Source organism: Astyanax mexicanus, chromosome 17, assembly GCF_023375975.1.
Source record: "Astyanax mexicanus isolate ESR-SI-001 chromosome 17, AstMex3_surface, whole genome shotgun sequence".
Lineage (NCBI taxonomy): Eukaryota > Metazoa > Chordata > Actinopteri > Characiformes > Acestrorhamphidae > Astyanax > Astyanax mexicanus.
The window spans coordinates 26031615-26319972 of record NC_064424.1 but is presented as its reverse complement, the minus strand read 5'-3'; the positions used below and the strand labels follow the sequence as shown (position 1 = coordinate 26319972).

At 38.2% G+C, this 288358-nt stretch overlaps 13 protein-coding genes across 19 annotated transcripts; 3 read left to right on the top strand and 10 right to left on the bottom strand.

Moving 5' to 3' along the window:
- Positions 1-24937: 24937 nt before the first annotated feature.
- Positions 24938-110664, top strand: col27a1a (collagen, type XXVII, alpha 1a). Its single transcript, XM_049466506.1, has 61 exons — positions 24938-25351; positions 30904-30974; positions 34306-36035; positions 41446-41499; positions 43331-43384; positions 45005-45058; positions 47121-47174; positions 53151-53195; positions 56727-56780; positions 59342-59386; positions 60801-60854; positions 62093-62137; positions 64197-64250; positions 66433-66477; positions 67602-67655; positions 67770-67814; positions 68757-68810; positions 68911-68964; positions 69644-69697; positions 70716-70769; positions 70899-70952; positions 71038-71082; positions 73416-73469; positions 75182-75226; positions 75321-75374; positions 75524-75577; positions 75676-75729; positions 79154-79207; positions 83436-83489; positions 83584-83628; positions 85919-85963; positions 86518-86571; positions 87956-88009; positions 88432-88485; positions 89976-90029; positions 90123-90176; positions 92686-92793; positions 92900-92953; positions 93640-93747; positions 94692-94745; positions 94901-94954; positions 95385-95441; positions 95566-95619; positions 96464-96517; positions 97214-97267; positions 97558-97611; positions 97740-97847; positions 98486-98593; positions 98694-98801; positions 101833-101886; positions 102329-102391; positions 103194-103247; positions 104332-104367; positions 104465-104482; positions 104581-104616; positions 104777-104803; positions 104924-104989; positions 105560-105728; positions 106169-106278; positions 106693-106893; positions 107096-110664. Exons 1-61 carry the CDS (start codon positions 25299-25301, stop codon positions 107240-107242), a joined length of 5511 nt encoding a protein of 1836 aa, XP_049322463.1. The 5' UTR covers positions 24938-25298; the 3' UTR covers positions 107243-110664.
- A 13388-nt stretch (positions 110665-124052) lies between these two features.
- Positions 124053-134457, bottom strand: LOC103040591 (NLR family CARD domain-containing protein 3). Its single transcript, XM_049466683.1, is given in 13 exon segments — positions 124053-125321; positions 125475-125521; positions 126296-126469; positions 126850-127023; positions 128275-129077; positions 129079-130067; positions 130326-130515; positions 130781-130838; positions 132039-132152; positions 132271-132384; positions 132868-132981; positions 133096-133209; positions 134393-134457. Coding segments are annotated over 13 exon segments (3483 nt in total). The 5' UTR covers positions 134443-134457; the 3' UTR covers positions 124053-124779.
- Positions 134458-138741: 4284 nt separating this feature from the next.
- Positions 138742-230876, bottom strand: rpl28 (ribosomal protein L28). The gene is made up of 6 exons (XM_049466575.1): positions 230873-230876; positions 142204-142233; positions 141180-141270; positions 139829-139952; positions 139005-139123; positions 138742-138880 (listed from the first exon to the last, which is right to left on the bottom strand). The coding sequence occupies exons 3-6, from the start codon at positions 141258-141260 to the stop codon at positions 138791-138793; spliced, it is 414 nt and encodes a 137-aa protein (XP_049322532.1). The 5' UTR covers positions 141261-141270; positions 142204-142233; positions 230873-230876; the 3' UTR covers positions 138742-138790.
- Positions 142458-148430, top strand: LOC103039531 (uncharacterized). The gene is made up of 7 exons (XM_007256595.3): positions 142458-143229; positions 144972-145080; positions 145893-146005; positions 146149-146248; positions 146753-146880; positions 147440-147534; positions 147734-148430. Exons 1-7 carry the CDS (start codon positions 143133-143135, stop codon positions 147770-147772), a joined length of 681 nt encoding a protein of 226 aa, XP_007256657.2. The 5' UTR covers positions 142458-143132; the 3' UTR covers positions 147773-148430.
- Positions 150846-176380, bottom strand: sec16a (SEC16 homolog A, endoplasmic reticulum export factor). Of its 3 annotated transcripts, none has more exons than XM_007256600.4 (31): positions 176234-176380; positions 168406-171366; positions 168126-168259; positions 167537-167631; positions 167246-167387; positions 166949-167135; positions 165785-165950; positions 165532-165674; positions 165142-165203; positions 164863-165001; positions 164475-164714; positions 164245-164342; positions 163339-163420; positions 162895-163012; positions 162083-162194; positions 161757-161862; positions 161428-161568; positions 161208-161321; positions 160527-160716; positions 159875-160284; positions 159742-159789; positions 159433-159597; positions 158166-158246; positions 157992-158048; positions 157765-157900; positions 156654-156794; positions 155763-155854; positions 155331-155384; positions 153419-153478; positions 152135-152200; positions 150846-151967 (listed from the first exon to the last, which is right to left on the bottom strand). In XM_007256600.4, the coding sequence occupies exons 2-31, from the start codon at positions 171307-171309 to the stop codon at positions 151902-151904; spliced, it is 6549 nt and encodes a 2182-aa protein (XP_007256662.3). In that variant the 5' UTR covers positions 171310-171366; positions 176234-176380; the 3' UTR covers positions 150846-151901. The 3 variants fall into 3 exon arrangements, with proteins under 3 accessions (XP_007256662.3, XP_049322523.1, XP_007256663.3); XM_049466566.1 differs by lacking the exon at positions 176234-176380 and adding an exon at positions 173446-173507; XM_007256601.4 differs by lacking the exon at positions 153419-153478.
- On the bottom strand, positions 178756-189243 carry LOC103044867 (zinc finger protein 271-like). Its single transcript, XM_049466573.1, has 2 exons — positions 189140-189243; positions 178756-180846 (listed from the first exon to the last, which is right to left on the bottom strand). Exon 2 carries the CDS (start codon positions 180662-180664, stop codon positions 179324-179326), a length of 1341 nt encoding a protein of 446 aa, XP_049322530.1. The 5' UTR covers positions 180665-180846; positions 189140-189243; the 3' UTR covers positions 178756-179323.
- Positions 190761-259143, bottom strand: LOC107197812 (zinc finger protein 501). Of its 3 annotated transcripts, XM_022676419.2 has the most exons (3): positions 210673-210749; positions 209879-209921; positions 190761-193597 (listed from the first exon to the last, which is right to left on the bottom strand). In XM_022676419.2, the coding sequence occupies exon 3, from the start codon at positions 193403-193405 to the stop codon at positions 191885-191887; it is 1521 nt and encodes a 506-aa protein (XP_022532140.1). In that variant the 5' UTR covers positions 193406-193597; positions 209879-209921; positions 210673-210749; the 3' UTR covers positions 190761-191884. The 3 variants fall into 3 exon arrangements, with proteins under 3 accessions (XP_022532140.1, XP_049322527.1, XP_049322528.1); XM_049466570.1 differs by lacking the exons at positions 209879-209921; positions 210673-210749 and adding an exon at positions 259103-259143; XM_049466571.1 differs by lacking the exons at positions 209879-209921; positions 210673-210749 and adding an exon at positions 219334-219385.
- Positions 214479-259140, bottom strand: LOC111193848 (zinc finger protein 850). Of its 2 annotated transcripts, none has more exons than XM_049466569.1 (2): positions 259103-259140; positions 214479-217597 (listed from the first exon to the last, which is right to left on the bottom strand). In XM_049466569.1, exon 2 carries the CDS (start codon positions 217401-217403, stop codon positions 215616-215618), a length of 1788 nt encoding a protein of 595 aa, XP_049322526.1. In that variant the 5' UTR covers positions 217404-217597; positions 259103-259140; the 3' UTR covers positions 214479-215615. The 2 variants fall into 2 exon arrangements, with proteins under 2 accessions (XP_049322526.1, XP_049322525.1); XM_049466568.1 differs by lacking the exon at positions 259103-259140 and adding an exon at positions 219334-219407.
- LOC103044113 (zinc finger protein 879) lies at positions 234183-238002 on the bottom strand. 2 transcript variants are annotated; one of them, XM_007242656.4, is made up of 3 exons: positions 237899-237982; positions 237618-237768; positions 234183-237018 (listed from the first exon to the last, which is right to left on the bottom strand). In XM_007242656.4, the coding sequence occupies exon 3, from the start codon at positions 236830-236832 to the stop codon at positions 235720-235722; it is 1113 nt and encodes a 370-aa protein (XP_007242718.1). In that variant the 5' UTR covers positions 236833-237018; positions 237618-237768; positions 237899-237982; the 3' UTR covers positions 234183-235719. The 2 variants fall into 2 exon arrangements, with proteins under 2 accessions (XP_007242718.1, XP_007242719.1); XM_007242657.3 differs by lacking the exon at positions 237618-237768 and having other exon boundaries at positions 237899-238002.
- On the bottom strand, positions 240580-243183 carry LOC125782454 (zinc finger protein 239-like). Its single transcript, XM_049466574.1, has 2 exons — positions 243106-243183; positions 240580-242257 (listed from the first exon to the last, which is right to left on the bottom strand). The coding sequence occupies exon 2, from the start codon at positions 242060-242062 to the stop codon at positions 241016-241018; it is 1047 nt and encodes a 348-aa protein (XP_049322531.1). The 5' UTR covers positions 242063-242257; positions 243106-243183; the 3' UTR covers positions 240580-241015.
- LOC103038701 (zinc finger protein 135) lies at positions 254082-259193 on the bottom strand. Its single transcript, XM_049466572.1, has 2 exons — positions 259103-259193; positions 254082-256539 (listed from the first exon to the last, which is right to left on the bottom strand). Exon 2 carries the CDS (start codon positions 256337-256339, stop codon positions 254936-254938), a length of 1404 nt encoding a protein of 467 aa, XP_049322529.1. The 5' UTR covers positions 256340-256539; positions 259103-259193; the 3' UTR covers positions 254082-254935.
- A 1618-nt stretch (positions 259194-260811) lies between these two features.
- pdcl (phosducin-like) lies at positions 260812-266184 on the bottom strand. The gene is made up of 5 exons (XM_022676421.2): positions 266068-266184; positions 263469-263652; positions 262615-262796; positions 261832-262107; positions 260812-261600 (listed from the first exon to the last, which is right to left on the bottom strand). The coding sequence occupies exons 2-5, from the start codon at positions 263641-263643 to the stop codon at positions 261316-261318; spliced, it is 918 nt and encodes a 305-aa protein (XP_022532142.2). The 5' UTR covers positions 263644-263652; positions 266068-266184; the 3' UTR covers positions 260812-261315.
- Positions 266185-271249: 5065 nt separating this feature from the next.
- On the top strand, positions 271250-278053 carry stbd1 (starch binding domain 1). Its single transcript, XM_007233960.4, has 2 exons — positions 271250-271681; positions 272966-278053. Exons 1-2 carry the CDS (start codon positions 271258-271260, stop codon positions 274630-274632), a joined length of 2091 nt encoding a protein of 696 aa, XP_007234022.3. The 5' UTR covers positions 271250-271257; the 3' UTR covers positions 274633-278053.
- Positions 278054-288358: the final 10305 nt, after the last annotated feature.

The following is a 288358-nucleotide window of genomic DNA, read 5'->3' as shown; positions in this document are numbered from 1 at the left end:
TACTTTGGTAAAAGTATAGATACTAGGGTTTAAAACTACTTCTGTAAAAGTTAAAGCAACAACTCAAGCTTTTGAACATATTTTACTGACTATGAGGTGCACAATATTATAAAGCACATTTTGTTAATCTACATGGATTTCTCTCCTAAAAATTGTTTATTTGGGTGAGTAAAGCGCTTCCGTTTACTTACAGTAAGCTTAGATTCACAATTTTAAACAGCACAGTAAGCAGCAGCACAAACTTTTTCGGTAAACCAGAGCGCTATCAGCTAGCGTTTCGACCCACGTACCTTGTTTTTTTTCATGGTAAACACACAGACTACAGTCCAATATACTCACTTCTGAATGCCGAAAGAGCTAGCGCTGCAGTTAGCAGCTAATGCTAAAGTTGCTTGGTGCTGAAGAAACTTCACTAAAACTCCTGTATAACACTGTACTTCAGTGGAGTGGCTTTACTTCTTACAACCTGACTGGTAAAATTCATACATAAGGAATCACTAAATTATAAGGAGCACCTGTCCATTTTCCTGAAAATTAAAGGATTTTAAATGTGCCTTATTGTTCGGTATTCAAGTAAAAATGTAAAAGTACTGGTTTCACAACTACTTAAAGTATAAAAGTTAAAGTAATGTAAGGGGAAAAAATGCCTACCTCCCTAAAACACATTTTTCTAAACATCATAATGACTATAATGTTATATTTGGAATGGACTAAGTAATGGACTGTTTTAGCTTCATATTTGCCCATTGAAAATGAATACATTTAGTACAATGCAAATATATTAAATATATTTGGGACATTTTGCTTGAGTTCTCTTCAGTCTCTTGAGCCATGGATCATCTTCATACTAGGCTACATATGTCTGCTATGTTCTTGCTGGAGTGTGGGCGTGACGTGTGCAGGTGAAATGCAGGTGATCTTGTATTATCCAATAGGGATTCAGAATGGATTATGTTTATACTTCTCATCCAACCATAAACAGATTCACTCTATCTGGATGGAGAGATTTATCTGAATAGGGTTTTGTTTTGAACAATGAGAGCGGGAATAAAAACAAGCTAAAATGAAACAGGAGTAACAAGGCTATTTTTAAAATGTAAGGAGTAGAATAAAATAATTACTGCAGTAAAGTAAACATAACCAAAAATTCTAATTGAGTAAGGTAATGAGGTACGTGTACTTAGTTACTTGACACCTCTGATGCAATACCTACATATCAGTTTCAGCTGTGTGGGTTTGGCAGGTTAGTATACAGTACATTAACATACCAATCTTTTTTAGACTAAAATGAAGTGATGAACCAGTGCTATATATAAGTTCTCTAGCCACAGTTGCTGCTTCACTTACTGTACAATGTTTATAGACATTTTTTTCCCAGACATATTTTTACCCTTTATTTTAGTTTCTCATTGGATTGTGGGATAATAAGTGGTATACCATGAAAATATGAGTGTGATATCATATCAAAGCTCTAATAAATACACCTATTGCTGAAACAGATGTGCAAATCCATACACAGCTTGTCTAGAAGCACACACAACTTCTATACAGCCTGTATAGGATTATTAGAATAGGACTCAAAGACTGAAGCAGATAATCATGAAACAGTTGGCACCATGCTTAATTCCAGGCATAAGCTAGAAGGTTATATCTCCCTTAGCATTGAACTGAGGAACAATGAAATTATGTTCTCTGGAATAATGGTGCTCTTTCATCCAATACTTTAATAGGGGATGAGTCAGGGAGTTGAGGATAAGGTGAGGTGGTAATTAACCCAACATCCTGACTTCCCTAGTGTTCAACAATAGGAATAAAACCTGCTTGCTCACACCAGAAATCAGATAATGAATATATAAATATGATAAGATATAACTGAACTGAATCTCAAACAAAAACAGACCAATGGTTTTGCTTTTTAATAACTGCAAGAGTGGCGGCAGACGGGAGACTATTGAGACGGATGTAATGACTGTCCAGAGTTACAGGTTCGCACACACCTGTGCTTTATTACTGTGATCAGCTGTGCACTGATGGATGTTTCTCTTAAGCACACCTGTTTCAAATCGATAATTAACAGAGGACGTTTAAGCTGACACCACCGGTCTTCAACTGCACACTTCCCCAGTCTGTTTATTAGATCATTAGGCCTTCATGAACTGAGTTCAGTGTGTGAATTGATGATCTCCAAAGAGCGGTTTTACTGTGGTTTTCCTGTGGTTTCTACATTTTACACTACACAATGACTCGAAATGACTTTTACTTGTTGTAAAAGATTGGGAATATTTTATTGATTTAATTAATTGATCAGCAACACAGACTTAGGCCACAATGCCACAATTTTTCACCAGGAGGAAACTGCCATGAGTATGTCAGCTCTCAAAAGACAAACATGAGGAATGATGCGATGAGCAAAACAGATTGATTTTTGTTCCAAAATGGTCTGTTAGAAACAAGTGATACAAATTGTCTGTGCGCTGACTTTCAGTAACAAAGAAAAATACATATTATATTAAAGACAGTGTTCTCAAGTCTCACGCTTTGAGCACGCACCTCAGCGAGTTCACACGCCACACATGGTATTTCTCACGCTTGCCAATCCATTGGCTGTATATTATAATGTACTCTCGTTGAGCCAATCAGAATATAGATTGCTCTGTTGGCAGACCTATTCAGACCTAGGCAGGCAGACCTATTCAAAGAGGGTGGAGTTTCAGCCAGAGTGTCAGGTGCGAAGAACTGTCCGATTCAAAAGTTCTGAAACACACGTCGGCAAAAACTGAACCCCCCCCCCCCCCCCATTCCAACCCCCCGCCAATCTCACTCCCACCGAACTTCAAATCTTGAGAGCCCTGATTAAAGATATAATTAAAGGTAATTAAAGGTATAAAATGAGCAAATGAAAACTACTGACAACATTTCTTTCAAATTCCAAATAAAAATATTGTAATTTAGAGCATTTATTTTCAGAAAATGAAAAATGGCCAAAATAACAAAACAATTCAAAGCTTTCAGACCTCAAATAATGCAAAGAATGCAAGTTTATATTCATTTAGAAACAACAATATTAATGTTTTAGGGGTTCAGAAATTAACATTTGGTTAAATAAGCCTGATTGATAATCTCCACCAGCCTTGCACACTGCTTTTGGGTGACCTTATTCAAGCAGTTTGTTGCCTGTTTGTTAGCTAGTCAGTTTACTATATAGCATAAGCCATATAGTGAAGGAGATAGTGAGTCTGAACATAGCTCTATAGTGTTTTGTGTCATTAATGAATATCAAGAACCAGTAAAAAGTAACTTTTACTAGTTGATTTTTCTATTTTTAAGGCAAATATGTTGGAATACTATTATACTATTATTATACTATTGGAGTCTTACTTTTGGTGACTAAAAAATACAGCTTCCAAACATGTGTTACACAGTTTTACAGTTTGATTAATGTGTGCGATTGGTTGACAATTGACTTTCAGTTCCTAGGTAAAAGTGTATGTGTGAGAAGTAAAAGTGTGTCTCTTTGCAGTACAATTTCAACAAGTTAAACATAGAAACTGCTCTTTTGGCTGCAGCTAGAGGTTAAGTATAGATTTGAGCAACATAATAAGGGAGATTTTTTGAAGTTTAATATAAGTTTAATATAAGCTTAATATAAGTTCGGGACACGAGCCCATTGACTTCACTAGTATGAAAGATCTTAAAATCAGGAAGATGGTAAAGTTAATTGAAAGTTCTAATATAGCTAGTGGGAACAACAAAGTATTTTAAAGGTTTCTGGTGGTTTTATTGAACCAGTTCATTATATTTCCATAAATCAGAACTTTCTGGGTTGAGAGAGTTTATGAGATTTAATTATACGTGTTTCCTGCCGTCGGTCATGATTAATCGACAGCGTTGAGAGAGTGGCGGATGTTTTTTTTCCACATCACTCGTTCATGAGCCCCCTTGGTGCTTGGCCGCTGCCATTGCCGCTTGAAGCACAGCATTAACTGTGTTGAATATATGAGTGTGTGTGTATGTGAGAGAGAGAGGTGTGAAAGAACTCAGTTTCATGAACATGGGTTTCTTTACAGCTAGAAGCACTGCATGTATAGCTAATAGTGTGTGTGTGTGTGTGTGTAAGCTGTACTGTGGTGCTTGGCAGAATATGATGGAAATGTGTTGAAATGTTTGAAACCTGGCACTCTCTGCACAGGAAACTGATGCCTGAACTTGATTCCTATAGGAATAAATGCGGTGCAAAAGTCTGCACCTGCTCCTCATGTCACAATAGTTTAAATACACTAGTATAGGGTAACTAGATTTGGGTTTCTGAAAAGGAGGACACCTTTTTTTTTGCTAATATTACTTTTATATTTTTTACACTTAACATTTTAAGTTAACTGATCATTTATCAGTTATAAAATCTGTTATTTCACTTGTTTTAGTGCTTTTTAAAACATGCTGATCCACAGCATAGAGGCTACAAAACTCAAACTATGCAGCCTTTCAACACACCTTTAACCTAAATATCTAAAATAAAATGATGTAGCCTAAAATATACACTTGCTGCTCATTCAACACTTCTCATTCTTGACCGTTTGCTATTTTATCAGCCATTGCTCATCATTCTCATTGTAATAGAGCTAACGTTACCTCCATCACCTCAAAGTCCCTGTGTAATCCTAACTTTACTAACGTTACTACCTGTTTATGTGCTACACATACCTGCTCAGTCTTTCCCTCGCTTTCTCCGTCACAAGCCTGCTCTCCTAGTCTGCTGCTGCTGTCTTCACCTATGGAGGACGCGGAGGCTACAGCAGCGAACATGCATACTGCCTCTCCTTTAACATACGCGCTCAACCCTGAACGCACCACGCAGAGAAAAGGTGTAGAACCGGCGGACACACATGTTCTTTCGCATGTAAACACTCGGGGGGTACTCTGGCAAGCCCACGCTTTCTTCTTCACACACACACAATGCAAAGTAGAAGGATTTGAGGAGAAGGGCGTGACTAATTTTTTTCTTTCTTTTTATCAAATTGAAAACCTCTGGAATATAATCAAGAGGAAGATGGATGATCACAAGCCATCAAACCAAGCTGAACTGAAGCTGATTTTTTTGCACCAGGAGTGGCATAAAGTTATTCAAAAGCAGTGTGTAAGACTGGTGAAGGAGAACATGGTGAAGGTATCACAACTATGAAAAAAACAGGGTTATTCCACCAAATACTGATTTCAGAACTCTTTAATCTTTATAATATGAACTTGTTTTCTTTGCATTATTTGAGGTCTGAAAATTAGCCATTTCTCATTTTCTGCAATAAATGCTCTAAATGACAATATTTGTATTTGGAATTTGAGAGAAATGTTGTTCGTAGTTTATAGAATAAAACAACAATGTTCATTTTACTCAAACATATAACTATAAATAGCAAAATCATCAAATCTGATTCAGAAACACAATAGGATAAAGTGTATTTGATGGTATTTGATGAACGTAAATTGTTGACAGTAATGACAGAAAGTTAGGTTTTCAGATTTAGCCACACCCCCTCTAGAAAGAACAGGCCCAATGTTGTGAAGTTGGTGCACACTTATATTGTATGTGTATGTCTGTGTGTTGGGTGGGGGGAGGGGGGTGGAGAGTGGGAGAAAGAGAAGGGGATCTCTACATACAAATTAAATCTAAATGAGAAGCTTTCTGTTTTATAATAAACCCCTAAACACCATCCAAGAGAGGTGACTACTCTCTCTGTATCTGCCCTTTACAGACTACAGAACCCACAATCACACAGTACACACCACCAACACTTAACCACCAGACTCAGAAAGAGAAAAGTCAAATCATGGAATGCACAATAGACAGACAGGCGGAGAGAAAAATAGAGGGATTAGAGAGAATGTGGGGAGAGGGGGCAAAGCTTACGGTAGCTTTAAAATAGCTGAGCCATCCCAGAGAAAGAGAGAGAGAAAGAGAAGAAGAGAGAGAGAGAAAAAGAGAGAGAAAAAAAAAACATATCACTCACCTGGGATGACTTATTAACCTCCTAGAAACTACCTAGCAACACTACAGCAACCACCTGGAATACTGTGGCAACCACTTAGCAATACCATAGCAAGTGCCAAGCTGCACCATAGCAACCACCTAGTAACAATATAGCACCCATCTAGCAGCCACTTGGCAACACTTTGAAATACCACTTGGAATACCATGGCATCTACTTAGCAATACTGTAGTAACTACCAAGCAATACCATAGCAACCTTCATCTGACCACTTTGCAATCCTATAGAAACCACCTTACTATCATCTTTCTAGTAATTATCTAGCCACACCAAGAAACCACCTGCAACCACTTAGAAAAACTACAATACAGAGGAGAGATCATGGGCAGGAAGGTAAATGACATGGTTTGTGACCACCTTATAAATACAGCTTTATTAAGGCAGGCTAAAACACACACACACACATACACACAAACACCTGTTTATTTTTTATTCTCAAGATCTTCTAAATGAATTTGCCCAGAAACAAGCATACACGCACACACACACACATACACACATGCACACACACACACTTACATAATTCAGAACAGAGCGCAGCAGCAGGCCGGTCTACAGATGGTGATTTTAGCCGCTGTGTGTTTATGTTCAGAGCGCTGGTAAAAATATAAAGCGCTCTGGCCGCAGTTTGTCCAGCATACAGCAGCCGGCTGGCACCAGCTACCTTCCAGCAAGCCAAACCACAAGGGTACTGGGACAACACACACACTCTCTCTCTATTACACACACACACACATTTTCTTGGCACAGATTATGCTGTGTGAGTTGGCAGGGCTTGTGTAGCAAAGACAAGAACATCATCACTGTCCGAACAAAAACTTGTGTCTCCAGATCGGATGTGTTTCACGTTTTTACATCATTTAGTTTGGGATTCCTCTAGAGGTTTGTCCAAATGTTTGTGGACACTCCTTCTAATGAGTGCATTCACCTACATTTATTTGTGCATCTAAACATGGCTTGTCTAGTCCCTGAAGAGCTGTATTGCCAATAGAATAGGAATACTGCAGATAAAAATGAACATATTGGCTATATGCTAATTCCAGGTGTGGGCACTTTTAGACATCAGGCATTGAATGAGTTGCTACCAAACATGTGCTTGACATTTAGACAAATACAAATAAGAGAAAGAGACAGGTATATTATACATGCATCGAGGGGTACATGTGTAATATCCAGGATAAATGTGTAAAATGGGTAAACATGCCTTCAGGAAGAGTTATGTCCAACTGTACTGAGCCAATGTAGGAAAGGGAAAGTGAGAGAGAGAGAGAGAGAGAGAGAGAGAGAGAGAAAGACGTGGCTCAACCTCAGTTATGCCCACTGGAGCCTATCACAGATCTGTTGAGTACACTCTGTATTGCAGCTCTGATATGGGTCTTATTATAAACCTTTTCAGTGGACCTAGTAATGCTGTAGTGACTATTACACTATTGCACTTCTTTTTAGGCCCAGTCTTGCAGCTGCACTGTGGAGACCATTATAATAGCTCTTCTCCTTAGACCCAGTCATGCAGCTCAATAGTGCTGCCTGCTGCTGCTTTTACGTTGAAGGCCCTACCTTGCACTTCTAGTGTGGGACCTATTACAACTAATTTCCTAGGCTTAGTCTTGCAGCTCCACTGTCAGGCCTAATAAAGACATTTGCAATAGAGTAAGTCATTGAGCTTACGTTTAGCTTTTATGTGAGGCTAAAAAGAGATTTACACAGTAGACCAAGTCATGCAGCTCCATGGTGGGAGACATCACAGTCTTTACCTTAAGGCCCAGTCATGCAGCTCTGTACTAGGACCTAACATGGAGCTAGTCAGTAGGCTTAGCAATGCAACATTTTAGTTCTCTGGCGTATTTATTTACATATTTAACCAGTTGTCATGCAGCTCCACAGTGGGGCCTATTTATTTGTTTTTTGTTATGAAGACCCATTCTGAGACATGTTGCACATCTGCTTAATAAGCCCACTCATACAGCTTGCTATTGTAATGCAATGCAACACTTCAGTAGAGCTTTGCAGTAAATTCTTGCAGCTTCTCTGTAAAGTATAAAACAGAAGAACATGTGTGTGCAGTCATGCAGCTCCACAATGGGGCCTATTACAGATTTGTCTTTTGTTATAGAGCTCCATTCTGGGACATGTTGCACACCTGCTCAATTTGCCCACTCATGCAGCTTGGTATTAGGAGTTAGTAATGCAACACTTGTGTAGAGCATTGCAGTAAACTTGTGCAGCTTCTCTGTGAGGCATAAGACAGGCCTACCCAGTTATCCCAGTCATGCAGCCCCACAGTGGAGCCTATTACATTTTTTTTTTACTCAGACCCACTCTGAGGCATGGTGCACACCTGTAGGCTTAGCAATGTAACACTTCAGTATAGTGCACTGCTCTAAACTCTTGCAGCTTCTAGGTGAGGCGTAAAACATATTTAACCAGTTGTCATGCAGCTCCACAGTGGAGCCTATTACAGTTTTTTTTTTTTTGCTCAGACCCACTCTGAGGCATGGTGCACATCTGCTTAATAAGCTCACACATGTGGCTTGGTATTAAGGTCTCACATGAAGTAGGCTTAGCACTGCAGCATGTCGGTAGAGTGTCGCAGTAAACTCTTGCAGCTTCTGTGTGTGGCATAAGACAGTCATGCAGCTCCACAGTGGGGCCTATTACAGATTTGTCTTTTGTTATAGAGCTCCATTCTGAGGCATGGTGCACATCTGCTCAATAAGCCCACTCATGCAGCTTGGTATTGTGGCCTAACATGGAGCTGGTCAGTAGGCTTAGCAATGCAGCACTTCAGTATAGAACATTGCAGTAAACTCATGCAGCTTCTCTGTGAGGTGTAAGGTAGACCTACCCAGTTGTCCCTGTCATGCAGCTCCACAGTCGGGTCTATTACAGATTTTTTTGTAATACAGATCCATTCAGGGGCATGCATCTGCTCAATAAGTCCACTCACGCAGCTCTGTACTAGGTTAACATAGAGCTGTTGGGTAGGCCTATTCATGGAGCTTAATAGTAGGGTGTAACATAATTGTTCCCCTTGATTAATCAGCACACGTCCCCCTCATGCAGCTCTGAGCTGGGCCTCACAGTCCAAGTGACCCTGTATTTCTACAGAATAAAAGTCCTCTGTGCTCCTTATATAAGGGGCAATGAAACAGCCCCCCTCTGTTTGAGCTGTATAATCACCTAATCTCTAACCAACTCCACCTTACTCACACACACACATACACACACACACACTCTTCTCTCACACACCTCACTCTCTCTTTTTCTCTCTTTACATCATATAAGCCATCCTGTATGCTGGCCAGGGGAAATGAAATGTTTGTTTCTACTCCCCCTGGGGGAAGGCGTGTGTGTGAGAGAGAGAGAGAGAGAGAGAGAGAGAGAGAGAGAGAGAGAGAGAGAGCGAGACAGAGAGAGAGATCGAGTGAGAGAGAGTGTTATCAGTCCCTTTACCTTGTCAGTCATTTATTAATGAGTGAAGGTGCTGAAAGCTTGTGTTATTACGAATATTTTGTATTCGTGTGCATGCATTTGTATGTGTATGTGGAACAGTGTGTGTGTGCGTGTGTGACATATAGAATCTAGAGGGCCCCAAGGTAACGTGGACTTTTGAGTCTTGAGGAAAATCCACTCATTTCCTGTAGCCAGGAGGGACAGATGAGTAGAGTGTTACAGAACAGCAAAAAGCCTAACACATCATGCACGCACACACTCACACACACACACACACACACACACACACTTATACATGCATATAGATGCATATATACACACATAAGCCAAGACCAAGTCCAAACACTATTGATACCAAGAAAAATGCTGTCAAATCCAGGACATGTGTGAGCGCAAATACAGTACCAGTCTAAAATTTGGACACACTTTCTCATTCAGTGTTTTTTTTTTAAATGAACAAAGATATCAAAACAGGTGACTCTACCTCAAAAAGCCAATGAGATTAAAACACCAAGAGTGTGCAGATCTGTCCTCAAAATGTGGTACTTAGAAGAACCTAAAGTATAAAACATATTCAGTATCCAAAACATGTCCAAATGCAATCACTGTTTTGTATCTAATATTATATAAAAAAATAATTTCCCATTTTTCCCAATTTACACAGCCAATTACCCAACCCACTCATTAGGAATCCCCCTATCACTAGCAATGCCCCAACACCAGGAGCGTGAAGACTAGCACATGCTTTTTCCGACGCATGTGAAGTCAGCCACCGCCCGGAAAGTGCAGCGACTCGGCTCATATACATCAGCTCACAGACACCTCGTGCTGAGAGACATCACCATTTGGAGTCATGTGGAGAGAGTGCCATCTACCCACCCAGAGATAGCAAGGCCCATTGTGCTCTCTCTGAGTTCCAGTAGCCGATGGCAAGCTACATGAACAGGATTCAAACCAGCGATCTCCTGATCATAGTAGCAGTGCTTAGCCTGCTGGACCACTCGGAGCCCCAAGTCCAGGAATATTTTAAGTACAAACACTGTTGAGTCCAGGACAAGTCTATTAAGTTCAGGACAATTCCAAGTACAGTCTGTCAAGTGTCGAAGTCTGTCAAGTCCAGGACAAATCTCTTCTTCTTCTTCTTCTTCTTCTTCTTCTTCTTCCAAGACAATGAAAAAAAACGCCTTGAGTCCAGACTGTAGCCGGAGCCCACAGATACTGTATGTCTATAACTGTAGGAACGCTTGCAAGGTCAGCGGTCTTTGCATTCCATCTCACTTAGCTCTGTTGTGGTTCTTACAGCGTCACAACTTTTACATAGCGCAATGTGGCTACTTTACAATAAACAAACACAAACACACACTGGGTGTGTGTCTGTGTGCATGTGTTGCATTGTGTAACAGCTCTGCGGCTTCCATACAAAGGCCCTAAAACTAACGGATAAAGTGTGAGCCTGTGTGAAGGTCGGGAAATTAAAGAGGATGTATGCGTATGTGTGTATGTGTGGTGTATGTGTGTGTTCTTTTGATTGGATTGAGTGTTTACTGTTTTGCTGTAATCTTTTTAGGCTGGTCCTACGCCCCTGAGAGTTTATAGTAGAAACCGTCCAGACTGACTCTGTCATTAAGATCCAGAACTGTACAGTAACACATCCCGGTCACTCATCTTAGCTCTACTGTCGGGCCACATCCCAAAAGCCAAGGGACAGCAGTGTGTCAACTGGTCATGAAGTGTTACCTTAGGTTAGGCTTGGGAATGCCCACACCTGTACAAGTTGTGAGGTGTTAACTTGTGAATGAGGCTGAACATTGGCCAGCATGCTCATGGCAAGTCCGCATGAAGCGGTGTCTGGCTAGAATGATCTGTGCGAACAGGCAAATGACTCTGTGGGGAACTCTGTCAGGTCAGTAAGCACATTGCTGAACCAATGACGGGGTCATGTGCACCTAAGATGATTGATGCTAATAGTGGTCCCAACTCACAATTTAAAGGTCTTTAAATTGTCTTTAAAAAAGGATCTGCTACTAAAAGCATCAAAGGTCTTTTGGGGTTCATTACTTGAAGGGTCAGAATTTCTTTATACCTTCACAATATTAGGCAGGTGGTTAAATGTTAGGTCTTGGACCTCTGTTAGACTAGCTGGTTCTCATAGTCTTGGATGTCTTGGAAGTGATGGATGTGGAGAAATTGGCATCATGAAGAACTGAGACACCACGTTATTTTCTAGTCAGTAGTAAAGAGTTCCTGCCAATGGTGGTCCAAGGAGGGACAGACCACCAACCAGTGAAGGTGCTGGGTGTCAATGTGTGAGGCAAAAGAAACTATTCACTCTGGAGCAAACCAACAAAAGAGCTACTGTGTCTCAAGGACAGAAATGTTTATGCTGGTTTATACTTCTGCAGCGAGTCAGTACAAAGTCTAAAATGTAGCCTGTGTGAGTGGCCTAAATCGTTGTGCAGATTTACACTTGTGTATTTGTGTGTCTGTGTCACTTTGCAGTTTAACTGTGAAGGTGGGAATGTGTAGGCAGGAACAGAAAGCTTAGCAGACCAATCACATCTGCTGCTGCTGTCTATGTAGTTATGCTGCATTCATGTGGTGCTGTTTTTATTGGTAAAACAAGCATACATTGTTTTTGTGACACATTCCACCATGGATGAGAATGTAAAGATCCTTAAACGATCAATTATTGTACTGGTTGTACGTTTATTCTAATAATAACGGCATGTTTAGACATGCCATTGGGGGGGGAGGCGGCAATGTTGTGCATTTACAATGTAAGACACACCCCTTTCTGGCTCCACAAAAATGTGACTTGGGGTCATAACAAGTAATTAATTATTTTATATTACATTATATTACTTTGCACTTAGCAGAAGCTTTTATCCAAAGCAGATTACAAATGATGAGGTACATAAGCAATAGAGGACATAAAAGTCCAAGGCAAAACATTTTGGCAGGGCCTGAAGAAGAGTACTTTGGTGGCTGACTGACTACAATGGTGACGCTACACTATTAAGATGACCCAAAACATACAGGTTAAAGCAACGACACCATGTCCATGACGACACCAAAAGCTGATGTAGACTATCAAAGCAGCAAAATATACTTGAAGCAATGAAAAAAAGGGAACTTAAGGCTACTCTACAAACACTTGATGCTTAGGTAAAAACACTAAGAGACATGTAAAGATTTGGAGGGGCAATCAAGGAGAAAACAAACTGTGTTTAATTGGTTTACCACAGATTAACAAAGGACCAAAACCTATGGATTTTGTGGCTCAACTACTTAAAGATGTACTTTGGCTAAATACATGACCACTGCTCCCCGACCATGCCCATCACACTCTGCGACCTAACCCATTAGACGGGCAAGGTTCAAGGTCATTGTCCTGCTGCAGAACCCAAGTACTACACCTGAGCATGAGGTCACAAACCGATGGCCGGACATTCTTCTTCAGGATTGTCTGGTAAACAGCAGAATTCCTGGTTCCATCTATTACAGCAAGTTGTCCAGACCCTGAAGCAGCAAAACAGGCCCAGACAATCACACTACCACCACCATGTTGTACGTTCTTAATATGCTCTCTTTCTGAAATTATGTGTTTTATGCCAGATGTAATGCAAGTCCAGGGACTCATCAAGATGTTTTTTGGCAAATGTGAGATGGACCTTTAAAGATCTTTAAATGTTGTTCTGGGTTCTTTTGTGACCTCCTATATGAGTTGTTCATGCCCTTTTGGAATAATTTCGGTCTGCTGGACACTCCTGGGAAGGTTCACCAGCGTGCTTACCAGTTCCATGTTTTCTCTCATTTTGTTTTCTCTCATTGTGGTCTGCTGGGAGTCCCAAAGCTTTAGAATTGAATTTGTAACCTTTTCCAGGCTGATAGATGATTAGTGATTTTGTTTTCTCATCTGTTTCTCATCTTTAGTTCTTGATTCTACAGGTCTGGCAGTAATCAGGCCTGGTTGTGGTTAGTAGTAAAATTGAACTCAGCTTTTCAAAAAATGTAATTAATCACAGTTAATTTATGGGCTATCAAAAAGGGTTTTTCCCTTTAGAAACAAAATCATCATTTAAAAATGCAAAAACAAAATAAATCTGTAAGGGGGGGAAATACTTTTCCACACCACTGTAAATATAGAAGACATTGAATCAAAAAGTTTAATCTGTAGCAGCTCCATCTCACAACTTTCAGGACTCTCCTCAATCTTCTGCTAATTGTGGCCAGATAACACAAGGCACTTTCAGAGATGTTGTAGAAGGAGCTGTTTTTTCAGGCATGTGGTGTACTAACAAAACATTAGGCAGGTGGTCATATAGTTTTGGCTGATTACGTTTTATGGATACCAAATCAACAAAATGTTTCATTTTAATTTAATTCATCCTGACAGAAGCACATCGTACATCGCCAAATATCCCTCACTCCATGTCTCTCGCTCTCTTTTTCTCTCTCAAAGAAAAACACCAATTTGTGTCTTTTACTGAAAATCATGCGAGGCAGCAGACGGCTTTGCGCCAAAAAGGAAAGGAAAAGCTCTTGCAGAGGAGTGTAATTGCTATGTCCAGTGCTGCCTGTAGTCAACTGGACAGTGACACAGGTTTTATTGTTTTGGCTTGGCCCTCTGGACAGAGGGATCAAAGTGTGGAAAGTCAGCTTTAATATCACGGGTTTTAACATCTATATTGAATTAACCGTATGTTAACCACAGCCTATTTATACAGGGTTACCATTAAAGCAACCAAAGGTAATTGGACAAATTTACATTGGACTGCACAGTGAGGTCTGTATCATGGGAACAACAACTTTCTTCACTTGTGCAAAAATATATTTGCCATACCCTCCCAAGTCCATAGAGTCTGTTTATGGAAAGCAAGCTGTAGAAATTGCCTGTTTTTAAGTGTGGATGTGTGTAAATGTATCCTCATTGTTGCCTCAGGGGACAGCTTGAGGACACCTACTCTTGTATAATTTAAGAGGTGTTATCTTGTAAGTGAGGTTGAACATTGGGTTTGAGCCTCAGGTTTGTGCAAGGCCTAGTAAAGTGTACCAAAAGGATAGGACACCCTGTTGTCAAAGCTGAAGTAGGTCAAATGTTCAAGCAGAAGAAACTGAGACAAACTATACTGGTTAGACGACTGCAACAGAATATGTCCAAAATATGACGCATGTCTTGTGAGTTGTTCCCAGTAAGCAGTGGTCAAACAAAATGTGGAATGGATGCACAGTATCATAAGTTATGTGTCTCACTTTTGTCTTGGTGGAGATAACCAATTAATCTGTTTGCAAACGCAGAACAAGATGATTGGTTAGTTATCATGTCCAGAAAAAAATAGTGTCCAGATGTGGGGCTCAGTTTTGTACGAAGCCACCAAATAACCTTTGGTCTTTATTACAAGCAACTAGACAACCCAATGTTACAATAATGAATTCCTGCAGCAGGAAGATGCTCGTCCACATAATTCTGCCATCTAAAGAGCTTGCCTTACAGATACAGATAGAGATAAAGGACCTGTGGTGAAGAATATTGGTTGTTAAATTCTGGTTTGTGCTTATTTAAGGGTATTTTATCCTCTTCAGTAACACAGATGAATTTAGTTATGCCTATTGTCCCACCTATTCAGCTACTGTGGCCACAACGCAAGGAGGGTGAAGACCAGCACATGCTCGTCCGACACACGTGAAATCAGCCACCGTGATTTTTGAGCTGCTGTTGATGCAGCATTGCCAAGTAGCATCACAGCATGCTCAGACAAAAGCGCAATGACTGATACATCAGCTTACAGATGCCTTGAAGTGATGAGAGGAGAGAGTGCCATCTACCCACCCATAGAGAGCAATGCCAGTTGTGCTCTCTCTGGGCTCTGGCAGCTGATGGCAAGCTGCATAACTTGGATTCAAACCAGCAATCTCCTGATAATAGTGGCAGCGATTTAGACTGCTTGACCACTCGGCGCTCATCAGTCTAAATATTGAATAATTTATTGTTTCTGCCTGGTAACCTTTATCTTCAATCCGAATAGCAGAATAGCATTGCATAGCATCCAACATTTCTTTCTGAGTGCATCTGTTTTTTTTTTTGAATGATGAGAGTAGTATATATATATACGTAGAGAGAGAGAGAGTTCTGGCATAGTAATTAGACAGTGATGTATAGTATGTTTCACCAAGGCATGTGCTGTCTGTACTGACAATTAGAGGTGCATGGCATCTGAATAGCCACACACACACTCATACACACACACACTTCCACACTTGGGCTGTGCTGTGTATAGACGGCGTGTCAGCTGTGTTAGCACCATTTTAGCAGCATGATTATTATAATCATAGCTCTGACTGCAGAACTGCCATGGCTAGAATTGTCATGAATTTTGATGAGTACAAGAATGTATGTGTTTGTGAGTGAGCGAGAAAGAGCGCGAGAGAGAGAATTTTTATGGACTAAGTGTATTTCATATTTGTGGTGGATGCAGCTTACTGCAGTGTGTATTCTTAGCATGTGTGTGTTTATATTACTTGAACAGCATTATAGGCAGCTGTTTGATCGTAGCAGCATTTTGAATTGCATGTGTGTGTGTGTGTATATGAGTATATGATTGGGTATGTGAGCTCCTATCTTATGTGTGTGTGTGTGTGTGTAGGTTATTCTGGTGTTGTTATGAGAGAGAACGTTAGTGATTATGGCTCAAGAGGTGACCGCACCATGGCTAAGGCCTCCACACTGGGAAATGCCTGTGGCCTGTGTGTGTGTGTGTGTGTGTGTGTGTGTGTGTGTGTGTGTGTGTGTGTGACTGCTGTTCATGTATCTGTGCTTAAGTCTGCTTTTTCAGATGCAGTGTGAGGGTCTATATGTGTAAGCGTGTATGTGGGTATGTGGGTTGGGTGGTATTGCGTATGTGTGCTTTACAGCTGTATATATCTGTATCTATATGTGTGTGTGTGTGTCTGTGCACTCTGCTTTAAAACCTAACCTCCGTAAATAACCAAGCACCATGCAGGGTGGAGCCACCCACACGCCCAACACACTGAACGCCTCTCTCTTTCTTTCTCTCTCTCTCTCTTTCTGTCTTTCTTTCTGTCTCTCAGCATTATGTAGTCTTCATCCACATTTGCCATTTGACACTGCAATTATACACTGACCAGTCATAGCTTTATGGTGATCTGGTTCCAGTGGCACCTGTGAAGCGTGGATATATATGGGCAGCAAGTGAACAGTGAGTTTTTAAAGTTGATGTGTTGAAGCAGGACAAATGGCATAAAAATCTGAGCTATTTGGACAAGAACCAAACTCTGATGGCTAGACGATTGGGTCAGAACATCCAAAACATCAGACAGGATCTACAGAATATTAGGCAATTCGATGTTATGGCTAATCGGTGCATAGAGATGTGATAACATCACATTTTTCCTAATGGTACAGTTAGGACTATAGCTTAGAATTCTAAGGGATCTGACTATTAAAACCAGAGGTGGAAAGTAATGAATTACATTTACTCAGGTTACTGTAATTGAGTAGATTTCATGAGTAATTTGTAATTTTTAAAGTAGTTTTTAAAATAGGTCATTTTACTTTTACTCAAGTACATTTTGACACAAGTAATTTACTTTGCTACATTGAAAAACACCCAATTATGGAGTAAAAAATAAAATGCTGGGAAAAAAACAATTGTCTGAATTAAAAAAATAATAATAATTGGCACGGATGCTCAGCTGTCAGCTTTCAAAACTTCCACATCAAACCTGAGAAAGCATGTGGTGGTGAGTATTTTTAGCATTAAACAATCTGCTTAAATGTAAAAAAAACATGTAAATAGCAGTTAAAGCACAGCAATGGCAAGTTAAAAAAGAATAATGAACTGTAAAACTATAAAAATACAGTTTATAGTCCCCTATATTACCATAACCTTTTAACAGTAAAGAAAAAAATGAATCATTAAGATTCAGATTTAGATTAAGATTTGTCATCGTACAAAATAGCACCCTACACCTTCACACCAGGCCCTTTTAACATGTGACTCATGATATCTAACCAGTCATCATGTTGCTGACCAGAGTGCCCTCACACAGATTTATTGGTCGTCTGCACCAAGACAAAAGCGTGACTCATTACTGAAGATGAGCCACTTTTATTCTTCTTTTTGTCTACTTACTGCATACTGGGAACACCCTTTAAAACATGCCTTATAGTTACATTTTTGATCAATCTAGAGTAATTGATCAATCATGTTGGTTTGAAACTTGCCTCTCACACACCAATGCCCTGTACAAGAAGGGCCAGAGTCGACTCCATCTTCTGAGGAGACTAAGGTCCTTTAATGTGTCTAGGGCTCTGCTTAAGACTTTTTATGACACTGTGGTGGCCTCTGCAGTGTTTTACGCTGTGGTCTGCTGGGAGAGCGGCTGCACAGCTCGAGACAGGAGTAAACTGGAAAGGTTGGTCAGGAGGGCCAGTTCAGTAGTGTCCTGCAGTCTGGACTCTGTTGCTAAGGTGGGAGAGAGGAGGATGTTGGCTAAACTGACATCCATTTTGAACAACACATCTCACCCTCTCTATGATACAGTGAGCTCTCTAAGCAGCTCCTTCAGCAGCAGGCTACGGCTGCCACAGTGCAGGAAGGAACGCTTCAGAAGGTCCTTCCTCCCATCAGCAGTGAGACTGTACAATAATAGCCTACAGTAATATATAAAATTCTATATTTTCTCTGGTTCTTATGTATATTAGTATTCTGATTGTGTTTTAAATTATGTTAGTTATTGTTATGTTGCCCTTTGTTGCACAATTTGCCCTTTTACTTTTTATTTAAATAGAAGTATACTTTTTTAGTTACTGATTATGCACATTGATTTTGTCTTGCTGCTGTAACAAGTCAATTTCCCCTTTGGGGGATCAATTAAGTCTTATCTTATCTTATCTTATCTTATCTAGTTCTGGTGTTTTGGGTTACAGTCTCTGTCTGGGTGGAGTTTCTATGTTCTCCCTGTTTTTGCGTGGGTTTCCTCTGGGGGCTCCGGTTTCCTCCCTCAGCCCAAAAACATAGACATCAGGTCATTTTGGTTATTCTAAATTTTCCCTGGTTTGTATGAAGGAGTTTGAATTCATGTGTGTCTGTAGGCCCAGATATGAACTGGCAATGCTCATTAGTGGAGAACCTGCCGGAAAACCCTTTCTTGTTTCCGGTAGCGGCCACACTGTGCAGAATTGAAGAAGAGTGCTGAGTGTAAGGTTGATTGTCCTCGCACAACGCATAACGCGCAAGGTCTTCGGTCATGCTCCTGAAGTCCTAACTAATCGGAGAGCTTACTTGACTGTTTCTGCCTAGATTAAAGAAAAAGTCTAAATACGCCAAGCGGGAAGCTTTCTCTGAGGCCTGCGTTGGGCCTTCTTCGTCTCATTTTCCGCCACACATCCATTTCTTGGAGACTTACGGGAAGTGTTTGTACTTCAATCCCAGCGAGGCCTCTGCACATGACGCTTCTCCATGATTGGCTCAGGGTGTGGTAGGGGAGGCCTAGGGGCGGGTCCTGCTTAATGATGGTGTGTGTGCTCTGTGCACGTTTGATCTGGTCTGCCCGGGTTATTTGGGGAGCGTGGGGATCATTTGGTTTGGACGGTAATTAGAGCATTTGGTCAGCAAGAGCGTAATCAGAGCTGTCTGGGTGGCGTTCAAGTGTATGTACACACACACTCACTCACTGACGCACACACATACAGACACACACACACTTGCACATGGGTGCAAATTATGAATTATAATTTTGTGCAATGGTGAATAAAACCCTGACTGAAACACAGAGGGTGGAACTAAAATACATAAGATATGGCCCTAAGGCACAAGTGACTGCGGCTAGGCGTACATGAGGGTGTGTGGGGGTATGCTTATTAGGCATGCATGGCCTCAGGGACTGGGTGTACTGATATATTTAAAGCCACCTAACCTCTCATTTCCATGTAATTACTGATCTAACTGCAGTTACCAAACATCACCACTAGAGGAGGAGAAGTGCCACTTTTATTCAGGTAGCAATGGCTTCACACAATTGACATGCATACCGTTTGTAGTCCAAATCCATAAGCCTGCTCTTGAGCCTGAGAGTGTGGCTAGAGGGCATACCTACTGCTGTGAAAGTCTGTGGCCGTCAGTGGTTGTTTGATGTGGTCCTGAAGTCTGGCGTAGTCCACTGTCCCGCAAACAGCAGGGAAAAAACCCTCTAAAAGCAGCGATGTATTGAACGTGAACGCTCCCAAAACCACTTCACAGCTTTAGAGAAGTCTTTTGACGAAGGCTTTGTGCGTCAGAGCTAATCAACTCTTGCAGTGATTCATTTTTTACTGATGTATCATCAATAGTGACAACCAAACCAGTAACTGGCCTTCCTGAGAATGTTATGCTAGTCAATGACCTGCTAGATTTACAATTCTGCTTGTGGTGGAAATACTTTCAGTTTTGTCTGATTGATATTTAGCTCCAATCCCATTTTACCTCTTGGCCCTACCACTTACCTCTACTCCTCTGTTTTGTGCATGCACACCAAGGGGTAGGGGTGTCCCGATTCTTGTTAGGCTGGAGGGGTGGGGGAAAAAGGATAGGGCTTGTTAGCCCTTCATAGACTCTTAAACTAAATGAGTTGACTTTACTAGAAATTTGCGTGGAAACATTAGTTCTCTACCACATCTAGCATATATATGCACTTATGGATATAAACTTTTAACTCCAGAAACAGCTATCTAAACACTAAACTGTGCCCTGACACAAACATAACCCTATAAACTGTGAATATATAGCTAGCTGACTCCCTTTGGCACACAAGGCTAGCACGCTAACTAGCTAAATTAATGCGCCGTGTAAGTTTTACCGCGACGTGACCAGAACACAGTGCAGCACTGTGGCTAAAGTGAGAGCAGGGGCTGCAGCATTTAGCATGAAATGAAAAAATAAAATAAAATAAAAGCTGATTAAATCTAATTTCTTCACCATCTACCCCCTTTCTGAAGATATACAATGCCCTAAAGTTAACTAGTTAACCAGAAGCTAGGTTACTGAACTTTAGCACTCCTGATGACATATCAGGTACTTGAAGAGTTTCTCAATTCTTAGGGGGAGGATTTTATCCCTTATACAATCGAAGAAAAGGGGTAGGTGTAAGTGGTAGGGCCAAGGGGTGAAATTGGATTGGGCCTTAGTGTCTTCCACCCCATCAGTTTGTTCACCTGCAGGTTAGTCCTACAGGCTGGTGAGGTTCATTCCTTAAAAACTCTGGACCCTGGGAGGTTAAGATTTTTCTGATCTTTTGATGATTTATTAAGAATCTACTGAAAATGATTCAGTAGCTACACTTACTGACAAAAAATAACACTTGGAATTACATTTTAAGAATATGTGTTAAATTAAGAATGAGGTTTTAAGGAGATATTAAATATAACATGATACATTTATTGAGGAAATATTGTCCACTGTTGACTCTCACCTGGATGCAAGATGTGATACAGTTGGTTGTGGAGGAACAGAGGTTCCATATGGTATCTATGGTATTTTAGATATCATCTGGTATGGTATGGCACAGTACATTTCTGCCTTGTTTCTTAGTCCCTGATTCATAATTCAAATTGTGCAATTTTGTATAGAGAAGGTAAGAAGTCTTAAGGCCAAAAAAAGTTCTGTAAATATTAAACAGCTCTGGAAAAAATTAAGAGACCACTTCAGTTTCTAAATCAGTTTCTCTGATTTTGCTATTTATACGTATATGTTTAAATAAAATGTACATTGTTGTTTTATTCTATAAACTACAGACAACATTACTCCCAAAATCCAAATAGAAATATTGTCATTTAGAGCATTTATTTGCAGAAAAGGAGAAATGGCTGACAATTTTATATTCATAAAGTTTTAAGAGTTCACAGTTTTTATGCATCTTGGCATGTTCTCCTCCACCAGTCTTACACACTGCTTCTGGATAACTTTATGCCACTCCTGGTGCACAAATTCAAGCAGTTCAGCTTGGTTTGATCATCCATCATCCTTGATTATATTCCATTTTTTTTTTATTTGGCAAGATTAAAAAAAACTAATAATTTTAAGTAGTCTCTTATTTTTTTTTTCAGTGCTATATATAACAATGTACCTCAAGTTAATAAAAAACATTCACACTTTTTGGCCAGGCAGGGTTCTTGGTGGAGGGACACATGCAGAGTGTTGCAAGAAAAAATATCCTTTTTATTAATCATAATTTTACCATAATGAATATTACACCAATACCTTAGACATCGTACGGTATATAGCTACACTATTGGATTTGAATAGTATGTAAAAAGGCTATATTTGTGTTGTAGTTCTGGCAATGCACTGGTCCCCTTTACTACCACTGTAAGAAAGTTGATAGGTTTGAACCAGTTCACACTAAATGTCTCTGGTAGGTTTTTTGGGGTGGAATTCTCCTTTAAGAGGTTTTATGGATCATTGGTCCCTGAAGTTAAGGTTAGGGTTGGGTTAGGTGTAGCATAGCTGTATTTATATACAGCCATACAGAAGAACATTCAACACCCAAAAAGACAGAAGTACACGGTTGTGTGTGTGTGTGTTTATACACACACTCTGCTCTCAGGTAGGAACAGTAAATCCCAAAAAGTCCTCATAAAATCAGTTCTATTTAAAGCAGCTACATGTCAGTGAAGAGGTCAGCGCTTGTTTGGATGGCATGTTGTTCTTTTGATCAGATTTACTGTAGATTTAAATCCAAATTCAGTGCCTGAATTCTCACTGCTAACCTTCTGTGGAAAATTGCACAGCTCGAGTGCGCGATTAAGTAGCTAAAAGTGCCCATAATGAAAGGAGTGGCTCTGAACGGAGTCGTTTAAGGCGTTTAAGGCACTTTTCCCACTCTGTGCACTCTTTTACGCACTAAACACCCCATTGAGAGAAATAATTACACTGTAAATTAGAGAAGTAGCCCAGGTTTACAAAACATAACTCTCCTGTCCAGATTCCAGAAAACTCTGTTTTATTCAAATACAATTAAACTCTTGTTGACTAATTTTAGCCATGTCTTCCCATCATTATATACAGCAGATTATCTGCAGATGTTTAAAAGGTCCTAACTTAGTTTATCTAAAAAAAGCCTCAATTTGTCTAAAAATACCTTAAATCTCCTAAAGGTGTAAAAATGCATTTCACAGTTAGCTTATAGATTAAGCGTCAGACGTCAGAGTTGTTCAGGGGAAGGATACAAAAAGTTGTCTCAGAGATTTAACCTGTCAGTTTCCACTGTGAGGAACATAGTAAGGAAATGGAAGACCACAGGGACAGTTCTTGTTAAGCCCAGAAGTGGCAGGCCAAGAAAGATATCAGAAAGGCAGAGAAGAAGAATGGTGAGAACAGCAAAGGACAATCCACAGACCACGTCCAAAGAGGTGCAGCATCATCTTGCTGCAGATGGTGTCACTGTGCATCAGTCAACAATACAGCACACTTTGCACAAGGAGAAGCTGTATGGGAGAGTGATGCCAAAGAAGCCATTTCTGCAAGCATGCCACAAACAGAGTTGCCTGAGGTGTGCTTTTGCCCATACTTTTGCACCGATCAAATTTTGGTTTAATACATATTGCACATTTTCTGTTAGTCCATAAACCTCATTTCAATCCTGAAATATTACTGTGTCCATCAGTTATTAGATATAGCAAACTGAAATGTCTGTTGCAAACACCCAAATATTTAGAACTAAAAATGATTAAGATTAATAGGGGTGCCCAAACTGTTTCATATGACTGTATTTGTGGGTTTTTTTGTGCAAAACTGTTATTTTATATTTGTTTGAAATATTGGTTTGTCAGAACAAACCAATATTTCACAGTAAGCTAGAATCCCTAGCTTACTGTAAAGTATTTTTATGCATTACTTATTGCAAGTTTTTGTATTTCGACCTGGTTCAACTGACCCTGTAACACACCAAGGGTGTCAGCACCTGTGTGGCTTCTATGAACCATTTGGATGGCTCCCTTATTGTGACATCACAATAAGGAAATATGCCTAAAACCACCCTGGCACCACCCATCAACCACCATCAGAGCCCCAACGATCAGGTAAAGAAACTCCATTTTGGTCTTTTGGTTTAAGATCCTCAGACAGTACACAGCAGGATTAGCCAGCAGACTTCATCTGTCTGAGGGATCTGTACCTACTATCTGTGCCAAGCAGATAAGGGAGAAGTAAGTACATTCAAATAAGGATTTTTGTGCTTTTATCACAGTTAGGCATTAACTAGCTTGTTCGCTTGTAGTTGTTGTTGTTGTATGCGCATTACATCATATAAACAAAGAGAACAGTGCAGGTATAGCAAGTATAGCGAGTAAAGCTGCTGAGTGTACTATCATAGCAGCAACTATAAACAGTATCAGAGATATGGAGCAACTTAAGAATTGTAATAGTGGAGGGAGTTACAATGAAATGCAGAGTGCATGCAGCTGGTGGAGCTAATTGTGGATATGTAGTGGACTGGGAGTGGTCAGTGATCAGTCTGTACGTTGTTCAGGTTGTGTTTGGTATATCTGTTGTCACTAGTTTAACAGCAAAAAAGCAACACAATCTTTAAACACCATTTATAAAAAGAATTATTCATATTAATATAATTTCCTTGTGACGAAAAATTAGGAAACCCACACATTTTTTACTACTTAAAACACCTAAAAATATTTTGCATTCCACCTGAACTGGGAAGAAACCATGCTCACTAAAATTTACAGATTAATTCACACTGAATAGAGACAGCAGCACAATGCATGTTTTAAAAGTACTTTATCGCATGCTCTGTGCAATAACACACACTCTTTTCAAAGACTGTCACTTTTTCAGGGCTATTGGTTTTCCAAATTCTTTTACAGTGCAGGAGGTTGCTAAAGTGTTGCTTAGTAGATGTTCAGGTGTTTTTGGGTGATTGCTCTGAAAGTTCATAGGGTATCTCAGGTGGTTGCTATGGTGTCTCAGGTGGTTTCTGTGGTATCCCAGGTGGTTGCTGTGGTGTCTCAGGTGGTTGTTGTGGTATCTAATGCAGTTGCTGTGGTGTCTTAGGTGCTTGCGTGGTGTCTTGGATAGTTTCTGGGGTTCCTCAGGTTGTTGCTGTGGTATCCCAGGTGGTTGCTGTGGTGTATCACGTGGTTCCTGTTGTGTCTCAGGTAGTTGCTGGGGTATCTCATATGATTGTTGTGGTACCCCATGTGTTTTGTGGGGGTTATTACTGTTAATGTTTTATTATGACATAAAACTCAGCACATTCAGAGTATCACTCAGCTTGTGATACTCGTGGCCGTACTCATGAGCAGTAGGTGAACTGAATGTGTGCGCGCGCGTGTGTTCATTCATTGCCGCTCTGAGGGTTGCGCTCGTGCCGCTCCTGTCCACTCCTCCCCTGGTGGGCGGTGTGTGGTGGGCGGTGTGTGTGTGTGTCTCGCGCTGTAACCGGACCTCCCCCGCGCGGCTCTTTAAAGAGTGTGGGGGTTGTATTTACCGGCGCTGAATCTGCGCTCGCGCCTCCGGGAGCGAAGGCTCGCGCAGCGCTTTCCATGGTGCGGGACACTCACACACTGGCTCGCGCAGCGTCGCCCTCGGATATACGGTGCTCTCGCTGGGCGGACCGGTAGCGACCCCCCTTCCCCTCCGCTTCCACACACACGCGCGCGCGCCACATACACACCAACAGCCGGGATCACTCGCGCGCGGCTCAAATCGATGCGCGAGAGGACGACGGCTGGCGCTCGCGGGCACGCGGACGGTAACGGCTCAGGGATTGGAGCGGCGGGACAAATGAATACAAATGAATTTAGCGACCCCCAGGAGAGCGCGCGGGACCTCTCACGAGTGGGCAACGTGAGTCGAGCTTCTCTACACCTGTGTGTGTGTGTGTGTGTGTGTGTGTGTTATCTGTGCACTGTGCTGATTGATCCACGTGTAGCTGTGGTACACAGCCTCGTGAGGTGCTGCTGGTACTGTTTTAAGGGGGTTGATATGGTTGTTGTTTTTGTTGTTGTTGTTTGTACTCGGTTTGTAATCGGGTGTAGAAGTAAATGGTTCGCTGAATACCTGTGCGCGCGCGCGTGTGTGTGTGGGGGGGGGGTATGAAAGAGAGATTTCGTGTGGGAGTGAGAGTTTGTATGAGAGAGAGAGAGAGAGAGAGAGAGAGAAAGACTGAGTTTAAATGAAAGAGAGAGAATTAGGGAAAGAAAAGCATGAATTTTGACTGAGGTTGTATGAATGTGAGAGAGAGTTGTTTAAGAGAGAGAGATACTAAATTTATATAAAGGAGATAGAGAGTTTGTGTGGGAGCGATGGGGAGAGATTTTTTGTGAGGGAGAGAGAGAGAGAGAGAGAGAGAGAGAGAGAGATTTTATGTGGGAGTGACAGTTTGTGTGAGAGATAGAGTGAGAAAGAGAGCATCTGTCAGAGAGAGTTTTTGTGAGAGAGAGAGAGAGAGAGACTGGGCTTATATGAGTCACAGAGTGAGATTAAGAAAAAGGCAATTATGAATCGTGTCTAACTGAGATTGTATGAAAGAAATGTTTTTTTCCAGAGAGAGAGAGAGATGAAATGGGTTTATATGAAAGAGAGTATGAAAGAGATAATGTAGGAGAGATACATTGTTAAATATAGAGTTTTTGAAAAAGAGAGTGTGAATGTGAGAGCTTGTATGAATGAGAGATACTGAGAGTGTAAGCAGCAGAGAGCGAGACATTGCGTGTGTGTTTGTGTGTGTGAGCAAAAGAGTTTGATTGACTGGAAATGAGCATTAGAGAGATTGTGTGTGAGCATGAGATAGAAAATCAATAGGGTTTGTGTGAGAGTTTGTATGAATGAGTGGGAGAGAGAAAGAGAGAGAGGTAGAGTTTGCCAATGATAGTCATAGACTATATTTTAATTTTAGTAGAAATCCCCATTCAAAATGCAATGTTGTCCAGGACATCGCTAAATCCCTGTATGAGAAACTGACCCATAGATTTTATGAGAAAGAGTGAGAGAGAGAGAGAGAGAGAGAGAGGGAGGGACATAGGTAAAGTTTGCGTGAGCCAGTTTCTGTTTGTGAGAGGAGAGTGAGAGGAAGAGAGAGTTACTCTGCGTGTGTTAGAGAGAGGGAAAAGAAGAAAGAGAGAGAGAGAGAGAGAGGTTGTTGGTGTGTATGAGAGAAAGAGATGAGTAGAATTTAAGGGAGAGTTTTTGTGAGAGAGAGAGGTTGGTGTGTGAGTGAGGGAGATAGTTAGTCTGTGTGCCTAAGAGTTTAAGAGAGTAAGGGAATTAAAGAGAAAGTGTTAGTATGTGAGAGTGTATCTATCTATTATTGTAAGAATGCTTTTGACATTCAAGAACTAAAATGATTCGTCCAAAAATGGCAAAAAAACAAACAAACAAACAAAAAATTTCAATGTTTGGCCAAAAAGAAAGTTATACAATACAATGACATTTTCTTAAAAAAAAAAAAAAGCAAAAATATAAACATTTAGGCTATTTTATTTTTTTAAAAATGTCAAAATGAATGACAAATGCATGTTTGGTATTTGAGCAAATGTTTTGTTTTATGTGTATTTGGTCCCTAGTTTAATATCAGTTTAATATTTGATCAGGTATCAATAGATTAAGATCAGTGATTAATTACTCACTTATCTATGTGTGTGTTTGTATAGGAAGAAGTTTGTGTGGAGAAGTGTGTGTGGAGGAGTGTGTAGTGGAGCTGCTGAGTGCAGGATGTGAGGAAGCTGAGTGTATGTTACAGTGTCTGAGTGCCAGCCGGATCAGCTCACAGTTTAATGCTCTGCTGCTTTGTTTTAAATTGTCCACTAGGCGGCGCTAAAAAGTAAACTATTCACTGATACTGATACAAACCAAAACTTTAAAACCCCTTCAGTTTTTACTTTTCTTTTGTCCATTTTTTGTTTATCCCTGTATATATCAAAAATTATGTTATGCGCAAAAATGTTTGTGAACACCCTTATCTAATGAGTGCATTCAGCATACTCTTTTAGTTACACTTATTGCTTTGACACAGGTGTGCAAATGTATACCCACAGCTTATCAAGTCCATATAAAGAAGCACTGAAAATAAAATAGGATTCTCCAAAACTGATAAACATGTTACTTTTGGAATCATGCCTACTGCCAGGCATGGGATAGAGGATATAAAGCACTCCAGAATTGAGAAACTGTGTTTTATGTAATGATGGTTCTCCATCCAGGATGAGATGGGTTGGTCACTAAGGTTACGTTCATTTTTGCTCAAAAACAGATTTGTTTACATTACACTCAGATACAGCGCACTTACATTTGTGAACGTGAACCGTCAAGAGCTGAGCAAAAAATCAGATTTGAACAATTTGGCTTGTAATGTGAACGTAACCAAACACGAACACACTTGTTGCTTATTCTACAGCAGAATAATTAACACTTCTAAACACATTCCGATATATTGACCTCAAGAGGAGCTATCTGAAGATATTACCAGTCCCCCAGCTGGGGGAGATGTTTGAAAGGACTCAAAAAGTCTAGAGCAGCAAAACAATCCATGAATCTCACAAAACTAGAAACTTTTGGAAAGAGAATGTTCAAAAACGACTTAAAACTTAAAAAAGTAATTTACTGAGTACTGATTCTGCAGGGTGCCAAAACCTTTGACCACAGGCCCAACCCAAACACTGCACTTATAAGACCCCCTGATTTGAGACCCCCTGATGGAGGAGGCTGTGTGTGTGTGTGTGTTCTGTGTGTGTGTGTGTGTGTGTGTGTGTGTGTGTGGTCCTCCTGCTGTATTTGGGTGTCTGGTTTGTTTTCTTGGTGCATCTCTCTGAATCAACCCTGCGGTTGAGAATCAGTGCCCTCTACCGGCCACACACACACAAACACACACACACACACACACTTGTTCATGCATGCCCAAATGTTTAGACATTTTGCTGTGTTCTAGACATGTCTGATAGGTGTATGTGAGACATCATTCCAAGTATCTAACACACACACACACACACACACACAGAATCATACACACTCACATCTCACTCATCTGTTTGTGGTTGCTTACTAAGTGTGAGGTCAGACCGCTGCTCTCTGATTGGACTAAGGACTTCCATGGTCAGACGCCTTACTTCCTCCTGCAGGTATGCCACTCCTCAGGGAGTCTGAGAGTGTGTGTGTGTGTCTGTGATGGATAATGGATAATGGCTAAAGCAGCTGTCCAAAAACACACACACACACACACACACACTCACACCTTGGGGGTCTTGCTATGTATGGTTAACCTGTCAGTCACCCCCCCCTGTGCATACCAGCAGTACACACACAACCATATCAGTCTCACTAGTGTGGTGAAAATGAATCACCGCTGGTCTGCGGTGGTCTTGTGGTCAGACCCTGATGGGGAAATGTGAGAGGGTGAATATGTTTTTTTGCATTTGTGCATTTGCCTTGTTTAATGAATTCAGGTGAAATTAATCCTGTCTCTGCTTGGTTTGATGGGCTCTTCAGCTAGTTCACAGAGATTTAGGCCCAGTCCAATTTCTCTTTTGTAGCCCTATGTATTCAGAAAGAAGGCAAGTAGTGCAGCAATTAATGATTATTGTCCATTCTATAATTCCTCTGTGATGGGGAGCTAAAATAAGCTTTTATTTTATTTGATTTATTTTTTCCGTTCCGCCTTAAATGCTGCAGCCTCTGTCATATGCTGCACCATTTAAAGTGGCAGTCTGTATTATTTTGTTTCTAAAAACAAAAGCAGATGCATTTCTGAGTGGAAAAGAGGCAAAATATTGCGTTTAATGGTACCAATGTGCTGAAACGACCATCCCTGCTAAGCCTAATCTATTCATTCTAAAAACTGGGCTGTCGGGTCGCTTTTCGCAGGAGTTCTTCTGGCCACGTCACACGTCTTTACATACTTACGTCACACGTACAGCCTCTAAAAGAGGATCCGGCTCAGTTTTACTGAACGCAAGCGGCTGGGGGAGCAGTGGAGACTTCAGAAGGGGAAACTCAGAGCTCAGTCGCTCATTCACCCATAGTAAAACCAAAAAAACGAAAGAGTGAAGCAATAGAGTCCACGCTAAAAGTATGATTAATATTGGATTGGTGTTTGAACAGTGGAGGGAGCTCTGTAAGTAATGCTGAGTCTGACTGAGCATGCTCGCTCTCTCTCTGACTAAACATAACCTGGAATCGAATTCATCTACTCTTAAAGAAGACCGCATCACACCCGCCCAGTTTAAAATGATTCTGCCACACGCTCTGTGCAATTACCCTTTCTCACCAGAGAGGGCCCTAAATTCCCCAAATATATAGACTCTTTGGAGCATCTGAGGCAGTGTATTCACGTATTCATTTCATCCAGAGGTGTGGGTTTGAAACCCACTTCTAATCACAAGGTTGTGGGTTCGCTGACATTTTGAGGTGTATGATGTAGTTATAGACTTCTCAGACTGTCCTAGTGATGATTTTATTTTGTTTAAGTTAAAGTCTCCCCTTTACGTGTAGGTTCAAATTTCACTTCTAACCACAAGTTTGTGGGTTCAATACACAATATATTTGCTAAGCTGCCACTGTTGAGCCCTTGAGTGAGACCCATAACTCTCATGGCTCAAGGGGTACCGTTGCATGGGCGAGTCTGTGCTCTGATCCCAAGCATTAAAAATTTAGAAGTAAGATTTGAACCCACGTTGCCAGAGATGGTTGAAACTCAAAGAAGCACTGGACTGATGTTGAATAGCATTGCTGTTGTCTAGAAGTATGTAGATTTTTTAGGACATCTGAGGGATGGATCTAAGTAAGTAGTTCCCTAAGTAAGCTTAGGTTCAAATCATATGTATAACAACAAGATTGTGAGTTTTATACCTGCATCTTCTAAGCTATAAGTCACTTGGGCGTTTAAACAAAGGCTTTGACCCTATCTGCTCCAGACAGAGGTGTCATAGTATAGCTGGCTGACCTGCACTCTGACCTTTAGCAGTTAGAAGTGAGATTTTAAGCCACGCCTCCAGAAGAGAATGCTGGACTGTTGAGACAGAGTATAGGGCTGTGGGATAGGTGTATAGACTCCTCAGGGTTTCTGTGTGATGTCCATAAAGGGTAAAAAAAGTCCTTTTTTCACCATGAGGTTGTGGGTTTAATACATGCGGCTGTTAAGTTCCACTGTCGGGTCCTTGATCAAAGCCCTCCAGCCTCTCTGTTCCAAAAGCACTGTAGCATTACTGACTGACCCTGCGTTCAGTTTGCAGTCTTCCCTAGAGGCATGGGTTCAAATCTTACTTCTAACCAGATGGTTGTGGGTTCAGTACCCGAATCTGATGAACTGCCACAATTGGGCACATCAGCAAGGCTCACTGCTTTGTGTGCATTATAACTTATTGTGGCTAATTGTCGCTAATGTTTTCTTTTCTCTCTGTCTGCAGGAGAGCTCTGCTTCTGTGTACTCTTCTGAGCTGTACTTGTTATCTAGGACTCACACAAGTACTGTCTGAAGGTAAGTTACATTTATTTGTGTATGTTTATGTTATGGCCTTAAAGGGACCTGTTATTAATGAAGCATTTTTGAATGGGAAGCATTTAAAGGTAGTACACTAAAAATCTCAAACACTCTTCTGCTCTAATGGAAGAAACACACACCCCAAAGAATGTCACTGTGTGGTGTTTTAGGACAGATATGTCGCATAATCAGATCAGGGTCATTATTTTTTCCCAGTCTATTAAAATATTACATTTTTATCATTATACATGTATTCTTGCTATCACACAACAACCTCAAATTTTGAAAACGGCAGCGTTATAGTAAAAGGAAAATAGTCTTAACTTTAACTGGAAGTTGCAGAGATGCACCGAAATAAACATTTTTGGCTGAAACCAAAACTGAACAAAATAAAACATTTGGCTGTAGGCTGAATACTATTGAATTTGAGTTGGTTAACAAGCCGTTGAATTTGTTTGGTAAACAAGGTAACAAGTTACCTCAGCAAATGTTACTATTCTAGACGAGTACAGCTGTAAAATAGTTAGTTTGGTAAAAGTTAGATAGTAAATTGATACCAAGAGACAGCAGTGCTCTGACAAACCCAGCACCAGAGGAGGCAGTGCTGGGTAAATCCATATTGCGCCATTTTCAGCTTCTCTTTTGTGGTTAAAAGGCGCCTGTTCTGTCTGCGTGAGGCTCATATACGTGTGAAATTGCAGCCTGCTCTTTTCTGATTGAATAAAGTTGAGCTCTGCTGAACTTTTTCACCGGAGTGCGGAGTTACGTTCAAGTACTACATCCAGGACTAAGTGCTAATGGACATATATTGTAATAGTTTTGATTGCCAAATATTGCGTATATGCATCCCTACTGGAAATCAGTGTAAAAAAATACTGTTGGGGGAATTTCTTTAGGTCTATTTTTTCATGACATTCTGACAATAAATAGAACAACTGCCAGAAAGTCAAAAATGTAAAAAAGTAAAAAAAAAAGAAAATTGAGGGGCAGTGCATTATTTATGTAGGGTAAGGATTTCATCAGTGTCAATGTTAACTGGACAACTACATAAGTTATTATAAAAGTAAACAGTCAAACAGTTCTTATTGTATAGTTATTACCATAATTATAAGGTAGGAGAGAGTGAAAAGCGATAGCTTATACTTCTGTAATAGAAGGTATGCACTGTATGTCATGAACACTGAAGTTTCAACCTCAGACGTCTTGTTAACAGGCATATATATGTATGTTTGCAATTTCATTAGTGTCCTGTGCATATACATGTGTATTTGTACATGTGTGTGTGGGTGTGTGTGAGAACTGAGGATTTAAAACTGCTAGGTCATAGACATTTAATAATGATTAATATAGTTCTGCTGCTCATGTCTAGTCTAGGGATTTCTTGAATTCGTTTTTATACAGCACACACACACATACACACATGAACTTACAGTATGCACTTGCACGTGCCAACCTACTTACTGAATTTTCCATCCTTTGCTGCTGTACTTTTATAGATCTTAAGTGCATTTGATTCCCTCTGTGTGTGTGTGTGTGTGTTTATTGGCCTTTGACTGCTGATGTATGCTGGAAGCGTGCACACAGACACACTTACTGAGTCATACACACACACATATACACAACTATACACACACATGTCTACACACTGAGGTCTTTTAAGACGATGTCCTTTGGGTCCATTTCCCAGCATTGATTTTAAAAACACACTTTCAGAAGTACTTACTATGTACGTTTACTCACTTCTCTCTGTCTTAAATCATGTTTTCCCAGTGGAACACACACACACACTCTCTCTCTCACACACACACATACACACACACACACAAACTGTTCACACATTTATATGAGGGTGATGTAATGTCCTGCTCTGGATCTGGACCGCTATCAGGAGCTGCATCAGTACCAGCAGTACTGTAGCAGGAGTGTATAGCTGTGTTGGTCTGGACCCCAATACTAAGAACTCACACTCGCTGTCACTGTCACACAATCACTCCATCTAGCTCCAGAGGCCCACTGTATACAGTGCCTGTACTGTTGCAGACTGTAGAACATCTGGTACTGAACTGTTCCCCATGCACTCCCCACCATTTTCTTGGTCTATTTTTAAGCCCAGGTCTGCTGTTCTCCCAGATTTAGCACAGTATATCTTCAGCACTGCAGTAAATCAGTGATGTATATGGTTCTGGTACAAGTGAAACTCTCCTCCACACACAAAAGTCCAGCCAAGAGCAGCTCTGTGGTCAGAAACATGTATACAGTCTCTAATTGTACTCCACAAGGTCAAGCTCTAAGATAAGAGTTTCCAATTAAATATTTTCTAGAAGCCCTAGAACATTTTTGTCTTCCTTGCAAAATAGCCTCAAAACTCAAGTCTTTTGCAGCCCCCAACATGTTTTCTTCCAGGATTACCTTATATTCACCTCCATCCATCTTCCCATCAACTCTGACCAGCTTTCCTGTCCCTGCTGAAGAAAAGCATCCCCACAGCATGATGCTGCCACCACCGTGTTTATCAGTGGAGATGGTCTGTTTAGGGTGATAAGCTGTGTTACTTTTCCTCCCCATATAGTGCTTTGCATTTAGGCCAAAAAGTTCAAATTTGTTTACATCTGACCACAGGACCCTTTTCCACATGTTTGCTGTGTCCCCTACATGGCTTGTGACAAATTGCAATGATTTTAGCAATGATCTCTGGAAGGCAATTAATTGCACTGGATTTTATTTAGGGGTTTCAGAGAAAAGGGTGATGAATACTTTTGCATGGTAGACTTTTTCACAGATTTTTAATTGATTAAAATTTTGGAATTCATGCATCGTTTTTGTTCCTCTTCACAATCATGTGCTACTTTGTGTTGGTCTTTGTGTTGATCACCTAAAATATCAATTAAAAACATTTTAGTTTGTGATTGTAAATGGTATCAGAATCAGTACTTTTGCAATCCACGGTATAATATTCTCTGATTGCACCCCAGCAAGGTGGAGCACCAAGATAAGAGTTTTAGGCACTATATTTAAGTGCGTAATTGTATTACTTTAATGTATGCATTTAAAACTGTATTATCATTGACATTTGAATGCCTTGGAGCGCCAAAATGTGGCAAACATGTTAACAATTAAAGTCAATGAAAAAGATTTCAATTGATTAGCATTTCTATTAGTCTATTTCATCATACAAATCAATAGGTCAATATCAGAGGAAAAAAAGCAAAAATTAATATACATTATACAATTTTTTGCATGCACCAATACTTATATGTATGCAATAATTCTCTACTCTAAGGAAAGGTAATGTAAATGAGGTTTTTAAATCTCTGTATGTGTGTTTTAGATGTGGATGTCCTGCAGCGTCTGTCTCTGCGTGTTGAGCAGGGGTCCCGCACCATCCCTTTTGGAGTCATCTCCCTCCGCTCCGGTGTTATCCTCACGCCCCGTGCGAGGGTCACCACAGCAACACGCTCCGTGCTTCCACCGGATGCAGCCTGGAATGCCACGCTTGTGCTGAGTGTCCGCTCTCACCGTGTCAACTCTGCTTTTCTTTTCTCTGTTTTTTCTGGCACCCGGATCCAGCTGGGCCTGGAGATTTCCCCCGGGACATTGACTCTTTACTCAGGACTCCAAAACTCTGTCAGCTTCCCCTATGACCTCCATGACGGCCGTTGGCACAACCTGGCCATCGTCCTGGCTGGCCAGACGGTCACCTTGCTGCCTGCATGTAACCACAGCGACAGCAGGGGTGCATCCAAGGAACTACTGTTGCCCCCTCCAGCCCGTTTGGACCCTCGCGGGACATTTCGGCTAGGTGGCAGCAGCGCCCTGTTACCGGGCGTTGCCCCGTTTGAAGGGGCCATATGCCAGTTTGACATTGTGCCCACGGCACGGGCACAAGCAAACTACTGCAATGCCATCCGCAGGCAGTGCAGAGAAAATGACACTTACAGGCCCGCCCCGCCCCCTGTTTTACTGCCACTCCAACATCATCATACTTCATCCACCTCGGCCCCAAATTTGCCTTCTAATCGTACCTTCACAACTGTGCCCACTAGTATACCACGGACAGCTCTAAATAGTGCCATTGGGCCGGTTGTTGGGTCCCGGCTGAACACCCCATCTGTCACTCCCACACCTCTAATCCCGACTGGGACGGGACTTGAACCACCACCATCTCGAAAACGCTTAATCACTGCAACCACAGTGTCCCCTCTCAAAACGCCCAAACCCTCGGCCAAAAACAGCCTTAAACCCACAGCTTCCAAACCCACAGCTTTCAAACCAGCAGCCACTGATAAATCTAAATCAGTGGGGTTCAAATTCACCACAGCAAGAACTCAAATGAAACCTGTTACTGCCAAACCTTACAGTGCAAAAAAACTCACTAATATAAAACCCACTGTCTCAAAACCCATCAACACAAAACCCACTGTCCTCAAACCTACCATCTCCGCAAAACCCAACAATCCCAAACCCACTACTGCATCAAAGCCCACAAACCCAAAACCTAGTGCCACCAAGCCAGCACCATCGAAGCCCTCTAAACCCACAACCACCAAACCCAAGACAGTCAAACCCACAGTGCAGAAAGCCCCTCTTCTCAAGCCATCTCCTCCTCTTCCTAAACCCACTCTGGAAAATACCACCAAAAAACCTCCAATGAAGCCCCAACACATCACAGCTCCCACTGTAACCAGCTCCACTAAGAAACAAGCAGACAAGACAATGTCTTTGACTGACCAGCGTTCAAATGCTCCAAAGAAACCTACCAGCAGTCCAGCTAAAAAAACACAGAAGCCCAAAACCAACACTCAGCGATTACCTAGACACACTGCTCCCACACCCAGACCAACACAGTTCACCACCCTTGTTCCAAGGACACCCCAAAACACCCTGCCAACTCCTAAAACCCTCCAAAGGACCCCACGACCTCCTGTTACACCACCAACAGTAACCCTGGAGACGCTGACGGTTCTGCCCGCTGATGGTTTTCAGGGTTGGAATCTGGATCCAACGATGTATGCATATTTAATTGGACCACCGGGCCAAAAGGGAGAGCCAGGACCTTTGGTGAGTGATTAGAATGATTAGTCTTAGTTTCTGAACATTTTGCATTTTGCAGTCACAGTGCACAAAATACATGATTTGTATGCTTATAAGTAAATTGTTGATTATGTTTTTTAGTCCTTTTTTTAGAGAATTAGAGAAAAAAGATTAAGTGCCTGTTTTATTAAAAATATTTTTACGAGTCTCTCTTAATATGACATTTTCGACAGAATTTAAGGTATATACTGTTGCAGTTTCTTTTCAATATTCTTAACCTCCAGCTCTGTGAAACAGAGTGTTTTCTACCTGCTTCAGTTCATTTTCCATCAAATTTATCTCTGTGCTGCTAGGTTACTTTGCTTGTCAAATTCTAAAAAAAGCAATACTATAGCTCCTGTGTGTGTTTGTGTGTGCAAAGGGGGTGCTGTGTGTTCCTGTGCATGTGTAGCGAGTTTGTGTGAGCCTCAGTGCATTCACACATTTGTGTGTTTGACGCGCTAAGCACCTCCCCCACCCCTTCCTCCGTCACCCTCTTTTTTGCGAGAGGGTCAGCTTCAAAGCAAGGTCAGGGGTCAGGTTCAGAAGTAAACAGTTAGTGTTTCGCATGATATGCTCACCTAAACACACACAGGAACACATTTCCTTGTATTTGCATGGAAACAAGACCATAATTTGGAGCTGAAGTGTAAAACGTCCTGCTGTTTTCTGATGTAAACAGTCCAAACAGGCCTAAAAGGCTGTGAATTAACTAACAAAATACAAATCACATCATCAAATGTGGGCTTTTTTAGTTTTGAATTGCTTTTACCAAGCAGTGAAATAAACTACCTGCCAAATATTATATTACCTCCTTCATGAATCTTTGGACTCCCCTCAACCTTTGAAAGTGTCTTGTGGTATCAGGCACCAAGATGTTAGCAAGAGATCCTTTAAGTCTTCCGAGTCTTCTGAGGTGGGGTCTCCATAAATTATGTCAGTGAGCACTGGGTGCCCATGACTTTATCTTTGATTCACCAGCTATCCTTATGTGGAGCACTTTTGATTCACAAGAGCATTTCAAACTGGTTAATCCCTTTTAAGAGGGAAGTACAAAAAGCTTGATCCATTTCATAAGGACACTCTTAACCAGTTGATCCATTATGAAAGGGATTTTAAACCAGTTAATGCAATTGATTCTAAACTTACTGACCTTGTGCGTAAGTCTAAACTGGTTAATCCCTTTTATAAGGAAATTTGGAACCAGTTGGTTCCTTGTATAGTATGACTCTAAACAGATTGACCCCTTGCATAAGAGGATGGTTGCTGACTTCGTTTAAAACAGACTTTAAACCTGTGAATCACTTGTGAAAGTGGCTTAAAACAAGTTGATCCCTTGAGTAAAGAAAACAACAAAAAAAACAACTGGTGATCTATAAAAGGCACTCTAAACAAGATCAACCATTGCAAAAGGGATTCTGAACTGGTGGTCTTTTGTAGGTTCTAATTGAGTTAATCCACTGAAAAAAAGAAGTCTAAATTAATTGAACCTAAACTGGCTAATTTATTGTGAAAGATACTTAAAACCGGTTGATCAACTGAACCCTTAAAAACGAAACTTCTAAAGGGATTCTAAACTGGTTGACTTTTTGCATAAAGGCACTCTGAACTTTTTAATTCCTTGCAAAAGAGACTTTAAACCAGTTGATCCCTTAAGGGATTACCTAAAGGAAAATTATCTGATTCCTTGTAAAATTGACTCTAGTTGAGTTAATCCACTGCAAAAGGGAGTCTAAATTGATTGACCATAAACTGGCTAATCCATTGTGAAAGATACCCAAAACCAGTTGTTCCATTGTGTACAAGGGCTTCAGTTGATTTATTGAGGAAGTAAACTCTAAACCAGCTGATAAAAAGGGCCTCTAAACCCGTTCCTCTATTACCAACGGGTTTTTAAACTGGATGACCTTTTGCTTAAAGGAATTCAAAATTGTTTGATTTCTTGCAAAAGAGACTTTAAACCAGTCCATTCCTTTAGTACGGTAACTTGAAAATTTTAATTTTATGGTCTGATTCCTTGTGAAATTGACTTTAATTGAGTTAATCCAGTGCAAATGGGCGTCTAAATTAATTGACCCTAAACTGGCTAAAGCATTGCAAAAAGGTCCTCTATTAAAAAAGGGATTCTAAACTAAATTAGTTTTCTCCGGGTGCTCTGGTTTCCTCCCATAGTCCAAAGACGTCATGTTCAGGCTAATTGGATATCGGATAAAATTGCCATCTTGGTGTGAGTGTGTGAGTGAATGTGTCTTTGTGTCTGTCTGCCCTGCGATTGATTGGCGGCCTGTCAGGGGTGTATACTGCCTTCCGCCCAATGCTGGCTGGGATAGGTCCCAGCCCCCCCGCAACCCTTAACGGATAAAGCAGTTGACGATGAGTAAGTGAGTGAGTGGTCTGATTCCTTGTGAAATTGACTCTAATTGAGTTAATCCACTGCCAAAGGGGGTGTAAATTGACTGACCCTAAAAAGGCTAAAGCATTTTGAAAAAATGTTCCTCTATTAAGAAAGGGATTCTAAACTGAAATACAATTTGCTGAAAGAAATTCACAATGGTTTGATTCCTTGCAAAAGTGGCTTAAAACAAGTTGATCCCTTGAGTACAGGGAATTAAACCAGTTGATTCCTTGAGAAAGTTAACTCTAAATCATTTAGTTTTCTCCATTGTTCGCTGATTCATTGTGACATGGACTCAAACAATCAATTATTCCACTGCAAAAGAGTCTTAACTGCATGACCCTTTTGTATAAGGAGGCTCTAAACCTGTAGATCCATTGTGTACAGGTACCCCAAACCAGTTGATCCCATATAAAAGAGACTTTAATCCATTTGACCCATGTAAGATGACTTGATACTTCTGAAATTGACTTCTTGCACACTAACCTTGTTGAGAACATGCAGCTCCAATTTAAAAACTAAAAAGTCAAGCTGTTGCAGTATATCCGTATATATAAGATTTGCTGTGTATGTTTCCTGAACCTCAGCTTCCCTCCAGATCACCAACTTGGAGAAGATAAGCAATGTGGTTGGAGATTCGAGAGTTAAAAAGCAAGAGGCGGATTACAGGGTTCAGTAGAAAACAAGAAACCGTGATGACACGCTAGACAGTGCACAGGAGATTTTCTAAATGACGGACTAGACGTGTGTGTGTGTCTGTGTTTCACTGCAATTAGGGGGGTAAAATGCAGAGCTGACATTGCCTGGGGTGTAGATGCTGTGAGTGTGTGTGAGTGTGTGTACTTGCTGCAAGTTCTCTGTTATTACCCCAAGGTTTATTAGCCAGAGCACACCGTCATCCATCCTAAACACACACACAGTAATGCTAACTTACCCTGCTGACACACCCCAGACGCATTTAATGAAGAAGACACCCTCTCATTTGCACACACACTCACACATACTCACACACACACACAGCGTGCACCTGCTGACTGTCTTAAAATAACTTACACGCCCACATGCATGTGACACACACCTTAATGAGCGGGAGACTCTTCCATTAACCCTATTATAACAGCGCTGTCCACACCCTACAGACGCACACACTCACACACACTCAGTGCAGATTCAGCACTTTGAGGAATGAGTGTGTTTGCACAGCAGTGGACACTGAGGTGTGTGTACGTTTGTGTGAGTGTGTGTGGGTGGGTGTGTGTTTGAGCAGGACAGAGGGAGACCCTTGGTTGGAAAAGGGTCTATCTGTAGAGGCATAGCAACCCTTAGAGATTCTTTGCATAAATACACACACACGCACACCCACACACACCTCCCCCTTTGAGAGCTTTTCTCAATGGGCTCCTTTCATCCTATGCCACGTGGCATTATGGGAGGGGGTTCAGAGAGAAGGAACTAAGGATTTTTATCTTTTTTTTTTTTTCAGTATGAGACATTTCCCATCTAGTCACTTTATAAATCAATGTTTATTTAATACTGTTGTTTAGTGATCTGGGTTCAGGGTTTGGGTGCAGTGGTCTAGCTGGCCAGTTCTTTAGTTTATTGGTTTCTTTCATTAATTGTATTCTGTTTACCACACTGTAATATAGCCTTAATGCCTCAATGTATCAGGTATCATAATTTTTCTTTAAAAATCTTTAAAAAATGTAATGTTTTTCTTTAGTGATGCCATAGAAGAGCCATCTTTGGCTTTTTCAAAGTCCTGTGTGAAATAAAGGATAGAATGAATTTGAAACATGATAATGAGTATTAAATTAGTTAAATAGCACACCTCCATTCACTCCCAGCATTCCAAAATACAGCACTTTTAGCTGATGCTCCCAACAGGCTTAGAATGCTAGCAAAAGAGGCATAGAGTTGCCCCTGCAAAGCATTAGGGATGCAGAGTGGTCCAGTGGTCTTAAGCACTGCCACTATGATTGGGAGATTGACTGGTTCGAATCCCGGTTATGCAGCTCACCATCAGCTGCCGAAGCCCTGAGGAGGCACAATTGGCCTTGCTCTCTTTATATGGTATATGGAGCTCTCTCCCCTCATCACTCCAAAGGGTTATGTCAATCAGCACAAGGTGTCTGTGTACAAAATCTGTGTATCAGAACCAAGTCACTGCACTTTCCACAGAGCGCACCGTGATGCAACTCGGCAATGTTGCATCAGCAGCAGTTCAAAAAGAGGTGGTGACTTCACATGTGTCGGAGTAGACATGTGCTAGTCTTTACGCTTCTTGTGTTCTGGCATCACTTGTGATGGAGTAGCAGCTAAAAGGTACGACAAAAAAAGGGAAAAAAGTTATTAATTCTAAAAAAAAAAAGTAGCTCCACACTTTGGAATTTTGGTAAAATTCTGAGTGCCCTGACATTTAAATCCAGGCACTGAGAACTTTGAATGTGCACAAGTAATTTCCTGACAAGCACAAACAAACAGGTAGAAAACAAGTTCATATTCACACATTTTTAAAAATTCGAAATCGATATTTGATGGAATAACCCTATGTTCTCCTCCACCAGTCTTTCACACTGCTTTTGGATAACCTTATGCCACTCCTGGTGCAACAATTCAAACAGTTCAGCTTGGTTTGATGGCTGTATTCATCCATCTTCCTCTTGATAATATTCCAGAGGTTTTCAATTTGGTAAAATCAGAGAAACTCATCATTTTCAAGTGGTCTCTTATTTTTTTTCCAGAGCTGTATATATACATGTCTTGGTATATATACATAGCAATATAGCAGTACAATATAATATGATATAGCATACTATTGTATATAATAGCATAGCTTAGTGTAGTATATCACAGCAGAATATAGTGCAGCACTGCATAGCCCTGATAAAAAAAAACAACCTTCAAAATAGATTTTGCTCTTAGCTGGTTTCAGATGGTTTAAACTGGTCTGTGGTGTACCCTATGGTAGTGTGTGTGTATAACTTTATTTTTGTGTATTTTTAGGGAATTCGGGGACCTCCAGGAAAACCAGGACTGCCAGGGAAGCAAGGGCCTCAAGTAAGTGTGTATATGTATATAGGTGTGTGTGTGTGTGTGTGAGAGAGGTTGTGGTTTTACCAGTGGGCCAGACTGACCGCAGGATGAACCCCAATCCAAGACCCCTGTCTCTCTCTCTCTCTCTCTCTCTCTATCTCGGCCACTATATGTACTTATGTATATGTGTGTATACATACATGTGTGTTTGTGTGTGTGTGTGTATGTGTGTAAAGAGAACAAGCGAGCATCTGAGGACACCACTTACGCAGGCACGTCCGCACCTCACCACAGTCTAACACACACATGCTTAGCGCCTCACCCTTGACCTTTGGCGGGGACACACAGTGGTGTGAGGTGTTGCCATAGTAACTACTGTACACATTCACTAGTGATCTCCCCCAATGTCAGACCCAGGGGTCAAATCAGGCCATGTCTGACTTTCTGTCTGTATGTTCGTCCTCCTTTTCGGTGTTCGTCTGTCTGCCTGACTGTCTGTTCATTTGTCTGAGTGTCTATATGTTTGTCTGATTGTATGTTTGTCCGTCTGTCCATGTACCCATCTGTCTGACTGTCTGACCATTCGACAGTGTGTCTGTCTATCTCTTAATCTTTTTGACTATGTGTTTGTCTGTCTATCTGTGCTTATCTGTTTTTCTGTCTGTATGGTCAGCACTCTGTCTTTTTCACTGTCTTTCTGACTGTCCAAACCATCTGTCTGAATATTAGGTTTGTCTGTCTGACTGTATGTCTGTATGTCTCTGTCTTGCTGGCTGGCTGTCCATCCATCTATCCATCTGTAAGACTGTCCAGCCGTCCGACAGTGTGTCTGACTGCCTGGCCGTACATCCATCTGACTGTCTGTATGTCTCTCCATCTTTCTGTCTGTCTGTCAAAATGTTTCAGTATGTATGAATCGCACACATACACTCTTTTACCCCCACAGCAATGGAAAGATTTACACACACCTTCCTTTCAAGTGTTTGTAACTGTACCTGTTTTAGAACTATTAACACTATTCACACTTACTATAATGTTCTTTCCATGCACATCGTTTTTATTTTCATACTGTTCTTAAGTGATCCTACACTATTTGTCCAAATACTGTATTTGTCTCTGTATATGTTGGGGATTTTCATATTTGTACATTCTCTCGTGGTTAATTAGCATTTACTTAACATGGTTAAGTAAAACTCACACCTGAAGTTTTAGTCTGGGTTTCACGCTTGGTGAATACATTAATCACACTCAGGTGCAGACCAAAGCAACCATACCATGTCCCACAAAAGGATCCGGTCCCAAAATAATGCTACTATGAACAACTATGAACAAATGCCATATCTGCCATTGCTCCAAGTTAAACTACACTGAAATATGTGCTATGCCTAAACGCAGGGTCTTTTTGCTGTATTTACATTGTTGGTCCTGCTCTAGACTGCTCTGACCAATAAGAGCAGAGAACGTTCTCACGTTATTTGATGTGGCGTATTTGGTGCACTTGAAGGAAACAAATTTACAAACTCGTTAAACAAAATAGACCAAGGTAAACAAACTATAGTTGTGAAAATGCACTAACACACACAAACAACACACACAGAATGAACTCTGTATTGTATACTCCTACTGTCTATAAGCGAAACCTCTCTGATCTCGACTTTTGGCAAAACCTCTGACTGAAAACAGTTGACCAAAGTCAGACTGTTGTGTTTCATTATTTGATGTCAAGTATCAAATAATTGTTGTATTCATTATATATCTCTTGATCTTTCTTCTCACCAGGACATGACTTATGTAGTAACAGTAACAATATGCTTATGAATCTTGTTGATTGATTGTCTGAGTATGTGTTTTTCAGGGACCACCCGGACCACATGGTAAACCAGGACCACCAGGTCCCCCAGGGTTTAAGGTATGTCTCTCTCTGTTTCTCTTGTTTTACTCTCTTTCTCTCCCTTTCTCTCCTGCTCTCCCATTCCAAAGTCATAAACCAGCAACAGGGGCAAAGTAAAAATACCAACATCACATACTACTCTTGTGTCTAAGCATTAGTTAGAAATAGATAATTAGAAAAACAGTGATTGAAAGCCATGGTCTAAAGGTTAGAGAAGGTCACCAGTTTAAACCTCTTGGATCAGCAGGAAAGAAAGTGGGAGTAGAGGTGGGAAGTGAAGAAACAGTGTTTTCTTCTCTCTTAACATTTGTGAATGATGGGCCCTTGAGCAAGGGACCTAGATGACATTGGGTCAGAAGGAAACTGGTTTTAATCCCCTGGACAAGAGGACAGACTGTGAGGAATAAGGGAAGGAAATAAACATCATTCTTGGGCAAGGAGCATAAGGGTCTTGGGACCAGAATATCCTTGGGTCAAATATTCTAGACCACCAGGTAAGAAAGTCAGCGGAGGAGTGCAGGACCAGATTTTCCTTTTTCCTCAGCATGCACAAATGCTGTGCCCTTGACCAAGGCTCCTTAGAGGTTTTTGTGCCAAAAGCAGGCTGATTTTAATCCCAGTAGGAAAGTCAGGGTGGGGCTTTTTTTTTTATCCCTAAGCATGCAACTATCAGAGATGCCCTTGAGCTAGGTGTCTAGTGGGCTTGGGACTATAAGGTTGAAATACTCTGGACTGACATAAAAGAAAGTGGGAGTAGGGGAATTGAAGAAACATTACTTTTCTCCTCCCTCAATAACCACAAATAAGGGGTCACTGATTCAAAATGCTGGAGCAGCATGTAAGAAATTAAGGGTGATGGTGTTAAGGAGCAGATCTTTCTTTTGCCTCAACTTGCACAACTGTGGTGCCCTTGAGCAAGGCACCTTAGAAGGCTGTGCACCAGAAGGATGCTTTTTCCAATCCCTTGGAAAAGCAGAAAGGAAAAGGGCGGTAGGGAAAGTGAAGGAACACCACTTTTACCCCCGGAAACATTCAAACTTAGGCACTCTTGGAAAGGGCTAGCAAGCTTGAGACCAGAAGGTTGCTAGTTTGGTTACATTGGACTAATAGACAGTAAAAGTCAGGGTTGGGTTTTTTTTTCTCCCTTGGCCTGCAACTATCAGATGTGCCCTTGAGCAAGGCACCTAGTGGGATAGGGACTATAGGGATGCTGGTTCAAATCCCAGGACTTGCAAAAAGGATGTGGGTGAGGGAGTAGTTAAGGGATCTTGTTTTCTTCTTCCTCAACTTTCGTGGCTGAAGTGCCTTTGAGCAATGCACCAAACCCTGACCTGTGCTGAGGTGCCCACCATTGCGGGTCTATTTGTTCATTGTCATGAATAAGCTTAAAACAGGAACAGTTTTCCAAACAGGGATTAAGACCCTAAGATAAAGCATTTTGAATGGAGATTTTCCATTGAAATTACTAGGCTTAATCCCTCTCTAAGAAACCGACCCCAAAAGATTTAAAATCTGCTGTATAATAACAATAAAATAGGCCTTAAAACGTAATAGTACAATTAATCATTTAAATTATAGTGTCAATGGACCTCTACATTTGAACGTTAGCATGAAAAAATCGTTTTATCCTTTATTCAGGGGCAGAAGGGTGACCCTGGAATATCTCCCGGAAAAGCTCCTAAAGGAGAGAAAGTGAGTATTCTTTTTTTTTTTTTGCATTACTGAAGGTTGCTTTTACAATGTACAGTTCACAGTATAACCTATGAGAAAAAACAGACTGTACTGACCTAGAACTATAGCTTTGTGGTAGTGATTCTAGTTCCCCTAGTGACCTCAAGCTTGACCTTTATATTGGTAACTCTAGTGACTTAAATGACCTAACATTGTGATGATAACTCTTGTAACCCTAGTGATCTAGAGTCTTAACTTTGTAGTAGTGACATTAGTGACCCCAGTGACATAGAGCTTCATTTTAATGTTAGTAAGAATAGTATCCTGACTGCCCTACAGGTGTGGTACTGATTAGTGACCTTAGTGGCCTAGAGCTATAACGTTGTGGAAGTGACTCTAGTAACCAAGTGACTACAGTGATCGAGAGCTTTAACATTGTTGTAGTGTCTATAGCAAGCCTGGTAATTCTAGTAATCTAGTGATCCTAGTAATCTAGAACTTGAACCTTGTAGTAATGACTCTAGTGACCATGTTTACCTGAGCTTCATGGCAGTGATTCCAGTGACTCTGGTGTCCTGAAGCTGTAACCTAAAATTGTAACCCTAGAGAAATAGAAATTTGACTTTAACTTTAGTGATTATACAGACCTAGTTATTTATCTTAACTGTTGTGACTATTGCAATCATTGTTTTATTGACTGTAGTACCCTTAGTCACCTGCAGCTTTAATGTAGTGGTAGTGACTTTAATATTCTCAGTGGACCTAGTGACCTAGAGCTTAGTAGTAGTGAGTCTAGTATGTCAAGTGAACCTAAGCTATTATTAATAGCACAATAATAAGTGACTTTATTAGATAGCTGACCTTAATTCCGTAGTGTCTCTAGTGACCCTAGTTCTTTAACCTTGTGGTGATAACTCTAGTGGTCTAGAGATTCAACTTCACTGGTACTGTGACTCTCATAACCATACAGACCCTAATGATCTAGAACCTTATCTTTGTGTTAGTGACCCTGTTGACCCCTGCTGATCTAGAGCTTTAACTTTATGGTAGTTACTCTAGTGAACCTAGTGACCCAGCACCTCAACTTAGTGATAGTGACTCTAATGACTTTTGTTACTTAGTGTTTTAGGACTGTGGTAGAGACTCCACTGACTCTAGTGAGGTATAGCTTTAAGTTTATAGTATTGACTTTAACTGTCATTTCAGTGACTCTAATAACCCTATTAGCCTGAAGAAGTAACTCATGGGTTGTCACTGTAATGATTCTAGTGACCTAGATTTTTTAACTTTGTGATAGTGACTCTAATGACCCTAGTGACATAAATCTTTACATTTCTAGTAGTGACTCTAGTGATCCTATTATCCCAGTGGTTTAATGTAGTTGTAATGACTCTAGTGACCCTAGTGACATAGATCTTTAGACTTCTGGTAGTGACTCTAGTGACCCTAGTGACCTAGATCTTTTCATTTCTGGTAGTGACACTAGTGATCCTAGTGGCCTAGTGCTTTAATGTAGTGGTAAAGACATTAGTGACCCTAGTGACCTAGATCTTCAAATATCTGGTTGTGATACTAGTGACCTATATCTTTACATTTCTGGTAGTGACTCTGACCCTAGGGACCTAGATCTTTACATTTCTGGTAGTGACTTTAGTGATCCTCGTGGTCTAGTGCTTTAATGTAGTGGTAAAGACCCTAGAGACCTATTTCTTTACATTTCTGGTAGTGACTCAAGTGACCCTAGTGACCTAGATCTTTACATTTCTGGTAGTGACACTAGTGTCCCTAATGACTTAGACCTTTACATTTCTGGTAGTAACACTAGTGTCCCTAATGACCTAGACCTTTACATTTCTGGTGGTGAATCTTGTGACCATAGTGACCTAGACCTTTACATTTCTGGTAGTGACTCTAGTGATCCTATTGGCCCAGTGCTTTAATGTAGTGGTAATGACTCATAATTTTAACTTTGTGATAGTGACTATTTTTTAATCTACTGCCATATAGTTCAGTTCTTTGAGAAGATAATTTAAACAACTCAAATGAGCTTTTCTCAGGAAGGACATTGTTTTTGTGTTTGTAGGGAGATCCTGGAATCCTGGGTCCTGTTGGTTTATCTGGTTTGGAAGGGCGAAAGGTAGGTAAACTTCTTGCTGACGTAAAGACGTAAAGAACACAAGCAGTGTTGTTACATTCATCTCTCTCTCTTTCTCTTTTACCCTTTCACTGTTTCTCTCTCTCTCCTGATTTTCCATGTTTCTCAGAACTTCTCTGTCTTACACTTCTCTGTGACACACACACACACTGTTTTTGTCGTAACACACACTTATACACTCGGCTGTCTGTGTGTGCGTCGCTAGGAAACGCAGTGTAAACACAGCAGGGAATCCCCATTGAGTCTTTCACAGTTGTGACTCAGAATCACCCCTGCCTCTAACACACACACACACACACACACACACATTTCAAACAAGGCTGCTGAGAGTCACTGAGTAGGTCACAATGAGTAGCTTTCTTTGTTATGACGTGTGTGTGTGTGTGTGTGTGTGTTTAATACAGCTGCTGCTGATTACTGTAGATGTCTTTGCCAGACGTTTTGCTGTTCTCAACACTTCTGACAGCTGTGTGAACATGAAATGAAGTGTGTGTGTGTGTGTCTGCATCAGTGTCTGTTTCTGTACGGTGTGAGCATGCGTATACTGTATCAGTGTGTGTGTGTGTGTGTGTGTGTGTGTTGGCACCTATTTGGCCGCATGTGTTTCTGGTTGTGAGTGCACGGCGGCAGACAGAGACATCAGAATGTGGAAGAGAGCTGGTGGAGAACCAGCAGACCGCAGTGGATGGACAGACAGAGGGATGAGTGTGGGAACGAGGGAACGAATAATAAACGGTGGTCTGATGGATTTGATGCTAATGGACTGAGTTGGCTTGAATAGAGGCGCTAAAGCAGTTTAGTGTTCTGGACATATTCTGGAACACACTGGGAACACAGTAGCCATTCAGAGATATTATACCACAGTAAGTTCCGACCCTGCAATGTGATTGGCTGAGAGGCGTTCTATGAGTGCCATTATCAGCCGTTAATGCACAGTAATCGAAACTCTCCATGTATTACTCCGCCACATACAGGTAACCTAGCAACGATGCAGTGCTTACCAGCCAAACCGCGCAGCTACAAACAAATCAAGAGTTTTTATAAGAAAACTAAATTTTTTCGTCCTCTTCAACTCAAAATCTTTTAATAAACAGTGATAATGGATCTTTGGTAAAATCTAAATAATACTGTCTAGGTTTTTGATATAACGTAATATTGGCACTGCTGTGCTGATCTAGTACTTACTGATTTAGTACTTACTCTAAATTATTCATTATCTTCCATCCACTGGGAGTCAGTATCTAGTTTTAGTTATTTTTTATCTACTATGAGTAATTCAGAAGCTGCTACAATTTATTCAGTACAAAATATGTATAATTTAAAATTTAAAAAAGTATTTATTATGATTTTTTTCAGTACCTAATCTTAATTATTCTGATTCCACTGCACAATGTTTAATATCTACTATACATTATTCAGAGCCTACTATAAATTATTCCATTCCTGCTAGGAATTAATCTGTATCTACTATGAATTATTTATTTCCACTATGAAATAATCCATATCTATTATGAATGATTCAGTATCCACAATGCATTCTTCAGTATTCACAATTGATTATTCAGTACCTACCAAAAATGTTTAGATTCCACTATGAATTATTCAGTACCTTCTCTGATTTCTTCAGCATCCACTATGAATTTTTCACTAAGCACTCTAATTGATGTATTATCCACTATGATCTTTTAAGTATCTACTATGAATTATTCTGAATCCACTATGAATTATTTATTAACTACTTTGATTACTTCTGCATCCACTATGATTTATTCCTTATGCACTATGAATGGTGTACTATACACTATGAATTTTTTACTACGCACTATGAATGATGCAGTATCCACTACGAATTGTTCAGTACCTACCATAAATTATTCAGATTCAAATCCATTATGAATTATTTAGTAATTACCAAATAATAAAGTACTTAAAGTCTTCAGCATCTACTATTAACTATTCACTATGCACTATGAGTGGTGTAGTGTACACTATGAATTATTCACTATGCATTATGAATTGGGTAGTATCCACTATGTACTGTTCAGTACCTACCATGAATTATTCAGATTTAAATCCATTTTAAATGACCTAGTAACTATTATGATTTCTTCAGCATCAACTATGAATTATTCACTATGCATTATTAATTGTGTAGTATCCACTATGAATTGTTTAGTACCTACCATAAATTATTCAGATTTAATTATTTAGTTACTATGATGATTTCTTCAGGATTAGTGACTACGCACTATGAATTGTGTACTATCCACTATGAATTGTTAAATATCTTCTGGTAATTATTTAGTAGCCACTGTGAAATTGTCAGTAACTTATTTGAATGAATAAATTCATCAGTATATGTGGTGAATAACTGTATAGCACATTATAACACTAATTTGTAGGTTATTGGTGTTAATGAGAGAGTTGTTATTAGTGTTTATGAAGGAGTGAGATTGCGTACAGGCTGGTGCAGTGTCTGCTCCTGTCGTTTCTGTATTGCTGAGCTGAACTCACTGCTCTCTGCTGCTGCTGAACTCATTCTCAGATGAAGTCCACGCCTGAGTCACAGTGATAATGCATTTGGAGGATCTCACGATACTGCAGATTAGATTTAACGTGGAGATGTATCATTTCTCTTATTGTCATGGAGATGAGTCTTGTTTTGGGCCCAGCTTGTCTAGTGTCTGACACTTGGAGATGGTCAGTCTGAGAATGTGTCTGTGTGTGTGTGTGTGTGTTTGTGTGTGTGTCCATTTGCTGTTATCAGACACAGAGTGCAGTTAGTTTCTTTGGCTGATGCTGCTGTATGAAATTCCTCCTACTAAAACTGCTTCAACTCAAAGAAATGTAAACAGATAGAGCTTGATGTGCCTTACACTGAAACCAGTAATAAACAGTGTCCAATATGATTTTTTCTTAAACTGCTATGAATAATCTGTTATTTATTATTAATTATTTAGCACTGGCTACACAGTACCAGTCAAAACACTGCTTGGACACACCTTCTCATTCAATGTTTTTTTTTTTTTATGTTTTATTTTCCCCTGCATTTTAAATTAACACTGAAGTCATTCAGACTATAAATGATCACATAAGGAATTATGTAGTAACTTAAAAAAATTAAAACAAACCAAAATGTGTGTGTGTTTATCGAGCGGGGTGTACGTGCTGGGCACACCTGTAGGAATGGACTGATGACTGACTGTTGTCTAGGTTCATTTTAGTCAGTGGCGCACCTGTGATTTCTGCCACCAAAATAGCAACATGGCAAAAATGCGCAAGGCATGAAAATAGAATTTGGACGGGGTGAAAGATAGCAAAGAGCATCGCAACAATCTTTTCTATATGTTTACAAAGATCTCACAGGTTCAGTCTCACAGGTCAGCGTTGATGTTTTTAGACATGCTCAGCTGTTTATCACACTGTGTGAACGAGCACTGGCAGATGAAGTGTAGTGTGTATTCAGAGTGTAATACTTTTATTACTCTTACACTTATTGGTCAGTAAATCGTGAAATTGCTGATTTCCTTTAACTACAAACAACAGCTCGACTGCTGATTGCGATTAGATGGTTACTGCGTTTACAATCCTGGAATGGGTGAGGTGTGTGTGTGTGTGTGTGTGTGTGTGTGTGTTGGCTTGCTTGCTCTGGGAATGGGCTTCAGATTTTTCCATGGAACACACTGATGAGGGAAGCAGACGTCCCTCGAAAGTGCAGCAGAAAATGTTGTAATTTCACAGCTTTGGCTAAGAGCAGTGTGTAAGTGTGTGTGTGTGTGTGTGTGTGTGTGTGTGTGTTTGGGTGCTTGTAAGTAGCGTGTTTTGGATCTGAATAGGTTTCCAGACACTGACGGGTCAGAAAGAGTCCTGCCAAGGTCTAACTACACCCTTTATAGTACAGCAAAGAGGTTCCTCTTAAACACATATACATACACACACACACACATACACAAACACACACACATACATACATGCTTCTGTTTCACCTGTACATCATGTACTGCTTTACAACGTGCATGAGAGTAAATAAAATACAAATGTGAGACATGCACTAGGTGGCGCTAAGCTGAGGGGGTAATATAGTGAGAATTAATCCCTGAAAAAAATAAATAGTAATGCTGGCAAGTGTTTAAGGTGACTCGCAGTTTGATTGGCAGTTTAATCGGCTTTAATGCAGATTTCACCTCATCCCATCTGTTTGTGTTTATTCGTAAAAGGCCACTAATGTGCTGCAGCCTTACTCTGCCCAGAGTACCATTAATAAATCATAATAAAGTTTAAGCTGTATTTTAAGTACATTAAAGAGTACTCTTGGGACAGTAATGGACAAAAAAGCCAACATTTTCTGCAGTTCACTGGATACTGCTTACAGTGTTTCGTGAAGTATGTGCAGAAAACAGATCCCCACCAGAGGGAATAATACTACCAATTTGCAAGTATATCTCAGGAGACATCATCAGGCTTAGCATTTTCCGTGCCTTAAGTGTCCTGAAGTTTCAGAGTCAGAGTTTTACAATACACTCATTGACGAAAAAAATAAAATAACAAAACAGCAAAAAAGTTTCTTGTTGAAATGAGCTGATATAATGTAGCTCATAGCTGGATTTGCTTTTTGCATTATTGTCTAACCTCCTGAGACCCAGGAGTGTGTATGTTTTACTTCTCCTAGCTATATGAAATTAGCAGAACCTGACAAGTAAAAAAACAAAACTTTGTCTTTGTACAGGAAGTTGTTTTTGCAAAAAAAAAAAAAAAAAAACAATGTCCTTATATGAAAATAGTAGTTAAACATTTAAAATGTATCCTTGCCATTTAAGATTAGAAGGACTCAATTCTACAGGAATAAATAAACTAGTTTCAAACATAAAATTGGATGAGAATTGTTATCTGCACCATGTTTCTGCCTGGACTGGCTGTAAAAACTTTTGACTGGGATTCCCGCCATCTTTTTTCAGTCAATCGAGTATAATGTTGTCATGTGACCTCTAGGTAGTAGTAAGTTTAAAAAAAAATAATTATCATGGTACAGAGAAGCAGAAATGTAATGTCTCAATATGAGGATGTAGGGTCTAAAGAAGTTAATGCAATAAAAGTGCAATTTCAAAGTAGTAGGTTTGACAAAAAAAAATCTTGAATTTATTCCAAATAGTGGAACATTACTGAAGACGTCTTTGGTGTTGAAGTTTCCAATGCAAAGCCAAACAGGTTTAGTTAAAAAGCAGAAAAACATGTTTTGGCAACTACAAAATAGCAAACTTCAGATTTTAAATGATTAGAGCATTAATAACCATAATTAATAGTCCTTTTAGAATTTTATACCACAGATTGTTCGTCTAGCTCTCACTCAAAAGAGCATGTTCTTGGTTCATGGAAAATTAGCGAAGGAAGCGCACACACTCACACACACTGATACACACACATACACACTCTCTCTCTCTCTCATGGGGTTTTCCAGTATTCCAGTAGTCAGCACAATCCTGCACAGGCCCTGTGATGTCACACAAACACACAAATACAGTAAATGCTAAACTCTCACACATCAACATGAAATGCATTATCCCCCTGATTTACACAAGCACACACACACACACACACACAAACACACACAGTGGAAAATATCTGGCAGTTTGGGCTGATTGGCAGCAGATGGGGTCTGTGATTATTGATGAAGTCATCCTTAGCAGAAATGTTTTGCTGCAGTGTGGTGTGGTGTGTGTGTGGGAGAGTGTAAATAAGACTCTGCTTTTGGGCGGGATTCAATTCAATTAAAGTATGCTATAATTGATATTAGCAATTTTCCACGTATTTGTAACTGTGATTAGATAAGTGTGACAAGTGTATTACTTCATTTAGTAGCGGATACAGAGATTGGTTTAGATAATGCTGTAAGTAGCTAGTGTGGTGTATGGAGGAGTTATAAAGGGAAATCAGTCTTAATTTTTTTGTATCTTTCCACAGGGACTGAAAGGTCATCCTGGACCACCTGGCCTCCCGGGAGAACCAGTGAGTCTTTCTAACACCTACACAAATACTTCCTACACTTTATAACTGATAAATTATGTTGCTGGTTTGATTTGGATCATGCTGCTTGCCATCAGCAGCCGGAGTCCGAGAGAGCACAAATGACCTTGCTCTTTCTGTGGTACCTGGATGGCATTTCCAGCCCACATCACTTCTAGTGTGATGTTGGACAGCACATTCATCTTTTGGCTCATTGGAGCTAGAGATCTAGCGCTTTCCTCTGAGCACAATGGCTACAGAGTGAGCTGCATCAGCAGCAGTTAAAAAAGATGCAGTGACTGGCTTTACATGTTATTGGAGGAGGCAGTGTGTTGTGTTGGGCTTCATGTTACTATTGATATGGCATAAAAAAGTGTTTTCACCATGCAGTCAGCTCATACACTCATTCCTCAAGCATAGCTTACTGCAGTACACTCACTTCTCTCCTTTGAAAGTGAGGTTTTATTGGGATAGATTGATGGAAAAGGGAGGTAATACAATAAATCAAAGCAGTCACACTACAAAATGAACAATTATAGTCTGATTGAAGCAAACCCCAGACCAACAATTTCAGGAGGACCACTTCTGGGCTCTAAACCAGATCATACACTTGACTAAGTGTCCTGAACTCACAAGGAACATGCTCCCAGGTCTGAAAAAAGTCCATAAATCATCTTTGTACTTTAAACCTAACCCTCATCCTAGTTTTAATACCAACCATAGTTGAAAACCTTACCTTTTTTGAAAATCAGGCTTCACATCACAGCATGGACTCCACAAGCCATTTAAGTGTTCTGTGGTGGGGGGCACCAAGTGGTTCAATGGTCTAAAGTGCTGCCAGTATGATCGGGAGATTGCTGAATCCCGGTCATGCAGCTTGCCATCAGCTGCCATAGCCCTGAGAGAGCACAATTGGCCTTGCTCTCTCTGGGAGGGTAGGTGGCGCTCTTCCCCCATAACTCCTAGGGTGATGTCGATCAGCACAGAGCATCTGTGAGCTGATGTATCGGAACCGAGTCGCTGCACTTTTCTTCGGGTGCGCTGTGAGGCTACTCAGCAATACTGCATCAGCAGCAGTTCGAAAAGAGGCGGTGGCTGACTTCGCATGTATTGGAGGTGGCATGTGCTAGTCTGAGTAGTGTTTTGTGGTGTCCTGTGGTGTCACAGGTTCTACAACCTACAAGACCTGCCTCATGTTTTGGAGATGTTCTGACCCAGTCATCTGGCCATCACATCATTTGGTCCTTGTCAAAGTGCTCAGATCCTTATTGGAGGAACTCCAGGGAGGAGGGCACCTTTACATTAGGTATTATTAGTTAATAAACAGGTTGCAGTTTAACATGTTTTGAATCTCTGTGTCAGAAGAATCAGGTTAGAAGGATAGAAGGTAAAATAAATCTCCCAGGCAAAGAAAATGTAACCAGGTAACCTAGCCTATACCCATCACTGCATACACTTCCACACAATGCATACACCCAACAGTTGCTGAGTAGGCTTCTTTCTGCACCCAAAACACAAAAATCACATAGACTCCACACACACAGCATACACACATTCCCACTCACACACACACACCCTAATGAAACTGTGTCATCCCCGTTTCGCCCCCTCCATTCCCACAGTGTGCTGAGCTCATCATTGAGTAGGATCGCAAACACCTGCTAGTGGACAGGCAGACACAAACACACACACACACACACACACACACACTTATACACACAATTGGTGTAACTTGACAATTTGGGATGCGCAATCAGGGAAATTGTTCTTTGGAAATGTGTCACAAGTGAAATCACCCCATAGGAGACATTTAACAGGGGAAATTACTCAGTGAAGTGCTGTGGGTATTCTTGCTAGGCTAAAGGTTAGCCCTTGTGCAGGACAGCAGAACTATACTGTAAAACAACACTGTAAAATGCCTCCCCTACATGAAACATTATCTATCAGCTGAGATACTTAAATAAATAATATGTTATGTTTACCAGTACTTTATTTCTGCTGGAAAGACCCTAGAAAGATCCTCAACTTGAAAACACAACACAGCAGCAGAATAATATTGATTTGTGTAAATTAGCGCTGTTAGCAATCAAAACAACCAGCTAATATTTAGCTTGGTCTGAAATTGACCTAGAGCACATTACTGCTGTCCAGTGAAAACCATTTCTGTCTGCTTTTAGTTTTTTACATCACTTGAACTCTGTGGCTGTTTTGTATACTATATAAATAACTATGGATAAATAGGCCAATATAAATGCTCTAAAATAATGAGGAAAATGTTTATTTGACATTAACTTTTATTCAAAGTTTAGAAAATAATTTGCCCTTTCTGTAAAGTCACCGTTTTGGTGATACTTCTTTTTCATTGGACAGCGATGATATTGACCACTCTTTAAAAATAAGAGATGAGTTCCATTTTCAAAGTTTATTGGTTGGCAATCATAAGGGCTCAAGCCTCAAGCACTGATTACCAGGTTTTTATACTCAAGTTAATTATGCCACCAAGTTTGAACTGGTTCGCTTGTGGTGAGAACATGATCTGGTCTCTATCTGACCCAGCTATCAAATATACTTCTTTTTTTTATTTGGCTAAACTGCTGATAAGGTGCAGTTTAATCTGATATATTAGCAAGGTAATATACTGCTATAAACAAATGCCGTCTCTGCTGCTTCATGCTGTTTACATGCGCGGTATGTGCAACTTTGTGCTGCACGTCCTATTGGAAACACTGTGTTTAAAAGCGCAGCATCAAATTTTCAGCGTTTTGTGTTAAAGCTGTTTCAAACTGCACAGATACACATGGAACACAGAAGCTTCAAGCTATAATGACTTTCTTGCTCCCACGCCAGACAGCTCTGACCAATCAGAGGAGACAGTGTGCTTGTGCGGTTTATTGGTGCACATTTTGGTGCATTTAGGTTTATGCCTAAATGTGAAACCAGACTAAAAAGACTGAGAAAACTTTCCAAGTAAACAAACTCATCAGCTGATCCGGACCATAGAAACCAACTACAAGTGTAAAAACGCCCTTTAATACTCAGCAAATTAAAGTTCTAACTTAGAAATCCTTCCAACCAAAAATTTAAAAAAGTTTTCTCTATCCAATTTATCATGCATTCTTTGTTCCAGCTCCCCATGTTGGTTTTATCTCCCCTTAAACAAAAGTATATGCAAGTATTTTACATGACACCACTTATATAAATATAATTCCATTCTTACATTCATTCTTTTATTTACATTTAAATACTCACTTTAAAAGCTTGCGATTAATTGCAGTTAATCAAAGAATATTGTTGTGAGTAATCGGATTAATTTTTTTAATCGATTGACACCACTAATTATAACACAAATAATAGCAAGGTTTTCTGAAATTGCCTAATTAATAATAGATTTGGATCTACAAATGTAATTTTAATTTGCGTTTTTGAGCTAAAAATGGCAGGCTGTAGTAGAAAATATATGCCTATGAATTTTCATATATGTAAAAAAACAATATTCCTCTCTCTCTCTCTTTCTCTTTCTCTATATCTCCACAGGGTGAACAAGGGCCTGAGGGAAGTTCTGGTGCCAAAGGCTATCCTGGCAGGCAGGTGCAGTAGATCTTCTTCTGCTGTGAAGTGTGTGTGTGTTTGTGTGCATGTGTTTGTCTGATTGTGGGTGTGTCCACCTGTGTTGTTTTGTGTGTATGTCCTAATTTGGGTGTCTGTAGAAGTGTCTTTTTATCTGTTTTTTCCTGACAGTTGATTTTTAGGTTTTTACACTGATCAGCCATAACATTAAAACCACTTACTTATGTAAAATTAGTAACTGGTTATTAGGCTCCAATTGCACCTGAAAGGGTGGGATATATTAGGCAGCAGCAGGTGAATAATTAGTTATGGATAACAGACAAACATTGGTGGTCAGTGGTCAGTATCTTCCAAAAGTGCTCCAGAAATATCTGGTGAACCTGGTTTTGGGTGCCCTTGGTTCACTGACGTGATCCATAGAGACCTCTCCTCACAACTTCGAGGATGTATAGGATTTTCTGCTAATGTCTTGGTGCCACATACCACAGGACACCTTCTGAAGTCTTGTGGAGTTCATTCCTTTGTAAATGTATGATATTTATGTCGTCCATTCATATGGAGAGGATACCTGTCATTTGTGTAGTGATGAGTTACTGTCAATAGCAGCAGGAGGTGTAGTTGAGTGTAACCAGAAGCAGACTGATTAAAGATCAAGATGTTTGCAGATTCGGAGAGGAAGTTCAGGAACTGCTCAGGGATTAAAGCTGTGTTCAGCTCTAACTGTTTTAATGTTTAAACATTTCAGGCCTGCTTTGAATATCCTGTTTTTTATTGAGTTTGGAACTGCGGCAGTGTAAAAACCAAAAAGTTCCACAGCAAAATCTTTTCTATTCATTTCTGCATCTTGAAATCATAACGGCGGCGGTAGAACGTCTGCGTGATCATTAAAACAAGGAAGCTCCATTCTTACACCTTCGTCCATAAAAGGGAAGGAATTATTTAGTTGTTGTTTTTTTCCTCTGCCTTTTATTTCTAAAATGATAGAAGACAGAATGTAGAGAAAATGTCACCACAGTTCAGGCATGAAGGCTCCATGCTGTGTAGCCTGGTTGGAATTTACTCTAAGGCCTTAGGACAGCTCCAGTCGTAGTAATTCGAAGTTCCATGTGTATTTTTGTACTTTTTCACTCATCTCACTGTGCTTGTGACAAGCTGATGAGTTAATTAAATTCAATTTTGTTTATATAAAGTTTTTTACAGCAAATGTTGTCACAAAGCATCTTTACAGAGATACAGGTCTAAGCCTCTTAAGAGTAAACACCGCAGTGATAGTGCCAAGAGTGCCAAGACGGTGGTGGCAGCAACAGTGGCAAGGAAAACTTCCTTATACTGAGGGAAAGAAACCTTAGGAGGACCCAAACTCAGTGAGAGAAACCCATCCCCCCTACCTTGACCTGGACAGTTAAATCAGTCTTAAGGTGCTTTCACATCTACCTTCTTTGTCTGGACTTTCAGATTCAGTTTCAAACCAATCAGTATGTTCCAAGCCAAAGTAGCAGATAAGAAAGGAGCCACAAACCACGGCCCAGACCAAAGGTCTCAGGCTGGATCTGCTGAACCATGGTCCAGTTCATTTGCCACGTAAAATCAATCTTCCAGATGGTTTGAACCTTCAGATCAATTGCAGGAAGTTCAGTCAGTATTTAAACAAACATGAAGAAAAACTCCCTTTGGTGTGCTGGTGTGTCATGCAGCAGTATGGACACAAAAACTCACACACAATTACACGGTTGACATATTGTACAAAAAATCGACATTTATCATGGACAATTTGATAATTGTGATATGTGTTTATTTGTATGTATTCAAATGCAGCTTTGCAAAAAATATAAGAGACCACTTCAAAAGGATAAGTTTCTTTGATTTTACCAAATTGAAAACCTCTGGATTATAATCAAGAGGAAGATGGATGATCACAAGCCATCAAACCAAGCTGAACTGCTTGAATTTTTGCACCAGGAGTGACACAAAGTTATCCAAAAGCAGTGTATAAGACCTGTGGAGGTAGAACACGCCAAGATGCAAAAAAACAGGGTTGTTCCACCAAATATTGATTTCTGAACTTTTAAAACTTAATGAATATGAACTTGTTTTATTTGCATTATTAGAGGTCTGAAAGTTCTGCATCTTTTTTGTCATTTCAGCCAATTCTCATTTTCTGCAAATAAATGCTCTAAATAACAATATTTTTATTTGGAATTTAGAAAACATGTTGTCCATAGTTGTATAGAAATAAACAACAATGTTAATTTTATTCAAACATATACCTATAAATAGCAAAATCAGAGAAACTGATTCAGAAACTGAAGTGGTCTCTTAATTTTTTCCAGAGTGGCACATAACAGTGAATTGTATTTTAGCCAGTCATGCAATGACCCAATCAGTGCTGTCTTTGAAAGGGTATAATTGCTTTTGGTCTTAAAATGACAATAATGTTGTTTATTGCAATAATTTCTGGTATGATATATCATCCACAAAATATTCTTATTATGACAGACCTACATTTAGGTAAAATAAATGAAATTGTCATAGTAAAATGGTCACTGACCATCCTCTCTCTCTCTCTCTCTTTTTTGTTTTAGGGGCTTCCCGGACCTATAGGTCCTCCTGGGCCAAAAGGTGTGCGGGTGAGTGTAGTTCAGTACTTTCGTCACTTTGTCACTGCTAGAACACCTTCAGTGCTTTTGCCTTTGCAACACCAGTGCTGTGGTCTATGGTGGACATCATAAATGTTCTCCACATGTCTGTTCCTCTCTGCCTCTGGCTCTCAATTCAAAGTGATTTGACCTTGACTCTATTATACAGCTTTTATTACCTGATCTCTCTCACTCTATCCCATCTCTCTATCTCTTTCCATCCTCCTGTCCTGCAGAGACTACAGCATGTCAAATTGCCCTGACTGCTGTTAAAGTCATAAAACTGTGTGTGTGTGTGTGTGTGTGTGTGTGTGTGTGTAGTCCCCATCCACAGCCCTGTGTCCTTTCTGATGTACACAAATGCAATTTGTATTGCAGCCACCACTGTTCCAGCGCATATGGAAAATGTTGTGTACACACTCTCTCTCTCTCCCTCGCACACACACACACACACACACACACACACACACAGTGTCGTGTTTGTAGCTGAGCTGTATTAAAAGCTCTTTATCAGACTTGGCTCCGCCCCCACTGACTGGAATTTCCTGTTTAAAATCAGACTGAGGCCCTGCTGTCTTTAGCCCCCACCACCCCCAAACATACACACGCACACACACACACACACACACACACACACACAGGCACAAACACACAAACATACACACACTACGTACACACACTACCACTTGGGCTAACCTTTCATGACTGGTACACATAATTTTACCTCAGCCCTTAACATTGACATTAAAGGCACTCCTGCTGATGTTTTGTTGTCATTGCTTTTTCTATGTGTGTTGCCTGTTGTGTGTGATTATTATAAGTGTGTGTGTGTGTGTGTGTGTGTATTTGTGTTGTTTCGTATGTTTGATGTTATATTAAATTGATGTATGTGTGTAAAATCATCGTTACTTGTCAAGACTAGTTTTGGGGTGTCCAAATAGGTTGTGTTTTTTTGTGTGTGTTTGTATTTGTGTGTGTGTGCATGCTCATACATTAGCTTGTGCACGTGTGTGTATTTCCACTCCACAGTTTCCTCAGTGAGTCATCGTGTGTATCCCTGGTGTGAGGGTATGTGCCCTTGGACTACATTGTGGAGGCCAGCACCATGCAGTCCATGGGCATATACACTTTCCTCAAGGCCTGCCTCTACCTCTCCAGTGAGACCTCAACTCATCCAACCCAACAAACCCATATGTCCGTCTGTCAGTCCTTCCCATCTATGCATCTGTCCATCCTGCTTGTCCTGCATCTCCCCTTATTGCCCTGTGATAGAATGCTCAAGAATCTGTGTGGCCTCAAAATATGTTTCTGTTTCTCTCTTTGTCTCTCTCTCTTTCTCTGTCTCTTTCCCTTTTCTTTATATCTCCCTTTTCTTCTCTTTATACCTTCCTTTCTTTCTCTGTAGGGCTTTATTGGGATCCCAGGCCTGTTTGGTTTACCTGGACCTGATGGTGAAAGAGTAAGTTTTATTGCATTTGAAATTAATTTTTAAAACTCTAGTTTTTCATTTGCTGTTGCCGTAAAATAATATAATAAGGCCACAGGATAATATATAGAAGTAGTTTGGCCATTGCACAGTACATAGAGGCCACAAGATAAAATATGTAAGCCACACATTCATTTTCAGGGCCCACAAAATAATACTTTATAGTGATAGTGATAGTAAAAAACTACAGACAACATTCCTCCCTAATTCCAAATATAAACATTGTCATTTAGAGCATTTATTTGCAGAAAATGAGAAATGGCTAAAATAAAAAAATAGATGCAAAGCTTTCAGACCTCAAATAATGCAAATAAAACATGTTAATATTTATAAAGTTTTAAGATTACAGAAATCAATGTTTGGTGGAATAACCCTGGATTTTAATCACAGTTTTCATGTATCTTGGCATGAAATTCTCCTCCACCAGTCTTACACACTGCTTTTGGATAACCTTATGCCACTCCTGGTAATAAAATTCGAGCAGTTCAGCTTAGTTTGATGGCTTGTGATCATTCATCTTTCTCTTGATTATATTCCAGAGGTATTCAATTTGGTAAAATCAAACAAACTCATAATTTTTAAGTGGTCTCTTATTTTTTCCAGAGCTGTATGTAAGTGATTACAACATCAAATAAAGTAAAAAAAAGGCTACACAATATTTAAGCTACAAAATTAATTGCATTTCTTATCCATCCTCCACCAGTAAAGGTAATTTTCTGGCTACAGGATTGCTGCTGGCCATTTTTCTTATGATGGTCCATTCTGAGCATGGGAGGTTATATGGTAGTGTGTGTGGTACTGATATAAGTTGCAGTGGTGTTGCTGGGGTTGCCTGGAAAAAAGTGGATATGTTAACTTCCCAAACATATCCAGCTGAGGGAACCTCTGGAATGAGAGAGGATGATGATACAGATGTGTGCATGTGTGTGTGTGTGTAAATAGGGGGAGTGGAATGTACATGCAGCTGACCCTGAAGTTTAGTTAAGGGCATTTGAATGAGTCATATGATAACAGAAACAAACACACACACATACACTCAATGACCCACACATACACACATACACACACACACACACACACACACACAGAGGGTTTTCTGAAACACTCAACCAAATGCCTCCCAGTTCCATCCCCAGCACACACATATACACACTCAGAAACATAACCAATCACCAATCACACCTCCACTCTCTCTTCTCCTCTGATTACAGGGCAGTCCTGGTCCTCCAGGGAAGAGGGGCACGATGGGTACGCCGGTAATGTTTTGTCTTAACATACTTTATCAAGTCTGTGTGTGTGTGTGTGTGTGTGTGTGTGTGTGTGAGAATGTTTGGCCCAATCCCATATCAGCCCTTACCCCTTCCCCTCTGTATTGCACAGGCACGCCAAGTAGTAGGGAGGTCCTGATTCTTGTTAGGCTGTGATGAAAAGTGATGATTAGCACAATTTTACCATAGTTTAATGTGTATTAGGGGTGTGCCATATCATATCATAAGCGATAATATCGCCAACATTTTTGAATATCGTGAACGATATTATACCCTGAAATATCGTGCCATATTACCCACCCCTAATTATCACATCAGGGTAGTACTTTTTTGCTGTTTTAAGCAAACAAAAAATGTACACATTTCTCATTTCCTATTAAATATTTACTAGAGACAGATTATATCTGTCCCATATCACTTATTTTACTTTAATCCTGAATATATGGAGATATTTAGAGTGCATTATTATTAGTATCATTATATTCTGAACCGTTGATTCTGTTACAAATCTGCTAAAATTCTGGATTTTTTAAATATCTCAGTTAGAGGTGTGCAATATCATATTGTATACAATAATAAAATGTAAGTTTTGTTTTGTTGCAGTAGTGTATTTTTTTTTTGTCTTATCGCCAAGAGTATCGTTATCGTGATAATACCATGAAATATCGTGATATATTTTATCGCCCAGCCCTAATGTGTAGTTTTAATGTTTTATGGCTAAATTCTTCATAACAAGCATAAAATGATCGCTAGTAGTGTCTCAGTAGCTAGCTAACTAACTTTCCCGCTCCACCTTAAATGGTGCAAAAGAAAAATGAAATAAAGCTAATCAAAGTTCATTTCAGCTCCCCATCTCAGAGGACTTAAGGAATGGACAATAATAATTAATTTCTGCACCTATCTCCCCCCTTTCTGAAGATACAATACAATTTCTTTAAAGTTAACTAGTTAACCACCAGCTAGGTTATTGAACTTTAGTGCTCCTGATTACGTATAGGGTGTTTGAAGGGTTGTCCCAATTCTTAAGGGAAGGATTTCACTTAAAAACAACACTTGAAAACAAAGGGCTAGGGGTAAGTGGTAGGGCCAAGGGGTGAAATGGGATTGAGCCTTAGTGTCTGTGTGCAACAAAGAGTGTGAAAGAGACTGAGCATGAGAGGCTGTGTTAGCATGTTGCTGTGTCTTTAAGTGATGTATTCAAATGTGAATAAGTATCAGTGTATGTGCGTGTTTGCGTATATATATAGTACCAGTCGAAAGTTTGGACCTTTGGACCTTTTCTCATTCTCATTCATTTCATTTTCTAGCTATTCTTATTGCATTACTTTATGTAGTATTATAATTTATTATTAATCATGATATATTGCCATCAGATTCCCTCAATTCTGTCTATATTATTGCATTAAACACAGATATACCAAAAATTGGTATGCTAATCCAGGGATCGGCCTGGGAACACTTACACCCTTATTAGTTGTGAGGTGTTGTGAGAAAGGTGGAAGACGGGCCAGCATGCTTGTTGCGTTCAATGCAGAAAGCCCTACATGCAAAAGTCATGGGACACGGTACTAGGCCCTTGTTCTTTGACTTTCGGCAGGTCGTTGTAGTTACAGTAGCATGTAACGCTAAATGTTTTGGAACCCCTGGTCAGAGTGTTACTCTGAATGGTCTACCAAAGGCATGGAGTTTAAGATTTAAGATGTATTTAATATGTAATTCAATATTACTTCTTTATTTATAACTTGTACAGTATAGAAATACTAAAAACAAAAGTTTGTGTATCTTGCATGGCCTGTAGACTTTTGCTGAATTATTTTTTTCCCCAATTTTTAAACGCATGTTCTTGCACTTGCCTTGTGTCGCATTATTAAATATATCATAACACATATTTGAATATAACTAGTGCAAAACCCTGTGTTTCTGTTATTTGAGAAATAAGATGAGAATATAAAAAAATAAAATCCTTAAAAGCAAATAAAAAAAAAGTTTTAAAACATTGAGTGTTTTGAGAATCTATTTTCTCTGCCTCTGTCTCTCTTTTCTAAAGGGTTTTCCGGGAGATTTTGGAGAGAGGGGTCCACCGGGAGCTGACGGGGAGCCAGTAAGTTAAACTCCACCTTGATGTCATTCATCTTTTCTATCCCAGTCCTTCTATTTCCCTGTCTCTCCCCCCTTTTCCTTTATACTTTGATTATGTCTATTTTATTTTCTCTTCTCTCTGAATAGTGCCAGTCAGCACATTATCATAGAAAATCTAAGGAATTAAGGAGACAGCAACACACACACACACACACACACGCACACACACTAGAGATAATGAGAATTGCGTATGTCTGCACATATGTCCAAGATTCTTTAGTGTTGGTTCTGTACCCCAAAACATGTTTAGCCTGACACTTGTGTGTGTATCTGTGTGTGTGTGTTGTTCTGGAAGTTATTGATGGCTTTAATAGGACTCCAGCATTCAGACCGCTGTGTTTTACACCACACTCTGAAATAAAACGCTGCTATTTCACTTGGCCACACTTAGTTTTCCATTAGCCAACACATCGCTTAACTACAAACACACATATCGCACACTGCGCACACACTCCATTCAGAGTTTTAGAAGACACTTCATATATTTACTGTGTTCACTGATCAGCCGTAACTTTAAAACCACTGCAAGGTGACGTGAGTAACCTTTATCTTTATCTGCCTTCAGTGGTTCCTTTCAATTGGTGGATATAAGAGACATCAAATAAACAATCAGTTCTTGATGTTGAAGTTTTAAAAAAAAGAAAAAAGAGCAAAAATTAGCCAAAATGATGGTTAGATGACTGAGTCAGTACATCTATAAAACAGGTCTTCAGTGGTTTCCTTGTATGCAGTGGTCAAAACCTGCTCCAACAAAAGGGCTCCAACCTGTGAACCAGAGGCAGGTTCATGAGGACCCAAGGGTTTTTCTGAATCTGTTATAAGGGCCTGATATCTGCTTAAGGTCTGATTATACTACCTCATCTGTTAAACATGGTGGTGGAGGTGTTCTGAATCTGCAGGGATTTTTTTCCCCTTACCCACAAAGTGTGTTTATCAAGATTGTTTATCAACTTTTCCCAAATATATTCAGTGATGTTGAGGTCTGGAGTTCGGTGTGGTTTGATGTTTCTTTTTAGTTTTCTCAATAAGAGCTTCTTGATTAGCTCCACATTCTTTCGGACTTACAGTGTAAAGTCTTCTTAGTATTTTTGAAGTGAAAGCATCTATGGATGTATGTTTTTTAAATCTCTCTTAAAGGTCTCATTCCATTATTTTTTCATTCATTTTAAAATGTCTAGTTGTGGTCTCTAGGATGAATGAATTAGGGGTCTCTGAAGAAAGACAGGACACTACCTCCCTCCCCCCACAGTCAATTATACAGCTCTAAACTTAAAGGACAAAATGTTTCAGAGATATACAGCCTTAGTTAAAGATATAGCACTGAGTGCTAGATAACATTAACCCTTAAACTTCACTTAACGTCACTTCACCTCCCCCCATCTGCCAAGAAAAAGTGGATTTTAGCAGAAGGAGACCTTTAAAGATAAGGTGCTGTTTATTTGATAGGGAAAGGTTTGCAGCTCTACCTTACAAAGAAGTACTTTATTATTTTTTTTACTGTAAATTCAGTCGATCGGTCTTTCGAACAGTACTCTTCACACATGTAGTATAATGCTAAAAGGGGTTTTGTGTAACATTCACCATCTGACTCCTCCCACCTTTCAGAAACCCTACTCTGATTGGTCTGATTTAACGAGGCCGCATTCAAGCGAGGCCCCATCTCAGGAAGCGTTTAGATGTAGGCTTCTAGTCTCTGGCCTTCAGTGGAAACAGGAAGTGCTGCATTGCACACATTCTTATTTCCTGCCTCCAGCCATCCCTCCATTCCTGAAAGGAGGAGTGAAGCAGCCTTTTCATCCTTCCGTCACACCAGGGAGGGAGGAGGAAATGGGTTCAGCACGGCATGGCAGAGCCAGCAACAGACCGGCTCTGTGTGCTAAAACTCAAACCCACACACATACACACACAGTGCACACCTAGTATACACACACACACACACACACTCTCTCTGAAACACATACTTGTATAGGCAGTGAGGTGTGTATGAACATATAACCGTTAAAGCTAAAAGTGTTCTAATTACTCAAAACTGAAACTTCAGTTGCTGTGTGCTGAAACATGAACCTTCACCTCATAATTACTCTCTCTTTCTCTCTTGCTCTCTCTTTCTTTCTCGCTCTCTCTGCTCTTTCTCTCATTCTCAGGGTGTTCTTGGTGCCTCCGGCCCCCCTGGAGTTCTCGGCCTCATCGTGAGTATATCAGCCCTCCTCAATTTGGTGTTTTAAAAGACCAGAGTAATGATGCAAATAGGAAATCCTACACTTTTTAAGGTGAAATTTGGAGCAGGGCAGGACAGTACAGAGTAGTTCTTTTTACAGCAGCATTATGTTGAAATCTTACCTCAAAATATTAACTTTACACTGCAATAGAGAGAATGGCATATTGATGAAACTATGGAGTGTTGCATGACCCAAATTGTATCAGTGTAAGAACCCTGCTCTTCTGTAATATTACTCTCCTACTCAGTCCACATGCTTCTTTCACTTCAGATGTTGCTTCTGTATCTCTCAGCTTGTCAACAAATGCACGTGTACAGCTGATGTGTAATAATGACAGTGGACTAAAAGTTATTTACCCTTCTAATCCGTAGTGTGGCTAAGGAGCAAAAAAATGCAATTCTCAAGTGAATCTGTGGAGGGTGACCTCAATGTAAAGCAAGTGTTATCTAGTTATTGCAAACAGGATATAAGGATAAAATGAAATCTAAGGATAAATCTAAGAATTGGTTTAGACCAATTCTTTAGAGGAATAATGTGTGGTTTATGAGAAACAGTGGTTTATTATTAATATTTAAAGAACAGGCCCTTAAAGGTGAACTCCAGTGTAAAATAGACTTTTGATGTAGTAACAAATTGTTAAATAGCCCACCTCCACTCTACTGCAGCTTTCTGAGATCCAGCAATTTTGTGCTTTTTGCCCTTTACAAAGGGTGCTTTGGGGCATCCACTTGCCCCTGCAGATAAATCGCTTTTAACACCGTTATCCAGGCTCAAAATAGCCCCACACCTCCTTGGTGGAATCCGGAGAGCCCTAACATTCAAAAGGAGGCATTAATAACTTTAAAAGTGCACAAGAATTTTTTTTAATAAGATGCTTGTACACTTTTAAATTTCTTAATGCCTCGTTTTAAATGGCAGGGCTCCAGATTCTACCAAGTTGGAGCTACTTTGAGCACGCATTGTAAAGAGTTCTGGGCAAAAAGAACAAAATTAATAGATCTCAGAAAGCTGTGGGAGAGCGGAGATGGGCTAGGCAACCAATATGTCTGATCTGAACAGGGCCGAATGATGTTATCTCCATTTCTCTCCACCAGGGTGACATGGGCCCAGCTGGACCAGTTGGTTTACCAGGATTGGACGGACTGAAGGTTAGAAGATTACTCAAACACATGCCATAAATATTGGCTATCTAATTTGTATTTGACGCTGGTTTCATTGCGTCCGAGATGGGTGTAACCTGTGTCTCGTGTCTTTTGCCCCAGGGAGTTTCCGGGAATATGGGCGAGCCTGGACTGAAAGGTGATAAGGTGATCTGAATGCTCTTATTGGCCTGTTATTCTGCAGCATGTGATGGAAATGCACCCACTCTACTCCTCCATTGACTGGCCTATGTTGAGCATGTGCTTTCAGAGTTTCCCCTCTTGGTCAGCTAGTGTAGAAAATGCCCTGAAAGCTGTTTTATACATGTGTGTAGGATGATATTTACACCTATCAGCCATAACCACCACAAGATTCATTGCTAAAGATGATACAGTTATATTCTGTAGCAGTTCAGGTTTCTCTTTCATGACACCACTGCAAACAAAGTCAATGGTGGTTTGCTGACAAACAGCCATGACCATCCTGCATTTTTCAGTCTAACAATGTGGCCCCTCTTAAAGTCTTTCAGCTGGGACAAAAGTCATGCATCATAGAGGCATGACTAATAGTTAAAGATCTCTCACCAAGAGGAATACTACACAAAAGTAGCCTCTGAGTACCTTCTCTTAGGGCAGCAGGGGAAACACCTGTAATCATTTACATATCTGCCTGCCAAATGTAACTGCATGCCAAGTTTTGCAGCAAATCTAGGATGTGTATTTTTTGTTAGTGTATTGAGTTTATTAGTTAGCAAGTGAACAGTTACTTCTTGAAGTTAATGTGTTATAGCAGGAAAATAGACAACCATAAGAATTATGAGGGCCAAATTATACACCATCACGCAGGGTCAGTATATACCTAAAGTGCCCCAAGGACAGATGTTTTAATGTTATGGCTGATTGGTGACTGTCTTGACCAGTTGACAGTGTGTTATTCTCTTTGCTAGGTATTAAAGTGCTCAATCTTTAGGGATAAAGAATCACTGTGCAGGACTGTGAAGACGTATGAATTCTCCCTGACTAAGAAGATTACCTCTCTCTACCTCAATCACCTTCTCCTTTCTCTCCCACTTTCTCTTTCTCTTTCTCCTACTTTCTTACTCCCTCAAGGGTGATGTTGGGCTTTCTGGAGATCAAGGAGAACCAGGCTTCCAAGGAGACAAAGTGAGTGGTAGATTTAGGTTGAATTGTGACCCATAGCGTAGATCTATTTTAGTTGTGTCTAGAATAATCACTTTGATTTTATTGTATTTATTTGTCCCAGGGTGTCCAGGGTTTACCAGGGTTGCCAGGTCCACGAGGAAAACCAGGACTTCAGGTAAGCTTTTGTCTGTAAGCTCTTCAAGTTTCCACTAACATCTGCCAAGCAACAACCTAGTAATCCCTTACCAACTTCATAGCAACTTAATATTAACCACTTAGCAACACCACAGCAACCACCATTGATACCATAGCAACACCCTAGCAAGCCAGGCATTCACCTAGTAACACGCTTACAAACAGCCAGCATCACCATAAAAAATTAAACATGGGATAGCATAGAAACCACCTGGGATACCATAACAAACATAACAGCATAACACCATAACAGCCACCTAGTAGCACACTAAAAACCAGTAAGAAATTCCACACCAACCAACAAGGCAACCATCTGCGATACAATAGCTAGTGCAAGGCACCCACCTAGCAACACCCTAGCAACCACTTAGCAACACCCTAGCAGCCACCTTGCAACACCCTAGCAACCACCCGGCATCACCATAGAAAACCACTTCATGGGATAGCATAGAAACCACCTAGTAACACCCTATCAAACACTTTGGCCTAGTTTTGGATTGACCTAATCTTTATACTGGGTGCTAAAACCACAGGTTATATAGTCTATACATACAATACAGTATTCTTAGCCAACAGACTTCTAGCAAACATGGCATTTCTATTCTCTGCTGACCATGTATGTCTTTCTGTGTGTGTGTGTGTGTGTGTGTGTCTTCCAGGGTAGAATAGGAGAGAGGGGACCTGACGGGGTGCCTGGTCCACCGGGTCCGGAAGTACGGCCAAAATCATAAATGGTTAAAAACATACACATTCAGTGGCATGCAAAAGTTTAAGTGTAATTCTCCTCAACATTTTAAGCAAGATTAGTGTGTTTTTATTTTGCTGTACAATTAGAGTAAAATCATGAGCATAAACTCCTCAAACCATGTAGTTAACAGTGACTTTACATACAGTAATTTGTCCCAACACTCAGGAGCCATTAGCGTCTCTAAGCATTTGCCTAGCACTCTGAACGTTAAAATAGCAGATGTCCTTAGAACAGGAGAAGATGTCTCTGAGTGGTCCAGCAGGCTAAGTGCTGCCACTATGATCAGGAGATCGCTGGTTCAAATCCTGTTCATGTAGTTTGCCATCAGCTGCCGGAGCCCTGAGAGAGCACAATTGACTTTGCTCTCTCTGGGTGGGTAGATGGCCCTCTCTCCCCACATCACTCCATAGAGTGATGTCTGCAGCACAAGGCGTTTGTGAGCTGATGTATTGAAACCGAGTCGCCGTGCTTTCCTCAGAGCACGCTGTGATACTGCTTGGCAATGATACATCAGTAGCAGTTCAAAAAGAGGCAGTGGCTGACTTCACATTGGAAGAGGCATGTGCTAGTCTTCACCCACCTGGTGTTTGGGCATCATCAGGTTGCAGTTTCCTCAGTTCCTAATATTACAACAAAATGACAGCTGGAACAGAGAAGGTCATGCTAGTTCTGGAAACACTTTCAGTTACTGCTTGTAGGATTAATAGAAAGGCATGTCAGGACCAATATTTGACTTTAAAATATCTTTAAAAAGATTGATTAGACTCTGTAGTAGGGGTTCACTTTTCTACAATATAGCAATAGCTATAACATTTTTCTTTTATTTTTATTCACTTTGCAATTAACTAATATTTTGACTGAGGTGTTCACACATTTGCATGCCACTCTACACAATACCATTCACTTTCACGTCTGTGTGTTTCATATGATGTGTTTTTGAGCTAAAACCCACCCATACATCTTGTGGGATTTGTTGAATTCAGGGTTTTCCTGGTGACATCGGACCACCTGGACAAAACGGCCCTGAAGGACCAAAGGTTAGTATGTTTTATGACAGGTGTGTGCTTGGTTAATGAGCATATTTACTATAGGTCTACTGTAACAGCCCCTCAAAGGCCCTTCTGTAAGTGAATGTATGTTTGTGTTTGTTCATTCTCCCCACATAGGGCAAAATCGGAGCAAGAGGGTTACCGGGACCTCGTGGGGCTTCAGGACTAGAGGTGTGTAAAATAACGAAACAAACTATGCTGAATTGTCTAGTTCATAACAAATGTGGTGATTAGTCGTTTTGCTGTCTGTTAACAGGGAGAGGAGGGACCTGTTGGACCACCTGGGCCGGCGGGACTTGAGGTGAGCTTCTAAAACAGTTCATAAAATAAAAGAGAGGATCAGCATGGGTCTCACCATAGCTGTGAGTGTACGTGTGAGAGTGTGTTGGCAGGGGGTCCAGCAATGTGTTGACACTGGACTGAACTGATGGTTTTGATTCTGAGCATTTTTTTGTTTTTACTCTGTTTAATACAGCGATGCAATAGCAGTACCTGCATTAAACCACTAGATGGCACTGTATAAAGCCCACATTTTAAAAATGGCTGCCAGTATCTTGGCATGAGCGTGTCTGTCCAGTCCTGCTTCAGAGAGCTGAGTTACATGTTTGCTAGATTAGCAGTAAAATTTGAAACCAAACTCTGCAGGATGCTCATCTGGAGCTTTTCACTTATTTTCTTCGCTCATCTTATACCTGTTATTCTGCTGGTTCCTGTGTCAGAGTACCTCTCTGGGATTAGGTTTGTGTTTTTGAGATTAAATCTTCTTGGAATCCTGGAGGGCCAGTGTCTAGCAGTTTAGATGGTTTAGATGGTTTTCCTTGCTCAAACACACCACCTACACCTGCTAATGAACAGACAATTTGATCTAGGTGTGTTTCCTGATTCTGAAAAGACTTCTATAGAATAAAGTCTGACTCAACCTCACATCTAAAGAGAAGTCACAGACTTTTTAGTCACAGACACCTCGCAGGCTAAGATTTGACAAATACTTGCAAATCCAGAACAGTATTTTCACACCTTTCACACAGTCTGTACCAGAGGCTAAACCATGGTTCAACTGTTTGTTATAAGGTGTATATTTGAAACCGGTAGATTTTATTTCACACTGCAGTTTAATGAGTGGACAAAAGACCATTGCTCCGCCCTGTCATCAACATCAACATCTACAGTAATTGGTTTGGAGAATGCTGACAGTTGTCTTTCTAGATGTTGTAAAAAATCAAGCTCGCTTGCAGAATTCGGGTAACTGGTTACCCTTGGATTTTTTTTATTTCTGTTTACAAATAAAGGTTGGCACCTATACTGTTACTTGATGCACCTGCATGTAAAGGGGAGTTGAATTCTTCTTCTATTGTTTAATGAGGCGCAATAATGTTCGGCCTCAGTTTCCTGTAATACTCATCAAACCATCAAAACGTTTTTTTCACATTGACTATCGAAAATCCCTTATATTCTGTCCCAGTAAAAATCTGAAGGTCTTAACCAAGCAAGATAGGCGTGAAAACTCTCCTGAAATCATCAGCTGTTACTCTTCTACTCTCTCATTGTTGAACCGTATGACCATTATGTTACTTAATGGAGAAGGTTGTATAAAGAAAAACTTCTGAAATCTTTTAAATGTCAACTTTGCAGGAGAAGGAAAAACTCTTCTTAACTTACTTACTTGGAAGTCAGTATCAAACTGTTTTATTCTAAGGTATTTTGTTTGTAGCATTTTTGTTTTCCATTTGTCTTAAAAATTGAACACAGTATAAAGAACAACTGGCAGATGCACATGAAGGTAAAATTTGAAAAACAACACAAATATGGAATTAAGTTTTTTTTTCAGAAATGTTTCTTATCGTTGAGTGTTAAAAGGTAAAATTAGCTTGGAAGAGTGGTCTGCCGTAGTCTTTTCAGGTCTTTTGGGGGATTGCCCAAACCAGCAAACATGCCTTACATAACATGGATCATCTCTCTCCTTTTCTTCCCCCCTTTTTTTTGGTTGTTCTTGTTTTTCATCCGGAACCAGCACGTCTTTGGCCAGCCCTTGCTTTGGGGTTCTGGAGGTCTGCCATCATTCTTTACTCTTTCCTTTTCTTTTGCTCTTTCAGGTATCTGTTTTCCTCATTCCCTTCTTTCTCATATTGTCTCTCAGCACCCCTCTCTCTTTCTCTCTCTCTCTCTCTCTCTCTCCCTGTCTGTTGTATGGTCTGTAACGTGATATGTCGGAAGCGGTATTTCATCGCGTTCCAGTGACCACAGTTCTTCTGCTTTTCTACTCAACATGAGCCACTCACATGGTTGTGGGGGACTTTGAAAACAGAATCACATATATCATTAGATTGGACAATATGTGAGTGTTTGCGTGTGTGAGTGTGTGTACTATAAAATTTTAGATGTGCCTTGACACAGGTCAGGGAATTCTAATTCCTAATGCCATTGGTCTAAAATTTCAGGTAGTTTTGTTCCAGAAAAAAAACAGATCATAAAACAAAAACATTTGATCCAGGTTAAGTCTCTCTCAATGTAAAGCTGATCATAACACCAGGATGCTTTCAGAAAATGTTTCTCTTGAGACCTGAAATGCTGTGTTTGCTTTTGTTCAAATGAACTGATATATCACTCCATCTCCCTTTTGTCCACTTTCCTTAGGGTACTATGGGCAAGAAAGGTTTTCCAGGGAAAGTCGGGCCTGAAGGAGTTAAGGTATACCTCAAATATACTAAAACAACAGACATACCATCAGAAACACAAAAAAATATGTACATGTATTTTTTTTTATTGAAGGTGCCTTGAAATGATACACCACCCTGTGACACCAGGTAGAGAGGAGTGACGCGAGCCGAGTTAAAAATACAGACAGGTTTATTAGCAGGAAGGCTAACAAGTACTGCTAATAGAATAACCAGGCAAACAATGATCTCACCGATAACCGAAGACGTAGTCAAAAATACAGTCCGAGTTCGAAACCGAGAAACAGTCCAACCATACAACAAATCCAATAAGGGCAAAACAAAAGACATAAACCGATAATCCGAAAACAGGGTCGTAACGAGAAGGCAAAAACAGTAAACAGGAAAACGCTTAGTATGCAACATGAGTCGGCAATACCTCGCGGTGTTTGTTTACAAACGGATGCCTTAAATACAGGATCTAGATAAGAATGAACCGGAAGTAATTTAGAACACAGGTGAATCAGAGCGTCGGAGCGTAACGCGATTGGGTGAAGGTGAAAGGTTATTATTGACGTCATAATCAGGGGAATTCTGGGAAATGGAGTCTGGTAGTGTGGAAGTAGAAACAGGCTGCGGGACACACCCTGAACCCCCAAGAGAAATATGGTCTAGTCTAATTAATGAAATGGTAAAGCACAAAGGCAACTTTAGGTGAATATGGCATTACTGATCATGAAGAGAAGTTCATCACATCCAGACTCTGCTGGTTATGTAAATAAAGCAACTAGACGACTTCTACTAGAGAAAGGCCTGGAGGACGGTAGCTACTGGACTAGACCAAACCACATATCATAAAAGCTATTCCGAGCCATTATCTACCTCGAAAACAGACTATATTACCTACTAGTAGAAGTTTGGGATGTCATCCTTCATCACATTTGCCAGCAGATGTTGCAGCAAGGACTGTAGATCCTGTACAATCATAGGTTACCAAAAGCTTGTCTCATAAATGCTTGATTTGGATAAATCTGGAGACAGGCCAAGGATATGTTACAATCTGCAGAAGACATTACTTGAAAACCCATGACCGTGGGTACCGGAGCCCTGAGAGCGCACAATTCGCCTTGCTCTCTATGGATGGATAGATGGCACTCTCTCCCCACACCACTCCAAAGTGTGATGTCACATCTTTGAGCGTCTGTGAGCTGATGTACCGAAACTGAGTTGCTGCGCTTTTCTCCGAGCACGCTGTGATGCTACTCAGCAATACTGCATAAGCAGCAGTTCGAAAAGAGGCGGCGGCTAACTTCACATGTGTCGGAGGAGGCATATGCTAGTCCTCACCCTCCTAGTGTTGGGGTTTCACTAGTGGTAGTGGGAGTCCTAATAAGTGTTTGGTAATTTACTGTGTGAATTGAAAAAAAAAAGAAATAAAAGTATGAAAAAAAAACAATGCTGTCAACTTGACAAAATGTTGTGTCGTATAGTGTGTTGCATCTCTAGCAGTCAACAATCTTTCACCAAGAGGTCCACTACCCAATAGTAGCCTTTTTTTAAAGCAGCAGGGGAAGCACTTTGTGGCTCGACCCATCTCTTTTCAACAAGTGTTCTATATGTTAAGAAAATGCGTACAATTTTAGGGCTCTTTTTAATTAGTTCCAAATACACACTATTGTCAACCAGAGCAGTTAGTCCAGTTATATACCATGCACACTTAAACAAAACACTGATCATCTCTTTTAGGGCGAGCAAGGAGTCACCGGAAAGGCTGGGCCAATGGGAGAGAGAGTGAGTGTTTCATACTCTGCACAAAGACTAAATACTTATTACATTATTGTGAACATGTGAACATGCTGATTTTTGTGGGTGTGTGTGTTCATAGGGTTTAGTTGGTTTCGTTGGTCCAGTGGGGGAGCCTGGATTGGCAGGGGAAAAGGTAAGAGGATGTATTTATACATCAATACATACTGATCTATGTACTCTATGTGTAGATATACATTAATATACAGTGTATTGATTGTACAGCTAGCAGTTAGCATGTTAGCATTACTGAATCAGGCCTGAATTTTGTGTTAACTGTTCCAGGGTGATCGAGGGACAATGGGTTTGCCAGGACCACCAGGAGAGAAAGGATCTGAGGCAAGATCACACTGACATGTTACATATGCAAATATGTACTTCAACTACATCAAAGTATATTCATTTTAAGACCTGTTTGTATGTTTCTTTAATTTCAGGGACATCCAGGTACTCCAGGAGAAAGCGGCCTTCCCGGCCCACCAGGTCCTCCGGTAAGTGATAACAGAAACTTCTAGAATTTTAATCGATGTTTAGAAACACATGGGATTGATGGAAACGTACAACAATGTAATGCATTGTGAATGCATGATAACATGACTTAATAACTAAGCAGTCCTATTAGGCAGCAACACAGCAGGTAAGATCTATGAGCTTTAACATCGGTCACTGTCATACACAATATTGACAAAAGTATTGAGATACCTGTTTCTTCATTGTTTCTTTAGTAATCAAGAGTATTAAAGAAGTTCATCATACTTATGTTGAAGTAAATGTCTGTATTGTCTAAGGAAGATTTTCTACTAAAACAAAGCACAAAAAGTGAGGAAAGTTGTGTTTAGTACCTTACTTTTGCATTATACGGTGCATCGGATTATTAGGCGCACTATCAATTAACGTCTATTTTATGGTCTATTTTCATACACAAGGCACACTGGATTATATGGCGCATTTTAAGAGACAAGAAACTTCAAATTCAGCAGGTCTCACCACTGGATGGTGGTGGGAGGTAGCTAACTGAGTTAAGTAAATAAAACTGTAATTAAAAAAAACTTTTCCTTTAAAGTCAAATGAGTGCTGGATGTAAATCTACACAGATTTCTCTCCTAAAAACTGTTTATTCGGGTGAGTAAAGCGCTTCTGTTTATTTACATAAAGCTGAGCTTCCCTCTTTTCTAAAACTGGAGCATTAGCATTAGCTGCTAATTGCTAGCGGCCCGACAGTGCAACACTGAGGAACCCTAAGTGAGCCAGGGAAATATTAGCTAGCGGTTCGTCCCACATAACTTGTGTGCTAGTGCGATTGGCGGCTAATGCTAATGCTGCTTCAGCAGTGCTAGCTGGGGTTAACAGCAGGCTACAGATCGATAGTACTCACCTCTGAACGAGGAAATATCGGTTAGCGCCCAATTTTTTTTCTGGTCCAGTCTCGGTGCCGGACAACTAAACTGAAACTCCTGTATAACGCTGTACTTTAGTGAAGTGGCTTTACTGCTCCTTACAACCTGAGTGGTATATTCATACATAAGGCGCACTGGATTAAAAGGCGCGCTGACAATTTTGGGGAAAATTTAAGGTTTTTTAAGTGCGCCATATAATGTGATAAATAAGATGGATTATTTCTTTGTTGTTATATTCTTGGCAATAAAACGTATTCCATTGGAAAGCTTGTTAATTTCCCTTTTAAATGGAGCCACATTTGTAAGTAACATGCATTTGTGGGATGAGCAGCAGAGCTGAGTATGTGAGTTGTGCCAATAAAAAAAATTTCAGTGCCAAGCAGCTTATTCTACTATTGACTCATTTGGTGTTTGGTGTTTGATGTTTGACGATCTTCTTGGGGTGTCGTTGTCTTGGAACTCCCACTTCGTGGCCTGTTTCTGACATTCCCTGTTATATGAAACATGACATTCGATTTGGAGTACTCATTGGTGCTCAATAAAGTATTAATTGCATTTAAAAGGGAAATTAACATGCTTACTAACAGTATAAGATTTATTGCCATGAATTGTTACAACAAAGAAATACTGAATCAACCAAACACAAATTTCCATTCTTTGTGTGCTATGTTCAGACTTTTGAGCATTGCTGTGTGGATTTTACAGAGGCTCTAAAGGGAAATGGTGTATTTATTTCCTTCTTTCTTTTTTTTTTTTACATAAAAAATGGTTAGCACCAGACAGTAAGGTTAGCTAATGCTAATCACTATATTTCAGTTGGGAATGTTTTAGCTAACATTAGCTAGGTTAGCTATTTTTTTTTCAGTTGGGAATGTTTTAGCTTATATTTAGCTAGGTTAGCTAATGTTAACTACTTTATTTCAATGGGAAGTATTTTAGCTAATTTTAGCTAGGTTACCTAATGTTAACTACTTTATTTCGGTGGGGAATGTTTTAGCTAACGTTAGCTAGGTAAGCTAATGTTAACAAATTTTTTTTCAATGGGGAATGTTTTAGCTAACGTTAGCTAGGTTAGCAAGGTTAGCTAATGTTAACTACTTTATTTCAGTGGTGGAATGTTTTAGCTAATGTAAGCTAGGTTAGCTTATGTTAACTTATTTTTCTGTTAAATATTTTAGCTAACGTTAGCCTGATTAGTTAATGTTAACTACTTTATGTTAGTGGAGAATATTTTAGCTAACATTAGCTAGGTTTTAGCTAACATAACACTAGCTGTGTTAACTACTTTTATTTCAGTGTGAAATATTTTAGCTAACGTTAGCCTCGTTAGCTAATGTTAACTACTTTATTTCAGTGGTGGAATGTTTTAGCTAACGTTAGCCTGGTTAGCTAATGTTAACTACTTTATGTTAGTGGTGGAATGTTTTAGCTAACGTTAGCCTGGTTAGCTAATGTTAACTACTTTATGTTAGTGGGGAATATTTTAGCTAAAATTAGCTAGGTTAGCTAGTGTTAACCACTTTTATTTCAGTGTGAAATATTTTAGCTTGGTTAGCTAATGTTAACTACTTTATGTCGGTAGGGAATATTTTAGCTAACATTAGCTAGGTTAGCTAGTGTTAACTACTTTTATTTCAGTTAGCTAATGTTAACTGGTTAGCTGGTTAGCTAATGTTAACTACTTTATGTCGGTAGGGAATATTTTAGCTAACATTAGCTAGGTTAGCTAGTGTTAACTACTTTTATTTCAGTGTGAAACATCTTAGCTAATGTTAGCCTGGTTAGCTAATGTTAACTACTATATTTCAGTGGGGAATGTTTTAGCTAATGTTAGCTTTTTGTAGAAAAAGCTTTTGGGCGCACACACACACACACACACACAGCCTTGTAAGCTAAACTAACTTAGCTAGCATTAATTTAGCTAATTAGATCTTTGCAAAAGCAGCCCACATTAGATCACAAATGGCTAGCTAAATAAATATGATTTTAAAAACTGGATAGAGGATTGCAGCACAATGCAGCAGTCTGTGATATCATGTACAGACCAGTGAATATACTATCAGGTGCTCACCACTTAGTATGTGGTGCTCGCCTCTTAAGGTTGTGGTGCTCACCACTTCTTATATAAAGAAGGATTTGATTTCATTCAGCAATATTTGAACATTAGTGGGCTAGAGGAGTTTAAAGCCCCCCAACATTGAGCTGTGGTTCTCTGGAATGACGGTGCTCCATCTAACAGCTTTGTTTTGAGATAAGTTGGGGAGTTGTAGACGAGGTAATCATCCAACATCCTAAACTCATTAATGGTCTTGTCATTAAATACACTCATTTATATCCTTACTCTTTTAATACCCCTAATTTCAGAAGAAACAACAATAACGTTATTATGACATAAATGAGGTGACCTAATTCTTTGCCTATACATTAAAATAAAAATAAGAAGAATTTATTTTAAAATGGTTGATTTTAAATATGTGAATCTGTCTGTATGCTGAAGTCTTACCGCTTTTTCATTTAGGGCCCCGCAGGATCACGTGGCCCCACCGGCACTCGAGGACCCAAAGGGAGGCGGGTAAGAGAGATGGCTCTCTGTGTGTGATTGTATGTGTTGAGAATAGCTGCTGAATAGAAAGATTAATTTGATGTGTTTAGCCATTTTACTAACTTACAGCATATCTTATTGTGTGTGTGTGTGTGTGTGGGAAGGAGAGAGGTATTTCTAAAGTCATAATAGATGTGTTGACAAGAAAAAGAGAAGCACATTCTGTAACAAGCACCACAAACACACACACACACACACACACATTTACACACAGGGTTACCCCTAGAGAATGGTTCTCATCTGCACAGCAGCTCACCCCCATAAAAATGCAGGATCAACATGAATTACACACACAGAAAGAAAGAGAGAGGGAGAGAGAGAGCACAAAACGAGGGGGGAACAAATGAGAACAGAGAGAGTCTGTGTTTCCATGGAAAAACTGACTAGACCCTCAAAGACACTCTGAATCAGTTGTTAAGTTATGTTCTGTATGAATCAGTGAATCACATGATCCTCAGCTATGTACATCCCTCTTGGTAGACAGGGTAGTGTTTTAATCTCTATATAAAACCTATCATACCAAATTGCAAAAATACCAAAAATTAGGCTACCGTGAGTTTAGCCACAGGTTCACTTAAATATGTGAATCAGTGATTCAGTGAGTTAGTTCATGCTGCACAGATTCAGTTCACACAGCATAGATTTAGCTTCCATGGCACAAATTCAGTCCATGTGGCTCCAATTCATTACACATGGCACTGGTTCAATTCTGGTGCCTCTAATTCGGTTCATATGGCACTGATTCACTTCATACTGATACAGAGAGTTGGCTCATCTCACAGGTTGTTTGCTGAAACCATTATTAATCCTGCTTCTGAGGATTGATCCAACTCTTTGGTTTATGTTCAAGTCCTTCATAAGCCGGAGCAGGTGTGTTATGACAGGAAACAGATAGAGTAACAGCTGATACTTACTAATGGGGGCCGCCCAGGTGGAGCAGCTGTTTAAGCGGCATGAGTTTAGTTGTGAGTTTAGTTGAGCTTTTAAAAAAGATCTGACTTCATGCATCTTGGAGAAAAGCATATGCTAGAGTGGTAACATGTGATTTAAAATCACATATGAAATTAAAATAAAACTAAAGGCCTGGAACACCAAGATAAGTTTCTGAGAGAATGTGTTCTGAATTTCTGAAGTTTATCTGCTCAAGATTCGATAAGAAATTTGTCAGATTGGTGGTGCACTGTTCTACTGTTCAGCAATACATACAGTGTTGCTTGAATGTTTTAGAATTTTTTACATTTCTGCATAAATATGACCTAAAACATCAGATATTCACACAGTCCTAAAAGTAGATAAAAAGAACCTAGTTAAATGAACGAGACAAAAATAATATACTTGGTAATTTATTTACTGAGAAAAATGTCAGGACGTTCCCATGAACTGAATCTCATGAGAAAATAGGTAATGCAGCGAGAAAATTGTTCAAGAACAATAAAGTTAATATTTTGGACTGGCCAAATCAATGTCCTAACCTTAATCCAATCCAATTTTAGGACTAAAAATCTAATGATGTTTTAGGCCATATTTATGCTGAAATATCGAAAATTCTATAGGGTTCACAAACTTTCAAGCACCTCTGTACTTAAAAAAAATGTGTCTGATTAAAGGAACTGATGCTGTATGTTGAATTTGGTGGCATTTCCGATAACATGGAGAAAGTATATGCTAGCCTGGAGGCATCCACAATTGGACAGTCCCGCCACTGGGAGGGATTTAGAAACAGAACTAATTTAAAGTAACAATAAAGACTATCAAACAATGTAAAACAGCTGAAAAAGCATGACTGGGAATAAGCCAATCTTCAGGTAATGGTTATGTGCATGCAGGAGAAAGAAAGAGAGAAATGACAGACAAGGAAACAAACTACTGGGGACAGTGGAATAGCTCACATGCACTGGATTAGCTTTTAGCCCAGACACTGGTCAGTCCGTATCCAGTTGTCTCAGCTTTTAACCTCCTACCTAGCTTGCAACAGTCGTTGGATTTTGTATTCCATAGTCGTTTAGATCTAGTCAAACCTTGTTTGGGCTCCAAATGTTTGTGGACACCCCATTTAATAAATGCATTCAGCTACTAGCATCTACTACTGATAAACACATGCAATTACAAACACAGCTTTTTCTCATTCCTGTAGAGAAATACTGCCAATAGAATAGGAGCAGGTTTGGGCTGTGGAGTAGAACTGTGTTCTCAGGAATGATGGTGCTCCATTCAGTACTTTTGGGACAGGTTGGAATTGGAGACGGGTTGGGAAGTTGAAGACAGGTTGGGAAGTTGAGGACTGGATGGAGAGTTGGGGACTGGATGGGGAGTTGGGGAAGGGTTGGGGAGTTAGGGATGGACTGGGGAGTTGAAGGCAAATTGGGAAGTTGGGGACAAGTTGGGAAATTAAGGACGGGTTGGACAGTTAGAGATGGATTGGGAAGTCGAGGATGGTTTGGGGAGTCAGGGATGGGTTTGGAAGTTGAGGATGGTTTGGGGAGTGGAGGATGGGTTGGGAAGTTGAGGATGGGTTGGGGAGTTGGAGACAGGTTGGGTAGTTAAGGACTGGTTGGGAAGTTGAGGATGGGTCGGGGAGTTTTGGAACAGGTTGTGGAGTTGAGGACGGGTTGGGAAGTTGAGGACGGGTTGGGGAGTTTAGGACAGGTTGGGGAGTTGAGGACGGGTTGGGGAGTTTAGGACAGGTTGGGGAGTTTAGGACAGGTTGGGGAGTTTAGGACAGGTTGGGGAGTTGAGGACGGGTTGGGGAGTTTAGGACAGGTTGGGGAGTTTAGGACAGGTTGGGGAGTTGAGGACGGGTTGGGAAGTTGAGGACGGGTTGTGGAGTTGAGAACGGGTTGGGAGGTTGAGGAAGGGTTGTGGAGTTGAGGACGGGTTGGGAAGTTGAGGACGGGTTGTGAAGTTGAGGACGGGTTGTGGAGTTTTGGAACGAGTTGTGAAGTTAAGGACAGGTTGTGAAGTTGAGGACGGGTTGTGGAGTTTTGGAACGAGTTGTGAAGTTAAGGACAGGTTGAGGAGTTGAGGACGGGTTGGGGTGGCGATCGTACGGCATTCTGGCCTCACTAATGGTCTTATGCCTGAATACAATCAGTTCCTCACAGCAAAGATCCTAACAAAATCTAGTAAAAAGCCTTTTCTGGACAGTAAGCAGGAAGCGCTTTTTAACACCCTACCTTTCAGAATAAACAATGAATGAGCAGGTGTTTATGTAAAATTATATTGCTATTTAAAAAAAAATCATTGAGCTCTAATTGGAAATAATAAAGTTTGGAGGGAAAATAGTAGAACCCCCCTGAAGAAGAACTGACCTAGGTGGGCATGATGACCTGCCCCAAAGAGTCCTATTCATGGAGATGATAAGCTGTGTATGCATGGGTGAACCTCAAAATGTGTGTGTGTGTGTGATAGGGAAATTCGCCAGCTGGCAGGGAAAATGTGATGCTTTTGTTTCACTTCATCTTGAAGTGTTTTGGCTGGGCACACACAGTAAATGGGTGCACACACACCACATTCTTCCAGTAGGAGATAATCTGTAACTGATTTGTTTGTGGACTCGCTCCCTTGAGTCACACTCTCGTGTCGTTGTAGTGGAGATTTAAAAACGAGAACCATCAGCAAGCCTCCCTTATTTATCCACTCCCCCAAGCACCCCCCCCTCTGTCTCTCTCTCACACACACACCTCTCACTTAGAGTTATCCTGTCTCTTTTAACATCTTACAACCTGCATGTTCTGCAAAATACAGAGCTGAAGTTAAGTCGTGTACAACAGCGCCCCCTTATGGCCAAACAGATTTTCTGATTGTTAGTTTGTATATCCACACATTTTGTACATTGACGATCCTCTAGAAATGCTTTAAAAAACTTTTGCTGCAGCCTTAGCCTGTACATACAATAGAATTTGGAACATTATTATATGAATTTGATGGCATTTGTCCAGTAGAGCATTAGTGTGTTCAGGTACTAAAAATCGATGGTTAATTGTAGATTAATAATAGTAACAAAAAATATACATATATAGTATAGTAAACAGGACAAACAGGAAACTGTGCTGGACCTCTGCTACAGAATAATGCATGGCTGCTCCAGTGTGTCATGTTATATTATAGTGCTGTCCTATGGTGATTAAACTGAGAGTCATAATATGATTGCACATATAATGTATGCATGCACTTATTTATGTGTGTGAATGTGTTTCAGGGTCCACGGGGGCTGGATGGCCCAGTTGGCGAGGCTGGCACGGAGGGGAAAAAGGTAGGCCTCGTGTTCTTAAAACACAAAGTTACAAACAACACAGCAGTCAGTAATAATCCAAATGTGCCTCATTATTTCTTCTCACATCTAACAGGGTCTCGATGGTCCTCCTGGAAAAATTGGCTTCCCTGGAGACCAGGTAAAACAAACTGAGCTCGAAAGTTTTAAAACCGCCACATATACAGCTGCATGCAAGCATTTGAGCACCACTGGTCAAAATGTTTATTGCTGTAAATAATTCATTAAGTTGGTTCATCATCAATAATCATGAATCAATAATCATTCATCAACATTTATCCACTTAACCTAGACTATATTACTGTACGTGTCCACGAACACTTAAGCCTCTAGGCATTCTATTCTTTTCAATGGAGAGAGCCGTTGAATGTTGCGGTGCAGGCTGGGTTGCGTTGCATTGATCTCAACTCCAATCAAATTGGCCACCGCAATTTCTTCAGCCAATCAGGGAACAGCAGGCTGCTACTTTACACACATACAAGTCTCACACATAGAACAGGTGTCAGGTAATCCACAATGCAAACCAAGAGGTCCAACACAGCAGAATACGTTGAAAAAACGTAAGCTGTATGCTAGTGGACATACAGCTCTAGAAAAAATAAGAGACCAAATTGAAAACCTCTGGAATATAATCAAGAGGAAGATGGATGATCTGCTTGAGTTTTTGCACCAGGAGTGGCATAAAGATATCCGAAATCAGTGTGTAAGACTGGTGGAGGAGAACACTCGAAGATGCATGAAAACTGTGATTTAAAACAGGGTTATTCCACCAAATATTGATAAGTCTTAAAAATTGTATGCATTAATTGCATTATTTTTGCATTATTTGAGGTTTGAAAGCCCTGCATTTCTCATTTCTGCAAATAAATGCTCTAAATGACAATATTTTTATTTTGAATTTGGGAGAAATGTTGTCTGTAGTTTATAGAATAAAACAACAATGTTCATTTTACCCAAACATATACCTATAAATAACAAAATCAGAGAACCTGATTCAGAAACTTAAGTGGTCTCTTAATTTTCTAGAGCTGTATACTGTTAGCATGTGTAAATAATCGATGTATATTTTGGAGATGGCAGTGTTGGCATTACTGGAAGATATTGCCAATGACTGAATTTGTCAGCACAATTTCAGTGTCTATTATGATTTTTGGTTCAAGGCCCTTTTTTTGCCCAGCTTAAAAGAAGAGAGTTTCCATCTCTCTGAGCTGTTTGAGACTTCAGATTGCATTTAATCTGATTTAAGAAATATCAAATCAAGTGAACAGAGTGTCCTGATCAGTAGATAATGAAAACACCAGACCCATTACGAAAGGTGATGAAAACGAAGCTGTTGACAGGGAACTGAGGGCCAGGGAGAGACTGAATGATGGAAAAGTTGGCCAGCAAAGGTAAACATTCCAAACATAGTCAAGTTTCAGTGGCCCTTTTATTGAGGATTTGACCTTTTGCAACTGAGATAGGTACTCCTGAAGTCATTGTTCTTCTGATTTCCATTGTGTAGTGGGCACCAAATTCATGACTAAATTCATGGCTCAGTTTCCTCTAAATCCCCTGTTATTTAGCATCTAAGGCAATATCCCAGCAATCCTGAACTGTTGACATGTCCTCTCTATGCTAACTTGGCTTCTTTTGTGTGTAGTTTCTTTTAGTCCATTATACCGTGTAGCACAAGCATGACTTATTACAGGGTGTATTGCTAAGGACAGTCTGTTCCTATGACACAGTTAAAAGGTTGTTACACCAATTGAAATCCAATGTATCCATCACTCTTTATACACTAGCTGTCTGTCATAGCCCAGGCTGCAGCCAAGGTAGGATAGATCCTTGGGAGGACAGTCCTGTAAAGGCACACAAATAGAGAACAGTCTAATAAGGCTTCATGGTGACATCACCAGAAACATCCTTCTTTCAGTTGCAGTGTAAAACGTGTAGAAGAAAATGGCTCCCACAGCGTTTTGCCTTTTGTATTTTTTAATTTTCACTTGACGAAGCACAAATACTTTGTTACTTTACTTAAGTAGAAATGTTGGTTATGTATACTTTACTGTAATAATTATTTTTAGAAAACTTTTTACTTTTACTCCTTACATTTTCACAGAATTATATGAACTTTATACTCCTTACCTTAAAAACAGCCTCATTACTCTTATTTATTACGGCTTCTTATTGTAAAAAAAAAAAAAAAAAAAAACCCTATCCAATCCAAACCCTATCCAACCCTATAGCTACATGACTGGGATTCGAACCAGCGATCTCCTGATCATAGTGGCAGCTCTTTAAACCGCTGGACCCCTTACCTTTATACTTTTAGTAGTTTTGAATCATGTAATCATGGGCCATTTGTGTCCTCGAAATTGCTCGAAATGCTCTAGTGGCCATGAAATGTACCCTAACTTTTTTCTGTACAGGGTAAAATTGGAGAGCCTGGAGAGGTGGGACCAAAAGGATTTCCAGTAAGTTTGTTTACCTTTCACTTAGATGTCTTTAGTAATTTCACAAATATGCAATTACTGTACTGGGGGCCACCCTAAAGCTAGAAAAGAAACTAATGCATGAAAAATTCTGTAAAACCCCAGCCAACATGTTCATGTGGGGCTCATATGGGTGAAATGTGGGCTAGATGGGCATAGGTTCTGAGTGGGTTGGGGCAGGTGTTGGTACTGGGACACTGTTGTCCTATCATGATAACCCTCACATGGGTCTTATCTAGGCCCCATGAGCAATGTAGAACCCAGATGGGGCTCATGTTTAACCCATCCTTGCTCGGTTCATAACTGACCCTTTCCAGACCCTCTCCAAGTGGCCAACATGGAACCTATGGAGAAAACTTACTGGGTCACCCATACAGGCCACACATAGGCATATATAAACAGAATATGAAACATATCATCACAAAGTTGATAGTTTAGACTGGGTGGTGGGTGGGTATAATAATCACATGTAAACCCAGGTTGATCCTGGTTTACTGTCTCGTTCTTTTTTTTATACATACTATTTTTCTCCCCAGGGAATCCAGGGGCCTTCTGGGGCTCCAGGAGCCAAAGGAATCGCAGGAGAACCAGTGAGTTTATTCAAAACTAGTAACATACCTTTTTAAACCCCAAGGACTGAAATGCATTTAGGTTCCTAAGAATATTAAACTGACATAATTTGTTACTTTCATTCAAACAGCTAAATCAAAATATTACATCAACATTTTGGGAATAACTGTAATTATAAACATAGTCACTCAATTTTGAGCTATAAAGTAACTAGACTGAAGGGTAGTTTTAAGAACTGGTGAGAACTGGTTTTGGAGTGATACAAGTGAAACTTGTATTTTGCAGCTGTTAAACATGGTGGAGGCACTATTACAGCATAGGCATGTATAGCTGTAATCAGAACTGGGTAACTGGAGTTTATCAATAGTGTTCTCCTGATAGAAGAAGCATCCCTTTTGAAAAAAAAAAATGCTAAAGTAGAACTGTACCTAAGTTATGCTATTTTGGAACCACTCATTTGTACTTAATTACTACTTGTTTGTTATTAAAATTATATAAATTTGCACTACATTGTTACTGAGTATACAAGTCATATATTATTTTGCCACTGTTTAATACAATTTAAGTATATTTTGTGAGCTATCCAACTGAACATTAAAAACATAATAAAGGTGTGATTAAAATATATATTTAACGTAATATTAATTTTAAGGAGTGTATATAAACTGTTTAAAAACTAAAAGCTATCTCATTGCAGCAAGGATCAGCTCTTAGTTATTTTACCTACAGTAAACTAGCTAAAGTAAACTTTTTAAGCATAATTTTAACACATAAAAGTTCATCATCACAGTTTTAATTTGTCAACTCAAAATTTAAGTTTTGGTTACAAATTACACTGAAGTACAGTTTTATTGAAGAAATATAGGCTCCTAAGACACATTTAGTAAAAATATAGTTTAATTATAAAAATCACAGTTTCATGAAAATAATATTAAGCATATATTTTTATTAAGTGGATTACCAGTTTATTAAGTACATCACCAATACTGAAATACTAATTAAGCAAGTAAATATGTATGTATTATTAGAAAAGTATACTTTATTTATTCCGCATATAGTTCAAGTAGACTATTATTATATTTAAATACACAACTTTTTCACAAGGGATAAGGAATTATGTTTCTGTAGAGTAACGTTACAAAACTGACAGAACCGGACTTCACAGTACAAAAGCTTAATAACCCCAAAAAATTACAGAGAAAACAAATAAGAGGATCTTTAAACCAAAGAAAATGGAACGTTCTTAACCTGACTTCAAACCGACTTAGCTATTTTTTACTGACTGAAGACAAAACTGAAGCAGGAGAAATGCAGTCTTTGTGTGTAAACACTTGTGTATTACACAGGTGATTTGTTTGGTGTGTGTGGTTTATTAATGTTATTAATGTTTCTGTCTTTAATAAGGGTCCCCCAGGAATACTAGGAGCAGTAGGGGCTCTCGGAAACATTGGACCAAAGGTAAACACACTGCTTTTTTCAGGTCTTCACATTCTCCCATTTACAGTGATGCATTGCAGTTCAAATCAAAATCATGAGCATAATTATGTGACGCCACATAAACACTGTTATTTTTAAACTGTGTAAACCAAATAGACTATAATTACAAAGATAGATTGGTTGTATTTAATTAAGATAATAGATTATCTAATTCTATCATCACTCACTTGAACTTGAATCAGAGATGATTACAGCATCAAGTCTTTTAAAAGTTACATTGGCTTCTTAAGATAACATTGACTATGGCACACAAAGACATAGTCACAAAAATACCATCATCATTTAGTTAATGGGATACCTTTGGGTTGATGAGGTACTGTTTAATTCAGCACATAATTGTCGTGCCCATAATCTGATCTGCAACATCTCTTTCTGTCTTTTAGGGGCCTCCAGGAAAAGTGGGAGACCCCGGAGTTTTGGGTGAACCAGGAGAAAAGGTAGAATATTTATTTAAATAAAACATGTGAAATTATTGACCTTGTTCAAGTATGAATCCTGCCTCAAAATAGACCATATATAGATCCTATGTTAGTGTGGATACTGTCATAGTATATACCCTATTTAAATATGGGCACTGTTACAGTATATACTCTATTTGAGTATGGGCACTGTTACAGTATATACTTAATTTTATACCCTATTTAAGTTTGAATACTTTCTCAGTATATACCTTATTTGACTATGGATACTGTATGTCTATATACCATATTTGAGTTTGATACTCTTTCAATCTGTACTCAATATATACCCTGTTTGAATACACCAATGGATAATGCGTACTAGTGCTTAAATAAAAGGATTTTATTGAAAGTTACTTCATTTTAGTAATTCAGATCAAAATGTGAAACTCATATATTATATTACATATATAATACATATATGATAATAATACATATATAACACACAGATTGATCTATTTTAAGTGTTTATTTCTGTTATTGTTGAAGAGTATGCCTTACAGACACCCAAAAATCAAGGTCTCAAGTTGGACCAACACCAGCTGATGACATGGCTCTTTAAACATTAATTGGCCAGCAGGAAATGTTGTATTTAATTTGGAAATCAAGGGACCAGAGTCTGAAGGGAAGTGTAGCAGAGTGGAGAGAAACACAGTTCAAGCTGCTTGAGGTCTAGTGTGAAGTAATGCTGCTAAAAAGTAATATGAAGATGCAGATTTATTTTTTTCAGCAGGATTTGGCACACTGCCCACAGTTCTAAAAGTACTAATTGGTCTGTGTAAATGATTAAAATAGATCACTCTGTGTGTAATATATCTATATAATATAAGAGTCTCACATTTTTAACTGAATTACTGAAATAAAGTAACTTTTCAATGATATTCTAATTGTATAAGATGCAAAAGATACTCCTATCCCTCACTCATTCATTCTAGTATATACCCTAATTGACTTTTTTGTTAGATACTGCTATGAATTTCATACTGTATAAAGTTTGTCTCAGTATAGACTCTATTTAAACATGTATACTATATAAGTATAGACCATTATTTGAGTATATATAATGTATACTACATGTATTACTAAGTAATAAGTAATAAATAATAAGTATTTCTATACCATATTTCAGTGGAGATACTAACCCAGTAAGTTCTTGACCTTGTTGCCTTTTGTTTAGTTGTCTTATTGCTGTTATACAGCACAGACTAGACAGCACAGATGTGTTGTAATGACAGGGCGAATTCAGCTTTGAAAAGTGCTGGTAAAACTATTTGTGTTTTAAATAGAGCTCCTAAAAAGAGGCTAATGTTAGTCTGTGCTAGCCAGTGCTGCCATTATAGAGACCTAGTTTACTGATCATAATGCCAGTTCTGCTCCCACAGCGGATGTCTGGTGGATTTTTGGTGAAGTGTTTCAGACAGGACAGAAGTTTGTGTGTTTGTGCTGTATTTCATATGATTTTGCTGTAGGGTGCGGCGGGAGCTGAAGGAAATGCTGGAGCTCCAGGAATCATTGGACCAAGGGTGTGTGAGAGCTTCATTTGTACATATGGGTTATATACTGTCAGTGTGTGTATGCTTTATGTTTTCACAAATTAATTGTGTGTGTGTTTGTAGGGAGAGCCAGGTTTGGAGGGGGAGGCTGGTCCTGCTGGTCCTGATGGCACTAAGGTATGTGTCCTTTACCTTCCAGAGCCCTGGATTTAGTTCATAAGTACAAATGAGCGCTAATGTGCTAATATATGCTAACATACGATTAAACACTAATAATATCCATAAGCATTAGTCACAAGAGTGCCATGGCCACTGTTAATAATCCAGTCTAATAGCACATGGCACTGAATGTTAAGGGCCTTTCTTAAGTGCCCAATAATGTAAGCTTATAGATGTGTGTATCATCCCCACAACCTGGAGATCAACAACCCAATGCTATAACTTTCACTCTTGAGCAGCTTTAAATGTCTGTGATTGATTTAAAAATGCCATTATATTTAGTTTTTTTTTTTTAACTCAGCAGCACAATGTGAGACTATAGCACTGTTATATAAAATGCTATCTTAGCATTATTTAGTAATGCTAAGATAGCAGTAAAGCGACATATGAGCATTATAAGTTTAGAAAAGGTGATAGAGGCTCAGTATAGATCCTATTTGGAGAGTCTCTATATACACTAGCGGTCAAACGTTTTAGAGCACCCCTATTTTTATAAGTTGTCCAGTAGCAGTGCTGTTTTTTTATTTTCTTATCTTGGCAATGACTTTATTACTGCCTTCATACCCTGTCAGACCTCTAATTCTTCTCTTTACTACTGAAACTGAGACTTAGTCCAATCATGTTAGGCTGTACAAAAGGCTGGTGTTGTTGCCATGTGGGTCAGCCAGACCTGACTCTTCCTGTACCAGTTTCTCCAGTTTCTTAGAGTCTTTTGAAGGTGTAGGAAACAGTACTTACCGCTCTCTGGCTTCATCTGTAATTTCTCTAAAGGCAAGACTTTTGCTTTTAATATTTACAGAATTATCTGTTATCCTGTTAGCACTTGAAACCCCACAAAGGAGCTAGCAGATATTAGCATCTGAGTAGCACAGGTGATAAAGACTGATAAAGGCTACTATATAAGTCAAAGCTTCTTCACATATAACTGCACATTAAACAAGTTATCTGAAGTAAAGGTTAAACATTAACTCTGCATAATTACTGAATGAAATTGACTTCTGATAACCAGGACTGGAATATCTTATTCTTTATTTTATGTGTTTTTGGTATTTTGTTTGCATATTTATTTTAAAACTCTAATTTATTTCTGAATTCTGATGGCTTTTCTGGTTGTTTAGTGTGGCAGCTCCATTGGTCACTTGGTATTTATTTTTGGCATTTATTTAGAGATGCTAGATTGTTTCTTTCTCCTAGTATTCTTTCAAATCATAAGGTAGAAAATTCCAGCTCAGTTCCTTCCTAGGGATTATCACACCTCCACCACGACACAGCAAGTATGATGACCTTTGGCCTCTGGTAGACTGTACTTTTTTTTAGTTAATTACACTGTGTGACTTTTTACATTTAAAACACTTCTGTCTGTATATTTTTAAAAGCAAATAATATTTGCACTAGCTATATATTAGTGCTGTAAATGTTTACATTTTTGCAGAGAGAGGTGCAGACTTGTACTAGGTTCCTCCTTCAGGAGCATTAAAGTATTGTATTTAGGGCTTTCAACAATGAAGTGTTAACGCACACGATTATTTGGAATTAATCACCACCCCTGCCCAACATGAAGACATTGTGAGAGTGGTGATAATATGATCTTGTCTCGATCCGAAACAGCTATCAAATATACTTCTTGTTAATTAAGCTAAACTGCTGATAAGGCACAGTTTAGTCTGATATATTAGCCAGATAATTTGCTGCTCAATACTGTTTGCACAGACGGCCTGTGCTGCGTTCACTGTTCACAGCCACACAACTGCATTTAATACATATGTGCTGCATGTCCTATTGAAAACACTGTGTTTAAAAGCGCAGCAGCACTTTTGTTGCGTTCTGTGTTAAAGTAGCTTCACACTGCACAGCGCTGGAACACAGAATCTTCTCGCTTTCTTAACTTTCTTGCTCCCATGCCAGAAAGCTCTGGCCAATCAGGGGAGACAGTGTGCTTGCATGGTTTATTGGTTTGAATTATGTTACGTCTAGAATTGTATCTGTGTGAAACCAAACCAAACAGGCGGAAAAAAACATAAACAATAAACAAACTTACCAACTGATCCGGACCATAGAAACCAATTACAGGTGTGAAAACACCCTTTTATACTCAGCAAATGAAGTTCTAATTTAAAAAATCTTTACAACCAAGCTGAGATGTTTACAATAAAGTAAAAAAAAAGAATTTCCTCTATCCAGATAATGTCATGAATTTTATATAATATATTTGTTTATGTATATAATAGTATTTTAATTGACACCACTAATATAAATATAAATGCATTCTTGTACAAACTATAATTGCACTATAAAAAAACTTGTGTCTTATTTTTCCCCAACATTTATTTTTTTTATATTTTATTTTTATTGTATTTTTGTTGGTTCTGCTGCTCACATAACATCTCATACATTTCTAAGACTAACACTGAATGGAACACCTTGTGAAACAGTATTTTGTTTTGTGTCATTTGTTTGTGTTAAACAGGGGGAGAAAGGGGACATGGGGCAGGAAGGCGAACCCGGCATGAGAGGTGAATCCGGAATCAAAGGCAAAGAGGGACCACCAGGCGACCCCGGACTTACTGGTGTCAGAGTGAGTCCATGTGTACATAAAAATGCTTCTAAAACTTACATAGGTACACATTGTGCTTTAACTGATACCAGTATATGTATGTGTGTCTCTTCTCCTCCTTACTCAGGGTCCTGAAGGAAAGCCAGGGAAAATAGGAGAAAGAGGAAAGCCTGGCCTGAAGGTCTGTAACTCTCTATTCATCTGATAGGTGCCACATTTAGCACTTCTGGAGTATTGGTGCACTATTCTACTGTGCAGCAACTCTGACCCAAATATGACTTTAATGTCCGCCTACAATGATCTACATTGTGTGAATGGGCCCTTTGTACTGTATGAGCTGGTTTAAAATAATCATCAGTCATCTAGGCAGGTCACAATCAATCTATACATTCCATGCACACTTCATTTGAAACCACTAGCTTTTAGTCCTTTTTGGTTAAATACTATAGACTGTTGTAACACAGCATATATGGTCATCTCACTTCAGCTGGGCATGTAATTAATCAAGTTTTCACAATAAACATCTCATAAGTGCTGTGATAGCATCTTAAAATACAGCAGTACTTTACTGCATTCCAAGACACGTAAATGAGCCAAAAAGACATCAGAGTTAAGACATCAGGCTTAAACTATCAACAGACATAGGAGGGCTGTTGTTAGCACTACAGCTGTTAGCATCGCACTAACTCACTCACAACCAGTCAAAGCTGTGTTTTTAGTATTTGTGTACCCCTTATATACAGTAGTGGGCCCATGTAGTGATGGTTAGATCTAGCAAGTGGTCTCTAATGAAGTGGATGTTTAGTATATAGCTCTGGTCTACTTAGTGCCCATACTAATTTTCTCCTCTATCTCTGTGTCCTACAGGGAGCAAAGGGCAACATGGGACACCTGGGAGAGACTGGAACTGTGGGGAAACTGGGACCAATTGGAGCCACTGGGCCCAAGGGGTCGAGAGGAACCATCGGACCTGTGGTAAGAAGAGTGAAAGAGTATTAAAGAGAACAATTACTGGTCCAAAAAAAATATGTCTCATGGCATGTATATACAGCCCTGGAAAGCTCTGTTTTTTTCCATTTATAGATATATGTTTGAGTAAAACGAACATTGTTGTTTTATTCTATAAACTACAGTCAACATTTCTCTGAATTTCCAAATACAAATATGGTCATTTAGAGCATTTATTTGCATAAAATGAAAAATGGCTGAAATAACAAAAAAGGTGCAGAGCTTTCAAAACTCAAATAATGCAAAGTAAACAAGTTCGTATTCATAAGGTTTTAAGACTTCAGAAATCAATATTTGGTGGAATAACCCTGGATTTTAATCACAGTGACATCTTGGCATGTTCTCCTCCACCAGTCTTACACACTGCTTTTGGATAATTTTATGCCACTCCTGGTGCAAAAGGTTTTCAATTTTTTTTAAAAACTCAGCATTTTTAAGTGGTCCTTTTTTTGTATGTCACCACCAAAAACCTTTAAAAAGTAATGGAGCTTGTTAATGGTGTAAAAATAGCGATTTCTATTCTATGCAGTGCAATGCCCCTATCTGTTGCATTATAAGCATTGTATATCACAATGCTGGGGATGAATGGAGGTGGGCTATACTACATAAGTTTGTACTCGTTATCATGTTTCACTACACCATTTCACACCAGATTTCTCCTTTAACAGCTGTTATACAGTTGATCCATCTGTCTTGTGAAAGAAGTCATGATGCAAGTTTGCACAAGGTATAAGGAACATAAGCACTATGACAAGTCGCTTGTCTGTTCACACAGTCAATTCTAGCCAGACGCCACCAGTCACAATCATAACCGCCCTCTGCACTGTCCACTGTTGGTGATAATGCCTTTCGTAATTATATTGATTGAAAAGCAGCTAACTGGAGGATCACTTATTCTCTTGTTCTCTCAGGGAGCTCCTGGACGGATGGGTCAGCAGGGGGAAACCGGCATAGCAGGGTATGAGGTGAGAAGGATCAGAGCTTCTTGAGCACATTCTGCTCGTGACCAACCATAACTTCTGATCCACACCAGGACCTCACTTTCAGAAGCTCATTCACCCATTTATTGAGTACATAGGACAAGCAGCTGTTCTCATGTTGGGTCTTTCTCTCTCTACAGGGTCACCAGGGGCCAACAGGTCCATTGGGGCCTCCAGGACCAAAAGGTGAAAAGGTAAAACATGTTTTGAACTCCATTTGATCTCCCGAATGCACAAATCTGTGATTAATCTCTGACCTTTTCTTAACTACAAAAGGTTTCTAATTATGCCTTTATGATTAGTGCTGGTCTCCAAATCTGACCCGGCTATGAAGCATGATCATCAACATAGCCAGGGCCTCACACACGCTGTGCTGTTTTCATCTCACACAGCCTCTAACACTGCTCGTTTAAACCTGCGCGCACACACTTACACACATGACATGATCTAGAGGCATCAAATGAGTCACACTCTCATCTCATCTGATATGAGTTTGGGCTCTAAAAGCATGTGACAGAGCAGGCATGCACGTGTTGTTTTGGATTGATCGGTATTTTCTCAGTTCCACTGGAGCGCAGTAAAGCTGAAATGAATAAACGCTGTGTTCTTTATGTTTTTGTTTAGGGTGAACACGGGGATGATGGGAAGATTGAGGGTCCTCCTGGCCCCCCTGGACTCAGAGTAAGTTAATATCACTTTTTATTCCTATCAATTTGTTTGTTTATAAGTAGTGAATGGTGCCATTTTTAGGCCTATAACTACTAGTTGTAAAACTGTGTGTGTGTTTGTATGTGTGTGTGTGTAGGGTAGAGTTGGAGATCCAGGAGACCGAGGGGAGTCAGGTGATCCAGGATATCCAGTGAGTTAATATTCAGAACATATGCAGTACTATGCAAAAGTTTTATTCCCCTGTGAAAATGATTATGTAAAAGCTTACTCTCCATGTTTGTTTGACCTGTAAAACACTAATATTAGAATAAAATACAAATAACATTCATACAAAAATATTGATTTTACATTACTGTGTTCATTAACACAGTTCCAAAGCTCTGCTCCAATGAGTGTTATTGATACTGTAGTTATCATCATATCAGGAGCTGATTTGGTAAATCAGGGGCTGGGGGATGTCCAGGAGGTTCTTCAAATTAGCAAAATAGAACTTAACTACTTTCTTTATTTTCTTCAGAATGAGAAAATCTTATGTTTTACTGTAATTATTACCTGTCATTTGTAATACACTTGCCACCAATCAAATCCTCTAATAACACTAAACATGAGTTCCTTTAAACAGCCTAAATGTCTAAAGGTCTGGCATGTACGGCAATCTGTGCTATTAAGACCCTGGCCAAGCCTTTTCAATTTGCAGTTTCTTTAGTGCAGAATGTTATTAAGGAAAAACAGTTCAGGGGAACTGTGGAAGTCAAGATGAAATCTGGAAATCCAAGACTACTCTCTTGAACTTGTTGGGTGTCAAGACAGGAACATAAATATAAAATAATTGGATTACATTTGTGCTTAATAGTGAATGATGGCATGCTTTGTTTTATTCATTTATTTATTTGTAAATAATCAAGCATCTAACATTGTTTAGTCGTTTGAGATCATAAGGTCAAAGTTTAGTAGTCTATTCATAGAAGAATAGCAGTGTTCAGTTATTCATTGTTAATTTTATTATTGTTCACTGGTGATGTTTTGATGTCTAGGGTCAGCAGGGGGTGGACGGATTAAGAGGCAAACCTGGAGCACCTGGATTACCTGTAAGTTACATTACATGTGTGTCCAAAAATGTGTATCACTGTATTGTTTAAGATTTTGGCAGTTTTTCAGTATTTTTATTTAGAATTTTGGGCATGACACTGAAAACGCAGGGACAACAAATTATGGAAAGAAAACAAAAAGTGTTTAAGTGCAGTTTCATCATAGAAAGCCATTTTTAACCTCATAGCATATCAGAAAGAGAGAGTGGGAAAGGAAAATGTGAGGAAAGGGCAAACAAAAGAAGAAAAAGAATAGGAATACAGCCAATCAAAATGAAAACCATTGGATATATGCTTGGATTTCCAAACTTAACTATGCCAAGTATTAATAGGAAGAAAGAGATAATTGTAATTGTAAAGGGACTGGGAAGCCAAGGAAGACCACCACTGTTGATGGTAGAAGAATCCTCACTAATCCTCAGAAAAATCTTCAGTTGTCTGTCCAACATATCAGAAATAGACTTCAGGAGGTGGGGTTCAGACACCCACAAAGCAAAAATACAGAGGCTACAATAAAATATCTTAAGTAAAAAATCTAATTGCAGTGTGCAATAATGTACTTAAGTTAAAAAATGTTTAGTGAAGACCAGGATTAACCTGTACCATAGAGATCAAGAGCAAAGCGTGGACTACACACCACACTTACATATACCTAGTAAAGTCTATTAACATATTGTAATAATTTTCATATTTTAGGGTCATCCTGGTCCTCGTGGACAACAAGGACCCAAAGGATCAAAAGGCGAGCAGGTAAGACTGAAATTTACATTGGTGTGTGTTCTGTTGTGTGTGTATTAAGTCTGATCTGGATCTGGTTTATGCATATATCCTTCTTTATATACACATCTGTGTGTTTGGTACAAATGCACATTTCATCACTTATACTTTGGAATGGTTTACTGTAAATGACATATGGGAAAAGTCAGTGCTGTGTCACATTGAGCTGTGTGTGTATGTGTGTGTGTGTGTGTGTGTGTGTGCTGTTTTAATGCATATGGGTGCAACTCAGCATATTGTTTTTTTTCTCTGATTCTCTAAAGGGTCAGAAGGGAAAACAGGGTAAACAAGGAGAACGTGGAACTAGAGGAACAACGGTAAGAAACATAACTTTTCTTCAGCATCCATTGTGAAAGTGTGTGTGTGTGTGTGTGTGTGTATAGGTATGTATATGCTTACTCTATAAATGGTTTTCTGTACTATACTCTTTTTATTTATGTGTCAGGGTACTGTTGGATTGCCTGGTCCAAGAGGTGTGGTTGGTCGGGAAGGGCAGGAGGGCGTTCCAGGAGCTGACGGTATTCCAGGAAAAGATGGGACTAAAGGAATTCTGGTGGGTCTTTTTCTTATTGTTAGTAGAAATGCACCTTTTCTTGCTAAAAGAAAAGCAACCAACAAAGCACAATACATTTATCTCTGCAGTGCTGTTCTTATCATGAAGTTACTTAAGCAGTGCAGTTCCAGTTTACACATTTACCTCAGCAGAGTTATTCTTATCATTAATTTATCTCACCAGAGCTATTCTAATCATGAATTTACCTCATCAGTGCTATTTTAATCATAAATTTACCTGTGAGTCACTGTGAGTGAATTTTACACAGAGAAGGAAATCCAGCCTTTTGGTAAACAAAAATGTGAGGGCAAAGTTAGCCCAGCTGATGTTACTGTCCAAAACCTGTACAGCTTGTGTGAAGATTAACTTGTAAACTGGTACAAATCATTAATAATAAATAATGCTCAAGGCTTTCTTTTGCTTTCTTTCCTCCCTCACACCCTGCATTGTATACAGCAGCGCTCTGATATGCAGCACGGCTGGGGAGGAGGGGGGTGCAGTAGAGGGTGCTGCAGTTACTGGAAAAAATACTAGTATCACATAGACTATTTTTTTTTATTCGCATATCAAAGCTGCCAAGCACCGCTGCCTCTAACTTCTCTCTGCCTTTCTCTCTTTCTCATTCTCTCTCTTAACAGGGTGATCAAGGAGATGATGGTGCCATCGGTCTCTCCGGTAAGCCTGGAGCTCGGGGGAAAGTGGGTGTTCCGGGGTTACGAGGAGATCAGGGTTCATTTGGTCCAAAGGTGAGAAAAACGTAAAATCGACAAACATTTCCTCTCACTCTCTCTGATGCTGAAGGTAGTGATAATATAAAGCTAATCAAACTCTATCACTCATTGGCAGGGTGAGCGAGGTCTCCCAGGTCACCCCGGCCCTTCAGGAAAGAGAGGCTTCAAAGGAGTGACGGGCCTTCCAGGATCTCAGGGGGACCGGGGACCCAAAGGACAGCCAGTGAGTATTAGGAGCATAGATCTGAGTACAGAACTAATGCAGAGCTCTCTAAGGCTAAGTGCCCATTAAAGCCACATTGCACAAATCCGATTTTTTTGCTCAGATCGGATTTGGCTATTTTGACGGTTCACATTAATAAAGGTAAGTGACCTGTATCTGTGTGTAATGTGAACTAATCTTTTCCTGAAACATCTCACATGTGCACATTGATATGATTATAAACATTACCTTCTTCACAAACAACAAAAAACCTCATATTTAAGAGACGACTCGTAGCTTCATAAAGGGAAATGGATGATTTAGCAGCTCATATGTGGAGCATCTTTTGCTGGAGTGGAGATTAAACAGCTTACTGCTTAGTAAATGCTCAGGTCGAGGAGGAGAAAAAAGGCCAGGCGGTTTGCTTTTGCTGTTTTTGCAACTATAGCTGCACAGCTGCACCAAGAGATGTGTGGGTACGAATGAGAGACAGGTTGCGCATGCCTAAAAGCAAAAAGACATTTACAAAAACATTGAGCCTCATCAACTAACTGTTCTTTTCTTCTTAATCTTCTAATTAATTCTTAAATTTTCTTCTTAAACCTCACTTTATGTTTTACGAAGATTTTGACCAAGATTCTTCACCAATATTTTTTTAATAGGTAACTGTAGGACACATTGAACTAATATGTATTTATTTAAAGTGTCATTTAAAATGTATAGCTAGCCAGACACCATCGGTCACAATCAATGCCACCCACTGCACTGTCTACTCAGGGTAGTAATGCCTTCTTTTACATATTACCAACACACATGTGACACTGTGTATCAGGGGATTTTAAAACCATGCCTTAACAACCTGTAAATAGAATGCTCCTATATGTGGCACTCATTATCAGGTCTTGCTCAAAGTCTCACAATTCACTTTGGTCTCACCATGAGCCAAAGTGTTCAGTCTCACTCACAAGATAACACCTCATATCTTATTATGATGATTAGTTTACCTATTGCTTTCCCATAACTTTTGGCATGTCTGTCTATGTATTATTACATTTAGACATAAAACATATAGATATGTATGCATGTATAGATAAATGTAGATGCACACATTTAGATTTTGGTGAATGAGGCCAGTGTTTTTTTGGGAGTATTTTACCAAAGGTCAAATCCCCTGGGAATATAAACTCATGGATACATGAACACGATTACACGGACACACACACACACACGGAGAGAACATTCAACCAGGACGTATTACAGATATTACAGATGTTTTGATCCTGTGTATACATTGATCATTTTAGTATATCCATTGTTTAATATATCACTTTAATGCTTTAAATCCAAGAGTGTTTTATTTGATACATATTTGAGTTTAGAACCTCCACAGTAGCAGTGTGATGCAAAAGATTATTTGAGCAAAAATACATTTCAGGTTTGCTCTATAACGTGTAATATTGACAATATATGGTAATAATACACGTTATAGCATGAACCTTGACTGTATTATTGCGATCATACCACAGTTAAATTTTCAAGGTTTTCGAAAGGTTTTGAATTAAGGATTTTTGATCACATGGCAGGGTCGGAACTGTGGTAAAATAAATTATATATCAATAGCAACAGTAATATATAATACATGTAATAAAAAATAATTATTCTGCTTGCCTGCTGCATGCAGGAAAATACAAAATGTTGTTTGTGGACTCTAATTAATGCACTGTGATGATGTCAAGGCCCTAAACACATCACCACCTACCCAATAGACATTTTATCTACACAGACATTCATTAACGAACAGAGTACTTACCTGGATCCTGTGCAAATGGCGGCGCACGTGCCACCTGGGTCCTAAAGGTCTTCGTAGAGACCAAGGGTTGTCCTGGGGCAGGGGGGTCTGGGGTACCTATGGAAAGAAAACAGAGCAAATAATGCATTAACATTCTAACATTTTAATGAATACTTACCTGGACGTCCAAAGGATTACATGCATGTGTTCTTGTCTGTAAATATGTAAATCGTGTACAATAACAATTGTGTACAGTTAGCTTACCCACCTGCCCACTAGTTAATTACTTGTTGGTTTAGCCGGGGGTGGGCGTGGTTGAGCGTGGCTGGTATGCCGGCGGGAGTTGCTGTTTATTGAGCATTTAGGTGGGAGCTGCAAGTCCACCTTAAAACTCCTTTCAGTATATAGTGTGTAAATAGTTTGTACATATTGTATATTTCGTTTTTTTGTGGGGATTGGTGCTTCGTTTGTCACAATAAACACTTCAAAAGGGATACTTACCTGGTTCCAGACTGTTTTTTCGTCTCTGCATCACCTCTCTCCAGTAACTTCCTGACCACTTGTTCTCACACTACCACATGCATTAGCTACTTTATATTGCAGCCATTACTGATGGCTACTTAATTTTAGAGCATCACTCTGATGTGCAAATGTACAAACAGATTGTCTAGTTCCTGAAGAGAAATACTGCCAGTAGATTAGGACTCTCTGATGCAGATGAACAGAAACCTGCTGACACCATTCCCAATGCCAGGCATGGTCTAGAGTGGCATAAAGCCCCCCAGCACTAAGCTAGGAGATTAGGATGAGGTGGGGTGGTGATCATTCAATATCCTGACCTTCAGAAATGCTATTGTTGCTGAATGCAATCAGATCCTCACAGCAATGCTCTAAAATTGAGTAGAAAACCTTCTCCAGACAGTAGATAAAGTTCATCTAAGAGAAGAAGGATAATGTTTTTTTTTTTTTATCCTTGATTTCAGACGTAGCAATGAATGAGCTGGTGTCCCAGTACGTTTTGTCTATGTAGTGTATATGTAAAGTGTTATTTAATTTGGTTAAGGCTTTAAATGGTTAAAAAAGTGATGTTAAATAAGAAAGCACTATTTTCCATGTTCTTCACTTCCACTACTCTTCCACTGGTGCTTGGCTCCATAATTACTGCTCAGCTCCGACATTCATCTCAGTATGTGAATGATCTCACAAACGAGAAAAAGCATAAAAGGAAAAAAGAGTGATGTGTTTTTCTTTTTTGTTTTTCAGGGGGATGTTGGAGAACCTGGGTTTCCAGGGATACTCGGAATGTTTGGACCAAAGGTGAGGAGACGTTTCCTTATATATCCAGACAGACAGGGAGAGAGCATATAATTAATAATAATTAGTTCTGACTGTTAAATGCTCTCATGCTTTTGGCTTCTTGCACACACACCAAATTTACACTCACCACCCACACTCAGGCAAAGAGCTATGGGCACAAATGATGGAAAAACCAACCCTGACCACACACACACACAGACACACTGTGGACTTTGGAGTTGATGAATACCTCCATGCTTTCCTGGTGTCTGTGGTAAAATAATATTTCAGGCTATGGTGTGATTAGTGTCCACTCCACCACATGCTAAACACACACAGCAATCACAGTGTGCCAGTAAAGTGTGTGTGTGTGTGTGAGTTTGTTTGTGCATGTCTGTGTGCACACCTTTAGGGTTTGTGTGTGTGTGTTTATGTTTAATTAAAATATAATTTATTTGCACAGGGGCCTTCAGGTGACTTTGGGATCAAAGGTATTCGGGGACCTAAAGGACCTCCTGGTTCAATAGTAAGACTTGCATTTTTTAATATATGAAAATATGTCCTATTTTATGTGTTTCTATGGTTTGTATATAAATTTACATGGATATTTCACAGAAATTCAATGCAGGAGGACATACATGCATGCATATTCCATGTTTTATCTTCTATAGGACAAAAATCAAAGGACGTCTAGATCATCATAGATCCTGTTCCATGACTTTTCCATGTCAGAGTCCCTTGTCACATGTTCACATGAAAAATACTAGCAAGACTGCACTGCCCACTGTGGGTGGTAATTCCTTTAATGAAATATCCTGGTACACATGTAAACACATGTGACATGTGATACCAATACAACATTACGGAAAAAAAAATGCAAAAAATTTGATTGCATTTCAAATTAAATCTATATAGAGTACCAGTCAAATGTTTATTCTTTATTTGTAGTATTTTCTACATATTAGATTAATATTGAAGACATCAAAACTATAAAGAAACACACGTACAATTAAAGTGAACAAAAATATGATTTATGCATTAGATTTTTTTAAAACAGTACCTTTAGCTTTGATGCCAAATGTGCTGATCTCTTGTTAAATGCTTTTCTTTTACACTGCACTCCAACTTGTTCCAAACCAGTTTTTTTTTTTTTGTTTACTACCTAACTGCATGTGTTCATTCATAGTGTTTAAGTCTTTAATATTAATCTACAATGAAATGATAGAAATAAAGAACAAATATGAGAATGAGAAACTTTGACTGGAACTATATTTGACTCTGTTTATTAGTACTGCAGAATGTAAATATTAATCTTTTTATTTCTGTAGGGGAAAGGTGGAGTTCCTGGTCCAGTTGGTATAATTGGCCCAGCTGGCAGCCCGGTAAGTGACCTTGACCGCACTACTAATACATGCAATTCCCATACAAGATGTATAAATGGATATACAGCTTTGGAAAAAAATAAGAGACCACTTAAAATTATGAGTTTCTTTGATTTTAACAAATTGAAAACCCCTGGAGTATAATCAAAAGGGTGATCACATGCCATTAAACCAAGCTGAACTGCTTGAATGTTTGCACCAGAAATGGCATAAAGTTATCCAAAAGCAGTGTGTAAGACTGGTGGAAAAGAACATGCCAAGATGCATGATAAAAATCAGTGTCTCAGAAAAATAGAATATTATATTAGACCAATTGGTAGGAAATGAACCATTGCTGGAAAATGAAACTCACATCTCCATAAAAGTTGTCAGGAGAGGGAATCATGAAATCTTTGAACTTGATAAAACACAGTGGACCAACACCAGCAGATGACATGGCTCTCCAAACCATCACTGACCATCAGTTCATTTCAATTGGAAATCAATGAACCAGAGTCTGGAGGAAGAGTGGAGAGACGCACAGTCCAAACTGCTTGAGGTCTAGTGTGAAGTTTATACAATCATTGATGGTTTGGAGAGCCTTGTCATCTGCTGGTGAAGTCCAAAGTCAGTGATATTCTATTTTTTTGAGATGCATTAGTATATTGATAAAAATGACCCACAAAGATTCACAAACTAATGTTACAAAAACTAGTATTAATATTAAACTAACACTAGGTTAAGTGAATAACAGTAAGGATCTGGTTCCTGTGTCACCTCTCAAGGGGTGAATATATTAGGCAGCGAGTGAACAGTCAGTTCTTAAAGTTGATGTATTGAAGCAGGTTGAGAATCTGAGACACTCTGAGACAAGAACCGAACTGTGAACTGTCAGCAAAGTTAACCTAATCTGATACAAAAGAAGAGCTAATAAAGCATGAATTTCTGAAGTTAAAAGTGAACTCATTGTCCTGAGGGCTTCATCCCTTGACAGATCAGAGATGGTGGTCTACAAAATATTACAAAATATTGTAATGTTATGGCTAATCAGTGTATTGTGTATAACGGGGAACTGTCTTGTTCTTCATTTCTGTTTTGTTTCTAGGGTCCTAGAGGAGATAGTGGTAGCAGAGGAGAAATGGTAAGATGTGGACAAATACACAGTTCTTGTGTTTGAGAATACTGTGTATTGTAAAATTGCTCTCTAAATGCTGTGTTTTGTGTTTTTTGTTGTACAGGGTGCCCAGGGGCCAAGAGTGAGTCTCTCTATACATCCCCACCATTCTCTCTTTATTACTGTATCAGCATATTCGTATTAACTGTTCAGTTGACTGATCATTTCTATCTTTTCTAGGGTGCTCCTGGACCTCGTGGACCTCCCGGACCACCGGTAAAAACAGTTATATGTTATAAACATGTTTAAACATGGAAAATATTTTTGTAGGTCGTCCCATAAATAATGTATTTAATATCTAAGCTATTATTTTTATAATTGCACAGTAAAATTCCAATCCCTAACTGGATGCTCTTTTTCTGTTTTTGTAATCTAGGGGCCTCCCAGCATCCCACTGTCCTTTGTAAGCAATCTAATTTTTTTTACTTACCTTTTTTGATTTGAAAAAAAAACTACTGACTGACCTATAGATTGACCTGAATATATATATGTGTATATATATATCTGTTTGTTCGCTCCAAAGCAACGGGACGATAGTGGAGTACCTTTGCCTTCGTTTGCTGGATCACACTCTGCGCTCAAACCTCAGGTAATGTGACGTTGAATTTGATTATATTATATTAATTTTAATATTTACAACACAGATATAGTGTACAGCCAGAAGTGGGTAGAGTGGCTTAACCAGTGTGATGGCTTGGTTTGTCAACAAACACAATCAACCTGACCAAACTAGATAACTGTTTAAAAAGCATGGTTAGCATGACTAAAGCCCTATCCAAAGAAGATTCGTTTCTTGACATCTGTAAAAAATATTTCACACTCGTCCGGACTGCAATTGAAAAAAGGGAGAACCAGTGAGTTTTCTGGCTTTCTCTGTCACATGACATAGTGTTCAGTAGCTCCTCCATTTCCTCCATTGACCCCCTGAGGAGCTAATCCCGGATCGGGCTTAAGCTGTTTGACCTGCACAATCAGCATGACTACACTGGGTAACCAGTTTGACCACATTGGTCAACCAACTTGACCAAACTGGCCATTTTGTCCAAGCTCATTGGCCAGCACGGCCATACTTGCTTCTCAGCAAAAAATAAAGTAAAGCTTACTGTAATTTACTAATTTCTCCTCTGCATGTGTGTCTTCTCGTTTCTTTGTGTCTCAGGGTGTGGCAGTGCTGGATCTGCCAATGCTGGACAAGGCTCCAGAGATTCTGCGGACGCTGCACTACCTGAGTTTGTTGGTGCACAGCCTGAAGAATCCTCTGGGCACACGGGACCACCCAGCTCGCCTCTGCCGGGACCTGCACACCTGCCAATACAAACTCAACGATGGTGTGTGTGCAATGATGTGTGAAAAGACAAGAAAGGCTTTCTAGAGCTCCAAAATAGCCTGACAAATTTAGGATCTTACATTACAATAAATAAAATACATGAAATAATACATTAGATTAAATAAAAAAAGATATTATAATTCTGTACATTTTACAGAGTTACATGTTAAAGTCTAGACACATTGCAAATTATCTTGTCCTCCAATATCTAGTAAAAAGATATCACTCTCAAAGAACAGTGGAACAGTGCCCTTTAATCAGTGCGTAGTGCAAATTGTAATTAATTCAGTTGTAGGTCAAAAACTACTTGATTCATTTTTGATTTGTACAAATATGTATTTTTTTGTCACCAATCTTTAAGGAATGGGAGTTGTGTGTGTGTGTGTGTGTGTGTGTGTGTATGTATACTAGTAGAACTAAATTAATGTCTCCTTTCTTCAGGCACTTACTGGATTGACCCCAACATGGGTTGCTCCTCTGACTCTATAGAAGTTTCCTGCAACTTCACAGGAGGTGGACTTACCTGCCTCAGGCCAATCACAGTGTCCAAGGTACTGACCATAACCTGTTACCTGTTAAGATTAAGACCATTATTTAGTTTCACTGTAGAGTAGTTCAACAAAAATCATACAAAAATAATTATACCTTGTTGGCAGTTGGCCAACAATTATTTATTAGCAATAAATAATTCTGATTTGGTTCTTTGCTTAAGGATACCCCAGCCATGTTCTTTTACCCCTCCTTACCCCACTTCCTGCTTCCAGGGGACTGAACACAGCAATCGGACAATCATAAGTCTGCTTTTTAAACCTTTAGACCATAGCTGTTGCACAGTTCCTGTGATACAACTAATTAGCTCTCACCGACTAACCATGCCCACCATACTAAGACCAGATTTCAGATATGTGTTCTGTGCTGCTGTTGGGTAATTCTTAACTTCCTTTTACTGTGTGATTGATTTATAGCTGGAGTTCAGCGTTGGACTGATCCAAATGAGCTTCCTGCATTTACTGAGCTCAAGGGCAGAGCAACGCATCACCATCCACTGCCTTAATGTCTCCATCTGGAGCTTTGGCCAGTCTCAGTCCTCTTCTCCGAATGCTGTGAAGTTCAGAGGGTGGAATGGAGAGATGCTGGAGCCAGACGTGTTGGAGGACACCTGCTGGGTGAGATCATCATTGCATTGCCTCAGTCTGCATTCACATTATCAGCCTTACTGTCGACAGTTTTCTGCTTAGGGTCACTCTGCACCAGAAATATTCATGTTGAATGTACATTAACTTCTAACCACTACTGTAGATAGGATAATTCTGTGTTCAGCCATCTTTGATCTGTAACCGTCCACCTCCTTTTTCATTTTCTGTACAGCAGCGGGACGGACAATGGCAGCGTGCCGTCTTCCTTTTCAGAGTGAACGACGCCTCTTTCCTTCCTGTAAAACACATCAACAATCTTCCTGAAACCGCACTCTCGTCACGCTACCATCTCGAGGTTGGACCTGTGTGTTTCCTTTAGTGTGTGTATGTATAATTTACATATGCACACATACACACCATGCTTCTTCCTCGCAAGCGATGTCCAGTTAAAGCAGCCCACATCCCGCACACTTCGGTATTCAGCCACTGATTGGACTGCAGACACGGGACGAGGTGGAGTGGGCATGGCTTTTGAGTGGATTTAGCACTAAAGACTGTGGAGAGGAAGGTCCTGCCCTTCCAGCCGTGGATGTCCAGCGAGAGCAGGCTCTGAAATACAGCCCGGTCAGCATTGATTCAGGACGTCCATGATCTGGGAGAAACTGCCATACTGTCCGTCTTTCTCTCCTTCTCTATCTCTCTTTCTCTCTCTCTCTATCACTCTCATACCCTGTTAAATACTAAGTATAATAAGTTATTGTAATTCTTGTACTAACTATGGAACTATGATCTATTTTAAAGAAGAATTAAGATAATTGGGAAAAAAAACATATTTATATATCTGTACTTGATCTTTATTCCGGAGCTTTTATACGGTAACAGTTTCAGTGCAATAGGAAACAGAAGGAAATTATTAGAGAGATTATTAAAGATTGGTTACATATTGTGTGGGATTAACTTTATGGATGGCTTTTCAGGGGAACTGTCAATCAAATGTGTGTGATTGATTGAAAACAGTTAGACAGGGAAGTATAAGTATGAGTTTGTTTGTGTGTGTGTATGCTTGCATTTTAATGTGACCAGTCAGGGAGATGCTGATTCTTTAATGTAGTGTGTGTAATTGTGTGTGTGTATGTTTGTGTGTGTGCGTGTTTGTGTATGTGTGTGTGTGTGTGTGTGTGTGTCAAAGATCCGTGGAGATCTATGCAAGGTTCTCTTTACATCACCTACGCCACGTCCTGAGAGCACTGGGCAGTCTAGTGGTGTTTCTCAGGCAATCAGGAGGAGGAATCTTTAGCAAACCAGTGTCTGATGCTCAGACTGGGCGTGTCTTTTATATGCAGGTGTGCCGGTCCTGTGGGTGTGTCTTTTTCTAAGGGGTGTGTCCACCCCTACAAGGTGCTATTTGAGTCGCGTGTTTGCGCGTGAACGTTCAGTGCCGTAGACGGTGCTGACTTACGAAAAATGGTGCTTAAACTTCAAGCAGCCCTTATCACCCCGTAGCCTCGGCTCCCCTCCCACAGAGCAAAGCACTAAAGTAAACGTTGCAAGCAATTCACAAGCAGGCGTCCATTTGCTGTGTTCAAATCATATGTAGCATCAGTGTCCTGAATACACCAAATCCAAATGGTGAAGAAGACAATGGGATGGGACATAAACATTGAAATCCAGCTGTTTAGATACATAATATGGACAAAAAAGTTTATCTAGCTTTTGCTCATCTAGTAAAAGTACTGTCCAGAAAAAGCTTTCTGCTAGCAATCTGCATTGCTATTTTTGATTGCATCCAGCAATAAGAGCTAAAATTAGAATTACTGCAGTCCAGGTGTTGGATGATCACTACCCCCACCTCATCCACAACTTCCCAGCTTATCCCAAATATATGGAGCACTATTATTCCAGAGAACACAGTTCTACTGCTCCACAGCTCCCACTAGCCCACACCTGGCATTATGCAAGGTGACCATAGCTTCATATTTCTCCAGAGATTTTAAATCTGCTGGCAGTACTTCTCCACACGCTGTGTACATGGTTTAAACATCCGTGTCAGCAATTGGTGCAACTTAAAGTAACTGATTGCATGCATTAGAAGGGGTGTCCACAAACATCTGAACATTAAGTGTATTCACCTGGCTCAACACCAGTGATCTCAAACCCTGCTTATTGGGAGCTACTGCATCGAGTACACCCAGACTTTATAGTGTAGCCTGCACACATTTATAAATGTAAGTGTGCATGTCAGGTTACTCTCCAGGCACCAAATATTCTTGTCAACCTGGTACGTCTTTAGCCCTATCTGGATGGGATTAGTTACTCAGAGGGGGCGTCTGTGAAAAATATTTTACTCTTCTACTCAGTGATAAAACTCTTTCATCCTGGCAATTAAAAAAAAAACAGAAGGACCAGTAAGATTTTTGGCTTTCTCAGTCACATGGCATCGCGTTCAGTAGCTCCTCCATTTCCACTCGCTGTTTTGTTTACGTAGATCTCCATGGAAACGTGCGCCCAAAGTGTAATTACGGTGTGTGGCAGTGGAAAAAGAGCTATTTTGTTAAACGTGAGGTGACGAAACTCAGAGATGTGCGTCTGGACGGGACAAACAGCAGGTATTTCAGCCTGTAATTTTCTCAGAGGACATCTGAAAAAACACACACATGGTCGTTCCGGACAGGAATAAAATCACAGAGGACCCCCACTAAAAGTGAAAGTTACCCCAAGACCCCCTGAGAAACAAATCCCGTCCAGATAGGATTTTTGTCTGGCAGGTTAGTCAGGTTTTAGACTGGCCAAGAGACCTGCTATCTTGGATGGTCACTGGTGTTGCAGATGCATGGTGGTACCTGTTGCATAGGTTCAGCATAGAATGAAGGTTCCTGGCCAGAGGGTCTAGCTTCTTTGCTGGTTTCCTAGCAACCAAGAACATATCATAAAATGTATGCTGTTGTAGGCCAACTTTGAAAAGTAGTGCTTTGGTACTTTAGCCCAGGCCACAAAGGCTGCATTGCGAATATATGTAACACGCTCCACAGACTAATTCTCTGTTTTAAAGTTAAGTGGATACGTAGGGGTTGTTTCCATAGACTTTTTGCCCCAGAGCTGAGAATTCTTATTTGTGCATCCAAAAAGGTTCTGTAAGGAAGGCCTACAGTTTCTTCTTTCTTTGCTTACATGCATACACGTGTATAATTATTTGAGCTTTAATGTATACAGCAGGTCCCACTTTAGCTAATTTAAACCTATTTAAATATTAAAGTAAACATGGTTGGGGAACTGTTTTTGTCCGAACAAAAAAACATTACCTGAACTTAATGTAACAGCATCCCAACTGGTCTTGGAGTTGGTAGAATTGTTTTTGTTATTATTATGTGTAAATTTGGGACTCCAGAGAACAATATATTGCAATGTTTTACTGTTGTTTTTTTATATCCTTTATATTTCATTTTGTTCTAGATTTGTTTTGTCTCTGATTATCATACTGTATGGAACTTAAGTCTTCAGTCATGTTAACATTTCAAACAGGTTATGTGAATTTGTTTAGGTTCATTTTCAAGCCAATTACCTCACTCTGCTGGACGTCATCCATCGGCTCTTGTCTGTGATAGTTCTGGTCCATTTCCATGTAAATAAGTCTGACAAGCTTGTCAACTTCCAGCTTGTCAAAGCATATTTTTATTTAACATTGTTTTCAGTCTAATTCTCAGTGCTTTTCTCACTGCCATTTTCCATGCTTGGTTAAATCTGGAGTAAATGCTTACATACCCAATAAAGATGTTCTTACATGCTGCAGCGTGTCCATCTTCACCCGTGGTCTGATCTGTTGGGTAGATGACTAAAATGCGGTATTAGCAGGTATTAGATGTACAGTGCCCTGACTTTAGTTCCTGTGATCACAAACAAACAAAAAAACTTGATACAGCTGATACATATCTCTACAGTCTTTTCACCCTACATACAAAAAAAAACTTTCTTTGCTTCAATCATTTCATTAAACTTGAGTACCTGGAGTAACAATAAAAAACTGTTAACCACTAAACATCTTAGTCAAAATTTGACGTCCCAGTGAAGTTCTATGTGTGTTTAGCACCATGTTAAAGGTAATATCCTGCGGTCAGGCTTATTTTAGGACAGTCACACTCATTTTACATTATTTTAGGTTGATTTCCTTTATAATAGTGCACTAATGTTCGTCTTGTAAAGCAGCGATTCTCAACTGGTGGGTCTGTACCCAAAACTGGGTCGAGACAGCTTGTAAAAAATAAATACATAAAAAAATGTTTATCTGATTTTGTACTCAACGTTTATACTGGGGGGAAAAAAGAGAGAGTTTATTACTGCGGTTCTCTAAATGCAGAGAAGCGAAATATCTAATTTTGTGGCAGTTTTGATATTTAATTTTATTGTAGTAACTTTTAAACATGTAGTTGTCATGTTTCTTCATTCGTTTCTTAAAAATGCTCTTAAATTCACTTGGCATGCATATGTATGTTTAAATTAGATTTTAAAAGCTATTTCAAAAATAAAATCCCAAGCTCAGCTTAGACAAGTTGAGAACCCCTGTTGTAAAGTAGCTAATGCTAATGCCAGCGCTAATATTACATTCAAACAATGTTTTGGGTTAACCAGTTTAGCACATAGATACCCAGGAAGGACAGCAGGATGTGGTCTCATTAAACCTGTATAAGCCTACGTTCTGCTGTACTTCAGTACTATAGCAGTAGAGTGGTAGGTCAATGAAAACAACAATAAGAAAACACCACTTTAGTTTCTGAGTCAATTCCTCTTATTTTGCTATCTATAGATATAGATATGTTTGAGTAAAATGAACATTGTTGTTTTATTCTATAAGCTACGGACAAAATTTCTCCCAATTCCCAAATACAAATTCTATAAACTACGGACAAAATTTCTCCCAAATTCCAAATACAAATATTGTCATTTAGAGCATTTATTTGCAGAAAATGAGAAATGGCTGAAATAACAAAAAGAGCAGAGCTTTCAGACCTCAAATAATGCAAAGAAAACAAGTTCATTTAAGTCATTATGCATCTTGGTTTGTTGTCCTCCACAAGTCTTACACACTGTTTTTGGATAACTTTATGTCACTCCTGCTGAAAAACTGAAGCAGTTTAGCTTGTTTTGATGGACTGTGGCATAGAGAAAATGCATAGAAAAAAATAACTTATCTAGCCTAGCATCAACATATGAACCCAACTACAAAAGTATGACTCATTAGAGAGTTATAATTATCAACAAACTTACTTTAATTACACAAACTGTGGATTACACTGCACCTGTATCCAGCTCTGTTCACTGCACGAGGGAACTACGGTTGAACTTCAGGGACAGAACTCGAGCTGCACATGGAAAGAGCGTTAAATCATAGAGCTTCAGCGCCATCTAGTGGGAGTTTCACTGACTACATCTTACTGAATCAACTGAAACATTACCAAAAGTAACGTTTTCCAACATAATTTGTTTCATTCCAGGATTGATTTTTAGGGCTGTTGTTGTTTTTCACAGCCAAAATATTTAACATATTAGTAACTGTTACACTTATGATTTTTTTTTAAACACTAAAGACTGCGGAGCTATAAAAATAAATTTATGATTACAGCAGCCTAACTTTACTGGTAGTACACTCGGACTGTTGTTTTGGTTCTTCAGCTGAAATAGAAAAGAAGTCAGTGGGTTTAAAGCCTGGTTTTAGAAGTGTTCAAAGGTGTAAACAGTCTTGTTTTAAATACAATAATATCTATGATATGACGGTAATGTTACAAAGCTGGATGCAGCAGATGTAAAGTAGAGTCAGAGGAATCCTTTCTCTGCTCGTCTGGAGGAGCTATTTCCTCACTGTACTTATTTTTCTCAAGTTTAACTGCAACACGGCTTAAGTGGGTTTTCTCAGAGAATATCTAGACAGCAGAATGAATACTCACTGAAAAAACCTTTACAGGTTTGTTAGACCACCAGAGGGCGCTTCTGAATGAATAAAAAATGAACAGGGTTATATGGAGCAATGGAGAGTTTATAAATATTTGATAATCACAAATTATACAATATATAATTATTCTATATATATATATATATATATATATATATATATATATATATATATATATATTATACTACATATATTATCTAAACGCAAAACAATATTAAATGTTTCAGTAACACAAATTTTAAAACTTTATCTCCAGTTATATGCATTTTAAATGTGCTCGGCTGTGACTCCAAAATCAGCTCCCCAACCGTTTAGCTCCATTCAATATGGCGTCATTTTACTGCCAATAGTCAAGAGCGAAGTTTTTGAATAAAAGAGCCTATTTCATGCAGCGCTCACGAATTTTATTTGCTCACGTGTACAGATAGGTGTGTTCACACAAATTTACCATGCTCTCTCTCAGATTAACTCTCCTCTTGTACAAAAGATGTTCTCAGATATTCTCGTGTACTATCTGTCTTTTATTAATGTTTTGAGAGCGTGCGCTCACACTCAACTTCCCCCTGTGTTGAACAAATGTCTCCGGCCAATAAGAAGTGGCAACAGTATATACGTATATATATAGAGAGAGAGTATTAGTAATATACTAATATACTAATATTAGTAATATACTCTTGATATAGAGTATATGTATAATATAATATTTTTTATTCAGTGAGAATTCACCTTATATACTTGTCTTTAATACCAAAATTTGATGTCTTCTTACTGGACTTTACTTTTGAAATCTTTTAGAATAGCTAAGAATAAGAAATGCCTAAAAACTGTACGAGTTTGTGATTAGCTTTTACTGGCCTCACTGCATTAAAATTTCTCTTTTTTTATATATTTATGTTGTATTATGTATATATGTTTTGCTGTCTTCAATTGTGGTTTAAATTTGTCATCTTAAAACTTTAAATACAAGTTTATATATATATATATATATTTTTTTTTTTTTACTTTTATTTAAACTTTCAAGATTCTTCACTCTCTGGTGGCCCGACAAACCTGGAAGAGATCAGTGGGAATTCTTCTCTGGGCTTGTCTCAGAGTTATAATGTTCAAATTTCCTCAATGTTTATCTTTCTGTTAACTTGTTCTGTCATCTTATGACTACAGAAAGGCGAAAATAAATGAATTAATAAATAAACGCACCACACAACACAATGTTAGTTTTGTTAAGAGTTTATTATTTTTTGCATTTATTAATACACCAATTGTATTTCATAACAAACAAATGTTCCATGTTACTCTACACATACAATATTTTACTGCAGTAGCTACAGTGGAGTCAGTTTACAGCTGGCTAATGTGTAAGGGGCTAAGTGTGGTATTCATTCATATGAGCAAACTGATTATAGTCCCTTAAACCCCCATCACCTCTATGGACAAAACTGCAGTACTTGTGTGTTAAATACATCAATCTATCATTTCTTACTGCAGCTAAAGAAAAAACCTAGGGTTCAAAATAAATATACTTAAGCACTTCAGAAATCAAGGTAAAATATTAATACTGATAATTTTTTTGGAATATTACAATTTGTGCCGAGAAAAGACACTTTAAAGCACCACTGACAGTTCACTAGTATATTTATATGATGAAAGAATAAAAATGGCCAGTCTATTGATTTCTGTCCTTTTCTTTTGTTACATTTTTATTCTAATTTTCCGTTCCATCATATTGTGTATTGCAGAAGCTTGAGCTGCTACTGCTGCACCATTTGTAGCTGCTACCTGTTTTGCTTTCCTCCAGCTCTTTATGTAATGTGTACAGACCATGCTGACCACGTCTCCAACACACCACTTTACTTAACAACATTTATGTACACAAAGAGCAGCACAAACAATGACTGGAGCAAGCTTGTGCTTCTCCATGTTGGCATCTGAAACTCCTAGGTAACATAACTCACATGCATAGTGGTGCATGTGGTCAGGAATCTGGGGCCTCATGTACTAAGACTTGCTACTTGTGGACTTCCTACTAGAATGTTCCGTACGCCCAGACCTGAAAAGTTCCGTACGCACAAAAAAAATCTGGATTTATCAAACCGTGCGTAGGCAGAAATCCAACTACTTTCTCTTAGTACATCGCAATCAACTTGAAATCAAGCGCAAGTGCACGAAAACATCACACCTGCCATGACTCCTCCCTTTACACAGAGTATAATGTAATAATAATAATAATAATAATAATAACAATAATAATATGCTAAAGTTTAATATGCAAGTCAAGAAAGAAAAGTGTTGCAAGATAACTAATAATTACCCATGTTTAAATGTATTATTCTAGGATAGATAATAAATGTTTTAATTTAAATTAGTTGCTTACCAAGAAGCCACCCGTCACGCACTCAGCTTGTCTTATCCTCTTATGCTCTTGGAAATCTAAAACGGTTTATAAGCCAGTCATCATCATGGGCCAAAAAAACAGTGAATTCGGCCATTAGCAATATTTTCCAATAATGCCAACGCTGCCATCTTCAACAACTCCAGCGCAACATTTTATGCAGGTTTATATAATCTAGGCTAAGTGGAAACACGTTGAACGATTATTTCAGTAAGCCAGTGAAATTGTCTGATTAATTTACTTTATTTTACCCAATAATGCTGACTACAATGTGTGCGTAAAGGATATCTTAATAGTTGTAATTTCAATGCATCGCCTCTAGGTGTCGCCAAATGACAAAAACACAATACATACGTACAAAAAAATCATGCGCTTTCTCACGTTCAAGTCAAATTTAGTACATAGTACGCAATGTTTTTGTGCGTACGCACCTTCAGTACATGAGGCCCCTGGTGATGTAGTGTATGCTCTTTATGGATTTCGATTTTTAAAAAGTTGGCAAAAAAAATCAGTTGGGTAGTGCAGTCTTTTTAATGCACTCATCATGTGGTGTATCCAAGACTTCAGACAGACCATGGCCTCAGTGATGCACGTTTTTTCGTGGTTTTCCAGGATTCAGTTGCGTCATCACACAAACGCAGCAGCATATTGCACCAATAAGAGTCTTTACATTCTCCTGCCTGTTTAACATGATTATAGGGCATCACACAAATCAAAACAGCCAAAAATGTAGGATTCAGTCTACAAATGGCTTCCATTTGTCACTGCAAAGTTTGATGAAATGCATTACACACAAAAAACTACCAGGCATTTTTCAAAGCTATTAATTCAAGTGTTTTTGTTGCCTGAGCAGCGTGTAATGATTAACATGATACTTGCTTTTAAAATATCACAAATAAATCTTATCAAACTTGTAATAATTTCATAAATACATTTCTACCCATTTTCATGATAAATTTATGGTTTGTCTTTAAATAATGACACTAGGAAGAGATCTGATGTTCTTTAACATAGTTTATTTATTGCTTTCCCTATGTTAGACACAGTTAAAGCTTAATCTGATGTGATAGGCCAGGATCTCAAAAGAACTCATAATAAATTATGTATTTGCTCTTGATGTACAAAAAAAAAAATTAAAATGTAACATGGAAATGGCACCTATTTTGTATCCTTATAGTAGCAGATGTGTTAGAATAACGAAGGCGATTGTGAGGAACTTGGAGGTGTGGTCTGTTGCAGAGGCAGAGCCATTAAGGTCATGTCCACACAAAGCATGTTCCAACAGCACACGGGCCTCTGGAGTGACGCCTGGAAACACACACACACACACACAAGAATCAATATCTAAACTAAAAAAAATACTGTTCTACACTTTTTTAGGAAAAAATGAATAGAATAACTGGCTTAAAGCTTACAGCAAAACTGAAACAGCACAAAGGCTAAATTAGTTATATTACTTTTTATACTGCTTACCTAGTAGTTTACTAGTTAATTAGTTTCGATCTGTCAGGATTTCTAAAGTTATACATATAATTATAAAGTTATGTACACAGATCAGCCATAACATTATCACAACCACTTTGTTTTTCCATTTTTCAGCTCCACTGATCATTCAGAAGAACTCCTATTTCTGTCCTATGTCCTATTTCTGTTTAGCTTCATACTTTATTATCCTCCCTCACCCTGTTCGTTAATGCTCAGGACTCCACAGGATAGAACACCACAGAGCAGGTATTTGCAGTGACAATTTATTCCTAATTTAGCTCAGCCAGTTAACTCACTAGGTCTTCCACTATCACGTGCAATGCTCCAGACACTAAGGACAAGCACATGCCTACTCCGATACCATCACTGATCATCAGTAAATTTTGCATTTAATTTGGAAATCAAAGGAGGAGAGAAGGAACAGTGGAAAGACAAGCTGCTTGAGGTTGTTGTGCAGAAAACGTGCCAAAGAATCTAAAAGTGGGGAGAGCGCTCAGTTGTAGTGCAGAAAACAGGCCAAAGAGTTTAAAAGCTGTGAAAGTGCACAGTTGTGCACAGAAAATGTACATGTGACGAAAGTACATAAAGACGCATGACGTGGTCAGAAGAGATCTTGTGAAAAGCGACCTGATACCCCAGTTTTTAGAATGAATATATCAGGCTTAGCAGGGATGGTGGTTCCAGCACACTGATACCATTAAACACAATATTGTATCCTTTCTCTACTTAGATATGCTTCTGCTTTCAACTTAGAAACAAAATAATGCAGACTGGTGCTTTAATGTTTCTTAGCTTTTGGGAGAACATGGCAACCTGAATTTATAATGCCAGAGCCAGGTTGCCATGCCTGTGAAAAGCAACACAGTGCTCTTAACCAAACACTGTGCCAATGTAAGCTGCTGTTTGGCAGATAAACATTGTGAAACCCCCAAGTCTTTAATTTAACGTCAAACTGAAATCGGCATCACTTCATTATGACCCCAGTGCTCTATCAGTGCTGTAGGCTTATTGGCAGCTTCTAATTGAGAGACTAACATGCGGGTGCCTGTCAATCAACAAACCCTGCAGCCTTATAAAGGCCTCTGGGTAAACACGTGCCTGTGTTGATCGCTGTGTGCCTGTGTCCATTCACTGTATCCACAGTTACACAACCACTCAATACAGAAACGGCAATTAGTTTTTTAAAGAATGAGACAAGAGGACGGACGAGCTTATTATACCAGACAAATGCTGTAGTGCTTATTACTGGATTGAATCTTATTACACATCCCTTATTTAGTGATGGTCCTGCAACCTATATGTTTTGGTATCTTGCTTAATGTAACCTAAGCCATGTATACTGAGAGAGGAGATCCTTCATTCACCTTCATTCATACACTTTTTGCCAGTCTAGGGGATGGAACTAGTGACAACCCCACTTCTTTAACCTTTAAGCTATGCTTGTTTTCTTTTGTTAACCAAACTGGTAAAAAAAAATTAAGAAGCACGGTATCTAACACACTTCAGTTCCTATGCTAATTAAAACCGGATATACTAAGATGTTGAAAACATGCAAAGAAGTCCAAACCTGCAGGTCGAACAGCAGCAATACATATTATTTTACCTTAAATATATAGCAGCTTGTGAATCACGTTGATGCTCCACTGGCTGTAATAGAATGCTGTCTTTCTCATCCCCAATGTGTTGGAAGACTGTGTTGGCTACTGCACTACAGAACTTCTGCACAGGACCTCTCTCTAGAAGAGTGTAACATTGCAGAACCTATCATAGTCATATTAGTGTAAAAAAAGTGTAAAATCCTCTAATATTACTCTAACACTTCAATCATTATGATTCTTTTACTTCACATGCTGCTTCTTTATCTCTCAGCTTGGTAACAAATGCATGTGTACAGCTGTTTATAAAAGGGTCATTTGTATTTACTACAGTGGAGTAAAGCTGAATTATTCCACTAAAAAGCACCAATTCTGACATAATACTGCTTTAAAGGAACTGCTGCCAATATTTTAAGATGCCCAAATACCACAGGATGCCAGAAGACACCTTAAGAGGTCTTGTTTTTGTCTCAACAAGTCAGAGCTATTTTGTTGGCACGAGTGGGACCTATACATTATTACTGTTATCAGTGTATTGTTGAGTTTACTTTTCCATTACAGGAAAAGTAACCTGGCCATCTGGTTTAAAGTTGTGCTTACTCTCTTATATTTAAATAGTAGAGCTACCCAGCCAACATTCTTATGTGGGGCTCACATGGGTGGAATGTGGACTAGGTGGGTTTTAGGTGGGCTTGGGCTCTGAGTGGGTTTGCAAATATGTTTCTTACCAAATGAGCCCAATTAATACAGCCCACCTAAATCCCATTTAGGTCATATATAGACCCCATGTGCAGTGTATGGGCTAGATGGGCCCCATGCCCAATTATTCCCTCTTTGTCTCATTACCCTTCACTGACATTCATATGTAAGGCTGACATGGAACCTGTGGACAAAACCATCTGATTCCCTGTGGACTACCCATACAGGCCCAATTCTTATCCAAGAAGAGAGAGAGAGCGAAAGAGAGACAGAGACAGAGAGAAAGGTAGACTCACTGTGTTGTGACCACTCTTCCCAGAGATGATGCAAATCGGCATCATGTTCATGTTCATGTTGTTCATGCTCGTGATGATCTAAAAAAAACAGCATTAATATCAATAATTGCATTTAAAATACACAATATTCACAGTCAGCACTCTTTTTCATTGGCACCTCTTGCTTTAATGACAGTTGTGCACATCTTTGCATTTTCTCAGTCAGCTTTATGAGTCACCTGCAATGGCTTTAAGTTAAAAGCTATACTGAACTTGTCAAAAGTTAATTACCTAAATTTCATTTGAGAGCATCAGTTGTGTTGTGAAGAGGTAGAGTTGGTATACAGTGAATAGTCCTATTTAAGTAATGTTTTAATCCACATTATGGCAAGAATTCCTCAAGTAAGTAAATAACTTTGAAAGTATCCTTATGTGCAGTTGCAAAAAACATTAAAAAATGTTTTGATGAAACTGGCTCTCATCAGGACTGCTCCAGAAAAGGAAGACCAAGAGTTACCTCTGTTGCACAGGATAAGTTCATCAGAGTTACCAGCTTCAGAAACGGCAAATTAACAGCTTAACCCCAGATAAGTGTACCTAAATGCTTCACATAGTTTTTTGATTTGTTTAACACTTTTAACTTAAACTACATGATTTAAGTTATATTACATGATTCCTTATGTGTTCCTACATAGTCTGGATGAATGCAGTGTTGATTTACAATGTAGGAAACTGTTTTTAGACCCAAATCTGAAGTTTGTCTCAGGTGCACTACATGGACAAACGTATTGAAACACGTGTTCACTCAGTCCCCAAGTAGCTATATCTTAATGTACAGGGTAGGATTTCTACTAGATTTTGGGTCATTGCTGTGCAAATTGTATTGCATTTAGTGAAAAGAACATTAGTGTGTTGGATTAATACCATCCCCAATTCCCTAAACTCATCCCAAAAATATTGGATGGAGCACCATCATTACAGACAGAACAGTTCCACTGCTCTATAGTGCAAAGCTGGAGGTCTTTATACCTTTCAAACCCACATCTGACATTAGACATGATACATTCTTTTGAAGGGATGTCCACATGTATTTTAACATATATCATATAGCATTTAGATCTGTTAGGCTCTTCAGACATCTGGTCCATTCACTACCACTGTGAACAGTTCTGACTGGGTTAATTCTCTGAAATAGATAGATAGATAGATAGATAGATAGATAGATAGATAGATAGATAGATAGATAGATAGATAGATAGATAGATAGATAGATAGATAGATAGATAGATAGATAGATAGATAGATAGAGCACACAAATAATAAAAATAATAGTAATACTAATAAAGAAGTAACACAAAAAGCATACACAACAGAGTCCACACCAAGGTACAAAAAAGTGCTAAATGGTGCTTATTAAGTACACACATCAGGTGTTAAGCAGTCTAATTCCAGCAGGAACAAATGACCTGCGGAACCTAACTGACCATGTTCACATTTGAACAGTTTTATTTACTTTATGTTGTTTATGGCGAATATAGAGAAAACATGGAGAAAAATGTGGAGATGGTACCATTGTTTTGATGAAACAGGAGTTGACGGAGTTCCCGTAGTGCTGCTGTGAGGTTCTCCAGCTGGTCGTGCAGGTGGATGTTCTCCTCGATCAGAGCGTGGATGGTATCCTGAAGCTCAAATGCACGGCAACACACAGAGACCAGCGTTAACACACACAGACACCTCAGGACAAGCGACGGATGCATGGCATCCATGCAGGACAGACACACTCTCACACACCTGGAGAAAACTTCAGGGTGCCCAGTTCTGAGTGAAAGCTCAGTGAGTATACCAGAAAACCATCACACACACAAACAGAGAGAGAACAGCTGCCCTGTCAGTTACCAAACTAATGCAGTGAATGCATTACCACACACACAAACACATAAGCTCTTTTTCTCTCTTTCTGTCTCTCTCTACACACTGACAGTTGAGAGAGACAGATCAATCCAGTCATTCTGCATGGATGAACTCTCAGTGTGTGTGTGTGTGTGTGTGTGTGTGAGAACTACCCAAGGCCTTTTAGTTCATAGTGGTGTACAGATTTTTTTTTTACAGCTTTAAAATTTGAATCTGTAGATTTTGTCATTCTTTCACTGTATTTTCATGTTATAACATATAAACTAGATGCAAGTAGTGCTGCTGGAGTTTTTAACTGAGTATACTGGACTGAGAATTGTCCTGTGAGCAGCATCCTGTGAGCACATATCAAGAACTAGAGGATAACCATTACAAACTGTGTAGCTTTAGTCTCCGACTTTACCTCTACGAGGTGGAGCAGCCAGAAAATATTTCAACCTACTAAGTACTTCATACTTACTTCATACTTCATTACCTTACTTTAAGTGGCAGTCTCCCCAATTTACACTGCCAATTACCCAACCCACTCACTAGTACTCCCGCTATCACTAGTAATGCTCCAACACACCAGGAGGGTGAAGACTAACACATGCTTCCTCCGATGCATGGGAAGTCAGTCACCGCTTCTTTGCTGACACAGCGCACTCGGAGGAAAGCGCAGCGGTTCGGTTCCGGTACACAGATGCCCTGTGCTGGGGGCATCAACCTTTGGTGATGTGAGGGAGAGCGCCATCTACCCACCCAGAGGGAGCAGGGCCAATTTTGCTCCCTCTGAGCGCCGGCAGCTTGCCACCTACCGCTCCTCCCGACCTCCCGCTCATAGTGGCAGCACTTTAGACCGCTGGACCACTCGGCATCCTGAAAGCAGAGTAATTTCTGGAGAAGGTACAAGTTCTTCTAGCCATGTCACACGTCTTTACATACTTACGTCACATGTACAGCCTCTAAAAGAGGATCCAGCTCAGTTTTACTAAATGCAAGCAGCTGGTGGAGCAATGGAGACTTCAGAAGGGGAGACTCAAACCTTAGTAGCTCATTCACTCATAGTAAAACCAAACTAGCAAAGGAATGAAGTTTCTGACTGAGCTCACTCTCCCTCTCTTTCTCTCTGACTGAACATACCCTGGAATCGGATGCAGGTTATGCTCTGAAAGGAGACCGCATCACACCTGCCCAGTTAAAATTGATTCTTCCACATGCTTGGCGCAGTAACCCATTCTCAACAGAGAGGCCTCAAGTAGAAATTTTGGTTATCTTTACTTTACTGGAGTAGTTATTTTTCAGACTTTTTACTTCCAATCCTTACATTTTCACACAATTATCTCAACTTTCTACTCCTTACATTTTAAAAATAGCCTTGTTACTTCTGTTTAATTTCAGCTTGTTTTTATTCAAAAACAAAAACCCTATCCAAGTAAATCTCTCCATCCAGAGAAAGTGAATTTGATTGTGGTTGGATGAGAAGTATAAACATATACCATTCCAAAACCCTATTGGTTTATACGCAATCCATGACACCTGCACACATTACGCCGTCTTACACTTCAGCAAGAACATAACATGTTGTATGTAGCCTAGTATGAATATAATCCGTGCAGAGACTCAAGACAACTCCAGACAAACTCCAGTCCAACTAAGCTTCTTTAATATATCTGAAATGTACTATATTGCATTCATTTTCAATGGGGATATATACAAATGAAACAGGGAGCCTAGTGAACCCCAAATTGATTAACATTAACATTTTAATAACATTCATCAAATTAAAGTAATTATGACTTTAAAAAACTAAGCTTTGGTCCTTAATGCAATTGTTATACTGTAAGAAGTTCTAAAACCAGGACTTTTAAACACCAAAGAAACAGAAGAACTATAGTCTGTAATTATAAAACCACAGTTCTCCTATATCTCCTCAGTAGAGCTTCAATAATGGTCAATGGATGTAGAAGTAAAGAGATGGTCATCTTGTTTTGCTTGTTTTGTGTAAAACATAATACTGACATAACAGAATGTGCATTTAGTGTTGAAGCTTTACATGTTTTTAAAAGAATCTTCCAAGCTTGGTGGTTTTATCATGTGCATTGGAGGGACCTAAAATGACTCTATGCTGAGAACTGGACCGGTTTTACGTTTGCATTTCTGCAGGCGTTCTCTTAGGAGAACTGATCAGCTGTAACATGGATATTCCTTTTATGCCAGCAAGTTTCTGTTTGCTTGCTAATCCCTTCACTGTATCCATCAATTGGTGGAGAGAAAGCGAGAGAGGGCAGTCGATACAGACCTCCTGGCAGGTCGATGTGTAATTAAATGCGGGCCATTTGCCATCATCCCCAATCAGCCATTAGGTTATGTCACAGAGGCCTCACACAGACTTGGTATCCCAGCGGTTAAACATCATTGTACACTAAAACACTTAAAAAGGCTTTGGAGTTGCAGAGTGGTAAAATGGGTGAGGGGGTCAAAGCTGGGTAACTACAGAGTTTCTAGGAATGGATGTTGCTGCTGTTCCAGCTGCATGTAATCCAGAGTTTACAGCAGAACAAATCAGATCCTCCATTAACTCAGAGCTAGATACAGTACAGTTCATAAACATCTATATATCAATGATGAAAAGTAGTATTTTTTAACTGTCCAACAGCAGGTCAAAGTGCAAAACTTAGATTAAATCACTAAATAGCAATAAAACATGGCTGTAGAAAGTATGGACAGTACAAGGTTTCACGAAGTGAGTGTATAGCTAAGCCCATCCATTTTTTAACCATTTAATTTTTGTCCTCCAAACTGTCTTTTTATCTTCAGTGTTCCTTTAGTTAATTTTCAAACTTTCAATTTTTTTTTATTATTCTGCTATATCTTAGGAAGAAAGGATTACATTAATCATAAAACTAACACTAAAGATATGGACAATACAATAAAATACACACAACACTGTCTGATATCAATATAATCGTGTAACAGTTTTTTACGAATGCTTAAGAAAAACAGGGCATATTTTGTCAGAATGACAATAAGTGAATGATCAAACACCACACACATCACTAGTGCTGCACACTGACTGAAATGTATTCTCCATATTGCAACATTAATTGATACATTTAAAAAAAAAAAAAACATCACCAAGCTGGATCTGGCCATGACAGTTTTGTGTACATCATAGCTTATACCTCTCCCACAAGACAGAGAGGTCAAATCTTCTTAAATAGTGAATCCACCCCTGTACAGACCCCCTTCGACAAGTTCAACCTTACTGATTAGAATTACATTTATGCAGCATATCATTAGCAGCCACTCCTTGAAAAAATGTTTTGTTAGCATGTAAGCAATTTTTAAAATAACACCAAAATGTATACCTTTATTTTGCAATCACTCCTCACAAGAGTCATTAATATACTGATTATATTATCTATATGTACATCATTGGAGATCCCAGTACTGAACACAAAAGTCAGAAGCAGAATCTATTACATCAATATTAATATTTAATTGAGTTATTACTTAATGATTATGTGATTATTATGATTATGAGTACTGTTAATTATTTATTTATTTATTTTTACCAATTTATACAGCTTGTGTTTCTATTGTGCTCTGAACCACAGACACACACACAGACACCAGGGGTTATTCTATCTTACACACAGACACTGAAGAGCCTTGATCACACCAAAACCCTGCATAGAGGGGTTGAGTGAATGTGGTGTTGAATGTGTGTAAGTGTGTGAGTGTGTGTGTGTCAGAGGCGACACTGTAGAAGGACAGAGTGCCGGCCGCACAGTCCACATACACTCCTACTCGCCCAGAGCCAGAGGAAGGAGGAGGGAGATCAGTGCCGTTTTTGTTGTGATAAACAGTGTAACCTTTATCAGAACAGCTCAGATTCCAGGAATTTACATTCTGTCCAAACATAGAGTCTGATCTGTCTCCTTTTCTGCTGATGGTTTTATAAGTTAAAGCCACATCAACTTCTTCTCCATTCCACTTAGCCTCCCAGTAACAGCGTCCGCTTAGGATCTCTCTACTCATCACCTGCTCCCAGTGATTAAACCTCTCTGGAAGATCAGGATACGGCTGTTCCTCCCTCACCCACTCCACCTTTCTGTTCCCCTCAGTCAGACAGAGATTTGTGTGTGCTGTGTTTGGATCCAGTGTAAGATCACAGGCCCCTAAACACATGAAAAGGAACATTTCAGTGAGAGTGTGTATTGCGTATGTTGGTATATGGTGAAGAAGAAAAAGAAAAAGACAGAGATCGAGGGAGAGTGTTTGCTATAACTGTGTGTGTGTGTGTGTTTGTGTATGTGTGTGTGTGTGCTCACATTTCTTTAGACCTGGTTTCATTCTGATCTTCCCTCCATGTTCCACTCTAAACACACAAACACACAGACCAAGACAGTGTGAGATTTTATTTTAAATGTTTCTGATCATCCAACTCATTTAAAGTTTAGATAAAAAAAGAAAAGTAATCACACTAAATTCTAAATGTAAACCACCTCTACACCTAATAAGCTGTAAAATGCTACATCTTGCCAGTAAAGACTGACATTATACTAATATGGCATTAAAAGGCCGCAGGGCAATACTGCCATTAGCAAACAGCAGAAAAGTTGCTGTAATATAATGTGTCACAATCTAAAGCATTTAAAAATGTAATAATGTGCAAACAGATGAAATAAATGGTGAGCAGCACATATCAAGTGAAGTTACCATTAATCTTATTTAGCTCATTAAAAAAAGGAAAATAGGTTGTTACTGTTTTCCTATTGAAGCATTAGGAATGGAAAAACGATATAAATAAATAAAAGCTACACAGACCAGCCAGACAGCATGCCAACATGCCAGCAGCCTCTGCATATATATTTTAAAATCTGTTGAAATTGAAATTACAGAACATCCCTGTTGACCATACCTGAGTGTCTCCAATTTGCATCCTTTTGAATTAAACCTTGAAGTCTACATTTCAATTAAATCTCAGTTCTTTAATTTCAGTTCCAGTGTGGTGGCATGCAGAACCCAAATTATAAAGATTGAGTCACTGTCCAAATATTTCTAGACTTAACTGTACCTGATTGTCATGTTTTATCAGTTGGTTCACAAGAAATGCACAATTGGAATCACAGAACATTTCTGTTGACCATACCTGAGTGTCTCCAATTTGCAGTGTGGATCCTCCAGTCTAGCAGAAAGCAGCTTCACTCCTGATTCTTCTGGGTGGTTGAAAGTCAGATCCAATTCTTTTAGGTGGTAGGGGTTTGAACTCAGAGCTGAGGCAAGAGAAGAAAAGCCTTTTTCTGTGATCATACAACCAGATAATCTGTAGAAAGAGAGAGGAAGAAAAATTTGATACTTTGGAAACAAATGTACAGTTCAACCCAACGGCTATTATACACTAAATCTCTGTTCCTAAAAATAACATGTTTAAATGCCTCTAGAAAACTTTTCTTTTATTTTAAAGCCATGTGAATGATTCCCCTGCACCCTATACATGTATACATTTACTTCAGTTAAATCCCACTTCCGTGTTTCCCTTATTCTATTTTGAACCTAGACCTGTAGGAGCAGTGGGTAAAATAGCATTAAATTGTTAAGTACTCCTTAAATTTACCACTATGTGGTGCACTCATGATGATAATAAAGACATATGTATTGGGTCTTATATTTAGACATCTAGAATGAAGGAACTGAAACACTAACCTGAGAATCTGAAGTTTACAGTGTGAACTCTTCAGTCCAGCAGAGAGCAGCTCCACTCCTGAATCCTGCAGATCATTATTACTGAGGTCCAGCTCTTTTAAGGAGGAGTTTTCCAGGTTTAAAACTAATCCCAGATTTTCACATGTTTTCTCTCCAATATTACATGAAGCTAGTCTAAAAAATAAAGAATAAACAGATTTCACTATAACCTAAAAGAGTATTAAATGAATCAGAATTAGATTTTGAAACAGAACCAGTGTAAGATACTGGTGCTTCAATATAGTGATTAAAGACTGGGGTAATGAACCACTAAAAGACAATGTAGAATATTCTAGAATATTTTAGAATACATTTTAAGATCAAAGTATCACAACATTCAACATTTAACAAGTATTTTTTAATGATTTGTAATGAAATATAGAACAAAAAAGTAGAAAAAATGTACTGTGAAAATCATTTTCTCAAATATATTTCTAAACCCACAAAATTCCTCCTAGGAAAGAAAAGAAAAAAGAAACACTTTAACAGTATTCAACTTTTAATTGTAACATTTTTGACATAACACATTTAAAGTGCACAAATTGTGTTTGTGTATCATACACACTGGTGGACTCAAGGTTATAATCATCCTCCTTGGTACTCCATGGTTGAAAGGCATTGCTAAAATGCCCTCTAAAGTGGCAAAAACTCCCATTTTGGTTGCCCTTGTTATACTAAAAAGGGATCAAGTGGCCATTAGTGTGCAATAATGTATGATGATCAAGAAATTTTGAAAGTGTCTTAATAAGTGTCCATCTATAATTGCCCTAAGAGACACAATGTTGTGTAGTCAGTGCCCCTTTATTATTTTCCCACCTGCTTGTTAAACCACTAAACATCCAGGGTATATATGCTCAGGATATCCTACAGGATGTGCAGAATTGTGTACACTGTAGAGAATGTAAAGTTACTTTAACCTTTCAAAATCCAAAGAGCTAGTGGAGGTTCCTGAATCCCTATCGTAAGCATTGCTTTTAATGTCGCAAATAAATAGTAATCATTAGGATGTACTAAAAGTCATAGAGAATAAGAAATAAGACAAATAATCTACCCTCAATGATCCCATACTGATGTTAAGTATCTTTGTTAGAATAAGACTTTAGTCTCTCTGTGTTTTTTAATAGGACTGCTATCCAGATTCTGCATATTTTTTGGCAGGGCACAATTTCACAGATTATTTGTAGGCTGTGGCAAGATATTGACAGAAATAATTAAAAAAACTGTTGAAGCATTTAGGTTATTGATTGCAAATGTGTTGATTTAATACAAACGTGAATAAAAAAATGATTAATTGGAAACTGATGAGAGAGTCTAAAAATATTTTTAACCCATCATTCTAAATATCAGTAGTTCATTAAAAACAAATGTCTGAATAAAAATACATACATAGCTCTTCTGGATGATTTGACTACTGGCAGCAGCCTTAGAAGACACTCCTCTGATGGATCATATTTACTGAGGTCAAACTCATCCAGCTCTTTCTCTGAGTTCAGCAACACAAACACGAGAGCTGACCATTGAGCAGGAGAGAGACTGGCCTGATGAAGATGATGGTGAGCACCTCTCCTAATGTATTTCTGAACATCCTGCACTAAAGAATGATCATTCAGTTCATTCAAACAGTGGAACAAATTGATGGATTTCTCTGGAGTAGGATTCTCCTCAATCTTCTGCTTGATGTAATTGATGATTTCTTCATTGCTGTGAGGGCTCCTTTCTGTATGTGTCAGTATGCCTCGTAAGAGAGTCTGATTAGACTCCAGCGAGAGACCCAGAAGGAAACGAAGGAACAGGTCCAGGTGTCCACTCTCACTCTGTAAGGCTTTGTCCACTGCACTCTTGAGGAAATCAGTCATTGCCAATCTGCTGAAAAGTTTGGACAGTTTAGTAGTTTGCTGATCAGTGTTTTTTGGATTCATATCTTTTTTATTGAGAAACGCATATAAAGCAGCAAGGAACTCCTGAACGCTCAGATGTACAAAGCTAAAGACCTTGCCCAGGTGCAGCTCATGTTCCTCTCTGAAGATCTGGGTGCACACTCCTGAGTACACTGACACTTCCCTAACATCAATGCCACTCTTTCTTAGGTCTTCCTCATAGAAAATCAGGTTTCCTTTTTCGAGCTGCTGAAAAGCAAGTTTCCCCAGAGCCAGGATACTTTTTTTTAGCTTGACAAGGATCAAGTTCAGTTTTTCCACTGTATTTCTGGCTCATGTGTTTAATCTGAACAATCAGAAAGTGTGTAAACATCTGTGTCAAGGTTTTGGGGGTTTCCTTTCTCTCAGTGTCACTGAGCATTTTCTCAAGAACAGTGGCTGCAATCCAGCAGAAGACAGGTATGTGGCACATGATGTAGAGGCTTCTTAAAGACTTGATGTGTGTGAAAACTTTGTTGGCCAGGTTCCGGTCACTGATTCTCTTCTTGAAGTACTCCTGCTTCTGAGAGTCACCGAAACCCCGCACTTCTGTGACCTGATCAACACACTCAGGAGGGATCTGACCAACTGCTGCTGGTCGTGAGGTGATCCAGAGGAGAGCAGAGGGAAGCATATTCCCCTTGATGAGGTTTGTCAGTAGAACATCTACTGAGGTTTGTTTTTCTATATCCACCAACTTCTCGTTGTTCTTGAAATCTAGAGGCAGACGACACTCATCAAGCCCATCAAAGACGAACATGATTTTAAAGCATTTATAGTGTCTTGGTTTTAAATCTTGTGTTTCTGGGAAGAAGTGCTGGAGAAGATTCACCAGACTGAGCTTCTTCTTCTTTATCAGATTCAGTTCTCTGAAGGGAAGTGGGAATATGAAAAGAACATCCTGATTTTCCTTTCCTTCAGCCCAGTCCAGAATGAACTTCTGCACAGAGACTGTTTTTCCAATTCCAGCAACTCCTTTAGTCAGTACAGTTCTAATGGGCTGGTTTTGTACTGTTAATGGTTTAAATATGTCATGACATTTGATTGAAATCTCCTGTGTTGCTGTTTTTCTGGATGCAGCTTCAATGTGATTCACCTCATGTTCCTGATTGACCTCTCCAGTCCCTCCCTCTGTGATGTAGAGCTCTGTGTAGATTTCATTTAGAAAAGCTGAGTTTCCATGGTCTGAGATTCCTTCATTAATTCTCTGACATTTATCTCTCAGGTTGGATTTGAGCTTTCGATGACTAGCTGGGGCCAATTCTGGAAAGACAGCAAGATAATAGGATACATGTTATCAGTTGTGCTTATGCAGTAAATGTCTCTGCATAGACCAACACTTTAATACAGTAAACAAATGAAAAACAAAGATTGTGGTGTGGTGTTTCTGTAGCAGCTTTAGTGTTTTAGAGCTAATAATATATATCTAACAATTACAGAATCCAGAGAACTTTATTTTTCTATTATCTTTGAAAAGCAGGACTTGTGTTCGTAACAATGATCATGACCCAGAACTCTTACTGCTCTGTAGAGTGTTAGCGAGGTCTGTCTCCTTCATGTTCCTCAAGATGTGTAATGTGATCTCCAGCAGTCCCTCTCTCTGATCATCATCCACCTCTTTCTCAGGGCATGCTGGGTAATCTGGACTCAGGAGCTTCTTAAATGTGTTCAGTTCATTCTCCACCAGTGAAATAAATTTCTGCCGCAGCTTCTGATTACGAACAAACATCAGAGAATCACTAAAACTGTAACATTACAAAAAGAGATGGCTGAATGTGTAAAGGGTTTAAATATCATGTTACTGAACAGCATATTAAAATATTAATATTAACACTGTTACAGTTATAAAACATCATCAACTGAAGGGGACTAAATTATGATTAGAACAGTTTTCAATCTTTAAGGCAGTATTAAACTGAACATTAAAATAAATAAAAAAACAGAGACCCTCGTCATGAACATGGTCTAAGACTAACCTTGAATATGTGATCCAGTTTAGCCATTGGAATACTATAACTTTTCTTCTTTTTGATGCTGTGGATATATCAAAACCACACTGTCATCAAAGTAAATAAATCATCCGATACAGCAACTCACATTTGTAGACAACATCAACAAACACAAGCAATATTTCCAATAATAATAATTATTATTATTATTATCATTAATATTATTATTATTAATATTGCAAATATTATGTAGTAAAACATAAATTAGTCTTTAAAGAGTGAGCATTCTTATTCTTTTAAATCTGTACATTTTAATTATTTAGTATTTACTAACAGTTTGTTACAATTGTTACCAACAGGCTATCTTTGTACCCAAGCATTCAATAATCACTCCATCAACACTAAAATAATTCAAACTTTATCATGAATTTTATTTAAATATATCAATCTACTGCCTTTATGGACAGAAATGTGTATAGTATTTTAGCTTAGCTGGTTTTATAATTTACTGTGACATTTAACGTTTAGTGTTTTAGAATATTGTTTAGGTCAGTTAGTTAAAAACCATCTTACCATCACATCAAGCTGGGTTCAGAGGAACAGCATGATGAAAAACAGCTTGTGTGGGTGTGTGTGAAATACCTATTTTACAGAGAATTAGAGCACCGTATTATAAGGTTAACTATCAATGAATGTCTATTTATTTTTTACAGTCAAATGAGCGCTGGATGTTAATCTACACAGATTTCTCTCCTGAAAAGTTTATTTGGTTAAGTAAATCGCTTCCGTTTACTTACAGTAAGCTTAGATTTCCAATATTTTAGCGCAGTTAGCACTTAGTATTAAATAATGCTGGCTGACAGCACTGCACTGAAGAACCCTGAGTATTCCAGTAAGCCAGGGCGCTATCAGCTAGCAGTTTGTCCCACGTACCTTGTTTTAACACAGTAAACACACGGTCTACAGTCCGCTATGCTCACCTCTAAACAGCGAATAACTAGCACTGCAGTCAGCAGCTAATGCTAATACTACTCCAGTCTCAGTGCTGGAGAAACCTCCCTGGAACTCCTGCATAATGTGGTACCTTAGTGGTACTTAGTGCACCTTACAACCTGACTAGTAAAATTCATACATAAAATGCACCGGATTATAAGGCGCACTGACGATCTTGGGGAAAATGAAAGGATTTTAAGTTCACCCTATAATGCAAAGAAATATGGTAGCAAGACTGCCAAAAATAATCAAAAGAAAAAGCTGTTGAGCCAATTTTAAAGCCTTTACTCACTTTGGGTCAGAGGTCACAGCTTCATTGCAGAAGTCTGTAGGATTATCCATGGACCAGTCACTTTTCATAGACACACAGCTGGGCTCTGGAGAAACTGTCCTCTGTGTTTCACTTCTGTTCATTTTAAACAGTAAAAAATTCAGCATTTTACACAGTGAAGCTCAACACACTGCACATCTACAGGAAATCTCAGAAACACACAGTGTGTTGTTTACTGCATGCAGTGCTGTACCGAGGCTCAGAGCTTCCTTCTCCACTGATGAAGTTTCCAGGCTGCTCCATGGACCAGTCACTCTCCATAGACACACTGCTGTGAGCTGGAGAAACTGCCCTCTGTGTTTCAGTTCTGTAAACATTAAACACAGTGAAAACTCCAGCATTTACACACAGGGTGCTTTCAAGGCATTTAGGGGCCCCAAGCAAAATGGACCCGACCATGTGCTACACCGCAACACCATGGTAAACACACAGACTACAGTCCGATGTACTCACCTCTGAACAGCAAAATAACTAGCGCTGCAGTCAGCGGCTAATGCTAATACTATTTCAGTCTCTGGAGTGCTGGAGAAACCTCCCTGAAACTCATGTATAACGCGGTACTTTAGCGGAGTGGCTTTACTGCTCCGTACAACCTGACTAGTAAAATTCATACATAAGATGCACCAGATTATAAGGCGCACTGACGATTTTGGGGAAAATTAAAGGATTTTAAGTTCACCTTATAGTGCGAAACATATGGTAGCAAGATTGCCAAAAGTAAATAAAAGTAAAAGTAAGTACAGATTTTACCAGCTACAGCTGTTGAGCCAATTCTGAAGCCTTTACTCACTTTAGGTCAGAGGTCACAGCTTCATTGCAGAAGTCTGTAGGATTATCCATGGACCAGTCACTTTTCAGAGACACACAGCTGGGCTCTGGAGAAACTGTCCTTTGTGTTTCACTTCTGTTAATTTTAAACAGTAAAAAATTCAGCATTTACACAGTGAAGCTCAACGCACTGCACATCTACAGGAAAGCTTAGGAACACACAGTGTGTTTACTGCATGCAGTGCTGTACCGAGGCTCAGAGCTTCCTCCTCCAGTGATGAAGTTTCCAGGCTGCTCCATGGACCAGTCACTCTCCATAGACACACTGCTGGGAGCTGGAGAAACTGCCCTCTGTGATTCAGTTCTGTAAACATTGAACACAGTGAAAACTCCAGCATTTACACACAGGGTGGTATTTAGGCATTTAGGGGCCCCAAGCAAAATGGACCCCACCCTGCGCAACACCTCTGGATCACAGCAAAAAAACATTTGCCCCAACACCCCTCTCTGACCACGATGCCCAAAGCCTTCAGGAACCACAGCATAGTACACATAATAATGTTTCCATTTGAACATTTGAAAAAAAAAAAACACCATCCTATAACAACCAACATATAAAGAAAGTAAAATAAAATATACTTAAAACTATGCACAGTAACTATTAGTTAACATTACTTATATTATTTTCTGAATATATATATATATATATATATATATATATATTTTTTTTTTTTTTTTTACTTTGACTGAAAATGAATTTATTAAAATTTTACTTTGCTATTATTTAACTGAAATTCACTTTTATATTTTTTATATTTGAAAAACAACAAAGCACAATGCGCTTCTTCTCTAGCTGAGTTGTCCATCAGTCCGGCATTGTGCCTCTGTGTTTTTCAAATATTTAATAACATTATAATGAATAATGTTGGATCAAGCGTAGTTTAAACTGCAAAGCACACTATAAACACCCTCTTTACTGAAATGTTAAAATACTGTTATTTGAGCAAGACTGAGTCAAAATGCTCTGCCTAAGATTGAGTCAAAAACGCCCTTTTTTGCAGCATGCAGAACTGAGTACTCAATTTAGTTAAATAAACTTTAATATATGTAAGTATATTTAATATATGAATGATATGTAAAGTTAATCAATTATTATCAAATATAAAGGCTGAGGTTTTGGTCTGTTTCCATGATTTAAAAGTGAAGTAGCTTTATCCATTCTAGTGTTAAAGATAGTGAACAGCTGGTGTGCATGGATACTGCTGAACATGTTCCAGTCTGGTTTTATGCTACTGTCAGTAACTAGTGGGAGAGGGAATTAAGACCATCCTAGAAGTTAAACGGCCTCTTACACTTTGTTGTTGCATTCAATTTATAACCATTTGTTGTCTGGAGGCCCTAGGTCAGCTCCGGGCACGAGACAATTGCTTGGTTTTCCTATCCTGGTGCAACAGGTCTGTTTACACAGGAAAGCTCAACCCACATCACATATTCAGGAAAGCTCAGGAGCATGCTGTACACTGTGTTTACTGTGTGCAGTGCTGTACCGTAATTTAGAGATTCCTCCTCCACTGATGAAGTTTCCAGGCTGATCCATGGACCAGTCACACTTCATAGATGCTGCTCTCCTTACCCTGAAAAGAGTTCCTTTATTATGAAGAGCAAAATTTACTAAAACTCATTCAGCTTCAACATGAGGAATCTATACATTCTTTCATTTTTCTGTTTCTTCATATGAAGTGCTGATATAGGGCTACTCACTCTGAATCATTTCCTCTACTGCTGGATTTATGAGGCTCCATCATGGAGCTGTTCCTCTTCTAACACACTGTAACACACTGCTGGATCCTGGAGATGCTGCAACAGATATTTTAAACAGATATGTAATACAGCTGCAAACAATGTTTTTCCGACTTAAATTCTCACTCAAATGGATGTAATTTACATGGGATCTTAATGTGATTTTCTGTTTCACATAGAATCGTTGAGTTTATTCCCATCAGGATCGGTCATGTCTGTTGTGATCATTTGAGAGGAAGTTACAAATTAGACATAGGGAAATTATCTATATTTATAGATAAGATGCTTCAAAAACTGTGTCTAAAAAAGGTTTAAAATCGTAAAATTAAAAATTAATTGACATCCATTACAAGACGATTACTTGCAAAATAATTAAAAGTTCACCTGTAGTTCGGTATTTTGTGAATTCCAGTTGAATAAAATATTTTCAATCATATATTTCAACCTTGAAATATAATAATATATATTGTTAAAATCATGTCTCGTTTTCATGAACCCAGCGTCTTGCCTGTTTATATTAATGCAAAGTCATTCACAGGGTTGAACCCTCTTCTCATATGTAGTTTCCTGTTTCAGTCATCTTGTGTAAATTGATCTAAAATTTTAATTCACCACTGAGATTATGAATCGACTCACAGACCAACATCTGGATTTACAGCACAATAATCTTCTACATAATTAGGTTTAAACAGTTAATAAACTCACCATGTGAAATCCAAAGCGCTGATTTCTGTCGTCTCTCCTTCTCATGTGAAACAGCTCAAAACTTACAACTTTCACTTCCTTTTAGTCATCTGACTTAATCCAGCAGGACCAAGGAACACCAGAGTGTTTCTACCCACACTCTTACTGTGAGCAGATCCTGTCTGCCCTGTCTCAGGTTGTCTCATTCTTCTCAAAATGTCTCAGTCCAATGTTTTTTCATTCATTTTAAAAGGTCTAGTTGGGGTCTCTAGAATCAATGCCATGTGAGCTGTTTTTTGTGAAGAAAGTGTTTAAGTGATCCGGTATAACCATGCTTTAGTCCTGCAAGCATGACACATCTGGCCCGTGAGGTTGTTTAGACTATAATAAACAATAATGAAAAAAATTAAATAAAATGCTTCTCTGGCAAGTTTTTGTTTGCATTCTTTCCCTGTCTCTCTGTCACACTCAGCCTTACTTTAGTTTCCCATTATTGGATTCCCTATCTCCTTGTAAGGGCATTTTTTCCAGTTGTGTCCAGGTGTTTACCTGCTTTGAACTGTACTGCAATTGGGTTCAACAACCCTCTGGGCTGGAGAGCTACTAGTCTGTGGCACTCCATTCCATTACACTTTTTTTTTTGTGTAACATGTGTAATGCCCTGCTAAGTGCAGTTCAGCCACTGACCTAGCCTTAAGAGCCTCTGTAAAATGTGAAATCTACCAAAGATCCTATGTAAACACACTAAGGTGGGTATTCCAGGGTTTTGTTGGCTGAGCCGTCCAGGCAGTTGAAACAAAACCCTTGGGTGGATTTTTACTTATAACTGTCTTTCGGTTAGCAGTATTTTTTTTTATTAAATATTGTTGTTTCTTGCTTTCTACAATTTTTTTCTTTTTTGGTAATACATAAACAGAAAAAAACAAGTGAAATGCATAGGGAGAAATATTAAATTATAAGCCATTTGCTTCAACTTGCTCACACGTTTGATGTCAGGGTCAATCTGAGCTTAAAATAAGATTTCACACACTGATCTGTGATGTTATTTACATTTCTGCAATCTGAACTATTTTCATAGATTACAACTATCATTTCATTACAAACTAACACATTCAACATTAAAAGATTACTTTACCCAAACCTTTAAAGTGGTCAGAGCACACAGGTTTCAACTATAGTTGGACACTGATAAGCCAAATCTGAACGCCTTTTGAAGCTTACGTTAGACCCAGGGTCTTTTTAATGGAGAGGGACACCAGTTTTTAGTTAGGGTAGAAAGACTGAGCTGGGGGTGATGAAAGGGTGTCAATGACAAGAAAGTCATTGAGAAGGTGTAGCACAAAATGTAGCCCTTTAGACACTGATCAGAATCCAGCAGAGCGTTTTCTATATGAAGGTAATGTTCATGGATGAAATTAAATTAAATATAAAGAATGAACATAAACTGCACTCATTGACTAATAACTGGACCTTAATGATATTCTACAAGCAAAGGTAAATGTTTTAGAATTTGTGGAATTTAACAAAATCAACTTCACAGAAATCACAGTTACTAATTATATTATTGAAATAAAGTAATTAATATTATACAGGATAGTTTAACCCTCTCATGCATGAATTATAATAAACTCAGTCAGGATTTTTTTTCTAAGTGTTTTTATACATCCTTAGGGATGTAAAACAAGGTTTGAAAAAAATATATATTCTATCTTTATTCGATAAAGAAATATTTATCTGTCCACTCAAGTGTACTTCATGCATTTTTTGTTGTAAAAAAAACACAAATGTAATTCAGTTATACAGTTGTAATATGGTATTCTGTTGGAATAGTGGAACTGAGGAGGATATTGTGACACAAGAAAATGTCTCTGAACCGTAGAACCTTATAGAATCTTGATTGTGACTGGTATTATCATACTGTATTCTTGTCAAGTCTCTGAACTGTTAAGTGAGCATATTCTCTTATAGTATTTTATAGCATGTATCATATTTCCTGTCAAATCATGCTTGTTGCTAATTTCTGAGACTATTTTCTATGATGGTTGCCAAAGCATACAGGGCACAAAGCTACAAGACACTGCATGCAGACGTACTTGGTTCTTCGTGTGCTGGCATTTTATACTTTCTTGAGCTGGGGCCAGTGGTTTCCAGGGGCATACTGGATATTGGGGTGCCATTAGTTTCAACAGCCTCATCTCCTTCATCTCCGTTCCTCAGCCTCAACTCCCTCAGTAACATTTCCAGACTCACCTTCACTATCACTGCTTGACCCTACTTCTCTGCTTGCAACTGTCTGTACTGGCAGACATTCCTCAATTAAAGAAGTTGATTTACAGCCAAAACATTAAACAATATGAATTATTTTAAAAACAACAGTGGAAGTAATTGACATTGCATAAAAGTTGAAAAATAGCTAATGATGCATGATGTACAATTAAGTGGACAGATGATTAATCTACAATTCCCTCAAATATAAAATCAAAATTTCAAAAATCTTTACATAATATGTCACCTTAGATGTTACTTGATGTAATTATATATTTTTTTACCTGCAGTGATATAATTTTATAAAAGGTAGAAACAAAAATAGCCAAGGTGTTTGGTGGTTTTCCCTGTCTGCCGGCCATCTTGATTTCATTGACTTCTTTTTCCCATTACAATGACCAACCAATGGGATTTTTTTGTATAGGATGATGCAATAGCTTCCACTACAGTGGACTATATGCAGCAGTGCCCAAAATTGCAAGCATATTTAAAGAAAAAAAAAATTTAAACAGCTGTACACTGTAGTGACCTCTATGCATGAAAGGGTTAACAAATCTTTAAAACATCCTATAATTAGCACATGCTCCAAAATGTACATCAAGTTACATCTGATTCAATACAAACAAAATTGCTCATTAATACAATTTCCATTGTCTAAATGTTTGTATAAATTCAAACACCCTATGGTTATTTTTAGTCCGTTAAACCATTTGTAAAAAAAAAAAAAAAAAAAAAAAAACTGCACTTGAAAGAGATCTTTTTCCAGCTGATTGACACTGGAGTGTTCCTGCTCTGCAAATCTTTATTTCCCTTCTCCCAAGACAGGGTTGGAGTTTGACTATTAATATTTATAATGTAAATAAAAACATTTTAAACAAAGTGTAAAAGTGGATATTTTAGCTCACAACCCACATGAGGCATCAAATATCAAACAAGAAAAACCCAATCAAGTTTGCTTTTTGCAGGACACTAGTGTTTCTTAATCCTTCTATGCATGTATTTTTCTTTCTCCCTACACACCAAATAGCTCATTTACCAACCCTTTCAGAGTAGCAGGTGTTAGCAGGTAGAGGGTGGGTTACCTGGACCAGACCTAAGAAACGCTGTTCCAGACTGTTACGAAAAACGCTTCAGACAACAGCAGAGATATTTGACCAAAACATTTTATTAAGTCAGACTGAGTGTGAAGTGTGCATTTATGCGCTCTTGGTGGCTCTGGAACGCTTCTTCTTCACCACTACGGGTTTCTGACTCCTCAGAATGGCACTAGCACGCCTCAGAGCAGCCTAATCAACAGCAAAAGAAAACAAGAGAAAAGAGGCGGGAAATGCATCAACACAATCACTGATTGACAGCACCAGCACAAACAAAATACCAGTATTTCCAGTGTTTGTGGGTATAAGCACTCACCATACGGAGATCCTTCCTGTAGTTGTTTTTGCGAATGATGTTTCTCAAGCGGTTGAGTGTGGTGCGAGAGTTCTTGTTGATTGTAATCTTCTCGTACAGTTTAACAGGTTTACGGTGACCTGTGAGGTTTAGTAAAAAAAAAAAAAAAAAAATTACAAAATAAATAAAACCCAACAACTATTAATACACTTTGAACCACCACATGGGTACCTAATTACAAGCACTGAATGTCACATTTTTACTTAAAATAAACTTTAATCATTATTCTGGGGACCATTAATACCAGTGTTTCTTAAATCCATAAAGTATATGAAGCCTAACCTTTCAACACATGACAATGTCAAATGGCATGAAGAAACAACCACAAGCTGCATTACAACTTATCCAGTATGTTCAGTTTTAATTCTGTTAGAACTGAAGTACAACCAGTGGCTGCCCAAGTCACACCACACTATGGCAACATCAATGCCACATTGCCACACTAACAGCAATGCAAAAGACAGTAAATAATTCACAATTATTAGCAACAGCTCGGCCATTTGTCATTTCATAATTAAATTAACAGATGTTTACTCAATTTTACTAAAAGTTACTTTTCTGGCAAGGTGCAGGTCAGGCTACAACATAGGGTGCACAGCAATGGTATTTGTTTGATGCAAAAGCATAACTTGTCCTTTAAGAATCAACTGTGCTGGACTTATCTACCAGAGGGAGCTGCAAGCGCAGGTCTATTAAGACTTTTTTTATATATATATAGGACACTGATTCAATCTAGAACTTTGAGATGATAAACGCATGAAGTCCAGTTATGGGATAAAGGTTACCTGCACGTTTCTTTAGGATGACGACTATGCCCTTGCCATCAGCAGCCTGCTCAATTCCAACAGTCTTGCGGTGAACGAGACCATTGAAACGGAAAGCATTCCTGGCTTTCAGGTTGTTTGGCTCCTAAAACAGCAACAAACAAGACAACTTCATCAACACCATAGTTTTAGTTACACAATGTGAACAAAGATTTCGATCTTAGGGTAACACTAGATTCAAATTTGCCCTCAAGGAACATTTGAAATACAGTAGGTGTCCAAATGGTGTCTCTACAAAGGGCCTGTGCATCTTCAGGTTTTTATTTTAACCAATGAAAGAACACCGGTTTAACTGCTGGAAAACCAATTGCTTGAGACCAACTGTAATTAAGTCAACCCCAGCTGCCCTATGCAGAAAACACTAGACATCCCTGGCATCATCTTTCATATAAATGTATGACTAGAGAACACTACAAAATATAGTACAGTACTACCTGTCTGGTTCTAAAGCTGAATTGATTAATAAAATGTTGCCTTTTTTTCTGCTCCTGTAGACATTTTCAGGTATCATAAGGTTAACCTGGACTCCCACAAGCATCCTAAATATTCCTAACAGAATAATTTAACAGTTATTAAATCAAAATGGCATGTGAAAACATGTAAAAAGCTCTATTCTAAAGAAACTTAACCATCAGATTTTAACAGCAGTGACAAGAAAGCTTCTAGTTACTAAACGAATCCAAAAAGAAAAAAAAAAAGGTTCTTAGGGTTCTAAACATGATCAAGCTCTGCTAATCTCTTGATCCTAGTCTACAAACTAGCTTTGGATATTTGAAATAACATCGAAGCACTGTTGTAAGTCGCTCTGGATAAGGGCGTCTGCTAAATACCCTAAATGTGAATGTAAGAAAACCAAATACCTTCACAGAAAACACTTCAAAACATATGTTCCAAGACATAAGTAAGCGACATGCTAATATGAACAAGTTATACCCATTGTAAATACTGCAACTCAGTTTATCACAATCATTATATCCAAGCCAGCATTATTTATGAATTGTGCCAATTCACACCAAACAATGATGCAGAACCTGACATTTTTTTCAGTTTGCTGTGCCATACCATACTTATTCCCCATTACTGATTGGTTATCAAGCTCTTTGCGAGTAGGGGCAGGAAAGTGGGTCCAAGATGATTACAATTTTGTTTAACAGTATTTCTTAACCATACTTCTGGAGACTTGCTGCCCTGCTATTTCTCATGTTTCTCCTGCTCCCAACACAACAGTAAGCCAGAAATCACAATGACCAGCTCTGACCTTCCTACTCCAGTCAGACCAACAAATAGAATCTAAACAGGCCTGGTCACTTACAGTGCTGTAGGTCTGTCCGTTCCTCTTGATGAGGAAACTGGAGTTGTTCCTGATTACCATCCACTGCAGGTGAGACGACATGATGGCGTTCCTGGACAAGATTGGAAATAAGGATTTTTTTTAATTCATAAATCACAAATATGGGGCAAAATAAAAACAAAACAATAACACTCATTGTACACTCTGCACTTCAAAAACAGACTATTGATATGCAGTATGGGTGGCACTGAGAATTCTGAATTGTGTCAGCTGGTCAAATAATGTGATAATGGATCATAAAGGTGTCTGTAACCACGGACATTATCGACCACCCCTAATATACAGCTTTGATGCAGACAAACTGTTTCTCGAAACAAGTCCTAAACATAAGCTTGCAGTGTCTAGACTGCTAGATTCACCGTTCAGGCCTGACCATAGAATCCACTAGTCTAAGTGCAATAATGTAACAGAAAAAATGGGCAACCATGGACAAGAGAAGGAAATATGTGCAGCTTTAGCTGTGTGTTAACCGCATGAACACATCTTTAAAACAGTTATTTAATGTTAGCACAGCGTGTTATCTATAACTGGGTGACACTCAGATGGCCATACAAATCACATGTGAAGCTTCACTAGCTTCCAAATATCATATATTTATATACCATAACTCTGGGCACATCCACAGACAGAAGCAAACTGATGTTGATTACAATGTATTCATATAAGCTGTATTTGTCTTGTATAGGTAACTATTTAGCTTAGGAACAAGTAGTTAGCTAGCCAACACAGCCAGTCAAACGTGTGCAGCCCGTTAGCATTGGTGGCTAACCGCCGTTGGGGCGCGAGGACCAAGCCGAGGCCTCGCTCACACCGCGGCCACATTTCAGTGGGAAATTTGAACCAAATTAAAGATATAATACCGATATCTCACTTAAAACAAATTCTTCCACCTAAACAGAACCCGTACAGACCATTTACGACCGACTACACTACGAAAATACTTTTTCGAAGCGAATTAGCGGCGACAGAAAGCCGACCACGTTACCTTCTCAGCGGAGGAAGAGAGAGAGAAAGGAAGGACTACCTCCTCTGAGGAAAACTTTATAGATCAATGCGCTTGGACTAAATCGAAAACGAGCAAATGTCGCGTTTTTCTTTGACTTCTAAAACACACACGTTTATATTTACCTGTAAATGTATACATAAGTGGCGTGACAACGCTGCCAAAATTGAAAAAACTGAGTTAAATAAGGGACTATATGTGTGGACTTTAGTGCGGAAGGATATTGCGATGTGTTGGGTTTACTACGTCATCGGCGCACTGCCACCACAACAACCGGAGCGCGAGCCGTTAGCAGTTAGCCGGTCAGATGTTCATATAGTCTTATATTTATACTGATTTATTTGTTATTTAGTTGATTGTTAGCGTTTTAATGCACTTTACGGAGCAGCATGTTTAGGTTTCTGACTGCAGTTTGTTAGTTTTGGAGTTCAGCCTCTGTTTTAAGGCATTGTTATTAGACTGCTACACAAAGCTCCGCTGTTTTATTTTGTTTAATTTAACCTCGGTAACAATATTAATTTAGTGAGTAAATTTAAATCCCAAGTCTGAAGCTGAGTTTTGAATTCTCCATTCACCAGTTTGGGTCTACAAATATTAGTAAATAGTCTAAATTAAAGTAATTTGGCAACAGATGATCACTAACATGCTTATTTTTATAAAGCTGTAATGTGAAAATGAACGCAGTCTGTACAAAATAAAAGGATGTATGCATGGATTTAAATTAGCAATTCTATAAACATAACAGTAACTTGACATTTCTGAATTGACTACATGACATTAAAATATATGATCTGTAAGTAATGTAACCTAACTAACTAAATAGGTTAACCTATCTCCTTAAACTGGACATAGAGTAGGATGGGCCAACTCCAAGCCTTACAGTAAGCTCAGAATAAAACACAGCATATTTAATGATGGACAATGAAGAAGATCACTTGGAATCACTTGGAGAGAAACTGTATGACCTGATTCTTCATAAACATGCAGATATGGCTCCAAAATTAACAGGTGAAGCTTTTAATGAAACTATGCATATAGCTTGAGTTTTCATAAATGTATTGTTTAATTATCTAGACCAATTCTGTTTTCTTTAAGTTTTTAGGTACAATTTAATATACAGTACTATAAATTGCTTCCAAATTAACTTTTTCTTATTTGTGTGATGTTTCACTACTGCAGTATTAGACAAAGGCAACCTGTGTAAGTACATCATTGATACAGTTATTGAAGATAATGATTTATTTAGTAATCTACCCTCTAAACCTAATGTGTTGTCTCACCTTATGCAGTGACAACTGCAATCAAACATTTATGATAACTAGCCAGAAGACTTTTAGTTACATTACTATGGAGGAATTCTGATCCAGTCTTCTTTAAACAGTTGTTTTATTTGGCTACTTTGCTGGATTTTCCACCATTAACTGCTTGTTTAAAGTATCCTTCAGCATCTAAATGGGATTTAAGTAAGTGTTTTGACATTGCAACTCTAAAACCCTAGTTTTGTTTCTGATGAGCTGCAGTTGAGATTTAGGCCATTGTATTGTAGTAGAATTTAATGTTAAAGAGCAGTATTCATGGTTCCTTTATAAATTATGTCACCCCTCCACCACTGTGTTCGACAGTTATAGTGGAATGCCATGTTATGTTGTTTTAATTTAAATTACCTACTCTATTCACACATTTGTTTACTTAGATATTCCCCAGTAAAACCATGCATATGTGTAAAGGGCTGTACTTTTACTTTTTTAGAAAGTGTTCCACCTTCCACTCACCAGTCCACAGAACATTGTTTCCAAAATTTTCATCATGTATTTTAGCAAGTGTTTTTTGCACCTTGCAGCTCTCTCGTGTGTGTCAGATTTGCCAGTGACATTGTCATTGCTGAATTGCAAATATTAACTGAACATAACTGAAGCAAATGTGGCCGGCAGTTCTTTAGATGTTCGTTGAGTCGTTGATGCGAGTTTTTGGCAGGATTGTCAGTGCATTGAACATTCTACATTTTTTATTTTCAATCTTTATCTTCAATAAATGGAAGTATCAATTAGTAGTTTGTGTGCTTACTTGTAGTGTCTTTATCTTATACTAAAATGAGGAAGATAATCTTAAACTTTGCACACTGCATGCTGACAGCACAATTTGGTGACTGAGTAATAACCGCTGAGTTTCAGTTGATTCAGCAGTGGTTGAGCAGGGATATCTTCAAATGTTGCCCCCTTATATTAGAAGTGAGGATATACAGCTCTGGAAAAAAATGAGTTTCTTTGATTTTACCATAATGAAAACCTATGGAATATAATCAAGAGGAAGATGGATGATCACAAGCCTTGAAACCAAACTGAACTGCTTGAATCTTTGCACAATGTCAAGATGCATAAAACTGTGATTAAATGTGTGATTGATTTCTGAACTTTTTTGAAACTTCATGAATATGAACTTGTTTTCTTTGCATAATCTAAGGTCTGAAAGCTCTGCATCTTTGTTATTTCAGTCATTTCTCATTTTCTGCAAATAAATGCTATAAATTACAATATGTTTATTTGGAATTTGGGAGCAATGTTGTCTGTAGTTTATAGAATAAAACAACAATGTTTTGTTTTACTCAAACATATATCTATAAATAGCAAAATCAGAGAAACTGCTTTAGAAGCTGAAATGATCTCTTATTTGTTTCCAAAACTGTATATGGAGATTGTCTTTAAACGTTTTGTTTATTAATCTTTGTGGCTTGTTGTTATTTTTGGTGGCAGGAATGCTGCTGGAATTGCCAGGAGCTGTGATTGGTCAGATGCTGCAGGATGAGGAGCTCCTTACTAAAGCACTGGATCGAGCACTTGCAGTGTTGCAGCCTGATGACAGGTAAAGCACCCACACAGGCCTACCCACAATACATATACATAAATGCAACTGCACTATACTGTAATAATAATAATGTCTTCAAAGGCAAATGTAAGAGGGGGATTAAGGCACCAGCATTGGGCTGTGGGGTACCTTTGGGATGAGTTGATCGGACAACTTCAGAACCAGGCCTCACTTTTTTTTTTGTGGTGCTGAATGCAGGCAAATCCTCCTCATGGAAATGTTCATAATACCTTCCCAGATTAGTAGTTGCTCTTACCATAGAAAAGAGTGACAAATTCTATATTAATAGCCAGGGCAGTAAAAAAAATGTATAGAAATTTAAACATATCACAATATTTTGTTTTGTAATACTGTATTGATTTTCAAAAATAAGGTATAGTTATGGTCAATGAATAGTTTATTTGAAGTAATGGTTTTAGACAGTGGTTCATTTTGTGTTTCAAACGTGACCACTACATAGCAGTGTTGTAATTTAGGTTCCACAGTCCCCACTGTTATAATTGCATAAAAATGTTTGTTTTACTTAGATTTTATAAATTATAGTGTGATTTACTGTATTTCTAAAATTTGATTTAAACAATCGCAAAATAAATATGACTTCAGATGTAATGGAGCAAGATAAGGTGTCAAACATTTTCAACACTTTGGCCAGTTTTTGTGAATAGTGAATTACTTATATTAATCTAGAATTAAATTATAGAAAGAAAAAAATGGTCATTTCGTATTAGAATTAAGCCTTATCTGGATACAGGATGTATTCAGGTCTCAGGATAATGATACACTACTGATTTGGTCTGACTGTTTTTTAGCAAACTCCCATCCAAGGCTGATGATGCAGATTCTGTATCCTCTGACTCTCTGGGTGAACAGCTGTACAACCTCATCGAACTCTACAACACCGGACAAACTCAGAAAATAACAGGTCAGATCAGGTCTGTCCATTCATCAATATGCCCTGTGTAGCTGACCATTCATTCACACTTCATTATATAAACACACTAAAGAAATGCAATATTAGACCAGAGTCTGTTCTGTGTATGCAATGTTACTGTTGAAACTTTGCAGGTATGCTATTAGAGCAGAAAAAAGAGGCAGTGCTTAAGCTGCTGTCAGATCCAACCCTATTGGAGGAAAAAGTCCAAACTGCCCTTAAAACATTACAAGAGTAAGTACAAATGATTTAAATGTTAATGTTGGAAGTTCTGATTTTAGAATTCCCTGCATAATTGAATGATTAAAATGTTATCAAACTCATTCGGAGTAGGTTTGATGTAAAACACAGTATTAGTATTGTAAAGAAAGTCTTAGAATAGAGTCCTAAGCCATATTGGGACAAAATTATTTTTACATGGGGAAGTGGAATAATACCAATTTTACTACAATTTTACTGTAAAATATGTGACAGATTGGCACCTTTAAGACCTTTAAAAGCTCAGTGCCTAATGTAAGATGCTGATAAACACTAATATACTAAATTTTTTATTTACAAGTTTCTCTTCAACATCATTGCAAATAAAATTAAGGCACATCAAGGTGACATTACCATTGATTGCATATTAGTTTTTGAAAAGAAACTGTGAAAGTTCCCCAATAAAATTAAAATAGGAATTTAAATAGGAATTTAGAACCATTTACTGTTGTGATTCATTGTTGATATCATAATGTCTAGTAGTGGGAAGGTCCAGCAGGAGACTGACGTGAGTGACAGCTCAGACAGAGATGAAGTAGAAGCAATCGGAGAAACACTTTTTGGACTCGTACAAGATATAGAGCCTGTCCACTGCGCTGACATCACAGGTGAGCCTGTAATACTTATATGGTTAATGCTCTGTATTACATGTAGAGGTGCAAAAAGCAAGAAGAGCTTTATTAAAAAATAAACAGATTTAGTCAAACATAATTACCGTTAATAGAAACAAGATTCTGAAAAAAGTAGTTGAGTAGTAGAAACTTGATTTCAGATTTCTGCTGCAGGACTCTAGCCAGTGCCTTCATCCATCATCAGATCAACCGATTTAAAATCATCAAGCACTGATTTACCAAACATGCTGTTGATATGAAGATAACTATAAATAACACTAGACTCAGTGAGAAGAGTTTTTGAAAGGTTTTAAAGAACACATTGAAGCATAAAAAAACCACTACTTTATGTATAAATGTTATTCTAACAAAGTTTTTTTTTAACAAATGAATCACATACTGCCTATATATGCAACTGTTCACGATTCTAATTTCCAGAGGGGACTAAAATGTGCCATTATATAAAAAAATGTACTTGTAGTTTGTGTGCCTCGTTTAAAAGCAGCGTGTAATAAATTGTTTGTGTCCATTTGTGTGTGTGTGTGTGTGTGTGTAGGGATGCTGTTAGAAATGGACTCTGAGACCCTGCAACAGATTATGTCTGATCGAGTCATGCTGGAGGTTGCAGTGCAACGGGCAAAAAGTGCTCTGGTACGTACACAGCAGAAATTTGAGAACATTGCCACATGTAGTGAAATTTGCCTCTGTGTGGGTTAACCCGACACAGCATCGGTTTATTTCCTTCTTCTGTTTTTTAATGGCCGACAAAGTGAGATATGTATAAACGCACCCTACGACTAGGCTGCTTTAAATAGGCTGCTTAAATGTTTTTTTCTCTTTGTGTCCACAGGAGGGCGCCCTGAGTCCGCCACAACCAAGGAAGGATTAAAATGTTTCATTGCTTTAAACCATCCTGCTATATAATCATAAAGAGCTGTGGACATTTATATTCTAAGCTGGAAACCTGAAAGGCCTAGACTTCCATGAACAGTCCTGTTCCAGCTTGAACTATGCCACTGCTGTTTCACTCCTTTAGTCCCTGTTCAGTTCAGTTCAGCTCATCAGCTGGCTGAAATCCAGTGCTGGATCTATTCAGTGGGCTTTAGAAAGCTGCAGGCCAGGACCTAGCCCACCAGGGGATGCTACAGGGTAAAAAGTGAATGCAGCCCTGGTGTTAAACCAGGTAGATAGCCTAGTTTGCAATTAATGGAACTGAATCAGACAAATGGCAGTGTGTAGAATAATGTGTATGAATGGATTTTTACCAAATTTGATACAGCTTGTGCTTATGATGTTCATGATATCCATTCTGAGAACTATGGTATCCAGGTTATTTCATTTGTTTTATCTTTCAGATGAAAGATCCTATGCTCCCCATATCCTGTGCTTTCCTACATTCCAGTTTAGTAAATTGTTCATATTACTTGTTTAATCTAATCCAAACTATGATCCTTACTTTTAATATAGTTCATATCAAACTATATTTATTTAATATAGTTTTATAACTGATGCACATCAATGTTAATATTCATAGCACAGCATTCATAAGACACTTTGTTGTTTATATTAGTCCAGATGTCTTGATCTTAGGAGCAATCCCATTTCCCTGCTGTCTGTTGCACCATTTAGGATAACTAACTAACTAGCTAACTACTGAGATGAACTAGCATTGTTTTTATGCTTGTTATTAAGTAAATGGCCATAAACATTGAAACTACACATTAAACTATGACAATATAGTTTAACATAGAGGAAAAAATCTTAAATTTCTTTGGTCGCTTGTGCTGCCATTTTGCCAGTGATTCTCAGCCCCCTAGACTTGAAGTGGCAAAACCATGGGTGATCCAATCACAAATGACTGACTAAACACACAGCCATTCACACTGTGAATGTGTGGTAACTGTGTGGTCTCACAGTTAGAGAGGAGGCAAACCAGTTTTTGTGTTTAGAGTAGAGCTGTCATGCAGTTAACCTTGAAACTTTTGTATCATGTGAAGTTTTTTTTTTACGTAACTTCACATGATACATTTTCTCTCTCTCTCTCTTACACACACTTGCTTGGTCATGCGCATACACTTCTATATGCTATTTTCTGTGCAATGTGAGAATGTTTATGTTCTGTCCTACACAGCAATCAGCTTTATAAGCTGTCTAAGCAGAGACACATGTGACTAAAATCTTACACTTGAAATGGGGTGCAGGTGTTCTCTGGTGAACTGTAGACATTCCCTGAATTTGCACACCACCCATGAAAATCAGACTTGTCTGGTATCTTTCTGCTGATCTTTAACAGCAGCTGTGCAGCTTAAGCTACTTGTAGGTTCAGTAATGACATTTTAGGGTATTTGGAGACTTCTTAACACATTTTATGGAAGTGCAAGACCTGCCTGCCCTCAACATGTTGGCAGTTGTTTCACTTGTGAAGTATTTTGTAACAGTAAAACGGTCGAACAGTAAAACGATTTCTAGACTCCTCCCACATCCTCTTTAAGCATGTTCTGATCATCTGAGAGTGTGCTGCACATGATACTAATTTTACACACTCTGAGTAAAATAAGTATTTATTCCTAATTTTAACATTTTATAAATGTTCATTGATAGACGCATTATGTACATGCCAAATATATGAAAATATCTAATATTAGCATCAACCGGTTATGCTCATATCATATAATCCCTAAATGATTTCTTTGTTTTAATGCATGCAAATTGTAAAAATGCATTTCTGAATCTAAGCACATTTAACAATCAGCCATAATATTGAAACCATCTGCCTATACTAAAACTGTGTAGATCCAGTTAATTCTGCCACAACAGCTCTGACTCATTGAGGCATGGACTCCACGAGAACCCTCAAGGTTTTCGTTGGTTTCTGTTAATATCGGAAGATCCTTTATGTCCTGTTATCAGTGAAATGCTTTAGGAGCTCATGTCCCTGTTGTCCTTCCTTGGAGCACTTTTGGAATGTAGGCTACTGACCACTGCATACTCAAAACACCCATAAAATAAAACCTGATGTTCTGACTCAGTCATCTAGCCATTGCAGTTCAGTTCTTGTGATAGTGCTTGCCCAATTTTCCTGACTGTTCACTTGCTACATAAAATATAAACCCCTTGATAAAGCCAATGGAAGCAAATCATCAATGCCATTCACTTTAACTTGCAGTAATTTAAATATTATGACTGATTGATGTGTTACAAAATATTGCTATATAAAACAATGATAATGCTGTTCCTTTTGTGCATTTGTATTGTTCTAAAACAAAACTGTAAATAAATCATTTTAAGTTAAAAAAGAAAGGCATATGGTTCTCTATATTACTTTAAAATAGTAAACAGACCTGTTGAATCTCTTTTTTTTTCTTTACTCCAAGGAATTATAATGATATTAATGTTCAGACAGCATGTTTTTTTTTATGAAGTCCACAAAGTGTCACTGATGCAAACAACAACAGTAAGGAATTCTGCTTTGTGAAATATCTTACAGGTACAACTTAAATTTTCAAAGAAAAAAAAAAAGTAAAAGGAGACAATTATTAAAGACATTGGCGGAATTTCTTTTCTGTACCTCTAACCCTTGATTTTGAGTAAAACCCTTCCTCTTAGAACAGTTAGAAACTATGGTAATATAGTGGTTATGTAATTTCTAAAAAGGAAAACGCTTACATCGTCTTGCGATTTCTGGTTACATTGTGATTTCTCTTTCCATTTCACTTTGTTTTTTTGCCGGCTGGGGTAATTTATAAAAGTAGCCCAAAAACCCACCCCGCCACCCCTGAATTTTCAAACAAGACCAATTTGGCAGGAAAACGGCAATTTTAGGCCAGGTTTACGAAGTGCATATTGTCTAAAATACAGATGCTGTTATTAATTAGGTACAAACACCATATTTGAAAAAACCTTCATCCTTCTAAAGACAAGAGAGCCAGCCAATAAAATAAACTAAATAAACACACCTTCCAAAGAGCTCAAAAATATCTTTATTTTCATCACTTTGCTTCTTTTCCTGTCAACAATTTTACAGTCAATTCTAAACACATTGGATAAGTCCAGGCTTCCTTCAGAGAGAGTGATCCTTTCGAATTACAAAAAAAAAAAAAAACTTGCTGTCGCTATGAAACGAGACAATGAAGATGAGATTATGGAAGAAGATTGAGTATGACAGAAAATAAAAAAATCATGACAAAATCAGCAATAAAAATAAATCATAACATGATTACTGACCAGAGTATGCAGCGAGAACGTGAATAATTCAGGAGGGTCTTGTAGAAATAATAAAAACCTATGAATCTATTTCTACATGTGAAAATGAAAGGGTGAATCTTGAGGTGAAGGAGCGTGGGGGACAGCGGGTTAGCGCACAAAGACAATACAGCTCATAAATATTCATTCTGATATACAGACTGTGTGTGAGTTGTGGGTGATTTAAAAAAGAAAAAAAAAGCTTCATAAATGCTCCTCATTTTTCAACAGGAACCTGTAATAAATACCTAAAATCCTCCAACTACTCTGGCCTCACTGTTACCACAACAACAATGAGCCGGGTGATCATGCCACACCTCAACCGCACTGGCTACCTCCCAGGGCATTCCCCCCGCCCCTCTGTCTTTCCCTCAAACTAATACACACTCACACACACACACACACGCATTCAGTCAATCACACAGAGCTGAAATGCAGTTACGATTAGGCAAAAAAGTTTAACTCAAAATTATTGCACTTAAATGTCACACACTTCTGAGGGAAGGGTGTTCCAGTCACAGACACAGAGCAGAAAGTGGGGGGAAACAACAAAAGACAAGAAAAACATGAAAAACAGAGGTTAATGCGTTTGTTAATGGCATTATTGAACCATCAAACAACGAAACAAAGCATGGAATAAACTGGGATGATTATGTTGATGAACATTGTGGTTGAGGTGGCGACAACTGGGAGGCCAGACGGTGGACCAGCAGCTTCTGGGTCTGGATGGAAATGCATCCTGATGTGATCTAGAACCATAGACACAGTTCCTCTCATTATTTTAAAGTAGGGTACTCGCGCTGGCCAAGTCGCCCAGGACGAGACCGAGCTGGAGGTGCAGACTGAAAGAAAGACGAGAACAAAGAGTGAGAGGGAACCCTTATTAATATCCATAATGACTTCTATTGAAATATTAAAATACACAATTTGTCAAAACAATTGTTGCACCAAAGAAGTAATTTTTTTTTGGTGACAAATGTACATTCTAAGGTGTCACAACAGCACTTACCTGTGCAAACTGCGAGGGGTTATAGAAAGTCACGCCCCCTGAGGGTGGAGCTCCCTGGGTAGGCCCCTAAAAGAACACAGCAGCACAGTTACTAGCGAAACTATAACCAACTATAGTGCCCATCAACAACTTAGACAAACACAGTGCCACTATAAATATGTATAGAACATCTAGACTGCTAGGGGGCGTTCAAAGACATTATTAACTCCTAAACGTCTATTTACCAATAAATGGGACTTTTAATGCATCTTCACATCTTTGCTTAACTCATTTATTTCAGTGTACCCCTAGTATAAACACTGGTTAGGCAGAGGTCCACAAACTTTTGTCTATAGAGTAGTATGGGTATTTTTTAATTATTTTATGAAAGAATTTTCTCAAAAGTATTCTCAAACCTATTTTCTGTCCTTTTCTAGTATGAGATTCTTGTCTATCACACAATGGCACCAGTACTGGGAGGATGAAGGCTGACAGAGTCTTCCTTTAAGCCTCATCATGAAGTTTCAACACATCTTATTAAACTGCCACTAATACAATACTACTAAGAATTCTAACATGCGATTCTCTTGTTAGCCAATTGCTAGCATGACCCACACTACCCAAACAGGGACTCAGTGGATACTGACGGATGGCTGTGGCATCCCCATGATCTTACCATGGGAAGTTCCTGTAACGAGACCAATGCTTAGACAGTCGGCCATTCCGGACCAATAGATGCTCACACTGACTTGCTTTGCCCACCCTCAGTAAAGCACTTGGACCACACAGGGATATTAACAGAGGGCTGTGACCTGACTGAGAATTGAACCTGTGACCTCCTTGTCCTAAAGATACAGTAACAAATCCAAGGCGCAAAGAACCAAACGAGACCTGCCATACTAGACCTGGCTATCTAGATCTACTATACATATCACTGCCAAACACGGATGGAGATCATTAGCATGCAGGGAAGGAGTGGTTAATGCAAGCATGCGTGATGAGGGCGGAGCAGGAGCACGTCTTCAGCACTGCTCACTGTTGTAATGGGCTCAACTCTCAGCCAATCAAGAGAGCTGGATCAGGGTTGCCGTGACAGTTTAAGGAGTTGTGCTGGAGGCGTGGCTAGAAGTTAAGTTGTTAATTTAAAGATTTTTGTTTTGTTTTTGTGTTTGCGTGTGCTTGTAACAGAGCGCAAAAGGAAGCGCGAAAGAAAGCAAATGAGCGTGTGTGTGTGTGTGTGTGTGTATGTATGTATGTATGTGTGTGTGTTCACATGTGTATGGTTTAGAACCCAACTGAAGGTACCTGGTTTAAATGCTGACTCACTTCTCGTGATAAAGAACTCATTGAGCTAGAACGTGATAGCTAGAACAGCAGGAGATTGACAAAAACAAACAAACAAACAAAAACACCACAAACCAAAATTAATCCCATGCAGATTCAGATTGATTCACCCCGTCAATCATGACACCAGAATGAGCTGTCTCTGTGTGGACTACCCACTTTAGAGACAAACAGCTGTGTGCATGTGTGCGTTTGTAGCTCACACTCGTTCATTATCATCTCTTATTATCTCACACACACACACACACACACACACACACACACACACACACTTCCATGCACTTCAGAAAAGCATCAAAAGCTCAAAGAACAAACATCAGATTTATAAGTAGGGAATTAAACTGTGCAGCAAAACAGTATTTTTGTATGTATTTATGTGTGTGTGTGTACTCTATATGTCCAAATGTGTGGACATCCATTCTTTAAAAAAATAAAAACATTACTGACTGAGATGTGCAGATATACAAACAAAAATTGTCTAGTTCATGTAGAAAAGTATTTCAAAAGAATATGACTGAACATGAACATATTGCCATCGTGTGGGCTATCCAATACTTTTAAGATACTTTTAGGAATTAGATGGGACGATGATCATCCAACATCCTGACCTTACTAATGCTTTTGTTGCCAAATTCAATCAAATCCTTACAGCAATGCTCCAAAATATAGTAGAAAACCTTTTTTAGGCTTTCTACTATAGACAGTAGGGACAGGATAACATTTTAAAATCCTTGATAACGGAACAAACATGAAATATGCAGGTGCCCCAATACTTTTGACCATTTAGAGAATGTGAGAGCATGTGTAATTCTGAAACTAAAAAGCTAAACTGTTTGAAGCTACTACTGTTTGTAGTTCTTAAATATGGTTCAGATCTGTAACACTGATCTAGAATGATGAGCCAAAACATTAGGGCCTGTCCCACTAAGGTAATAGGATAGTGTATACAAAGTGGTAATCGAGCTGCATGTAAAATCTTTGATCTGTGGGCAGAATAATGACTTGACACACGCCAACATGGGTCCGATTATTATGGCCAGATGGCCAAAAGGCTTGCAGGTGGGCTACTGGTCAGTGGAGGTAGTGACATACCAAGAATATTTTTCATGAAGATTCACAGAATCAGTATCTCAGCAAATGTTTAACAATGGTTTAAAATGTTGGCAGAAACAAAATGTATCATAACAAAAAGTGCAGCAACCTCTGATGCCTACGAGGCTGTGTAGTTCCCATTCGGACTTCTGCTAATTAAAGAAATTGCCTAAAGGACAACTAATATTTTTAAAACTAGACCTCAGAGCGATGGAAAAAAGAAGGGTTTTGACGAGTTTGACAAGTGCCGTTTTCTGCTCAACTGAGCCTTAATTCATTGCTGGAACATCTTTATGCCAGTTACCACAGGACTCAAGAAAAGGGCTTGTAGAAAAACATGTTTGGTCACATGCAGGAGAACAGCAGCATATAGGGCAGGTGATCATAATATTTTGGCTCATTTTGGTACATATAAGATATAAGTTAAGTTAGCCGTGAGTTTAGCTGCTTTGTAAAGCGCTGCAACACACAATGCAACAACTAAATGCATTGGCTTCTCATAACCCCACACTGAGACCCACCGTGAGCTTTTGTAGGGGCATGTTTGTGCTGTGGATTTAGGAAAAAAAATCACTGACTCAGAAACATTTGTACTTTGCATCTATTTGCATATGCAAAATGTGTGTAAACATCATTTTTTTTAGTATAAAAGTAGCTCAGCTGGAAGACCAGATGCAGTGCATGTGAATGTATTTGTGTCTGCATGCGTGTGTGCACATGAGGAAGAGGACAGAGCATGGTATGATGAACTTGCTTGCAGGTCTGTAAACAGTGATCTTACCTCTCCTGACTGAGTTCCCTCCGGACCCGGGGGCAATAGAGTGGGATTAAACATCTGAAGAGCAGAATAAAGAAAGCACACAAATACAGTTATCATTGTAACAGGCAGCAATGCTAACATGACAGAACATCTGTAAACACTTGATAAGGGCCTTCAATTACCAACAACTGATATAACCCTATACAACACATACAGCAAGTGTTTGCATGTACACTGACATGGCACAAGTATTGTGTTCCATGACTTTTGTCAAAATAACACCCACCTGCCTGTGGGTAACACTTCATGATACATTTACATACAGCTATCAAATTACTTTTGGTACGTCAGAAGATACTAAATAAAAAAAACACTGTTTTAAAGATAGTTTTACTGGAATAAAATACCTTTACTATTAATGCTGATAAACATCCACTGAAAATGAAGCCTCACCTGTGGAACTGTAGCATTGGGTTGAGTTTGTTCCATATTGTCTGCATTGCTGTCTGGAACACTGCCCTCCATTGGCTGCTGATCATCGGGGGCTGAAGTGTTGATTACCACATATCAGTTTATATATCAATCAATATGTACTTATATACACAGTTATTTTACTACTTTACTTTTTCATCATGTGACACGTTTGTCCTCTGCCAGATATTTAGGTCTTTTTCACACATTAAAAGTCTGGACCAGCGTTTGTGTGTTTGTTAGCTATTGTGTACATTTGTTTGAGTTAATTTTGGTTTCACACAGCAGTTTAGTGACTAAACTAAAGAACTTTAGTACATACTGTCATCATCTCCATGGGATCTCTCTCTCTACACTTCATATTAGTTAGAGCTGCTTTGCCAGAAGTTGTGACGAATTCTAGCTTTCTGACAGAATCCAACTTCCCTTTGTTGACATGTGCGCCCTGCAGCAGAACGAGTATAAAGAATTATAATAAGATTCCTTTTATTTCTGTTTATAAGTAAGGGTTATCTACTGTCACAGTAAATAAATGAATTCCCAGCTTAAGTGTTTGTGTCAATTCAGCTACGTGACACACCTGCATGCCAAGGGGAGTCTGATAAATTTTTTTTTTCCTTTGGTTCGTTTAAAAAAAAAAAAAAGACTCAACTGCAGATGAACCCTACACTGCTTCAGAAAATCTGGATTGTGATTCACGACCCCTTTCACACCTACTACTTTGGTTTGGAATTTCCTGATGTAAAATTAAAATACGGCATCACATCAGAGGACATGGTTTTCGTTGTCAAAATGCATCAGGTTACTGGGCTCTTATTATTATGCGGATGAAAAAATATATATACATAATTCAAAACACAGACACACGCTTACCTGCTGAAGGAACAAAAAGGTTGGCAGGCATGGCCATAGGCGCAAGGGGGGCGAAAAGGTCAGCAGGAGGAGGAACAACAGATGCAGGTTTGGAATCTCCACGACCCGGGTTCAACACATCCACATACCGCCCCCTAGTGCCTGAAAAACATACATTTAGCTTTCTATTTAACATTAAATTGCTCTTGGTGATATTTCAGCTTATTCTTGAATATCACTCAGCCATGGTCCAAGAAATGTTACAAAGTTCCATTTGTGTGTTTTTTTTTTTTAAAGTTGTGCTTCAGTATGGTCAGCAGGTGCAGAACAAATCAAGCGAAACCAAATGATTAACAAGTATTTACTTCACTTTTAGTAGTACCACTTTTTTACCGTTACACTGATGAAATCCATTATTTTTATCCAACTACTAAACCCTCCCACAACATTGAGGTTTGTATATGCCCACTTAGAAGCAGTACATCCAAGAACAATAAAGGCAGCTTCTTCTACAGCCACAGAAAACATGGCACCACAAAGCTGCATTTTCACATGCTTATTCTGTTGTGTCTATATATATCCAAATTAGTGCTGGGCTAGATATACCCACTGCTTCCTTTACAAAACTAAATATTTTAAATAGATGCATAAACACTATAAACAGACCTAAAATACTCAAAATGTAAGTATTGAAAAAAGATATTTCTTTACTCTACTGTACTACTGTACAAATAAGATACATTTAATAGAATTAAAAAAATTTTTTTACTGAAGACATAAGAGTTCTCCAGTTAATTGATACATTTAGTTCAGTGGGCATTAATATTATACTTTAGGCTACAGTATTAATATATTTAAACACAGCTATAGTTACTCATATTGCAAGAAACCACTGCAGAGGCTCCAAGAGTTCTGTTCTCATGTTTCTCCAGCGTGAAACTGAACTGTTAGTGTGCCTCTGTTGCGGCACTGTTTTAGGCAGCGCTCCGCAGCGCCTTCTAGTGGTATGGCGGTATGTGAAAAACAGAAATCTCTTCCGGTATAGCGTATGAACAGTTATTCTGCCCAGCACTAATCCCAATGTTAAATTTGGGTAAAACTTCATATAAAAACTGAGGACGAAGCAGCCTACCTGCTTTCCTGGAGAACATATTAACAGGTGGTCCTGCTCCTGGAGGACCTGGAGGTCCACCCATTCCAGGACCTGCAGCTGGCCCACCAGTGGGAGCTTTAGGAAACATTGAGGGAGGAGGGGGAGGTGGTTTACTCTGAAAAAAAATACAGACACACAAAAATAAACAAAAAGAAATGCAAAAGTCCAAAAACTTCCATGTATAGCACGGGCTCAAGCAAACCCACCTCCTCCTCTGGTTCATCCAGATTGACCCACCTCTGCTTTGCTCCATCCCACACAATCTATTAAAAACAAATTAAAAATAATTTTTTTTTTAACAAATTGTTATTTAACTAGATATGCGAAAATGCATAAGCACATGCTAACAAAACATCAAAAGAAAGATGTTTTAGAATTACTGATTTGTTGGTGTCATCTGGGAGGTGAGCTTCATTTTTTCCTCTTCTATACAACCAACTCAAGATACCCCCACCACCTCCCTAAAAGTAAGAAAATTTAAGAAATATATCAAGAATGTAAATTCACACTGCAAAATCATAGCAATCATAGCATACACTTTTTTACCAGTTCTACAGTAACTGTTGTTCCACTTTGCTGATGCTGCTTTTGTTAGTTTGCTGCTGGTTGATTTATCCACAGATGTGTTTTAAAAGCCAGTAAAAGGGTGGACATGCATTAAACCCTTAACCACTGTTGTACAGTAGGTCCACACTTTATTAAAGAAATGGACTTAGTAGTAAAACATGATAAAGAGTACTAACCTTTGTTGCATAGCCCACCTCTCCTGTTCTCCAACAGCTTTCTGAGATCTAAAAATTGTGTGCAGTCTGTGCAAACAGGCTAGAATGGGTTTTATGTGGGCATATTTTGCACCTGCATATAAATTGCCTTTTACACCAGGTATATAATAGCTTTACACCTCACTGTAGAATCCGGAGAGCCCTGACATTTAAAATGAGGCATTAATAACTTTAAAAGTGCACAAGAAATGTATTAAAAAACACTGATTACAACCCTAAGTGTTCATCATTATTATTCTGACTGCAGCTTCAGTCAGCATAACAGAGGAGAAGGCAAAGAAAAAAGAAGACAGAACGGTTTGCATTTGTGCCTTTTTAGACTGCAATATTACGTGCTCGTCACTACAGATTATGACTTTACTTTAAGATGGCGGGTCCCAAAGATGTAGGTTACACTGCGGGTTGTAAACAGTGGTTTTTAATGCGCTTTTTATTAACTTTTTTTATAAAGTTTTTGGATTCTACCAATGAGGTGTGAAGCTACTTTGAGCCTGGATAACTGTGTAAAAAGCGATTTATCTGCAAGGGCAAAATAAGCCCTGTTAAAACCCATTCTAGCCTGTTTGGACAAACTGCACAAAATTGCTTGATCTCAGAAAGCTGCAGGTAAGCAAAGGTTAGTATTCAACAAAAGTTAGTACTCTATCATGTTTTACTTCACCAAAAGTCAGTTTCACACTTTAAATTCTTTATTTTACTTTATTTTAACAAAATATACTCAAATAAATAAAACAGGTGTTTAATAAGTTACCATGGCAGAAATTCCACATCAGTTTAACCAGAAAAAAAGTTCTATAATAATCCAGTTGTAAATGTTCATAATTTAGCACAAAAGTGGAACAAATATGTATGAATGTCTATGCACCTTTTTTGGCGAGTCTTTCTTGGTTTTCTTGGGTGCCTCCTGGGAAGGTGCCTCTGGAATGGGGGGAGGAGGAGGGGAGCTCTGATTGGCTGCGGAGTTGCTTCGCTCTCGTCCTGTGGAATGATTGGATGATTCTGATGTGGTGCGTGAGCGGCGTCCAGACATCTGAGCAAATGACAGGTGAGAACCAACTATAGCACATATACACATTAACTGAAGATTACCATAGAGGAAATCTGTACATATTTGAAGGAGATGTAATATAATGTAGTGTAATGAGTATGTAAATATAAGACAGGATTTTTTTACCATGTGGGTTGAAGACTGAGAGGTGGTCCTGGATCTTCTTCCTGAACTCTGTGTGCGCACACACACAAACAATAAATATGCAAAACTAAACTAAATAAGTAAATGAACGAAAGAAAGCTTTTTTTAAACCCACCATCTGAGCCATGCTGTCATAAAAGTCCATCTGAGGAAGTGGGCCACGGGATGGGGGAGGCGGTTGAGGCAGCTGCTGAGGTGAAGGAGGTGTTGGCGTAGGGTCTGCCCCAGGCATCTGGGGGTGCATACCATGAGGCGTCCCAGGAGGCATGCTAGGAGGCATCCCAGGTGTCATATGTTGGGGCATCTCTGCAGGAGTGTAGAGGGGTATTTGTTGTGGCATGTTGGGAGACATTTGTGTAGGACTCTGCGTTGGCATGGGATGGTAAGGCTCTTGGTGTTCCTGGTACTGTGAAACAAAGCCAGGCTGGGGAGGAGCAGGGGCTGCTGGGTAAAATGGAATACTCTCGCCAGGGGGAGGGGCATGCTGAAGAGGAACCACCCCGTCCTGCAAAATGGTTGTTGGAGCTGTAATAGAAATGAACATACAAAGACATGGTTAGAAGAAGACAAAAAGCAAACTATACTATGAAGGAAGGTAGATTTGTGGTCCCTGTTCATGAAACCAATTGCATGAACCATTAAAGTCATGCTGGATAACTTAAGCCCTAAGCTAGAACTGTCGTCTTCCCTCCCTCTGGTCATGACGGACTTGGTTTAATTCATCTGTCTAGCTATTTTGTCAAAGAGTCCTCAGAGAATCAACGCACCTGGTGGCATAAGTTGCACCCCTGCTGTGGGTGGGCCTGGCTGCGGCATGAGGGAGGTCATGAGATGATTATGAGGGTCAGCGTTCAAAGCTGAATGGTCAGGTAGGCTGGGGTGTTCCTCTGAGCTCGGTGTAGTGCAAGCAGACAGCTGGGGAGTGCTGCAATCTGTACGCAACGATATTACGCCATCCTGAGACAGAGAGACAGAGGAGTTAAAACTACATTTAAGATCTAAATGTTTTTGGATTTTAAATGTATCCATATTACCATTGCATTGCTCTATAGAAGTGCCATGACATATTAATAAATACCTAAACTTTCACCAAATTTAACCCAAAAGTTAAATTAATAATTAATTTGGTATGGTTGTTTCAAATCTTCTAGTGACTTGAATTATGTTGCAAATGTTTGACTGTTTAAATTCATAGGTTTTATTTATTTCATTTTAGATTATTAGTTTGATAAATTTTTGTCTTGGTCTTCACAGCATTTTTAATGAAAAAAAAAAATACTTTTTTTTTCTATCCATCCATAATCATAAAACTCAGCTTTTATTTAATTTCACTTCTTGTTCCTGGGGTCACGGTTCTGTGCTTTACCACCAGTAAGCTTTCCCAAAACAATAGATAATGCAGGAGATAAAACACAATCACTTAACTAACATTCTGTTATAATACACACCTTAATCTGATTGTTGAGTTTTCTGAGAAGCAGCAGCCAGTCTGGCTCCTGGAAGAGCTCTTGCTCTGGCTTTTCTTTCAGCTGAGGGTCAAAAAACCTCAACCTCTCAGACATCTGGAATCAGACGGAAACAAAGAGAAGTCCAGAGAATCAATACAGAAACATAAATCAACCCTAAAGCATGGGTTGTGAGTACAGTAAGCCATATGCATATGTGTACCTGTATGAGTTGACTTATGAACACAGGTGAGTGGTAGTCAGGTAAGGTCAGCAGTGCACGTGCAATGACTTCACAATAATGGAAGGCTTGTGCACAAAGTCCCGTCTCCGCCAGCCGACATGCATAGATGAACTTAAACACCTGTGAAACAGGAAAGATTAAGATTAGGATAAAGTGTTAAGAACTTCATACCAAATACACCAAATATACACTGTATTCACAAAGTTGTATGCTACTAATGCTACTAATGGTTAAAATTGCACTCTCTTCTTCACATTGTCTCCTTAATATTCAGCATTTGGAGACAAAAATGTGAGTGCCAGCCTAACCTGAAAGTTGGGCAGTGATAGAGGCTGGGAACCAAGAGACTGGGCGTACTCATAAGCTTCCGTTTTCTGGATCGCATCAATAGTACAGAACCTTGCAAATGGCAGACTGAGTGAGAGACAAAGAGATAGAGAGACAAAGAGAGATTGCATCACATGTGCAAAATTACCCAGACAGCATTACAACTATCCACACAAAGCAAGTATAAAGCATAACCATAATTAACAGTGTGCTCTTGATCATCTTTCATTTTCAATAAAATACCAGCAGCTCTGTTCCTAAGTTATCAGCAATGTCTATGAACATGAGAATATTTGTGAAGTCTTACCTGTGGTTGGAGCCAATGAGAACCATCTTGGTGCTCTTCTTGGTAAAGACACCCAAACCCACCTGAGCCATCAGGTAGCAGAAATGAGCTGCATCAACCAGACCTTTGGAGGCTGTAACAAAAACACACACACACACACACACACACACACACACACAAACACACACTGTGTCAACTGGCAGATAATGACAAGAGTTCATTCTAAATTGGTTCAGGGCATTTTAATTTTCAAATTCAAGAGTCTAAACCAAGGTCCCAGTGTTTGTTACACTGTATACATTTAGTCAGGTTAGTTTTGGTTTTATACTCCAGTTTGCTACGGTTTGTCAAAATCACACATGTGGACTGTGTCTCCTTTTACTTGCAGAAACTATTTTTGAGTGCATGCGAGTCACAAAGCAGAGTAAACAAATTCCCCTATGATTCCTAAAATACCCTCTGTTTATAAATAAAGGGCTATTACAGTTACAGTAGATGCAAAAAATTACCAGCATAATCTGTTGCATATATACTGCTGCGTGATATGCATGCACACAAAAGGGAATCTGATTTTGGTATGACACCATCCTGTTGTTTAATGAGTGATTATAGCCTGTCTTAACTTCCAATAATAGGTCAGAAAGTCTGCAATGGAGAACACTGCTGTCAAAATGGACATCAAGAGGCCTTTTCAGTGCGGTTTATGGCCCCTTTCACACATGCAAAAATGTCAGGTGTGCAAACGTTCTTAATGCCTCGTTGTCAGGTGTGAACACACCCTTAATGAAAGTTAGTGTAGGAATATTTTAAATGTGTGTGACGTGTTTGTTTACCCAGTGTGTCTCCCATGGTGGAGATGGTGCGCGTGTCCAGATCCAGAGTGTGTGTGAGGTTGGAGAGCACCATGGCCAGATGAGGGCGCCAGTCTCCCCACTTCTCATCCCCACAACACTGCCATGCAACGAGAAACACAGCAGTTATACAGAGAAACACAAGGTCTCACTATTTTGCAACCTAACAAATACTTACACATACACTGTAACAAAAACATGTACATGCTCATATATATGCATCAGAATACATCACCGACTCCCTCCTGAATGTGGCTTAACCAATTATAATCTAATAACAGAGCGTCCCGGGGTTGTTTACACTTGTTTTTTTTTATGTGGTCAAGGGAAATTCAAATCTGATCTGTTCATTAACGGCGCATGTCAATGCTAAGAGAAAACTAAGTAAATCAAATCCCGGGTGAATGTTTAGGTTAGGAGACTTACCGTGGCAGCAGCCGGCATCCTTCCAGACATAAGCTGGTAGACTGTCTGCAGGGGGTCATTGATGGGAAGACTGTTGGCAAACCTGAAACACAGACAATTAACAGGTTAAAGGAATTCATCTACACCATACAAGAAGACATCTACGAAATCAGCAGAAATCATTTACACAATACAAAATCATGAAACTGCTACACATAAAAATGCAGAGCATTAGCTTAAAGCAGTTGCAGTAGTGTTTCTAAGCTTTCTAAATGTACTAAACAAGTCAGGGGTTCCCAAAAGCCTCTTGAGTAAAAGCTAGCACTGGGTATCGAAATTCGATACCAAAAAGGTACCGACGAACATCTTGGTACTACCAAATACTGAACAGTCTAAAAAAAAAAATGAAATGAACACAAATGTCCAAAAAACACAGAGCACAAACATCAAGGTTTATAAAAAAAAAAAACAGTTAAAGTGGTCTAAAGTCTGACTTCTAAAGATTAATCCACAACTGTGAAATCATTGGCGCCGATGTGCTAAAGTCTCTCAGGAACTCTCTCGCTAGAAATTGAGTGATTGTGTGAGGATGTGTGATTTGTACTGATCATATCAGTATCAACATTTTTTTTTGTGAACAATATTTTTTTTTTTTAACTTTCATCGTCAAATTATACATCATACATCTCGTTTTAGTATCAACATTTTTTAAAACAATCCCAGTCCTAGTCAAAGCTGATTCTTAAATGGTTACGTGAGCATCACACTGAACACACTCTCTCCCAGTTAAAATGATCTTAACACTAAAAGACTTTCGGGGGGAAATGGCTGACACAGGCCCTACACTTCCTATAGTATAGTATAGAGTTTAGTGACTTCATAAAAACTAAGCTGTGTGTGTGTGCAAATGATGTTCATAAGTGTTACCTAGTCATGACTCTCGCATGTGTCCTGTTGTCCATCTTACTGGCCAGGAGCAGTGCGTGGCCCCACAACCCATTCTTCATAGCAGACTCGAGGGCATCCTGAAACAAAACATCAAGTACCGTCACACAACGACCTTGTACCACTAAAGTGTTTTTTTGCAGGACAACAATGATTTTTATTGTGAAGAAAAACAAGCAAAAAATGTGTAAAGAATGAGTGTGTCCTCCTGCCTTCTTTCGTCCAAACAGCAGCAACTCTCTGAAGCGCTCAGTCTCCTTCCCAGCATTCTCAGGTGTGCCCATAAACGTGTCGGACAGCAGAGACAGCGGTCCGGACTCTTCCTCTTCCGGACGCTCCAGAGCCTCATTGTTGAAATCGATCAAATTTGCCTCATTAGGAGACTTTCCTGGCAACCACACTGAGCGATGCTCCTTTAGCAACAGATCAGCCAGATCTGTACCAACCACAGTCTGATGGATAGATAAATGAAGCGATAAGGTGTGAGGGAGAGAGAAAAAGAGATGGGGAAAAATAATCAAACACCTTTCCCTGGGATTATAAATTATCAGTAGATGTGGGACAACCGAACAGCACATATGTACACACACATACACATACCCCATTCTGACGACAGAGCAGCACTATGAACTCCCAAATGAGGACAGCAGAGTCCTTGTCGATGAGGTCGTCATTACGGATGCACTCCTGAGCTTTGTTTTGGGCAAACTTTATAACGTCCACCTTGTGGGTCTCCTCCCTGATACACACACACACACACACACACACACAAATACAAACTATATATATCTAAAAAAAAAATCAACAACAGAGGTCTGTCTACATATTGTACCACCAAATTACTGTGTGATGGACATAGAAGGCAAAGGTCAGTCTTACTTGACGAGTGGTCCTGGGAAAGCTCGCAGCTCAGTCTGTTCTGGCGAATCCTGCATCATTGTCTAAAACATCAGAAGATATTTTGACAAAAAGATGTTGATACTTTCACATTCAAGCACTTGAAAACACAACATAAAAAGTTGAACACACCTGTTTTATTGTACTATTTTTTTATTAATAAGGATTGGTAATTAATCCTGTTGTATTTACTACTACTATTAAAACTTTTTTTTATTAATTATCTTTATTTTGCCAATCTTAATTTTGTGTGCCTAACACATTTTTTCTAGTCTGTTAATTAGCAAGTGTTGCAGAGTTTGTTGTAAAGGAAACTGATGACAGGGCCACGATTATCACTAACCAATCAGAGAATGGCAAAGAAATAATTACCTCCATGCTGTGAAGCTCCACAAGAGCTGGCTGTCCAGCTGAAGGTAGGTTAGGCTGGACCAGAATTAGCTGACCTGCTGGACCAAACCGGGCACAGCAGTGAGGAACTGAGAATTTCTCTGGAGTCAATGGCCTCGGGGGAGCTGAGAAAATGAGATAGAGATACAGAGAAAGAGGTAAGAATGTGTACACTTCAATTTGTAGATCAGACTAAACTGAATTATGAAAGAGAGAGAGTGAGTGAGATGCTTACGCTGTTCTGGTGCAGTCCAAGTGGTGTCTGTGGCATTGTACTGACTGTAGTTCTGAGTGTCTGTGGGGCCAGGATACTGACCATAGGAATAATCCACAGGCAGTGTGGATGCAGTGGCATCGTAACTCGCAGCAACCAGATCAGGCTGACTCCTGTACACCTGGCTCTACAGGGGACAAAGGGGGAGAGGGAAATCACACACATTTAGGGGGCGAACCACAGTCCATAAGAGATGGTACTGGTGTACTCGCTAAACTATGATCCAGTTTGTTCGGTGGCTTAGACTTTCAGACCAATTACAGAGAATTTAATTGACTTTAATCATCCTATAAACAACACTGAAACAAAGCTCACGTAGGTAGAAACATTCTATAGTGCACTCACTGAAGTGTAAGCTGGAATAAATGTATACAATGTTATAAAATGTTACAAAACACCCCTACATTAACAGCAAGTTAAGTGTCCTTGGGTTTTAGGACACTACAGAACTACAAGATCATGAGCGATCTACACTTTAATGAAGGTACAGATCAAGGAGAAAGTAGAGTGAACATGTTGTTAAATGAGTAGTTCATTCACAAATTAAAATGAACATAATTGATTACTGACCCCAGAAGCAGTCGAACAGCCGAAACATGTTTTGGTAACTGACATGTGCTTTGTTAGCCTACAATGAACGAGGATAGGTTAATGGGGCTAACACACACTGAACTTGGACTAGGAGTGGACAATTGCAGCTATGAGAGACATTTTCATGCACAGTTCCTGCTCAAGCTCAACTGGTTCAATGCACAGATTTTGTTTTTAGTTCTAAAAGAGCAGGGACATTTTTCTCACCCCTTTAAAAACAACATTAGCAACATTAGCGTAGCATCTATTGTCGTGCACTAAAGAAGCGCAGACACCAAACGTGTCTTAGCTGTTCGACTGAATCTGAAGTCAGTGACCAATCAGTGTCCAAGAACTCTTTATGATAGTGGCATTAGTGTGTTTGGTCAGACAGATTTATACAAGCAGGGAAAGAGCTTATCTAATATAATATGCAAAACACAAAAAACAAATCCTTTCCATACACACAGGCATCGGGTTATCAATATAAAATTTGACATACAAAATAAATACATTCCTTCCGCTGTAGTTCTTTGTAAATTCAAGGGCACACACCTGCTGTGATCGAGAGCTGAAGCTGCTTTGACGGCTATGGGATGAGTGGACGCTGTGGGCAGATCTCTCGCTGTGGACAGAGCGCCGGTCAAACTCGTCCGCATACGGATCCCGTCTCCGATAGTCGTCATCAAAACTAGAGTCGTAGCCAGGGTAGTAGCGCCATGGGTCATCGTAGCCCTCGGGCCTGGACACATAGTTAAAACCACGAAAAAAGGGCAGGTCAAATTGGTTAAGGCATAAGGGAAGTTAGGAAAGAGAGTAAGGTTGATGGAGTGAGTAAGATCACAAGCGTACCTGGTGGCATACTGCTGACCATAATATGGGTCAGCTCGTCTGTAGGCCTCAGGGTCATAGTTGTACCAGTTATAGGCCTGGTCATAGTATCCTCTATAACGGGGGTCATAAGCAGCGTTGGGGTCATACCATCTGTTTCGATCTGCAAGCACAAACGAAAACAGAACAAACTATTTTATTTAGCTCACGAATTCCTGTCAGCACAGTCATTGTGTGCTCATAACAAGTTTCAAGTTGTTTTTGTGCCAAGAACAATCAGACAGTACAGGACAGTTGCCATATAAAACTTACCTGCGTACTGTTCGTACTGTTTCTTATAGTAGTTTGCATAGTAGTCTTCATAGGCACTGCGGTTAGGCCTGGGGTAATTTTCACTATATCCCTGCCTAAAGGAGAAAAAGCAAAAGGATTGTCTTATAGACCAGGGGTCCCTAGTGTTTTGGCAACTCATGGCCCATTTAATCCACCACAAAATATTCCATGACCACAGGAAAATATAATTAAACATATAAAGTCTAGTCAAATAGAATACTGCAATCAGAGTAGCACTATTGTATTGATTGAAGGGCACAACTTGCTTGTATATTAGGTGCTAGCTTTGTCAGCCATGTGATTGTACTATACCTGAACAATTAACAAATTTAACCTAACTTTATTTTTTTTAATGTTGCCAATAACTTACATAATATTTATCATATCCAAAATGTGCAAAAACAGAAAACAAGCACACAATTTTTGGCAATGACACTTAGCAATGTGGGCAGCAATAAATATGACCTCATATGTAAAATACTGTAAGCAACTGCCTTTCTACTGGTCTTTAATCATTAGGAAAATATCACAGACCTCAGTTAATGATCTCGGTGGCCTGAGACTTTACCTAGAGTTGGGTCGGTCAGAGTACTGACTGGTTCTTGAACTTGGCCTTTCTGGCTGCCGCTCCGCTTCCCGGTAGCCAGGGTTTGGTCCATTATACTGACTGTATCGTGGATCTGCTCTCCGGTAAGGATCATCCTACAGACAAAAATGAAGGGAAACAGAAAAAGGGGAGAGAGAGGGGTGAAAGGGAGCAACACAAAAACAAAACTTTCAAAAGATTTAACAAACGTAAAACTGATTAAGAGAAATTAAAAACAGCAGTCATTTAAAATTTATGATACCTGGTAATAGTTCTGAGCCCTTGGGTCCATATTCGGATATTGAGGTGGGTAGGGATGTCTTCCATCCTGGTACTCTGGGTAGTAACCTCCATATCCAGGAACGGGCATAGAAGGTGCTGCGCCATAACCAGACTGACCCCCAAGAGCAGACGGGGGACGCTGAGGATCAGGAGGGGCAGCAGTGTTTCCAGGCTGTGAAGGATAAGCAGGAGGTGGGGCTGGTCCAGATACAGAGGGTGGGGCAGCATGGGATGTGGGTGTGGCTACTGGGGGAGGCTGGGAGGCAGTTTCATTTGAAACTGGATTGTGAGTGTGGGATAGGCCAGCGGGATCACTACTAGTCTGATTGCTGGAGGGTCTGGAGGGATTTGTGGCGGGTGCCTGAGGCGGAGGCTCAGAATCAGTGCGCACAGCTTGCTGTGCATCTTTGGTAACCTGCAGATAAAAGCCAGGGGTGTTATTCACCATGGCAGTGGGAGGAGCTGATTGGGAAAGGGGCGGGCCAAAAGACTGATTTGTGCTCTGTGGTTGGTGCATGGAAAAATCAAGCAGCTCATAATTTGATGGTTGATTCTGATTAGTGGAAGGAGCAGAAGGTGTAATTTGTGAATTAGGAGATGTGACTCCTTGACCATCACCTCGCAGGGACTGAGCCCTTGAAAGAGGTGGGTGAGTTGATTGGGAAGGAGGAGGACCATCTTTGACCTCTCGAGCCAGATTTAATGGACTCTGGCTGGAGGGCTGCTGAAAGCTTAGCGGCGTCTTCGGGAAAAGTGAAGGCGGCTGATTTGAAGAGGAACTTGATGGCAACTGATTGGCCACAGCCGTTTGAGAAGGTGGCCGAACAGGCGAGGTGGTCTCCTTGGGACTCTGGATTTGATTGGCTGTTTGAGAAGGGCTTTGAGGAGCAATCACATTATAATTTGTAGAAGGTGGTGCAATCAAGACAGGCTGGTTTAAAGCCTCTACGGGCGGCGTTGTTACCAGCAAGGAAGCATAACCTAGACTTGCCTGAGGTGCTGAATCTGGTGGGTTCTCAAGGTTTTCTGAGTGAGGCTGTGGATGTGCCCTGGGTGGTTGCAGATCCAAAGGTACATCTTCTGGTGGCTGGATCACCTCAGCACTGGGTTGGCGAGCTGGAACAAGTGTAGTAGCCAGAGGGGGTGCTGCAGGTGCCAACAGAATATTAGCTCCAAGGCCAGCTGGATCACTATGAGCCCAAAGGGTCGTAGCAGGACTATCGCATGGTCGTCGAGCTCCATGGGCTCGAGACGAAGGTCTGCGCTCCTGCCCTCCAGGAAAATAGATGGTCTCCATGTTGTCTGGAGGCTGCTCTAGGTTTCCAGGAAGCCCATCTGCTCCACTCTTTTCCATAACCATTCTAGCTCGGTCAACTTCAGCAGGCCTGACACCAATGCCGTGTGATCGCACAGGCTCAAAAGAAGAGTTTGCACTGGGTTGAAAGACACCTACCGGCTTTGGAGGGCTGGGGGTGGGGAATGTGGGACTCTGCTCTGCAGCAGGGGCGGAATCTATTTGCTCAAAGTAACCAGCATTGGGAGGATGGGAGGCAGGTGGATCAGGGGGGCGGGGGCTTTCTTGTTGGATAAAAGTACCAACAACACCCTGATGTCGTCGGGGTGGGTGACCAGTGCTGTGTGGGGCATGGCCACTCCCGTGACTGACATTGCTGTAACTGGATGAGACACTTGCGGAACGGGCTGGCCGAGGAGCAGAGTCTGGTGTCTCCAGGTTAGGCCCTGCCTCGTAGACATGGCTTGGTAGTGGTTCGCTCGGCAGCACTTCTTGGTTCGGAACGCATTCCAAATTCTCAACAGATTCACATGGCCCAGCACCAGCTCTGATATTTCCACTGTCATTCAAATACTGAGCAGGTGCCTCTGCCACAGTCCCTGCATGAGGAAGGTGAGAGACCCCATTTACACGACCCTCGCAGGAAAGGGTCTCTTCATTCTCTACATCATTGCCCTGGAAGAACATAGATAGCGTTCCAGAGTCAGCAGGAACGTAGGGGACAGGGCAGGCACGTTGAGCTGGATCCTGTGGGACCTGACTGAACCATGGCTCTGAGAATGCCCCTGTCTGGCTAAAATAGTTTTGGGCTGAAAAGGGGGTGCTCTGTTGCTGGGAACCAGCTAGCCCACTCGTATTCAGTGGAGGCGACTGAATATGATTTTGAGGGTGATTCTGAGGTTGTCCAACATGGGGCGAGTGAGCAGAATGAGAGGCTTGTGCTTGGGGAGGAACATGGAAAGGCTGGGGTGGATCACTAGTTGGCTGAAAGTAGTTCTGAACAGAAGGAGGTCGACTTCCATGATCAGGCACCAAATGTGAAGGAGCAGTAGGGGCGGGCTGAAATGGAGGGTTGCTTTGCACTGGTGGTGTTGAGGATGCAGGAGGAGGCTGATAATGGTTTGAGCTGAATGGAGGGGCAGGGTTAGGCAATTGCGCGATATAGGGCATAGGTTCTTGAGAGTTAAAATACCCAGGCTCAGAAGGAGGTGGAATAGGAGCAGGTGAAGGCCGTGAAGGACCAGGATAAGGGGTGAAAAAGGGGGGAGGGGGACCAGCTGATGCCACTTGAGTTGCTAACGTTGGAACTTGAGATGGACCAGGCTGGGAAAAAACAGCTGGAGGAGGGGACTGTACAGGAAGTGGACTGCTGTTAGGTGGTAAAGCCTGGCTGCCCACTGGCATTAGTGGAGGCGCTTGCCTCCCATAGGCGAATGGATCAGACATTGGCTGTGCAGGTGGTACAGTTGCTGAGGCAGTAGCTGCTGCTCCATGCTTGTGTGGTCGAGTTCTTCTGAATGCATTAGGTCCACCAGAGGAAGGTGGTGGGCCACATGCTCCGGGTGGTGCTGCACGAGGAGGAGGTTGCATCTTTTCAAGTTCCTGTTCTCCAGAGCTCAAGACACTGAGGGTGTGTGATGGCTATGCCTGGGGCGGAAACAAAAAACAGTTCTTTTTAGAGTAGCATCTTAATCACACAACAACCTAACTGCTTGGAACATGCTTTGTTTACATTCCACACTGCAACTCTGCATCAAGATTTAAGTGATTATCATTTTAACCACACATAGCTATATATTAGGGCAGTCAAGCATTAACGCATGCGATTCATTTGGAATCAGTAAAGGGTTATTATTTTTTAAATGCAATTAATTACATCACCAAGTTTGACCTCAACATCCGCCATAATCTGCCCCACCCCCACCCAATGCGCAGATTTTTTCTTCTGGAGCAGTTCGCTTGTGGTGAGAACGTGATCTGGTCTCGATCGGAACCAGCTAATAAATAAACTTATTTTTAAATGAGCTAAATTGTTGATAAAGCAGAGTTTAATTTAATATATTAGCCAGATAATATACTGCTATGAACAAATGCTGACTGACTGCTTTATGCTGTTTACACACTTAGAGAGACATGGCAGTTGTGGCACTATGATTACTACATCTGCACTGCACGTCTCATTGCATATTTACTTTCTTGCTCCCACACCCTCTTGATCTGGGTAAGTTTTTTATGCCACTGTTGGCCACTGTAAAGCTGATTTGGAACAATGTCTGTTGCTTAAAGCGCTATATAAATAAACTTGAACTTTGCCCTGCTTTTGTTGTGTCTGTAGTTGAAGCTGAAGTTACTGCCTGAAGTTACTCAATTGGCAGGGCTTAATTTTTTGCACTGAGCAGAACAGCAAAAAAAAACACAACTAAGCCAAGCGGAGCATGAACAGCTGTACTTGATGAACTGCGAATGTACTGCAGGTTAACGACCTACTGAAAAAAGAAAGCTGAATCTGGACACCTAAAGCCTTAGACATACTGTATGTCCACCCTATTTCACAGTGCCTCCATTCTACAAAAGTGAGGGTTAATGTTTCCTCTACAATACAAGTGCTACACTAATACTGGCGTCTGGGATGCTGTAAAATAATGCTCTTGAGAATTGCAATATTATGTTTTGTAGTACTAAACAGATTTTTAGAGGAACAGTTTCCATGTCCACTTTACATCATAACATAGCAATTCTAACACTTTTTTGATAAATAAGAAGCAATATCAAAACCAGACTCTGTGGTGTCTTAAATATCGGGGGCCAGAGATTAGATGAGCGGTGTTGGGACTAGAAGGTGGCTGGTCTGATCCCCAGGACCGGCATGCACAGCTGAGGTGCCATTTGAACGAGGGACCTGACTATTATATTTGCTTTCTGGGCACCAAGGTGACGGCACACCTCCCCAGGTGTGCTCGTTCTCATGGCTCTAGTCACTAGTGTTTGTGTGTGCATGGAGAAGTTAAATTTGGTGATTGAATTGTGTCTGGCTGTCTATCACTGATGTACAAAATGACTAAAATGACTGAACACTTGTTGGTTTGGTCTTTTCCACTGGCAAGGATTACTACAACCTATTCGGCTAATTCCATCCTGCTGTATGTACAGTATGTGTTTAAATCCATATTCCGACATTCCAGGCTGTGAGTTGGCCTCTAAGTTCTGAACAGAAAGAGTACTTTAATACTACCTTTTATGACCACGTCAAAGTGCACTCTCAACAGGGAAAAACATTCACATTATTTGACATGACCAATGATGAAAGACGACTGAACAAAACAAACTTCACTTATAATACCAGTGTACACACTGAACGCAACCATTCTTGCTACTGCAAACACACCACCGCTCCCATCCTATGCAGCACAGCAGGATATACACTGACCACTGATATTAATTTAGGACGTGAAGGCCAAAATCCACAGGTGTAGTGTAACAGGGTACCATTTGCTAATGACAGTTTGTAATGTAAATATATACTCAACCTATTATTCAATTCAAGATACAGATAATTATTCTTTCAGGCCATCCCTTTAGCTTGTTACAAAATCTTATGGAGGCCTATTTCCCTAATTGAATTGATCAACTTCAAGAACTGAATCTTTACTTGCTGCTTAATATATGTCCACCCCTTGACAGGAGTCTTTGGATCTGAATCTCAACATAATGTGTAATAACACTTACATTATATGATAAGGTGCAGAAGAAATTACGGATGACCAGGGTACTTCATACATCCCTTAGAAATCTGCAAAGATATGATTTTGGGATTGCAGAAGAGGCATTAGCTGTCTGTTCTCATCATTTGGGTGTTCCTAGATTTTAGACCAGAAAATCTTGCTGTGAGACATAGAAGTGGCAGTGTTTACACATGTTTTATTTTGATTAAAGAGCCCCTTCAACTGATATAATAGTAGGTCATAAATATGTGATAAGTGGCACAAGAATGATAGCAGGATATGAACGTAGTAAGAAACAAGAAACTCTGTTTGAGGGAGAAGCTCAGCTTAGGTTACAATGAACGGAAACACCTTTCTACAGTTTCTCTTTTAAAGAGGGGGTTTTCCACAGAACACTTTATCTCTACAAATGCTCCAGCTCCTAAATCCAGCGACAGGTTCAGATATGGAACCACTTGGTTTCCAGCGCCTTAAAACATATTAAGGTAAACACATTAGAAGTGAAGTTAACTGAAGACAAACTTATGGACTCCAGATTTTTTTTTACAGTGATGGTGAACAGATAGAAAATAAAACATATTTTAGGCACTTAAGCCTATGGGCCAATTTACCACAACTGTGAACAATTCTAAGGTTCTCTAAACATCTCGGAATAACTGTGTTTACATTAGGGGCAGGCAATATCACCACACATTATAATATTGTGATACACATTAGATCACGATGTGATCGGGCTGACAGTTGTTCTAGGAGTGCCAATACTTCACACCGCACAGTAGCACAATGACAAAAGCATCATAATACTCCTCCACAAGCACACAAAATGTATCAATTACGTCAGAACAAACAGCCATACCAAAGCAGCAATCTTACAATTCTACAGGGAAAAGACTTCCACTAAACACAGACATGGTGTGTTTAAAACAGAGCAATACTGTTGTACTGGTAGGTAGGCAGGTATGTTAGAAATAGGTCAGCCAATCAGAGGGAAAATTATCTGTTGCACCCTTTAACATAAACTAAATAATTTAAATATAGGGAAGACTAACATTAAACAAAGTTTAGCTTTACATAAAGGTTATTTCTTATTATGTAACAGTTTGGCAGTGTGTGAGCCATGTGATTAATTTAATATTAATTAGTTTTGACTCTGCCTTTAACCCTGATGTTTGGGAAATCCTGAATTGTTCCTCGACTATTCACTGAAAGTCGGAGGCTGATAGTAATGTTTTCGCATCAGAGTGCCTGAGGGAATGGAACTATTTTAACTTTAACTATTTTAACATTTTATTTTGTTTTCTTTCACTTATCATATAACAATTGACTGTTATAATGGAAATTTGGTACAATCAATAACACATTAATTGTCTGCACTTAACATGAGATGCTGGTAATGGTGTACTCATCCCTGGCAGGGGGCTGCACGACTGTGCCAGTATCTCACATTATAGAATTTTTTCTTGTGTTTATTGATTAAATATTCTTCTTGGAGCTCATATATACATTTATATATATTCATATGTTACATATTGCCGACTAGGGGTGGGGTACAAATTTAATCTGATATTCTTCCACCACTGTCAAAAAATATGGCATGTATATTAGACATAACTGCTCCAAATTAAGCTGTGCCACAGTTAAACAACTTGGTTAAGTCAGATTCAGAATCAAATTCAGACCTCGTCTTCATCTCTCTATTACTATCACTTAAAAAATTAGACTTGGCTCTTTAAACAGGCTGTAAAGGCTTGAAATAACACTAATCCAGCGGCAGGATTGGGAAATACTGAATAATGGCCACTTTAAAGCTAAAGAATTAAACTTTTTGTTACCTCATTTCTCAGATACAATGGGTTTGTAAATAAGTCAATACGTTGCTGCTCTGAAAGCTGTTCTATTGAGTCCATCCCCGGTCAGTCCCTTTAAACACAGCCAGAGCTGGCTAGCTAACCTAAATAGCTTAGCAAAGACAGCTAGCTTGTTTAGCCAACCATGTACAGTATAAACTCACTCAAACTCATTGTTAGACCATAATTACAAAAACAGAGATGGAACAGGTTCCACTGTGCTTTAGGCTTGTAAATATGTTTAAAAATGTGAGGTTACAGTATGTGTATGATTGAATCTAGCTGGCTATAATAGAACTAAACCCGGTCATAACACTAATGTTGCGTTAAGTAGTTCCAAAACGTTAAGGTTAGCCATAGTACTAACTGGCTTGTTTTATTTAACGTTACAGAAAATCCACAGGTCATTGAACACAATGGAAGAGTTATATTTACCAAAAACTTATAAATAAAGATAATAAGAGAGAAATTAACTGACGGAAGAGTTCAAATGAAGTTAGGTAGCTAACGCTAGCTAACCATAGCTAGTTACAACCGGGGAAAACGGCGACACGGTCAACCAGTAAAGCTGAAACTTGGATTAAAGTTATTATGCTAATTTAGCGATAACGTGCCGAGCTGTTCTTTAACTCGACACCAGACCACCCAGAAAAGAGGCGAAAAACGTCATAAGCCCGGTTCAAACCGGTCAGTGTAAAGTCCCGAATACATTTCTGCACCGAAATGACAGCTAAGTGCTGACAGGGCAACTCGCTAACGTTAGCCTAGCCAACCCAGCGGGCTCTGTAGCGTAAACAGCTAGTGCGCTAAAGCCCCAGCAAGCCCTATAGGATTAGCACTAGCAGGGAGCTAGCCCGTAACCCGGGTCAGGCAAAGTTCCCCCTCTAGAACCCAAACGACCCCCGAGAACCCGGCGGGCGGCAGAGCGGTGGAGCGGGGCGTCACCTCGTTCCTCGGGCGGAGAAGCAGAACCTCGGGCTGAACTGAGAGCGGCGTGTAAAATCCTACAGCCGTGCGGGACGTTCAGACTGACGGCCGTCCGCCATCTTCGCTAAAGCGACGTGTACATGAAACGTCAGCCTTCCGACTGGGGCTGCGTCACGGTCAATTCGCTAGTTGCACGGATTCGGATAAGGCCTGATTCGATTTTGATTCCGGATTCAAATTCAGATTGGAAATACCAGTTCTTCTTCTAGCCTCTCAACTAACATAGATATGGGACAAAAATATTTAGAATTCAATAAAAATGCTGTTTAAATAATAATAATAATAATAATAATAATAATAATAATAATAATAATAATAATAATTATTATTATTATAATAATTTCATTTTATTATTTATTAAGAATTGATTTATGCGACTACTTTTCCATAAACTATTACAGAACAGCTTACTGTTTCAGGGTGACATACTTTGGTATACACAAAAAATATTGGATCAACTGCTCATTTATTGTCTTGTCAAAATAAAGCGTAATAAAAAAAAAGCTTCTCCGTCTGTAGCTGTCTCTGCTGTAAGGATTTGATTGTGACAGCATCAAGAGTGTTAGCGAGGTCATGTGTATTTGAATGTCTGTGTAAATTTACTACTGCAGTCCTGCATCCTTTATATCCTGCATATTTAAAAGCAATTCCTTTGGTTTTCTCTAAAATAAAATATATAGAAAATCGACAAAGGAAACTTAATGTTGGTCTTCCTGTGGTCTTTAGAAGAACCAAATGATGTTACCTCCTGTTGTAGGTGTGATGTTATTCCAGATGTTTCAGATAGGGTAATGTGTTACGCTAACAGGAATGAGTGAAACCCAAGGACACAACTAAAATGTGTATTTTAACTTAAATATTATGGATTTATTATTATTATTTTAAAAGCATAGATGTGATCTCTAAATGATTTTAATAATTATATTTAGAGAGTATTTAAAGAGTGGTGACAAATGTTTTTTTTTTTTCTTATCTCACTTTTGCACTTTGACGGAACAGTTCAAATAAAGTTAGTTAAACTATAACAATCAGGGGGAAACAGCAAAAAGGTCAACCAGTAAAGCTGAAACTTGGATTAACATTATTGCACAAACTGATACTTTTTTATGTTTCAAGAGTTTGTCACTTAGATTTTTCTGTTTCACTCTTGTTTACTAGTTACTTTTAATTATTTTTATCAGGACACCAACAATAAACAATGCTGAAACTCTTTAAATAGAAATGTTATTAACCATAGACGGTCTCTGTTATTAACTATTATACAGGATCCTTTAAATCTTACAAAAAAAAAAACTCCAGTTAACCGGACTTACCCAGGCAATACACTTCTCAGAACTAAACATACAATTTAATATTATTTAACGGGACATATCTAAAATGTATGTTTAATATAGTCAGTTACTACCTGCTGATATCCTGAATAGGAAATTTTACTCAACTCAATATAATATAATAGAATTAGATATATCTTAATTTAGCAATATATTTAGACAAAAAGAAAGATAAATAACTGCAATGTAAGTCTGGTTACACACAAAAAAAATCCAGTGTCTTTACAGTCCAGACAGTTGCTTGTTTATTTTAGTAACAAAAGAGATGATCAGTACAGTGTGTTGAGATGAGTTATGCCTGAAGTGTATGTGTATGTGTGGTCTGCAAACACAAAGACAGGATCTAAATATACTATCAGCTAACCGATAAATAAATTGCAATACTGCATATAATGTAAATTTGTACCAACAGTGGCAACTGGGTATAATACCGAACATAAACTATGAGTAGTAAACTACTGCTTTAGAGCATGCTGCTGTAAAAGGACGAGCAGCTACAGAATGCACTCAGTCATGAAAGATTTAGGTTCAATGTCAACTTACAAATCAAGGTTAAACTTACTGATTATAAGAAATGCACAAATGGCTATTAGAAAAAATCCACTATTTATCCGTGCTGATTCTCAAAAATGCACAAACAGCAAACATGCTAAAACTACCATGACTGGACTGTCTCACGACTATATCTCCATTTTTCTCGTTATGAGATGACCAACACGTGCTCTGGCAACCTCTGTTAAATTAGGTCAGCCCATTTAAAGAGAGTACATTTTTATATACATTATTTGCTTTTGCTTTGTAGATTTTTACATGACTTTGAAATGAATGTATTTATTTGTAATTATTGTAATAAAACCAAAGTATACAGATATAACACGTCATGGGACAAAATCTATTATCACACCCCATACACTGTCCACTGTGAATGGTAATGGCTGTAAAGTATGAATGAGGGACAACACTCGGCTACTTTTATTGTTGACATGCGTCATTACACACATGCAAGTTTCAAACTACAAGTATTCCTTACACCTACAGAACCTACAGTGCCCTCCAAAAGTTTTGAAACAGTGAGGTCAATCCATTTATTTCTCCTGTAAACTGAAAACATTTGAATTTGACATACATATATACAAAAGACAAAATATCAACATTTTAGCTTTTATTTTCAGGTATTTACATCTAGGTCTGAAACAAATTTCAGAAGATAGCACATTCTGTCTTAACCCACTCATTTCACTTGTGAGCAAAAGTATTAAACATGTGACTGTCAGGTGTGTTTTGTTGCTTAGGTGTATCCTGATACATAGATTATTCAAACAAAAAACAGCACTCCGTTTCAGATTTACTTGAAAACCATAAAGCTGTCAATGGGTAAAAAACAAGAATCCAAAGATAAAAGAAGATGGAAAATCAATCAGAATCAGGGCACAAATACTATCCATAGCAAGAACATAGAACAAAGTTATCACTGGTGTACTGTAATAGGTGATAAACAGGTATACCAAGGAAAAGCAGTAGATGACAAAGTGCTGTAAAAAAAAAAAAAAAAAACACAAAAACAAGTGTTAAAACTCTTCCCACAGTCTGTGCAGGGATACGGTTTCTCTCCTGTGTGAATGTGCGTGTGTACTTTGAGAGCAATCAGTTGATTTAAACTCTTCCCACAGACTGAGCAGTGATACGGTTTCTCTCCTGTGTGAATGAGCTGGTGTTTTCAGAGAATACTCAGTTGACCAAAACTCTTCCTACAGTCTAAGCACTGATGCAGTTTCTCTCCTGTGTGAATGCTCTGGTGTTTTTGGAGAGTACACAGTCTATTAAAAGTATTCCCACATTCTGGGCAGTAATACGGTTTCTCTCCTGTGTGAATGCGCTGGTGGTTTGTGAGATCACTACGTCTATTAAAACTTTTGCCACAGTCTGAACCTTGATACAGTTTCTCTCCTGTGTGAATGCGCTTGTGCATGTTGAGAGTAATCAGTTGATTAAAACTCTTCCCACAGTGTGAGCAGTGATATGGTTTCTCTCCTGTGTGAATGTGCTGGTGTTCTTTAAGAGTATGCACTCTGATAAAACTCTTTCCACAGTCTGAACCTTGATACAGTTTCTCTCCTGTGTGAATGCGCTTGTGTCTGTTGAGATTACTCAGTTGATTAAAACTCTTCCCACAGTGTGAGCAGTGATACGGCTTCTCTCCTGTGTGAATGTGCTGGTGTTCTTTAAGAGTATGCACTCTGATAAAACTCTTTCCACAGTCTGAACCTTGATACAGTTTCTCTCCTGTGTGAATGCGCTTGTGTCTGTTGAGATTACTCAGTTGATTAAAACTCTTCCCACAGTGTGAGCAGTGATACGGCTTCTCTCCTGTGTGAATGCGCTTGTGCATGTTGAGAGTAATCAGTTGATTAAAACTCTTCCCACATTCTGAGCAGTGATATGGTTTCTCTCCTGTGTGAATGTGCATGTGTGCTTTGAGAGCACTCAGTTGATTAAAACTCTTCCCACATTCTGAGCAGTGATACGGTTTCTCTCCTGTGTGAATGCGCTGGTGTTTTCGGAGAGAACTCAGTTGACTAAAAGTCTTCCTACAGTCTAAGCACCGATAGGGTTTCTCTCCTGTGTGAATGCGCTGGTGTTTTTGGAGAGTACACAGTCTATTAAAACTATTCCCACATTCTGAGCAGTGATACGGTTTTTCTCCTGTGTGAATGCTCTGGTGTGCTTTAAAACTGCGCAATCTAATAAAACTCTCTCCACAGTCAAAACAGTGATACGGTTTCTCTCCTGTGTGAATGCGCTTGTGTACATTGAGATTACTCTGTCGGTTAAAACTCTTCCCACAATCTGTGCAGTGATACGGTTTCTCTCCTGTGTGGATGTGCTGGTGTTTTCGAAGAGTACCGAGTTGATTAAAACTCTTCCCACAGACTGAGCAGTGATACGGTTTCTCTCCTGTGTGAATGCGCTCGTGTCTTTTGAGATCACTCGGTCGATTAAAACTCTTCCCACAATGTAAACAGTGGTGAGTTTTCTTCTTGTCTGCATTTGGCATCATTGTTCTGTACAAATGCCTTTTGTACGTACTGGAGATTCTTTTGGGTGGCTTGTACTTAACCTATTAGCAGCCTAATGTTGATTGTGAAATCTTCTGACTGAATGTCTGCAGAGATAAACTTCAACCAGGTAGGAAAGTCGACAACAGGAGCAGACAAAGACTTGGAAGAAGATGCATTAGTTCTGAAAGAGACAAAGAAAAAATAAACATGAAATAAAGCAAATACAGGTCATTTAACTCCAAGCCAATTTAGAGGCTGATGGTATTCTGCGGCCAGGCTGTTCTACAGTCAGCCTTATTTTACCTCATTTCCATTCACTTTTCTTCTAATGGTGTACTAATGTGGGCAATTTTTTTTAAATATAGTAGCTAATTCTAACGCTAACATTACATTCATGCAATGATGTTTTTGAAGCTAGTGCACACAGACACCCAGGCAGGACAGCAGAAATTTGTTAATGTGGTTGGGTTAAAACTGTATGTCTTTTTTCTGCTATACTTCAGGACTATATCAGACATTTTATGATTTTCACACTGATTTATTATTTGTTTCCAATAAAATTTGTTTTATTCTAGGATTGATATTCAGGGCTCCATTGTTGTACAGCTACAATGGGGAATATAATAGTAAACTCTTGGTTAATTGAGAGTAAAATGTAAAAGTTAAATCTTCTGTGCTAAGTAAAATTTTCAACTCAAGAAAAACTGAGAAAAAGCTACACAGCTTACAGTTAGTAAATTCATTAAGAAGGAGTGTCACAGACATTAAAAAAAACATTAATAAACTAAATGTAAAGTAGGAGAGACATTACTGTTTACACATGCATGTACAGTTTGTTTTAGATATTATTTTTAATATAATACTTTAAATGGTTCTCAAAAGTCACTAAATATATTGACAACATCATTAATAAGCAGCAGGTTAGAAATATAGCTAACTGATAGTACATCACAGTCACACACACACATATATATATATATATATATATATATATATATATATATATATAGTGTGTGTGTGTGTGTGCATATAAATATAAAATTAATTAATTTAAATAAAGAACATAATATAAAGTATTTCAGCACATATTTGTAATGTGTGACAGCTTCCTGAATCAGCACTACATCTCTGCTGTTTGTAACAAACCAAACTGGGAGTAAAGTTTTGACACGCCCACTTTATTGCATACAACACATTTCGACACGCCCACTACTCTCGTCTGCAAAGACCTACAGGGCCATCTCAAAAATTAGAATGTCTTTGAAAAGTTACTTTTTTTCAGTAATTCAGTTCAAAATGTTAAACACATTATGAGAGTGATCTCTTTTAAGAGTTTATTTCTTTTATTATTGATGGTTATGGATTACAGCCATTGAAACACAAAAATCAGTGTATCAGAAAATTTGAATATTACCGTATTTTTCGGACTATAAGGCGCACTTAAAAACTTTTAATTTTCACAAAAATTGACAGTGCGTCTTATAATACGGTGCGCCTTTTGTATGGATTTTACTCGTCAGGTTGTAAGGAGCAGTAAACACACACTCCGTGCAGCGTTATAGAGAGTTTCAGTGCTATACAGAGTCCAGAGCCGTGCAGCTCCGAGGCTGGAGCAGCAATAGCATTAGCTAGATGCTAACCGCTAAGCTAGTTAGCTTATTCACTGTTCAGAGATCAGTATTATCTAAATTTTACTCGTCAGGTTGTAAGGAGCAGTAAACACACACTCCGTGCAGCGTTGTACAGAGTTTCAGTGCTATACAGAGTCCAGAGCCGTGCAGCTCCGAGGCTGGAGCAGCAAATAGCATTAGCTAGCTTATTCACTGTTCAGAGATCAGTATTTTCTAAATTTAGCACTTTTAATACTGCTGGAGCAGTATTATTAGAGTTAGATGCTAATCGCTAAGCGTTCACCGTTCAGAGGTGAGTTATCGGCCTGTAAGTCTGTGCTGCTTTGCCTGGCTAGCATTAGCTAGATGCTAAGCGCTAACTCTCTCAGAGGTGAGTTTTATCAGCCTGTAATCTGCTTGTTTACCGTGTTAAAACAAGCTACGGGGGACGAATCGCTAGCTAATATCTCACTGTCTTACCAGAACACGCAGGATTACTCAGTGTAACGCTGTCGTTTAAGTTTGGGTTAACTTTACTAGTTTAGGTGACTAGCTAGCGTGCTAGCGGATAGCTATGCTAACGCTGGTGCAGCAAGCCTTAGTGGACATCTGGAAATCTAAGCTTACTGTAAATAAACTGAAGCACGTTACTCACCCAAATAAACAGTTTTCAGGAGAGGAATCTGTGTAGATTAATATCCAGCACTCGTTTGACTTTGAAAGAGCTAACGTTAGATTTGTATACTGAGACGCTCCACCGGCAAGCGACCACCCCCGGTGGGGGAAGGGAAACATGGCGCCACCCCTGTTCACTTTGATATAGGCACCCTTTCTAGTGTCACTTAACGCGCCTTATAATGCGATGCGCCCTATGTATGGAAAAATAGCAGAAAATAGGCGTTCTTTGATAGTGCGTCTTATAATACGGTGCGCCTTATAGTCCGAAAAATACGGTATATAAGACCAGTTGGTACTTTCTGCAGTGTGGGCAGTGTGCCAAGTCCTGCTGGAAAATGAAATATGCATCTCCATAAAAGTTTTCAGCAGAGGGAAGCATGAAGTGCTGTAAGATTTTGTTGGGAAAACACTGCACTGACTTTGGACTTGACAAAACACAGTGGATCAAAACCAGCAGATGACATGTCTCTCCAAACCATCACTGACCATCAATAAATGTGACAGTTCATTTGTAAATCAAGGAAGCAGCGTCTGAAGGAAGGGTGGAGAGACACAGTACAAGCTGCTTGAGATCTAGTGTGAAGTTTCCACCAATCAGTGATGGTTTGGAGAGACATATTATCTGCTGATGTTGATCCACTGCGTTATATCAAGTCCAAAGGCAGTGCAGTGTTTTCCCACAAAATCTTACAGCACTTCATGCTTCCCTCTGCATTTTCCAGCAGGTTTTAGCAAACTGCCCATACTGCCAAAAATATCAATTGGTTTTATATAATATTCTAATTAATCTGAGACACTGATTTTTTTGGGTGTTCATCAAAATCAACAATAAAAGAAATAAACGCTTAAAAGATCACTCTGTGTGTAATACATCTACAGTGCTGGCCAAAAGTATTGGCACCCCTGCAATTCTGTCAGATAATGCTCCATTTCTCCCAGAAAACGATTGCAATTACAAATGCTTTGATATTAAAATGTTCATTTAATTTGTCTTCAATGGAAAACCACAAAAAAAATTGTCAAAAAGCCAAATTGGATATAATTCCACACCAAACATAAAAAAAGGGGGTGGACAAAAGTATTGAAAAATCATGTGATGCTTCTCTAATTTGTGTAATTAACAGCACCTGTTACTAACCTGTGGCACATAACAGGTGGTGGCAATAACTAAATCACACTTACAGCCAGTTAAAATGGATTAAAGTTGACTCAACCTCTGTCCTGTGTCCTTGTGTGTACCACATTGAGCATGAAGAAAAGAAAGAAGACCAAAGAACTGTCTGAGGACTTGAGAAGCAAAATTGTGAGGAAGCATGGGCAATCTCAAGGCTACAAATCCATCTCCAAAGACCTGAATGTTCCTGTGTCTACCGTGCGCAGTGTTATCAAGAAGTTTAAAGCCCATGGCACTGTGGCTAACCTCCCTAGATGTGGACGGAAAAGAAAAATTGACAAGAGATTTCAACCATAGATTGTGCGGATGATGGATAAAGAACCTCGACTAACATCCAAACGTTCCAAAAAGTTCAAGCTGCCCTGCAGTCCGAGGGTACAACAGTGTCAACCTGTACTATCCATCGGCGATTGAATGAAAAGGGACTCTATGGTAGGATGCCCAGGAAGACCCCACTTCTGACCTAGAGACATAAAAAAGCCAGGCTGGAGTTTGCCAAAACTTACTTGAGAAAGCCAAAAACGTTTTGGAAGAATGTTCTCTGGTCAGATGAGAAAAAAGTAGAGCTTTTTGGGAAAAGGCATCAACATAGACTTTACAGGAAAAAAACGAGGCCTGCAAAGAAAAAAAACACAATCCCTACTGTCAAACATGGCGGAGGTCCCTGATGTTTTGAGGTTGCTTTGCTGCCTCTGGCACTGGACTGCTTGACCGTGTGCATGGCATTATGAAGTCTGAAGACAACCAACAAATTTTGCAGCATAATGTAGGGCCCAGTGTGAGAAACCTGGGTCTCCCTCAGAGGCCATGGGTCTTCCAGCAGGACAATGACCCAAAACACACTTCAAAAAGCACTAGAAAATGGTTTGAGAGAAAGCAGTGGCCAGCAATGGGTCCAGACCTGAATCCCATAGAACACCCGTGAAGAGATCTCAAAATGGCAGAACCGAGAATGCACCCTTCAAATTTCAGGGACCTGGAGCAGCTTGCCAAAGAAGAATGGTCTAAAATTCCAGCAGAGCATTGTAAGAAACTCACTGATGGTTACCAGAAGCGGTTGTTCGGAGTTATTTTGTATAAAGGTTGTGCTACCAAGTTTACCAAGCCAATACTTTTGTCCGGCCCATTTTCGGAGTTTTGTGTAAAATGATAATTGATTTGACTTTTTTTTCATTCTCTTTTGTGTTTTTTCATTGCAAGCTAAATAAATGAACATATTAATACCAAAGCATTTGTGATTGCAATCATTTTCTGGAAGAAATTGAGTATTATCTGACAGAATTGCAGGGGTGCCAATACTTTTACCAGCACTGTATATAATATGAGTTTCACATTTTGAACTGAATTACTGAAATAAAGAAACTGTTTAAAGTAGGGCTGGCCCGAATAGCGTTTTTTGAGCTCCGGATATTCGGCACTGATTCGAAGCAAATATTCGAATATTCGTTTTTAAAAAAAGAGGTGTAAAAAAAAAAAAAAAAAAAAAAAAGCAAATCACGGCCCCTTTAATCCACTGAAAAATGTTCAATTTGCTCTGACCGACGAGACATATTCACCCCGGATTTTTGGTGTTTTTATCCCGGATTTTTGTGTTTTCATCCCATATTTTTTCTGTGTTTTTAGCCCAGATTTCTTTGTGTTTTCATCCCGGAATTTCTGCTGCCCCACACCGCGGCTTATCGGCTGCGTAAGCAGGCTAGGAGGCTGCTGCTGCACGGTTTCTCCGCTGCGCAAGCCAGCCCAGTAAATTGCTGTTTGTGTTTTCACACTTAGGCTATTTGCTTAAAAAAAAAAAAAAAAAAAAAAACGTTTGTTCAGGAAGTATTTTATATTCTTAAACATTGTTAATTATATTAGAGGACAGTCATTGTAAACTGTAAACTGTTGGTCTATTTCGGTTAAAGGATTGTGCAGGGCATATTACTGATTTTGTATTTTTGCACTTGGGCTATAAGCTCAATATTAAATATTTCGTTTGTTTAGAAATTATTTTATATTTTTAAACCATGTTAAATTATATTAGAGTAGAGGAAAGTCATTGTTAATGACGTTATTGTACTTGGTCTATTTCGGTTTAAGGATTGTTGCAGGGCATAGTCTTATTACTGATTTTGTATTTTTGCACTTGGGCTATAAGCTCAATATTAAATATTTCGTTTACTTAGAAATTATTTTATATTTTTAAACCATTTTAAATTATATTAGATAAGAGGAAATTCGTTCAGACATCATTTTTGTAGGCCAGGCTTTTGTAACCGATTTAGCCCCTACTGTTGCCACATTACCCCTTACGTTTTATTATATAAATCAGTTTCGAAGAGCCTGCATTTTTTTTATCATGTATAATAGAGGTCTGCGCGAGACTGATTTTTAAACCCACTCTTCCACGCTCCCGCGTTTCTGTCTCGTTACCGCTCCGCAAAAAAATTGCTTCTTTTAATCCCGCGCCCGCCCGCCACATACACATTTCTGCCGCTCCCGCCCCACGTTCCTAATATAAATTAAATAAACTACATTTAATGCTTCAAATTTACTTATATATTTATTAAAACAGCAGCGCTGAATACTGCGGTCCCGTTCCAGTCCAAACACCATCGGTGTGTGCGTGTGTGTCGGTCCATCCTGCGCGTTGAGAGTTTTCTTTAGGTTTTTTTTTTTTTTACAATTATTACAGTTTTCTTAACTATTTATTAATTTGCTCCCGCATCGTCTGGATTAAACTCCCGCTCCAGCCAATAACAGTTCAGTTCTGTCCCGCGCGCAAGATATTCTGACGGGACCCGCGAGAACAGAAGTGGTTAGAGTGAGGTGGAACTCTGGAAAGGAGAAAAAAAACGAATATCCGAATACCAAAATTAAAAACCGAATACCTACTCAACGAACGAATATCCGAATACCCGAATATTCGGGTCCAGCCCTAGTTTAAAGATATTATTTTTTTTTAGATGGCCCTGTATACTTGGCTAGTAGTGGTGGAGGTGCTGCTGCTGCTGACGCCGCGTCGCCTGCTGACAATATAGGCGGAGTTTTCTAAAACCAGATTAATAAACTATACAGACTACAGTAAAATAATTATTAAGAAGGAGAATCACAGACATGTTTTATTCAGTTCAAAAAGGTGATTAAACTAAACGTAAAGTAGGAGAAACTTCACTGTTTACAGGGCATGTACATGAGTTTATAGGTATTATTTAAGCAACCGGGCACAGAATTTATTCAGAACTAAAGTGTTGGTCCGGATCTACTGAACCATAATCCGGTTCATCTACAGTGTGTAAAAAACACTTTCCAGATTTCCAGATCAATTACAGGAAGCTGAGTCAGTATTTAAACCGACCAGAGGAAAATCGAATTGGTTTTGTGTCAAAATCTGACTCCCCTTGGTGTGCAGAACTTAGACTGAGTATTAATTAATTTACTGTAACAATAGATTAACCCTTATTTATAAACAGAAGTAAAGGAATCTGAACATAAATTAATAAGTATTTGAATATGAATATATGAATAAGTGTAGAGAAATGCAGTCCACCGTGCTGATGACAACACTAAACTGCAGTGTGAAACCAAAACTAACTGGAAAAAGTATAACAAAGCATACCTGTCAAGTTTTGGACTTAAAAATAAGGGATTTTTTCCGCCGCCCCAACAGCCCAAACGAGGGGAAAAAAATAAATAAATAAATAAATAAATAAATAAATATATATATATATATATATATATATATATATATATATATATATATATAATTTATATATATATATATATATATATATATATATATATATATATATATATATATATATATATATATATATATATTATTTTTATTTAATAGATTTAAAATTGAAATTGAAGGGTGCACAAATTTACAAAAAGGACATGGATCAGATATATTCCATAAGTAAATAATAGTCCTAAGGGGCCTACACAATTACTAATCTTTCATTAATACTTCTTTCTATCGTTCAGTCCACTCCTGATCAGTTCAGTTAATTTCAGCCCTCTCCACATTTTCTCTCTCTCCAGCTCAACCATCTCTTCTAAATAATACATTACAATACATTACCACAATACTTGAGATTTAAACAAATTCTAACAAACCCTAAAACTAGCCCTTAACTAATAGCGTTTGGAAATGATAGTTATTGGCTGATCAGGCACATCAGGGCAGGGCATTATATATATATATATATATGTAGATTTTTCTCAAACCCTGAATATCTATCTAGCTAATTCTAAAGTTAAGCTTACTGAGTCACAAGCTGGATTTTATTAAACACACAGTGGGTTTAATTTATGTTTTGATTCAGAGAAGAGTCTTTTTAACCAGCTATCAGAAACAATCTCATCACATTTTACATGGTTAATTACCTTTCTTTTAGAAAAATCTCCGTATATCCAGATTAGTTTTAACGACAGCTGCTCCGACTAGCTGCCTGAACTCACAGCGAGGGGAGGGGCGGGGCTTCCCGCACACTAAACTGCGCTCCGCAAAACCAGCTAGCTGATTGGCTGTTTCTGCTGAAAGGCGGGACTTTCTCCTTGAACCGGCACCACGATTGGTTAAGAGACACACAGCGGTCAGTGCATTGTCGCCTGTGGCCTATATATTTTTTTATTTAGTATAATACGGGAAATTTACGGGAAAATACTAATACGGGAGGACGGCGGGAAAGAGGAGTAAAATACGGTAGTTTCCCGGCCAAAACAGGAGACTTGACATGTATGACAAAGACAAGAACATTTCGACCCAGAATCGCTCCTAAATTCGGGTCTGTTTACACAGCGCTCCACTCTCTCTCACCCGTTGGCGAATCGCAGCCACGAGGCGAAGCGGGAATTCGTGACTGAGAAACTCTAAACTAGTGTCCTAAAACAGGAGAGATCATCAGCCGGATGCTGAATGAAGCTGCTGCTGCTGTTTAAATGCTGCACTTCTGATGTAGATGTAGTTTCTGTGTTTGTAGTAGTAAATGTAGAACAGCGTGTGGAAGAGTGGAACTTCTACATACCTTCTACAGTTCAGCTGATCCTGATCCTCCACAGAAGGGGGACAAAGTCCCCAAAACTAAAGAAGATCCGGATCTGCTCCATCTGGAAACTAGCTGTCAAAATAAAAGTTCACCAACACTAAGAGGCCTGATAAGGCTATTACCTATTAACTGACAGTACCACAACAAAACACACTTCCCGTCTAAAAACTTTTTTTAATATCAACTGATGAAAAATTTAGATAATACTAATAATACAACAACAATAATAATAATAGTGGTACAGATGGTAATGGTAATAGTAGAATTATTAGTAGTAAAATTAATAGTAGCAACAGTAGTAGTAATAATAGTAGTAAAAGTAATATTAGTAACTTAAAAGTTACTACTAATATTAAAAATTGCAATAGTAGTAATGATAGTAGTAGTAATAGTAATAATGGTAATGGTAGTAATAGTAATAATAGTAGTAGTAAGATAGGTGAAATGAATAGTAAGGTGGGTTCTAGGATGATTTGTCCTCCTTTGGAGTGTTGGTCAGAACACTGGTGTGTTAGTGTTGATAATATTTCTTTACATTAAGAAGCATTCTTAAGAAGCATTAGAGGTATAAGGTCTAAATAAAAGATATATATAATAGAAAAACAAAACAAATATTCCCATAATCATTCTAGGATTAAAATTGCTAGACATTTGTATTCAATTATACATTTATAATAAAACCACTGGGCTAATATTACGTTTAATAACTACTTGGGTTGTCCAGCATTTAATGGAATTAGTAATAGAACTACAAGTAGTTGGAATACTACTAGTAGCGGTGGTAATAGGAGTGTATGGCAGCAACAACTGCAATAATGCAATTGGCAGTAACTGGCATATCTTTCACATCTCCATGAAGGATTTTGGCCCACTCTTCTTCACAGAATTGTTTTAATTCAGCTACATTGTCAGGTTTTTTAACATTATCAGCCTGCGTAAGATCATGCCACAGCATTTCAAGACTTTGACAAGGCCACTGCAAAACCTTTTTTTTTGCCATTCAGAGGTGGACTTGCTTGTGTGTTTTGGATCATTGTCCTGCTACAGAACCCATAGTACACTTAAGGTCACAAACTGGTACAGAGCTGAAATCATAGTTCCTTCAATCACATAGGATTAGGCTGGTTTGAATTGCTTTTTTCCCTTAATTAATGAAATGTTTAAAACATGTGACTAGTGACACTACACTGTTTGATGTATGTACTGGTGATTTTAATGTTTTTTGTTTGTTTTCAAATTCAGTGCCATCCAAAAGTATTGAAACAGTTAATTCAATTAAATATTAACCTTTTTTTTTTTCAAAATAAAAATTCAAAATAATTGAATTGTCCCAATCTACAAGAATAGCTTGCACGGCGTAAAAATAATCAGGTTGAATCAAATATTTTTTTTATAATGAGTCAATGGAAAATATTTAGTGTGATACTTCAATTTTTTTAGGTTTAGCCAATGTTTTATTTTTTACAGTCTATATAAAAATTAAAGAGTGTAATACATTTGCTTTTTCCTTAATATATTACTGGTTGTTTGGATCAGCATTTTTGGTAAAATATATATTATGGCAGATAAACACAGATGAAGTTAGAGGATTTACAGAAAGTTAAAAATTAAGCAAGCGCATATATTTGGGAACAGAAATATTACATCAATATTTAGTAGAGACTTCTTTTGCAGACATTTTTTTTATTGCGATTTAGAAAAAAGATATTGAAAAAAATACAGTTTATGTATCGGTATCAAAATATTTATATATGGTACACAGCCCTAACTAGGGTCTAAACTAGAACCGGTCTTCCATTTTCTTACTACGCAGCTCACAGTGAACAACCAGTGATTTATAAAGGACAATTATGAAAATTATGAGGGGTGCCCAAACTTTTACATACCACTGTACATTAACAAGTTTCCATTCATCAAAGGTTGTTTTCAACAGATGTTACAATCACATTAAAGTCAGTTTGTCCCACAGTTTTTATAAACTCTAATGACTGAGCTCAAGTCTTTTTTATTCTCGGTTCTTCTGTACCAAGTGGTACAAAAAAAGAGATAGCAGGCATTACACTTAAAAACACAACACATTTTCCCTTTCCTGAAAAGAAAGCATACAACTCAGATAGTAATGTAAATGGAATTAACAAAACATAAGTTTTCCAGGTTTTTTTTTTTCTTTTTCATTTCTTTTTTTATAGGCTGGGCGAGTTCTGGTAACTTTGACAAGCATATCAAATTCCATCTTCTACCATCAAAATGTTTTGTCCAAGTTTGTTGATCACTTTCTTCTGTTCTTCTTACTCCAAGATTGACAACAAATTTCAGTTCTGTCTGCATAGGTCGTCCTCTTAGTTGTTTTGTTTTGTTTGTAGTTGTATGTGATTTTGCACGATAGTTGTAAAGAAATGCAGTTACCAACTACTAGTTAAGCACCATCAGGAGAATCCACAGGCTGCATTGTTGCTGGATAAATCCTTGTTGTCACTTATCTGACAGACTCTACAGGAAACAAGCAAATCATGGACCGAGGTGTCCGTGCCAGGTTACCAGTATAATAGAAGCAGTCTCTGTTTAGTGTTCCTTGATGCCCATTATGAGCCAGATAAATGTAGAGAGACTGGCACTACAAGACGGGATTCATGCACAACAAAAGGAAGGTCCAAAGCCAATTCAAGTCATAATGGAAAGTAGTAAGCGAGATTATCTGGAATACTCTTCCTTTTCATGTGGCCATCAGGCTTGTCCTGACGTATTTAAAAAGACTACATACACTGGTACAAGTGTGACACCAAGTGGTACAGATGAGGTATAGCAGGCACTACACTTGGAAACACAAGTAGTACTCCACTGATTAAAACTCTTCCCACAGTCTGAGCAGTGGTACGATTTCTTTGGTGGGTGAATGCTCCAGTGCTTTTTGAGATCACTCCAGTATTTGAAACTCTTCCCACAGTCTGAGCAGCGACAGAGTTCCTCTTTTCTGTGAATGATCTGGTGACTTTTGAGCCTACTCGAATATATAAAACTCTTCCCACAGACTGAGCAGTGATACGGTTTCTCTCCTGTGTGAATGAGTGTGTGTTTTTTGAGATAGTACAGTTGTTTAAAACTCTTCCCACAGTCTGAGCAGTGATACGGTTTCTCTCCTGTGTGAACGAGTGCGTGTCTGTTGAGATTATGCAGTTGAATAAAACTCTTTCCGCAGTCTGAGCAGTGATACGGTTTCTCTCCTGTGTGAATGAGTTTGTGTTGGTTGAGATGATACAGTTGAATAAAACTCTTCCCACAGTCTGAGCAGTGATACGGTTTCTCTCCTGTGTGAACGTGTGTGTGTCTGTTGAAATGATTCAGTTGTTTAAAACTCTTCGCACAGACTGAGCAGTAATACGGTTTCTCTCCCGTGTGAACGCGTTTGTGTCTGTTGAGATGATACGGTTGATGAAAACTCTTCCCACAGACTGAGCAGTGATACGGTTTCTCTCCTGTGTGAAGGCGTTTGTGTCTGTTGAGATGATACGGTTGATGAAAACTCTTCCCACAGTCTGAGCAGTGATACGATTTCTCTTTGTGAATGCACTGGTGTCTTTTGAGAACCCGTGAATATCTAAAACTCTTCCCACAGTCTGAGCAGTGATAAGGTCTCTCTCCTGTATGAATGCGCTGGTGTTCCTTGAGAGCACTCAGTTTATTAAAACCTTTCCCACAGTCTGAGCAGTGATGAGGTCTCTCTCCGGTGTGAATGTGCTGGTGCTCGTTGAGAGTACTCAGTTTATTAAAACCTTTCCCACAGTCTGACCAGTGATAGGGTCTCTCTCCTGTGTGAATGCGCTGGTGTCTTTTGAGAGTATATGAATACCTAAAACTCTTCCCACAGTCTGAGCAGTGATGGGGTCTCTCTCCTGTGTGAATGCGTGTGTGTAGGGTAAAAATACTCAGTTTATTAAAACTCTTCCCACATTCTCTGCAGAGATAGGGTTTATCTCCTCTGTGAATGTGCTGGTGTATTTTGAGATGATACAGTTGACTAAAACGTTTCCCGCAGTCTGAGCAGTGATGTGGTTTCTCTCCTGTGTGAATGTGCTTGTGTCTGTTGAGATGATCCAGTCGATTAAAACTCCTCCCGCAGACTGAGCAGTGATACGGTTTCTCTCCTGTGTGAACGCGCATGTGTATTTTGAAAGTACTCTGGTGTTTAAAACTCTTTCCACAATGTAAACAGTGGTGAGTATTCTCCTTGCCTGCATTTGGCATCATTGTTCTGTGTGATTGTACTGGAGATTCTTCTGGGTGCTTTGTGCTTAACTTATTAGCAGCTTAATGTTGATTGATTGTGAAATCTTCTGACTGAATGGCTGAATGACTGAATGGAATGAAGATAAACTTCAGCCAGGTAGGAAAGTCGACAACAGGAAAGCAGACAAATACTTGGAAGAAGATGCATTAGTTCTGAAAGAGACAAAGAAAAAATAAACATGAAATGAAGCAAATACAGGTCATTTAACTCCACAGAAAAAGCCAATTTAGAGGCTGAGGTTCTATTTGTGTTTAGTGCCAGGCTGATGGTATTCCAAGATTAGGCTGTTCTACAGTCAGCCTTATTTTACCTCATTCTTGTTCACTTTCTTTTGTAATGGCGTACTAATGTGGGCAGATTTATCTTATAAAAGTAGCTTATACTAATACTAACATTACATTCATGCAATGATGTTTGGGTGGCTAGTGCACACAGACACAAAGGCAGGACAGCAGAAACAAGTTACTGTGGTTGGGTTAAAACTGTATGCAGTCTTTCTTTCAGGACTTTATCAGACATTGGATTTTTACACTAATTATTTGTTTTTTATTAAATATGTATAATTATTGGATTGATCTTCAGGGCTCAATTGTTGTACAGCTACAATGGGGAATATTGTAGTAATCTCTTGTTAAATTCGAAGTAAAATGTAAAAGTTAAATCTTTTGTGCTAAGTTAAATGCTCTATATGTCTCTAAAAACTCTCACACCTTAAATTATTACAACAAACAGTTATGAATACACTGCCCGATGCTGGAAATTAAGATTTTGGGTCTAAACATGCTCTTAATAATCTGTTTTCAGGAGAGATAAGTGTGTAGATTAATCCAGGGCTCCTCAGGACAAGTATTTGCAGCTACTGGACATTAGTGTGAATCGTGCATTTAAAGTGGCGCTCTGAGCTGAGTGGAAGGCTTGGGTGAAAAGTGCGAGAAACACATTAACAAAACAGGTGTGCCAAATTTAGATTCCCCTGCAGAATCAGACTTCCATTCTCGTGCACTCGTGTCATGTTAACATGTGTGCATTAGAGGTTACACCCACGCTGTCCGTTCTGGTGTGTAAATAAAACTTTATATATTTTATATATATTTATTTATATTTCAAGATATATAGCCAAACAGACTCTTGCAGTGCTAGTTTAGTTTTATATAAAGAAAGAAAGATGTGTGTTGCAGAACTAAATAATTTGTAGGACTGAACGCCTTTTAGCCATAATAATCGGTATTAGGAGAACATGTCAAACACAGCTTTAAACATCAAGTTTGGGAAGATCACAAGTTCACATCTGAATACCTGATGTTTAATTACATTTTTACACCTGCCAAAATTACACTCCCCTTCTGATCTCAGCACCCAAAGGTTTGAATAACTTCTCCTTTATTGTGATAGCAGATCTTGGTGAGGGTAACAGAAATAGTAAGCACTGGTACATCTATTATTTGCAATATAATAGAGCAGTAATATGGATTAAATTGTGTGTGCCTGAAGGGTAGTCGGATTCTGCAGGGGGGTCAGATTTCGGCACAACACCTTTTGCATGCAAAAAGCAAGTTTTGCTCAAGATCCTTACGGCGTGGAGCAGTGCAAAAAAATTCAGCCCCATTGAGAATACGCCAGTGCATTGTAAAAATAAAATAGTTGACTTCGAAATATTATAAGAAACGTTTTAATGTAAGCTGTAATGCAGTGTCCATATTTTGCAGTGAAGACGTAGCTACCAGTAGCCTAGCCTTCTGCTCCCCCTCCGTCCAGTCGGTAGAGTGTGCGGTACTCAGCAGAGGTAATCTGTTGAGCTTATATTTTCTTTGTAACTGGTTTTGAAGAAATTACATTTAACAATACCATTTGTACTATCCCAAACATTTATATCAGGCTTACAAATTAATTATACGAAAAGGATAACTGTTTTAGTGTAATATCATAATATTAATGTCCTACATGTTACAATTACATTTGGTCACATACAAACTGATTTAACCTATTGGAATAAATTATCAGATAGATCAAATGTTCTTATATACATTTTTATATTACTCTTTTTTCCCTAATTTTTACAGTGTACAATTGCTTACAATATTAAACCTCTGTTTTTTGTAACTACCTTTAATAGTAGGGGACTGCAGGGGACAGACTTTTTTTAAGAAAATGTTCATTGTTTTACATTGTTTACACTTCAGAAAAATATATAATTTTCCTTTCTTTTTTAAATCTCGTGAAAAAACGAATTCTGATCTCAGTATTGTGAATAGAATCGTGAGCGGAGTGTATTGTTACACATCTAATTTGCAGGTAATGTTACATGGGCAGGATGCAGCAGCAGTAGCATTACAGTTTGTCGTGGTTAGGCTGTATTTATCAGTGCTGTCAACAGATGATAATTAATCCAAAGTAGAGTCTCTGGAATCCTCATTCAGCTCGTCTGAATTTCCTAATTTTCTACCATTTTATAGCTTCAAATTTTCCAAAGAGTATAAGTGAAAGTTTGTTTTTACTAACTTACTTTCTACTAACGACTGTGAGTCACTCACTGCACAGCTCACAGTAACTTAAATTTAAACATGGAGCTTTGGTGATGTTATGCATAGTAAACAGATGTGACTGTCAATGTACTGATACTCTTAGAACTAGTTAAGAGACCCAAAGCTCCCCTTAACCCCTAAAAAACTGAGAATATGCCTGAGTATTTAAGACTAATGAGCTAAGCAGCCTACAGTTAATGAATTTATTAAGAAGGAGAATCACAGACATGTTCAATTTAGTTCAACAACATAAATAAACTACAAGTACAGTAGAAGAAACTCCACTGTTTAAACAGGTATGTAGATGAGGGTTTTACACATTATTTAAGCAACCGGGCACAGAGTTTAGTCAGAACTGAAGTGTCTGTCCGTATCTACTGAACCATGATCCGGTTTATCTGCAGTGTGAATACACTTTCCTGGATGGTTCGGATTATTCACATCAATTACAGGAAGCCAAGACAGTATTTAAACAAACCAGAGGAAAATAGAATTGGTTTCGACTTCACTTTAGTGCTGAGCGATATGGGAAAAATCATATATCACGATATGGATTTTTTTAATATCACGATTACGATATATATCACGATATACCACATTTGAGTATGTTTTTTTTTAGTTTCAGTTAAGGAGAACTTTCACTTTCAGGTAATAGTATATATAAAATAAAAATAGTATTAAAAAACAGAGTACTACATCACAGACTATTTACTGTAGCCCAACCCAGCCAAGGAAAGTGATGAGAAATCTCCGGTTGGTCCGGGCAGAGTGATCAAAGTATCCTGCTATTTAAAAGAATTAAAAATTAATAACAATAATACTATAGTTCTGCATACTAGTAGACCTATCGCGATAACTATGTTATCGACTTATCGTAGGATAATTATTTTTATCGCGATAATTTTGCCGACGTCGATAACAGCCGCGTGTTTCCGCGTGGATTTGTTTCAGGCCCCCAGCTTTCCCCTTCCAAAACGTGCCACCGGAAGTGTGCTGCTGAGGAATGAGAGGACCATTTGAGCAAAGCTGTCCATTCACTTGCATTCATTTCGGGGTGTCTTTGAACCAATAATAAATGTATTTCCAAGCCGTTTTCGATTATGACACAGCCCGTGTTCTTTTCTACAAAGAACGGATTTTCTGCCATTTGATCCACAAGATTAATAATCTGTTCATAGCTTTAGAAAATAACATTTTTATACAACTATGCTAACGATGACGTAAAAAGACAGCAACCCAAAATACCGTGTTGTAATGTTTGGAGAAGTTGCTCCTCTTAATTTAAAAGTACAGAGCTGATTGAATTAGAGCAGGGTCAAAGTAACCTCTTATTACGCTAATATAATACTACTACTAACAGTCATAATACATTGTAGATAGTAAGATAGTAGTAAATAGAAGTAAGATAGACTATGATAATTATAAAGTAAAGATATAACTATAATTTATATTACACATTTATTATTCTTATTACTGAGTTTCTAAATCCTTGTTATATAGATAAACTATGAATATTCTTCAGTAAATCCGTGGACTAATATTGGATATCAGTAATTCTATTTTTTATCTGCTGTTTATTCAATAAAAGCCCCATTATGGGACGGAATGGAGCTTTTCTCACAGTGGAGTAAATAGTTCTGTGCAGCTCTTATAAACAGTACGGCTGTTTGCACGGCACGCGGAAGATTCGCGTCATGCTGGCGTCTGCGCAATCTCTCACTTTCCCGGTTCACGCCCCACGAGAAGCCGATCAGGAAGTGACACGATTGGCTTCACCTGGCTCCGTTGAAATCAGCGGGAATGGCTTGGTCCAGTTAATATACATGACAGTTGGGGTTGGATCTTTGGGGTTGGATCTTTGCCTGCCGGGAGACGGGCGGCAGTGGTGGGTCTGCGTGACGTCACCCGCCAGCCACTTTTTCATCGACCCGGCAGTGCCAGGCACGTACCCCGCAGTACTAAAAACTGACAGGGGGCTTGCTGACAGTACGCCGGCAGTTTTAAAAACTGTCAGGGAGCATGCTGACAGTATGCCGGCAGTTTTATAAACTGTCAGGTAGCTTCCTGACAGTATGCCGGCACTACTAAAAACTGTCAGGGAGTTTGCTGACAGTACGCCGGCAGTTTTAAAAACTGTCAGGGAGCTTGCTGACAGTACGCCAGCAGTTTTTATAAACTGTCAGGGAGCCTGCTGACAGTACGCCGGCAGTTTTAAAAACTGTCAGGGAGCCTGCTGACAGTACGCCGGCTGTTTTAAAAACTGTCAAGGAGCTAGCCAAGGATGGACTCTTTCATATGGAAGTGGACCTGTTTTGGCATTATGGAAAAATCATGAGAAATTTAATTTTAAGCATGAATAATAAAAATAAATAAATAATATAAAATAAACAATACAGTGAATTTTTCCCAAACTTGCAGGAGTCATAGCCTAGGACAGACTCTTTCAAATTGTAGAGATCATGAGATCATGAGAAATTTAATTTTAAACATGAATAAAATAATAATAATAATAATATAAAATAAACAATACAGTGAAATTTGCCCAAACTTGCAGAGGTGATAGCCTATGTTTTGGCATCAAATGCTAACAGTGGAACTGTTTTGGCATTATGGGAAAATCATGAGAAATTAAATGTTAAGCATGAATAAAAAATAAATTAATTAATATAAAATAAACAATACAGTGAAATTTGCCCAAACTCGCAGGAGTCATAGCCTAGGACAGACTCTTTCAAATGGTAGTGGATATATTTTGGCATTATTTGGCAAATCATGAGAAATTTAATTTTAAACATGCAAAATACAATTTTTTTATTAATATAAAATAAACCATACAGTGAAAATTGCCCACACTTGCAGAAGTGATAGTCTAGGATGGACTCTTTTACAAGGTACTGGATCTGTTTTGGTATTTTGGGAAACTCATGATAAATTTAATTTGAAGCATGGATTGAAAAAAGTAATAAACTCTCTCTTTCTCTCTTAAACACTGAAGGGATATTATATCAAATAGATAATGTACTGCACAAAATATACAGTGAGGTGAGTTATTTTAATCCGTTTTTTCTCGTTTCTGGGCTTAATGTATGTCTGAATTAATATAATAGACTGAAACGTGTCAGTCTCTGTGTTTTTTAAGCGTGCTCTACGCTCACGCGGCTGTTTACCGTAAAATCGCACGTATACGCGCATCAAAATTTAAAGCGCGGATGACTTGACTGAGAATTTCCGAAGCGCGGATAGCTTGACTCCGGTCTTACTGTCAGCAAGCTCCATGCATACCTGTCAAGTCTCCCGTTTTGGCCGGGAAACTACCGTATTTTACTCCTCTTTCCCGCCGTCCTCCCGTATTAGTATTTTCCCGTAAATTTCCCGTATTATATTAAAATAAAAAAATATATATTATTAAGGAGACAGGGCACTGACCGCTCTGTTTCTCTTAACCAATCGTGGAGCCGGTTCAATGAGAAAGTCCCGCCTTTTAGGAGAAACAGCCAATCAGGCAGCTAGTTGAAGCAGCTGATGTTAAAACATATATGGATATACAGCGATTTTTCTAAAAGAAAGGTAACGGTAGGCTAATCATGTAAACTGTGATGAGATTTTTCTGATAGCTGTTTAAGAATACTCGTCTCCGAGATAAAACACACAGATTAAACCTTTTAAAATAAAAAAATTACAGCTTGTGACTCAGTTTAACTAGAAATGTGGAGAGGACCGAAATTAACTGAACTAATCAGGGGTGGAGTGATCAAAAGAAAGAAGTATTAATTAAAAATTATTGTGTTGGCCCCTTAGGACTAATTTTTACTGATGGAACATATCTGGTCCATGTCCTTTTAGTAAAAGCTCATGATACTATGTTTAGGTCACCAACAGTCATTTTGCAAAATTTGTGCAACCTTTGTTCAATTTTAAATCCATTAAATAAATAAAAAATATATCATATAAAAGAGTGCATTTATTACAAAAAAGTTTTTGAAATTTAAAAAAAAAGAAAAGGATTTTTTATTTGGCTGTATTAAAAGAATGACATATGTAGGAATGTCCACAACATTTCAGATTCTGATAATCTACTTGTAGTGTGTAAGTGGTTCACTTGTGGTTATTTTATTTTTTTTGTAAACCTGTCTTAAAATGTAAGGGATACTGAACCTTCGTTGGGCTGGTGGGACGGCTTTAAGCGTACAGAGGAAAATATCCCTTATTTTTAAATCTAAAACTTGACAGGTATGGCTCCATGACAGTTTTTAAAACTGCCGGCGTACTGTCAGCTAGCCCCCTGACGGTTTTTAAAACTGCCGGCATACTGTCAGGTAGCTCCTTGACAGTTTTTAGTACTGCCGGCATACTGTCAGCTAGCTCCCTGACAGTTTTTAATAGTGCCGGCATACTGTCAGCTAGCTCCCTGACCGTTTTTAGTACTGCCGGCATACTGTCAGCTAGCTCCCTGACCGTTTTTAGTACTGCCGGCATACTGTCAGCTAGCTCCCTGACAGTTTTTAATAGTGCCGGCATACTGTCAGCAAGATCCCTGACAGTTTTTAATACTGCCGGCGTACTGTCAGCTAGCTCCCTGACAGTTTTTAGTACTGCCGGGTACGTGCCTGACACTGCCGGGTCGATGAAAAAGTGGCTGGCGGATAACGTCACGAAGACCCACCACTGCCGCCCGTCTCCCGTCAGGCAGAGATCCAACCCCCTCTCGTTAATGATTTGTTTACATGAGAGAGCGAATACCGCTGTGCTGCTCTCTCTCGCCGGATCTGTCAGACAGCGACATCTATCGGTTAGGAACTGTAGTGCAGGCAGAGTTTATGCAGCAGGAAGAGTGAGCAGCGGCCACACACACACGCGCGCGCTCACACAGCGGGGAGTGTGTGTGTGTGTGGAGATGTGTTAGCTAGCGAACAGATTCGAGGCTATTTGGACTTTCTCAAAACTAAACAGCTTTCGAGAAAGTTTGAGGACGTTTAGGGACAGGCTGTGTTTTAAATCACCCGGTATGTTTACAATGTTTCACAACAGTGGCAATACTACTAACCTGAGATCTTATTTAATGCACAACCATCCAGCTCAATTCATCTAGCTGAATATTGAATATAAAAATTGTTTCCCCAGAGAGATCCTGCCCTAAGCTCCACAGGGTAAACATGCTGGTGTTTCTTGCCCAGAATTTGTCTGACAGTTACATAAAAAAATACATTTATAGCAAGAGCTCTGGCCTGCTGAGCTATCTTTGTGTCTTTGGTCATATGGACTAAGCTAATGTGTGTTTTACAGCATATACATATGGGTCAATGACGTATAAGATTTTCAACATGCCAATTTTAAAATACAAAAAATAAAAGTATTTGTTGCAATTGTTCAAAAATTTTAAATGTTGTGAACACAAACTCAAATTAAAATTTTAGATTGAGTGATTTTAATGTATTTTTATTCAGAAGAATTGGCCTTGGCCTTACAAAATGTCATTGTGGTGCGACTGTGATTTATGTTAAAATTAATAAATTTCCTTAATATACTTTATTTTTATTTTACAAATTCCCACTAATATAAGGTGTCTATAAATAAAGTATTTGCATAATTTTTTTAATTTTTGTAAATAATGATCTCAACTTTGTTCTTAGTGTCACAACCACTGGCTTTAATGTAGTTTAATTTAGTGTAATTTTTCCTGTAAATCCTATAAAACTGTTAAAATGTTTTTAAAATACCATTTACTTAAGCATACAGTATCAATAGTTAATATTTCAGCAACAGAAAATTGATACTTTATTTTAAATTTAATACAGTTTAATACTGTTATTATAGGCTGCACCACATGATGAGTGGTCGCTCCAAATGACAAAGTACCTTATCGTTACTATTTAATTATTTAAAGAGATCAATAAACAATAAATTAAACAAAATAAATAAATAAAAAACTGAATTCCTGTTTTCTATTTTTTCCCCAATTTCTCCCTAATTTACATAACCCATTACCCAACTCACTCATTACTAGTGATGCCCTGACACCAGGAGGGTGAGGACTAACGCTTGACTCCTCCGATACATGTGGAGTCAGACTCCGCCTCTTTTTGAACTGCTGCTGATGCAGCATTTTTCGAGTAGCATCACAGTTCCGAGGAAAGAGCAGCGACTCAGTTCTGATAAATCAGCTCACAGACGCAGCCATGTGCTGATCCACATCACCCTAGGAGTGATGAAGGGAAAAAGCACCATTTACTGTACCCACCCAGAGAGAGCAAGGCCAATTTTGCTCCCTCATGACTCCAGCAGCTGATGGCAAGCTGCATGACTCTGATTCGAACTGGCAATCTCCTGATCATAATGGCAGCGCTTAGCCCGCTGGACAACTCGGAGCCCTGATTTAAACCACATTCAATTAAAATATCAAAGATTTGTCATGAACACAAATGTTTCATAACGTTTTATTTGTTTGTTTTTGTTTACAAAAATCTCATCAGAATGTAATGTGTAAAGCATAAGTGTTATGATGTGTTGTAAGTGCAGCAAACATTATGACTTTGTTAAGAACATTTAATTCTAGAATTGAATAAACCAGGTTTGAGGGTGCTTTGTGTCAGTACCTAAACTATGTTGGAGAAAGCTTTCTAAAAGTTACTAGATGTTCTCAATTGTTACAATTGTTTTTTTGCTTGTTTCTGGTTGCACTTTAACCACAAATGGGAAATTTAAGTAAAAACTAAATAAATAAAAACTGGTTTAATCATTTCTTTATCAGTAAAAAAAAAAAATCAGGGCCATATTGGCCAGCTCTACATCATAATTTGTGCAGCATCAGAAGACAAAACCTGGTGAATCTTAAGGTGCTTCTAACAATAGTTGACCCTGATTTTTTGGCCAGCATCTCATCATAAATCTAATTGCTGCGGGATTAGAATTATGGCGAGCGGTTTTTACTTTGCTTGACAGCGGCATGTGGTAAAATAAATTAACATTAAAGGTTAATCTGAAATAGAAATACATAAAAGTTAAAAGACATGCTTAATTTTTTTGTTTTTGCATTTTTTTAATTATATTTTACAAAGATTAAAACATTATCTGTAATTTTGACTCAAAATGACTCAAATTACATTAAAATATTTTCCAAAAATACTAAAATATAGTACTTTATGTGTACAGGTCATTAACTAAATATACAAGCACAAAAAGTGACAATCTAGCCCATATATCTATCATGGAAAACACTCTGCAATTGTGGCACCACATGATGTTTTCAAGTTCAGTCAGAATTTACAGGCAGAGGATTAGCCACCTTAACAAAATAAGCTAACTTCCCACAAAAGGTCACTATGCAATTTATAAGCAAAATATATATTTGTAGAAATAACCTAATATTCATTCTTTTTTTGAGATCATACCACATGATATGCAAATGTGGCAACTACATACCAGCTGTTAAAAAGGTTATTTTTGATTAAATTTCCCTGGCAAACTGGTAAATTATATAACTTCCTGCATTTAAAAGGTCCCAAAATAGTAGTTTCTTAATGGTCGCACCACATGATATTCTATAAAATGGAGATTATGGGACACACTTTGCTTGTATATTATGTATGTTACTTTATTTTTTGAATAAGGGTTTGTTTAATATTTAGTGCAGTTTTCTTAGAACCCAGGGTGGGTGTACTTCATTTGTTTTTAATGGGCTTTTCAAAAACCCGCCTGTCACATTCTGTGGTAAATAAATCTGTTCAGACTCCCGCACGTTTTATTCTGTGTACATTTACCTCCTAAATATCACTGGATCCTCTGAATTTCGAGATCGTTTAAGAGTCGAAATAAGAAAAATGCTAACTTTAAGCTAATGCTACAGCGGAGTAAACTGACCTCCCAGCGCCGCTGCAGAGATTAGCAGGAGCAAAACTCCGGCCGCAACTATACAGCGTATTAAACACAGCTGAGCCAACTAAAACTAACTGCCATTACTGAGGATAGCTGAGAGTGTCACAGCATAAAATCACTAAAACAGGTCAGTGATACTCCAGAACCAGCTGAAACACGTTTTAACATTTGCCGTCATTACTATGCAGTGAAATAAACTGGTGTTTCTGGTTCGTCTTCCCTTAGTGAGGGCAGGTAATTAGTTGATTAGTTAGATGATTAGTTGATTATTTGGGTCAGGTGTTGTAATTAGTATAAACTAATGATATTTAATTACTAAATCCTGATCCTGAACTGAGAGCTACTTTCTCTTATTATCTGCCCTTTAAAGCTCTAACACAGACTCCACACTGTGCTGTGATGTCAGTTCAGCATTAGCTTAAAGTTAGCATTTTTTTCTGATTACTACCCTTAAACGATCTCCAAATTCAGAGGATCCAGTGATATTTAGGAGGTAAATGTAGACAGAATAAAACGTGCAAGGTTCTAAACAGACTTATTTACCACAGAATGTGACAGAGGCCAGTTTTTTAAAAGCCCATTCAAATGCCGTATTAGACTGCTTAGACACGTAAACCCAAAGGAGCCCCAAATATGGGCATAAACAACATGGCGCCAAGTACAAAATGACGACACGACTTCAGTGATCTATGTCTGCTCTTAATAATAAACAAATCCCACTGTGATTTTTGTGCTGATCCAAAATTTCAGCTCATCCGCGCGTTTAAAGCTCCGCAGGTGGATTAATGTCAGCATAAAAATCGCGTGCTTTTTCCTACAATATAAACCATTCAAACATGCGGCTGACCTCTCCGCACCGATTAAAAAAATCAGTGTCTGTCTGGCTTGAATTAGTTAGATACAGCTATTAAATGAATAAATCAACATTTATTGAAAAGACCAGTGATCCGTTATGTATGCTAAATAACAAAGAAGCTAGCAACACGCTAATAAGCTAATAAGAACATTTAATAAAAACAGAAAAATAGATATGAAATAGGAAAATAAAAAACCTAAAAGAAATATAATCTAACGAATTCTAAAAAAGCAGAACGAAATAGTGGACCCACAGGTAGAAAAAAAATAAATATTAGTAAATAAACGTAAAAAAAAAAAGTAAATAAACTGTGTCTGGGCCAGGAAAACAAACACAGAAATGAACAAAAACAACAGTTTAAGAGCCAATAAAGTGGTACTAATTTCAAAGCAGTAACTTAACAGACAGAATATAAAGCTTTACCAGCGCTATGAGACGCAACAACTATACAACAGGGGCCTCATGTACTAAAGGTGCGTACGCACAAAAACATGTACGCCATATTTCACGCTTACGGTCAGATGTACTTTAATTTGTAATTTGACTTGAACGTGAGAAAGTGCGTTCCCCCACGGAATTTTAGTTTCGGGCGTACGCATGTTTTTTTTGTACGTATGTAATGTGTTTTTGTAATTTGGCGACACTTAGAGGCGATTAATTGAAATGACAACTATTAGGATATCCTTTATGCACACATTGTAGTAAGCATTATTGGGTAAAATAAAGTAAATTAATCAGAACATTTCATTGGCTTACTGAAATAATTGTTCAACGTGTTTCCACTTAGCCTAGATTATATAAACATGCATAAAAGTTTGCGCTGGAGTTGTTGGAGATGGCAGCGTTGGCATTATTGGAAAAAATTACTAATGCCTGAATTAATTTTCTGTGACCAAAATGTTTTTTTGGCCAATGATGATTAGTGTCTACATTATTACAAGCTGAGTGCGTGACGGGTTGCTTCTTGGTAAGCAACTCATTTAAATAATTTAAATGAAAGCATTTATTATCCATCTTAGAATAATACATTTAAAACAAACATTAAAACTTTTCAGCTCTGAGCGTACGGAACATTCTAGTAGGAAGTCCTAGGAAGTCTAGTAGGAAGTCTTAGTACATGAGGCCCCAGAAGCAGCAGCAGCAGCAGCGTGACGGTTCTAGTGAAATAATTAAAATTATAATTAAAATTATTATATGGGGTAATACCCTATACCGCCATATAATCTGACGATGTATGACGGTATGAACAACTTCAATACTGCCCAACCCTAATTTGCATGAATAATTAATTAAAATTACGATATAAACGATAGGGACACTTTTCTATCGTCCCCACCATATATGAAGATATGTTTATGTATATGAAGTGCTGTGCGATATGAAGAAATAAACGATAGGGACACTTTTCTATTGTCCCCACCATATATATCTTCATATCGCACAGCACTACATCCCTTGGTGTACAAAACTTAAGACTGAGGCTATGACCAAAATGGCTCCCTACTCCCTCATTAGTGTTGCGCCATGTAGGGAGACACTATGTAGTTCACTAAGTAGTGGTAAAACAGGAGTGAATTCAGACACTACTAATCATTATCATGCGCCAGCGCCGGTCGCATAAACACATGCAGGTGATCCGTGTTTAAAAAACTTCATAAACACACTGAACTGAGCTCTGAATTAAAGTTAGTGAAGCTCTGAACTGATCATGAAGTAATTTATCTGCTTGTTATATTTACGCTGTTTAAAAGATATTCCTCACATTACTGAACTAAGTTACATGAAAAAAAAATGAAATTAACAGCATATACCGGCTCACAGTGTTGCCAGATTGGGTGGTTTCATGCCTAATGTCGAGTTGCGTCTGAAATTGTCTGGAGAAAGCGCTGTGATTTGACGGGTGAACAAAACTACAAAGTGTTAGGAGTTTGGGAATTGAACTCATCAGTGTTTTAGTTAGATATCTAACCTGGCAGAGACAGAGCTTCCTGCTGATGGAAATTTGAATAAGCTGTGTTAATGTTCGTTATTATATGTGAGTATTTCTTTCATTGCTTGCAAGACTATTTTTATGTACCGTTTTTACTTTTTGTGGTTTGTGTATCCAATGAAAAAAAGCACAAAACACATAATACAAACATGCAGATAAACTCATTTAAATATCGTTTTTGTAATTAGTGATATTTCAGATATTTAAGGTATTTTATTTAGGATCATGTTGGAATAAACCCTGTAATATTGTTAATATGATGAACATCAGCTGTTTGGGTGGTTTTCTCAGTATTTTGTCGGATTTGAAACACGTTTTACCCAGTGAATTGGTTTTATCTGAATCCCACTGTAACAATCTGGCAAAGAAAGGAAGAAAAAAAAAAATAAGAAAAGAAAGAAGCCAGAGGAATTGCCAAAATAATAATAATAAAAAGAAAACATTACACAGTCATCTCATCCTTTGAAAAGATTGCAAAAATATTATAAATTTTCTATTTATTTATTTTGTATTTAGCATTATTTAAATTAAATTGTAATGCTTTAAAACATTTAAGGTTCTACCAATTTTTTTATTTAATGAGGGGCCCATTGACTTAATAGTTTGCAAATATATTTTAAAATCAGAGTTTATAAAAGATATATAAGATGGCAGTTGTTTTGAGTTTTTAGCTTTATGTATGTAATATTTTGCTAAGATTATAATAAGGTTGATAAATGATTCATTACAATTAAATAGAGGGTTATTAATAATTGAAAGAATATAGTGACTTTCAAGAGGAACTTCTTTACCAATTTTCTTCCCTAAATTCCAAAATATATCAACCCAAAAAGAGTAGGTATAAACACATTAAAAAAATAAATGATCAATTGTCTCATTACAGTTTTTACAGAAGCTGCAATTTTCAGAGATGGAAACAAATCGACTTACTCTAGCATTAACTGGGGTACATCTGTGCACAATCTTGAAAATAACATCTTTTATTTTGTTGTTAATAAAATATTTATGTGGCAAAGCCCAAATCAAATGCCCCCTAACCCTGGAAATATATGTAGTAGTGTTTAAATAACACGTCTTTTGGATTGAATATTTAATATGTTGTTTATTCAATTTTGTATCTAATATGTCAATCCCTTCTATATATAAACTATGATCTATGGATAAAGTGGCATCAGAATACCAAAAGTTGCCTTTAAGTAGGGTAAAAGAATCCATTTGGAATAGCCTTGCAAACTTTACTATATTGTGTTTCTGAACCGATGTTTCTTTCTTGGCACAGAAATTTGAAAAAAGAAAGCAAAACACCATTTTTGTTAAGTAAATATTGAATAGAATATATACCCTTTCCAAATAACGATTGAGAAAATAACGTTTTCTTGTTAAGGGAAATATATATATAGATTTTGTATGGACATTTGAGTAAACAATTAAGACCACCTAGCTTATTAAACATTAGGTTTGGAATGGCATACCAAATACATGAGGGATTTTTAAAACAATTTTTAATTCCAAATATTAAACCTTTTTTGTATCTTGTTAATGATATCCATATAGTTTTGTTCACTCCTATTTTTCTGATTTTTAGAAATGACAATTCCTAAATATATTATTGTTTTTTAAAAAGGATTTTAACAATTGATTTAAAATCATCAACTTTTAAAGAAAAAGTTCACACTTGTTTAGATTAAGACATAAACCTGAATATTTTGAAAAGGTTTGGACGGCTTTAAGAGCATGGACAATTTCAAATTTGTTATCTACAAAGAGAGTTGTATAGTCAGCTAGCTGAGAAATTTTTCTCTCTCAATCACCAATAGTAATGTCCTTAAAAGGGCTTTGGTCAATTCATAATGCAAGAACCGTGGTGGACAAAATAAAAATTAAAGGGGTAACTGGGCAACCTTGATGAATACCTCTTCTAATACAGAATCATGAAGTCATCCCATTACACATCTTAACTGAACTATTGATATCATTATAGAGGGTCTTCACCATTTGGATAAACGACTCTCCTAAATTGAAAAATTGCATCGTATCAAAAATAAAGTTGTGGTTTAAGGTCTCAAAAGCTTTATGAAAATCTAAGAACAGAATATATGGTTCATTAAGTAAAAACTCTTGATAATAAGGTCCAAAATTAGCCGGATATTGTTTGAAATGTTGCGTTCTTTTAAGAACCCGTTTTGGGATTCACTATTTATGTTATTAAGACCCGATTTAAATCTCTTAGCCAAAACAGAAGCAATTATTTTATAATCATTGTTTAGTAAAGTAATAGGGCGCCAATTTTCTATCAAGAGATGGTCTTTTTTTTTTGCCTTTGGAAGAGTAATAATTCCTTGTTTTATAGTGGGAGACAGTTCTCCTGCCTCAAAGGACTCTACATATACAGCTGAAAGGAATTTTGAGATTTTTCCTTTAAAAATTTTATAAAACTCAGAGGTTAAGCCATCATTTCCTGATGATTTATTGTTTTTCAATCTGTTAATGCTATCTTCAATTTCTTCTAATGTTAATGGTTTTGAACATTCCAATTTGCTAAAATCTGCTAAAAGGGTATCTTTAAGGACACTAAATAAATCTGCATTATTATGTTGAGTATCACTGTTGTACAGATTACTAAAAAAATTAACCTACTTTGAGATTTTTTTTCAAGGCCAAAAAAATATTTACTGTTTTTTTTATACCAGTTTCCAGGCATTTTTGCCTTGATCTAACAAAAGCACTTTTGGCTTTTCCTTCATAAGTAAGATTAAGTTCCATTTGTAGGATATTACGTTCGAATTGCCCCTTACGATTCGGACACTCAAAGAAAAATGGCTGACATACTCAATAGTGCCCTAACTAGTAAACAGGGAGCCTTTTCGTTCACAGCCTGAGAATTCATTTATTTACTGTAACAGTAGATTAACCCTTATTTATAAACAGAAACAAATGGAATTTGAGGACACATAAGTATAGAGAGATGCAGCCCACGGAGATGTAACTGCAGTGTAAAACAAAAACTAACCGAAAAAAAATTAACGTTACACAGTATAACAAAGACACGAACATTGCTGCGGTGTGTGTTCCGGACTTTTAGCCGGATCCTGGATGAAGCTGCTGCTGTTTAAATGCTGCACTTCTGATGTAGTTTCTGTGTTTGTAGTAGTAAATGTAGAAAAGCGTGTGGAAGAGTGGAACTTCTACATACCTTCTACAGTTCAGCTGATCCTGATCCTCCACAGAAGGGCAACCTAAGACCAGCAATGTGAAGACAGCAACATTAAGTTCGACGGAAACAGGAAGTGCGTGTTTCAAAATAAAAGACCCAAAGCGGTTAATACATTTTCAGTTAATGTTAGACAAAATGCAATTTTAATATCCCTAGGCTACACTACTATTATAATATTTGAAAACACACCGTAGTGTTATATATGAAAAAATACGTAGAAAAATAGTGTATAGAAAAATAATATACTCATTATGTGTGTGAAGGAGGGGGTTATGCTTATTCAGTGTAGGTCGGCTTATATACATATATATCTTCGCCCGTCCAATCTCTCCACATTTTCCATCGTGTACATGAAAAATAAATGTTAAAAGTAGAAGGAAAATGACTAGCTCTGTTTTAGTTTCTGTAACAACGACATAGCCTGAGAGCTCGATGCAACAATGTAGTTTTGTTTACTAATATTTTAGAATGGCTCTAAAAGCAGTTTTTCTATCTTTTCTACACACGTCATGTATTTCGCTTCATTATACTAATTGATAAGTGATTTACATATTAAACACATTACATGTTAAATAGTTCAGTAAAAAAAATCTTTATGACCAAAAACAAGATCTGCTTTAATATTTTATTTTTGAGCCAATATTAAAAGCAAAAATAATGAGCTGGGGGCTGTTCCACGAAGCGAGCTAACTCAGTGAGCATTTTACTCAAATTTCGGTTCCAAGACTTAAGCCTCGTCCAGTTACTATAGCAACATATACGTTTATCCAAACCTGCTCTGTCCCAGGCTAGAGTTGAGGCTTAGCTTAGCAGCAACGCTTCTATCGGATGAGCCGTGTGACGCCATAGCCTTGCGGGTGGGAAACAAAATCCAGGAACAAGGTTCCGCCACGGTTTTATCCAATGGATTGCAGTGGATGCAGCATATCATATAATATTTGTATACATTTAATCGAGTATTGTACTGTATTGGAAATGTGTCTGCACACTGCAATTCAATAGTTTAATCTTAACAAATTCGGGACAGTGTAAAATGAAATCCAGTATTTAATCGCAGTTATTTTCCACAAAGATATATTTGCATAAACTCTATATCACAAAAACACTTTTATTTGTATTAATGATGCCCGGGTACTTTAGATGAAGTTCCTTTTAAGTATATTTGTAATCCCATAATTCATGTTCCGATTTATTCAAGTGGTTATAAATTCATAATTTCACATATGTGATCATATTTGTTTAATATATATCATATAGATATTGGTTAACTTAATGATGTAAGAAGTGAATGGATATAGAAAACTACCTTACCTATATTTGCATTCAGGTGATATAAATTGGCTAAAATTGTTGGCTATAAAAAGAGCAGCCAACATTGAAGGCTGTAGGCCAGGGGTGTCCACGGATTTGCGGCCCGTTTCTTTTTTGGAGTGGCCTGGGAGGTATTTTAGAAATAAAGTGATAGTTGGTCCGCTATTAAGCAGTTTTTTATAATGTGTGGTTCAAAGTTTGAACGCTAGGTGTCGCTATCACATAAACCCAATGTAAACCGTGTCATATGTGTCATACGCCAACATTAATGTTCCTGAGCTTTTTGGAGAATATGGCAACTCCAAAGAAATGGAGAATAGACAGCAAATGCAGAAAATTTCAGGCACGTTGGGAAAATGATTATTTTTTTATTGAGTTTAGAGAAAGTGTGAATGGTTAATATGTCACGAATTAGTTGCTGTAATGGAGTATAATATTAAGAAATATTATTAAATATATTAAGAAATATATTAGAAATCTTAGTTTTCACAACACTGTCAACGATAGATTAAAAGGTAACTCAAGTAAAATGATGTGTAAATGATAGTAATCAAGAAAATGAATGTATTATTATAAATAGTATATTTCATTATTTGTTGTATTACATAATCTCTGGCCCCCAACAAGAAAAGTTTGGACACTCCTGCTGTAGGTAGTGATTGATAATGGCATGCCCATTTGAAGACAATCCAGTAGATGAGGGAGCACGTTTAGTGTGCAGAGCTTTCAGGCTACCAGCTCCAATGTCATTCCGGGACAGAACAGATCCACTGTGAAATATAAAGCTATCAAATATACAATAAAGGTTATAATGAATTCTATAATAATAAAATGTAATATCTGAGAAACAACTGAACCTACCCTGAACGTAAGGCTCTGTTGCATGGGGACAGACAGGATCAGATTATGTCCCTCCCTCAATTCCTGCATTGATGGGAGGTCTGAGGGCGAGACTAGGTCTTCTGCAGGAGTGAGGGCTGCAGAGGAGGCCCACCACCAGTAGCAGCTATAGCTCTTTTCTTTCTGGTTGCTACAATATGTCATGCAGTTAATTTATATCATAATATACACTAAAATATGTACTTTAACATTTTCCTGCACATTAGACAAACCAATTGGAATTGCACTTACCATTCGGGTATATTTTTATATTTAACCTTGACCTGCTGCCGTGTTCTTTTTACTCCCGCCATGTTGCTTCTAAATCAGGATGTAATTAGCAATTTTATTAATGAATGGATTAATTTCTGCCAGGCAGCTTCTCTGGCTTTAATAATACATAAAGTGTTCCCTTTCCTTGTAATTATGTCTTTATATGTATCAAATAGACAAATAAGTAACTCCTGTTCAGCAGGAGAGAAAGAAGCAGCGCGTTTCTCAAACTCTTTCAAAATTGTTCTCGCCTTTTCAGGACTCGATGAATGAGACGAGGCTGTATAAATACTGTGTGCACGCGCATAAGCCTTGATTACAAATGCCTGGCTTGAATTAGTGGGAACAGGCTGAGTCTGGATTTCGTTAGTGAAACAGAACTAGCTGAAAGTGAATTGTGTGGCTAACTCAAGCGAGGCTTACTCAAATAAGCTTTTTTAAGCTTGCTTCGTGGAACAGCCCCCCGGGTCTCTGTGGTGAGGCAGCGCGCGGGTGGGGTCGGGGCTGGTAACGTCATGGGTCCTGCAATGTGTAATATCGCGAAATAGATCACAGAAAACTAAAACACCTGTATCTCAATTCACTAGCCGGAGCAGCGGTAGTATAATGGACCGTGAACCTAACGATTTGGGTCTTTTTTTTAATGATTTTTTTGTGGCCCGCCACGTAATCAAATCAAATCAAATTTATCTGTATAGCGCTTTTTACAGCTGGTGTTGGCACAAAGCAGCTTTACAGAAACATGATCACAGGACAAAGAGTCAGGCAAACCATTAAAAATAGAAAATACAGAACCCCCAGCGAGTGCAGAGGCAAGGAAAAACTCCCTCAGAGCTGCAGGAGGAGGAAGAAACCTTGGGAGGACCAAGACTCACATTTAAGGGGGGACCATCCTACCACTGGTCAAACCATTTTTAAATTAATTTTAAAAAGTATTTTATACATCTACATAGGTTTTATATATTCAGGAGTATAGCAGCTCCACTAACGGCTTAGAGAGTAAGATGGATGATGATGAGCTGATCTGTGGTGGTGGATGGAGAAGAGCTGACTTCAGAAACTTCCATCAGTCTGGCCGGACAGGAGACGCGAGAGCCTGAGGGTCCAACATCCATCAGTATCGGGTCAGACAGGTGGGCAGTTAGTACGTCGGAAGAAGGCAGAGAGATGGAATTAGTTTTGACTGGATTTATGTTACACAGGGAATATAAAACATTATCAGAGTGTGGCTAATGACTCCGGCAAGTCTAAATAAAACAGCCTAACTAAGATAAATACTCAGGAGCGAGCCCGTGTAGGGCTTTATACGTTAGCAGGGGGATTTTATAGTCTATGCAGAATTTGACTGGAAGCCAGAGCAGTTGTGATAGGACTGGACTAATATGGTCAAATTTTCTAGTTTTAGTAAGGACCCTGGCTGCAGCCTTTTGAACTAGCTGAAGTTTATGTTACTGCAGGAACATCCTGACAGTAGCGCATTACAATAATCTAGCCTTGAGGTAATGAAGCCATGTACTAATTTTTCTGTGTCATGCAGGGATAGGGCATTTCTTAGCTTAGCAATATTACAGAGGTGTAGAAAAGCTGTTCTAGTAACATTATGTGTTTATCGAATGCTAGATCTGAATCTATAATAACGCTAAGGTTTTTAGCTGCTGAATCAGGGGTGACGGAGAAGTCGGACAGATTTAAGTCTAATAATTTATTTCTAGCAGCTTTGGGGCCTAATAGGAGAACTTCTGTTTTATCACTATTTAATAGGAGGAAGTTGGGCGACATCCATAATTTCACATCTTTTACACAATCCTCGATTTTCTTTATTCTCACTCCGTCATCAGGTTTGGCTGATATGAAGAGCTGTGTGTTATTCACATAACAGTGAATATTTACGTGATGTTTTCTAATAACTTTGCCTAGTGGGAGCATATATAATGTAAATAATAACGGTTCTAAGATAGAGCCTTGGCTAGGAAAATATCCAGCCCGCGACAAAAAGTAATTGCTGACCCCTGCCCTAAACCAAGATATTGATTTTTTTGTTTTCAGATCTTTTGAGAGTTGTTTTGAGGCTCCTATATTGCCACTCTTCAGAGAAGACGCAAGAAGCAGAAAAACGTGCAATTGGCCACATTCATCCTTTATCATGAATTAATTCACTTGTGTATATACATCAATGTGAGATATTTATCTGAAATTACTGACCTGAACAACCAGTGATTTATAAAGGAAAATCATGAAAATTATCAGGGGGCCCAAACTTTTACATACCACTGTACATTAACAAGTTTCCATTATTCAAAGGTTGTTTTCAACAGATGTTACAAGCACATTAAAGTCAGTTTGTCCCAAAGTTTTTTATAAACTTTAAAGACTGAGCTCAAGTCTTTTTTATTCTCGGTTCTTCTGTACCAAGTGGTACAAAAAAGGTATAGCAGGCAAAACACATTTCCCCTTTCCTGTAAAGAAAGCATAGAACTCAGATAGTAATGTAACTGGAATTAACAAAACATAAGCAGTAGCATATTACTTATCATGAAAAACTTTTTTCATTTTTTTTTTTATAGTATATCAAAGGCTGGGCGAGTTCTGGTAACTTTGACAAGCTTAACGCATTCCATCTTCTACCATCAAAAATTTCCAAGTTTATTGATCACTTTTTTCTGTTCTTCTTACTCCAAGATCGGCAACAAATTTCAGTTCTTTCTGCATAGGTCGTCCTCTTAGCAGTTGCTTTGTTTTGTTTGTAGTTGTATGTGATTTTGCACGATAGTTGTGAAGAAATGCAGTTACCAACTACATCCACACTCAGTTTTAGGAAAGGACCATCAGCAGAATCCACAGGCTGCATTGTTGCTGGATAAATCTTTGTTGTTTTGTCACTTATCGGACAGACACTACAGGAAACAAGCAAATCTTGAACCGAGGCGTCCGTGCCAGGCTACCAGTATAATAGAAGCAGCCTGTTTAGTGCATACTATTCCTTGATGCCCATTATGAACCAGGACATGCACGACAAAAGGAAGGTCCAAAGCCAATTAATTTCAAGGGGAAAGTAGTAAGCAAGATCACCTGGAATGTCTTTATTTTACTTGGCCATCAGGCTTGTTCTGATGTATTTAAAAAAAACTACATACACTGGTACAAGTGTGACACTAAGTGGTACAGATGAGGTATAGCAGGCATTACACTTTGAAACACAAGTAGTACTCCACTGATTAAAACTCTTCCCACAGTCTGAGCAGTGCTACGATTTCTATGGTGTGTGAATGCAATGGTGTTTTTTGAGACTACGCGAATGTTTAAAACTCTTCCCACAGTCTGAGCAGTGATAGGGTTTCTCTTTTGTGTGAACAATCTGGTGTCTTTTGAGATCACTCGAATATCTAAAACTCTTCCCACAGTCTGAGCAGTGATACAGTCTCTCTTTTGTGTGAACGCGTGTGTGTTTGTTGAGATGATTCAGTTGATTAAAACTCTTCCCACAGTCTGAGCAGTGATACGGTTTCTCTCCTGTGTGAATGCGTGTGTGTCTGTTGAGATGATTCAGTTGATTAAAACTCTTCCCACAGTCTGAGCAGTGATACGGTTTCTCTCCTGTGTGAACGCGTGTGTGTTTGTTGAGATGATTCAGTTGATTAAAACTCTTCCCACAGTCTGAGCAGTGATGCGGTTTCTCTCCTGTGTGAATGAGCGTGTGTTGGTTGTGTTGATACAGTCGAAGAAAACTCTTCCCACAGACTGAGCAGTGATACGGTTTCTCTCCCGTGTGAACGAGTGTGTGTCTGTTGAGATGATACAGTTGATTAAAACTCTTCCCACAGACTGAGCAGTGATGCGGTTTCTCTTCTGTGTGAATGAGCTGGTGCCTTTTGAGAACCTGGAGAAGTCTAAAACTCTTCCCACAGTCTGAGCAGTGATAGGGTCTCTCTCCTGTGTGAATGCGTGTGTGCAGGGTAAAAATACAAAGTTTATAAAAACTCTTCCCACAGTCTGAGCAGTTATAGGGTCTCTCTCCTGTGTGAATGCGCTGGTGTATTTTGAGATTATTCAAATATCTAAAATTCTTCCCACAGTCTGAGCAGTGATAGGGTCTCTCTCCTGTGTGAATGCGCTGGTGTATTTTGAGATTATTCAAACATCTAAAACTCTTCCCACAGTCTGAGCAGAGAAAGGGTCTCTCTCCTGTATGAATGCGAAGGTGTTCATTCAGAACACTCAGATGATTAAAACTCTTCCCACAGTCTGAGCACTGATACGGTTTCTCTCCTGTGTGAATGCGCTGGTGTCTTTTGAGAACATTTTTAAATCTAAAACTCTTCCCACAGTCTGAGCAGTGATAGGGTCTCTCTCTTGTGTGAATGCGTCTGTGTAGTGTGAAAATACAAATTTTATTAAAACTCTTTCCACAGACTTTGCAGAGATATGGTTTATCTCCCATGTGAATGCACGTGTGCACTTTGAGAGATCTCTTTTGAGTAAAACTCTTCCCACAGTCTGAGCAGTGATACGGTTTCTCTCCTGTGTGAATGCGCTGATGTTGTTTAAGAGTGTACAACCAAATGAAACTCTTCCCGCAGTCTGAACAATGAAAGTTTTTCTCTCTTGTGTGAATGCACTTGTGTTTTGTGAGATTACTAGCTGTTTGAAAACTTTTCCCACAGTCTGTGCAATGATGCGGTTTCTCTCCTGTGTGAATGCACTTGTGTTTTGTGAGATTACTACATCTTTTAAAACTTTTCCCGCAGTCTGAGCAGTGATACTGTTTCTCTCCCGTGTGAATGCGCTTGTGGCTGTTGAGATTAGCCAGTTGACGAAAACTTTTCCCACAGTCTGAGCAGTGATGTGGTTTCTCTCCCGTGTGAATGCGCTTGTGTATGTTGAGATGATCCAGTCGTTTAAAATTTGTCCCGCAGACTGAGCAGTGATACGGTTTCTCTCCTGTGTGAACGCGCATGTGTATTTTGAAAGTACTCTGGTGTTTAAAACTCTTTCCACAATGTAAACAGTGGTGAGTATTCTCCTTGCCTGCATTTGGCATCATTGATCTGTGATGTACCAAATGGCTTTTGTACGTACTGGAGATTCTTCTGGGTGCCTTGTGCTTAACTTATTAGCAGTTTAATGTTAATTGATTGTGAAATCTTCTGACTGAATGTCTGTGGAGATAAACTTCAGCCAGGTAGGAAAGTTGACAACAGGAAAGCAGACAAATACTTGGAAGAAGATGCATTAATTCTGAAAGAGACAAAGAAAAAATAAACATGAAATGAAGCAAATACAGGTAATTTAACTCCATAGAAAAAAGCCAATTTAGAGGTTATTTGTGTTTAGTGTATTCCGCGATCAGGCTGTTAATGAAACACTTTAACAAAACAGGTGTGCCAAATTTTGATTCCCCTGCAGAATCAGTACTAAAACTGACAGGGGGCTTGCTGACAGTAAGCCAGCAGTACTAAAAACTGACAGTAACCTTCCTTACAGTATGCCGGCAGTATTAAAAACTGTCAGGGAGCTTGCTGACAGTACGCCGGCAGTATTAAAAACTGTCAGGGAGCTTGCTGACAGTACGCCGGCAGTATTAAAAACTGTCAGGGAGCTTGCTGACAGTACGCCGGCAGTATTAAAAACTGTCAGGGAGCTTGCTAACCTGTCAGGGAGCTTGCTAACCTAGATGGTTCAGATTTTCACATCAATTACAGGAAGCCAAGACAGTATTTAAACAAACCAGAGGAACCCCACCCTTATTTATAAAAAGAAACAAATGGAATATGAGGATATATAGAGAGATGCAGCCCACGGAGATTATGACAAGATTAAACTCCAGTGTGAAACCAAAACTAACCGGAAAAAAAACTACTCACGTACTAAATCTGCCTAAAGCTAGTATGCCGTATACGCAGTATGCGACCAAACTGAGGATCTGTAGTGCACTACAGGTACCCGGATGGTGTACTACTCCGCTCAGATTTCGCAGTGTGCATGGAAAGCTATCTTCCTGGTGTACTGCATCCCAACATGCATTGCGACTTGCTTCTCCAGCTCGCTTTAGAAAAAAACAATATGGTGGCGAGTGCGAGAGATTTTTAAATTATGGAAATATATATATATATATATATATATATATATATATATATTTTTTTTTTTTTTTTAATTAAGGGAATTATTTTGGAAAGTATTGGCTCACCGCTGTCGAGGCCCTCCGCTGCCGCGGCCAAGCGCTCTCCGCGGCCGGTGTTACGGTGAATTCAGTTCCCGTAACACAGTTGAAATCATGACAAAGAGCAGAGCCGCGCCACTCAGAGAGGCTCCATTTGTTCGCGTTTGCGCTCGTTTTTTCTGTTTCTTCGAGTCGGTGACTTTTTACTTCTGTTGTAAAATAGTGTCCACGTAATTTGAGACTTTAAAGTATTAAAAAAAAAAGTCAGAATAGGTTTACAGGCTCGTTTACCGTAACACCGGACTTTTAGCCGGATGCTGGATGGAGCTGCTAATGATGGGTCTAATGACCCTGAAACCTCGACACATGCGCCGAGCTGTCAAGGCGAAACCCCGTGTCGGTGCGCGTATCAAGTTAAGGAAAACCACGTGACCGATACACTTCCTGTATCGTTTGGTAGCGATGGGTCTGACGACACTGGAACCTCAGCGCATGCACCGAGCAAACAAGGCGATCCCCTGTGTCAGACCGCGTATCCTTTTAAGGAAAACCACGTGACCGATGCATTTCCTCGCGCAGTTGCTTGCAATGACTTTCTTAGTCCAGCAGATGTCGCCATTAAGTGATACAGCAACACAGTTTCAACACAGTGTCGATACAGTTTGGGAAATGTGCCATACACCCAATGAGGTTTCATCTGCCCATCACTAGGAGCTGCTGCTGCTTAAATGCTGCACTTCTCATTTAGATGTAGTTTCTGTGTTTGTAGTATTAAATGTAGAACAGTGTGTGGAAGAGTGGAATTTCTACATACCTTCTACAGTTCAGCTGATCCTGATCCTGATCCTCCACAGACGGGCAACCTAAGACCAGCAACGTGAAGAGCAGTGTGAAGACGGCAACATTAAGTCCGACGGAAACCGGAAGTGCATGTTTCAAAATAAAAGACCCAAGCGATTAAAACATTTGCAGTTAATATTAGACAAAATGCAATTTTAATATCTTTAAAATGAACACTACTGTTATAATATTTGAAAACGCACCGTAGTGTTTTATATAAAAAATACGTAGAAAAATATGTAATAAATACTATACACATTCTTTTATCCCATTAAATGATATTAATACTGGCTGGGCGTAGTTTTATCAGTCTGCTGTTTAAACTATACATTGTGTCAACATAAACACATAGTGAAATTAATTCATTAGACCCTCCTCTGTCAGAAAGCAGGCAGTTTACTATCAAAAAGCGTAATTGTAGATGTAGGAGTCACTCATACTATAGGCAATACATGCCATTAAATTATATTAATGCTGGGAGGTAGGGGTGGGCAATATTATATCGTATACAATACACAATTATCATGATATTAAAAATCCATATCGTGATAAAACGGCTGTTCTGTCTTAAAAATAGCCTATTGTTTACTGTGAAGCTTTAGGTTTATTTATTGTATAATTGTTTTAGTTTGCAGTTTATTCAGCAATATTTTTTGCTGCATTATATTATTTTATGCTATATTATTTATTTTGCCACATTATGATTATGCTGTTTTACTATCATACTATATTCCTGAAATGAATTAATTATTTTAGTTTTCCTATATCGCCAAGCATATCGTTATTGCAAAAATATCCTGAAATATCGTGATATTATTTTAGAGCCATATCGCCCACCCCTACTGGGAGGGCATAATTTTATCAGTCTGCTGCCTAAATTATACATTGTGTCAACATAAACCCATAGTAAAATTAATTAATTAGACCCTCCTCTGTCAGAAAAAAATGAGTTTACTATCAAAACATGTAGGTGTAGGACTCACTCATACTATAGGTGATACATGGTTATAGCCATTAAATTATATTAATACAGGATGGGCATAGTTTTATCCCAAAGCTCCTGCTCCATATGGAAACTAGCTGTCAAAATAAAAGTTTACCAACATTCTGAGGCCTGATAAGGATTAACTGTGACAGTTCCACATTAAAACACACTTCCTGATTTTTAATACCAACTGATAAAAAAAAAAAACAATAATAGCAGTAGTAGTAGTAGTAGTAGAAATGATAATGGTAGGATTGTTAGTAGTAAAAGTAATAATAGCACTAGAAGTAGTAGTAATAATAGTAATAGTGATAATAGCAGTAATATTAATAACAGTAGTAAAAGTAATATTAGTAATAATAGTACTAATATTAATAATGGCAATAGTAGTAGTAGTAATAGTTATAATGGTAAAAGCAGTAATAGTAATGGACATAGTAGTAATAATAGTATAAGTAATAATATTAGTAATAATTGTAGTAATAGTAGTTGTACCAGTAGCTGTTTGATAGAGGTAAGAAAGGGGAAATGTATAGTAAGGTGGGTTCTAGGATGATTTGTCCTCCTTTGGAGTGTTGGTGTAGTATATTTGAGCATACACATTTGTAAGCAGGGTTATTTACCGTTATCCGGTATATACATTCCACACAGATTGGCCTGTGTATTTTCTATGCACTTCTTCTGTTTTTCTCATTCCTACCCTTTCCTCTATTTCTTCCCCCTCACATGCATGGAGACAGACTGACCTGTGCATATATGTACAGGGGTTGGACAATGAAACTGAAACTAAATTGGACCAGCCTGGTGGCCAATCTTCATTAACAGCACATTGCACCAGTAAGAGCAGAGTGTGAAGGTCAAAAATATTGCAATGCACACAACATTATGGATGACATACCAGAGTTCAAAAGAGGACAAATTATTGGTGCACGTCTTGCTGGCGCATCCGTGACCAAGACAGCAAGTCTTTTTGATGTGTCAAGAGCCACGGTATCCAGGGTAATGTCAGCATACCACCAAGAAAGACCAACCACATCCAACAGGATTAACTGTAAAAGTTGTGCACCTCAACTTTCCTGTTTCCACCAGAACTGTCCATCAGGACAATAAATTATTGAGGTCTAAAACCAGGTGTTTCAGTTTTATTGTCCAACCCCTGTATGTGCTCCATATGAGCTCATGTTAAGTGAGACAAGATAAGAATCCAAGTCAGAGAGCTCAGGATCAGATCAGTGACAATGCTCTCTCACAAGCAAAGCCGGGTGCTTGTTATGATGCTGTTTTTTGCACTAGTCTCTTCTGTAAAAAAAAATATATATATGTATACAAAAGTACAGTATCAGCAAAGACTTATTTCATGCATCCTTATGACATCACAACTCAAGATACTACATTGGTCTGAACACTGGTGGCTAAGTGGTGATAAATCTTAAGATCATTGAATGAAAATGACAGCTTAGGTATGTTGCTCACTACACATGATGCTTATAGTTTGAAATACAGAGCATTAGAAGTATAAGAAGTATGGTCTAGATTAGAAAAACAAAACACTTATACCCATAATCATGCTAGGATTAATAATGCTAGACTTTTTATTTAATTATACATTCACATGGGCAAATAGTACATTTAATGACTACTTGGGTTGTCCAACAGTGCCCCCTAACAGTGAAAGGGGGTAAATCACCTATTTTCTGCAAAGAAAATTCTAGATCTTTTAACACCAGTACAACACAAAGTGTTGTGTAACTATCACTTATATGTCAGAGAACCGGTTATATGTTTGTTAGAACTCACAACTAACAATTAATTAACTCTAAAATGCTTAACATTACTAGAGAGAAGACTGTATGTTTGCAATGTTAATATCTTAACCAAGAAATCATCAATGCCAAACATCTACTCTAAACTGCTTTAAACTGTAAGTAATCAACTCACGTTACGTCAAGGATGCATACTTTACACATATAGGGGCAAAGGAGGAGGAACAGACAGGTGCTGCATAATAGTAGGAATAATAGTAGTAGTAGTAATAGTAGTAGTATTAGTAATAGTAATACTACTACTAGTAGGAATAATACTAGTAGCGATGGTAATAGTGTATGGCAGCAACAACTGCAATCATGTGATTGGATTTTGGCCCACGCTTCCTTGGAGAACGGTTTTAGTTCAGCTACGCTGTCAGGTTTGGTTTTTGAAAAATGTTTAAGATCATGCCACAGCATCTCAAGACTTTGACAAGGACATTTGTTTATTTATTTATTTATTTATTTATTTATTTATTGCTTGTGTACTTTGGATCATTGTCCTGCTGCAGGAGCCAAGTACACTTAAGCTTAAGGTCACAAACTGATGGTTATTCCTTAGGATTTTTTGGAACAGAGCTGAAATCATGGCCCATTAATCACAGAGGGTTCGGTTGGATTGCTTTTGTCCCTTAATGAAATGTTTAAAACATGTAGTGATTTTGTAATTCAATTTTGTTTTTTAAGTACAATGTTTAGCAAGGTCTATTTTTAGATTTAGTTTCCGTCACAAAGAATAAACCAACCGGATATTGATAACTGCGGTCCATTTGGGTCATACTATGTAGATCAGCAACCCAGTGCGATAACTAACTTGCAAGTTGACCTCACTGAATGACATTTAACAGCAAGGGCATGATTTCTTAAATAATACTAATAAGGGATGTCCCTTATGCGATCACATAATTTCTTTTAAAGATATGGATTACCGATGTATCTTATTTTTGTGAATGGGTGTACCGTTCAGGCAAAGTGATAGTGAGCTGAGCCGTGAGCTGGTTACTGGTTGGCTAGGAAAGCATCATGCAATACATATCGTCTACAATAGTGAGTATGATAATTACTGCCGCTGTGCTTTCCTCCAAGCGCGCTGGCTGCTCGGTAATGCTGCATCGGCAGCAGCTCGAAAAGAAGCGGTGGCTGACTTCACATGTATCGGAGGAAGCATGTGTTAGTCTTCAACCTCCTGGTGTGTTGAGGTATCACTAGTGATAGGGGGAGTCCTAATGAATGGGTTGGGTAATTGGCCGTGTAAATTGGGGACAAAATGGGAAAAATTAGAAATAAAATTATAAAATAAAAAAAGTATTAGGCGAACCCTAATAAGCTTGGTTACACTGGTGGCAGCGCTGGGATAATAATTTGTTATGGGTTTCTGTAGTTAGAGGGGTACTACTATTTGGTGTTCTAATAATGTTGTTGGCTATATTTGTCGTGTTTATTTTGAGGTCATAGCTGTCACAGTTGGAGTTAATAAACAGGGACGTTTAAAAATGAAAGGGGGGACATATGTAACCGACTTTAAGGAATATTGAGTTATGGAATGTGTATGTACACTGAATGGCCTGCTGGGGTAGCCGTAGGGCAGAGAGAGAGAAAAAAGGAGAGAAGAAGAGAAAATTAAAGTGTGACGGCTATTTTCCCTCATTGGGTCTGAGTGCGTTTTATTTTATTAATTATAAGTATTAAGTAATAGGCGAACCCTAATAAGCTCGGTTACATCATCAAAGTTTTGTCTGTTGTGTGTTTGTGGTCACTCACACTGTACCACTATTTATAGGTGTTGCCGGTTAGCACAGGCGATAATCCAGTAAGATACCCATAGTGTTTTGCGACTTTCCTCTAATCTTCATTTTCCTCCAAGTTGTTGACACAGTGACACTCACTTACTCACAATATTGAAGTACACAAATGTTTATATCCTCCATTAAAGTTCCGAGGTAAACTCAGTAACTCAGCACATTACAATATTCAAATTTAAAATTGAATGAAACTACTCTGAGATATTATATTACACTAAAAAAAATCTAAATCTCTCTAGTTTAAATCTTGTCTACCAGGTCTAAACTACACAATACTATTATTAGTCCCCCTCTCAACAATACAGGAAACTACCAGCATTTAAAAAAAATCACAATTTTAATATTGTGGGGATTAAGACAATAAATATTTAAGTAACTGACGGCACAAATAAAAACATAATCTAACACTGGATATTTTATTTTCGTTTAAATAACCTTTATGAAACCATTTAGAAATGGTTTACATACGCATGTACTGTTTGAAGTATGTACTGGTGATTTTAATGTTTTTGTTTGTTTTTAAATACATTGCCCTCCAAAAGTATTGGAACAGTAAAGCCAATTCCATTAAATATTAACCTTTAACTGATGAAAAGACTTTTGTTTGGAAAAAAAGGGGTCTGCTCAAGATCACAAAGATGCCAGCTCTATGGCGTCACCTGTGAAACCCAGTGGAGGTAGTGTCATGGCTTGAGCTTGCATGTGCTTTTCTGGGACAAGATTTAATTAATCTTCGTTAATGTAAAGTGAACTCAGAAGTCTACAGAAATATTTGTCCTTCACTTTAAAGAATGATGCAACCAAAAACTGATTAGGAGATCCTTCATCATGCAGCAAGATAATGACCCAAAACACACTGCCTGAAAAAGCATCACAGAAAAAGAATGCAAAAGTTTAGTGATGTCAGTGACTATTTTAATGCAGTTTAATTGAATTAATTAATATTTGCAACTAAATATTAATTCTTTTTCACTTATCTATGGCACTAATCTATTCAATTTTATGTGTTCCAATTCTTTTGCAGACAAGAACAATAGGTGTGTTCAGACAAAATATGATATCTCCTAAACTGTGTATCAGATCCAGATATAAATACCTGAAAATAAAAGATGAAAAGTTGATCCTTTCTCTTATATTCACATTTGAATATCAAATCTAAATATTTTGAGTCTACAGCTGATGGAAAAAATGGAATTGGCCTCACAGTTCTAATTATTAGTTTTCATTAATAAAGTGCTGGCTATAATATGATCTGGACATCCCTAATACTAATTACACCATATATGACAATGACACCGCCGTGATTTGTGGAAAATATTAAATAAACAACCATGTATTATTAAAGATCTTCAATGAATCATTGTTAAATTGTCATAAAGTGAAAAGATAACCATGACTTGTAAAGAAAAAACAAAGCAAAATTATAGACATGTCATCAAATTTACAACCTGGGAGTGAGAGAAAATAATAGCGAGGGGTTAAGAGGACCCTTTGTGATCAAAGCAATCATGTAATAAAAAGAATCTTTATGTTAAGTATATAAAAGTATATTTTTATTTATAAATCATTGGTTGTTTGGATCAGCAATTTCAGTAAAATATATATTATGGTAGAGAAACACAGTGATATGTGAGAAGTGAAATTAAGTTAAAGGATATACATAAAGTGTGCAATAATTCTTTAAACAAAGTTAAGCAGGTGCATACTACATCAATATGTAGTAGATCCTTCTTTTGCAGAAACAACAGCCTCTAAATGCTTCCAATGTTTGATGGTTTCTGCTTCAAATCACACCACAGATTTTCAATATTACAGTCTGGGGACTGAGATGGCCATTCCAGAATGTTGTTCTTGTTCCTCTTGTTGTGAAATCCGCACTACCCCTTACTGCTCCTGTGCGTTTCCCCTGGTTTCTTTAGATGGAAGCCCGAAGTAGCAGTTACAATCATAGTAATTAGTTAGATTACTCGTTACTCGTTAGTAACGCCGTTAGTTTTAACGCCGTTACTCCCAACACTGGTCCACAGCACCTTATTCCAAAGTAAAGCTGGCTTGCCCAAATGTGCTTTAAAACACCTTCACCTGTGTATGTAGGTCAAGGCTCTATGAGCTTAAACACATTTTGTCTTCCAATAATTAATGCTAAAAGTATTCAAATTATTAAAATAAGAAGACTTAATCCTATAAACTTAATTTCACTACTCAAATGTTACTGTGGTTATTTGCTATATGATATATTTAACTGGAATTACTGATCTAAACAACTAATGATTTATAAAGAAAAATCATGACAATTATCAGGAGTGTCCAAACCTTTTTATACCACTGTACATGTTTCCATCCTTCAAAGGTTATTCTCAACAGATGTTATGAGCACACTAAAGTCAGTTTGTCCCATAGTTTTTATAAACTCAATCCCCTGTTTGAATGCACTTGGGTACTTTGAGAGCACTCAAACTAAAGAGACTAAACTCTTACCACAATCTATTCAGTGATGTGGTTTCTCTGCTATGTGAATGCCCTGGAGTTTTATGAGAGAACTGTAGTGTTTTGTAGTTAAAACACAATAAAGCACACAGACACACAACCTGCTCTGCTTACTTTATATTACTCAACCCTTCAGCATATGCATACAACACCTTCTTCACTCCTCCCTTACTGGACTGCTTCTCTGTAACTACACATAAACACAACACATTTCCCCTTTCCTGAAAAGAAAGCATACACCTCAGATAGTAATGTAACTGAAATAAACAAAAAATTGACAGTAGCACATAACTTATCAAGAAAATGATTTTATTTTAATAAAGCTTTTTTCACTTTTTTTTCTTTTCAGTATATCTAAGGTTGGTCTAGTTTTGGTAACTTTGACAAGCGTATCGCATTCCATCTTCTACCATCAAAAATGGTTTGTCCATGTTTTTTCATCACTTAAAAAAAAATGTTGTGACTTGAAAGGGCTTTCGCATTCGTGCCAAATCACCTTCATTGAATGTTGGTATTTTGGCACATCTTTTCTGATCATAGTAGCGTTTGCTCTTAGCTTGTTTCAGCTGTATTCAGTTCTGTTTGCATAGGTCGTTCTCTTAGCAGTTAAATAGGTGGGGTTTTTTTTGTTGCATGTGATATTGCATGATAGTTGAAGAAATGCAGTTACCAACTACATCGACAGCCAGTTTTTGAAAAGCAAAAAATAATAATAATTTGTTGTTTTGTCACTCATCTGACAGACAGTACAGGAAACAAGCCAGGTCACTAGTATATTAGAAGCAGTCTCTGTTTGGTGCATACAATTCCTTGATGCCCTTCATGAGCCAGATGAATGACTTTATAATGTAGAGAGACTGGAACTAAAAGACGGGATTCATGCATTCATTTGGCCATCAGGCTTGCTCTGATGTATTTAAAAAAATATATATGCTGGTGCAAGTGTGACACCAAGTGGTACAGATGAGGTAAAGCAAGCATTACACTTCTTCCCACAGTCTGAGCAGTGATACGATTTCTCTCCCGTGTGAATGCTCTGGTGTCTTTTGAGATCACGCAAATATTTAAAACTCTTCCCACAGTCTGAGCAGTGATAGGGTTTCTATTTTGTGTGAACGCTCTTGTGTCTTTTGAGATCACTTAAATATCTAAAACTCTTCCCATTCTGTGCAGTGATGGGGTTTCTCTGCTGTGTGAGTGCGCTGGTATTAGGGCTGTCCCTAACGATTATTTTTTAAACGATTATTCTAACGATTATTTTTTTCGATTAGTCGACTAATCTATTTATTGAGAAACATATTTAAATAATTATTATTTTACGTTTTAAAGCAAACGATAAAATACTATATTTATATATAATAACAACAACAGCAACACAAGCCTACTAAACCAAACCCCACACTTATAATCACTTACATGTACAACACGTTTAGATCTATAACGCTAAAAATGGATAAGCTCCCATACACCACAACCGTGTGTTGCACTGTTTTCTGTGACCGCTAGATTTTGTGACCACGGGCAAGTAGTTCTCAGCAGACCGGTGCACTGGCCGATTCGAAACGTGTTCGTTTCTAATGTTTACCCCGACTGGCCAAAACGGTTCAGTTTAGGGCTGAGGGTAAGGTGTAGGTATAGAAAGCTTCCGTTTTGCCAATGAACGCTCATAACCGTGAGCACTGGTCACAAAATTCCGACGGTGACAGAAAACGGTGTAACACCGCAGCGCTAAAATAACTTAAGGCAGCTAGCTTAGCTAAACACCTGAACTTATGAATAATGCTACTGTTTCTGGAAACTGTGAAATGCCATGCACAAATATAAACCAAAAATGTATAATTTCTGCCTGTGGCAGGTTTAAAACCTTTGGTAGACAGCCTTAAGTCTTTTTAAGGACACACGCGGAGACCCTGATGTAAACGGTAACTTACTGTGTGACCCTGTTGACATAGTGCTCCTGGATGTTTGCGCTTCAAGTGCTCCTTTTGCACATATGGCAGAGGACCACATTGTTGCCCTTTTGCGTGAAATGCTCCCAAACTTTAGATGCCCGCTGGCGTTTTTTTGTAGCTGTTTTCACTACCGCAGTTCTACAGCGGGGGTGTTGTGCCGATTCTGTCCGCGAAGCGGGAGTCAGATTCAGCAGAGAGTCTCTCTCTCTCTCTGTGTGTCTCTCTCTCTCTCTCTCTCTGTGTGTGTGTCTCTCTCTCTCTCTCTCTCTCTCGCACGTGAACTCCTCCGCGTTTGACTTGCAGAACTGTGTTTAGCTGTTATTAAAAATCATTTTAATTAAATAATAGTTCTATGCTTCTATGTTACCGTGTTAATTAACATATTTACGACGCGCCGACGCACGTTATGCAAATCGATGTATTTTCGTAATCGATGACGTCGATTATGTCGACGCGTCGCCCCAGCCCTAGCTGGTATGTGTTGAGATCACTCCATTTCTTAAAACTCTTTCCACAGTCTGAGCAGTGATAGGGTCTCTCTCCTGTGTGAATGCGCATGTGTGTGTAGAGATTACCAAGTCTATGAAAACTCTTCCCACAGTCTGAGCAGTGATACGGTTTCTCTCCCGTGTGTATGCATGTGTATTTTGAGAGTACATGATCTAGTAAAAGTCTTTCCACAGTCTGAGCAGAGATAGGGTTTCTTTCCTGTGTGACTGTACTGGTGTCTTTTGAGAATACGAGGATCACTAAAACTCTTCTCACAGTCACTGCAGGGATATGGTTTCTCTCCTGTGTGAATGCGCTGGTGGTTCGTCAGAAGACACGGTTTACTAAAGCTCTTCCCACAGTCTGAGCAGTGATACGGTTTCTCTCCTGTGTGAATTAGTTTGTGTGTGTTTAGATGAATCGGAGAATTAAAACTCTTCCCACAATCTAAACAGTGGTGTTTTTTTTCCTTGCCTGAACTTGACATCATTGGTCCTTTTTTTGATGTACCAAATGACTTTTGTATGTTCTGGAGATTCTTCTGGGCACCTCGTGAATAACCTCTTAGCAGCTTAACAACAGGAAACAGGAGCAAGCGAAGACTTGGAACAAGATGATAATAATTCTGGAAGAGACAAAGAAAAAATAAACATGAAATGCAATAAATACAGTTCATTTAACTCCACAGAAAAAGCCAATTTACCAATATTAAATGCATCTAAATAATTCACATTATATCAGAGAGATGTCTCCATATGTACTAACCAAAAAATAATCAATTTAGCAATTCCTTATGACATGAAAGTCATTTTAACAAACTACACTGTTGAGATCAGAAATACCTATAGTGAAAACTCTTTGAATATAAAAAAGATACTAAATTAATTGTGAAATGTGGCCGACACTGTGCTTTTTTTAAACCCGAAAAGAAACTGGAGCTCCCTTGTTTAATCAAAACAAGTTGTTTACAAGACAGTCTAGCCAGCATGAATAATATGGTGAACACATTCACAAATAGGAGATACTAGCTGATCCAAAGTTTAGGCTGCATCCTATGTGGGCTGCATTTCTTGGCTGCTGGGGCACTGGCTGTTCCAAACACATTGTATTATGTACATATTATAATATAGGCTGATTTTTTAACTTATTCTGACCAATAATATGCAATGAATGCTACATTGGTTATTTATTCAAAATAATAAACATCCCAAACAAGAACACAGCTGAATTGTAATCACCTGTAGAACACAGGACACAAAGTACAATACACATGTATGAACAACATACAAAATAATTTATGTAGCTAGAGTATATTGTTACAGTGTAAAACTACTAAAAATCATACATTATTGATGTATTGCATAAAATGATTTAATTATACCAGCACACTTGATTTAATTTAATGAAGAACTGATCAGATAAACTGGGTATTAGAACTTCTAGGATAAAAAAAGCTGTCTGTAGGGTGGCGTAGTGAGTTTAATTGATTGGACTTGCAACATGACAACCTGGGTAAAATAAGCTACAAAAAATGCCAACTTTAACAAACATTAGCTAGATAGCTACCTTAGCTACCCAATTTGATTGGTACAGAATTTACTTTGTCTCACAAAATATATGAAGGAATCAGACTGCATTAGCAGAAAAACAGCAGAAGAATGTAAACAACAGACATTCTGTTGGAAATGAGAGCGTGCATGTGAAATAGTTACAGCAGTCCCAATTTCAAAATATCACAGAGAGTAGTCTGCCCCGTCCACCCCTCCCCAGACTCAAAGCATATTTGGGTGGCCAAATTCAGAAGACTGAATCTACACAAAGTTTAGACTAGTAGAAGAGGCGGAGAACGGAAACTATGACCGAGAGGAGAGAGGAGAAATAAAGCAATTCTAAACTCTCCTAAAAGCCCGTTCTAGCGTTATATTGACCGTATGTTATACGAAAGAGACCTAAAGCTTCACAATGTGCCCGACCGCGCGAGTTCTGCGCCCAAGACAGACCTAAGCAACGCCCAGGTCTCTGCTCCTGAGAGACAGCTACACCTTTCTAAGCTAACTAGCTCACTCAGGTACTCTGTGCCTTGTTATCCCAGCTGCACCAATATGGAGTCAAAATAATGCGGATGAGAAAATAAATCTCTCACGGAAAAAATCTCCACGAATTGCAAGAAACATCTAATATTGCAAACAAAGAAGAGAACATAAGTTACATTTTTTCACTTGTAATATTTTTTTAGAATGAATCTTTTGCAACGCCACTTTTTCTCTGGGTTTTGCCTATTGCGTTCCTTTTTTCTTTTTGCAATACTTTCCTACTTTGCGTTCCTCCGTTTTGTTTGCGAGTCTATTTTGACCCCTTTTTGACATGGGGGCGTGGCCAATATGGAAATGCGGGTTGTGGAGGATTGCGTCATCAGCTAAAGCCTCTGCTTCCATATGTAATGCTACAGGCCGACCAGTTCACCGGCCTCCCTGACGGACGCTAACCAGGCTGAACAACAGCTATTTAAAGTTCATAAGTTAATGCTAATAATGTATAATAATTATTTACACATACCTAATTACAGAATTATATAATATTGTTGTTTTCAGTTGTTAAATTAAGCATAATGCTGAATTAGGCTTCTTTTTCTCCAGCGTGCCTCCTACAGTTACACGTGGCCATCTGTAGATGGTGGATTTTAACAGTGAAAAGCCCCATTAAAACACAACGCTGCGCCAACTCTCTGAATAAAATTAAATTGTAAAATTTTATTTTTGTAAAATTAATCAGGGAGATGATTTGAAAAATATTTTTTTAATTTGGCAAAACAGTATAAAACTCTTTATACCTCATTCATATATTCCATATTTACATATGCTAGTTCAGAAGAGATATTTGCCCGTAGATGGCAGTAGGATGTGTGATTATCTTTTTAACAATTGTGACAGAGATAGGTAAATTGAGAGAGAAATTGTGGAGAGATAGGTAGACAGGCAATTCTGCTTGAAATCTGCTATTAGCAATTGTTTAATTGCTTGTTGTTACTAATTGTTAGCCTTTCTTATTAATTGTTCAAAAGATTTATAAATTACTGTTTAAATGCTCTTTTTTCATAATGAAATGTAAAGACACAACACATTGTTCATTTAGAGCCTTATGCATTGCCATTTGATCTTTGGTTCCCCACTTATTTTTTTCTGTCAAATTTTATGTCATAAGAAAAATAAAATCAATAAAAAAAAATAATTTGTAATTACAATTTTTATGTGTTATTTGTCCTACCTGCTATTTTGCCTAAAAAGAGGCCAAAGCATGCATCCCTAAAAATAATCAAAATACCTTTAGAATTTATTTTTTATCTAAACATAAAAAAGTGAAATCATGTGCTGGTGAGAATTTAGACACACAATTCATAAAATATCTGTAAAATAAAGAATAAGTAAAAAAAAAATACTTCAAATCTAAAAAGGGACATATTGGCCCCTAGATAATTATTGTTTTGTACATTATGTTAAACGATAAGTCTTTCAATAATTATGTCCGTAACAGGGTGGACATCCTAGGAGATGTTCAAATAAATGTTACAAATTATATGCCTGTGCTTGACTGAAATTAATTCTAAAACACTGAACATACCTTTTATAATAAAACATAAGAAAGTATAACAATATTTAATTTTCAAAAGGTTTTGAGGTCCAAGTGGCACCCAATCCCAGGAATGAGCTTTATATACTATATAGCCGATAATCGAACCCAGGTCGTCTTACTTGAGGCGACAGCGCTAACCACCTTAAGGTTTATACTTAATCCGGTTTATCTGCAGTGTGAAACCCCTTTTCTAAATGACTCGGATTTTCAGATCAATTACAGTAAACTCAGTCAGTATTTAAACAAACCAGAGGAAAATAGAATTGGTTTTGTGTCGAAATCCGACTCCCCTTGGTGTTCAGAACTTAGACTGAGAATTTATTATAACAGTAGATTAACCCTTATTTATAAACAGAAACAAAAGAAATCTGAGGATAAATTAATCATTAAATTAATATGAATATATTAATAAGTGCAGAGAAATGCAGCCCACGGAGTTGTTGACATTAAACTGCAGTGTGAAACCAAAACTAACCGGAAAAGAAAAGTTACACAGTGTAACAAAGACACGAACCTTGCTGCGGTGTGTGTTCCGGTGTTACATTCAGGAGTGAAAACGCCCCAGGATCGCTCCTAAATTCGAGTCTGTTTACACAGAGCTTCACTCTGCTGTCAAAATAAAAGTTCACCAACACTAAGAGGCCTGATGAGGCTAATTACCTATTAACTATGATAGTTAAAAAAAAAAACACACACACACACTTCCTGTCAAAAAACTGTTTTTAATAACAACTGATGAACATATTAATAACATTAATATTAATACATTTATTATTAGTAGTAAAAGTATAAGTCAAAGTTATAGTAGTAATAGTAGTAGAAATTGTAATAATAATAATAATAATATTAGTGATAAAAGTAATTGTAGAAATAGTAGTAATAGTGATAGTAATAGCGGTAATAGTAATAAGAGTAGTAGTAACGGTAGCTGTTCAATACAGTCAAGTCAAGAGGCTTTTAATGCCATTACATCTGAGTACAGGTACACAGTATAACGAAATTACGTTCCTCCGGAAAAGTGTAACGAAAGTGTAACACAGAACTATAACATTACAATAAATACAAGACCACTTTAACAGACAGGACAGTGCAATACAGCGAGGTAAAATAGGTGAACTGCTGAATCCGTGCCATTTCTCTGTCCTGTACACTGACCTAATTGCAAAAGTAAGGTATGTAATAAAAAAAAAAAAAATAAAAAAAAATATATATATATATATATATATATATATATATATATATATATATATATATATATATATAATTAGAACACTGACAAAATTGAAACTTTACAATAAAATATATTTATTTAAATCCTAGTAATATTATTAGTCCCCCTCCCAAAAATCCAGGAAACTAACAGCATTTTAAAAACATGAATCATGATTTTAATATTGTGGTGATTAATACAATAAATATTTAAGTAACTGATTCCACAAATAAAAATATATTCTAACACTGATTATTGTATTTATGTTTAATTACCCTGTGTGAAAAGCTTAATGGTTTACATATGCATGCACTGTTTGATGTATGTACTGGTAATTTTAATGTTTTATTTTTTGTTTTCAAACACAGTGCAGTCCAGAAGTATTGGAATAGTAAAGCCAATATTTCTGCTGTAAACTGATATTTGTGTTTAATATTAAAATATGAATATGAGACAAAAGAACAACATTTCAGCTTTTATTTTCAGATATATTTACATCTGAATCTGATACAAAGTTCAAAAGATCGCACCTTTGGTCAGAACCAACCCACTTTTCTTGTCAGAAAAAGTACTGGAACATGTACCGGTGTGTTTCTTGCCAAAGTGTGTCCCGATACATTCATTGTTCGAACAATAAATAGCACGGAATGTTTACATTCAGCAAGTTTTAGATATTTTTAATAGAATACATTTTGTGTTTTAACCCTATAGCAAAGAATCAGTTTCACTGCTATACATTTGCCTTTGTTTTAGATAGAATTAATGCAATATTACACAATATTATTAATTGCAAAATGTGTTATTAATAAACTTGTATAAATAACACTGCACAATAAGACAAAGTAGTGCAAAATAAAATAACTTTAAATATAATGACTTTAAAGTGCTACTTTAACATACTGTACATATTAAAGTAAGAAGCATATAAGGCATATTAACTGCAAACCAGACTGCCTAAAACTTTCAGTCCTAACCACTTTACACTAAACGATCAAGAAGACACAACCGTGACTCAACTGCTGCTCAACTCTAGCAAGATTAACATGATTTTATCCCGACTCTGGAAATTGTGTCTGCGACTGTGAAATCGCTTAAAATCGCTAGGTGTAAGGTCCGTATTAGCCAGTAGGGTTTGCATCCTAGTGCTGCAATAAAATCAACCGTGTTTAATATTTTCGTTAAGTCTTGAGACTTATTCAATTAGATTCATTGTCCCAATACTTTTGAAGGGCACTGTATATTGTATTAAAAATTTAGTAAGCGTAGGCTAAAACATGATTTGTACATCCCTAATACTAATTACACCACATACGACAATGATACCTATGATGTGGAAAATAGAAAGTAAACAACCATGTATTACTGATTTCAATCACCATATATCCCCTGAATAGAACGCTACAATCATAACCATGAGTCCATGTTTAACATCTAAGTTATTACATTTTACTTAAAAACTAATTTCAGCATTACAGATCCTTAATACATTACAGATACTTTTTTGCATTACAGATAACTTAAGTAAGACAATACAGTAAAATAGAGTAAAATCATAGACAGGTCAACCTATTCACAACCCACAAAGAATAAGAGAAAAGAACAGTGAAGGGTAGCGAGCACACATGGTGATCAAAGCAATAATGTAATTTATATTTAAAAAAAAACTTTATTTAAAGTACATGTATATAAAATTATTGAATATATTTACTTCTGTTTATCTATACAACATTAGCAGGTTTATAACATTTGAAGGCTATTTCATAATTAATATAAACATTTCCAACTGATCTCACTTCTTTTTATTTCTTGGTTCTTTACAACCTAGCACAAGCATCCTGATAATGGCCTTCAGCGCAACATCTCAAAACAATTTCAAAACAATCTCCACAGCCATGTGTTTTTGAGATTACATATTAAAGATCCATAACAGAGTTTAGGAGGGCTTTCTTCAATTGCTCCATCTCAGTCTACTTTAGAATCTGTTCTGGGAGTGTTATTGCTTATTTCTTGGTGCACTTGTGTTTCCTTAATGTAGCTAAACTCCTGTAACTCTTACCACAGTCTGAGCAGGGATACGGTTTCTCTCCTGTATGAACACGCATGTGTATGTTGAGAGCACCCATTCTATGAAAACCTTTCCCACAGTCTGAACAATAATACGGCTTCTCCCCTGTGTGCATGCGCTTGTGTGTCTTGAGAGTACTCAGTTGATTAAAGCTCTTCCCACAGTCTGAGCAGTGATGTGGTTTTTCTCCTGTGTGAACGCGCTGGTGGTTTTTGAGAATCTCCAGGTGATTAAAGCTCTTCGCACAGTCTGAGCAGTGATACGGTTTCTCTCCAGTGTGAATGCGCTGGTGTATTTTGAGAGTACCCAGTTGAATAAAACTCATTCCACACTCTGAGCAGTGATGTGGTTTCTCTCCTGTGTGAATGCGCTGGTGTCTTTTGAGATCATTACGCCTATTAAAACTCTTCCCACAGTCTGAGCAGTGATGTGGTTTTTCTCCTGTGTGAATGCGCCAATGTGTTTTGAAAACACTGTGATAACTAAAACTCATCCCACAGTCTGGGCAGTGATACAGTTTCTCTTCTGTGTGAATATGCTGGTGTTTTATTAAAGAACTATGATAACTAAAACTCTTACCACAGTCTGAGCAGTGATACGGTTTCTCTCCTGTGTGAATGCGCTGGTGTATTATGACAGCACTGCGACAAATAAAACTCTTACCACAGTCTGGGCAGTGATGTGGTTTCTCTCCTTTGTGAATGCGCTCGTGTCTTTTGAGATTAGTTGATCGTTTAAAACTCTTCCCACAGTCTGAGCAGTGATACAGTTTCCCTTCTGTGTGAATGCTCCGGTGTTTTATTAAAGAACTAGGATAACTAAAACTCTTACCACAGTCTGAGCAGTGATACGGTTTCTCTCCTGTGTGAACACGCTGGTGTATTTTGACAGCACTGCGACAAATAAAACTCTTACCACAGTCTGCACAGTGATGTGGTTTCTCTCCTGTGTGAATGCGCTCGTGTCTTTTGAGATTACTTGATCGATTAAAACTCTTCCCACAATCTAAACAGTGGTAAGTATTCTCCTTGCCTGGATTCGGCATCATTGGTCTGTGATGTACCAATTAATGTTTGTATGAAATGGAAATTCTTTTGGATGCCTTGTGTTCCACCTAGTAGAAGTTCTACTTTAATTGTAAAATCTTCTGATTGGATGTTTGTGGAGATAAACTTCAGCCAGGTAGGAAAGTTGACAACAGGAGCAAAGACTTGGAACAAGATGGCAATTAATTCTGGAAAAGACAAAGAAAAATAAACTTGAAATGCAACAAATACAGGTAGTTTAACTCCACAGAGAAGCCTAAATAAATCACGTTATACCAGAGAGATTCTCCACCAAGAAAATAACTTAAATAACCAATAAGAAAGACCACGATTGTTCTTTTTAAACCAGAAAAAAACTGGAGCTCCCCCAAAATCTGTAGAGTGCACCCTATGTTGACTGCATTACTTGACTGCTGGGGATTGAAGGCTGTTTAAAACACATAATTATAGAACTTGTAAATTAAAGCTAGGTTATCTAGTTATTTCGAATTTATAAATTTAAGCTAGTTTAGCTAGTTATAACTTATAATACACAACACTAAGCAAAAGGCCAAGCTCAAGCCCATTAATTCCCGCAATTGTCCCAAGGTAACGCTCCTTTGTTTAGCTTATCGCGGTAAGGAATCTTGCTCTTCGCACGTTCCATTTGTTTTGGATGTGTCCTAAAACATGGCGGGCGCTACCCAGCATGTAACGCACAATTACGTCGTTACCCACACTCTATAGAGAAAAGCAGCCCACGGAGCTGATGACAACAATAATTACACAGTGTAACAAAGACACGAACCTTGCTGCGGTGTGTGTTCCGGACTTTCGCCCCAGAATCGCTACTAAATTCGGGTCTGTTTACACAGAGCTCCACTCTCTCTCCCCCGTTGGCGTATCGCAGCCACGAGGCGAAGCGGGAATTCGCGACTGAGAAACTCTAAACTAGTGTCCTAAAACAAGAGAGATGCTGAATGAAGCTGCTGATGCTGTTTACAAGCTGCACTTCTGATGTAGATGTAGTTTCTGTGTTTGTAGGAGTAAATGTAGAACAGCGTGTGGAAGAGTGGAACTTCTGCATACCTTCTACAGTTCAGCTGATCCTGATCCTTCAAGGGGAACGAAGACACCAAAAGTGAAGATCCGCCGCTGTGGAGCTCCGGAAATCCGGTCCTGCTCCATCTGGAAACTAGCTGTCAAAATAAAAGTTTATCAAAACTATGAGGCCTGATGAGGCTATTACCTATTAACTGTGGCAGTTTCACAACAAAACACACTTTCTGTCCAAAAACTGATTTTTAATATCAGCTGAGGCAAAAAAAAAAAAAAAAATTGGCGTAGGAACCGGGGGGAATCTCTGTGAGATTTAGCAGCGGGACCGGGCTGCAGCTGATTTTAAGATATGGATATACGGCGATTTTATTTTCTAAAAGAAAGGTAATGGTACCTAATCATGTAAACTGTGATGATATGTTTCTGATAGCTGGTTAAAAATACACGTCTCTGAATCAGCACACAGTTTAAACCCACTGTGATTATTAAGATGTGTTAGTCAGTTAGCCTAACATTGGAATTACCTAGATTTGGAGTCAAGGTTAAAGAAAAAAAAAAACTATATATGTAATGTTCAACTTGCCCTGTACCTGATCAGCTAATCACTGTTTCATTTTCAATGTTTATTAATTTAGGATTGCAGTTATAATTAACGAAAATTAATTTAGCTAACTAGTTAGCTAGAAGCTGGATGTAGGAGATAGACAGAATTTAGTACAACACTGGGTAAGATTGGTAGTTTAAAGCAGTTTCTTAACCCTGGTCACTGCCCTAAAACTGTGTTTTTCATCAGATCCAACTGATCAGCTAATAAACACTCATTTATTGAGTTTACCTGTTAAACTCTCTTAGCCCCCTATGGATCCTAAATTAATTATTATGTATATCCAGCAGTTTTTTGACAAATCATACCACCACTTACTTTATTAAATGCCTTTAAACAGAGAAAGCTGTAGAATATGCAGAACAGTGGGAGTATGCAGTAGAATATGTAAGAACAGGGTTAAGAAACACTGATCTAACCTGACTTCTGTTCATATGTAGTTAACAGTAAGACCACATGTCCTGACGTTTATAATAACTTCTGCCAAAAATCTCTATGAAACATAGTTACATTCTCAAAGTAAAGGACCCAAAGTTTTTTTTTTAAAAAGAGTGGAGAAAATGTAAATATACAACAGAATTGACATACAATACATAATATTAATAATAATAATAATAATAATAATAATAATAATAGTAACAATAACCACATTTTTGTTATATTATTTTAAATATTAGGTGATAACTGATTAGTTTTTGTGCTATGTATATAATTCAGACATTGCATGCATAATTTTTTTCTAACACCAGTAAATGTAATGTGGAGTAACATGTTTAGGTTGTAAAGTAACCTACTTGGATGTGACTAATAATAAACAGAAATACAGATTTTTTTTTTTTTGTGATTAAAAGTAATTTCACAAATGTTGTTCTAAGTCACTATAGGGTGGGCTTTGGTTCATATTAGCATATTATTTGATTCATATTACAAGGGCTCCTACGCACTTGTAGAGTGGTATGGGTGTTTGGTAGTGCTTTCCTATATTGAGTTTTACTCTAACTGGTTTCTCAGCCATGGAAAAACAGACACATGCTGCATAATAAAAGTAATAACAGTAGTAATAATACTAGTAATAGAAATAGTCATAACTGTAGCAGTAGTAGTGTAGTAGTCGTAATAGTAATAATAGTATGACCATTCCACCAAATGGGTGCCATTTGCTTGTAGTAACTCTTTCAAAAAATTTTCAACTCTGAATCTAATAACAGATATATTTAAAAATATTCTAAACATATACTCGTCAATCTCAGGCAGCTTTACTTATTTTTTATGAGGTTTCTAACCCGAAGAACATTAAATCACCAAAACTCATGTGACATTTTAAAAGCATGTTTAAAAGCAAGTCCACTTATTTCTTTGGTTTTCTCTCAAGAAAGTGTTTATTTAAAAAAATGATTGACTGCATGTTCAAATAATTGATATTTATGAAAAAAATATACATATATGCATGCACATTGTATTTTCTAAAGGATGCTAAAGTCATTTTTATCTTTTCAAGAAGACTCAAACCTGAAATTGATCAAACTTATTATAATGCAATTTATATAAAAAAAATGATAAATGATGAACTAAAAGAATGGGAAAAAATGGTTCACATTAACTAATATTCACATTACTAAATCAGTAAACCAGAGGATGCACTCCTTTTTACTGACACTCAGTCCTGTTACTCTGTGTGTAATGTGTAAAAGGAATTAATGTAACAAGAGTTTTTAGCATAGAATTACCAAAAACATGAAAAATAGTGTCTGAACAGCACACTATGCAGCTGGATCCTAAACTTCCTGACAGACCGACAGCAGGTGGTTAGGCCTACAGAGAGGAAGTTAACATTCTGCAGGCTAACATGGGATCGGGACATCTCTAATACTAATTATAAAAGATGTGACAGTAACACGCCATGATTTGTGGAAAATAGAAAGTAAACAACCGTGTATTACTCATTTCATTCCCCATATCTCCTAAATAAAGCACAGTTACTACACACAGACTGGAGCACAATGATAATGTTGGGAAATGTACCACAAAATGACCAAGCTTAAAAGAAGGATAACTATCTTTAGCAAATGATTGTTAAATTATGAAAAAGTGGAAATATAACCATGAATCCAAATTTAAAAGTTTTAGTTTATTTAAAAAAAAACTTGTTTCAGCATTACAGATACTTGAAAAATGCAAGCATGAAAATACAGTAAAACAAAGTAAAATCATAGACAGATCAACACATTTACAACCCAGAGAAAGTGAGAGAAAAGCGTAGTGAGGGTTTGAGAGTACCCATGGAAATCAAAGATATCATGTAACTGATCAAATAAATATTTGCTTATGATTAGCTATTTTACATTAAGAGTTCCTACATCATTGGAAGTCCATTCTCAACAGAGGTTACGAGCACAAGTCAGTTTGATGTCCCATAGTTTATATAAATCCTTCCAAATGAGCTCAATTCTTTTTCCATACTCGGTTCTTCCCAACCTAGCACAAGCGTTCTGATAACAATCCAGAGAGTTTCGGTGGACTTTCTTCAACTGCCCCTCTTCAGTCTACTTTAGAATATGCTCTGAAAGGGTTATTGCTAATTTTTTAGTGCACTTGTGTTTCCTTAATGTAACTAAACACCTGTAGCTCTCCCCACAGTCAGTGCAGTGATATGGTGTCTCCCCTGTGTGAAGGCGCACATGTATGTTGAGAGCACTCATTCTAGTAAAACTCTTCCCACAGTCTGAGCAGTGATACGGCTTCTCTCCTGTGTGAATGCGCCTGTGCATGTTGAGAGTACTCACTTGATTAAAGCTCTTCCCACAGTCTGAGCACTGATATGGTTTCTCTCCTGTGTGAACACGCTGGTGGGTTTTGAGAGTATCCAGTCGTTTAAAGCTCGCCCCACAGTCTGAGCACTGATATGGTTTCTCTCCTGTGTGAATGCGCTGGTGTTTTTTGAGATCACTCTGTCCATCAAAGCTTTTCCCACAGTCTGAGCAGTGATGTGGTTTCTCTCCTGTGTGAATGCGTTGGTGTATTTTAAGAGAACCCAGTTGAATAAAACTCATTCCACAGTCTGTGCAGTGATGTGGTTTCTCTCCTGTGTGAATGCGCAGGTGTCTTGTGAGATCACTACGCTTATTAAAACTCCTCCCACACTCTGTGCAGTGATACGGTTTTTCTCCTGTGTGAATGCGCTGGTGTGTTTTAAAAGCACTGCGATTACTAAAATGTTTCCCACAGTCAGAGCAGTGATACGGTTTCTCTCCTGTGTGACTGAGCTTGTGTATTTTGAGAGTATCCAGTCGATTAAAACTCCTCCCACAGTCTGAGCAGTGATACGGTTTCTCTCCTGTGTGAATGCGCTGGTGATTTCGGAGAGTACTCTGTACTTTAAAACTCTTTCCACAGTCTGTGCAGTGATACGGCTTCTCTCCTGTGTGAATGCGCTGGTGTGTTATGAAAGCACTGTGATAACTAAAACGCTTCCCACAGTCTGAGCACTGATACTGTTTCTCTCCTGTGTAAATGAAGTGGTGTCTTTTGAGATCACACTTCACACAATCTAAACAGTGGTGAGTTTTCTCTTTGCCTGGACTTGGCATCATTGTTCTGTGTGATGTACCAAATGGATTTTGTACGTACTGGAGATTCTTTTTTGTGTGCCTTGTGCTTCACCTACTAGAAGCTGAACATCAATTTATTGTGTAATTTTCTGACTGGATGTTTGCAGAAATAAACTTCAGCCAAGTGGAAAATTCGACCAGAAGTAGACAAACATTTGGAACAAGACAGCATTAATTCTGGAAGAGACAAAGAAAAAAAACGTTAAATGCTTGAAAACAAAAAAAGGTAATTTAACTCCACAGAAAAAGCCAATTTACCAATATTAAAAAAAACTTCTAAATAAATCATATTATATCAGAGATATTTCTTCATATGTACTCACCAAGTCACATTTGACAGGGAATCAATTACTAATTATTTTTCAGTTTGTCAGTTTGGTCCAAACCAAAGTAGCAGGGGTGAAAGGTGCTGTGGTCCTCCATATCGCCCACCACAAATAAATATATACTGTATATGTTAAATAGTTTTAAAAATGTTTAGACACTGCAATTTTTAAACTCCTTATTTTTTCCCCATAGTTAAGTGAATCATCTGAAGGATTTTTTGTAACGCAAGTGGGTTCTCCTGGGTAAGGGAAAATCTTACCTGAAGGTTTAAACTTAAGGGGAAAAAACGTAAGGTGTTTTAGGCAAACGGGCACAGAGTTCAGTCAGAACAAAAGTGTCGGTCCGAATCTACTGAACCATGATTCGGTTCATCTACAGTGTGAAAACCCTTTCCTAGATGGTTAAGATTTTCAGATCAATTACAGGAAGCTGAGTCAATATTTAAACAAACCAGAGGAAAATAGAATTGGTTTTGTGTTGAAATCCGACTCCCCTTGGTGTGCAGAACTTGGACTGAGTAGATTAACCCTTATTTATAAGAATAAATAAAAGTAATATAAGGAAAAATGAATAAGTATATGAATATAAATATCTGAATAAGTAAAGAGAGATGCAGCTCACGAACTGATGACAACACTAAACTGCAGTGTGAAACCAAAACTAACAAACAAAAAAATTACACAGTGTAAGACTCGAACCTTGCTGCGGTGTGTGTTCCGGACTTCCAGGAGTGAAAACGCCCCAGAATCGCTCCTAAATTCGGGTCTGAGAAAAGCACGAGGCTGAAGTTGGTTTGATATTCGCAGCTCCAGATTCGTTTGGCTCGATATTCGCAGCCTCGTATTCCCCGGCTGAAGTTGGTTTGATATTCGCAGCTGCCGCTTCACTGAACCACCGTGAACTAAAGGGAGCGTTCACAAACACCCGCTGTTTATATTAAACACCTCACAGATCAACACTGAAGGAGATAGAATGAAGAAAAGCAGTACATCTGTTTATTAACAATGTAAATATACAATATATTATTAAATATAATTTTGTATATTGTAAAATATTTATTTTAATTACTGAATTTATAATTATATATTACGATAAATAATTAAATATATATTTAATAAAATTATATTTAAAAAGCCATTGCGCTCAAAAATATGAGGCAGATGTTCAAGTGTGATTTTGAAGAACTTTTTCATGTTGGGCCAGACCAAATAGACATGATCTGAAGAGTACTAGTCTTCTACTTTAAGAAAAACCTGGAATTAGCCTGGCCCAAGCTGATTTTATACTTTAAAATGAACTGGCAACATGGCCTACCGATCCATAATGCACAATTTTTTTTTATGTAAAGCTGATGTTCTAGTGTGATTTTGAAGGACTTTTGAATCTTGGGCCAGACCAAATACACATGATCTAAAGAGTACTAGTCTTCTAATTTAAGGAAAACCTGGAAATAGCTTGGCCCAAGCTGATTTTATACTTTAAAATGAACTGGCAACATGGCCTACCGATCCATAATGCACAATTTTTTTTTATGTAAAGCTGATGTTCTAGTGTGATTTTGAAGGACTTTTTAATCTTGGGCCAGACCAAATACACATGATCTAAAGAGTACTAGTCTTCTAATTTAAGGAAAACCTGGAAATAGCTTGGCCCAAGCTGATTTTATACTTTAAAATGAACTGGCAACATGGAATACCGATCCATAATGCACAATTTTTTTTATGTAAAGCTGATGTTCCAGTGTGATTTTGAAGGACTTTTTCATATTGGGCCAGACCAAATACACATGATCTAAAGAGTACTAGTCTTCTACTTTAGGGAAAGCCTGGAATTAGCCTGGCCCAAGCTGATTTTATACTTTAAAATTAACTGGCAACATGGCCTACCGATCCATAAGGCAGAAAAAAGTTTAATTTAAAGCTGATGTTCTAGTGTGATTTTGAAGGACTTTTTCATATTGGGCCAGACCAAATACACATGATCTAAAGAGTACTAGTCTTCTACTTTAGGGAAAGCCTGGAATTAGCCTGGCCCAAGCTGATTTTATACTTTAAAATGAACTGGCAACATGGAATAACGATCCATAATGCACAAAGAAATTGAATATAAAGCTGATGTTCTAGTGTGATTTTGAAGGACTTTTTAATCTTGGGCCAGAACAAATACACATGATCTGAACAGAACTAGTCTTCTACTTTAAGGAAAACCTGGAATTAGCCTGGCCCGAGCTGATTTTATACTTTAAAATGAACTGGCAACATAGCATACCGATCCATAATGCACAATTTTTTTTTATGTAAAGCTGATGTTCCAGTGTGATTTTGAAGGACTTTTTAATCTTGGGCCAGACCAAATACACATGATCTAAAGAGTACTAGTCTTCTACTTTAGGGAAAGCCTGGAATTAGCCTGGCCCAAGCTGATTTTATACTTTAAAATGAACTGGCAACATAGCATACCAATCCATAATGCACAATTTTTTTTTATGTAAAGCTGATGTTCTAGTGTGATTTTGAAGGACTTTTTAATCTCGGGCCAGACCAAATACACATGATCTAAAGAGTACTAGTCTTCTACTTTAGGGAAAGCCTGGAATTAGCCTGGCCCAAGCTGATTTTATACTTTAAAATTAACTGGCAACATGGAATAACGATCCATAATGCACAAAGAAATTGAATATAAAGCTGATGTTCTAGTGTGATTTTGAAGGACTTTTTAATCTTGGGCCAGAACAAATACACATGATCTGAAGAGAACTAGTCTTCTACTTTAAGGAAAACCTGGAATTAGCCTGGCCCGAGCTGATTTTATACTTTAAAATGAACTGGCAACATAGCATACCGATCCATAATGCACAATTTTTTTTATGTAAAGCTGATGTTCCAGTGTGATTTTGAAGGACTTTTTCATATTGGGCCAGACCAAATACACACGATCTAAAGAGTACTAGTCTTCTACTTTAGGGAAAGCCTGGAATTAGCCTGGCCCAAGCTGATTTTATACTTTAAAATGAACTGGCAACATGGAATACCGATCCATAATGCACAAAGAAATTGAATATAAAGCTGATGTTCTAGTGTGATTTTGAAGGACTTTTTCATATTGGGCCAGACCAAATACACATGATCTAAAGAGTACTAGTCTTCTACTTTAGGGAAAGTCTGGAATTAGCCTGGCCCAAGCTGATTTTATACTTTAAAATGAACTGGCAACATGGAATAACGATCCATAATGCACAAAGAAATTGAATATAAAGCTGATGTTCTAGTGTGATTTTGAAGGACTTTTTAATCTTGGGCCAGAACAAATACACATGATCTAAAGAGTACTAGTCTTCTACTTTAAGGAAAACCTGGAATTAGCCTGGCCCGAGCTGATTTTATACTTTAAAATGAACTGGCAACATAGCATACCGATCCATAATGCACAATTTTTTTTATGTAAAGCTGATGTTCCAGTGTGATTTTGAAGGACTTTTTCATATTGGGCCAGACCAAATACACATGATCTAAAGAGTACTAGTCTTCTACTTTAGGGAAAGCCTGGAATTAGCCTGGCCCAAGCTGATTTTATACTTTAAAATTAACTGGCAACATGGCCTACCGATCCATAATGCACAAAAAAATTGAATATAAAGCTGATGTTCTAGTGTGATTTTGAAGGACTTTTTAATCTTGGGCCAGAACAAATACACATGATCTAAAGAGTACTAGTCTTCTACTTTAAGAAAACCTGGAAATAGCTTGGCCCAAGCTGATTTTATACTTTAAAATTAACTGGCAACATGGAATACCGATCCATAATGCACAATTTTTTTTTATGTATAGCAGATGTTCAAGTGTGATTTTGAAGAACTTTTTCATGTTGGGCCAGACCAAATACACATGATCTGAAGAGTACTAGCCTTCTACTTTAAGGAAATTTTGGGATTTGCCTGGCCCGAGCTGATTTTAGACTGCACAATTAATTGGCAACATGGCAGCACAAAAAAAAATATTATTTAAATCTGATATTCCAGTATGATTTTGGACTTTTTTTTCAGACCAAATACACATCAGATGAAGAGTTCTGGTATTCTCAAAATCAATGCTTTATATTCATTATTTCTGTGCAAAATGGCTTTCATGTCATGTTGCCAATTCATTTTAAAGGATAAAATCAGCTCGGGCCAGGCTAATTCCAGGTTTTCCTTAAAGTAGAAGACTAGTTCTCTTCAGATCATGTGTATTTGTTCTGGCCCAAGATTTAAAAAATCTTCAAACTTGTACTGGAACAGTGGCTTTTTTGTGCAAAATGGCTCGTTATACCATGTTGCCAGTTCATTGTAAAGTATAAAATCAGCTTGGGCCAGGCTATTTCCAGGCTTTCCTTAAAGTAGAAGACTAGTACTCTTTAGATCATGTGTATTTGGTCTGGCCCAAGATGAAAAAGTCCTTCAAAATCACACTAGAACATCAGCTTTACATAAAAAAATGTGCATTATGGGTCGTTATGCCATGTTGCCAGTTCATTTTAAAGGATAAAATCAGCTCGGGCCAGGCTAATTCCAGGTTTTCCTTAAAGAAGAGGACTAGTACTCTTCAGATCATGTGTATTTGTTCTGGCCCAAGATTAAAAAATTCTTCAAACTTGTACTGGAACAGTGGCTTTTTTGTGCAAAATGGCTCGTTATACCATGTTGCCAGTTCATTTTAAAGTATAAAATCAGCTTGGGCCAGGCTATTTCCAGGTTCTCCTTAAAGTAGAAGACTAGTACTCTTCAGATCATGTGTATTTGTTCCGGTCCAAGATTAAAAAGTCCTTCAAAATCACACTGGAACATCAGCTTTACATAAAAAAAATTGTGCTTTATGGATTGGTATGCCATGTTGCCAGTTCATTTTAAAGTATAAATTCAGCTTGGGCCAGGCTAATTCCAGGTTTTCCTTAAAGTAGAAGACTAGTTCTCTTCAGATCATGTGTATTTGTTCTAGTCCAAGATTAAAAAGTCCTTCAAAATCACACTAGAACATCAGCTTTATATTCAATTTCTTTGTGCATTATGGATCGTTATTCCATGTTGCCAGTTCATTTTAAAGTATAAAATCAGCTCGGGCCAGGCTAATTCCAGGTTTTCCTTAAAGAAGAGGACTAGTACTCTTCAGATCATGTGTATTTGTTCTGGCCCAAGATGAAAAAGTCCTTCAAAATCACACTGGAACATCAGCTTTACATAAAAAAATTGTGCTTTATGGATCGGTAGGCCATGTTGCCAGTTCATTTTAAAGTATAAAATCAGCTTGGGCCAGGCTATTTCCAGGTTTTCCTTAAAGTAGAAGACTAGTACTCTTTAGATCATGTGTATTTGGTCTGGCCCAAGATTAAAAAGTCCTTCAAAATCACACTAGAACATCAGCTTTATATTCAATTTTTTGTGCATTATGGATCGGTATTCCATGTTGCCAGTTCATTTTAAAGTATAAAATCAGCTTGGGCCAGGCTATTTCCAGGTTTTCCTTAAAGTAGAAGACTAGTACTCTTTAGATCATGTGTATTTGGTCTGGCCCAAGATTAAAAAGTCCTTCAAAATCACACTAGAACATCAGCTTTATATTCAATTTTTTTGTGCATTATGGATCGGTAGGCCATGTTGCCAGTTAATTTTAAAGTATAAAATCAGCTTGGGCCAGGCTATTTCCAGGCTTTCCCTAAAGTAGAAGACTAGTACTCTTTAGATCATGTGTATTTGGTCTGGCACAATATGAAAAAGTCCTTCAAAATCACACTGAAACATCAGCTTTACATAAAACAATTGTGCATTATGGATCGGTATTCCATGTTGCCAGTTCATTTTAAAGTATAAAATCAGCTTGGGCCAGGCTATTTCCAGGTTTTCCTTAAAGTAGAAGACTAGTTCTCTTCAGATCATGAGTATTTGTTCTGGCCCAAGATTAAAAAGTCCTTCAAAATCACACTAGAACATCAGCTTTATATTCAATTTCTTTGTGCATTATGGATCGTTATTCCATGTTGCCAGTTCATTTTAAAGTATAAAATCAGCTTGGGCCAGGCTATTTCCAGGTTTTCCTTAAAGTAGAAGACTAGTTCTCTTCAGATCATGTGTATTTGTTCCGGCCCAAGATTAAAAAGTCCTTCAAAATCACACTAGAACATCAGCTTTATATTATTTTTTTTGTGCATTATGGATCGTTATTCCATGTTGCCAGTTAATTTTAAAGTATAAAAACAGCTCGGGCCAGGCTAATTCCAGGTTTTCCTTAAAGAAGAGGACTAGTACTCTTCAGATCATGTGTATTTGTTCTGGCCCAAGATGAAAAAGTCCTTCAAAATCACACTGGAACATCAGCTTTACATAAAAAAATTGTGCTTTATGGATCGGTATTCCATGTTGCCAGTTAATTTTAAAGTATAAAATCAGCTCGGGCCAGGCTAAATCCAGGTTTTTCTTAAAGTAGAAGACTAGTACTCTTCAGTTCATGTGTATTTGGTCTGGCCCAAGATTAAAAAGTCCTTGAAAATCACACTAGAACATCAGCTTTAAATTAAACTTTTTTCTGCCTTATGGATCGGTATGCCATGTTGCCAGTTAATTTTAAAGTATAAAATCAGCTTAGGCCAGGCTAATTCCAGGCTTTCCCTAAAGTAGAAGACTAGTACTCTTTAGATCATGTCTATTTGGTCTGGCCCAAGATGAAAAAGTCCTTCAAAATCACACTAGAACATCAGCTTTACATAAAAACAATTGTGCATTATGGATCGGTATTCCATGTTGCCAGTTAATTTTAAAGTATAAAATCAGCTTGGGCCAGGCTATTTCCAGGTTTTCCTTAAAGTAGAAAACTAGTACTCTTTACATCATGTGTATTTGGTCTGGCCCAAGATTAAAAAGTCCTTCAAAATCACACTAGAACATCAGCTTTATATTCAATTTTTTGTGCATTATGGATCGGTATTCCATGTTGCCAGTTCATTTTAAAGTATAAAATCAGCTTGGGCCAGGCTATTTCCAGGCTTTCCCTAAAGTAGAAGACTAGTACTCTTTAGATCATGTGTATTTGGTCTGGCCCAAGATGAAAAAGTCCTTCAAAATCACACTAGAACATCAGCTTTACATAAAAACAATTGTGCATTATGGATCGGTATGCTATGTTGCCAGTTAATTTTAAAGTATAAAATCAGCTCGGGCCAGGCTAATTCCAGGTTTTCCTTAAAGAAGAAGACTAGTTCTCTTCAGATCATGAGTATTTGTTCTGGCCCAAGATTAAAAAGTCCTTCAAAATCACACTAGAACATCAGCTTTATATTCAATTTCTTTGTGCATTATGGATCGTTATTCCATGTTGCCAGTTCATTTTAAAGTATAAAATCAGCTTGGGCCAGGCTATTTCCAGGTTTTCCTTAAAGTAGAAGACTAGTTCTCTTCAGATCATGTGTATTTGTTCCGGCCCAAGATTAAAAAGTCCTTCAAAATCACACTAGAACATCAGCTTTATATTAAATTTTTTTGTGCATTATGGATCGGTAGGCCATGTTGCCAGTTAATTTTAAAGTATAAAATCAGCTCGGGCCAGGCTAATTCCAGGTTTTCCTTAAAGAAGAGGACTAGTACTCTTCAGATCATGTGTATTTGTTCTGGCCCAAGATGAAAAAGTCCTTCAAAATCACACTGGAACATCAGCTTTACATAAAAAAATTGTGCTTTATGGATCGGTATTCCATGTTGCCAGTTAATTTTAAAGTATAAAATCAGCTTGGGCCAGGCTATTTCCAGGTTTTCCTTAAAGTAGAAGACTAGTACTCTTTAGATCATGTGTATTTGGTCTGGCCCAAGATTAAAAAGTCCTTCAAAATCACACTAGAACATCAGCTTTATATTCAATTTTTTGTGCATTATGGATCGGTATTCCATGTTGCCAGTTCATTTTAAAGTATAAAATCAGCTTGGGCCAGGCTATTTCCAGGTTTTCCTTAAAGTAGAAGACTAGTACTCTTTAGATCATGTGTATTTGTTCTGGCCCAATATGAAAAAGTCCTTCAAAATCACACTGGAACATCAGCTTTACATAAAACAATTGTGCATTATGGATCGGTATTCCATGTTGCCAGTTCATTTTAAAGTATAAAATCAGCTTGGGCCAGGCTAATTCCAGGTTTTTCTTAAAGTAGAAGACTAGTACTCTTAAGATCATGTGTATTTGGTCTGGCCCAAGATTAAAAAGTCCTTCAAAATCACACTAGAACATCAGCTTTATATTAAATTTTTTTGTGCATTATGGATCGGTAGGCCATGTTGCCAGTTAATTTTAAAGTATAAAATCAGCTCGGGCCAGGCTAATTCCAGGTTTTCCTTAAAGAAGAGGACTAGTACTCTTCAGATCATGTGTATTTGTTCTGGCCCAAGATTAAAAAGTCCTTCAAAATCACACTAGAACATCAGCTTTATATTCAATTTTTTTGTGCATTATGGATCGGTAGGCCATGTTGCCAGTTAATTTTAAAGTATAAAATCAGCTCGGGCCAGGCTAATTCCAGGTTTTCCTTAAAGAAGAGGACTAGTACTCTTCAGATCATGTGTATTTGTTCTGGCCCAAGATTAAAAAGTCCTTCAAAATCACACTAGAACATCAGCTTTATATTCAATTTTTTTGTGCATTATGGATCGGTAGGCCATGTTGCCAGTTAATTTTAAAGTATAAAATCAGCTCGGGCCAGGCTAATTCCAGGTTTTCCTTAAAGAAGAGGACTAGTACTCTTCAGATCATGTGTATTTGTTCTGGCCCAAGATTAAAAAGTCCTTCAAAATCACACTAGAACATCAGCTTTACATAAAAAAAATTGTGCATTATGGATCGGTAGGCCATGTTGCCAGTTCATTTTAAAGTATAAAATCAGCTTGGGCCAAGCTATTTCCAGGTTTTCCTTAAATTAGAAGACTAGTACTCTTTAGATCATGTGTATTTGGTCTGGCCCAAGATTAAAAAGTCCTTCAAAATCACACTAGAACATCAGCTTTACATAAAAAAAAATTGTGCATTATGGATCGGTAGGCCATGTTGCCAGTTCATTTTAAAGTATAAAATCAGCTTGGGCCAGGCTAATTCCAGGTTTTTCTTAAAGTAGAAGACTAGTACTCTTCAGATCATGTCTATTTGGTCTGGCCCAACATGAAAAAGTTCTTCAAAATCACACTTGAACATCTGCCTCATATTTTTTGAGCGCAATGGCTTTTTAAATATAATTTTATTAAATATATATTTAATTATTTATCGTAATATATAATTATAAATTCAGTAATTAAAATAAATATTTTACAATATACAAAATTATATTTAATAATATATTGTATATTTACATTGTTAATAAACAGATGTACTGCTTTTCTTCATTCTATCTCCTTCAGTGTTGATCTGTGAGGTGTTTAATATAAACAGCGGGTGTTTGTGAACGCTCCCTTTAGTTCACGGTGGTTCAGTGAAGCGGCAGCTGCGAATATCAAACCAACTTCAGCCGGGGAATACGAGGCTGCGAATATCGAGCCAAACGAATCTGGAGCTGCGAATATCAAACCAACTTCAGCCTCGTGAGAAAAGCTGCTGTGGAACTCCGGAAAACCGGACCTGATCCATTTGGAAACTATCTGTCAAAATAAAAGTTCACCAATCACTATGAGGCCTGATGAGGATAATTACCTTATAACTTGAAAATTTCACAACAAAACACATTTCTTGTCCAAAAATGATTTTTAAAACCAGCTGATGAAAACTATTAAAAACAATTTTAACAATTTCAGTAAAAATAATAATAATAATTGTATAAGTAATAGTGGTAGTAATAACAATAGTATAATTAGTATTAATAGTAGTAGTAGTAGTAGTAGTGATAGTAGTAGTAATAATAGTAGCAGTAGTAGTAATATTAATGGTAATAATGGTTATTTTGTTTTTGCTTTATCATTTTTACATTTTTCAGATTAACAAACACATTTTAGTATCAGGCTAATATAACATGAGTATATATTAAAAAGGCTGTTTTAAATGATAATTTTATTAAATAAGGGAAAAATATATTCAAAACAACCTGGCCATATGTGATAAAGTATTTGCCCCCTAAATCAAATTACTTTGTTGTGATACTTTTATAGCCAGGCAGAACTCGGATCCATAAAAACAGCTTTATTGTAACAAGGGGCAGTGCAAAGAGTAGTCAAAGCAAGCAGTGTCTATATCGATGAACAGGAGCCAACAGGGAATGACACACCAAAAATGAGAGACAGCCCAGATTCTAAACACAGGCAAACAGCAATGAAGGGCTGGCAGAAAGGCAGAAGCCTAGTAGTTCTGTCAGTTACAAACACTGTTAAGTATATTTAAACAATGTTTATTGTTTTAAAAAGGCCTGTCACAATAATTACATTATTGACTTATTATACAATACAGGGAAACACCCTAAATAATTCAACTTATCAAGTATATTAATGTGAATCAAAATGCTATATTTATTCTATTGGATTTTATTAATATTAGATTTAGGCCTGCTTGTCATGATAATTACATAAATGACAAATCGTACAACATATGGAGAAATGTTTGCTGAACTAAGCCAAAATATCAGGTTTGTTTAAAAATAGCTATTTTATTTTATTTAATATTACTTCTGTTAGTATGTTTTAAAAAATGTAGTATTTAAATTTTTTTCTGGTACACACCATCTGAATTTCTCTTTTTCGCATTATACTCCCACTGCAACTTCTCACTGCCTGCTTCGCCTTTGTGAAGATCTGATTGGCAGAGAAGAGCGTTTGGTGATCTTACAACACACGTGATTAGTCTGTGATACCGTAGACAAGATACGTTCCACCGCTTTAAATAAACACTGTCAGAATTAAATCCTTCTCAGTAGTTTGTCGGTTTGGGTCCGCCTATTAGTGACCTCTGCACTACACCAACCAAACATCCATCTGGACCATCCAGGGTTGCACAGCATATGTGCCGAGTAACCCTAGTAGGTTTATGCACAACTTTAAAAGGATCCTACGCCTTGAGGTTCGCAAGACTTCAGAGGCAGCAAATACCTGTTTGCTACTTATTAATGGCATTTTAGCAGCTGCTCTCTTAAGCCGATGCATTTGTCTGGCAAAAAACTCCCTCATTTTGTCCTTATCTGAACAAACCCATCTGTGCTCCGAATTAAGAGCCTTAAAACATAATGCTATCCATTAGTTGAACTGAAAATTAATATTTATGGTACTCAAATTTAATGAAACAGTGCAGTCTCCCTACTATTAATACAGGGAACTACCAGAATTTAAAAATGATGAATCATGATTTCACTTTTGTGGCCTTAAATAAATACAATAAACATTTAATTGAATTACACCACCAAAACACTATAACTTTGCCAATTCAACACTAATGATTTTATTTATGTTTAAATAACCTTTTTAAAAGCTTTATTGTTTACACATGCATGCACTGTTTGATATATGTACTTCTGACTAATGTTTTTATTTGTTTTGAAATATAGTCCCTCTAGAAGTACTGTGACGGACGAACAGACAAACACTTTATTTATCCCAAAGGAACTTTAGGGAACAGTGAGGCAAATTCCATTATTTCTGCTGTAGTCTGAAAACATTTGGGTTTAATATTAAAAAATGAAAATAAGACAAAAGATCAACATTTTAGCTTTTATTTCCAGGTTGTTACATTTGGATTTGTATGTAGCAAATTCTGCCTAAACCCACTCATCCGGCCAGGTGTGTGCGGATACTTTGATTATTCAACAATAAATAACACTGGATGTCTACACTCAGTTTTAGATTTGGGTGTTCCCTGTGCAGACTAAGCATTTATAGTTAGAGGAGAAAATGTCTATGGGTGAAAAACAACCAATTGTAAAGCTAAGAAAACTGTGACATTACCATCAACCTCCAGAGAGCAGGAGTGAAGGAATCACAATGACTATTTCACAAACATAAATATAAATAAAATACAAAAAAAATATATATATATATCAAGAAGAAGAGGAAGACCAGTCTAGGATTTGCCAAGAAGTACAGAGACAAGTCTATGGACTTATTATGGACTAAACAGACAAAGATAAACTTTTACCAATGTGATGGAAAGACAATTATTTGGAGAAAATAAGGATCTGCTCATGATCCCAAACATACCAGCTTCTGGGATGGTCTCATTAATCTTCTTTGATGTACAATGAAGTACAGAAGTCTACAGAAACATTTTGTTTTTCAGTTTTAAAAATGGTGCAACCACACTGATTGGAAGATCCTTTATCATGCAGCAAGATAATGACCCAAAACATACTGCCTGGAAAAGCATTACAGCAAAAGAATGCAGAAGTTAAGTGATGTCAGTGGGTCACCGTCTTCATGCAGTTATCACAAGAAAAGCATTTGCAAATAAATATTAAGTCTTTTTATATAATATTAAGTCACTTTGAGTCTGAGCAGCGATATTGTTTCTCTCCTGTGTGAATGCGCTGTAGTTATTTGAAAGATCACTGTGTCTATTAATACTCCTCCCAGTCTTTGCAGGAATATGATTTCTCTTCTGTGTGAACACAGTTGTGCATGTTAAGAGTACTCAGTCTTTTAAAACTTTTCCCGCATTCTGAGCAATGATACGGTTTCTCTCCTGTGTGAATGCGCTTGTGCATGTTGAGATTAGTCAGTTGATTAAAACTCTTCCCACAGTCTGTGCAGTGATACGGTTTCTCTCCTGTGTGAATGAGCTGATGTTTTTTGAGAGCGCTCAAACTAATAAAACTCTTCCCGCATTCTGTGCAATAATACGGTTTCTCTCCTGTGTGAATGCGCTTGTGCATGTTGAGAGTACTTAGTTGATTAAAGCTCTTCCCACAGTCTGAGCACTGATACGGTTTCTCTCCTGTGTGAATGCGCTGGTGTCTTTTGACAGTATTCAGTCGATTAAAGCTCTTTCCACAGTATAAGCAGTGGTATGGTTTCTCTCCTGTGTGAATCAGCTGGTGTTCTTTGAGAGTACTTCGTTGATTAAAACTCATTCCACAGTCTAAGCAGTGATACGGTTTCTCACCTGTGTGAATGCGCTGATGTATGTTGAGAGAACCCTGTTGATTAAAACTCTTCCCGCAATCTGTGCAGTTATACGGTTTCTCCCCTGTGTGAATGCGCTGATGTATGTTGAGAGAACCCTGATGGTTAAATCTCTTCCCGCAATCTGTGCAGTGATACGGTTTCTCTTCTGTGGGAACACGGTGGTGTTTTGTAAGATCACCAAGTCTATTAAAACTCTTCTCACAGTTTTTGCAGGGATGCGGTTTCTCTTCTGTGTGAATGCACTTGTGTATGTTGAAAGCACGTAATCTATTAAAACTCTTTCCGCATTCTGAGCAGTGATACGGTTTCTCTCCTGTGTGAATGCGCTGGTGTTCTTTGAGAGCACTCAATCTATTAAAACTCTTCCCACAGTCTGTGCAGTGATGTGGTTTCTCTCCTGTGTGAATACTCTTGTGCTTGTTGAGAGTGCTCAGTTGATTAAAGCTCCTTCCACAGTCTAAGCAGTGATACGGTTTCTCTCCAGTGTGAATGCGCTGGTGTCTTTTGAGAGTATCCAGTCGATTAAAGCTCTTTTCACAGTCTGAGCACTGATAAGGTTTCTCTCCTGTGTGAATGCGCTCGTGTTCTTTGAAAGTACTCAGTTGATTAAAACTCATTCCACAGTCTAGGCAGTGATAGGGTTTCTCTCCTGAGTGAATGCGCTTGTGTACATTGAGAGAACCTTGTTGATTAAAACTCTTCCCGCAATCTGTGCAATGATACGGTTTCTCTCCTGTGTGAATGCGCTGGTGTTCTTTGAGTACACTCGATCTAGTAAAACTCTTCCCACAATCTAAACAGTGGTGAGTTTTCTCCTTGCCTGAACTTGGCATCATTGGTCTGTGTAATATACAATATACAATTACTTTTGTATGTACTGGAAGTTCTTCTGGGAGCCTTGTGCTTAACCTATTAGAAGTTGAATATTGATTGATTGTGAAATCTTCTGACTGAATGTTTGCAGACACAAACTTCAGCCAGGTAGGAAAGTCCACAACAGGAGCAGACACAGACTTAGAACAAGATGGCACTAATTCTGAAAGAAAAAGAAAAAATAAATGTGAAATTCAACAAATACAGGTCATTTAACTCCAGAAAAGGCCAATTTACCAATATAAAAAATCACCTTAATAATTCACATTATATCAGAGATTTCACCACCATAAGAAAATTACCCAAATCTCTATGACAAAGACTATAAGAAATACTTAACTGTGCTTTTTAAACCAGAAAAAATGGAGCTCTCAAAAATTTAAAGTTAAAAAGTCTTTTACCTGCATGAATACTATGGTGGACACATTCACAAAAGGGAGAAACTAGCTTATCCAAAGTGTAGACCGCATCCTATGTGGGTTGCATTTCTTGGCTGCTGGGTATTAAAGGCTGTTCCAAACACATTATAATATATACATAATATACTATATTGACATATTCATATGTATATACTAACATACAGTGGGTATGGAAAGTATTCAGGCTGCTTTAAAGTTTTCCCTCTTTGTTTCAATGCAGCCATTTGCTAAAATCAAAAGTTAGGTTAATTTTATTTCTCATTAATGTACACTCAGTCCTATCTTGACACATTATTTATTTTTATTTTTTGCAAATTTATTAAAACAGAATAACTGAAATATCACATGGTTGTAAGTATTCAGACCCTTTGCTGTGAAACTAATATTTAACTCAAATGCCGTCCACATCCTCTGGTCCTCCTTAAGATGGTTCTACTGCTTCATTAGAGTCCAGTTGTGTTAATTTAAACTGATTTAACTATATTAGGAAAGGAACACACTTGTATATATAAGACCTCACAGCACACAGTGCATGTCAGAGCAAACAAGAATTAGCTCAAAGTAGTGCTGGGCGGTATGGTCAAAAATGCATTTCACTGTATTTTTCAAGATTCTGGCAGGTTTACGGTATATCACGGTATTATTATTATTATTATTATTATTATTTTGCATGACTGGGCTTTAATATAGGTTTGTGACTTACTGTACTGTTATTAGTACATGTAATATAATACATTAAGGCTTTAAACTATTGATTACTATTGATTAATATTGGGTTTACTTTGTCCCATAAAATTAAATATATGAAGAAATCAGACTTTATCATCAGAAACATAGCTAAAGAATGTAAACAATAGACCTGAAAAAGACATACGCCACCAACTTTAACACAACTTTCTTTACAAAATATTAAAAAGTAATAATTCAAATAGTTTCATGAACACTATAAATGGAGCTAAAATAATCAATGTAAAAGTATTCAAAGAGATATTTCTCAAAAGCTCTATTGCACTAGTAAGACAAGTTTAATAGTAATTTACTATATGTTATTCATGAAGCCATTAGACGCATTACAGTATTAAAATCACACATATTAATATATTTAAAATAGTTACTCTATTTTACTAGGATAAAAACACTCATACATTGAGAAACAGAAGCAGGAGGTGTTCTGATTTCTCTGCTGGACCAGCGTTTGACTCCACAGGACTGAGTGTGCTTCTCTGATGGTGCTGTTCTGGCCAGCTCTCCGCAGCGTCCTCTAGCGGTATGGCAGTATGAGAGAAATCATACCAGTTCTAGTTCCCTGCGCGGTATATCTAATGAACTGGTATACCGCCCAGCACTAGGTCGAAGTAACTGCCCAATGAGCTCAGAGACAGAACTGTGGCAAGGTCCAGATCTGGCCATGGTTACAAAAGAATTTCTGCAGTACTCAAGGTTCCTAAGAGCAAAGTGGCCTCCATAATCCTTAAAAATAATAGAAATAATAATATGCTAGAGTATAATATGCCCGCCGAGAAAGTGTCGCAAAGCACATAGCGTAGCAGCTGTCTTCTAAGTAATTTAACAAATTACCCAGCGCAACATTTTATGTTTATATAATCTAGGCTAAGTGGAAACACGTGAATTTCAATGATTTTCACAATGATTTCAATGATTTTAAGTAAGCCAGTGAAATTGTCTGATTAATTTACTTTATTTTACTCAATAATGGCTTGCTATAATGTGTGCGTAAAGGATGTCTTAATAGTTAATTAATAGTTGATTAATAGTTAATTTCAATGCACCACATTAGAAACATACATACGCCTGAAATCAAAGTGCCGTGGGAAAACGCGCTCTCACGTTCAAAACACATTCACGCAATGTTTCTGTGCGTACGCACCATTATTAGTACATGAGCCCCCGGATGCAGTAGGGAGATGGGAGAAAGTCAACTATCACTATAGCCCTCTGTCAGTCAGGGCTTTATGGCACTTTTTGCCATTAATTCTAAGTGGTAGTAACAGGGAAAGAGTTATTCCGTTTGGTCCAAACCAAAGTAGCAGGTGCAAAATGTCCTGTGAAGCATGGTCTTGTTTCCCTTAAATTACCTTTAACAAAGCCTTGACAGTAAGTGTGCAGAAAGAAATGTCTTAGGTATTATCTATGGGCTTTGTAATCAAGATAGGTAAACAACTCTATGACGGATTCCGCATTTTACACAGAGCTCCACTCTAAACTAGTGTCCTAAAACAGGAGAGATCATCAGCCGGGTCCTGGATGAAGCTGCTGAGCGTGTGGAAGAGTGGAACTTCTACATACCTTCTACAGTTCAGCTGATCCTGATCCTCCACAGAAGGCCCCCAACCTGAAGACGATCGCTGTTGAGCCGCTGTTGAGCTCCGGAAATCCGGACCTGCTCCGTCTGGAAAATAGCTGTCAAAATAAAAGTTCACCAACACTAAGAGGCCTGATGAGGCATCGACTGACTACACCCATGCGACCCCAATGCAGAACTTATTTGCACTAATATATAATATAATATAAACACACACACACACACACACACACACACACACATATATATATATTATCTTTTTTTTCACCTCTGAATCTAATAACACATATATTTAACTATTCAAACATGTACTGGTCAATCTTAGTTTTTTTTTTACAAGGTTTTTAAGCCAAAGATGGTTAACTTTTTCTCAGTCCTGTTACCAAAACCCATGTGACATTTAAAAAGCATTTTTAAAAGCAAGTCCAGTTATTCCTTTGATTTTCTCTCAAGAAAGTCTTTATTTCAAAGAAATGGTTAACTGTATGTTCAAAACTCCCCTGGTTATGGCACTCATTCCTGTCACTTTTTTATGTTTTGAGTAACAGATAAAATAAAAGTAACAGGAATTAGTTTTTAGCATAGCTAAAACATTAAAAATAGATAAATGGTGGCTATGCTAATGGCATGAGGACATTGAGCACATTCTCGTGATTTTTCCAAGATTTGTATTTTAAAAATAAACAAATAAAATCTAAGAATTATTTAAGGTAACAGGAAAAAGTGTTGAGATTGACGTCCTTGGTCATAGTTACAATAAGATCAAATATACAGAAAAACAAATGAGGGAGCTTGATTTTGGTCTTCCCGTGGTCTTCAGAAGAACCAACTGATGTAACTTCCTGTTGTAGATGTGACTTGTAGAATCTTTCAGATTTTTAAGATTAACAGGAATGAATGAAACCCAAGGACACAACTAAAATGTGGATTTAAACTTAAATATTATTAATTTATTCTGGAAAAAAAATGTAAAGCATAGATGGGATTTGAAGTCACAAAACAATTTGTCTAAAATGTTCCCGCTGAAGCTGAGCGGGGCCGAGGAATTCAGCTTGTTCACTTGTCTGTGACAGATTCTGTAAATAATACATATCGACATAGCACAAAAATTATATTACCGTTATTAAAACATTTCTTATCGTGATAAATACCGATATCGATACGCCTAGGTATATTATACACCTTCCTCTGTACAAATAAATGCACTGGGGCCAGCTGGGTGCCCCCTCCAATATGGCGGTTGTTTATGATGAAAAATAAATTAATATTATTATTATTATTATTATTAATGTTGTTAGCAGTAGTACTAGTAGGATTAGTAGTATTAATATTAACAGCAGTGGAAGTAGTAATTGTAATAGTAGTAGTATTAGTAATAGTAATAATTCGTAAGTTATTAAAAGTGCACAATTAAAGATTACTTGTCCATGTTGGGATTCAGATTTACAGCTTTTACAAATGGCATCCTGTGGCAATACAATTCTGATATCTAATGCAAAGTAAACAAAAAATAAAATGCATTCCCCTGATCTGAGATTCGTGATTGTGTGTATGAATCAAGCCAGGACTGAGCTTACTTGAGCTGATTCTAAATCATAGTATTAAAGATGGGTAGCTGGGTTGAGAGCATAGTAGAACTAACAGCTTATTCAACTGGGTTTTAACATGTGAACAAATAGGCAAAGACTCAGAATTGTGAACATTAGAATAAGGTGTTTATTCACTGTAGAATTAATGAACACATTTATAAAACGTATAAAACTAACCGAAGCTTTGGAAAACAAACTTATATCTGGAGCAAAAACAAAATAAAAAAAACAAACAAACAAATTTTACATTAAACTAAACTGGAATAAATAGATACACATAAATGGATGATTCTATGTCATTCTGCTTTCTTGATTGCATACAGCAGAAACCAAAGGATTTATAATAATTATTTAGCTAAAGAAATGACAGGTTTCAGGTATGACTACATACCTTTATGCACAAACATACGCACAACTGTTCAATCATTTGGTGCATACATGATTATAACCTTAAAATTACAGTAACACATCAGAAGAAATACATTATAATGGTGTTTGTATGAAAGAGTGTTTGTGAGTCTTGTTTTGGTCAGATTTCAGGTGGCCATGGGTTATTGTGCGTCTGTTTATGTACGTTGTTGTGTATGAAGCTGTACGGCCGTGACTGTCTAGTCTATATCCAGGTCACTGTCTGAGTCGGAGGGGTTTGTGACCGCCGCATTGCGGATGGATGAGTGCGCGTTTGCTTGCGTGTGCTTCTCCGGAAGCAGCCCGTACTCCTGCAACAGTGCCTCAACATCAGTGGCGTAGAAATCATCGCCCAGCTGATCTGAGACGCGAACCAGGTTCCCCACCAGCTCGCCACCACGATATAGCAGCAGGGCCGGCAAAGCAGAGCTGCGAAACAGCGTGCTGGTGCCCAAAACGGACCCTCGAGCCTGACAGAACTTCACCTGCTCAAAACAAAGTCAAACACAAAAACATCAATTACTACACAATTACAGAAGGACTATTCATACCTGAGGAGATATTATACATTTTACATAAAAATCTGTAAATAATAACTGTGAATTGATTTTATTCCAGTATGAATCTGCAGTGTGTGCAGTTTGTAGGGTGTGTCAGTAATAACTGTAGAATAACTTCAATCCAGTATGAATTTGCAGTGTGTGCAGGAAGTTCACCTGTGGGTACTGCAGAGCCAGACAAAGCAGACTGCCCTCCATTGCCTGACAGGCAGGCACATCTGGCTCAAATATGTGAACCAGCACCAGGGTGCCTTTGCCTTCTTCATCAATGGCATGCAGAAACTCCTCCCCTGAGGTAATGTTTATCACTTGCTCAAAACGTCTCCCACCACTCAGCTGTCGTCGCATCTCCTCCATGCGCTGCAGACGGTACTGCTGGAGGAAGGTTTCATCATCCTCATCCTCTTCTTCTTCATCAACTCGTAGGTTTACCTGAGAGAAAAATGAGAATGTGAAAAGTGGAAAATAATCGGTGGATGGGGTCCAACTTGGCTTACAGTTTCTGTCAGTGGACCTTTGCGCTTCTTGTTTTACTAAAATATTTAAAACAGCACTATGTAGCTTTTTTTTTTTTTTTTTTTTTTTTTTTTTACATAAAATAAGAGCTTTAAAATTATGTTGATGCTCCCCTAAACTGTAACAGGCAGAATAGCAACTATATCATTTCTACTCCCGCCTTGGGATTGCGCCAACTGCGCTACATAACTATGGCAGAGCAGACAGGACAGCATCCACCAAAACTGTCCACATGCTTCTTTCACTTTCAGTTATGGTTCTGTATCTCTAAACTTGTACAGAAATGCATGTGTAATTTGTGTCCTTTAGTAGTGTACAGCAGGGGAGCCCAGGAGCAAGAAATATCATTATATATTATAATATGAAATGGTCCTTTAAAGAAAACTGAAAGCAAGTACAGTGTGATATAAGGTGATGTCTGACCTTGCCGTTGAGCTTGTCCTGCAGTTGTTTCTGTTTTTCCTTATCCATCTCCTCATCCAGGTGTGATTTGCAGGTCATGCTGAGCTTTTTGATCAGCCGTTCCATCTCCTTCTGCTGCTCCACCCGCTGTTCTGTCTCCAGCTGCTTGTACTTGCGCCAGTCATTAAGAACACCTTTTGGACCTGCAAAAACATACCATTATATGTATAAAATCTAAATTAAAAAAAGTTTTTTTTATCCAATCAGAACTGATCCAATCTGATACAAAAGATTAATTGAAAATTAATACTGTTTTTAAAAATCTACAGTAAAACACATGATCATGATACTTTAAAATATCTACATTTTCTTACACAATGAAAAAAAAAGATCAGAGCTGGTATAAGTCTAGAATAATGAATGTCAACTAGTTTAATTCTTAAGACTTTTATGTCTGTGTTCTAGCAGAGCTTGCTCTGGTGTCCTTTGGGCCCTATTCATGTTAAATGTTCCAGCAGGCAGTGTGGAACTATTTTGCAGTCAACATGAGAACTCAATGTAATATCTGTGGTCCTACAGGTTTGCCTGCACTTAAAACACTTTTCCTTCAGACATTTGTCTGTTTTTTGTATACTTTACAGCCAGTTAGAAACCAAAAATAACTGCAAGAAGGAGGTTAAGGCTAATGCAAATAAACTATAGACTACTAAAACTACTACTATAGAATACTACACTATTAAATAACTGAACTATAAAACAGGTAAACATAAAATAATTCAATATACCCATTTAAAATACAGTTTCTACACTGGATGCACATGACAATAAATGTGACCAAGAAAGATGAGCAGAAGAATTGCTGTTGGAGGACATACCGGTGTTAACAGCACTGCCATCTGGGCTGTATTCTATCTCGGCTTCCAACACCTCCTGGTCCCTGATGGTTTTAGACTGACCCTCATCTTCCTCATGATCACTCTCCTCATCTTCACTGCTGCTGTAATAGTACTGCAGCTTCTCACCCAAAATCTTATCATCCAGAGTCGTCATGACAATATGCTGAGAGAAAGAGGAATTTGATTAATTTTGAGCATATTAAAAACCATGATGACATTACAATTCTATCAAAATAAGAGTTTATATATATATATATATATATATATATATATATATATATATATATATATATATATATATATATATATATATATATATATATATATATTTACTTATTTAATTTACTCGAAAAACATACTGTGACATAATTGACCACTGAATAAGTCATTTTATGCGATGGGTGCCATTTCCAGATTTTCTAATTTTATCAGATTTATTTTATTTTATCTACAACATTTAAGGTATCTTGAGCATCCAAACACATTTTCAGACAAATATATATTATTTAGATATAGGAGCCACATGCACTACAAAATCGGCAGGGTGGTAGGGCCCACAGAAATGTGGTCGCTTTTTGTAGCCTCCCAAAAAATATAAAAGATTATTATCATTTAACAAACAACAAGGCAAACTACAGCATTCCCCAGTAAACCTGTTTTAAAGCCCTTGTGTGTCTATTTACGCTTATACGGGTCAGTCAGTGGAACCATATTAAGCTTAATCCTAGGCTGAAAAGGCTTTTCGATGCTAAAGCCTAAATGGTAGACAAGACTTAATCCATTTCCACTAAACGGGCCATAAATGTCCTATATAATCTAAAGGTTTCCTTGAGAACAAAGAAAGCATATACTTTCCATTATGAGCATAGATGTTTTCAATCTCATATGGCCTTTTCAGACTGAATTTATCCATTAAGGGGACCTCAGAGATGTATTTTTTTTTATAAATCTGAGGGTTAATATTACAAATGTGCATATATAAATATAAAATGTGGTGGTTTAAATCTGTAGACATAATTACAACAAATACTTTATTTGGCCTATGGTTATAACATTCCTTATAGCTTTAGAAGAAACTTCAACAAATGCAAAATAAGCTCTTTTTGATTTCACAAAAAACTATGAATAAGCAGGTGTCCTAATATGTTGTCCACATAGTGTATGTAAACATCTGCATTTTGTGACATAACTTAAAACAGTACATTTTAAACAGAGAGGCTTGAGACGTGTTCATTGTTAATTCCTTGAGCAAGGACCAGGGGTGGGATAACATGGATGACAGTATACTCTGATATGCAAAGAGCAAATGTACAAATGTAAAATTACAATAAATGTATCTTAAAAATATACTGTACAATACAATGCTACTAGAACTCCATCCTCATTTTTACTATAAAGACAACATAAAAATATAACATTATGGTCGTGTCTCAAACCACAGACTGATATGCTCTATCTATTTTATTACTGAAAGCACTGAAAATGGAAATAAATCATCACTGAGACTATTTGTTTTAATGCCCAAAAGTGTCTTGATGAAGAGGAAAAATGTAGTCTGACAAAAAAAAAACAGCAGAATTATATCTAACCTTTCACTACACTGAACAATAACAACAGTTAAAAAGATATTCGATTAGTCCCTACTATGCCTAATTGGCATGATGAAAATAAATGATAACTGTTTAATACATTTTAATACCATTCAGAGACAAAACTAAGGCCACTTTCGCAATAAAAAAATTACGAAGATTAAACACACTAATGTTAATGAGACTAACAGTAAACTATATTTTCTGACAAACCAACTTAAATGAACTGTTTTGTATACGAAAAAGAAACTTGGGTCTAATGCAAACTGGAATGATATAGTTAACTCAATGCAGAAAACTAAAAACCAAAATAGTATTTACAGTCTGTGGCATTTTGAAGAGATGGATTTGATGGATTCAAATTAATTCAAGACATTTTAAGACTTTAAATGGACATACAGATACACTGTAGGCTAGCTAGGTCGAGAGAATTTGACATCATTATTCCCATCAATGTACTACGTTACCCAACCCAGCTTCCTTATTACACATTTTAATAAATGAAGTAGGTCGCAGCTAAGTGGACTGACTTAAACTGTGAGTCAAATAGTTTCAACTAACATTAGTTGGTTAAATAACATTATTAACTAGGCTGGCATTCCACCTTAAATAATCCGGCAGTGCATTGTATCTGCACTATTTAAGGTGGAAGTAAAAATTTGTAACATTCGCTAAAGAGTGATAAGTTAATTCGGTCTTATAAAATAATATGTTTGGGCAAAAGGAAAAAAATAGAGGCTGGCTAAATATTTCAGGTGTATTTTTTATCCAGGCTGGACAGGTTTACGCGTTAGCTAGTCAGCTTTGCTAACCTAGTTTAGCTGTATGTAAGCTAGCTTGTCGGCTAAAATCTCTCAGTATGCTATCCGGCTAATACCAAACCATTCGCTCTAGCTCTCTCGCTAAAAAGCCGAAAATAGCTCATTTAAACACAGTTAAACATCAGTAAATCAGGAGCGTTACAGCAGGTAAATGTCTGGTAGTCTTACCTATGGAATATATATCTGGTAGAAAATAAAACACCGATGAAATAAAAGCGACTTAGTGGAAACACTTCCGCTCCTGGTGGGACTGTTAATATGCTACAGTACGGCTTTAGCGTCAACTCACCAATCAGAGCGCAGAACAGGAAAAATGACAACGGCGCAAAGCAATCACATCACTACAACGACCTGTGGAGGCGGGACTTAAATGTTTGGCTCTTTAAGATGCGGCTCATCCTTTGGAAAATTAGCATGTTAACCATCAAGCAACAAAACACTTTTTTGGTAAATATATATGCAGCTCTTAAAAACATATCGCAGATTGTGCTATCCATAGGTATATGTTTGAGTAAATGGAACATTATTTAGACAGTGTTTTTCATTTGCTGTCTCAGCGCATTATGCAGTCAGTCTGATAATTTCTCCAAATTAATAAAATTCATGCCTCAGGGGGTTAATATCTAAAACATTGTATTAATTATGTTTTTTAAGACATTTGAATACTTTAAGAAGAACAAATTATGTACAGGTAAATATAATCATCTAGCACATTTATTATATAAACGCTTTACATGCACCCACATTTTTTCCAAAAGTGTCTGCAAAGATCATTCACTTAGATGTAAACAATCAGAACAATTGAGTTATAAGTTGAGGCATAAATTTTACACCTCAGATTTATGACTGGAATATAAATATAGCAATGTATTACTTCCCAAAATCTATTGATGGATATGCACACATACATATGTCTTCTGAGTTGTTGTATGACAATACCTATGACAATTTTATGTTTAAAATGATGTGCTATACCTCTCCTGATGGACTTTTAAGACTTATTATATTGTTTCTTCTTTTTATTTATTTTACTCTCCTATTATTTGTGTGTGCTGTAATGATGCTGCTGGAATAAAAAAAATCTAAAGGAATCAATTAAGATCTATATCTATCTAAATATATGTGCAATAAATTAAGGAAAAAACATTTTTGCAATTTTCAGATTTATTTGTAAATACCTTTTATATATATGTCTTTATTTTGATCATAATTGTTTTCAACAAATGGTTCCAGGGATTAGACAATGCATTTGTTACCATTTAAAAGGGACATTCCAAAAAACCCGTTTTTTAATGTCTATTGACTACAAAAGGACCTGAGATACTTTAAGTGAGATACCAAGAAGTAGTGAACAAAATTACAGCACAGTTGACATCAAAGTTTACCAACCCTGTCTTGGGGTTTAAAAAGCTGCCACTCATCACAAGCAATCCAACAAAATGTAAACACTACACAAACCTGTCAATAAATTTAAATTTATTTACAGATTATAGACACAATGTTATATATGCTCCTTAGTTTGCAGAGCATTACAAAAAAAGGGAGTTAAGGAAGTTCCCTTAGCTAATATTAAATTATTAGAGTGTAGGAAATACAAGGAATGGGGAACAGCTATAAAAGTGTTGTAGATGTAGCTTGTAGAGGTATGGCACACTTCATACATATGTTTCCCATTCACCATCACTGTAAACAATTCTGACTCTAAAAATTTCTCTACAAATACTTAATTACTTTATTTATGTCTCAGCCGAGTATCTTGTTAAATAGTAATATATGCTGGTAGAACATTGTTTACGGCCAGGCCCATTTGCACAACAGCTGGACCTCTTCTCCTTTACTTGGAATCAACAGTTGACGATTCCTGCCCTCCTCCCAGCGTTTAATTTTGCAGTCCTCCACCACAACAAACTTCCACTCCACCACGCTTCCACTGGATAAGGTGATGGTATTGGTCCACAACTCGTCCTCAACATTTTGGAGCAGAACAAACCCATCCCAGGCACCCAACTCCTGGATATTTCCTGTCACTGCCAGCAGCTTACTGGTGGAGTGTGTGTTGTAGTGTACACTAAAGTTCACTTGCACCATTAAGGGTGTTTCTGTATCAAGTGTCTTCTCCTGGATCTGAGGGATTTGGATCCTGGCAGCAATGGCCCTACTCTCAAACTCCTCCATAAGTAAGTCCAACGTGGCTTGGAATTTCTTCCTGTGCACTTCCCTTGCATGAGCCATGTCATTCAGCTTCTTCTTGGTAACCATTGTGCTGCAGGTCCTCCAGGGGAAGGGTTTGCTCGCCTCTGCCTTTAGCTGTTTGGGGTTTACAACAGAAGGCAGAGCATCAGTCTGCTTCAACTCATGCCCAAGACTTTCTAGAGCATCTGGAATCTTTGGACTAGGCTTCCTGGAGCTACAGGAAGTGTATGGATGGTGAGGGTTAAAGTCAGTGCTGTTTGTGGAGCTCCTCAGCTTCTCATTTGTCTCCCTGTCCCATCTCTCTTCTTCTGTTTCCTGTCTCTGGTCTCCCTCTGAATGCATGGAAGCTTTGGAGCACATGTTCAGGTACGCAGGAGATTCTTCCTGGTCCTCTGGGGCAGTTCCACTATAGCAGTACGACATGTTCAGAACCAATGCAGAACTAATTCTAATTTGGCTTTTATTTATTCTTTAGTGGTGTCTTACCCAACACATCACTTTAATCATTGTGAAACAGTGAATGCCACAGGAGACCTTGTCTCCAGTGATAACTGCTCAGGTGACCCAAACATCTACAACAGCATCAGATACAAAGAACAATACATTTCACAAGGGCTGATTAAGTGTTTTGCCCTCATCACTCAAACTTCAATGGACTCTGACACACAAAAAAACTCTATCACAGTCACTCATTAAAATGAATGCCAAAAGGAGGCATGAGAAACATTCTTCTACATTGATACATTAACATATAACCCATATAGCACCCATATAGCTATATAACATATAGCCACATCATCTTTCAGGGTTTTTATCGTGATTATTTATTTTTTCAAAATACATAAATAAAAAAGTAAACTATAATTACAAAAGTATTTGGTCCTTCTGGTCTATGGGACAGGCTACCAAACTTTATTTAGCACTGATTTGATGATTGATCTGGACATGTGTTTGACTTGGTTTTATAAGTGATTTGTGTATTTGTCCACTATCCTAAAACCTTTACTTGTATTGTTTTTTATTGAATATGTTGTTTTTTATGTTGTGTTAGAATTTCATGATGAATGAATTAAAAATGGACTAAAATACTCAAAATTGACATTGTACTTTGACATCCATATACAGTAAAAACAAAATCTTCTCAATCTTAGCAATTATGGAGATTTAGGTTTTACATGACAGTGACTTGCAGTGATTGTGTAGCAGCAGGTACAAAAAGAGCAATTATTGACAAAAGAAAGTGAAAAACAAGAGGAGCGAAAGATAAAGTTTTTAATGCTCCAAAAATGTGTACACAGAGTATGATGCGATATTTAAAACAAATACTGATATAAAATCAACTTTAATTTCTATTTTTAATAAATTTAGATTTTTTTTGGTCCAGAAGCATTTCTAGATCTCCCTATCAGACTCATTATATGTCACTGTCAAATAGCTAAATTAGAAACTTAAGAGCTATAGTGGTAATGTTCAGTTTGTATTGTGGTAATATTTAGTCTCAGGCTAGCAGTCTGCAACATATATTTTTACTTTTTCACTGTAGGTTTAATACTAATCCCATTTTAATTATTGATATTTATTACTTTGTACACTGCGGTATAAAGTAAAACTTTAATATAACTTTAATAGCCAGTCTATGAAAATTATTAGTGGATGGGAGTTTGTTGTTAACTGTTAGCTGTTGGACTAAATAAATAAGCAAATGAAACTCTAAAATAACTTCGGGTTTGTAACCAGGCACCTGGTTAGCGGTAAAATTAGCGTGCTGGTTAGCTAATGATATTTCCCTGCACCAAAAATACTCATTTTAGTCTCAAACAAAGGAATAAAAACAAGAACTGTGACAAAAGAAATACTCAAAATAGACTAAGAACGTTTACCCTGCTGTAGTTAGCGTGTAGCATTTTTCATTCAGTGTCTTCACGCTGCATTTTGCACTGCACACCAGCAGATGTCAGTGAGTAGGTTACGTGCGTAGCATCAATACATTTTCTCAAGGGTTTTATCTTATAAATGTTTTTGGATTGTGTACTGACCATGGCATTTGGCATTATGAGTTTGAAATATACATATTTATATATATACACTAAATGTAAGCATTTGTGGGGTTTTTAACAATGATTAATTGTGCAAAAGCCTCTTTTCTTGTGTATGTTTGCACACATTCAGAGAATTATGTGATTTTTTAAAAACACTGTCCTGAGATCAAATATTTAGGAATCCAAACAAATATTATTAGAATCACTTTTCTGTAAGCTAAAATTAGACATGACTAACGTGTCATACTGGGACGGTTAGGCCTTGTTACAACCACCCCTGAAGAAAATTACTTTCATTCATATTTTAAAGATATTTTAAGATATTTAAAATCTATTTTAAAGATATTTTAAGATCATCAGCATCAACAAGATTAAAATTAAATTAAAACATATTTAATTTGAATGGAAATACACTGGTTAATAAAATGCCCACTTGCATTATTTGAACATTAAATATCACATAGCTCAACTGCTTGCCAACATCTTCACAGGAGTTTTATTTCTGCTAACTATGTTGCATAAATCACGTCTGTTTTTGTTCACTGTTATAAAAAAGAATGAGGATAATGTTGGACAAAAGAAACACAATATGCTTATGTATAAGACCTACATAAACTAGTGGACCACAGAGGACTAGTGGACTAGGAGAACTAGTGGATTACCGTATTTATATATATTTTGCAACCAGTACATATTTTATAAAACCATTTAACAACATTGTTTCAGTAATTGACACATTGTATGTTATATTATATACTGAATTAGACATTCCAGTGTGGAGAGAGCGGAGAGAGAAAGAGAGAGAGAGACTTGAGATAGGTGGAGAGAGACCTGAGCTTACAGGAGAGAGAAGAGAGAGAGAGAGAGAGAGAGAGAGAGAGAGAGAGAGAGAGAGAGAGAGAGAGAGAGAGAGAGAGAGACTTGAGATAGGTGAAGAGAGAGAGAGACCTGAGGTAACTGAAGAGAGAAAGATAGAGAGAGACTTGAGATAGGTGGGGAGAGACCTGAGCTTACAGGAGAGAGAGAGAAAGAGAGAGAGAGAGACTTGAGATAGGTGAAGAGAGAGAGAGAGAGAGATGAGGTAACTAGAGAGCGAGAGACATGAGATGGAGAGAGAGAGTGGGGCATGAGCTCAGAGCACGGTGGGTGGGTGTGTGTGAGAGGAGAGCGTGAGCGTGTGTGCATGCACGCTGAGTGTGTGTGCGAGAGAGAGTCTGCGCTGCTCAGTCCGCCGCTCTGTGTGTGTGTGTGTGCGTGTGTGTGTCAGTGCGTGTGTGTGTGTGAGGTGATGGTGTGTGTGGTGAGCAGTGCAGCAGCAGCAGCGATGCTCGGGCAGAAGAGCAGATCCTCGGCCCCGGACCCCCCCGCGCTCCCCGGCTGGCTGGGCGGCTCTGGAGCCGCAGTGGTGGCGGTGTGCGTGTTCGTGGCCGCGGTGTGTGCGTGCGCCGCGTTTCTGCTGTACCGAGCAGCGCGAGGACGGTCAGAGGGAAACACGAAGGGCACGGCGGAGGAGCGCGAGCAGCGCGAGCAGCGAGCCCCCGAGTCAACAGGTAAACCGGACAATTGTTGAAACCGTTCGCCTAAAACCGCAGGAAATGTGGCGGCAAAACAAGAATGAGGGGTCCTGTCTGTCAGGCTGGGGGTGAGACTGCAGCTAATACCCCCGCTAACATGTGGAACATCCCACTTTAGACACATGTTAGATTACTGAGGCTTTAGGTATAGCATTGTTACCCCAGTGATGATTCTTGGTGGAACGTGGTGGAAAAGGAATAGGTAATAGAATAGCTACAGTGTTGTAACACCTCTCTTAGTCCTGTCCTTGGTGGAACGTGATGGCTGGGACATTAGCTGCAGCACTGTTATTGTAACCGAAATTTTGGTCTTTGGTGTAACCCAGTAATAGAATCATTAGATACAACACTGTTACCCCAGTTCTGGTTTTTAGTGTAACATTCTGGCAAAGACTTTAGTTACAACACTGTTACCCCTGTTCTGGTTTTTAGTGTAACATTCTGGCAAAGAAATTAGTTACAACAATGTTACCTCAGTTTTTGTCCTTGGTGTTACTCAATGACAGATGTATTAGCTTCACATTGTTACCTCAGTTCTGGTCCTCAGTGTAACATGCTGGCAGAGACATTAGTTACAACACATATTTTTGTACATTGGCAGATTTATTTAAGCCACATCATTTAGTGTAACATGCTGGCAGGGGAATTAGTTTTGGTAAAACACACTGATAGAGACATAAACTACAGTACTGGTTCCTCAGTTCTGGTTCTTGGTGTAACACAATGGGAGAGGCATTAACTAAAACAATGTTACCCCAGAGTTATTAGCTACAGCAATGTTATTAAGGTCCTGGTCATTGGGGTATCACATTACATTATGGAATTATGACCTAAAACAAAGTGGATAAATGTAACAAAACAGGAAAAAGAAAGAAAGAAATATATACATATCTCTGCTAGTCTCTGGCCGCACAATAGATGAATATAATCAGGTAACTTTACAATCAAACATTTGAAAAAAGTATGCATTTTTCTTGGTGGGCTGATGCTTATTGATGTTATTTTATCTGTGGCTTTGATCGCTACTATTTGTAATATTACTAACTAGCAAGGTAGCAGTTGTTTACATCAGCCCAGGACTGCAGAGAGGCCTACCTGGTCCGCCTGCTGCTATATAATTCACATCCTCAGTCCGCTCCACAATGTGAAGAAAGTTGCTCTAGTTTATTTGATAGTTTCAGGACATCAAGAGGGGGGTGTCTGAAATAGGCTGCTTTTGCATACTGAGGCTTAGCTTCCTCACACTGATTTCTTTTTCAGAAATAAGTGATGACGGGGGCTCTGAGGAGTGCGAAACCGATTCCAGTGAAGCAGTGATCCCGTCCTCTGAGAACTACACTGAAATATCTTCAGACTTTCCAGAGGAGGACCTGAGGGAACCCAGACATGAAAAACTGAATGACTCCACTGAAGACGATCTGTCAGTTAGCTTGACATCTGATGTGACAGAAACCAGTGTTCTAACTCCCTGCTCAGAGCACTTGGAGCACTACAGTGGCCACATCAAACGTGATGCTGCCCAAAGTGTTAAGGTGGAGGCTGATTTGTACGATTATCGGTACAACAGGAGCAAAGCAGTTGAGGACGAATGTGAGGACAGTCTAAAGGAAAGCACATGCGACACTGAGGAGTTTGAAGCTGAGTTACCCGGAGACCTGGATGAACCATCTGAAACAGAGAGTGCTCAGGAGACCATGGAAGCTAAAAATGTTCCGGTTCACAAGTGCCAGTCTGTGGAGGACCTGCAAGACAACACTCTCTTGGCTCAAGATGTAGTAAGCAAGCCTATCAAGATGGAGCCTATTGTAGATGAGCCAGCTACTTGGCACATTTCATCTGACGACAAGCGTCCGCTAGATGCCAATCATGAAACAACAAAGCCAGATGAAGAAGAGGCCGCCAGGAAAGGGTGTGAGAACAGCACTGGCCATCCTTTTCTTAAAATAAAAGATTTTGACTGCTGCAGTTATGATGAACAGTCTGATCTGCTGGGCTATAACTTGGCATCTGAGAGAGCTAAGAGCATTGAGGTTCAGATGAAACATCTACAGGATTGTGATGGTCGCATCAACAGTTTGGGGGCAACATTGAGCCACACTGTCAACAGCAGCAGGTTTGACCCTGTTTTCAACCACCCTCAGTTAAATTACCTGGGTTTCACTGTGCCTAGCTTGCCTTGTGACCTCACAGGACAGGTGCAGCTTGCAGACATAAACAAGGAAAGGTCTACGGTCAGTCTTGGTTCTGGAATGAAGGCAACTCGTGACAAAAACGAGATCAACATTATGGAGGCCATTATGGACAGTAATGAGTGGCTTAGTTCCGGACCTCCAGACACAAAAGACCTACCCTGGCTAACTCAAACTCAAAGTAACAACAGTGACATATTCAAAACAAACACATCCTTGGTGACTCCTGCAGTCCCTGAGACCACCACAGACACATTTAGGCTTAAACCAGGTTCAAGTAACCCCAGTTATGGGCTTATTGACGAAGAAGGCCAGCCACAGGAAGAGAACATGGCAGGAATTACTGTCGCTCCAGAGGACACTGTCAATGGTGTCACAGAGGAGGGGGAGGAGGAGGATTTTCAGAATAAGAAAATTGCCGCAGTGTCACCAATGCCCCAGATGGTACAGGTGAGGTTTAGGGTGCACTACATCACGCACTCCCCCAGGCAGCTGCTGGCTGTGACCGGAAACCAGCAGGAGTTGGGCAACTGGGAGAGCTTTGTTACACTTCAGAGGGCTGAAGACTGGTTCTGGGCCAATACTGTCACGCTTCCTACGGAGAACCAAGTGGAGTGGAAGTTTGTCCTGGTGGAGGATGGCAAGATAAGGCGCTGGGAGGAGTGTGAAAACCGCCACCTTTTGGTGACTGGTCAAGAGGAGGAGATTCACCTTGATAAGAGCTGGGGTTTCTTGTAAAGTGGGGAAAAAAGGAGTTTCAATATAGCAATAATATTAATAATAATACTTGCGGGTGCATTACTTTTTAAACAGTTGTTAGCCTAATTATTGAATATTATCCAAATGATGCATGAGGCTGTGGTACTGTTAATGTAGCAATAATCAAATATATCTACAAATATGCACATTTTCACTTCAATCAGTGATTTGCTAGTGTATCTGATCGTGTGAAAATCGTCCGTCCTGTTCGGCTCTTTAACCAGCAATAACTCTGTTAACGACTAACCGAGAAAATGGCTTGTCCCACTTCACTCAGAGATATGAATTTATTAATTATTTTTTTTAGTGACATGGGTGTAATAGTAGCCATGCATTATAATTTTTGCCAAATAGATATTTATGTATATATCAGAGTATTTTGTAAGTGAGCTAAATAAGAGCATACTATAGCTTATCTCTAAAGAAGCAGCATCTGTAGCTATTAACTGTGCTATGCTGTGCTGTATTTGCACAAACGCTGCTCGGCATCAGTGCTTAAGCTTTTCCCAGTGTTGTGATATTGTGAATGAATCAGAATTGTATATCGGTGTTGCTGTTTACATAATGAGGGAAAGCAGCTCCTCTGGTGCCAGCTCACTGGTCCGGTGAGTTATCGGCCTGCTTTTGGAGCACAGCGGTGAGCCACTCGCGCAGCCAAAAGCCCTTTTCCCACAGCTTCCTGAGAGCTTGGCAAAATGTTAAGCTGTTGATCCACGATCCAACCTCGGATCCTAATCTGCGAGCTGCTATTACTGCATGAAGTCGAATTTCTCAGCTAGAAAAACTTTAAAATGAAAAGGTCAGGTACTCTTCTTCAGTTTGCAGCATTGACTTAACTTGAAGAAGCACTCACGCAAAAAATATATACAAATTTTTACATTTTCTGCTCACATCCTTAAGTGGACCTACAGTTGACTAAAGAGTCAGATTTTCTAGTTTAAAGGGATAAACATCATACTGATAATGTGTCTTGAAGTTGGGAGGAATGACAACTGCTTTGGGAGAGTTTTTGGGGCTACTGCAATTCAATCTGTCAATCAACCCCTAATTTCACTCTAAAATACGGTACCAGTCAAATGAAGGTCAGTCAATCCAAAAAAATTCAAGCACTTTGAAAGTTTATTAAATTTTTTTTCCCACTATTTCATCCCAATTTAGCTAGACCAATTGTCCCACACAATCTGCTGCTACTCAGCTGTATATTTCCCATTACTAGTAATGCCCCAACACACCAGGAGGGTGAAGACTAGCACATGCCTCCTCAGATACATGTGAAGTCAGCCGGCGCTTCTTTTTGAACTGTTGCTGAGTAGCATCACAGCACACTCAGAGGAAAGCGCAGCGACAGTGATGAGTAGTACCCACCCAGAGAGAGCAAGGCAAATTGTGCTCTCTTGGGGCTCCAGCAGCTAATGGCAAGCTACATCACTGGGAATCGAAACCACAATCTACCAATAGTTACAGCTGCATTTAGTTTTTTTTTTCCTTATGTGTGCTTTCGTATTCTGAATGACTTCAGAATTAATTTACAATGTAGTAATAAAAGAAAAACATTGAATGAGAAGGTGTGTGTCCAAACTTTTGACTGGTACTGTACTTTGAGGCTGAATCTTATTTTCAGTGTGAATTAAAGTGATCTGTAGTTCAGCACTGTTTTATACTGTTTATATATTTTTGTTTTTGGTGAAGCTAGCTTGGTTGTTTTTTATTATCCTGTAGATTGGTGGCAAGCAAACCGCTTCTCCTGGATTTTCAATGGTTGTACAACCTACCTACATAATGCATGCTGGATATTGAAGTCTAGAAATGCTCACAAAAAAACATAAAAACACATCAATTTCTGTCAAAGTAATGAAGCGATGAAGTGTTATAAAATTACAGAAGAAAGTGATAACTTTACAAATATCACATTATGTTTTAGTCTAGTTTTAGAATGCTCCCTCTAGAAAGTTGAGAAATCTCAAATACTTGCTCTTAGAATCGCCCTTAACACCATACAACCATTACTTTAAGGTATGCTTGTATCTGCAATTTAAAATATATCCAGTGTAAGGCTAAAGTGTATTAAAAGTCTGTAGGGTTGCACCCTGCAAATTAACTAAAATCAGCCATGAACATTTTTTTTTTAAAAGGCCATGTGTAGGGCAAGGAAGGCATACAGATGGTAGATCGGTTTAGGACTACAAACTTTAAATAAACTTTAAATAAAAATTATTATTCATTAGACTTGGAGCATAATGCCCATTTTATATAGCAATATGCTTTAGATTTTACAGTATAACAACCTATTTTTGCAGAGTGTTTTTTATCGTTTGACAATTTAAACTGCTCCACCTCCATTAATGAAATTATCATTGGTATCAGTAATTGTCACACTTGCAACTAAAAAACAGGTTTAATAGGATTTAACTTATTATAATTAGGGGGTGTAATGGTACACCAAAGTCAACAAAACATAGTATTAAACTAATCTGGAATTATTTTCGTTGGTTTTGAACAGATAATTGGCAAAACTGTTTTATTTTCATTTTACTGCAATTTTTTAAAACATAAAACATATTTATTGTTCAAAGTATCCAGTGGGAAAATCTGCTCTTCTTTTGATGCCTTATGCTTTGCTGTTAACTGATGGAAGGGGGTCTGGGAGAAGGGGTCAAGTCTACCAAATAAGTAGATGAGCTTGGCTCTGACTTTGGTATGTTCCGCTCAGGTTTTGGTTGCAAATTTTGGCTTCAGTTCCTTAGAGTGTAAGGTAAAGGAATTATGGTGTCCATGTTGCCACAAACAAAGCTGCAAAAGATAAAGAATAAAGAAAGAACAGAAAACTAAATGTTTGTCCGCCTCTGTTGATACAATACCAGAACTTCTACAACAATAAAATAAAACAAATTCATGAATCTGAAAGAGTTTAATGCAAATCTAATGTCTAACATTGTCTAACATTTTGGAAATGACACTTGTAAATTTTGGATTTATCAATACGGTTATTAATCTTTGTCTATAGCTTGCTATATTCTGTGTATTCTCTGTCAGTAATGTGACAGTTAAGGATGAGACCACACAGACCATTACTCCCCTAATTATAATTAATATATCTGCTTTTTCATTGACACTGTCCACACTGTATCCTCTGATGGGTTTAAAAGTGAATTTTGATCAATAAGAATAATGCTTTTTTTTTCTCACCACAACTTTGCCTTATAAAGACTCTGAAATGTGCTGCTGGTGTTCGTTTTTGTATTGTAAATATGAATGTTTGTTAATTTCTCATTTATATGCTTAGTAATAATCCAGAGTTTATGTTTGGGTGTTTTTTTGTCACATTTGATTTCACGTTTAAGTTCTTCTGTAGTCTAAGTCTAATTGCCTGTGAATCCAATAAAGTAAATCTGAAAGGCGAGCATGGCTGGTGTTTAAATGTTTGACATTGTTCTTACAAACTGTTACTTTTACCCTTAAAGAAGATCCCTTTTTGAGTCGTGGTTCCTTTTAAAGCTGTATATTGATATTGATCGTGGTTATATGAAATGCATCACATGAAATGTATAGCAAGAGTTACAATCTAATATAGCGCAATATATTACTGTAATGTACACAAAGCAATATTTTGATCTAATTACAGAGTACAACACTACTATTTAGTGGGTGGGGTTTAAACCCAATTAATGAAATATCAATTCTTTGTTTTTGAAAATCAATTCAGTAGTGCAAAATTTTATTTCACCTCTAGTTTCTCTCGGTTCCTCTTGCTCTAGGAGAGGTTCTGTCTTTGACATGTGTTTAGTATAAGGGGGTTTTCCTCATGCTCTTGAAAAGTCTGCTGCTGGTGGTGTTATTTATATTACTACTTAGGGAATGTATTATATCATAACAGACTGCAATCTAGAACAAGCTGCTTGTTTGCTTGTTTTGGATGCATTCTTGCACAATTTTGCTGCAACTGGAACAGGCATAACACATTATCAATCAATCGACTGCTCTGATGCAAATTAAATCATTAAGCCTGACCTGTTTAGTAGCAGGACTTCATTAGAGCAGAGTTTTTTTCAATTATAATTATTCTCAGTGGCTCTTGTTCATGCTCACCCTCTGACACATGGACCTGTTTGGGGGGTTTTCTTTTTAAGCCATGATAATTGGTTCTTCCATATGCACAAATTAAGTTGACACTTAAGAATTGTTTCACTTGTTCTTCATAATACAGGGAAGATTTTCTTTTTGAGTTATGATTTCCTCCTGTTGAGTCTTGGTTCCTCTCTAAGCTTTTCCCCTCATCTTTTAGGAAGTCTCTTTTTGACACTTTAGTCTTCACACATTATTGGGAAGGTTCTCCCTTTTGGTCTTAGTTATTTTCAACAGTTCTTCTTCATGCCCTTGGGGGATTTTACTACTGAAGTATGGTTCTTGTAAGTGATGCATCTTCATGCTCTTATGGAGTTTCTTGTTTTAAATTATGGTTCTTCTCAGTGAGTTTCTTCTTTTAAACCTTGCTTCTCTTCTGGTGTTTTTCTCAGCTGTTGGTCCTCATGCTCTTATGGATTATAAGTATGGGTTATGCTTCCTCTAAAAAACTTAAAAAAAAAAAAGATTCTATATGTTAAATATTTTTATATTCTCTAGTTACCTGTACTCTTCTAGATATAAGCTATGAACCTCTAACATTTCTGAAACCTTCACTGGAGCAGTGTGAGCAGGGGAAGATGATAAATATATACTGAATTGTGAAATGTTTATTTTAAGAGGTGAGTTTACACTTTGGTTTGTTCACGTGAAGGATAGATGGAAAGTGTGTGTGTTGGGGGAAGGGAGGGTGTTGTAAGGGAAGACAACACACACTGTCCTGCCAGGCTTTGTGAATGATTCATTTGGCCTGCAGTAAGAGTGAGCTACTTAAAGTTTGGGAAAGAAGCAGATAGAGAGAGAGAAAATGAGAAAGTAAGAGTATCCCTAAAAAAAATCTAAAAAATGAATGAATACATCCTATGACATGTCATGCTGTGTCACTGTTACATCATAGCAATGAAGCAGAAACTCTGAATAACCCTATTATCCCATAAGTGGAAAATTACAGGCTAGACAAAACACAATACAAGCTCTGTGTGGATGTGCCTTAGCTCTGTATTCACAATTTTATGCAAAACTACCTCCACCAAGTTTGACAGATTTGAGCAGCTGAGACTACTTTTAGCCATGGTCTTGGAAATTAAATTCAAGTTTGATTCCTTAAAAATGTCATTTTTGATGGGAATTCAATTGTTTTTCAGTGTCTCTACATAACTGTTTTAATGTCAACAAAGGGTTTAATCAGATGGGCTGATTTGCTGATTCACTATTCAGTTTTAAACTTGGTTTAAATTTGTTTTTAAAACTAATTCAAATTTCTGGACAGATCAAATTCTAAATTCTTTCCCTGTGTTGTTGGTGCCATGTCCAGCAATATACCTGACTTGTATCCAGTGTTTCTAAGTAGAATCTGGACCTACAGCAACCCTGCCTAGAAAGAAGTGGATAAGAAGGAATTCTCTGGATTCTCTGTCAAAGTAGGTCATTCCCAGTGATGTCACTGGTCTCTGAGGACTGCAAGACCAGCAAAATATACAGAAGCAAACATCAGGCAGTTCACACACTATAAAAGTATTGGGACATCTGCTACGTTGTAAATCTAGAGTGAATCAAGGCTAAAAAAGAGTTTATCCTTCTTTTGTTAAAATAACTGTCATTTCTTTGTAGGGAAGGCTTTATACTAGATTTTAGAGCATTGTTGTGAGGATCTGATTGCATTTAGTCACTAGAGGATTAGTGAGGCCCGGATATTGTTTGATCATCACCTTATCTCATCTTAAAGTATTGGATGAAGCGCCATTCAATACTCTGATGAACTTATCCTGAGAAACAGATGTAAGTCCTGCTCCTTCTTTCCTGGGGCAAACATTTTGTCATAACTTGAGGATGCTTTCAAAGTTCTTGCATTGTTTCGGATTGACGGACCTTCATTTCTTAAAAGTACTTTTTTCTTAACTTAATTAAGTAGTTATTGCCATAATATGGATTAGAATATTATTCAAATAGGACTATTCACTGTATACCAACTCTACCTCTTCACAACTTTATAACTGATGCTTTTAAACACATAAAAAGGGCAAGAAATGCAAGTAATTAACTCTTGACAAGTTTAGCACAAATGTTACCTGAAAGCCATTCCAGGTAACACAACCTCATAAAGCTGACTGAGAAAATGCCAAGCTGTGCAAAACTATCACCTAAGCAAGAGGTACTACTTTGAAGAATCTGAAATATAAAACATATTCTGGTTTAACACATTTTTGTTCAGTAAATAATTCCAAGTGTTTCTTCATAGTTTGGATGACTTTAGTATTAATCTGTGTTTTTACTAAAATAACTAAAGTTATTTTATTACTATTATTATTATTATTATTATTATTATTATTATTATTATTATTACTATTATTACTATATTACTAAGTTATTACTAAAGTAATAGGGTAGTAAATAAAATGTTATAAAATTGCTTTAAGCCCTGCTGTAAAAAAATAAATGAATAAAATAAAATCTGGGTACAATAACTTATAAAAGGAACTTACAATGTATAGTAGTATGCTTTGAATTAGACAAGAATACAGAGATAAATGTTGCTTAATATTGTTTAATGTTGTATATGAAGGTGTGCCTGCCCACAGGATAATGCATAATGACAAAATGCTCCAGTATTGCTAAAGTTCAAACACTGCTGCATTTACAAACATGCTTATCAGCCCCATGAATTTGAGCAACAGCAGCTGCATTCCCAGAATGAAGGTGGAAAATGGGTCAGTTACAAGAAGTCTGCCAAAAACAGCATTCCAATGCTGATAAATTAATGAATAACTTAAACAATGTTTTATTTAATCATTATTAATCAGTTCTCCATTTGATATAATGAGCACTCGGTCTACAAGCTTTTTTAACAAAAATATCTCACAGTTAGCACCATGCTAACCTGTGAGGCACATAGAAATCTAGAGATAAAATGTTTACATAAATAAATAAAGCTATAAAGCCAACTTTTTGGGTGAGGGACAACTTATATTGCTAATAAATACACATAACAGTAGTTGTTATAGTAATTATGCTTAATTCAACAATTATTTCTAATTACAAACATGTAACAGTGAATGAATAATTCATGTGCCCATTTTGCTGGAAGGACAAACTGAGGGGGGAAAAGGGGAAAGTTCACACAAAAAGCATTAAAAGGAGCAGCTGTTGTTCAGGTAAGTTGTATTTTTAAAGTATATTTATGACGCATGGTATATTTGTTAAAGAAACAACAGATATGTAGCTTGCTGCACATTTGTTTACATTGAGAAATTGTTAGTTAAATGTCTGAGCTAACAGTGCTAACTAGCAAGCTAGCTGTAGCACACAACAGTAGGGAAGGAAAAAGCTCAGAAGAGATGCAAACACTTATTTAGAGGATTGATGTATATAATGTACTGTTTAAAACAGTTATTAAATTGTTCTTTATTATCATTATTTAACCTTTTTTAAATAATTTGTTGGCCTTCTTCCATTTGATTCAACTAATTGATTGGCAACAATTCTCTCAAAAATGTCTTTATCCTCTAAAATTTGTTGCCTATTAGTTCATTTAATGTTTGTTTATACATTATTTTATATCCATGCCCATTTAAACCAGTATACCATCTCTAGTTGTAAATGGGATAAAATGTAGGAGACTTTAATCATGCTTTTTGCCTCTAAACAGTGTTAATATGATAGTGTGTGTGTGTGTGTGTGTGTTATTGTGTGTTACTGTTGCTCTGAGCAGTGCCAACACACAGGATTTAACACCAGGCCTTTTCCATGGTCAGGGGATTAAGGCTGTGCGGAGGTCAGAGGGTGTCATTGTGTGAATCACATGAGGATAGGCTGTAATTCTAGATCTGCTCTGTGCTCCATTGCAGAACCCTTCATCCTCTTATATAAAGTGCACGACTTTTACTTTTGACCTTAGGCTTCTGTCTTAGCTTTAGGACAGTTTTGGTGCAGAGCCCATATCCTGCATTAACCTTGTTTTTGTCTCATTGCTTACTTATTATATGTTTGTATTATTGTACTACAATTTTATGTAATTCATTTTAGCTTTTCTTTCATGTTGACCTCTGTTTATTCATTTGAATTAAACATGACTTTAGGACTAAACTATCTCTGCGTTCATTAGCTGCAGCTGTCAAAGAAGTGAAATCTGGTTACTGAGCAACGCGACTGTCTAAGCGTTGGCATCGTTATCATGAGGTTGCAGATTCCATCCTTGGGGATGCCACAGTCATCCATGTCAGGGTGTCTGTCACTTTCTCTCTCTGGCAGGGTAGAATGATTCTCCATGTTCCCCTTCACTCAGCATGTGCACTGCTACCTAGAGTGTGCATTAGAAGAATCAGCAGTTAGTGTTCTCCTCTAAGCGTGTTAAGCTCTATTAGCATTATGGTAGCAGTATTTTGAAAAGATTTACGGCTCGAAGCAAGACCATATTAGCCTTCAATCTTTTAGAGCTGGCATCATCATGAAAGTCCTAGAAGTGGATTGATCTGGTACAACTTTACTGCACAACTAGCTGTCTCGCAATAAATTCACTGATCAAAAAATAGTAAAAAAACAGCAGCACTTGTTGACTGGAGAATTTCCGATTTATTAGAGATACAAAAAATAACCAAAACGCCTTCATCAGGGTTAAAAGACAAAAGTTAATAACATTCCAGCTTTTAAAACATACAAAACAACCAATGAAAACACTCCAAATATAGAAGGTTACATAATCAGCCAATGAGAGGCTGACAGCTCAATTCCACAGGTGAACCACTTCCACCTAAAACTTTTTAAAAATCCTTCTAAAATTCACAAACATAGTTAGTCATCCATTTTATGAAAAAAAAGACTTTTGTTAAATATAAATAAGCTATTTGAAGATATAAAAGCAAAAGGGCCTCCCTCTTTTTTCTTTTAGTTCTGTATTACCTCCTCTTTGTGCATTTTGTATTTGTTCAATACTCAAAAAAGAAAAAGAATAAAAAAATAGAATGGCCCTTTTCTAGTTAAATCATTCCTTACAATTCCTTACAAAAGCTACTATGTTCTGTAATTCTCTCTTTTAGTGGTCCAGATGTCTCTCCCACATATACTTTTCTACATGGACATTGTATTATATAGATAACATTAGTTTTACATGTAGTAAAACATTTTATATTAAGCAAACATTTGTGTATTGGATGATAAAAATGTTTAACATAAAATTTCCAACTCAATTTTTTCTTGTAAGACTGTTTGATATATTGTCCTTTGGAAATTCTCCAGTCAACATGCACTGCTTGTTTTTACAATTTTTTGATCATCATGAAAATCCAAACTAATGGGAAGAGTAAAAATTCAGTTCTTGAGGGTTTGTCTAATGTTGAATACATCAGAAAAATGTCCAGCAGTATTGTTGTGACCAATCCACTCGTACCAGCACAACACAGACTAATAAAAAAACACTGCCATGCCAGTGTTACTGCAGTGCTGAGAACAACCCTCCACCCAAAGTGTATGGATATAGATAAGGGATAACAGGTGAATAAACAAGGAGGTGATCATAATGTTGCACTTGACTGAGGTACATCAATAGTAGTGTGATACATGTAGGGCATTATGAGGCAAAACAGTAAAAACTGGAAAACTGATTGTCCTGGTTTGTCGTAAACAGCATTTATACTGTATATAATTCATGAAGACAGGTAGGATAACTGGTGGGTTTGATAGTAAATAAAATGTCTACATTTGTGTCGTGGAGGCCGATGCTATATTTCATGCACCATCACTGCAAAGAATCTGCCAGGATACACATTTAAAATATGCATGTGTTTTTTAAATGAATTATGAAGCATTGCTATATCTACACAAATACATTATTCCTAAACCTGGACCTTAAAAAGCATTTTTTCTGGAGTTCAAAAAATGTTTCTGCATATTCTGTTTAGGAAGTTAAATGGAGCCCAAACCAGTGAATCATCTCTGAAAGTTTCATGTATTTGACCTAAATAATTCAAAAGTTATGACTTATTAAATGTTGCACCATTTAAAGGCGAAAATAAAAAATTAAAGTGAACTTTTTAAGACCTTCATATTTTAGAAAATAATCAAAATACAAGAGTGAGATTTGAGATGGTCAGTGCTGCTTTTAGTCACACATACTGAGCCAAATTACATTGTCTGCACACACACACACACACACACACACACACATACACAGCTATAGCTGACCTTAATGGAGAATCATCGGCACTTCAGTGCCTATTAATAAAACATAACTCTCTCTCTCTCTCTCTCTCTCTCTCTCTCTCTCTCTCTCTCTCTCTCTCTCTCTCTCTCTTAGTGCAGCTATAGGCCTGTATCCACAGTTGTCCTTCACTTGGGACTCTCTAAAACAGGAGCCAGGGCAGGCACATGTGAGTGACTCACTCTCTGAAATAAACTCTCCAGATAGCAGGAATTAGGAATCACCCCACAGGACTCAACAGAAGACTTAATGACCCCATTTATACCTGTCACTTCAGGCAGCACAAAATGTGTATTCACATACACTTTTAATCGGAAATTAAATGTGGGCTTTTTAAAGTTAACATTACTCCTGGTGGTTTTAAAGGAGAAATATTATGCAAAAAAAAGCTTTTGTCTTTCCACAGAAAACGATGTCAGAAATAATGTGCTTGATCTCTTTTTTAAAAACACAATAATTTACGTTTTCAAAACCAAAGACTGAATTAGTGTCAGAGCTGCACACAAACCTCTTTAAAATGCAATCAGCTCAACTACATTGGTTTCCACTGTGTTGCTGTGAATGTTCAAATGTAAATCACAATGTACAGGATTGCATTTCATCTAGGAGCAGAATGGAATTTGTGGCAAAATGAAATGTAATCACTGTCCAATCAGAACCCACTACTGCAATTGGGTCTGGGCTGAGAAACCAGTAAGGAAGGAGCACTCATAGCTGTAATTTAAACCAGAGAAAATGTATTTCATCTTTCACTTTTACAAATGACTGCATGCTTTTCAGAGCTGAGTAGATTTTAACATTCTCCCAGTTCTCACACTTGGGATGTTTTTACATTGGCCTTTTTTGTTTTTAGACCCGGTTGTGCTTACTCCGGGGCTTCGGTACGTTTGGTTCAGTGTGAACGCTGCTTTTGATCAGTCCAGAGTACCGATCTACAGTCAGTTATCTGGGGTTCGGTCGGTTATCAGAGCCCGGTTACACGTGGGTCGGTGTGGGTGGGTTTGGAAAATTTTATTCATTTTTTTTTTATTCTGACACAAATTCAGTGTTTGGTTTTGAAAATGTAAATTCTTATGTATTCCTTTTCAATAAAGGGATAAAGTGCAGTGAAATGTAATCATGGTTTTGCATTTAATTTTGGCACGTTTCTTGCATGTGAGAAAAAGCAATGCACCTTGTGGACTGAATTTACATTTTTCCATTGTAATGTCTTAATAGGTACCAGCCCTCACCCACCACCCCCTACCAGAGCCATACCCACTTGATTAGTTTTGCCATTTAGCATAAGCTAACAACCTGTGGCGCAAAAAGGGGGTATGCAGCCTATGCGGACTGCGGTGGAAAAGTAATGACAGGACCCTGACGATTTTAACACGCATCTACACCCAACATCACCCCCCACAACCACCCCCACCCCAACCCCACCCCCCCGATGATGATTTTAAACACGTCTCTCCCCCTGGGGGCGCAGAGATTATGTTTGCATACACCCCAAAAATTACGTAGTTGTGCCCCTGCTAACAACAACACTGTGGTAAACACACAGAGTAAATTTGGCATGGCCAGCAACAAATTATTGACAGAGCCTTTAAACGGCTTGTTCTAAAAAGGGACTGAAAGTGTGATTTTGTGCAAGTAACTTTTTTTTTTGTGTAGAGCATTTTTTTTTGGAGGAGTAATGTTTTAATAGTTTTTTAGCACACAATTTTTTGAACTATATTCCCTACATGCGCACATTTTTTTCTTTATATGCGCACTATTTTATGTAGACAGTGAAATGTGTGCAGGACAGGGGTATGCACAGTGCTGCTGATTATGAGAGCAGCTCCGATGCCTTAAAAAGTGTGTAGACTTGATCTGATTGGTGTGTTAAAATAACGCTGATGCTGCGCTGCAGTCTGAGACTGGGCAGTACGGAATTAAAAAAGGCCGACTTCATAAATAAAACAGGTAGAAAAGAAACACAGCGGAGTTCAGCACTGGAGAAGATTTCAGATCAGCAGAGGCTTATCAGCATAACCAACAGCAGCATGTCAAAGGTCACAGAGTACTCAAACTGTGTCACTCACAATCTGCTGATTCATGCTCTTTCTCTCTCTCTCTCTCTCTCTCTCTCTCTATTCCACTCTCTCTCTCTCTCTTTCTCTCTCTCTCTTTATTTTAGCACAGATTGTGGTTTGTAGGTCATGGGCTGCTGAAAAGAACTGAGAACTGAAAATAAAATGAATAAAAAATAATAATATTATAATTTTTTATATATTTTTAAAATAAAATCCATATCCAAAATTTTAATTTAAATTACATTAATATCCATAATGTTTTGGAGTTCCTGGCTCTTACAGATTGTTGGACTGAGATTTTAAGTACGCTATCAGCTGTAATTGATACATTGATAAATCCAGACTCTTATATTGCATTATTTGGGGTTCCACCATCCATTCTACAGGTGACTAAATCACCACTTGGTTGGCAAGAACATTGATCTTGCTTTAAGCAATCTGGGAACCCCTTTTCTCTTATGTAAAACAACTGGACCTACCTGCAATTCCAGAATGAGAATGGTTCTTGAAACTTTTTTTATATATATAAATTAAGAGTTTTGTTCTTAATATCGGAGACTGGATGCATGATTGGATGATTGAAAGTTAATGGGTGCAGAAGATATCTGGAACTTGCTTGTTAAGGAAATATTTTTTTGGTTTAGTTGACCCACCCTTCTTTCTTTCCCTTTTTTCACCTTTGTTTTAGTTTTGTTAGCTTTTGTAATACTTTGAACTTTGGCCTGTTGTTACTTATATTAGTTTATTACTAATTATTGATGTATGGCTTTGCATTTGTACTGTGCAAGTTATGAACATATCTATGTTGTAAATGCCAATTACTTTAAAAAACTTAGCTTAAAAACAAAGCTTAAAAAGCATCTGTGCAGGCAATGGGTACAACTTATAGCTGAATTCAGAATAATAATAATGAAATACATAATGAAATAAATATCAGAAATAAAGTCATAATATACTTATTGTCCTCAATGCCCTGAATTTTAGTTGTGATTTATTAAAAAAAATCTAATAGGCCCATGTTAAAGGTCACGAGAACACTCAAAATGTGTCACTTGCGATCTGCTGATTCACGCTCTCTCTCTCTCTCTTTATTTTAGCACACTCTCTCTCTTTTTATTTTAGCACAGTGGGTGGTGGTTTGTAGGTCATACACTGCTAAAAAAGAAGAGGAACACTGCCCATAAATCATGTGACCACTGTAGGCCTTGAAAGCTCTGTCCTTGTCATTGTTATTGTATGTCGGCCTGACTTGATCATTCTGTAACATACTGCCAGATGTGTCACGGGGAGGACTGCTGGGCATGTTGTTGTGTAATTAACAGTGTTTGTTAGA

Bases quoted from the DNA above. Each gene is read 5' to 3' on its own strand.
- LOC103038701 (XM_049466572.1), bottom strand. From the start codon at position 256,339: ATGATGCCAAGTTCAGGCAAGGAGAAAACTCACCACTGTTTAGATTGT.
- stbd1 (XM_007233960.4), top strand. From the start codon at position 271,258: ATGAGCTCAGAGCACGGTGGGTGGGTGTGTGTGAGAGGAGAGCGTGAG. The intron at 271,682-272,965 runs GTAAACCGGACA...TTTCTTTTTCAG, and splicing joins GCGAGCCCCCGAGTCAACAG to AAATAAGTGATGACGGGGGC.
- LOC125782454 (XM_049466574.1), bottom strand. From the start codon at position 242,062: ATGATGCCAAGTCCAGGCAAAGAGAAAACTCACCACTGTTTAGATTGT.
- LOC103044113 (XM_007242657.3), bottom strand. From the start codon at position 236,832: ATGATGCCGAATCCAGGCAAGGAGAATACTTACCACTGTTTAGATTGT.
- LOC111193848 (XM_049466569.1), bottom strand. From the start codon at position 217,403: ATGATGCCAAATGCAGGCAAGGAGAATACTCACCACTGTTTACATTGT.
- col27a1a (XM_049466506.1), top strand. From the start codon at position 25,299: ATGAATTTAGCGACCCCCAGGAGAGCGCGCGGGACCTCTCACGAGTGG. The intron at 30,975-34,305 runs GTAAGTTACATT...TGTGTGTTTTAG, and splicing joins CACACAAGTACTGTCTGAAG to ATGTGGATGTCCTGCAGCGT. The intron at 64,251-66,432 runs GTAAGTTAAACT...TCTCATTCTCAG, and splicing joins CGGGAGCTGACGGGGAGCCA to GGTGTTCTTGGTGCCTCCGG.
- LOC103044867 (XM_049466573.1), bottom strand. From the start codon at position 180,664: ATGATGCCAAATGCAGACAAGAAGAAAACTCACCACTGTTTACATTGT.
- LOC103039531 (XM_007256595.3), top strand. From the start codon at position 143,133: ATGATGGACAATGAAGAAGATCACTTGGAATCACTTGGAGAGAAACTG. The intron at 146,006-146,148 runs GTCAGATCAGGT...GAAACTTTGCAG, and splicing joins ACAAACTCAGAAAATAACAG to GTATGCTATTAGAGCAGAAA. The intron at 146,881-147,439 runs GTGAGCCTGTAA...GTGTGTGTGTAG, and splicing joins CCACTGCGCTGACATCACAG to GGATGCTGTTAGAAATGGAC.
- rpl28 (XM_049466575.1), bottom strand. From the start codon at position 141,260: ATGTCGTCTCACCTGCAGTGGATGGTAATCAGGAACAACTCCAGTTTC. The intron at 139,953-141,179 runs GTAAGTGACCAG...TTGCTGTTTTAG, and splicing joins ACGGACAGACCTACAGCACT to GAGCCAAACAACCTGAAAGC. The intron at 138,881-139,004 runs GTGAGTGCTTAT...GCTGTTGATTAG, and splicing joins ACAGGAAGGATCTCCGTATG to GCTGCTCTGAGGCGTGCTAG.
- LOC107197812 (XM_049466570.1), bottom strand. From the start codon at position 193,405: ATGATGCCAAATGCAGGCAAGGAGAATACTCACCACTGTTTACATTGT.
- sec16a (XM_007256600.4), bottom strand. From the start codon at position 171,309: ATGCAACCTCCTCCTCGTGCAGCACCACCCGGAGCATGTGGCCCACCA. The intron at 165,204-165,531 runs GTAATTATTTCT...CTGATGTTTTAG, and splicing joins TGGAGCTTCACAGCATGGAG to ACAATGATGCAGGATTCGCC. The intron at 156,795-157,764 runs GTAGGCTGCTTC...TATGTTTTTCAG, and splicing joins TATGTTCTCCAGGAAAGCAG to GCACTAGGGGGCGGTATGTG.
- pdcl (XM_022676421.2), bottom strand. From the start codon at position 263,643: ATGACGACTCTGGATGATAAGATTTTGGGTGAGAAGCTGCAGTACTAT. The intron at 262,797-263,468 runs GTATGTCCTCCA...ATGTTTTTGCAG, and splicing joins TGGCAGTGCTGTTAACACCG to GTCCAAAAGGTGTTCTTAAT. The intron at 262,108-262,614 runs GTCAGACATCAC...TTTTTCTCTCAG, and splicing joins AGGACAAGCTCAACGGCAAG to GTAAACCTACGAGTTGATGA.